The sequence below is a fragment of the Camarhynchus parvulus genome, chromosome 5 (assembly GCF_901933205.1).
Source record: "Camarhynchus parvulus chromosome 5, STF_HiC, whole genome shotgun sequence".
Taxonomy (NCBI): Eukaryota; Metazoa; Chordata; class Aves; order Passeriformes; family Thraupidae; genus Camarhynchus; species Camarhynchus parvulus.
The window spans coordinates 23,504,746-23,785,511 of NC_044575.1; the positions used below are offsets into that span (position 1 = coordinate 23,504,746).

Here is a 280,766-nt window from a genome sequence, read left to right on the forward strand (position 1 = left end):
TAATGGCTTCATAAACAGACAAAATACAAACTCCTATTGAAATTCATACACTTCAGATAACTTTCAACTTCTTGTTTAACTGCCTAACTGATGGCAAGCACTGAGTGAATGTTTTCAGGAGCCCCACTGATATTACCTCTGACACTAAGGTGACCTGGAACTTTGCAATATTTTCAAACTATCATAGGCTTTTATTCAAATTCTATATGGTGTTTCCAAGACCATTGCAAGACAAACTAATTAAACTATGTCCTGTCATGATTGTAATGACCTGAAAGTGGCATAATCATATGAACAAGATTATTCTGAGACTTACTGAAAAACATCTGAAGGACAACATGATTACAGCCACAGCCAGCATAGGTTCGTAGGGTGAAAGTTCTGCTTGCCAAACTTATCTTCCTTTTATAACAAGTAAACCCACCTGGTTGATCAAGGGAAGCCAGTTGAAGTAATTTTTTGGATTTCAGTAAAGTTTTTGATACTGTATTTCACAGCATCCTTCAAATGTCCAGCCCACAGCTGGATAAACACATAATGTGATGGGTAAGCAACTGGCTTGCAGGTCGGGCATGAAGGGTTATAGTGAAAGGGCTGACATCAGACGGGCAGCTGGTCACTAGTGGGGTTCTGCAGGGCTCCATCTTGGGGCCACTGCTCATCAACATCTTCATTAAAGAACTGGATGCAGGACTCAAAGGAATACTAAGTAAATTTATCAGTGATACTTAAAATTGGGAGGAGCTGCTGACTCCCTGAAAGGCAGGGAGGCCCTGCAGAGAGACCTTGACAAATCAGAGGGCTGGGCATTCACCAACCATATGAAGTTTAACAAGGGCAGGTGCCTTATTCTGCACCTGGGATGGGGCAACCCTGGATGTGTGGATAGACTGGGAAACAAGAGGCTGGAGGGCAGTGCCACAGGAAAGGGACATAGGGGTCCTGGTCGACAGAAAGTGGATTATGAGTCAGCAGTGCCCTGGCAGCCAGGAAGGCCAACCCTGTCCAGGGGAGCATCAGGCCCAGCAGCACCAGCCGGGAAAGGAAGGGTTTGTCCCACTTTGCTCTGCACTGGAGCAGCCTCGGCTCGAGTGCTGGGGGCAGTTTTGGGTGCCACAATATAGGAAAGGCATGAAACTATTAGAAAGTGTCCAAAGGAGGCCAATGAATATGGTGATGGGCCTGGAGGGGAAGATGCATGAGGAGCAGCTTAGGTCAATTGGTGTGTTCAGCCTGGAGAAGAGAAGACTGAGGGGAGACCTTGTTGCAGTCTACAAATTCCTCATGAGAGGAAGAGGCGGGGCAGATGTTGATCCCTTCACTCTGGTGACCATTGACAAGACCCAAGGGAATGGCCTGAAGTTGTGTCAGGGGAGGTTTAGATTGGATATTGGGAAAAGGTTCTTCATCCTGAGGGTGGCTGGGCACTGGAACAGGCTCCCCAGGGAGAAGGTCCCAGCACCAAGCCTGACAGAGCTCAAGAAGTGTTTGGACAATGTCTTCAGGCACATGGTGTGATTACAGGGGCTCTTCTGTGTAGGGCAGGAATTGGACTCATTGATCCTTGTGGGCCCCTTCTAACCCAGGATATTCTGTGATTCTATGATTTCTACTTGATAGCCTAATAAGAGTTTTGAAATAAACAGACTTTTCATTCTGTTCCTCCTAGTGAGAAAAAAATACATTTATGCTTATGTGTGCTCTTCAAATACAGAACCAATGCCAATGAGATTTGTGAATTTATTGACACTATCTGTTTTTTAGCTGAAAAGCACAATGTTGGTGTACCTTACCGTTATTAATCAATTTTGAACACAAAGAACACACAAATGTGTTTAATTGTCCAATTCCCTAAGTCTTGAGTGATATATTTTGCAACTTGCCTATCACTCAAACAACAGAAGACATGAGTGGAAGATATTAAAATCAATTATAAATAAAATATCTGTGAGGACCTCTCTCTACAAACATGTGTCTCTGAATTTTTGATGTGGTAGCTGTATTGTAAGACGTGACTAAATAAAAAGGGCATTGTCTCACTGTGCAGATGCCTCCCTTGTCCATCAGTTTTATTGACTTTTTTTTGATCTTGACTTTGCCCCTTCTCACTGTGTTCAGAACCCAGCCGCATTAAACTCTGAATTATCCCAGAAAGCAGCAAGACAAGATCGCACAGTCAAAGCAGAATCCCAGAAATAGCCAAGGAAGCTTGGAGAAGGAGGTGTCATGCCATCAGGAAGGACTGGTGACTCCAGAGTCTGTGGTGACAGGGGCACCACAGCTCCTCAGAAGATGCAATACTGTGTGGCACGGTGCTGTGTGAGCAAGACCATGCTAATTCAGCATCAGTCATCTCAGGGGTATCTTTATCCATGATACACTTAATCCCAGATAATCTAGATGTGACTAACACTATTTATTGTTAGGCCATGAAAACTCATTCTCAATACCTGTACTAGCACTGACCTTTCTGTCCACTGAGTCACTGTTAACTCTTATTCTTGCATGCAAAGCCAGGCACAGCTCTGCTCCTAGACCCCCCTTCCCCATCCCTTCATAACGCTCGTTTCACAACTCATCTTCCCTCCCTTGTTCCTGTGCCTATGCTGGGCTATTTCCAGCAGGGTAAAGTCAAGGCAACCTTGTAATAAATACACAAGATTCCAGTAGTTTAATATTTCTCAAAGTTTACTACTTTTTTATTGCTTTCAAACACTATGCTCTTGCCTACACTACTCTATAGGACAAGATGCTGCTCAACTGGTAGTCCCAACCTGGTGGCCCAAATATATGTTTAATTAAATACTTAAGATAACTGAATTGCTTTTCAGATGTTCCATCCACTCAAACTCCAGGCTGTTTATGTATCTAGTGATATTGAAAGGTTTAGGGGACAAATTTACAGAAGTATTTTTGAAAACTACAATCAGTATTTATATTTTAAGTACTTAACATCCTGGAATTATCATCATCCTGTAGTTTTCCTTAGGTCCTCTGATTCCCTGCCTTTCCTCTTAGTGACCCTTTACATTATATGTTCCTTGGACTTCGGAGCAGATTTTGCTTTATGTCTCTCTTCAAGGTGCCAAAATGACAATTGACACCTAAAAGGACTAAAAAGACATTATGACCCATCTGCTGGTATTTTATTGTTCACAGAAATTGACTTTAAAATTTTTTTTGTTGCTGTTTGTAACAATATCTGATTTCTGTGCATGTGGGAGGCTGTTGAGATGTCTATATGCCTGCAATACATCCTGGTAGCTGCTGTCTTGGTCTGTGGCTCATGCCCTTGGTTTACCACTCTGCATTTCTATTTGCTTATCAGGTTAGTGACACACTGAAACGCTTAATTACAAAAGTTGTCATTTCCTTTCAGCAGTCCTTGAAAACATACTCAGTGGTTTCATTTCCATCCACAGTTTTCTAATTCTACATTTTTTCCCAAGTTCCTCATAATTAGAAGTGGAAGAATTCTTGTGAAAGCATCTGGAAAAGGGCATTTTGATGGAGACTAGATATCTCTAATTACTAATGGTCCAACAATCGCCACCTGAAAAATTTAGTAGGGTGACCAACATTACAACAAATCAGCTTGAATTAGGGGGCATTATATTGTTTAACAAAAAGGACAATGAGTCAAAACCAGTTTCTTGTATCTGATAATGGAACTGCAATTGCTCCTAGGATACTTCATACTGCTGGCTTAAAAATGAGGATCCTTTCCCTGGACCATTTGCATCTTGGCACAAAATCTCTAGCTCATTGTGATTCTAAACAATGTACAGGATCCAAAACCATGCTTAGTCAGCCTGGCCAGCCACCTGAGAGCCATGAGCAATGTCCCCTTTATGACTGCTCACTTCTACTTAAGGAGAAAGGAGAAAAAAAAAGGCAAGGAAACCCATTCCTTTTGACTCCCAGAGAAAGTATCACTCCTCAGATCTTCATTCAGTATGGAAGCAGCAACATCACCAGCCTCTCTGAAAGCAAATGCACATGCAGAAGAAGAAAGGAAGCATGGCTTGTGAAAGGTAAAATGCTCTCTGGTCTCCCCTAATTGCAGATCTGATACAGAAGTACTGTTTGAAATAGTGTTTCGCTGGAGGTCAGATTACGTAAGGAGCTGACAACCTTCCTGACTTTACATATTGAAACCTTAACAAGACTGAAAGCCTAGAGGGAAGCCAAGGAAGAAGAGCTCTGGGAGCTGTAGGCAGGTAAGAGACAGTGGTGAGTCCTCACAAGTCCCCCATGCTCTCTGGTGCAACAGGCCAGGCTACCCCCTCTGAGCTTTGGTCCTCTACCTTCTGTATGAAATAACTGATGCCTCTATAAGCAAAGCAGTAAGTGATCAGGGGAAGAGACAGCAGGACACAGTCTCCTTTCAAGGCTACTCTCTAAAGAGCTTGCATCTCCAGTGAAATCCCACTGCAGACACAATGCTGTGCTGTGCTGACAGGCCTTCCTTGGCTCAGCTGCTGAGGGCAGCTCGGAGAACATGAATTTTACAAAAGCAACAGGGCAGCCTGAATGTTGAATTACTTTTACCTGAATATAGATCCTGGACAATGCACTCCTATGACTGTTTTTAGCTCACCCTAGCTGCCTCCCAGGCAGAGCATTCAGGAGAGTGAGATTTGCAGCTGCACCACTCCTGGCTGGACCAACTGACAGCTGACAAGTCACTTTGGGATGAGACGGGGTAAGCAGGTGTCTGCTTCATTGCCTGCTGTAAGCAATAACTCCTGTGTAAGGCAATAATTCACAGTCAAAGTCAGAGGTTGTTGTGTTAAGCAATGCAGTCTCCACCTAGGCTGATGTCCTTAATGGTGAGTGCCTCATGCTCATCATGTTTTCAGGCTCTGGTCCCAGCTGGTGGTCTAAACAGTCTGGTTAATTTTCCTGATCGTCTGGAAGTGAGCGATGCCCTATCCTTCCCTGACCTGGGAAGGGGGAGATATTTGCTTGTAGAAGGTACTCTTTGCCTGGATCCTGCTGTTGAAATAACCCTATGCTCAAACCCTGATGAGAAAGACGGATTCCCAACTGTCTTCTTAGGCTGGGCTTTGTCTTGCCTGAAATGGTCTTATAGCTTTCATTTTGAAGCTGCACAGGCTATTTTCCCTCTTAGTTGCAGCCATCTAGCATTCCTGCCAAAAGCACAGTGAAAAACAGCAATAGACAAGTAACTAACTCTTGGTTTAATTTTTAAGGTAGTCTTGTTGCTGAAAATCAGGGGAACATAAAGTGCTATGTGACTGCTCCACCGTCAATCTAATCTCTGACCTGTCAGAGCACTTGCTGCTAATTCTTTTCAGCACAAGTTGCTAGAAGACTGTTTATGCATGTTAACTAATATCTTCTCAGATTCTGTTCTAAGTATTCTCAACAAACAGCGCTGCAAGATGGGCTGGCAATAGCAAAGCTAGCATATTATGATGCAACTTTTTATTTTGAACACTTGGTACAATAACTGTTAGCAATGACTATTATTCTTGCAATGTCCCTGCATTAATACTTTACATGGACTGTGCTTCTTTCTCTGAAATTGTCCCAAACTGGTGAAATAATATTCAATGAGGAGTAAAATCTAGCAGCTGCTTACAAGGTCTCATCAAATCCTGTTGAGTTTTGTGACTTTCCCACTAACTTTGATAAGGCTCTGTATTTGGCTTGTAATTCTAAGTGCTCTTAGGATAAAAACATGGCAAAGGGGACTGGATGAGTATCCAGAGTGATGTGATCAAGCAGAAAGTGGAAAACCCAAACAAACTGAACTATGACTTTTGATAAGCAGCACAAACATCACATTCAGAGGCCGAGGTGTGTGGGTCAACTTTGTGCACAAAGACTCAACAAGCAAAGGAGAATTTTTTGCCCTAAGCTTCTAGCAAGATTTCCTTTCACTGAAAGGAAATCATGGTAGATATCTCTGTATAGACCCAATGTACAAAGCCAGCCAGTTTATTCAAACAGTTAGCTGTGCATCTGATGATACCATTGCTTTCCATTTCGTACATGAAACCACTTCTCATGCTACTAGAAGGTGAATTCTTCATATACACAAATGGGGGCCCTTTTTGCTGATGTGGAAGTGAAGCTAAGTAGCACAGAGGCAGGAACCTCTTCTCTTCAGCATTACAAGTCTGAACAAAGCGCACATGCACAGTTTTTAAAGAAAAGACTTTTGGCATGTCTGTGATAATCAAGGTCTGTGGCTTAAACTGCTGAGTTCAGACTGGTTGATGTGAAGTCCAACACGACCCAGCAACGTGTGCTCGCAGCCCAGAAAGCCAACCGCATCCTGGGCTGCATCGAAAGCAGTGTGGCAACAAGGTGAGGGAGGGGATTCAGCCCCTCTGCTCTCATGGCAGAGACTGAAGTGATTTGTCCAGCTCTGAGGTCTCCAACATAAGAGTGATGTGGATCTGCTGGAGAGAGGCTGGAGGAGTGCAATGAAGATGATCAGAAGGCTGGAGCATATCTCACATGAAGACAGGCTGAAAGGGTTGGGGCTGTTCAGCCTGAAGGACACCTTATAACAGCCTTCCAATACCTAAAGGAAGTGTATAAGAAAGATGGAGAAGCACTTTTGATGAGGGCATGTAGTGATAGAACAAGGGCTAATGGATTTATTCTGAAAGAGGGTAGATTTTGATTAAGTGTTAGAAAGAGATTCTTCACTGTGAGGATGGTGAGGCACTGAAACAGGTTGCTCAGAGAGGCTGTGGATGTCCCATCCCTGGAAGTGTTCAAGGCCAGGCTAGAAGGGGCCCTGAGCAATCTGCTCTAGTGGAAGGTGTCCCTGCCCATGGCAGGCAGGGTGGAACTAGACAAGCTTTAAGATCCCTTTCAACCTGAATGATACTATGATTCTATGAAAATGGTCTGAGCCACCTTGCCATGACCCAGAGATCACTGTGGGCAGTGTGTGAGATACTCATCATGGTCTGAGCTCTAAGACAAACCACAAAAAAATTCTGCGTGCATCTACAGTAACAGCTGATGATTATTTTTCCTTTGAACTCTGTCCAAAGTTCGTCTTTAAAAAACAAACTTTGGGCTGTGTGTATTGACTCCTCAGCAAAATAAACATGCCGAATCTCTAATAACACTTAAATCACTCATTCTAGATTCTTTCAACTTGCTTGTTAACCAGAAAGATAAAAAACACTAAAACAAACAGGCTTTACTTAGTTATTTATTTTTCTGATTTCTTTATCAAAAAAATCTGAAGGACAAAAGCAGCTCTGGTCTGATTGTTTTCAGAGTAAGCTGACTCCTTGCTTCAAACTAACTGATGGTAAACTCAAAATCCAGGCTGTCTTGGCTGTAACACTTGGACCCTACAGCTTAAAGTGCCGGTAGTAAAAGTTTACATGGAGGAGGGAAAATCTGAATATTGGAGCTGAGATTTTCAGTGGGGTTTAAAAATTGGTTATGGATTTGAGATTGGAGGGCTAAGGAGGGAGAGGGCTGAGCGGTGCCCTAGCCACAGGAGAAATCACAGCAAACTGCAAGCTAATCTGACAGTAATAGAGCTTAGCCCAAGCTCACTAGATCTATTCAAAGGCTGTAGAAATAAAGTAGAAAGAAGTATAAAAAGCAAATATATACTTATTAGAAATAGTGTAATACCTAATATCTCAGTTATACTAACCATAACACTTCTTGCTACAGTTTGACATGTTGAAAGTTCTACTGTGAAGGCTGCTAGACTTTTGGCAGTCTTGTGCATGTGACCTTACCTGATATCCCATGAACTGTGCACCTATTAGTAACTATTTGATGAGCACCCAGATATAATTTTTGTGTTTTCCTTTTCTTAGTATTTTGTCGATCCTACTGTTTAGTATCATACCCGGCTTGCAAAAAAGAAAAAAAAAAGAAAAAAAAGAAAAGGAAAAAAACCCGACAGGGTAGGAAAGATTGCCTCAAAAAGAAAAACCCAAACAATATGACATTAAAAAAATAAAGGCATTTTTAGATTACTCTATTTGCTTCATACCTTTTCCTTTGTGTGCATTTAACGTTTGCGTCTTTAAGGTCACATCCACAAACCCACAGGCTAGAAAATTCATTAAAAAAAAATAAGCCTGAATTTCTTGCATAATTGTACGAGTCCAGGAGCTACAGCTTTAAGAAGGGCACTAAATGTTGTAAAGGTCACAATTAAATCACACAGAACTTGGCAACCAATTGATGGAAAAGAAGTGGAAAATTAACAGTAATTAAATAAACAATGGCTTATAGATCTCTTTTTTACAGTTGAGAGGAAACCTCGCTGTAAGTTCTCACTCACGCGGAGCCCTCTAGAATCCTCCAGATGATAAAACTGTGCGTTTCTGCCCAATTACGACTCGTCCCTGAGTTACTCATCATGACTGCTTTCTGGATTTAGTTTCACAATATAATAAAGAGTTCATCGTGGCTTCCTGAAGCAGTTGCAGAGATAATGCAAACACTTTTCCTCACAACTTGTGAGCATTTCAAAGGAAAAGAGCGATATAAGAGGCTACTAAAAAAAAAAAAATCAGTTTTGCATTGCATCAAATCCCGGCTTTTCGTGAGAGCTCATGCAAATCCCGCGGCGTCCAGAACACGTCCCACTGCTTTTTAGCAATGGTAGCTCCGACAGGAATGCGAGGCTTAAGTATTTCTGAGACTCTGGAGACTTTGGGAAGCCGGAGACGCACAGGGGCATGCCTGTAACTTAAGCTAGTGTACTGCAGATAAGGACTGACCCTGCCTGGAGGGGCTGCTGGCGTTCGGCAGCCCCCAGCAGCTCATCGTGCGGTGGCAGGGGACCGGGGGGACCGGTGTCCCCGAGCCGCCAGCACAGGCAGGCCCAGAACGGCTGAAGGCACGAGGGAGGGACCGAGGAGCCCCCGAAGCTCAAGTCACGTATATTTGATTTCCACGCCAGCGAGTGCCGCAGAAACGTTCTAATCCATGGCGTGTTAACTTCGCTGCTTTGAACCTGCCCATGAAAGTTTCTCATTCGCCACGGTTGGTTTTTGTTGGTTTCTTCTTCCTTTTTAAAAAAATGTTTGTATTTTTATTTTCTTTCCCCCTTTCTGGAAGGGAATTAGAAGAGGAATGGGGAGGGAAAAAAAAAAAGCAGAGAAGGCTGATGCGCCGCCGCTCGCACGAAAGCAAATGGCAGCATCGCCCGGCACTGGAGTAAGTTAATAAATAAATAAGCCAAGCCCGCTGCGTGAACGGCGAGGTGGAGGAGGGAACACCCTCCCTTCCTACTCGGCCGCGCGGAAAGCGTGTGCGCTATTCCTTCGAATAACATGGCAGGGCCGGCGATGCGGGGACGGAGGGAGCGAGAGAGGGCGGCCCTTGGCCCGGGCGAACGGGCCGTGGCGCATCCGCGCCTCATCCACGGGGCTGAGACCGCCGCGCTCCCGCGCTCCCTCCCGCCGCCGCCGCTTCCTGCACGCGCCCCCCGCCCCCCTCCCGCGGCCCTGTTGCATCAACTTCCTGTGCGGAGCCCCTCGCGGCAGGGCCCCGCGCGCCGGCTCCTCCCGCCCGCGCGCGCCCCCCCTCCGCTCTCCGCTTCCTGCGCGCGGCCCCGCGCGCGCCCCCCGTGCGCCGCCCCCGCCGAGCCCCGCGCAGCCGAGCCGGCCGGGCAGGCGCGAGGAGGGAGGGTTGTGTGTGTGTGTGTGTGTGTGTGTGTGTGTGTGTGTGTGTATGTGGGGGGGGGGGGGTCTCGGCTGGCGCGCGGCCACCCCCCGCACTGCTCTCCCCGGCCCCCCGCGCCCTCACGGCCGCCCGGTACCGGCGGTGCGGGGTGGTGCGGCCGCCCAGTGCACCCCGCGGCCGCGGCCGGCGGCGCCACTGCTCCGGCAGAGTTTGGTGCCCTACTTCACTCTACTTTAGTTTCACTCACTTTACATCCGGGCTTTTTCCCTAGGCAATGGGGGCCGCAGCACAGCCCGTTCCTTAGGCAAAGGGAAATAAATTCGCCGCACCGACACGTCAAGTAGTCCCCCCTCAGGAGAAGCCGCCGAGGCCGCCCTTCTGGCTGCCCCCCTTGCCCTGGCCCGGGCCCGGCCGGCGGCGTCCCGCCGTTGCAACGGGGAGGGGGGAGCGTGGGCGTGGGCCCGCCGGTCCCCGCTTCCCCGGCGGGTCTCCAGCGGCGGGCCGGGCCGGGCCGGGGCGGACGGCGGCGCGCGCGGCGGCGTGTCGGGAGCGCGCCGCAGGCAGGCAGGCAGGGAGGCCGGCGGCGGAGGGATCCCGGCGAGCGGTGTGCTGCGGCCGGGCCGGGTGAATGGGATTGAAGAAGAGTTCAGCTTCTCGGCTTGTTTTTGTGTTACAGTTTCTCTCCTCCTGCGCCTCTTCGGCTTCGTGCCGCCCTCCCCGCCCGCTCCCTCCTCCCCGCCGCAGGAGGAGCCCCCCGCGGAGAGGGGGAAGGAAAAGGACCCCACAGAGGCGAGAGCGAGCGAAGAGGAGGAGGAGAAGGGAGCAACCTACCATCTTCCACTCCCCGCTTAGCTTAAAGAAAGTGAGAGGAGAGAGAGAGAGGCGCCCAGAAGAGGGGGACAGGGAGGCCCAGAGGAGCGGCGGCGCCGGCACCCTCCCCCTATGAAGAAGAGTCCTCCCCCTCACAGAGAGGTCCTGCCAGGGGGACCCCGGCCGGCCCGCAGCAGCACCGCCGCCGCCAGCAGGGTGTAGTATCCCACCTTTCGGATTCGCCTCCTCTTCCTCCCTGCCCCCCCCGCCCCCCGGGCGCCGTCCCCCCCTCTCCCCCCCGCGCCCCCCGGGATGGCGCCGGCGCGCCCCGCACTCTCCGGCCAACTTGGCGATGAGGAGCAGCAACTTCGCCGCGGCCCCCGGCCCCTCCCTCGGGGGGGTGGCGGGGAATAGCGGAGCGTCCCGGGGCGGCCCCCCGGCCTCCCCGGCAGAAGTTTGCGAGCGGGAGCGGGAGAGGTGGAGGAGGGTGACACTTGGGGTAAAAGGAGGAGGTGACACATTGGGGTTGGGGGGAGGAGCAGGGGAAGGAGATGACACATTGCACTGGGGATGGGGTGGGGGAGGGAGGCTTATCCCCTCCCCTCCGGTTTCCTTCAGGATGATTATTTCCAGGCCCTTTTCTCTCGGTCGGGTCCTTCGCCGCGATGCTGTCGGGGAAGTTTTATTATTATCTGGGAAATGATGCCGCTCTCGGTGATGGATAATTCGTAGTAAATCCGCTGCTGCGGTTTTTTTTTTTTTTTTTCCGCTTCCCTCCTTCCTTTCATTCGTCTTTGTGGCCCGAGCAGCGCCGGGAAAATTCCGTTTCTTCAGCAACTTGTTATTCCGGAGCCGGGCCTGCTCCCCCCGCCCTGGGGCTGCCCTTCCCGCACAGGTACGGGGCCGGGGGTGCCCACGCCTGCCCCAGCCCTGGGCACGGACACTTCTTTATTTTGGTTTGTTTCCCTCCCTCCTGCGCCCGTGTAGGTGGAGTGGGGCTCTATGTGGGACTCTGCCATTTGGTGTAGTCCTCTTATGCATGTTCCTTTCCTTTCTTCACTTGCCTTCCTGCAGGATTTTTTTTTTTTTTTTTTTTTTCTTTTTTTTTTTCTTTTTGTGGTGATGTGTGTTTTGTTTTTTCCTGTTCTTTATTATTCCGTGCTTCACTGTCGGTAGAGCTTTCTTCTCAACCACCTCTGCAGTTTGGTGGATGCTGGTGGTTTAGTATGCTGAGGTTTTTTGGGTAAATTCGTATTTTATTAATGCATGGAGCTCTTCATTCAACTTCTTCTCAAGTGTCAAAAAATAAGGCTATGAACAGATGTGTTTCAATATGGAGAAATTTCTAAGTTCCTAATTCTTGGGGGTGGAGGAAAGAGTGCCATTGGAGAGTGGCTTTTGTTTTCGATTGGTGAACAAATGTCATCACATTTCAGTCACGTGCTGTAATATTCTTTGTTCAGCTATCAAACTATGATATCTGCTACACCTGTTCCCACTTTTTAATTGTAAGTAAAGGTGATTGCCTGCAAATCTTATGATTGCAGATAGGAGCACTTTCTCCCTTCCTCTCCCTCTTCTATCCTCTTGGATATTTGTTTGGGCCCAAGCACTGAGCTTGACAATGAACTTTTGTTCACTGTGGAGCCTGCGTGTAAAAATGTCCCACTGGGGGTAATAACTGCGTGTCACGAGAAAGTTGTGTCCTGTGATGTACGGTGGGTCTGAGCATGGAAAAATCAGGTGGGGATGTGCGCTCTGTAATGGCAGGGCTTGAGGAGGAGGCAGGCTTCTTTGGGCCAGGCAAATTTTCTTGTGCTGTTGCTTGTTATCAGGCTAAAGGATAGATACTCTTATGCACCCATATGTGTAGACAGAGGCATCTTTTTTTGATTAGCTGTAGGTTTTCAGATATCAGAAATAAAATGGATTTTGGCTGTCTGTTTACTCTTTTTTTTTTCTCTTCCTCCCTCCACCCGCCCCCCCCACCCACCCCTTTTTCTCATTGTGCTCACTTCTAACAATGAAGACACCTGCTTAGTTTCAGTTTTGTAACTTGGCTTCCTCTGGCTTTCCTGTGATTTCCCAGAGTTAGCTGGTGACGCTAGACCTGCTACATTAGCAGGAGAATTTCGAACTTTGATGAAGGGAGGCTTATTTTGAGGCTTCATTTGTGAAAAAAAAGACATGTGTTTCAATGCCTTGTTTAAAAAAAGCACTTAAAATTCTAAAATTCATTACTTCTACCAGGTTAACATTAACTACAGAACTTTAATATTGAACTTGTTAGTGATTGTGCATAATACAACTTTATAGTTTTTATTAAATAGTAACCTTAAATTACTACTGAAAACAGGATCTTTAGTAAAAAAATAGCATAACTACCCATATTAGTTCAAGAAGTTAATTATCATATCTTAGGAGAAAGATCACAATCTTTGGAAATTTTGTTTATATCTGTGCATGCTTCATGATAGTTGCATGAAACTTTCTTTGGGAGCATTTTTAAATGTTTATTATTAGAAAGAAATTCTGTAGCTCAGTAAATGAAACCTTAAAACTGTATTTAAAAAAATAGATTATGAGGTTCTCAAATGTTTTTAAAACTTTCAACTTCACTATGGTAGAGAGATTATTTTATGATAGTTATATCAGATAGGGGTTTGAGCTGATACAGAGGGACTTTGGAGCAGCCTCTCTATCCATTCATTTCATGTTGTATAGTAGTGTATATAGAGTATCTCTTCAAGGTCTTGAGACCCATTGTCTAGCAGAAGGTAGGTGCTTGCTCACTGGGAGTACTTGCCGCCAGATGGATGTCAGCTATGTCATATCCCAGCATTTCAGCCTTAGTGACCAAGAGCAACAAGAAATTTGGAGTGGATCCCGTTATGTGTTTTGGTGATTTTTCATTTAACTAGCAAAGCTAACTAGCTATCTTGTGTGATTCAAAATGTTATGTGAAGGAGTCTTTGTTATTAATAATTTTTTTGCCACTAGTGTTTTTAAGATTTTTACCTGAAAGTTTTTAATCTTTGCTCTCCTCTGTGTACGTCCTGAACTAGTCTTGTTGATGGAAGCAGGCATTTGAAAGGGATTTTCTTCCTTTAGGAAAAATTAAAAAAAATTTCCTTCAAAGAACTTAAAAAAAGCAAAAGTAGGAAATTAAAACTTAGGCTGCTTAGAAAAAAGTGCTGTTGTGTTTCCCAGGTTCAACAGTGACATTTCCGCTTTAAGTTTAGGTTTTGTAAAGCTATCTGCTCAGTGTAGGCTATTCAGCTTCAGCTGTGTTTCAAATGTTGCTCCTAACTGTTTCTTATTCCAACTTTACTTTTTTTTTAGAGATGAGGTTTTGTGTGCGCCTCTTAAACTTCACTGTAGAAATAATGATTAAAAAAAAATTAAAAATATCTTGGCGTGGATCCTTACAAAGGACACAATTGTCATGGACTTTTGGTTTTGTTTTGGTTTTTTTTTAGAAAATAAGATGTGTTTTATTGACTCCTTAAAAAGTTGTATAATTCTGTGTGAAGTTGGAAAGCTTTGATAGTGAGCCTGGCTATCACTTGTGTTGTTTGTGCAGTTTGTTTATAATGAACACATTGTAGCTGTTCAGTTCCTTTATCCTTTTTCTTCAGAACCATGAAGAATTTTATTTGGTCAAATGAATTGATACTACTGGAAATTGTTTGCAATGGAGATTTCTCTTTTATTTTAGTCTAGTTTGAAGGAACCTGGATGGACTATCTTATTTCATGTGTTACTGGCATTTTGCATGGGTACCAGAAACTCAAGGTGAATGTCATGTGAGAAACGTGTTGGTCATCCTAACCTTTTCACTGCTGCTTCGGGTTTGATGGTTTTACTTGTTTCAAATATTAAATATAAGAAAGAACTTCATAGGGTGATAGAGCTTTGCTTTTTGGAGGGCCATCTTCATGGAACGTGAGCTGTAAAGCATCTCCTTCAGGAGGGGCTTCTTGTGTAGAAGGGGCAGTGCTAAAAACCTATTATTAAATTTCTAATAATATTTCTTCACTGTCCATTCACCCTTTATGCTCACAACTGTGCAGTCACGTGTGTAGCTGTATACTAGAAGTGTAACACTCTACAAAAGGCCTGGCTCCTGTACATTCGTGAATTGCCCTTGTTCAATTACTCTGTGCCAGAAAGCAGCTCACATCCTGTTTCTATGTATTTTAACAGCACAAAGTTTTTTTAGGAACAAACCATATAGTGGAAAGGTGGGGCAGAGCACAGAAGGGTTTTGAGATGTCTGCTGAATGCAAAGGGCTGGTACTTACTTCTGTACCTTGTAATTAGAGGGTATAGAAGGATAGTTTTTATAGGTACCTTACAGTAATATTTCCTGTTCAGTATAGCACAAAGCCAGTGTCTGGCTTGTGCTGGTGGTGGAGATATGCATTATGCAGGCAAAAAATAATTTTGTTTACATTTGGTGTGGGGGGAGGGCAGCTTTGTATTTTCTCATTTTCTTTTAATTTTTTCTTTATGGCACATAGAGTCTCATTAAAAAAAAATAAATGCAGCAGCTTTGTTCCTTTCATAAGTTTTTATTTATGGCTCCTGCACTTTACAAAGTTCCTCTCTGGACTGAAATTGTTAAAGTATGATTTAAAGTTTGATTCTGCTTTTGTTATGTAAAAACTTCACAAAAGTGAAGCGTAGATCATAGGCTGTAAAATGTACAGAAATCTAAAGAGTTTTTAAAAGTACTTATTGCTGAGGAAAGATGCACTTGCATTGTAATCACCTGTCCCTAAAATAATTTTTATAGTGTAGAAAGTTCTAACAGGTCCCTTCCTTTGGTCTTCCCTGCCTACTGTCCTAACAAACCCCAAACTTTGCCACAGAATCTTTTGTTTTAATAGTTTGATCATTCCAGGTTTTTGAGGAAAAAATGTGCTGCGTGATACAGGCTTATCTGCAGCATTATTTTCTGGTATACTGTTGACACCAGCTTAATATCTCTGGTGGAATAAGTTCCCCATGCCTTAAAAGCTCTTTGCCTAAATGGTTTGACCTATTATTTGCTCCCTCTTGCCTGAGATTTCTTGTTTGCTGTCATTACAAATGCTCACTCTTTTGATTAGAGACTGTATGCTCAAAGCATGCTTTGAAAAACCGCACACCACAAAACAAACACGCTGCCTCCAGCCCCCAGACCCCAGCCTAAGCCTAATGTTTGTTGTTACTGGTGGGAATGCATCTATAAGTGGTACAGGAGTAGTGAGGCTCTGCTTCCTCTGACCTCTGTTCTAGGCCACATTCATACAGCTTCTATGCATTTTTAATGTCCAATTTCTTAAAATGTGAATTTTCTGATTCTGCCCTTCTACCTGACAAGTAGGACAAGAGAGAAAGTTCACTTGGTACAGAAGTTGTGTCACCTGCCTCTGAAGTGAGGGACTCTACCTTTGCACATGTAATTAAAAGTACACTTCGAAAATGTAGCCAGCGTGTTTCTTGAATTGCAGTATGGATGTGTGAGTAGTTAAACCAAATGAGGGCAGATTTGAGCCTGTGACTTTAAGATGGCCTGTGAGAGAACTCTAGCAGAGCAGCCAGGCTTAGGGGTGGTTCAGCTTCCTTGTTTCTGCGTATGAAATACAAGCTGTCAGTATGAAAGGGAGAAGGAACATTGATTGCTTCCCCTCTTCCACTTCAACCCTGCAGATCCAAGTTAACTGTATGGATCCCAAAGGCAGCATAGTTGCAAACAGTTAATTGAAGAGATCAAGTGGTATCCTATTGAAGCTTTAAATTGTTTTAGCAAAACTTCTGAGTAATCACAATAATTATTTTCTGATAAGCTGGCTGATAGTAACTATGGCAACAGCTGTCTGGCCTATGGACAGCATTGCTGTATTGACAAAACCTTTAGATGCTCCTGAGGCCTCTTGCCTCTATAGGGAAGTGCATCAGGATGACTTTCAGGTGACTGAAGCATCACCATTTCTTTGTCTTGTAGTGGGATGCTGTCTTTCTCTTGGCCCAGCCTTTTCCTTTTGCACGGTCCTTTTTCTTTTGCATGTTTCTGCAGGTGCTGCTTGCTAGCCTGGAAATGCTGCAAAGACTGTCTTGTACTACAAGGACTAGGGAAGCATATAAGTTCTTAGATGGAATTTTATATGTGTATTATTGTTTTTTAATTGTTTTAATAATAATAATCCAGAGTTCAGGAAAGCGGGAGGGGGGAAAAAAGGAGGACTTTTTCATTTTGTTCCCTGGTTGTTTCCTTCCTCGATTAAAACCTTCTTAGAACAGACTGGTAGGGGGAGCTGCCATTCCCTTTACTGAAGTACAGCGTATTCCTCTCTGAGGCCTACGCTGAGACACAGCTATTTAATTTTCAGCTAAGAGCCACTTCTTTTCAGAAGAGAGAGGCAAGCCCCTGCTTCAGCACATTGTGGAAATGGAGGAGGAGAGCAATTTGTTTCCAGATAACTGAATTCTGGACTGGGAGAATATGCCCCTCACCAAACATACTTTTCCTATTGCTATTCAAAAGAGTACTCTTTAATGTTATTAAATGTAGCAGTCTTGGGAGGAAAGCCCCATAAATTCTTGTTGCACTTCAGTAAAAGGTGCTAAAAAACTACAGCAAACTGTGCATGTTTAAAAGTAGCCAAACTGCTATTCCGTGAGGACTCTTGGTTAGCTGATGTTTATTTCTGCAGAGATCTTTGGCCTCTTTAACTTCATCACATGAGAACTGGCTATTGATCCCGCTTACCTGACGTTTACCAGCAGCGGTCTCCCTGTTCGGGGGGTGTGTGTTGTTTGCAGGTCTGTGGAAGTGTGCAATATGGCCTACATCTGGTCTCATCTTGAGTAAGAATGTGCTCATGGAAACTACAGGCCCCAGTGTGCAGTGCTCTGTTTTTATTGCAATGGCCTGCTAGGATTGTGCTATCCTAAGGCATCCTGGGACCTGTAGTTTTCTTGAGCGGAAGTTGGGGATTTGGAGTGAAGCATTTAAGATTCTATCATATTCTAGAAACGCAGTTCTCAATACCTTATCCAGTACTTGTTGGTCAGATTAAGCCTGTGCAGCAGTCAGGTATTTTTGTTTACAAGTAAAAATACTTTATAGTTGCATAATATGTTTAGAGAAAAGCAGTCTGTGAAGGAAGTCTTCCAACTGCTTATGTGTTTTTGTACAAAGAATATAATAATTGTACTAACACCTTGCTTCATCTGTTATTGCAAGTATCTTATTTGACATTCTGGGGATTTTTAATCTTTCAGAGCAGTGTTATGGATGGAAACATTTGGCAGAAGGGGATTTCTGTTACTGGCAGTATGGCAGCCATGTTGTCCTTTCCTGTTGCTGGCAGGACAGTGGGTCACAGTGGATTTCTTTTCCTACAGTGAAAGAGAGTTTTAACAGCATTTTTAACTGATGAGAACTCACTTCTCTGCTGTGTTTCTTGAGAGTGAGTGATGACATAGGTGCCTTATGCATCAGAGCAGGGGATCCAATTTATGTTCATGCTGTAGGGGCTGGTGACTCCCTTGCTGGTTCCCAAGGGGACACAGAGTCACAAACACAGGTACTGGCAGGTGCCGCCAGAAGCAGAACACATCTGGCAGTTTTTGTCAGGTGTGTTTAGTCCTGACCTCTGCACTTGAACTCACGTCAGACTCGCATCAAAGAATGTGAGGTGTTTCTGAAGTTGGTATAGAGGAATAGTAACTTTTCAGAATACTTTATTTATATCTGTAGAAACTGTGTATTTTCACAAAACACTCAGTCAGATTTGCCAAAGTTCAAATGGACATTAAGTTGATTTTGGTTGTTCATCCAGCAACAAGTTTAGTATTTGCTGTAATCTCGTGTGCCGTGATTTGGATAATGCAGTTCATTTTCAAGTGAGCAAACACTTAACTTTAACTGATCCCTGTAAATTTCTTTGTTCTTCGGTTTGTATGAGATATTAATATAAAAAGGCTTGTATTTAAGTGTCAGACAATATGAAATACACTTTGTTTTTATGTTTTTGGGGAAATTAATTAGAGCTCCAGTCTTGCAAGAAGTCATGTTTTTTAACACTAAGTCCTGCAGAAATTAGAGAGAATAGCTGAATACCTGAAATCGAATCTCTATAAGTAGCAACGGGATTAAGACCTCCAGGCTTTTAATGTTGGAAAGTAACTTCTTTGTAATCACCATAATTAGCTAATATCTAGGTCTGTGTGACAAAATTCTTTTTCTTTTAGTAAGTGTCCAGAAATACTGCTCATTATAAATTCAGAACTCACATGTGCTTCATAGGTTGTGCAAAAAAACACCGAAAACCTAAAAAAAGTTCTCATTCCTTCACCTGTACAGATTATGTATATGGCAGATATTTAGGTGGTAATGGCTTCCTTGCGTCAGGATTGTATTTTGTCAGCACTGATACATTGTACACACCATATGTTGCTGACACTGTTTAAAACTGATACAAAAAGGTGAAGAGATTAATCAAAAACCTTGCAGGTACTGTAATTGGAAGGACTTGGTAAACAGTAATATAGTTTTCTTTAAGTGTTCCCAGCCCGTTGACAGCCCATGTGGAGCAAATTGCTGACAGGACACGCACTTAGCTGAAATAGTTACTATTAGTATCTTGACATGATTAGAAAGGCTGACATTGTTGCTATGCAAGTGTGAAATTCCTGTTCATTGGCTGCTTGGGCCTATACAACAGGCAAGAGAAGAAACCAAGATAAATCTATATGTAGTGGAAAGATGACGTATCTTGTCCTTCAAGGACATTTTACCTTCTGTAGAGAGCCTACAACAGTGCCCTTTGTAACGCTGCTGTATCAGGGTATCCCAGATAAGGAAAGTGAGAAGTACGGATGTACAAAAGGGTTTGATGCTCAGTTGTAAAGAAAAACGTCTGTAAGTACTTCTTATCTCATAAGAGCAAATCTGTCCTCATCTGTGAAGAAATTGTGGCCCTGCTCAAGCCAATGGGAAACTTCACAGTTGAATTGAGAGTACCAGGATTTTTCCCCCCAAAATAGAGTTTTAAGTGGATTTTGCAGGCCTGAAGCTCTGGACAAAATTTGAAGAATCTGACATCTGTTTAAAAGGCTGCTGGTGATCCCTGGGGGTACTTTGGCACCAGAGGCTGCTGGTGATCCCTCTGGGTACTTTGTCTCCTAGTGTCTTTGCTATACCTTAAAAAAGGGGTTAATATTGAGCTCTTGTAATGGTCTGTAAGAACTTGGAATCTATTTATTCAGGGCTTTTACTTAATTTGTTAGTGTGACAAAATTTTGCATGAAGGCTAATAATTAGTCCTTGATGTGTCCAAGGAATACTTTCTGTCTCTATCCGTCTTGCTAGTGTGACATTGAGATATTTGGTCTGAAATTTGAATAACCTGATTTGTGATGGACTTTAAAAAAATTAAGTCCAAACAATTAAAAGCACAATAAAAATCCAACCCCCCAACCTCACTAACAAGCCTTTTTCATAACTCTGTAAAAGGACTACAGTGGCCTATATTACTAATAATGAAGTTTTTTGGTAATTTGCATCTAGCTGGAACTCCAGATACCATTTCACTGCTGCTTAGCTTGCAGTTATTGTCTCTGATAAGCATCTTCATCATGTAAATCTATTGTGTGGAGCATGAATTTGGTGTATTAAGGATGCTTTTGTCAATGACCCCAAAAGGAAAGGATGTGGCTACCTGAGCTCCCCTTTTTTACCCTTTTAGAGAGTACATTCTGGTCAGAAATGAATTGGGAAGCACTAGCCAGGCTTGTGCTTTTTCTGAATGCCAGGTACCTGCCCGTGAGTCTACTGCAGTTCTTCTCCCAAAGAGGAAACCCACCACACCATACCTCTTATTTTGCGGTCTTAGAGAATTGTGCTGAAGTCAGTGGATTTGTCACTATGAAATTTGTTTCAGAATCAGCCTGTTTCCATTTTCTACCTGCAATTTGGGGTATTTCACCTACTCTACTTTCTTTTGAATGTCAGCCTCTAAAATAAGCATGGAAATACCCTCCCTTCCCATAATTCTCGTCCATGTGTAGCAGTTTCTTCTTGCCATAAGACTTACAATGTCTTTCTTCTTCCACCTTACTTCTTGCAGGAATTACATTTGGATGCCTCACTGTTGAGAAAGAGCTTGTGTAGTGTTTAGTGTAATGAAATGTTTTTTGTTCTGTGGTGATGAGCTGCTTTCTTTGCAGTCAGTCAGAACCTGGTGGTGTTGGCCTGGGAGATGCAGGTGCAGGGTTAGTACCCTACTGTGGTAACAGTATCTTCCTCACCATTTGGGACCTTCTTTCTGGCTTCCTTTTGCTAACTTAATCTACACTTCTGTGGTCGTGGTTGTTTTTTTCTTTTAATGCTGTTTTTTCCTTATATTTAATTCATTTTTTATATATTAGGTGATTTCATCATCATGTATATAGATAATCTCACTCTAACTCACTTGAAAGCTTAAACTAAGGAAGGGCAAAAGTATCTGTTAAATCTCTGTTTGTGTGTAGAAAGTACTATACATCAGACATGCCAGTACTTTTCTCTCAGGTAAGCCAGAAGCTCCTGTCATTTTTTCAGAAACTCTTGCATAAATTGGGAAATGGAGTTAAATACTATCTGCATATTTTTAAACATATCTTTTCCATATTCCCACATATGCAGGATGCATTTTAACCCTTTACCTATGACACCTCTTTGGTATTCCAATTGGCAGTAAGGCTCATATGAGTTTCTTGGGGATCAGAAATTACATTAGAAGGGGACTTAAAATTATACAGTAAATGTTCTTGTGTATTTCTAGTCCTCATGGATTCCACCACCACCCCCTTCTCCCCCCCACAGGATTATAACCAGAGTTTAAATTGATAGGAACTGTGATTTTTCTCAAAGACTTTATAATAAGAAAAAAACCCCAAAACCCACAACAACCCTATTCTTGAAATGGTAAGGAGAGGAATATGTAAGGACAAAGTAATGAGAGGAGTGCACGAGAATTTGTGTGTATGTGCCTGTGTGTAGAGAGATGTGTTTAAACATCTTTTGTAGTACAGCAATGGGATCATTAAAAATCGGATCATTTTTAAACAAAACCATTTGTTTAAAGAGTAATTTTGCAAATCAGTCTCCATAATGATGGGCACTACACTGATATCGCAGTAGTGTGAGTGTTGGTCTTGATACAACTGCATATTGGCACATACAAATGCATACTGGTGTACACAGCACTAGTTTAGTGCTCCTCACTGTTTTGTCTTGTCTTAGTCTCTGCTGTTGTGGTAGATCTTCCTGCCATGGGGTAGTTTGCTCCATCTTCTAGGACAATGTTGGTGTAGGGCTGTTGTATACATGCAATCAGTGGATCCCAGGAGAGCAGGAGAAGATTCTGATGGTGTTGGTGTGAGGGGACGTGAAGGAGTGGCCCTCAGCAGCATGTTGCTTCCTTCTCCTCTGGGTGAAGCACCCTGGCCCCTTGGGAATAAAAATAATTGGCTGCCACAACAGCCTTCTTAGAACTGCCAATCCTTTTGTTCAGAAAGTGCAATCATACCATGTTCTGTGATATCTTTCACTCTCTGTCAGCATTGTGAATGTTGAAAATGATATGCCTTTCAACTGTTTATAGTAGCCACTAAAATTAGATAAGCCTACAATTTATTCTTCCAACTTTAAGTAAACAATCAGTTAAAAATCTGTGGCAATCAGTGTGAGTAAAACTGTTTTGGACACTTAGTTTTCTTGTAGCTGAAGTCTACTTCCATTGTACAGCAGTCCTGCACTTTTCTGCCATTAAATGCTAATTGTATGCTTATGTGATTCCATGTTAAATTGGCCCGGTGATTCAGTGTTATGTTTGTAACCTAGTGTGTAAATCTTTTTACTTGTGTTGAATAATCATGGTTTTATGAAGAAAGGAACTATAAAGTGTATAGTTACTTGAATTCTTCCTTTTGGATTAGTGACTACCATCAGTACTCCCACATTGAGTGTGACTACCCCAGCTACAAGTACCATTCTCCAGATGCTACAGTTCCCATTTGTGTATGTTTTGAGGAGGAGAAAGAAGAAAAAAAAGTCTTTTAGGGGGTGAGGAGGGAGAATATAATAAAAGGGGAAGGAAAGACAGTATTTGAGATTGATACCTGTGTACTAGAAGCAGTGAGAATGCCAGCTGACTGGTATGTAGGGGAAGGAAGACAGAGCACATCAGTGTAATAATTTTGGAGTGCTTCCTGTTGACTTGTTAATGCAACATGGAATTTGGCCCAGGCAATCTGCTGATGTGAATCAGCATAGTTTATTCATTGGAGTATAGGTGTGCTTGTTATTATTCAAGAATCTGCTCTACTTAAAAGATAACAGGTCAGTCTGGGAAGTATCATTATTCCCATGTTTGGATTAGAAACTGAGGTAGAGAGAGAAATTGATTTATTCTGCATTACAGTAATTTTATTGAAAACCTTAAACTAGGAAGGGAGGCCTTCCCTTGTGTGTTTAATCCAGAAAACTGTCTGCTTTATTTGTATCCTTAATGTTGCGATATTGTAAACAAAAGTGAGCCTAGAACTGATACACTGATTAAGTATGGGTGGTGTACAAGTAGGTAGTGTTGTCCCAATGGAAGTGAGATTCTTGTAAAACTGGTTGTACAAAATAAATTTGGTATTTTTTTTTCTTTTTGAAATGTTGGATATGTTTTTGTAGGTCATCTTGGATTGAAGGAAAAGTAAAGGCTTGAATGGGAATGGGAGACCTTCCGATATGTGGGGAGATAATGATAAATGTGAATTTGAAATCCAGTAACGTCTGAGTTGCATGGGTAAGCACTGGTGCAAAGAAACAGTCCTAAGTTCTGCAGAACATGAAAAAAGAGAAGAAAGGTGGTGGTGGTTGTTGCTGTTGATTTTTTTTTCTACCTTTCTAGCTCTGTTGCAATGTATAAATACAAGAAATTACATGTTATCACATAGGTATGATTGTTTCTAAAACATCTCCTGAATGTACTTTGTCTATGTCCTGCATATGAATGAGGTACTAGTACTTTACTGCATACCGTCACTATTTCTGTGCCATACTTTAAGTCTGGTGCAAAGGATTTTACAGGTCTGGTTGGGTGGAATGGGTCAGTGCATAGCAAAAGTAACACTGAGTAATGAGTGTTGGCCGTGCTGGAGTCTTAACTGCTTGTTAAAACTGTTTTGTGTACAGCTTATGTGTGCAGAATTCTTCAATCCTCCCAAGTGAGTACTGTTCAGGGACAGATACCTTGTTCTATTAATTTGTAAAAATGCCTTTTCCAAGTGAAAAATCAGTAGAGTTGGCAATACTCAAGTTTCTGCATCTGTCACAGCTGGCTGGGTCCGGTGTTGCTTCCACTATCTCTTAGTGCTGCATAGTAAGGGACCTATGTTCGAATGCAAACATGAAAAGTATGGCTCCTTTTTTGTTATACACCTCACTGTTTACTGTAAATAGCTCACTTAAAACTGTGAATCTCGTGCTTAGAACCCCATGTCTGTGACTACCCATGTTGTTAAGCTCTTGGGCTCTGATGGGATGTTGAATCATGATCTTTTAAATGCATCTCTCTTGCTCTGGAGTATCTACAGCCATAGCCCTTAGTGTCACTGCTGGTGGTCTCTGCTGGTGTCTTAGGATGTATATGGAACACAGAAATTTTGGCATATGCCCCTCTCATGTTTCATTAAGAGTTGTTCATGTTTTGAGACTGCTTCTGCATAAGCCTGGAGTTGTCTTTCATCAGTAAGCTGGGTTAGTACAGTGTCTTTACTGAACTATTTGTGTGTTGTGACATCTCTACTCTGTAACTGTGGAGACAGATTCAAGGCCAAACACAAGGCAGCTTAGGTAACCACTACGTCTCATACTCTGCAGCATGACTTCTGTGAATTCTTGTTTTGGTCATGTCTTGATTTATAGACGGGTTTAATGAAATTTCAGAGAGTATCTTGTGTTAACAATTCAGTGATTGGCGTGCTTCTGTTCATGTGCAATTAGTCCTGCATACATCACCACTGCTTAATGAAATGTTTGTAAAATAAATCTCAGGGCAGGGTATATTGCCTTGGCATTAAAGAAACTGAGATCTAAAGAGACATTGTTCACTGGCGCTGCAGTCCTCTGAGAAAAGACTTTCAACTCTTGTTCTTTGTATTGCAAAAGAAAGCAGTTTTGCTTTGTGTGGAAGTGTCATGGAAATGTGAAGTATGCAACTTCATGAGAACTGTATTGCACTGGGAAGATCAGCCTTCATCATCACTAGGACCAATGGCTTGGAATTGCAGGCAAGTATGCATAAATCTGGATATATCTGTACAGTTTTCCAGTTGTTCCTCCATCTCTGTGCATCCTAGTGTGTGAGAAGGGAGTACGAGGAATCAAAATGCCTATATTTTGGAATATATAGGAATCAACAGAGTTTTCCTGTGTAGTAGTTGAAGAAGTATCAGTAGATATGAGGGAAGTGCAGAAACTCGCCTAGAACTTGAGAGGAGAGCAAGAGGATAAGCATTTGTTTTTTATTGGGAGCAAAAAATGTGAATAAGATTTGAGAGGAACTGTTGGGAGTACACTAGAAGTTACTCTTAATGAAACATGGAGCACTTGAGAAGAAAACTTTCGAAGTTATGTATCAGGAAGACAAATTATGCATGTCTGATGGATTTGCTGGTGGGATGGAGAAGAGAGAAACGTTGCCCCATGGATGATTAACAGAAGTACTGAAGCATGAATAAACTCAGTACACACACATGATTGCATCTTCCTGTGTTTCTCTGAGAGATACCAACAAATTCAACCTGAAACATTGAGCCTACGTCAGCATGGAGTGAGAAAACATATAGTAAATCCAAAGTTCCCAACTACAAACAAGAGTGTCAATTTCTTTGAATTGTTAGTTTGTAGCGCTGTTTGTTGCTGGTGTAGTTTGCGCAAACATCTCTAGGATAAGGGCACTGTGTTGCTGTTTTCTTTCAGCAAGACCAATTCCAATGCTATTACTGGTGTAGATGATACCTCCCCCTGCAAAACAAAATGAAAGAACCCTAAACCAATCTGTATGATTCTGTAAGGAGAGGGTTCTTTAAATAACGAAATTATAATAGCTCCTATGTGAAATGAAGGGGAAAAATAGCATTGCCTGAAATTCTTATTTTCTTGTCCTTTTATGTGACTTTAGGAATTTCTCATGTAAACTGGATCTTTCTCATATAAACTGCATTGTGGTCAGCTTTCTCAACAGTGTAGATGAGAATAATCTCACTGAGGCAGTATCTGTGAGTTCATGAAACTGCTCATAAAGCTGCTTCTGGTTTTTTGCATGTTTTTATCCTCGATAGTTGCTTGTTCCTGGTAAAGATGATAAGCTTGTTGGGTATGTTCATCTTCATCTTACTGCCTACAGCAATACTGGAAGGTTTTATATACTGGACACTTGCTTTGTTTTCCAGACCTGTTGTAATTTTGGGCTTTAGAAAATGAAACTTCTCTGTTTCCCCCAGATTGAGACCTGCTTGTGTATCCTACATGGCTTTCAGTTTGGCTATCTTCAAAAGCTCATCTGTCAGAAGAGAAGGAAGCTGACAGTGATGAGAAAGCAGACAATCATCAAATTGTTTAGGCAGTGCTTTCTAGCAGGATTAGCAATACTTGTAGCAGAATTCTGTTCGATGTTTGTCCTGGGCCTCAGCTTGAGCATATGCATTTTCTGTGACAGGAGTACTTTTTCACCTAGACTTCCTTATTAAAAAAAAAAAAGCAGAGAGCATCGTGCACTCTTCCAGGGTCATGCAGGACCTGAAACAAGTTCAGTTTTCTTGGAGAGAAGTCAGACATTCATCTGCATGTTCCTTTTGAATCCATTGGTTCAGGAGATATTCCCTCTGGTCAGCTGGGATGATGCCAAATCATTGCCAGTCTTAAATGGGTCTTAGCAGTTTTTGCAGCAAACATCCATGGCTTATGTTTAGTGCTGCTTTCCAACTTTCTGAGTCTTTCTCAGTTAGGAGAGACTGCCTGAGTCTCCTTCCATTGACACCCTGATTGGTGAGGGGCTTGGAGGAGAGTTTTTCAGCAGTCTGGTGGATTATATAAAAACAAAAAAAGCTCTTTAGCTTCAGTACTTGCTTATGGCTTTATTTCAGTGTTGCATTATATGACACAAACCAGTTTGATGTCTGCTTCAGAAGCTGTGATTTCTGCTTTTAATGTTATGTGCTTGAATTATAGCTGGGTTTATTTACTAGAAAACCAATCTCCAAAACAAACCAAGACATATACCAGCATGGCTGCTCAATGTGATTAAACATAGGAACTAGCATACTCTGCTGGACCAAATGTCCATCTAATCCAGCATCTTGCTTTATCAGTGCCTAGCAGCAGCAGCTGACTGAACAGTGTAGGAAATGGGTGCGTTCTGTCAGCCGCTGAAATATTAACAGTAGGTTTCTGACAGTTGTTTAGCTGCTGTCTGAGATGGAAGCTACATTTGGGCTATTGCACTGTGAATAGCAACATCAAACTATTTATAGGTGAATTTGCTGCCTTTTTGAACTAATTTATAAATATCTGTGGCTTACATAGTGTTTCACAGCACCAAGTTCTGTGCAGTTTACCTGCATTTTCTGTGTGTGAGATAGATTGGTGCAAGAAAAAAAAATAGTTTCATTTGTTTTAAACATACTGTCTTGTTGTCATTCTTCTTGGTACCATTTCTATTTCTTCCTTTTTTGAGGTGGAGCAGCCAGAATTATGTGCAGTGTGCATCACAGCAGAATGTTGCCTGTTTTTGCTCTGTTCTGTTTCTAATACCTTCTGACACTTTTCTCGGACTTCTTGCTGCTGAGAGTTGAACTGTTTGCTTGTAGTAATCTTGAAATCTTTTTTTGTAAGTAGTCATGCTTAGTTTCACTTCATCGTTGTGTATTTATAGCTAGATTATTTTTTCCTCTGAGTATATTATTTTGCACTTCTTGACCTGGGACAACAAAATGATAAATGAAAACCAGTCATCTGGTATTATCAGATCCCCTGTAACTCTCTGAAGTTTATTTTAATTACAGCTATCTGAAATGATGGAAAGCATCACAATGTGTGCAACTTTTCTATTTGCCAGATAAGTTAAAAGTATGTTCACAGACTTAACCCTGATCCTTGTTGTGGTAACTTCCCTGCTCTTTGACTGTTCAGTGTTTTCTTTATTACTTTTGTGTAGGTCCTCTCATGACTTTTACTCTGTAAGGTGGTGTGAGGTATACAAATGGCTTTGCTTCCTTTTGTTTTTGTTGCAATATGGTGTATGAACATTTTGGTATTTGAGATGTAGGTCTTCCAGCATCTCTTTTCATTTGCTTTGAAGTTGGATGTCCAAAAGCTTCATTTCATTAAGATTGCAATCTTTTGTATGAATACTTGGCAGAGAGTGTTCCTTAGAAATGTGGGTTTTGTTGTTGGGTTTTTTTTCCTTTGTGTGTGTGGTTTTGTTTTCTGTGTTTTGGGTTTTTGTTTAAATGGCCAGTGCTTTGTAATCTCAGTATCATGAATTATATCACCTTCAAAGGGTAATATAATTCATTCCTGCCTCTATAATTTCTTCCTACATCCTGCCTCATTCCAGCCTCTTTTCTTCAGTTCTTTTCCAGTTTGTGGAAGTCCTTGTCTTGCCTTTTTAACCAAGTCTGTGATGTTTTTAGTATGACCAGCTTATTTTTTATTTTTTTTTAATAGATACCAATAATCCTCTGCTCATCTCATTTTGTTATTGTGGTAGAATTTAATTTTTTTTTATTTGATACTCTGGTTTGAAACTTGAAACTTCTCACTCACCTAGCATTGATATCAATGAGTTTTAAGACAGTTTGACTGCCAGGCAAATGGCAGGTGTTAACTTTCATAGGTTTACTCCTTGTCTAGCTAGAATATCTTAATTTGATTATGGGGGAAGTTTGTATTAACTAGTTGAACTGTTAGGACAGTTCAAGTATCTGTTAGAACAGATACTTTTCAGAGAATAAGTACTGCTTGCAAGTAATATTTCTTTTGAACGTAATGCTTCTATATATGTGAATTTACCTATCTTTTGCTGCTCTAAATATTGATTGGGTGTTAAATAATTAAACTCCCACAGTAGTGAGTGCTCATTCCTATATCTGGGGGGTAGAAAGAAGGGCTACAACAGACACTTCTGTCCAGAAGACTCCTGGCCTAGAGGACAAGGAGACTAATGTGTCATGTAGGAACATGCAGATGTGACACCCAGACTGTAACTTGACAGAAGATATTGAAATGAACTAGTTCAGAACTTGGCAACACATGGTAGTGCTGATTTACCTGCTGTAGGAATTGCATCCTTTACTTCAGTTTTGCTCAGTGTGCATAGATTATACAAATTTTCAGATATCTAGGTGGTTTAGGTTATTGTTGGGGGAATCAATCGTCCTTCAACTTCTTGCTATTTGTAATTGCCTTTAGTAATTTGAATTACAATTTTACATTTTTGCATTCAGAAGCTCACAGCACTTTGTACTCTTGTGTGGGTGCATGCTTGTGATGCTTTGCAAGTTGTGGAAAAACAATTTTTTTAGTAGGTTAGTATTAAGCTGTTGTAGAATTTGAACAGTCTCTAGTGTACTGTGTGACTGCAGCAGAAACTTAATAACCACAAAAATTTTAATTCATAAAAATTGCTGTTGCCTTGAATGCTTGAGTAAGAACTTTGAAGATTTTTGAAAAGTAAGACTGACAGTTTTTAATGAATGAGAAGACTGAATATTGTGTTTTGGTTTTGTAGCTCATGAAGTTAAGCAGCTGAAGCTTGCTTTAGTGTTGGTCTCTAATTGGACAAAGCATGGTTTTGTGTGTTAGTGAATAGATGCTTCTAAAAACATACAAAGTCAAGAAATAAATACTTGCATTGTTATAAATCAGGTATTGTTATTTTGTATTTGGAAGATGACTTGACAGAGGCAAGTCACATGATCTTCAGAAATTGGCAACACATGTTACTGCTGATCCCAGGGTCCTTTGGTCTGTTCAGTAAACAACCATTCCTGTCCTCTTCAGAAAAAATTTATTTCTTGCCTTTCTGCCCTCTTCCAGGACTGGAGCCTGTAGAGTATATGAAAGGATGATGTACAAGCCTCTTCTCCCACAGAACTTGTGCCAGATGTTATGTGCTTGGTAATGCAACTTGAGAAAATAGGAAGGGCGGAAATAAATGAAATTCTTACTGTTTCTCCAATAGATGATTTGAAAATATGCCATTTAGCACAGGTTAAAATGACAAGAGGGACTATTACTCACTGGGACTGACTTCTGAGACATTAAATACCTCTGAGTTTAGAATTCTTTAAAATGCTCACGTTTGGCTTTGGGGACCTAAATACCTTCTGTCTGGAACAAGCATATATGTTTTTTTAAGCAGAGGGGACTGAAAAGAGTGTGGAGAATGGTACCATCCTTCTTTTCCTTCCTTCTAGGGCAGGTGTTTTTTGAATGACAAGGGACTGAAACAGAAGTTGTAATTCAGTTGAGGTATATTGTGCAGAATAGAGAGAAGGAAACAGCTGCTAAGATCAGAAAACAAATCTGTAATGGAGGATAGAAAACAGGTATTTCCAAGGTGTGTATATAAACTTGTTCTCACTTGTCCATCTTTTTTTGTGTAGGTTGTTGTCTAATAGTTCATTGGGACTCTATCACAAATGTTTTCTGAAGTGTTGTCAGGGTTTCCATTGCAATGAGCTGGTTAAATCACTGTTTAAATAATTATATATATATTTTTAAAAGTTGCATATACTCTGGAAACTCTACTTTTGCCTAGACAAATCTTTGAATTGAGTTGAGTTGGTCCCTAGAAGAAACAAACTGGTGTTTTTTTTAGGTTTCCTATTGAGTGTAGAATTACATTTTTTTAAGAAAAAAATTGAGTCAATTTTTGCCTCCAGTGTTCAGGTAAAGTTTGCATCTCTATACTTACCTTTAAGTCTTAGTGGTTTTTAAAGGGGTTTTTTGTGTGTATTTATTTATTTAATGCAGTATTCTGATACGTGTTTGACCTCCAGAAGGTTACTCCATTTTGCTTGGCTTGGCAAAGATGAATTTTGGGAATTCATCTATACTTTAGTTGATACCACTATGTTTCTCCAGTAGTTTTGTGTCAGTCCCATGAAGCTGTGTTGCATTGAGTAGTTCACCTGAGTGTCATCCAGGGTAAAGCTATGAGAAAATATGGGGTTTATCTCACCATTATTCCATCTTGCCTGAATGAGAAAGTTCATGGCTTATAGAAACAGATTTCTTTGTCCTGAACATGAGTGTAGCAGAGCTATGGGGTAGTCTAGAAATCCTAAGAGCAGGAAAATGCTGCATTAAGTAAAGTAAATGGCTCAATGTAATTGTCAGAATGGGACTACCTTGGCAGAAGAATGAAGTTCTCTATAAAAACTTCTGAGGTACTTGGGCCACAGCTTAGTTACACCTTCATTTAATAATTTTGTATGAAAATAAACAGGGAAAGAAGGAATTGGTGTTGAAAGAGAGGAATGTGTGAATATTCAACAGTGTTGGACTTGTGTATCTGTTGCGAGAAAGGAAAAATCCAAATATTCACAGTGCTCAGCAGGAAGCAGGGAAGAGGAGATTTTCTTCCTCTTAGAGGTGTGCTGTGAAAACAGTGATGCAGCCTGGCAGGCCAAGTCCTGTTGCATTCAAGGAACAAAAAACAACAGCTGACAATGGCTCAGAAGCTGCAGGGGAGCTGGTCTAATAAAGAAGGAAAAAATTAGGGCCGAATCTTTCACAGTAAATTGTGATGCTGTTGTCTTTTCAAATATAGTCATTACAGATGAAGGAAGCAGAGAGAATAAGCTGATGCTGGAACAATCTGGTAGTTAAATCTAAGGGAAATGGGGAGAAGAAGTGGACTCCTGCTCATCTGCAGCAGCCCTGCACACACAGCTACCTGATTTAGGCCTAGCAGCAGCGCGTTGGAGGCCCTGGGGAAGGCAGATCGCTCCGGCAGCGTGTTTTGTCAGTGTGACGTACTTGGGAGTGTGCACAGCCTGCGTGCTGAGCGCCAGTACTGCCTCTGACTTCGCTTCTCACTGTTCTAAGAATGTAATGAAATCCCTTCTCACTCACACTTTTATTTTGGGATGGAGGGGGAGAGAAAGGAGCTTTCAATATTCTGGTGTATTTAGAGTTTGAAGCAAGCATGTTTTACCAAATTCTGTTTACTGTCTTTTTATTTAGGCTATGTGTGAAACACATTGATACCTTTACATACTCTATCATAATTTATCAGTACACAAAACTAGAAACCTTTTTGATCCTTATCTAATTAATCTCTACACAGGGAATACAGTACTTATTGTTGGAGTGTCTCAAGCTGTTTTTTTTTCCTTTTTTTTTTCTTTCTTTGCTGGTCTCTGTGCTCAGGAGATCAGGAATGCCAAAATGAAAACATGGTTTAAAGAAATAATAGCTGGTGAAATTGAAATAAGTCTGGCTAAAAAGCAAATGAAATGCAAATATAAAATGAGAGTGTTTTTTACTAAATGCAATCAGGCTGTACTTAGATGTCGTAGCTAAAAGGAGAGGAAAATGTGATACCTGTCTGATAGCAGCAGAGGGTCCCAGCCACCTTTTCAGAGTCCAAAGCATCCGACAAAATCAGCAGAAGTCTGAGACTATTTTACATAGAACTTTGTCAGATTGAATTGCCAGTATTCATTCTAGAAAAAAACCCTGATTTTAACAGGTGAACATTACCTTTTTCATCTTGTTTGTAAAATCTGAAGACAGATTAAGAAACAAATCATTTTTCTTTTGATACTTTTCTCATGTGAACATCTGTTCACCAACAAATCATTTTCATATTGTCTTTTGGCAATAATTTAGAAGCCTAGCATATTAGAGCAAGTGATCTGTAGTATTGTAAAGGCAAGAATTTATGTGAAGTTTCTCATTTTGAGCTGTGTCGCTTCCTGTTAGAATGGAAGATCCACATCAGATGAAATGAACTCCTATATTCTTACAAATATTCTTTCAAGTATTTTTCAGTATCATAAAGTACAGAATACAAGAATGTGTATTATCAGCTCATTTTCAAGTTTATCTACTGTACCTTATATACATTAAATGGTTTCTTTTTAAAGCATGTGATGAAATAATTAAATTGAGGAGTCCAGTTTATTATAAGAACTTTGACAGACTAAGTGGGGGCCAGTACCTGTTGCAGTATACTGACATAAAAGTTGACCATAGCAAAGTCAGCATAGGTTGGCTTAGTCTTAGTATTTAAAGAATGCCTGTGTTATAATGAGGTTACACAGAAAATAATAGTGATTTCTATTCTGCCTGAGTAACAAGCAGAACAGAAAGAATTCAGGACTGCCAAACTCAGATTCATCTTTACCCCTAGTTGTTCTGTAGGTTTTCCAGTTTCAAAATGAAAAGGATGTTCAAATGTGACTCTGTCACTGAAAATGTAGCTCACAAGCTGAATTTCTGACCGTGTGGGGAAGGTGAAAGGTCACTTCTTGATGATCGTTTTATTTAAAAAGAATCAGCAAAGTGCACAGTCCTGTACCCAGTATAGCACAATGGAACTTGATAAATGCTGAAAAAAGGAAGGCAAGTCTCCCTCGTGCTGCCAGCACAGTGCTTCTACTGCTGAAGCTTGTGCATGATGTTCCCCACGCCAATCTGTGAATCACTTCAACTTTTTGTGGAGTGTGACATCCCCTCGCCCGCCACTACCCCCAGAAAGTGAGGACTGCTGGAGGTAGGACCTCTCAGCTGGAAGAGGACATGAAGGAGGGTGCCTTAGCCAGCTAGATTAGCTGACTCTGGGAGTGTTATTTAGCCTGCAGGCTAAATAATAAGAAAGAAACTGAAGGTAGAACTATAAACTTTGAGCAGAACTAGGCTTCACTTAGGTCTCTTGATATACTAGTAATCTAAACTTTCCTTGTGCATGCTTGGCAAACTGCATTTAGCTTTCATGGACACATTGAGACAAGGATTTTACTGAAAATACAGCATCTGATTTTGAAAGAACTTTACAGCATCTGATTTTGAAAGAACTTTATAAATACAGAACTATAAAAGATTACCTGTTGTTTTAAGGTACCCTGCCATACAATCACTAATCACAATACACTTGCATTTTTAAATGTTTGCATGTTATTACATGTGTACTTGCTTCTCTCTGATATTTGTGGAACAGTAACATCAGTAGAAGCTTGTGTAGCTAATCTCTCTAAATCTGTCACTGAAAATCTCACTGCTGCTCCTTGTGATTCTCAGCCAGTGATATTTTAAACAGAAAGCCCTTGTGACTGCAGGGTATGTCTTTTTTCCTTCATTGCAAATGCCCGTTAAATTTCTTTGTTCAACAAATTATCACATTTTGCTTTTTATTTCTTAATTTTAAAACACATTGTGGAATTGTCTGTTTCCTGTCTGTTACATGCAAATTGCCCTTTATCAAAGTGCATTTAACACAGATTTATTCACTTAACCAGCACTCCCTTTGATTAGTTTTCACTATACTTCGTAAGCATGGAAATGCTGCATAGATAATATTTATAAGGTAGAAGGAAATTCGGGGTCTGTAATTGGAGCCCTGCTGAAATTTCTTTGGGAAAAAAAAAGTCCAGACTCCTGGGATTCTGTATAAATGTAATATGAAGTCTTCTGTAATGCAGAATGATCTTCTAGGATATGTGTGCTCACTTTAAATAAATTAGTTTATGCATTCATGTTGAATAATCCTTTAAAAATATATAATCTTTCAGCTTAGTCCTCTCACTTGTTTAGTCACAATATTTTGCTTTTCATCAAAACGCTAGATGTTAGAAGACTTGAATTGATTTGCAGTCACTCTGTGCTAACACGAAACTGAAAGCTTGCCTTTACTTGCTTGTGTTTTGGACTTGCACTTTCACTGTTTCCTCTCTAAATTCTGGAAGAATGCTTCGAAGAATGCTTCATTTATCCTGCTTTGCTTCTCCGAGAGCAGAATCTCTTCCTTCCATCTCAATTGAGGAGATGTGCGTGGTTTGCCGAATTTTATTCCTCATGTTTAGTGTTTCCTCTTTTTATTTTTTTTTTTCCTTCACTTGTTTGGCGTTTCCCCCTGCTGGCCGACTGCGCTAACGGCACCTCTTTCCCCGTGGAAATGGAGGGCCAAGGCTGTCCTTGAGCGTCACGGCTGTGTCGTTGAGGCGTTGGGCTGCTCTTCTGACATTTTTTTGGTGTCCTCTGAATGTGTCTGGCAGACACATAAAATTCAAAGAATAGTCTGTACAAGCAGGATGTGCACACACCTGAGGTTCTCTCCATCACAAGTGCGATTGCACTTCCAGTGATAGTCCGAGGTACCTCTAGTTTTGCATTTCATACAACACTACCCAGATCATCTCCTTTTGTATCCTGGACCTCATCCCAAAACTCTTAAGGCACTTCTGCCTCACTAATGTATCATTCCCACAGGCCAGTTCTTTCCAAGATAAAGTGGGTTGCTAGGAGGGGGAAAAAGGTTTTGGCATTCAATAAGAAATTTCTCTTCATCTTTAAAAGGTTAAAACCGGAAATCAGAGATCCCTTCCTTCTTAATAAAATTTTAAGGGGAAAAATAGTTTAATATGTACTGAGGTAGAGTTTTCCTAATTTTTTCTAGTTCTTTGCATCTGTGGTTGTTAAATCTATTATTAGGATTTATCGTGTGTGTTCTGTCTAGAAAGAGTCTTCTCCTCTCAGCTGCCTCTCCTCCCCTTTTTCCCAAGTAGTCCTCTGTCTGTGAAGTATGAAAGGAAGGCAGGAACTTCTCAGGGACTGAAATAAGAAATTTGCAACACAGGTTAAGAACAATATAGGTTAATAAACTGATTTTGCTAGACGTACTATTAAAAAACAAAACAAAACTGTAAAGCACAGACATTCAAATAACTTCCCTTTGCGTTTCTTATAAATTTTGAGACCCAAACATTGGACTATTACAGCTAGGAGGGAACAGCTCCTTCCATTTTCTGTTGACCTTCCATCTTATTTTCCTTCCCAGTGGTATATATACTTTGTAAATACTTGAAAATAATTAAAAAAGAAAAATTACAGTTTTAAGACTTTACAGATTAACCGACATCTTTTTGAAGTTAAATTGTTAAACAATGCTTAAAAAAAATCCCAAATGACCTATGTTTCCAGCAACTTTATCAAATAATATCAAATAATGCAGCAAAACATTTTTAGACACAAATGACAAACTCTGCCTTCTGCTAATTTATACCTTCACATCATGTAAATATTTTAATTTTGCAGAAGATTCCTCAGCTCCCCACTTCAAATATGAAACTTTGCTGTTGCAGTGCTAGTAAAAGATAAACTTACAGACCTTATTAGTACTCTTGGTGTGTGTTTAGCTAAACAGTCCTTCTAAAAAGTAATTCACTGAAATAAAAATCCAGGTCATACAACTTTTTTTTACATGAGCAAGAATTTAGCCACACTGCATGTAGGATTATTTTGTGTGTACCTAGAACCTGATGAAAAGTAACTCACTGAGCAAAGTGAGGCTTAGTGGAGAACTTCTGAATGCTAAAACGTCCCTGTACACTGGTGTCTGGGTACAAAAAAGGAGAATTTTACTGATGGTAGTTTTATGAATGTTAGGTTAAATGGGGAGTCCTTGGTACCAAGTCAGAGAGAACATCTGCCAGGCTCACTAATGGTCATAGGTTAGAGAGGCTTCTCTGATTCAAGGGATAGGCTCAGACTGTGCAAAGACGAGGGGTTTATGCACAGGTAAAAAGGGTAGAGCAATATATCTTGAATCTGCTCAAGTGACAGAGATGACTCTGAGATTTTAAAACATGTTTGTGCTAATTTTCTGTTAGGCCAAATGTAGTTTATAATTTTGCCAGAGTGTGATTTCATACTCCATCCCACCCCCAAGATGCCAGGAAAGTCTGTGTTCAGGAAGAATTATTAATGCCCAATGGAGCTGTAGTCACAGGACAAGAGCTAAGAGGGTAATTGTCAACTGTTTACATGTGTTTGGTGCCACGGCAAGTTTTGGTGAATATTTTAAGAATCAGCTTGTGAAGTGGTTTTATCTTTACACTAGAGATGGCCTTTTAAACTGTATTGAGTCTTCTAGCTAATTTTCTATGTGTTAAATATAGTACTGCTTCTGCAAAGACAAATGATGGTGTCGCACACTTCTACTTAAACTTAGCTTGATGGTTTTATAAAGTGTTTCAGGGATGGTGAAGCAATCTATCCCCAAGTGAAGTCAGCTTCAGGTGTCTTAAACTCCAAACTGCATTTGCTTCATGGCAAATCATAGCACCAGAAGAACTTTTAGGTAGAACTGAAGATTGTAGTTTGAATCCTTTAAGTTGTCTGCATGCATAAGCAGAAAATCCAGGCTCCTTGACCAGTTTAGGTGGAGTTAATCTATCAGTATTGTGCGGGGATAAGGAAGGAGGAGGAGAGAGCAGTTGTACAGGTGGACGAACTGGAAGGCATGACTTGTACACTTCAGTGCAGTCTCAGTTATCTTGAGCAATCCTATTGGTCCCTTTACACCTGCCTGGCATGTGTTACTGGGGCTGACTGGGAATTCTCCCAGCTGCAGCACAACAAGAAGATCAGATTCTGTGCACTGGCACAAAGGAGGCTTCCTTTTGTCATGGAAGCAACAGCTCCAGCACTGCTAATGATGGTCATTGAAACATGAGCCTTATAATAATGTAATATGAAATTGATTATATACCCTGTCTGGCCCGGGTTTGGTCTTCTTAAGACTTCAGAAATCCTGCCCTGTGAAGGAATATGAGTTGCCAACTTGAAAATCACAGTAAAGTATCTGCCATGACTTGTTTTCTTAGAAGATAGAGTGCTCTCTAGATACAGGCTGTCTTTCAAATATGGGAGGGAGAGCTGGTGCTTTGAGGAGTTCACATCTAAAAACAAAAGTCCAGAGAAAAAACTCTGAATCCCTCCTGTGTGGTGTGTGTTTTGTGTACACACACACAAAATTAATAATGCCTTACCCTCATATTGTAGAGCAATTTTCTGAAATCTGAAAAAATATCAGGTTCACAATTGCCTGTGCACAGCATTTAGTCCTTTCTTTTTTTCTGTGTACTGAACAAGACCGAGATCCTTTTGGCAAAAAGTAAAAGATACATAATTAAATATTGTAACATTATATGAATGGATAGAGTTCCATGGTCTGACAGTAAACATTTGCTAGTTTCTAGAGTTAGAAAAAATGTAAAGAAAAGATTGCTGAACTTGACGTTTAATTTTTTCCAGTTTTTCCAAGTGAGTCTCTGGTTACAGTAGTATAAACTTGATTGTATAACTTGAAGGTAGTAATAAGTATATAATTGTTATAATCAGACATCTTAATATACAGATAATTAGCATTTAAACAGTCTTAAGCCTTCAGGTGCAGTATGCTTAAATGTTTTCACCACCATTTGTTTTTCTGATGTCCTCAGGTGCTACCAAGCCTTAAACATAGGAGTTTTGAGATCTTCGTTTTCATAACAGTCCCATGAAATGTGTAACTTTTCTAATCATAGATCATAGATATATTTTGGGAAGAAGGTAGTGCTCTTAATTTGACTGCCAGACCTGGGGTTTAAAAACTCCCAAAATATTACAGAATATTCTGTAATAATTTGAGAGTTAACCTTGCAGGCTCCTACCTTGGACAATTTACAGCATGTTTCTAGAGCCTTCAAAAGGCTACCTCAGTAAATTAGGTTGCTGAGATTTTGTAATAAATTTCTGCTGGTTTTTGTTACAAATCCCTGTATAATGCTAAACTCTTCAGACTTCTCTATTGATATGAGTGATTGTGAGCTGTCTAATCTTAACTTTCTAATGTATTTTGTAGTGAGCATGAGAGAGGCAGTGTAAGTTTCTAGATGTACTTTTGCTGTGAAGAAATAATCTCATTTCATCTACAGAGCAGACTTTATCCATTTTTCATTAATACTGTTCTGTGTTGGTTCCCAGTATCCACAAGTACAGGGACTTGTCAAGAACCAAAGTTACAGATATTGTTGGTCATATCCTGTTCTCTACTATAAAAATGCTAAGAACAGTTGAAAACTTATATCTGTTTAAGATGCTTGGGATTACCAATCTTGGGTGTTTGTTCTTAATTTCTCTTTCTCAATTATCTGTTTAAGAAAACTTGCCTGTATCAGGCACAAGTTTTTCTGGCTCTCATTAGTGTGCTGCTTACGAAGAAACCAATTTTTTATTTGTCTTAGGGCTTAGATGTTGAATTTAAAAAGCCATGCAAATCAAATGTTCAGAATTACAAGAAACTCAATTGATACTTCATTCTTTGTGCTTGTCCTCTCTACTAAATGAGGCAGGGATGTTAGTAAAAATAGTATACCTGCATGAGGGCAGAATTTTGTGTTGCCAGAGGTTTGACATTCAAAGGTTAACCTGTTCTAAACTAAAGGAAAAGCCTGCAGTAAATTATCTACAGAAGAGGATGCAAATGTGTTTCCATTCTCTATATAGGTCCTCTCTAAGTGACTTCTCCAAGGCAACACAGTGGTTCACTTGGATAGTCACGATTAAACTCCTTGTGTTCTAAACTTTGTCCTTGGGAGCTCCTGGCTTCTGAGTCTGGGGTTATAGCAAGATTAAATGCAATCTGAAGGTTTGTAACTGCAGCTTTTTTCTGCACAGATCCATCTTGATGGAGCTAGGGTCCTGCTATGGAGGCGAGTCTCTATGTAGGGGAAAAATAGGAAGGAAGGAACAGTTGCTGTTATTTTTAAGTGACAGCTTTCTTGTCAGGTTGTGTGTACTTGTGTTACAATTAAATTGATATTTTTCTTTTTTAAAGTAAAAATCATGCTTATTTTTTCTAAGACTGCGTTTGCAGATGTGTTAATACTGACTGTTTTGTTTAGCTTTCCAAAAGCAGTGATCCAAAAGCAGTAGATTTTTTTAATTATTATTTTTTATTAATAAGCATGGACAGATAGTTGTAGTTGCTTGTTGAAGAGGGCACTTAGTACTTGCATGATGAAAGGGCTTCCTCTGTAGGTCTCTGGACCAATTAAGTGACTGATTGATAGTGGGAGGTGGAGGTGACAAGTAGGATTTTAATACCAAAAAGAAACTAGAATTTGAGAATAATACCTGTCTCTTCAGCACCCTCAAAAATGACAGTGTTTAAAACTCTGTAGCATCCAGAGCAAATGTACTTACTTTGAATACAACCTCAAAACAGTCCATACTTCCCAGCTTATAACCTGTCATGGTAGCAGCCGGATGTTATGGAAACTTACCTGAAATTGCTCTAAAATTAAACATCACCTGTAATATTCTGTGGTTCAAAATGCACGATGAAATTTGAGACTAGGAGACTGACAATACTGCCAGCAATAGGCTTTCTGTTTTCTGTTCTCAGTGGTCATCAGCACCCAGTTCTGTGGATAGTAAATGGAAACTCTCCACTTGTGCTGGTCTTCAATGAGAGAGAGATGATCGTGACTTTCTACTGCTGTATCTTTTTATAAGGCTGGGGCTTAAACTTCAGCTCTGTGATGACTTATGTGTGGATAAAAACATCTGCAAAGATCTTGTTAGCTGTGAAGTTAAAGCTTCAAATACACTAATATTATAGTATTTTACTAGAAAATTGGGAGTATTTTGGAGCCTTTTTTTAGCATCAGGCAAAGTAATTGAGCAAATGAGTTATCATTTATATTGTAACTATCTTGTTAGAACTCTGACTCATGAGTTTTTTTATGATTCATGTGGTGATTTCAGAGGTATTACCTTGCTGTGCTACAGAATGTTCTACCCATGACCCAGGCAGCGTAACAGGCAGTGCCTCTTCTTGGCCTCCACCTTTTGTGTCCCACCATATTGGCTTACACTGCTGTTCGTTTCAGTCCCTAGCAGTACTCTGGGTTTTGAGCTCTGGTGGCTGAACTGACCTACCACCTGTTCTAACATCTTTGGGGGTTGGTGTTACATCTAGCAGAGATGGTGGGCAAATGCCATGGGTGGGTAACCTCGTCGTATTTAGCTGTGGCAACTTACAAGGCTTACTATCGGTATAGATCTTAATAAATGTAGTGGAGAGCAGGTCTCTCCACCATGGGAGGGGGACAGTGACCTTGCACAGAACTAGAAAAATTTGTACCTCTAGTTCCTCCTCCCCCTAGTGACAGTAATAGTTTGTATTTTAATCCAGATTGAAATTGTAGGTCTCCTTAGTTTTCCCTGCCACTTGGAACAGATTTTCTTTCAAAGTGGTGTTTTATAGTTAGCTTCAGCATTTAAAAAAAAATTACAACTCCCCTGAAGAAAAAACAACCAAAAACCCCTTTCTGAAGTCCCAACCCTTCCCTCTCTAACTTTTCAAATATTTGAATTTTTGTTTGTTTGTTTCAAACTCTAGTTAAAAATATTTGTAATTATCTTTTTTTGTGTTGTTGTTGTTTTTCTTTTGTAGGAGGGAGTAGAGAGCTGAAAGGGATAACTTACTCAAAACTGGTAAGTACTTCTTCCCAAGGCTAGAATGGCTTACCTAAGAATAGATGATATGAAGAGCTAGCATCCATTCCTGAAAAAGTTTGATGGTTACTGAAACCGAAATTCTATCTATTCTTATATTCAGGAATTAAGTCTTAGAAGGTAAATGTTGCTGATGGAAGCCCCAGTTTTATAAATAAAATCTCTGTAAGGCTGAGATTTGGGCCCAAGGGTCTGTAAGTATAATGGACATTTAGATTCATCTACTCAAAAATATTTTTTTTCTGTGTGATGTGAAAACCAAATTTATTTGAAGGGATTTTTGGCCCAGAAAAACTTCTCTCTAAAATTCTGAGTTATTCAGAGTCCTTCCATACACACAGAAGGCATTCATGGCTTTGTGTGTGTCCTACCTTTGTTTATATAAATATATATGCCTTGTCAGCTGTGTTTCTAGTGTAGCTTCCAAAATAGTCATGGTTGAAATAGTATTGTGATATTTTAAAGGTTCTCATGTAGATTGTATTTTATTGAGATAACAGAAGTATGAATCACTTATGTGATTATTGTAGAGTTTAAGGTTTCATTCAGTCTTTGAATATTTAAATAGTCTATATGCAGTGCATTGGGGCACTTACCTGAGTATGAAATTATAAGTCTTGAAGCAACCACTTAAGAAATAAGTGATTATTGGTAATAAATGAATGCAAGCAAGAAATTGAATGGAGGATTTCTGCCTCCAATAGTTGAAATCCATCCAAAAATACCTCTTTCTCAGTGTTCTTCCTGGTTGAGACTTGGAAAAAGTATGTCTGGATGTACAGGAGATGCATGTACTCCTGAATCCTGTGCCTTCCTTTTGGAAATCACCAGTTCTGTTATTGAGCAAGGCATTTGCTTGTTTTCCTTTAAAAATAATGAGATTAAGATTTTTTTCAGGCCAAGACATTAATGCAATTTCAGTCATCTACAAGCTTTTTATTTGAAATAATTCCACTACCATAAGAGTAAATTGGAAAATGCATCATGTTCTATGATTAATTCAGAGATGGTTTTACACCTCTTTGAATGTGGTATTATAGATAGTTGATAATGCTACTGAACTTAAATTTTTCAATCCTCCCTTTAAGTTCAGTCTAAAAGAAGAAAAGCTCAAAAATTCTGAAAGTTTTTGCACTACAAAATGTATAGCCACTTATGTAGTTTTTTACCTCCTCTCAAAGGAAGTATGAGCAATATTTAACCAGATGCCCTGATAGATATTTATAGACATTATTATATGTAAATCGGAAAAAAGCAGTTTAGGTTTTGTTGGATGTAAGGAATATTTGGGGTTTTTTTTGGTTTTTATTTTTGGTTCTTTTTTAATTTTTTAACGGTATTGGTTGTGTAAAAGGTACTTTGGGGGAATTCTAGACAGGGATAACGGAATACTTATTCCTGCTTGGGAAGGGAAGCTACAAGTGTGTGTTCTAGAAAGGAACAATTGTATATATTTCATATTCAGAATTTGGCAACTTGACCAAACTTTTAAATGTAATATTTTTTTTTCGTGTTTATACCCCTATAAACATAGTTAGGCTGAGCAGCTACTTTTTTTCTGCAAGGCAGTGTCACTTTTTCCTTGAACCTCTTAAAAATTAATTTTGAAAAATCTTGCTAACTGTTCAAGGCATAGATGCAATTAGCTTGGGTGAGTTTTTATGAACCATCAATACTGCGATTTCTATCTGTCAGATTAAGTTGTGCATTTATAGAAGTTGCTCAATCTTTATACGTTCTTTTACAGAAATACCATGTCATATTTGCGATGAACATGTTTTGGACCTTACAGTTAGATATTTTTAAGTGATAGGTATTTTTTACATTCTTTTGGATCTCTTTTACATTCAGTTGAGATAACTGTTTTGCTGTTCTGCACTCAAGTTTGAAGTTAGCATGTAGCTACAGAGCAATGCAAACTATTCATCATGTGTGCCTTCTGATTTTTTGAAGAGACACTGTGAAAGAAACTGGCCATATCTGCCTGTCTTTACCCTGAAACTGAATTTCTAAGGGTAAAAAAGACTTTTACCCTCTGCAGTGAGTTCCAGTTTTCATGAACCAGTCTCCCACGTGGTTTTCTGAAGCATGGATTCTTTTGAAACTGCAGTGGTGGGGACTCAAAGCATGGTATAATTGTTCTTGTCAGTGAGTGGAAGTAATAATCCGTGATTCTGTTTTCTCATTACTGTTTGTGGTAATAGGACAGGGAACTATATGTAATTTCCATGTATCCCTTGATACAGATTACAATTTTATAGAGACTAGTGCTGCAAAGGCAGCTCTTTTCACTCATCTGTGTCACATGTGGGGGAGGCCCTTGCAGAAGGTCGTTCCATGTGTTGGCTAGAAAGTTTGATCAGGCTTTTGTTATTTAAATAAGTAACTTTAGGCTAACAGCAGACAACACTGACAGAGTTTAAATGTAATGCTTTTTAACTCCTCTTTATAGTCTACTCTTTTTGTAACATATTTTTGTTTGAAAAGATAAATGATAAATAAAGAAAACAAAACACTCACCTTCAACCTTTTTTTTCCAGGAGTTCACAAATTTGTCCACTACTTCAGTTTACTGTAGTGAGACAGCATTAAAATAACATTCTTTAACGTAGGAAATTGCTCTCTTTTTACAGCCTGCATGTCTAATCAAAGCTGTCAGGATCCTTTTGAATACATTGTAGTCTCATTAGGAAGGCCTCTGAATTGGCAACAACACCTGTGCAATGAATGTGAGCAATTTTCAAATAATAAAAAAATAGGAACTATTTTAACACTGCAGCAATTCCTTAATTGTGGTGTCTGGATGGAAAAATGACTGGTAAAATTGCTATATAATGTTTTCCAGTGACTTCCATGTGTTTGCATTTATAGATGTTTTTATACAGATTCCACTATGATTTGAGCATATGGGAATCTTAGTCCTGTTTCAGAAGCTGATACTTTTAACATATTTCTGAAAAAAAAATTCTCTTATGCAGCATTCAGGGCTTTTAGAAGTATGTTTGATAATGCTTTTCTATGTCAGAGATTGGGGGGATTAATTTGTTTGTAGTACAAGTGAAGATGCTAAACTTTATACTTATGATCTACAAATAGATTTCCAAGATTAAAAAGATTATAAAATTAATCTTTTTGAAATGTCTTGTGCTGCTTGATATCACTCTTCTGTTCCTTCAGAACAGATTCCAACTGAAATTACTAACTTGGCACAAACTTTAGGCAGTGAGTTATTAATATATTAATGTTGCTCTGTTAACATGCACACTGTCCCATCTAAGAACAGCTCTGTAGTATCACAAAAGTGTCTTCATGCAGTACATTAATGTTTAACTATTTATTGTGGTTTTAGAATTCTATTCTCCAGAATAAGTTTTCATCTACACAGATTTTTAAAACATTCTCGGTAGTTAAATTTGCTAATTTAATATGCAACTGCAGTAGGATATTGGTAGGAAATAGCTGCCTGCAAACTAAGATAAGGGATAAGTATGTCAACTTTGGGATATGTGGGAAGTAACAAATTTGGCTAAATGACTCCAAGGCAGGCATTTTGTAGAGCCTGCAGATTTCTTGTGTTCAAAAGACTGACTGTATTTAGGCTAGAAAGCTGCATTTGAATATAGTTCTCTATTGAATTCCTGTTGTGTTATAATCTTCTTTTTCAAATAGACTCTTCTCCTTCACTAACCAAAACAAAACCTTTATTTTTCTATAGGACTGGTGTTAAAGAGGAAACCAGAAACTAAAGGCACTGGAATCAGCAAAGACACTTCTAGAGAAAGTGGAGAAGGTAGAGAATGGAGCTGCAGACTCTACAGGAGGCTCTGAAAGTGGAAATTCAGGTTCACCAGGTAATTTATGTACTTTCTTGCTTTAAAGCAATAGCAGCATTAGTACTGCTGACAGTATTACTACTAATGGGAGCATTAAGCAATAGCACTACAACTATAGTAATAATTGTTTTATAAGCTTGAAACTACCTCAGAATTTTATACTCTGCATTTTGACCTGACCACCTGTTGTTTTTTAGCAAATGTGGAAAATCTACATATCAAACTGTGGGTGGTGATTTTTTTTTTTAGTATTTTGTAGCAGTAATAAAAACATTCTGAAAACAGTCTTCAGCTGCCTCTGTCTGGAAGGTTTTTCTGATCTTCTGAAGCCAACTTCAGTATTCAGTTGGCAATGGAGGAATGTGATGGAGGAACTTTGAAGTGAGAGGTATATAGTGCTGCATAGTTTAATCTGGTGCTTCTCTTCTAGAATGTCTTCTACTTTAGTAGCTTCTAAACTATATTTTTGATAACCAAAATGTTGTAGTGCTTGGGCTTTGTAAATTTTTACATGTTGGGTCTTTTTACTTTAACCTGTTCAATACTATATGGCAGTAGGATTGTGGTTTGCCATTGTTTTACAATGCCAATGAGGAATTATTACAAGTAATGATACTAAAACCTAATGTAGTAAATATAGGAGGACATATGCGTATTAATTATTGGAAGAAAATTGTTACAGCCATAGACACAGACTAGCTGCAAACTTCAAATGTTAAATTTAACAATGAGACCTTTTCTAAACATAGTTCTCCAAGTATTTCTGATGCTCTTCAGATATCTGAAACTCACAACTCTTACACAGTGGATAAAAGAAGTATATGATAAGTAACATTGATCAGTATAGTCCATCATACGAAATTTGGAAAATGTTTCAAAATTGCTGGGCAACTTGTCTAAAATGTGATCTGGATGTCTTGTCCAGTACTTGCAGCAATGCTGCACATTTTGCAAGGACTTGAATAGGTGAATTGGTAAAATCAAGCTATGTCTGCTTTAACAAAATACAACTTACAGTCAGGGAGCAAAACCTGAGAACGCTAAGGGTGGATTTCCAGAACTATGGATGAGTATTTTGCTCTCCTCAGTAACTCCAAGGCCTTTGTAGTTGAAACTTTAATGACATTTTCTTGTGGGGGTAAGGAAGTTCAAAAATTACCCATAACATTTTGCTGCAGACATAGGAATGTTTAAGGCCAGTAAGTAATTTTTTCAAGTATTGAGTACTGTAAAGCAATCAAAATGTTAATTATGCTTGTGTTTGTATGATACTACTCCTTGTGTGCATCTTCATTCCCCTTTATGCCCCAGTGAACCAAAAATTTTAAGACTGTGAATTTTGAATAACCTTTAGTATCTGTTCATAATGACACCGATGAACAGAGATGAAGACTGAGAAATGTCCAAAGAGATCTGTAATAAGCAGCTTAAAGTTGCTGGGGTTTTTGACTTTCTTTGCTTTAACTTTTCCCAATTGCCATTAAAAGTGAGCTTTGCACAAAAATCAGCTTTAATTAGATTTGGTTTTAGTTCGTGAAACTAGAAAAACCATGATATCAGAAGGTTGTCTTTTTTAATTCAAGATGCTGTATATTTCTATAATTAAGGCTAAGAAAAAGTCTATATGTTTACAGTGGAAAATAACACTTGCAACAAAATGTTGGGTGCTTCAGTAAAGGTTTTGTGAACTATGCTTGCATGGTTATTGCTTGTCAGCATGCACACTGATAAACATTGAACTGGTTTTGTCACTAAAAAAATATCTTCAAGCAAAATGCTTGAACTTTCTCATATAGCTTTGAATTTTGTAACCTAAAGAGATATAATATGCTCCTACTTTTCACTCAGGATTTATGAAGAATTGTCTCTTGTCATCTTCTACTTCTCTAGTATTTCTTTTTCTGAGGACTTTATAACAAAGCTTGCCAACACTCACACAGTCATGGTTTGCTGTCCTGTTGGAAGCGGTGGACAGGTGTCTGTGATGAGCATAAGGAATTCAGCTCGGCTCTGTAGCCAAACTCTCCTAACTTCCTGATGCAGCATGTTGCCTGGGACTGCTCACATGGCTGTACAAGTGATGCTCAGTATGATGTGGTTTTGTTTGTAGAATAGCTCCTTGGGTTTTGCCTCTTTTGTTTCACTTGCAGAAGCTTTCATAATGCTGCTTTGGCAAAGTATATCTAAAACTACCAGTAAGAACCCCAAAAAGGTGTTTAATTGTTCAGAAAAAGCTGCTTTTTTTGTCTGCTTTCTATGATCAGAGAATCCACCATGAATGACACCTGACCAGATCATTTCTATATTAGTGTACAACTTGAATATTCTAATGTCTTCTGTGTCAAAGCTATATTGCTTGTCCTGAAAAGAGATGCATCTGAGTCAAAGTAATTCATTCTGCTGCTGTGTTGACTTAATTAAGGTAAATTTGAAGCAGTCTACTCTTCCTAGTTTTGATCACAAGAGGTGTTAAAGGACTTATATTTAGGTATTCTTACAGAAAGGTGGAGTTTCATGGATGATTCCTCAAGCTGATGTGTAGAAGGAACCTTAAGCATCCTTGTCCTTTTCTTATTTCGTGGCAGAAAGATTAGTAGCTTTTAAAATACCTTAAATTTAGCTTATATTTAAGAGGAATATTTTTTTTCCTTAAGATTGCCTGACGTAGTACTGTGTAATCCAAAAATGTAGCAATATTTTATGAAGAGTTTACAGTACTGACTATATTGTCTTATGACTGCTTCTGCAGGAGCACTTTATATAAAAACTAACAGATTTGTTGCTTGTCAAGCTCCAATGTGGCAGGAAGCACCGAGGAAAAATAAGCTGTCTGTTCCTGTGATGCTGATGGCAGTATGACGAAACAATAATATTCAGTGAAGATAAATGCCAAGTGGTGCACTTTGGAAAAACAGGCCCAGTTTTACATCTGCAATAGCAGGCTGTGAACTGGCTGTTGGCACCATGGAAGGAGTTTTTGCAGTACAGAGTACCTGAGTGTTGCACGTAGTTTTAAACTTTGTCTCCAGATGATAAAGACAAACTAGAGAAATATGGAAGAGTGCCGAGAATGAACAAAGCAATGGAATGATTTGTGCATGAGGAGTTCTTCAATTTGAAGAGGTGAAGACTGATGGGGGAATATGTGGTGTGGAAAAAATGTAAGAAGGAGCTCTGTAGAGAAGCAGCTATAGAATCATACAGTGTCTTAAGTTGGAAGGGATCTGTAAGGATCATCAAGTCCAGGTTCCAACTCCTCTTGACTCAAGTCAGCTCTGGTTTTCTGTAATTGTATTAGTCCTTCATGCTTGCATTGTAAAGAAACAGATTCAAAAGAAAAAGGAGGTCATGCTTTTACGTAAGAGTCCTGTAATTTAAATTGCAAACTTATGGTCACAGAATCTAGAATGGTTTCCTGGTTCAAAAAGTAATTAAAGCAGATCAGTGAAAGAAATATGTGTTGGTAGCTACTAAACCTAAGACATAATCTTTGAAAACATTAGAGAAATAAATGTCTACAAATTTACCAAAAAAGATATTAAGAGTTTTTGGTTTACATTGTGTCTTCATTCTGGGCTCTGGTTTTCTTTGGTAACTTTTTCCTTGCTTAGCAATAGGCAGCATTCTCCTGCAGCTGCCTGAAGGAAGAGAGAGAGGAAGAACAGTGAATAGTAACAATCTGTCTGTTTTCCTTTGGATGTGGAGGGCATCTCTTCTACAATGATCTCAATCTCCTCTGAGGGAGAAAAGTGGCAAAGATACTTCTGAACATGGGTCTTCCATCTGGTACCAGCCAAGTTAACACACAGGAAGAGCTTTAGTACTTGAAACATTCTGCCCTTGAATATACAAACAGCTTTTGTGCCTGCAGCAGTTATCTGTGGTTTGTGTTTCTTGTGACTGCAAGCAAAGAGGCCAGCAGTTCTGGAGGAGACACAGCTATTAGATTATTTTACCCAGCTGGCTTAAATTGTCTTTAAAAAGCATCACTTGTTTAAGAGCTGTTTAGGAGGAGCAAAAGTGATGGCTTAATACAGTGCTTTTACTGTATTAATAAGAATGGATTTGGAAATGTTATAATACTGGACTCCAGGCTTTGCTATTGAAATGCTGTAAACAAAATATTTTGCTTTTACAAAGGTTCTTTAAAAATACTGAATTTTAAATTGTTCAAAATATTCGTAATGAAAATCTTCATTGTATTGTCACATTTTTTTTTCTTTCTAGAAATTGGTTGCCCAAATGAAGCAAGATCCACAGGTAACTACTTATTTTTATATTGGATCATTTCCATTAAAATTCAGGAAATAACAGTGTATGAAACGTGATGATTTTAGATATTTCTAGATTATCTTCTTCCTTGCTAACATAGTGTTTAGAAGAAAATTTATTTATAAGTTTTTGAACAATGACTGTTGGATTGTTTAAAACAAAACCAAAATTCTTGCTATTTTGGAGCTTTTTACCTTATACACATTCTTAATAGTTTAAATCAGGTGACTTTTCTGGGCTATTGTGCAGTTCAGATGAGCAGTAAGTTTCTGATTCTGTTGGAAGCTGCTCTCTATAAAAGCTGCCATTATTTGCAATAACTTTTTTCATTTTTGGAGTATCAGAAGGTTCACAGTACAAGAAGAGAGAGGATATTCTGTCCAAGAAATTTTGTCCAAACAATATAGCTTAAGGTTGTGTTCAGATTGCCTGTCTTGGGTGTCTTACCAGCCCTGTAGTGTCCATAGAACAGACACTTGGTCTTGGGAAGTTTCAGAGCTTCTGAAGTTGGATAACTGGACTCCCTGCATAGACAGCAGAAGTCATCCCTTTCTCAAAGACTGCTTAAGGTCCCTGGGTTTTCTTGTACAGCAGTTAAACACTCCTGGATGCTGGATGGGGAGTGCTCTGGAGCTCTCAAACCAGTCTGAAATGTTGAGTAGAGGGATAAAAGCCACTCACTTGAGGCTTGCTGTTAAGACCTCCCATCCCCATACAATAGTAAATGTCCTGTAATTTTCTGAATGTACATTTTTTCCCAAGCTCAGTGAAGTGAGAAGACAGCTTTTAATAGCACTCAGGTAGTTAAACCTCTGACAGGGAGGGTTAAGCAGGGTGTATTGGAAAATCTGGTTTTTTGAATATTGTTTTTCTGATGGAATTTGGGTAAGATCTGCTCAAATTCACTGGTCCGGTCTGCTAACAATTAGTCTGCAGAGCAGGTTGCTTTCAGTTCATACTTGCTGAAAGTGAGGTCATGCTGCAAGCAGCCATGCAGAGTTCCTAGAGTCAGGAAAAGTAAATCTGGTCCCTGTTTCCAATGTTCGTAATGCATTTTTATCCCAGATTATTAAGTAGAATCTAGAACTAGGGAGGATGACTGGTCAATATCTGGTTTTGCTGGAATCAGAGACTATCTGCGAGCTAAGATCAAAATACATTTCAAAATTGAAGGAATATAAAAATAGGGGATATGCATGAAGTTCCTGTGATGATGTTAGTCTTGTGTTTTAATATTTCTGCTTAGCAGACTAAACCTGCATGATCTAGTATGAAAACTTTACAACATAATTGAGAACAAAAAAAGTGAGAATGTACAAAAATTAAGGAAAACCTGATTCCTTGTTACATTTCTGCAGAGCTTCACGGGTTTTCAACTAAGGACAGATGTTTCTTTAATTTTTTTTTTCAGTAGAAAAGAAAAAGTCCTGGTAAAAATTGTTTTCTGTCTGCATCTTTCTAGTGTTGCTTATGGCTTTAAAATCTGAAACTTCGAAAAGTGCTAGTATAAGCAAAATGCTAATATGAATGATGTGTCCAGACAAATGTAATTCTCTTTAGCACAGTCTAAGGCATAAGCATACATGGAAATAAGGACTTAAGTATGTTTGCCTTCAATTGATATATGTGTCAATTCAGATTTAGTACATATGTTTATATTCTAGATAGTTAAGTGAAAATGTCTTTACGTAAGTAGCATAGGTGAGAATGTTTTAGATAACATATCATAGTGTACTGTTGCATACAGTATGATACTGTTGTATTACATATTAACAAACATTTATTGTTTAATTTGTAAACTTGATGAAATGTATAAATGTGGTTTATAATGTGATAAGCACTAATGGATGTTTTAATGAAATCTTCTCTCCAAACCGGGCTATCTCTCTGAGTGCTAGAAAGGTCCTCGGATTATTGTTGCACTCAGCGATTTAAATAAGGCTTTGTTGAGCCGTTTGAATTTTATTGGCTGTACATCCAGAGGTGCTGTATTTGTAGTACACTATGCAAGAACAAAACAAACAAACAAAAAAACCCACCTTCCTACTACTACTCTTTGTTAACAAATGGAATATCTTTCTCACAGATATTTTTTCTTTCTAATCAGAACGCTGATTTGAAGAAACAACTTCATGAACTTCAAGCCAAAATCACAGCTCTGAGTGAGAAACAGGTAGGGAAACAGAGATGTATTTTTAACACTGTGTTCTAAAGATGTCTCTTTTCCCAGCTTCCAAGAGAGCTGCTAAATCTTAAAGTGCAAAAATAAGCGTGGGCAACCAGACGTTTTTGATTTTTATTTGATTTCTCAACAAAGGATAGAATGAGTTATTGTGAGTCTGTCAAACAAGAAACTAGTTAAATCAGTGGAAGGTATAGCAATTTTTCTTGTGTTGAAACTAACATTTTATATTAAGGGAGATGGAAGAATGGATTAATTTTGTCTCTTTGTTATTATTATCTTGAAACTTCTTCTAAACTCAACCATTCTGGTTTAGGCAAATCATTAGATTTTGACTTAGTAAGTCCACACTGTGTATATGGGTGAGTATGCTGGAATTTTTCTTAATGTCAAGACCAGCTAAATGTATGTCAGTTATGGGTACTTTATAGACAATTTGAAAATTAGTTGGATGCTTTTACCATGATAAATTACACCACAATTGTCTTATGCTTGCCATTTGGTAGAATTTCTGTTTGACAGCTCTAAAGTATGAGTAATAATTACAACTGAATGCTTAATAGAAAGATTGTTGAACTTGAACATGGGCCTTGTGAATAGCAAGAAGAAAAAGATGTAATATTGAGATATCTACAGAATTTGTTCTCACTTTTTTTTAAAACGTGAAAGAGCAACACATGCACAAACCCCTCATACATCGCATCATCCCATCCCAAGTAAACTGACTTAAGCAGTCCCTTAATTATGTTGCTTAATATGTCAATAATGGAACCAAATTAGATCAATAGATTAGACCTTTGAAGAGGGAAAAATGTTAGAGCATTGGTAAAGTGCATGAGTGTCACAACTAGTTATCTTCATTTGTCTGCTACTAGCTGCATATGTTCTGTTTTGAGTATTACTGTCCCTACAAAAATAGCCAGACAGTGATTTACATTTATCTAGAAACTTTGTTTACTGAAAAAAATATAGTATGTTCTAATAGGGGAACAGTGAATCTAGGACGAAACATGTAAGGATAATAAGGAAAATTATTTTTTAATGAGAATAGTAGTTCAACAAAAACTGAGGTTTTGCTGATGTGATAGCATGTCTCTCTTGAAGATGATTTATTTTCTAAAACCAGCATGAGCCTCTGCATGTGGCTATGTCTCACAGCAAGCTGTTTCAGGATTCTCTGGTAAGCTCTGGATGCCCATGGTAATTTCAAAATGAGCTTGTCTTGATGCCATGAAGCAAGCTATATTGACTACCAGTTCACGTGATGAGCACAGACAGGCAGTGAGACGCTGAGTGGAATGTAAGAAAGCATCCTACCATAACTTTTAAACTTGTATTTATAACTCTGTCAAGTTAAGCTGCAGAATGGTCTATACTAACATGTGTTTTACATTACCCATCACTAGAAATGGAGCTATATTTTTTTCTATTTAACTCAAAGTGCTAAAGTACACTTGTTCATGAGGTGAACATGGATTAAGTTTCCAAAAGACGTTGAAAAATAAGTTTGAGTTTTCTTCTACCACACAGTGAATACAGTCTGTATGAAGTCACAGTAGTTTCCTTCTTTGTATTTTTGTGGGTTTGATTATCAGAACAACAGTGAACTTCTCCATGATTGTTGAAATTTAAATATTTTGTTATTGCTACTACTGGACTGCAGAGTTGCCAGTGTTCCAGATGATAATGTTGTTAAAGTAGTATGCCTGCTTAAATGCAATGGTTATGGTAAATATAAATTCTGGGAAAAGATTCACAACTTCCCTATGCAGGGAAGTGCTCACTCTCTCTTTATTTGCAGGAATCTGTTGTATAGAAATCTGTGGCTTAGCAATGCAGCACCTTAGAGACTACAACAAAGCCCTTCTTCTGTTTTCACTTTCACTTCTTTTCAGGAAAAATCATTATTATCAATTGCTTTATGGGTAGAATATTAATCAGCAATTTAATTTTCACACAGCATGGAGAAATATGCAGTTTTGCACAGTAAATATAATGGTTTACATTGTGCAGTACTTGTGTTAAGAGGGGGTGCAACATGTGTAATCTGTACTCTTGTTTAGAGCCAAGTAGTCAATGAGTAAACTCTGAGGGCCCGCCTCCACTGTGGACAGTTATAGGATGCATAATGGTCACTGTTCAATAAGCTTTTAATGAAGTCTGAGAAACTAAAGTTCCAGCCTGTGTGGTGTTCCTACCTGGAGACATGGAGCTGAGATGCTGGTGTTAGAGAGGCAGAATAATGAAATATTTTTGTCTTGTGGAATGTTATGTCACCCTAATGCACGCTTTTTCTTTGCTCTCTTATTTAATGAAGTTGGATGAAGACTTGTGCAAGAACCAAGTCAGCGGTAGGTTTAGCTAAAAGCTTTCAGTTGCTTTAGGACTTCCCTCTGTTTGTGGAGCATTGTGAGAATAGTGCCGACACTTGCTGCCAGTTGCTGCAGTGATTCACAGTGGCTTAGGTGTCTTGCTGAGAATTAATAATGACAATTCTGAACAGAAGTTTGTGAAATTGAGGAGATCCAGCGAATTACAAAAAGAAAGCAAGTAGGCTGTGCAATGTGTAGGCTTAAACCTGAAAAAAATTCCAAGCTGATGCAGGGTTGAACTGTTACAGCATGAGGTATGTCGTATATTCATATGTTTTTTTAAAATGTCAGAGATGAAAATGAAGGCTTTGATTTGTTATACCTGAGAGATGATGGAGCAATGTATGCTGAGTGTGTTAACCCCTGAAAGGAAAACTGCAAAAAGAGAAAAAACTTACTTGAAGATAGCTTGCATTTAAAGGACTGTGAGCTTGAATCCTTCAGACTAGTAGATTTCTCTCTGCTAGTCTCTTTGTATTATTTTCACAGAGTTGTGAAAATCTAATCTGTGGGCAATAAGTGAAATTCAGTTTAACAGTCTTACTCCTCAGCTATAAATGTGAGAGCTGCAGTCTGGAAACTCTGAATGCATTGGTTTTATAAATTTCTTTATATTTCTCTTTCTTTCCCTGACCCCTCTCTTCAGTAAACAGAAGTCAAGAGTAAGTTTTTTCAGAGCAATTGTAATTGCCAAATCTAAGGTGGGGTTGTAAATGTGAATTAATTCTGTTGCTTTGGAGCACCATTTTTTCTGTGTTTTTCACATCTTTGAAGAAATTCATGGTCAAAGTCAAGCATTTTCCTTTGCTTTTTATTCTACAATACTGTTTTCTCTTGGCATTCTGATTTGTAGAATTTTACCCACAGTTACTTCACACTACTCAGCTTTTGTCTGGTTTAAATACACTCTTTACAATACAAAAACTTAAAGAATGTATTTTAAAAAATTTTCTGTGTGGAAGTTTTTAGTGCATACTTCTTTTTTGTTTGTTTTGGGGAGATGGGGTGGAAATTGTTACCAGTGACACTGGTGAAAGGCTGAGGTAGATCAGGCCTAGCATGAAGGAGGAAGGGGTGTAATCTTGAAGTAGTACCTTTTCTTCTGCCTCATTTCCTCCATAGTTAATTTAAAAATAAAGACTATGCACTTACAGATATATCATGATTGAGTATGTATCATAATAGTACTTAATTTTGAAGACAAGGAAGAGGTCATGTGGGCAGTAAAAAAATGTAGGCTTTTTTAGCAGTATTGTGTCAGATATAGAAGAATTTCTAAATGTGTCCTTATCACAATCTCCTGGAAAAGTTAGAGCAATATTCTGTCTTAAATGTGAAAGAAAGCTTACAAAAATTAGTCTTTTGACTCTGTGATAAAAGAGTGATGGTGGTAACGTGTAGGAAAGAAATCACATGTCTCTTTCGCTTATATTTGAGAATAAAATGCAAATGTCTCTTCCTGTAGTTGCAGTGAAATTCATTGACTCTCTAAGAATAGCGTTGTGAAAACTAGACTTGTATTCTAATGTATTTCCTCTTGATGTAGAAATAATAAAGTGAATCCCTTTGTTATTTCGATTTCTGTATATATGCAAGAAAAAGTAATCAAAAATAGTTATCAGCATATATATGGTATATGGAGATACTTGTGGTTTTATTTTTTCACAGGGGAAAAACTTTAACATACTTTATTGTGAAGAGCAGTTGAAACTGTGGAATATAATTAGAAAAAATGCACACCATAAAAGCAAGTTTAATATTATGAATAGGCAAATCTAGGGAATTTTTCCTGTATTTAAAGCTTATAGCAAATTGAGATGGATGAGGTTATTTTAGGTCCTGTATGTTCAGGGTGAAACTCCTTTTAACCTTGCCACGAAATAGCAAGTAATGAGAAAGGGTATTTGGGATAGATATAAAATATGACAGAGTAATTTAACCATGGTTTTGTATAGTTGAATAAATGTAAACATGTGGTTTAGATTGACAAAGGAAGCTTGTTATTTAAGTTTCCAAAAAACTGTCAGGAATAGCTTTTAAGCATTACTGTTGCTATATTTATTACAGGTACCATAACTTAGTAATGAAAAGATTGGTAGTGTGCATAAATTCATCCTATGAGACTGTTCTTCTTGAACAGTTGTCAATCATAGTAAAGGAGAATTTTTATGGAGGCTTTTTCAGCACATTATCAGAAAATTGTTCCCGAAACGTTCCATCATGTTCTGTAAAGAGAAGCAGCAGTGTTTGGTGAGAGGAATGTAAGCTCAAGAAAGCTAGAGAGCAGGAGGGAAACTGGGTACAGTTAACAGGTAGGAAAGAGCACTTCATTCTTGTGCATAAGAAGGTAGGCAAGGTGTGCCTGTGTGTTGTAGATATCACAACTTAGGACTAAAAGCCTGGAAATAAATAAAAAAGTCACTGCTTCTGCCAGTCTTGTCTGGAGTTTCTGATACTTCCTTTCTCCATGAGTGAGTGAGGGCATATTAAAATGCCAGTTATTCTGTCAGTAATGGATCAAGTCTGCAAATATGCCATATGAGCATTTAATTACTAACAGCTTGAGGCAGGTGATACCTAATTCCAGTTCCAGTTGTTTATCTGGAACTGTACATGTAACTGTACTAAACACTGATCTTTTTTAAGTAAATGGCATGAATGATAAAGATATGCTAATTTGTATGTAACTACAAGAATGCATTTATGCCAACTGTTTATAAAGCAGTTGTAAAATACATGAAGAAAACCTCTTTGTATAATCCTTCTTAGACTGTTTGAAGTAGTCAGTCAGTTTGTCCTGTTAGAAAGATACTGGTCTATCTGGACATAAGGAGAAGTAAGATAACTGCTTCAGTGCATTGTCAGATCCTTTTGAACCCACTGATAGGTGTGAACAGCACCTGTTTAGAGGTGAATATTCAAAAAATCTGCATAAGCTTACTATTTTAGTCTTTGGCATTTATTTGCATCCAAATATTGTGTGAAAATGCGAATATAATGACTTCTCATTAAGTTATCTCCTTCCATATTCTCAAGATATACTGGCTGAAGCAAATTTTGGATGTTGCACAGATGATTGTAGATAGGCAGAGTGGATGCATGTCTCCCTGCTGCCTCTTTTGCCCCAAATTCTATTGCAAAACTGATTTTATAATCATTTGTATATGACTGAAATATTGCTAAGCTGTCTCAGACCTTTTATAAAGCTTAAATGATGATTAAACCCATACTGGCATGTAAACTTTGATTTCCCATTTCTTCTCTTAATGCAACTCCACCTAGACTTCTCACCCTTGGTTTGTGAACTTAATGTTTGCATATCTAATATACAATTAACACTGGGATAACTCAATTTAGGAAATGTAAGTGACCGTTTCGTGATGTCATTTAAAGAAAGAAAAACTCTCCACACATCCCCCCTGCTACTCTTCCCTCAGCACTGACTTTCTGACTCAACTTTTCATTTTTGAGTTCATGCTGTATTTAAGCCAGATTTGGAGGCACCTGGAGAACTTTTTTAATTGAACCTAGTTGGATACATCTTTCATCGTCATATAAGCCAGGGCATAACTCCAAAATAGCCTGCTCTGCTTGAAAATCAACATTGTAGATAGAAAATGGGCAATTAAACTACAGTATTTCCTTGAAAATCCCTACTGATGGAGAGAGTTGGTTATTAGATGCTCCTGCATGTTTTGACTTGCCGGGTAACCTCACACATCAGTAGTTATTTCAAGACCTACTATTCCCTTTCCCCTTTTATACTTGAAGGGAAGACAAGTGAAGCATTAGATGATGATGACTGGGATTTAGGCTGTTTTGTATAGCACCCTTAAATGCCTCTTAGTTGGATGCTGGGGAAAGGGATTAAATCTACTAATGAATTTTTATAAGTTAAAACAGATTAAAGTAGTTCATTCTGCTCTGTTCTGCATGCCTCGGTGGAACAACCTCACAGCCACAGAAACAGTATTTTGATTTATTGCAAGTTAGAAAAGGAATCAAATCCAGAGATATGCTTTTCAGAGTCTTATGTATGGATCTTTAGTTGCTATCGGAATTGCTTGGTCCCCAGCTTTTCTGATGTATTTTGAATTATGGAAGGGAGAAGAGAGAAATACAGGGTGTCCTATGTTTAGAATACAGGCAAAAGCTTGTCTCTGCTGTCTGTTCTCTTCTGCCTGTACTGATTTGAAAAGAAGCCACTTACTGAAATGTGGGGGTTTTTGCAGTACTGACTGTAGTACAGCCATGGCTAAAATACTTTTATTACCAAATATGATCTTATTGGGTGATGCTACACCAAGAACCAGACTGACTCAGATAAACAGTGTTAGGTGATGTTTTCCCTCATATGGGTCATGTGTTATACCCTCATAAGGTGTTGAGGAACCACTCGGTTCAACTCCTGCTGCATACGTTCAAAAAGGACTGAGATGAATATGATAATATTGCATTGCTTCTATAATGCTAGTTTGGAATTATTTTCTGTTAATTGTACTGGCTTTTACAGGTGGACTAAGGATCCTTTGTAGTGGACAAATAAAGAGGAAATGCACCTTTCTGGAAGTGATTTAGAGAGATGACATATTAGGGAAGCGTGAGTGGGCCAAATGAATGTACCCTTTATAAAAAGATATTTTTTGGATTTCACTTTTCTAACTAAATGTTGACTGTCTTTATTACTCTCACTATGGATTTTTTTCCTCATTTTGTTGTGGAGACTGTGATAGTCTTGAAGGGCTTAAAGGGTGAACATCCCTGAAGTATTAAAAGGTAAGAATGGTCTTCACAGAGTTTCATGAAGTCTCTGTGCTTTCTTTTCTGTATTGACACTGTTGGAGGAAGAGAATGCAGTCTTCATCCTTAGAAAATCTTGATGTTCGCTGAAGTGATAATCTGGTTCAGATTTCATTTTCTGTTTGTGGAATTAAGAGTGTTTTATTTTCTTCAAATATGGGCCAAGTCAATGTGAATTCACTTATTTCTAGTCATTATACAGAGTAATTTTCTTTCAGTATTCTATTTACTTATGAGTTAACTTTTCAAATACCTGTTCTGACCTTCAGAAACTCCAGAAAGTGTATAGTTTCTTTGGAGCAACTTTTCCCCTGCTGTTAGATTGCAAGTTAGCAGAGACATCTGACATAGTGTCAGGGAAGATAAGTGGTGGCCAGATGAAATGTAAGTTTTCTTGGTGTGGTTTTGTTTTTGTTTTAATTAGGTCCATTATTCTTTGAGCTTCTTTTTATCTCCTTCTTTGTCCTAAGTTTGTCAAAACTGGTAGTGAAGTGGAAGGGGTCTTCTTCAACTTTCCTCACTAATAGTAATGTAACAGGTTAATTAGGCTATGGTGACTGCAGAATTCAATGGAAATTTTGCAGAAATGAAGTCCAAATGTGGGGATCACTAGAGTGGTGGAGACACCACTGGGAGGCAAATCAGACAAGGGAACTTAATTTTTACTGTTCTGTGTTGGCTTTGTGAAGGCATCTCTCACTCTACTGACTATAAAAAACTACTGGGAAGATTAGGCTTCAGTTCATTACTTTTTTTCCTTACAGAGTTTATCTGATGTGTTCTATGAAAATGAATTCTTGTTCTATTCTGTCTCTTTTTAATTTAAGTGACTTTCTACAGTAGACTTTTAAAAACTAGCAGGGAGAAAGCCCTCAAGTTCCAATGAGCACATCTTCTTTGTCCTGTGAACTTACTCCAAAGTTAGGTGAGGAAAGCTAGAAACAGTTAAGAAGTTATAATTACTTTTTTTTCCCCCTTCCTTTTCTTTCTTAAGGTTTCCTCAGTAAAATGTTGGCAATGTGTCAATAGTAAATGGCCATTAGTGTGTTAAAAAGTTGAACCCAAACTGCCCTGTGTAGCAAGGAGAAATGAGCTGTTTTTTTCCTTACTCAATGAGAAAAACCTCAGTGACTGTTTGTACTGTTTGTAGAAGGCAGAACTTGTTTATCTTATTTTTCCTTTGAAAACAAAAAAATTACATTGGAATTATAATATGTGATGTGAATTTTTGGGATATATGCTTTAGAGCTGCCTGATGTTCTGCAGAACAGCGAGTGGCTACCCTTTTATTTTAGACTTCTGAAAATTTGAATACTTGGCAGTATTTAAGCCTGTGGAGTCTTGCTCCATATCCATTCACTCTCTTTATAAATTGCCTTATTTTCAGTCTAGTATGGTGGTTTTTCAGAGCAGCGGTTGGTTCTTTAGAGTTGTGGCCAGCCCAGAGTGCTGTGGAAGTGCATGATTGTCAGCAACTTTCTAGCATCAAAAGCTCCACACACACCTTTGGGCTAGTAATAAATGCTTCAGCAATCGACTTGGACAAAATTAGGTTCTTGCGTTCTCCAACTCATTCTAAATTTTGTCATATATCTCAAGAAACAGACGTATCCCATTCTCCAAGTAAATAATTTGGAGAAAGAAGTTTACAGCATCCCAGTACATTAAGCTCTTAACATTTGTCTGCTGGGCAATTTAAATTGTGTGGCCTAAAGGTACTGTTCTCTATTTGAAACTTAGTTTATTAATAACTTTGTATATTAATGTCCCTTAAATATTCACTTAGACATGACTATCACAAAATAGATTTGGACTTAAACTGACAAAAGACTCAGTAATTTCTCTCAAATTACTTTTAAATGCATTCAAGTAATTGCATAGCTTTTTTTCTGACAATTTCAAGAATCAAAAATGAAATTTCTGCAAAGATCTTAATTTTTGAGCAAAATGCAATTTAGTTAAATGAGAAATGCAGATACTACAAATTCAGTTTTGATCTGTTAATAGAAAGATCTTTGGGAGAGGGCTTTTAGTTATGAAATCTGGGAGTTATGGATTAGCAGATCAATTTGCATTCTTGAATATTTTCTACAATATTTATTTAGAGCTATGTGCATCTCCTGCTAACAGGAGCATTGGGTCAGGCCTTCAGTGAGTGTCAATTCAGATTTTAAAATCTAATGAATCCTATGGCTAGAGTTCAGTAAGCACTGATATAATGCCATTCTTAATCTTCAGCTTTTCATCTATTCTTCTTCTTAGACTAGCTATCTGTAAGTCTGAAGGCCTTTAAATCCCACTTATCTGGAGAGCTATAGAGAGAAAACTTAAAGAACTGACACTTAGAATGCAAACGTCTATGGGTGCTGCAAGAAGTCAAGCAGTCTCACCAATAGCAGACAAACAAAACGGTCTGTTGGGCAAACTAGCTTGCCAGCTGGATGGATCTGCAAACACGATTTTTTTGGTGGTCCCCAAAGTAACTAGGAGTAATATTAGCCATAAAACCAGAGTACTCAGAAGAGAGGAAATAAATAGCCAAACATTTTTGGAAACAGCTGTACAACTTGGGTGTACCTTACTGATGCTCCACAATACATTTTCCTGGATAAACCAGGTAAAAACACAGCTGATGGTTTTGTTGTGTCTTTATAGTAAATCCCAAACACATTCCATTTATCATTTGCTGTAGGAAGATGCGTTATGGTAGCATAAAAATGTGTCAGGTTCTGTATCCCTAAACCTTCCTTTTTCTTTTAAGATTGCAGGCAATAATCAAAGTATTATGTAGGATGACCCTGCAGCAGTGGTATGGCACTATATGGGACATTAATATAGTGTACCTGTTTAAAGGTAAAATCATCTTGGACTGCAGTGTGGCAGTGGTAAATTTAAGTCCATTTATGATATGCTGGGGTTAGTATTTGAATAGCAAGAGTTAGTTCTGGTCCTCATGCTCAAGAACAAATTTTCTAATTTGAAATTCTGTGTGTGTTTTGTTCTGCTTTTTAGTTTTGAATAAAAATGCGACTTTTAAACCAAATTCCTTTAGAAAAAGGGTTATTACTTAATAAGCTTGTACATCCCCTACAGTAGTCAGGTGTGCTTTCGAAGCACTGACACTACTGCACAGTGCATATGAAGTAGTCTAGGTAGGACTTTTTAGAAAGTAAAGGGTAAATAAACAGGTTTTGCCCTTTCCTCTTTCTTTATCCTGCTTATCTCCTTTTACTGTATTAAGTGATTACTATATTAAGTGATGTAAACACTTTATTCCATCATTTCATAATGGGTTTACATAATTTGGTTTTAGTTATGTGGAACTAAACTTGATGTACTTCTGAGAATAATCTTTGTGGGTTCCAAGTTATTCAGAAGTTGCTTGAATGAAAATTGCTGATCATTTGAAGCTTTGCAGTGATAGAATCTCCGTCATCTTTATACTTCACTCAATTATCTTGAATGCCTGTTTTGCTAGCTTTTAAATTTCCCTATTCAGAAAAATGTGTTTTAAACACCTTGTGTATTATGGCATTTCGCAGATAGTTAGCTTCCCTGACCCACTTAACTTGCACACATACAGTCATTTTGAGCCTTAGCTTTCAAAAATATTTTAGTGGGTCAGATGTCTCCAAAATTTCATTACATCCTTTATTTGCCTTTAAAATATTAATGATCAGCTCTTGCAAAATGCTGATTAGGACTAGAAAATGCTGAGACAAAGAGTTCATCTTGGAGCTTATGGTCCTGGAGGTTTTTCTGTGTTTAGTTACATGTATGAACCCATATTATATAGTCTTAAGATTTTTTTAGTTTAAGTCCCTTCCTTGAAAAGGCAAGGTTTGACTTATTGGTTACACAATGTCTCATATACTTCTGTATGAGAGGAGAAATTGGTTGTTGATTAAAAATCTACCCGACTTTGAGGTATGTGGCAGTAGTATTTTCTTGTTTGTTTGGGCATTTTCATTACAATTATACCCACAACCCATGGGATAGAGTCTCAGTGCTCTCTTGAAGGGATTGAGATAGCCAGTAAATCTCAGAAAACAGATTTCTTGCCCCCTCCCTCCCCACCTAATATTTTGAAAATTAATTGTATAAATTTTTATGAAGTTACATTTTCTGCTAACAGTGTCTAATACATTAGCCTCACATTCTAAGGCCAGGCAGAAATGCTGGGTGCTGTAATAATCCTGGGCTCACTTGGTAAACTCTATACTAAGACTTGGTAGCGTTACTGCTGTGTCAGGCTGAAAGATGAACCAATTACCTTGGACCAGAACAGGGGCAGGAGTGTCTGAACTGAAAGTGAGGAAGGCAGGACTGCAGAGGCCCTGTTAGCAGCCAGATCCGAGGACAAAGTTTGCACTAAGCTTGGTGTCACCACTGGGTCTTTTTTCTTATCAATGGGTTTAGGTATTGCGGTATGTGTACTTTGATTGGAAGGTTTTGTAGGAACTTGGCCTGTTCTCCTCCTCTTTGTCTGCCTTACTGGTGTTTGGTGGGCAACGTTTGTATCTCTGGCTGTAGCTTCCTCTCCATTATTGAAGAAGTCATGACGTAAGCTGCTGATTGATGCCAAAAGAGGAAGTTTTGCCTCTGGTGCATGGGTTGGGATTCTAAGAGCAGTTACACCCAAATGCACTCTCAGCTCTTCAGAACAGTTGCCATTCTGTTTGCCTGTCTAGTATCTATTTGCTCTGTGTTTCCTAGTGTTCATTTCAGTTTTCATACCTGCTTTTAAGGGAAGCTGCCCAATGGAGCCACGTGTTTACCTCATTCTGCTTGGACTATTCCTGTTCATGGATATTAAGCACTTTTTGCAGTCCACTTGCTATTTCTGGGAGTCAGCAAAGAGAAGAGACTTCAGAGAGAGGGAGGGATGCATCACCTGAAAGGATGATGCAGCTTGTGCATATCCAGTTTGCACCGTGTATGCTGTGGTGGTTTTACAACTGGGAAAGGGCCCCAAAGGCCTCTGCTTTCAGTGTGCTGAGAAAGATGTGAAGATGATGGGTAGCAAAGGTAGTATCATAAGAAATAAAAATCACTTACTATAAGGCTTCAGGTAATTTAATGTTTGTATTTAAAATGCTTTGGTAAAAAGTCCAATTAAGTTCTACAGAAAACAAAGTAATAAGAAAGTATCCTTAAATGTATCTTTTTTCCCACAGTACATTCTGTTACCTTGCCTGCTCTAAAAAATGCTGACTGTTTTGAAATGTTCTATTTTGTAGGGCTGAGTGCATTTCCATAAATCATTTAATTGATATATGGCATATAAGGTATAGAAAGAGTTATTCTCTGTCTGTTACCATTATGGAACATAAATGTTTCTTTACGAAGCTTTTGCACTTTTTATTTTTGTAACAGGCCTTGGGTAATTCAGACTAGAGAAATACCTGCTTTTTAAAATAAATAGTTGACATACGCAGAAAATACCCCCCAAGCCTGCTTTTTAAAAATTGCTATTTTCTTTGTCTTTCTTTTGCTAATGGCTCTTGAAAGACTGTAAACAGGTTGCTGAGAAATATCTATTTAAGAACATCCTGTGGTTGGGCTGATGATAACACTTTGTATTGTCATTGTGTGGAATTACTGAAGCACTGTGCAGAAATTAGGAAAGTCAGATTGCACTTCTTTATGTTGTCTTCCTCTGGAACCAGTGGTTCCAGTGCTGTGCTTCCAAGGCATCAAATTCACTGTATTTCAGAGACAAAACTGGGTTAGTATCCCATACCTTATAATTGTAGGTTGTGATTATATGGCCACTTTGGTTATGTTTCAAATTGGACAGCTCCATGAAAGCTGTGACCTGTCCTCCTGCCTGGTCTAGCTGCTGCCTTCTGCCCCTCTCTTGTGCAGGAACTAGTGCTCATGTTGCTGTGCAGTGACTGAGTCAAAAAGCTGTCTGGCTGAAGATGTTCTCTGAGATATGCCATTTTTTGAGCATGATCCATTTTGCTCACTTGGCTTGTGTGCAGCTGAATGAACACAGCTTTTGGCATAAGGGAAGTGGCAGAAAGGAAGGACTGAAACAAAGGGTGAAACAGTTTTCATTAGACAGCTGTATTTATCTTGGACCAAACAGCTGTGTAACCACAGCTTTGAACCCAATCTGTAGCTTGGTAGTCTTCCTTTTCCAGGGATGCAGATCCAGTAAATGTACCTGCAGCTCCTAAATGGCAGAAGGGAAGGTAGGCTGTGTCTCTCTTGCTTCTCCCACTGGTATAGCTGATCCGCATAGTAGCCCTATGCATGAAGCAGGCACAACAATGGCAGTGCACTCAAATGACTGGAATTGAAGTATAGGGGATAGAGGTTGTTACAGATGCACATGGAAAATTTCTGTTGAAGCTTTGCATTTGTTTGTCACAATTGATACTATTTTCAGTATTACCTAACACTATAAGTATGAAGATGAAGCACAAAAAGAAATCTAAAGTAGTTCTTGAGTGTTCTTTGAAGAACTGAATTCCTTGAGTTGTATATATGAAGACGAGCTTGGAAGATGACAGCAGAGAGCAACCTGATTTCTTACAGCATTATGATTTTTGTTAAGCAAATTTCAAACTGAATTATTTTGAGAAAGAACTTTTAAATTCTACTTGAGAGCTTATGTTGCAAATCCTGAGGGTTTATATAGATCATGTGTTGTAGGTCCAAGCAGGAAGCAATGAGGTATCTGAAACCTTATGCAGTCAAAGTCCTTGTTTATTGCTTAATCTCTGGCTTTGAATAAAACAATTTATGGGCAACAGGAAATCAGACCTAAATAGTGGTCCACTGTGGCTATCCTCACTCCTGCTGCCTAGTTATAAAAAAGGAGCAAGCTGGTAAATTCTGCCTAGAAGGATGTGAGCTTTCTTATTAGTTCTTTTGTTTTTAGTGGTCTTACATAGCCATAGGTATACTGAGAATTTGTGCTGTACTTGGAGTTTGGTTAAAAATTGTTGGGTTGTTTTATATGTGTGAATTGGAATAGAAACAAGGGTGTTTTTTTCCTTCTAAGTTCTTCAGCATTGATTCAGCTTAAATAACAGTAAAGCTATTTGTTTGGGACATCTGGGTTGTATTGGTTCTGCATGGCAAGGTTTTGGTAGCAGGGAAGGTTCAGGGGTGGTTTCTCTGAACATCTGCTGGAAGCTTCCCCTATGTCCAATGAAAGTATTCCAACCAGCTCCAAGATGAACCTGCCGCTGGCTGAGGCTGAATCCATCAGTGATGGCACTAGTGCTTCTGGGTTAACACATTTAAGAAGGAAAAAAAGTAGTTGTGCAGAAGAGGATTGCAGTCAGAGCAAGGAGGAGTGAGAATGTGTGAGAGAAATAAGCTGGGCAGACACCAAAGTGAGTATGAAGGAGGAGCAGAAGATGCCCCAGGTACAGGAGCAAGCATTCCCTTGAAGTACTTGGTGCAAAGCATGGTGAGTCAGGCTGTGCCTCTGCAGCCCATGGAAGTGTCCAGTGGAGCAGAGATCCACCTGTGGAGAAGCCCACATCAGAGCAAGTGGAGGCCTGAAAGAAGGCTTTGACCCTAGAGAAGCCCTGAACACAAGCAGGACCTGTGTACCTGAGGAGAAGGGATCCCATGCTGGAGTGGATTTGCTGTCAGGACTTGTGACCCCACAGGGAAGCTATGCTGGAGCAGTGCAGCCCTGAAGGCTTGCACCCCATGAAAGGGTCCTACTCTGAGCAGTTTGTGATGCACTGTGGCCCATGGGAAGGAGAAGTTTGTGAAACTGTCTCCTGTGGAAGGGACTCCACACTGGAGCGAGGGAAGGAGTCTTCCTCCTGAGGAGGAAACAGCAGCAAAGACTACATGTGATAGACTGACCATAAATCCCTATTCCCATCTCCCTGCTCCTCAAGGCAGAAGGAGATAGATAATCAGGAATAAAATTAAGTCCAGGAGAGGGTGGGAGGGAGGAGACAGTGTTTTTAAGTTTTGATTTTGCTTTTCATTATCTTTCTCTGATTCCATTGGTAGTAAATTAAATTTAATTTCTTTGAGTCAATTTTACCCGTGACAGTAACTGGGGAGTGATCTCTCCCTGTTCTTTTCGTGACCCATGACACTTTCTTTATATTTTCTCTCTCCCCTGTCCAGTTGACAAGGGGGTTGACAGAGTAGCTTTGGTGGGCACCTGGTGTCCTGCCAAGGTCAAACCACCACAGGGGAGATGGCTTTGGTATTTTTTTAGACTTTAAATTTAAGTAGTGATCAGGCTACTGAGGAAGACAGCTTTTTTGCACTTATGTTTCAAAGTGCACCTGAGTCTAAGAGAAAACTGGAATTATGACTTACCAAAATCACATTCAGAATCAAGAATTCTAGATGGTAACTTCAGTCCAATGTTGTAGAGCATCATTTTAGGTTAGTATGTTGCAGTTATTCTTAGGACATTTATCCCTTAATCATTACAGAAAGTGCTCAAGAAACTCAAAGAATGCTAAAGCATGAGAATATGGGCAATTTTATTTAATTAAAATTTACCTTTTGGGGCAGGCACTTAGAAGAGGTCTTCTGCTTTTTCCAAGCAGGACAGCTTCTGAGTTTTCTGCTCCTCTGCACCCTGCAAATTCCACATCATAATTGCTTTAAATGGTAGTAGGATATGGGGTAAGAAGGAAAGACATCTGTGAAACTTCTAACATGCTGTGTCTGATGCAGTCAGGATGTTCCTAGGCAAACCAGGAGCTGGGTCCCCAAGGAAAGAATTGTAAATGACAAAGACTAACATCATGGTGACTAAAACCAGTCCAAAAACTCCTTCCTACCCTACCAAGCTACCACAACCACCACAATGAAAAAAGAAACTTGAAAAAAATTCTCTTCCCATTGTCAAATAGTCTAGATATCACAAATTAGATCATTTCAGAGATGCTCACTGTGTGGGGCTAGGCTTTGTTACATCCTTTGACTGGAGCTTATCTTTGTTCTATTTCACTCTCCTCAAAGTGCACTGTTAATAGAGCACATAGTTTGACTCTGGAGACCCAAGCTCCTGTAGGATGCTTCTTAAAAGTGAGTTATGCCTCAGTGGTAAGAAATAAGATTATTATGAGACAGGAAAGTGAAAAAGATGGAGAAGTTCAGGCTTGGGGTATACTCAAGAGCATGTAATGCAAGTTTTATTTTTCTAATGTTCATTCTGGGCTGATACCAAAATTGGTGTTTTGATGGGGTAAGTTGAAATCTGTAGGTACAAAGGGAGCTACAGAGGTCATCTAGTACAACCTCTGCTCAGAGCACATACGTACTTCATGAATACAGAGTGATGCCACTCTCCCAAAAGGATTGATTGGCTGGGCTTGCATTATTTGAATGGAAGTATAAGTTGTTTTCCCATTTGTATTACTTAGTATCCCTGTCTGATCTCAGTGCATGTGCCATCAGTCTTAATATGTCCACTTGTATATTTGACAATTTATTTTCCTGGGACGGAAAGCCCCCTCCATTACAGTGTTTTAGGAAGATGTTTTGAAAGCGCTCATGTTTTTTTTTTCTAAAACTTTTCCAGGGCATTAACATTGCTGCAGCTCTGCTGGCACTAATACCAAAAGGAGGGGTGCTGTATGCAAATGTTTTTTGTTACTGTATTGTCTGCTAACTTAACGTGAAAGTAATCAACCAATGCCTCTCTCCTGTGCATCCAACCCTTATTAAATGCAGTAGATCTGAACAGGCACTATGACAAGGAGATAAATGTTTTCATTTGTCCATCTGCAAGGTCTTTTTCCAGCCTGAAAAGAGTCTCAAACTGAGTGTTCCTTTGTCAGTGTTTCAGATGGGATCTTTCTTACTCAAGTATAATCTAGAGCTGCTGCTAAACTTGTATTCATTTTTTAAAATTAGTGTCGTTTTATGAGAACGTGAGGAGTGCAAAGCTTACTGCATTTCCCCCTGAGTGTCAGCTCAGTTTATTCTCTGTATACATGTAAAAGATAAGTCTAGAGGCAGCTCTGTCCCTTATACAGTTAATTAACCCCCCTGCTGTGGGTCTAGATATGTGCTCTTGCTGTTCAGTGAGGTGTGTGAATTGACTGCAGAACACAAAATCTTGTGCAGGCTATACAGAGAGAGAGAGAGCCTCCAAGAAACACAGTAAAGATGATGGGGTAGCATGTGGCTTCATAATCTGTCATGCTAAATGCTAGCAAAGCTTGCAGAAATTGGGGATTTCGGGTAAGATAGGTAACTATAGAAAGGCACAGCTTACCATTGTATGTAATAACTAGTCAGTTTTTAAGCTGTTACTTTAGGAACAAACAATAATAGATGAAAACTTCAATAACCTAGAAATGTTCTTCAGTATTTCAAGCATTTGAAAACTCTCTAGTAAGTAATAATCTTGTACAAGTAACTGTTAAAAGACTGACTTGTGCTCTTAAAATAGAGATGCATGCCATCCTAGAAGAAGACAAGGTGCAAACTCTGGGAAATCAGTAAAAATGGTAGCAATGCTGCTTGGGTTTAATGAAATTTAATGAAAGAAATAAAATCATTCTTTTAGTGTGTACTTTTATTGCAGAATTAACCCAGTTCTCAGAAGTTTTCGCAGTCCTATTTCTATACAAACTCCTATGAAAATGCACACACCAAACTTTCACTGAATTTGTCATGCTTTGAAATTCAGCTGCTGCAGCAGATTCTCCATTAAATATTGGACCCTATTTTTTTTGACTCATCTTTTTAATCGACCACTTCTGAATAACATTGTCATTGTATTGTGTTACATTTTAATGGCTTTTTGTAGTTTCTTTCTATCATGTATCTGGAAGGATAGGCAAGTTATAAACCTGGGAAAGACATACCACTTACAGTATAAAACACAAAAGCAAGCTGTGCTAGGGCCTGAAACCCGATCAGCAAATAGTAAGTACTTTGTTACCTGAAGAAGACAGTAACTGGGATATAGCAAGAGTATCCTGCTCACACCAGCTTGAATCTGCATGCCAATCATACTAGCAAACTGCAGCATTGATATACAAAGTGCTTAGCTCACCTTCAGGGATGTGGTGATGTGGAAATTAAAGCCCTTCTTCTGCCCGGCTTGAAAGCTGAGTTTTAGCCTTGTTTTAGATTTCCACCAAACCTTTCCTTTTGGTCTCTGCTGTGTTGATAGTGGCACTACCTGCACATTCATGCAGGGCCAGCTGTGGCTGCTGGTTGTTTGGTTCCTGTGTGTGACATTGGCTATGGGGACTGTCTTGCTCTAACAGGGTTGGCCTTTGCATGTAAACATTTATTCTGAGTCCTATTACTTTCTATACATACACATGTTATGTGACATAATTTAATTCTTGACTAGGTTGCTCACTGGAAATGTGGATTCAAATGTGAATTTTGCTTTACTGTGAGCTGGCAGATGTCAGTCTGTATTTCAGGATGCACAATAAATAACATAAGATCTGCAGTGTTTTCCTGTAACTTACATGCGTCTTCATCCCATCTGCGAATGCTTCCACATTTTGCACAGTTGACTGAGAAGGAGTCAAAAGAGTTTTACTAAAAAGAGGCAGGACGTGCCTCCTCATACTGTGAAAAAGAGCATGTTGGCACACGGTGGCTGTGCAGAAAGGCACATGGATGCTCTGTAATGTGGAAAACCTTCAGACCAGAGATAATCAAATTTGAAAGTTTGATTTCTAGTTCTGTTGAAGTGACAAAAATACAAAGGGCTTTCTGTTTAACTAGTGCTCCCTAAAAGGCTGGTTTAAAATTTAATTACACTTATGATATGCTGATCTGTGTTGCTCACCCTAAAGCATCCCAGCTGCTCAGAGGAGGATTTTCAGTTGCTTGGAAGAAGGAAGGAACTAAGAGGGTACTCATGAAAGGAAAGGGGGAATACAGTTTTGGTCATTCGTATTATGAAGTTTAAAACAAAAAAAGAGGAGGAGAAAAAGCTGTCTACCATCTGTATCTTCCCCTTACTATTTCACCATATTCTCTCTTCGCAGAACACATTTGCAGCACGTTTTGTTCAGTGAGTAGGTAAAAAAAAATCATAGTCTGGAAGTTAGGAACTGCTCTGAATTCTAATTCCTACTTTCCTGTCATTCACTGGATGTACTTACAAAAGCCTTTTGCTTCTCTGTGCCAGATCCCTGATCAATTAAACATGGCTCAGAGTATTTCATCAAATGACTAAGTAGCTGAAGATACATTAATTTCTGTTTACAAACTACCTAGTGTATGCAAAGAGGTACATTACTATTGAATATGAGTGATCTGATGCTATGCACATGGGCATGGACGTGGAAGCACATTGCTGTTGATATAGCTACACATATAGCTATGTATAAATGCTATGTCTTCTGATTTCTAAAATCATATCTTTTTAAAGATTGTATTTTTTAAAAATCCTTTATATGTGGAAAATCATATGTGCAAAAACTTTCAGATGTATTCTGGTCTTTCATGGGAAAATGGAAGGTGATAAGAGCTTTTTCACTAGACAGTAATGTTTGTGCAAGTGCATTACTTAAATAGTGAATTTAATGAAGGGAAGAAAGAGAGGCTTCTGCAGGACCCCTGGTCCTCTCCCAACCAAAGCAGTTAAAAACAATTCTAGGCTAATTGTAAATTTAAACATTATAAGATACAATATTTTAACAGCACATACTTTGCAAACAAGTGTGCATTAGTATTAAACTGGGGGAACTGCAACTTTGTTAAAGCTTCTTGCAACAGGGTGATAGTTCAAAGAAGGCTGATCAAAGCCTAGCAAACTAGTTTTACTTTCTGCTGAATTTAAATAAGGCATAATCTAGATAGAAAAAATGTCTTGATGTAACTTTTTTTTTGTGTGGAGATTTGGGTAGGATGTAATGTTTCTCAGCTTCTTGTCTTCAAGTATAATGCATTAAAAGTTGTCAGAATCAATCTCTCCTTGAGCAGCTGATCTCAGGTTTGAAATGGGTTTCAGTCAGTGCCATAGTGGTAAGTTTATGTTGGCCTGAACTTCAGTGCCAGAGAGAAAGGTTTGTTACTGTATGGCAAAGATGGAAACATGTTTAAAACCTTTAGCAACAAACCCAAACTTGCCCAGTTCCCTTGGTTTACTGCAAATTCAATTATTAAATGGCCTGATATAAATCATTAAATGCACATTTTATGGTTCTAAGAGAGATTAATTTTTCATTGCTTTCCTCACACATAGCCACCTAATCTGCAATTTGTAGTTCTGAGGGCTAGGAAAATTATTAGAGGAATGTCCTTCAGGATACTGAAGTGAAATGCTCACATCAGTAATGCTGTTTGGAATGCTTGCTTCTGGCATCATTGCTTTTAGATATAAATATTAATATTCAACCTGGAACAAAAAACTGCTGATTTTTGAAAGTGGGTAGTTTTCTTTTGAAATTAATCTTTTGCCACTTTTTATTGTGTGTATTTAATACTATGTCAAATCTGGGGAATTGTGTGGCAGTGTTTGTAGATGTATTCTCCTGAAACTTAGATAGCTTGACAGATCCACACATGGAGAGGAAAGAGCTCATTCACAGCCATAGGAAGAAGGCTGCAAATGGGGAAAAGTAATATATTGTGGTATAGGCTTAGTTTGTCTTGTTCTGCTGTTTTCTTACTCACTTTAACTAATTCATTTAAAAGTAATTATGCTGGAAGTCACATAAAATGAAGATTTTATTCTCTAATGCATGAAATGAAAGCGCAAAAATTGTTCCACTTGTAGAGTTGTAGAATGCAAAATTTCTACTTTGTAGAATTTACTTCTGTAGACTAACTTAACAGAGACTTTCCAGATCAATTTGTTAACGTTTGTGTGGTCCTTTGAAGTATTAAACTGTCTCATATGCAATAGGGACAAAATACTATTATAAGCCACTTTGGTTGCTCATACGTAAGGAAGGGCAAATTCTGTTACAATCTCATTGGTTTGGTATAATGCCATAGTGTCTGGACACCGTCTAGATGTGTGTAGGTGGAGAACCATCTGTGTAGACAAGCCTACAAATATAAACACCTATTTAGGACAAGGTCTTAATGTTCAGTAGTTTCACATGTGAGTCTGGAACATACTTTCATGCTTCATTTTGCTATAAAATGAAATGTGGAAGGGAAGAAAATATAGTCTGATCTACTGCTGGTGATCTTCACTCTGACATATTTACTTAATCTTACTTAGAAAGTTTTGAGCTTCTTCAGGAAAAAAAATTGAGATTTTCATGTCCTCCACTGGTTCTTTGTTTTTGGTTTGTCTAATTCTCTTTAATGATGGCTTTCCTTTGCTCTGGGAGAAGCTCTTAGAAGGCAATGGATTTTAGTTACTTGCTTTGTGTTGGAAGGACACGAAAAGAATCAGTTGGGTGGCAGCTCTGCAGGTAGGGCTCTGCCTTAAAGTAGCCAAAGTATTTCTGTTGCTGGTTGCTGCCCTGTCAGTGGGGAAGGAACAGGTTGAATGTTGAGTGCCAGTTCAGTCCTGTCTCATATTTCAAAATCATTGTAGTAAGTTGGTGTTTACAATGACATCAGATTGTGAACAGGTATGGTTCTGGAACAGAATTATCCTCTGTTCTATTGACTGATTTTTATTTTTTTTATTTGTGAACTAAATTTAGAAAAGTAGTAGGTTAATAGGTGCAGCGCTTGGAATGGCTAACTCGCACATCAATTTACACTGCTTGTTCAGGAAATGTCGGTGTACTCGAGACAACTCATGAACATCAGAATAAAAATGGCACAGAAAATGATACTCAATTTTTTTTAATTGAAAGCCTGACCTGTTTACCTGTTGATGCATGTGATGGGAGTGCTAAGTACACTATAGATGTGTCACAATATTCACAGGGGAGTTAGATGCCATAAGCACTGTTGTTTTATGCTCACTCTCTTGCCCTCATGTCATTGGTTACTATTGAATATTCACTTCTGATCAATTCTAAGGACACCTTTCTGTATTACTTAGCTAATTTTACAGAAGGATAGGCTATTTTGTTTATTAAAATGGTAGTCTCAATTTCAATTTATGAGGAGAAGTTCTAGATCAAAAAAAGGTCTCAACAAATATTTTCCTGCTTTTTAAAGCAGGTTGAGTAAAGTCATAAGATTAAAAACATAGATCAAAGTTACCAAACAGTAACTTAAAAAGTTTGTTTGAATTTGTCTTGAAATGAAGCAGAAATGAACAAATTTTATTGGATAAATTCTGTGGGGATGGATTCAGCAGCATTTAACAATAAAAGTTTGCAAAAATTTTATTTAACTTTTATAACTTACAAAAAGTCTGATCTGCCAAATGGACCAGAGTATTTACATTATACAATTAACGTATCAAAGAGTTTATCTTTGTATATTGCTAATTATTTAGTGCAATGTGTAGCATATTTCAGCACCTCCCCAGATTTTATTCTCATCAGTAAATACATTTTCTGTTCCTTTGAATTGGTACAGAATCAAGAATCCCAAGGAAAACTTGTATTTTCTGAATATCACTAAGAAATAAAATAATTCAACTCTAAGCTGCCTTTCATCTTTTAAATAAAAAAGTTACCCCTGTTGTCAGAGGAGATGAAACTATAGATCTTGAAATGGATGCAGTCCAGAGGACAACCCAGAAACATGCTCCAACCATGGACAAGCTGAGCAAAGCAGCCTTCAGGGCAGAATTGCCTGCAGTCATTCTGAATAGTATTGATAGTTAACTCTTAAAGATGTCAAATAGAATAAAGATGACAGCGTTCATAATGCTTTTAATCACTATACCAATGACAGAACTATATGAGTATTTAAAAATTATTATTGTTAATGATCATGTAAGGCACAAATTGTCTTTCAATAATGTAAAAATGCAGGTCTATAGTGGAAGTGGTTGTGTTCCTAAGCATTTTTACTGGTCCTGCTGTCAATTTTCCCCTATCCAGAAATGAGACTCAGACATTTTTGGAAAGGTGCTAGCTAGAAAATAGAGCCAGTTCTTGAAGTTCTCTTTGGGGTGAATACTCACTGAATTGGTGAAAAATTGCCTTAGAATATTAGGAATGAAAAGCAAGTGTGTAGCTTAGGTATTTAGTCCATATGTAGAAGTGAAAGTAAAAGCAAAATCCTGGAAACACACCATTAGCAACATCTCTAAGAGTATTTAAACCAGGCAATTAATGTAATAACATTATTTGCTAAGTTTTTTGCCAACTTTTCTGTTGCATCTTATTGTGTAAAAAAATTAGTTTCTAATCAGCTTTATGGATTCTAATATATGTGTTGCAAACACAGGAACTGCTGTCTAAACAAAACTGCTTTTAATAATGTTTTGGGGTTTTTTTAAATTGTGGAATAAATTGTTAATTTTGCTTTTTGTGGGGCTTAGTTCTTTCTCAAATATAATTTATTTGCAGTCAGCCTGGGTTTGTCCATTTCATATTTAAGGGGAATAATGGAATAAATCTCCAAAGTTAGGACTTCCATACCTCCATGAAGGTGCAGTCTTTCAAGTATCTAGTCAACTTGTGCAAATGAAAAATAGACTTTGTAGTCATTTGGACCATTGTGCAAAATTTGTCCTTATTTAACTTTGAAATTATTTTCTAAAGATTGCAGCAGATGTAAAGGAGTATAAAACTATAGCGAGGCTCTACAGTTCTTTGGAAAAGAATGTGGAGGAAACATTTTGCAAAATTTTTCAGTGTTCAGTCTGTTATTGCAGTGGTACGAATACAGGTCTGTTTGTTTTGAAACATTGGTAAAATGATTTAATTAAACTGAGTAGTCCTTTTTAAAAATAGAATGTAAGTAGTGAAAAATATCTGAGGTTTGGTATTGAGATGATACAAGGCAAAAAAAAAATAGCTCCTTTTATAATCTCTTGACTCTTTCCCAGTTATTTAATGAGATCTTACTAATATAAATGTGTTAAGAAACTGTATTTTATTCTGCTTTTCCATGATATCGCCAGGTCCATTTTCCAGTATTAGGCAGTTATTCACACAGTGTTTGTCAGATACCATGTCATCAGCTGAAAAATGGCCAGAATTATCTCATTTTTTTAAATCCAGATAGCAGTGAAGCTGATGTACATTTTCATATTTATTTCAGTGAGGCCAAAGTTTCATCTCTTGTCCTCTTTCTGTCTCTAATTCTTAGTTTTCATTTTCTGCTACAGACAATACAGTCTTCAGTTTCTATGTTATTCAGGTGTGCAATTTTTAGACTTTTTTTTTTTTTAGCATGTTCATTCCATTGGTTGTAGTCATCTAGGTCAGGTATAAATCTGGTGCTTGCTTTCTTAGCATCTTAAGACATGTTTTGGTTTTTTTTAAATCCCTATGAGCAAGCCTTATTTCATGCCTTGTCTTAAGCAGTGCACTATCTTCAGCTCTGTTCTAGACATGTCTATTATGACAGAAGGAATAGAGACTTTTTTCACTTCCTAACATGTAGCTGTTAAAATAATGCTTCCTGCTTGCTGATTTAATTGTCACTCTTATTTTTGCATTCCCCCTACTGTTCACCACCCATATTTGCATCAGATTTGAGCTCTTTTCAGTACTTTCAAAGTTCTATATAATTCTGCCCTTCCTTACTTATGTTCCTCGATGAGTTTCCTGTCTCTCCCCCACTCGCTCCACTTCTTTAATGTTCCCACACATCCATCTGTCACTGCTTAGGCAGTTACTTCCATGTCATCTTCCATGTTGCCATCTATACATGCTGTGACCTCCCAGGACTCACCTGCACTAGTGCTTAGATTGGCCATCTTCAAGACCCATTTAACAGCGCACTCCTCAGCTGCTTTTATGGAGCTGAGCTGGGTTTTATTTGAAAAAAAAATCTTTCCTGTTTATTATTCCTCCTTCTGTAACTTCTGTTGCTGTATCTATAAACTGTATGCTGCTCATATTACCAGCTCCCTTTAAGTGCCTAGACAGATACTCTTCTGTAAAAATGTCTAGAATCATTTGAGGCATTACCAGCAGCAGTTACATCTTGCAGCATCTCAGCTAATCAAGTACTTCAAATGTCTTAGAAGCTGATAGTGACAAAATGTGGGACTAAGTGGCCTCAACTTTTCTTTTCTAATCTGCAGAAGATTAGAACACAGAAGTAGGAATTATTAGGAGGATTATGAGATGGTTTCTGCTGGAGCTCAAGCTGATGGAAAGTAACCAACCAGTGTTTGTGTTCCAGTGCTATACAATGGGTTTAGGCAGGTATAACCACAGAATTTGTATTATGCTTGCAAAGATGAGTAATGAATTTCTGTGTAGTATCAGTAAGAACCTGGGCAGGAATAGGTATCTATACTTTTTAATACTGACAAAACTTGAAGAACAAGTGAAAAGTTCTGCTTATTATTTTTTTGTTTGTCTGTGTCACCTATATTGGTACTGCAGTCATGGTAAAATTTTGGCAGCTACTGAAAATTTGAGTTCAGCATGATCTTCTTAAGATTGATGTAAGAGTGCAGGTAGCTGGGTCTTGGGGTTTTTTGTTTTTTTATTGGTACAATACTGTTTTGTCTCTAATTGTAGGATCCTGCCTACAAAAGTCTGAAGCAAACAACTCTGTTATGTGTTGCTCTAAAAGAAGGAAGATATAAGATTAACCCTGATCAGTGTCTTTGTTCTGATGTCTTTTGCTGAGAGCATCTTCTTCCAGCTTTCTTCAACTTTAAACACCAGAAGTTGCATTGTACATGTTTATTTCAGTATTTTAGAGGAAATGTGCAGTAGGAAATACAGTCTTTAAATTGATCACACTGAACTTTCTGAAATAAAGACTGTTCAATAACACATGTGTGTATTGAAATGAAATAATGTGCCTTTACTGAAATAGCCACTAAACCAACTGGACTTTGAACTTCTTGACCAAGGAATGTGTAGAAGAATTGTGACTGCATCCCCAATTACTTGGAGCATTATAATCATTAACAGCCCTTCAAGAAAGTTTTCACTTGTGTACTTCATCTTAAAAATACAACTTATAAGAACATAATCTGATATAGTGCTATCTGAACATACAGTTTTGTTAACAGGATGAGATAAAAGTAATACTTGTCTGACAAAGTAATTTTTCTATAGTCAAGAGAAAATACTTCTAAGGACAGAAAGTAAGCGTTCAAGTGGAAACAGTATAAAGACTTCATGCAAGAAAATGTAAAACCAGAGACCATGTCTTATATTTTTTGTATTAAGAACTGTTCTCTGAGAGTCACCCCTTATATAATCACTCCAGAATGGTAATTATTATAAAGTATGTTAGTGGTATTTCTGTGCATAACAGAGAAATAAGTTGGTTTAGATTATAACTTTGATTTTAGTTTCATATGTAGTTTAAAAATGAGCTGGCAGACGTCCAAGTATGCTTTTCAGTATGCTGGTATTTGAAGAAGTACCTCACTGAATTGCATAGTTTGTGTTGCTTGCATGATATAGATACATACTGGACCATCTTGTGATTGTTGCTGCAGGCTTCAGTGTTCAGGCATGTGTATGTTGTTTACCTGTGTCTTGTAGCACAGGCAGTTCAGTTGTTCCTCAAAAGACAGCTGAATTATAGCACTAAACATTTAATTTATAACAAACAATGCAAATGTGCAGGCCCAGTTAGTGTGTACACATATACAAATCAGGTAAACAGTAACAGGTTAGCAGAGAATTGTGTTCATTGTGAATAATCTTAAAAGCAAATGTATTTGTGCTTGTCACACCTATTGCAAAATGTGGAGGAAATATGCAGAAATCACTACATTGTGTTAGAAATCTAATAGAAATGGAGGGAGAAAGCAGAATGATGAGAGACAGCTGCTGCTGCTGCTGCTGCCTGGATTGGCAGCCTATTTATAATCGGGCAGGCTGAGAGCTGGAGTGCTGTGCTGGGCTCTAACACATCACACACCAGTGGTGATTGGTTGTATATACACGTTCAGCAATTTGTTTTTAAAGCAATGCATATTCTTCACATTCTAAAGAAATCAAATAAATGGACCAAACTAAATTTTCAGTGTTTTAAGTAATTTTGGATGTAGTAGTACTTTCATATAAAGAAGCTCTCTTTAGCAGTTTGTTATTGAATTTTTGTATGAATCAAACCTGTTGGAGTAGTAGGGCTTGTTTACGTGTCCTGAATGCCATCTGAAATGACAACATTAGGTAACATTGAACATCACACAAATCTTGGCTGCGTATGAAAATAGGTCTGTAACAGTTCCCATCCTGTTTCATGTTTTCCTTTTATCCTTATTTTTAATTGACATTTTAAACACATACAGTGGTAATGCCTTAAAAGTACCTTTCTAAGCACTAGGACACTTCCATTTATAAGTCACATGGGGGAAACTATAATGGCAGGCATTCGTTCCACTTGGACATGATTTCTGCATAGGTGTCTGCGTAACACGCAAAGGCACAGAGCCCAAGTGACTTGTTTCACCACTCATATGCAGAAGTTTCACCAACTGATTTGATTTCACTTAAAGGTCATTTCTCTCCAGCCTCCCACCTAGCCAGTAGGCCCAGCTCCTTTACTCTGAAACTCTGGCAAGTGTCAGAAATCTTTTAAAAAACTCAGTTTTTTACATTTGGGATTGTTTCACAATAAGATTATTCTAACCAGGCTGATATACAGCTAAGCAGTTTGTAGTGTTGCATTTCATCTTGACCCGATCTGCTCTTTGGAGTACTCCTGACAAGGAGACAGGTAAAATATTTTTATATATTGAAATAATGTAATTAGCTTTCCTGCTTTCAAAATATGCTTTGAAACCACAATTGATTTGGTGGCTTAACCCTTGAGAAAAATTAGACTTTCTGTCTTTTGGGGACAAATGGGAAATAAAAGGGTAGAAAGAGTCTTTTCTTTACATAACAGCACCCATACCTAAGCAAATGAATGCAAGATCTTCACTACACTACCTTGTGCTCTGAGTTCTAAAAGTTATTAAACAAAATTAGTTTATTTCCTATTTTCCTAAGCATTATTTACATATTTTTTTTCAATGTTCCTTTGCTGTTCAGTTTTTAAAAGGGCTAAGAGGACTTAGTTTTTTCTGTAGCATTTATTCACTCAATTTTATCTGAATCAATTATATAAGCCTAATTCATATGAAAATCTTTCTAAATCTTATTTATTTGTGTTGTCTGTTACTGAATTAATTACACTTTGGTTGCTTCTGAGATCAGAAACAAGAGAATACATACTCTGGATCCTAGGCCTACTGCTAATTCATATAGTGCTGTATCATTTCTGTATTACATCTTTGCTTTTTTATAAAATAATTTTCGCATTATGCAAAAACTGGGATTCGCAAAGAAACATTCCAGTTTTTCAATATCAGATATATTTATTGATGGATTTTGCTATGTCATTGCTGACTGGCTTGTCTGAGCTAAGCAGAATGACTTACACTGAAGAAAAGATGGTTAAGCTGTAATTTCTAGGTTTTCTTTTTGCATCTGTTAATATAGTTAGAGTATTGATGTTTTAGTCTGATAGTGTATATAAAATGCCTGTTTATGTCACTTTCTCAAGTCCTTCATATTAAATTCCTTCATACTTTCATGGTATTTTATATATAAATTCAGTGCCTATTTCTCCTGTAATTTTATCATCTTGATGCCAATATCATCTCTTTGGCACCTCCCTTATCATATCAAGATATATGAGAAATAAAGTTACAGGCATATATTAATCCTCTGTGAAGAAGACCTGTCACAAAGCCATAGTTTTGATTTCTCTGCAAATTTTTGACCTTAGCCATCCATTGATTCATCAGCAGCCCATCAGGTTGGTGGCTTCCTGCTTTGATGTGTTTCAGGAATGCCTTGGTATTACTGGTGTAGCTCTGCTCTTTTCGGTTCACGTTTCCTCTTGTGTCTCTGTATTTCCATCTTTCATTTCATCAGTCATAAATGATGCTTCCTCCTACAGTTTGTGAGGGGTGAGTTTTCCCTTTCAAGGTTACATGTTTGCCTCTAGTAACCGCTTCAATCACACCAGAAGTGAAATGGGTTATTTTTTACATTTTTCCTTCCTATTCTGTATGGGTTTTTTGCTTATTTTCTGATTTCTATAAACCTTTTTTGGTAAAAGGCTTTCTGGTAGATCTTGGTATTTCAGTTTCCCCACTTTTATTTTAAGGCATTTTGACCCACATAATTTTGCTGAAGTTTTAAGCTGGCAGTTAGTATTTGGAATTCCAGGTGTCCAACACATGCCCTTTTCCAAAGGCAGGCTCTCTGGGGAGTATTCACACACATTTGTGTGTATGTGTCTGCTTAGTTAGCTTGTGTGCTTGTAGGAGTTTCCAGGCATAACTAGAGAAAACTGGTGGAGCTTGTGAACTGAGCCAGGGGGTAGTTCTGGATTTTTTTCCTCCCCTTTTGAAATCTGAAGTAACACAATGCAGGCAGCTGTGCTGATGCTTTTAAGTTTTTGGCTTAGATTCAAAGGAAGTGCTTTCCATTAGAGCATCCCCTGCCCGATAGACAGATATCACGATTGGAGCCAACATCTCCATTTTATGGCGTTCCCCAGCCAGGCTTTCTGCTTCCTTTCCTCTCCTCCGTGCTTCAGTGATCACCACCTTGTGTCATCTTTCTGCTACTGCACCGTCTTTCCTCGTTGGATTTTAATGTCCCTGGCAGGAATCTGTTCCAGCCCAGAAACAAAGACCAGACCAGCTCTGGGCAAGTACGTGTATTTTTCATTTCCGTGTGCTCACATAAGTCAGCTGCGTGTTGGAATATATTTCCTTTCACCGCTCCTCCCTCAGCACACACAAAGAAGTGTTCCTTCTGTAATTATTTTAACAAACTTTTTGTTTGTGGGGGATGGAATAAACCCAAGTCACTGTGAAAGTGCTGAGCCAAAGCAAGGTCAGGTTTTGTTCCAAAAATCAAAACAGATCTGTAAGATTGCAGCTGAGAAAAACTTTTTTACTGGTTATTAGAAAAAAATTCTGTGCCCTAAAGGGAAATGAAGACAAATTAAGAGCACCAATGTCCTGGTAGGAAGTTATTTACCTTGAGCTAATACGGCATAGCATATAGCATTTTCCTGTGGTGAATAATCAGGATAGCTAAAGGAGGCAATGGTAGTCTTTCTACTTCTGTACCATAGAAATCCATGCAGGAAGGTGTTCTCCTTGTGTAAGTCTGGAGCCAGCTTTGTCCTGCTTCATGTTAAAAGCAAAGCAAAAATGGTCCCAGGCTGGTGCTTTGGTTGCTGTAATTCTGACAAAGGTGGCATTGACACACTGTACAATTCTTTATTCTACATAGTATTAAATAAAGGCCTCTCTGTATTTCTATATCTGAAGAAACTACATACATTCCTAGTTGTAATTAATTATTAGAAAAATGTAGGTAAGATAACAGCCGTGACACTGTAACAGGACCTGGCCAACCATACTACAGAACTGGACATCCATTTCATTAATTACAGAAAAGAATGTAATGAAATTCAAAAATATAATAGTAATAATAATACAATATTATAATGTAACAAAAATGTTAGCCCACAGTGCCAAATGTCTAAAGTCATACTCCTGGAGAAAACTTGTTTTCACTGGCTCAGAGCCCCATCTGCTTTTATTGATTTTAGCATCTTTAAAATTAGTCTTTTTTTGTTTAGGCCTTGACACTGCATTTGGGGGACCTATACTTGATTTTTGTTTCTAAATTAATCTCTGTATCTCAGTTTTCCCATATGTGAAGTTAAAGAATAATGAATACTTTACTCCCTACCAACATTACAAGGTTATTGTGAAGATTAACTGTGCTTGTAAACATTATATAAAGGCCTGAATATTGCCAGCAGTATTACTGCGCTTTATTAGGTATTTCTCCGGTTCATCCTATAAATAAATGTGTACTGTTTGATGATGAGTAGTTAGCAGTTGATAATTAAAAAAAAAAAGCCAAGAAAAAAAGATTGTACATTTAAATGTCTCCTTTTATTTTAAAATGCACCTACTTAAAATTATTGCAAATCAATGTCATGCCCTGCTTCAATTTGAATAAATCTAATTTTAATAAAGATAATATTAAACACTACAAGGTTGTTTCTGACATCCTAAAGAACTCAAATGAACTGCCTCATGAAAATGTGTTGAATTATGACAGTAGTAGTCCCTTCTGCAGGTAAAGAGCATATTTCCTCATTTATGTGTATTCAGTTGATTTTGGTTTATAATTGCTTCATAAAGAGCTGAAAAACAATAATGCCTAAAATGTTTTCTATCCTAATCTATAAGTAAAAAGCAGCTGAAGAAAATCTTGAAGGACATGTTTACTAAAAACAGTTCAGTTTTGTCTTATCAGATGGTCCTTTTCTGTTTAATACATCTGTTTTAAATGCAAATCAATCCTTGATAAACTTCCATTCCCCTCAAATACACAGCACATTCAGTATATTTGTACTGATCTTGTAGTGTTCTGGTACAATATTAATGTTCTCCTTGCCATAAAATATAGTCAGAGATTAAAACAATAATGTCTAGTAACATGAAATAATAATTTTTGAACATAGTAGTCTATATGTGCATGATTTGAATAAATGTATGTTTAGTTTTGTTTTTGCTTTAAAATTATATTGATCTGAGTTAGAAAAAAATAGGTAAACAATTTAGGGACTGTTTGTTGAATTGTCTTATAGATTCACTGGCAGTGCAAACCAGCTTTTTTTCTACAAAGTTAAAAAGAAATACGAACTCAGAAAATAATAAAACTCAGCTGTTTAAATGAAGAACTTTATGTTCAAAGGAAAAAATGAAAATCAAATTTCACAAACTTTCCTGTGCACCTTAATGAATAAAATGTACCCTTAGATTTTAATTTAATTCATCTGGTAGTGTATACCACATACAGATACTTGTGCCTAGGAGTCACAGAGAGCAACAGCATTGCCCAAGTCTCTCTTTGTCACATGATCTGTTTTGTTCATAATGTCACTACTTTATCCATCCAGTGTCACTGGATGTTCACCTCTTAATCTGCATACCTGGAGAGGGAGGTATGTTAAAAGCAAAGGTCAACAGTGTTGTGCTTTTTCTGCAACATTGTAGGTTGCTGTACCTTGTTACTATTCTGTTGGTTGGTAGATTACCTCCTTGCCTTCCCTGTGTCGTGTATGTCGGCAGAGCTGAAGAAATGAGTAGCAACCAGGCTGAACTTTTCAGTGATGTAGCAGTGGATAATAGCAGCATGTAACCACAGCCTTGCCATCAGCACCCAGAAGTGAATGTGTAATTCTCTATACTGGAATTATGCTAACCTCATAGCTTACATTTTGCTGTTTGATTTTTCAAGAGGATGATTCTACAAGGCATGACTTTTTTATTGAAAACTTCTGTCATTTCAATATGTTCGATAGGCTCTTCTGTTTTTTTTAATGGATAGACTTAAATGGATAGTCTTTGGGGGAGTTGATATGAATTAGAATTTCACATTTTAGTCACAGCATGGTTTTGTCACACCTGTTTGTGCATCTACCCTGATTAATATTCAGCTGATGTCATTCTGATGTAACTTGATTTGAAGCTGAAGTCCTGAGCTCATCAGAAAGAGCTTCTAGTGGCAAATCAGAATGCTGACACTCCAGAAATGCTTTAGAAGGCTTTAAAAAACATGTGAAGTGGCTTTTCTCTGTATATTCAAGAAGTTAAAGCAAAAGCCAACTTTTTAAAATGAAAAATTGCTAGCCCTCAGACAATACAATGTGTCTGTCATAATGTGCTCACAAAGAAACCATATTAATTTTTAATCATCAAGGACATAGCTGATGCCATGTGGAGAACTTCAAAACCAGGCATTTAAAAATAATATTTGGTTGATGTATCAACAACAATACTTCAAACCTCAGAAAATGTTGATATTTGCTGATAGGCCTAAGCTTTCAATACATTATTCCCTCGAGGAGCTGACTTTCAAATAGATAATACTGGCCTCTGAATATTTCTGGAAGTTTAATTTTGAATTATTGCTTACTCTCCCTGTTCTTTTGTAGCTCTAACTTGGAACCTGTCACAGTGGAGATGTGCTTTTGATACAAATACATTGTTCTGATAAGTCTTGTAACTTTTGCCAGTGCCTTGCACTGAGCTACATTATTGTAATTTGTCATCTCCATGAGAAGCAAACTGGACACCTGCAGTTTATTAGAGATGAAGAAAAGAAAGGGATCCTGCTGTCATGCATTCAGTTGGTGTTCCTACTGCCTTCCCATTGTCTACCTGGAGTTACATAGAGCATCTGCATAAATACACACAAACATTCATTATCCTTGTTTGGGGAACTGCAGTCATTTCTGCTGCAACTGTGTCTTACTGCAGTGTGTTTCAGAATCCAAAACATGCAACAAATGTATTATAAATTATCAAAAGGCAACATTTGGATTTTTCCTAGTCCACATATGAGTTTGGGAATTCTGTAGCTGATTTAAGTGGATTCTGTTTATACTGTATGGAGTTCACTTCAGTGTGAAAAAGAACTTGAAAAGGTACTTTTAGAAAAGGTTAAAAAATATTAATGGATATGATAGACATTTCAGAAGAAGCTTAGTACAGCTTGAGAAGGGGCAGCAGCTGCTGCTCCTCAGCTTGAGTGGCGGAGGGAATTCTCATGCCCTACTGGTCAGCCATCCTGTACAGACAGGCCTCATAGTCTTCTAGTAACTTCTTAAAGCTACTGCTTCTGCTTTGGCCTTCTGCTTTGGAAAGAAGGTTTTTGGAGGGGGGAAACAGCAGTTAGTGGAGTGTGTTACGTGAGAGCTCTCAGTAACTCTGTTACAGGCAAAATGCAAATAAGAAAACCCATTGGATTCATCTGACAGTGCTTATATGCTGGAAGCTGTCATCTTTTGTAGCATTTTTTCCTCTCTGTAAGAAACAAGGAAAAATATTTGTAGTCTTAAGGTGTAGTTATCCACAAATAACAACCTAATTTTAATTTTTTTTCCTGAGGCAACTGAGGGTAGAAAATGTTTTTAAAGAAAAAGGCTCTGAGACTTATTTGAACAGCTTTAAAAAATTTAATGCTTTGTGTGTTGCAATACAGTTGTTCTCTGGTTTTAGTTGGTAGAGTTTTGCAGACCAGAATTTGAGTTGTGATCTTAGAGAATTTCTAAGAGTTCTTCTCTTCAGTACATTCTGTATCCAGTTTTTCATTGCTTTGTATACAGTGTTTCAAGAAGTATGTAAAACAAAAATGCTAGAACTATTTGATACAGAAGTTAATAAATGAATCCAAAGAAGACTGAGGAATAATATTGACTTAATTGATTCATCAAGTGAAGCAGATGAAACCTGTAGGTAACACATAGCTTTTTCAGGTAGAGCTTTAAGACAATCCTCCCACTAAACTGAAACCTGACAGAAGCCCTTGCATGTGATTCTTGGTGGAGTCTGGGTAGGAATGTCTCCAGGATGTCTTGCAGAGCTTTGTTCATTCCAAGGGAGGAGACGCGGCAGTGACTAAATGAATGCAGAATATGGATTTTTATAGTTCGTGTGCAGTGGAGTAGAGGGTGAGGGGGGAGTCCCAATAAGCCAGATTATATGGGAGTACTTCATATGTGTGGTATCTGGTGACATTAAACACAAAATTAAAGCAAACAGATGCTGATGCTTGTGCAGCATCCTCTCTCAGAAATCCCTCTGCTTTATACTTCCTCTTCCTTCTCATTCTGTCCCTGTAAATTTTGGGTTCTTTTTCTGCACTGAGGCAGAGAAGGAAAGATAAGAAGTGTCCTTGGCTTAGAAAGCTCTTGGGGAAAAGAGGTGTATTTTTGTATTATCTTAAGCTGAAAGGGGAAATGAATGTCATCTGTCACTTTTTGGGCAAGTTCTCCAGCCACAAGGACACATGCAGCCAAGCATTGCCCGAGTAATGTGGGTAGATGCCTAAGTTTATGGAAAAGATGTGATTTCAGGCATTCCTTCTCTTCAGGACTCCCTTCAGGCCGATTTGGACTGATGGGACTCCAGGTGTTGTAAATACTTCCTTTGTGTTAGCTCTCCCTGAGTGTAGTGTGCGGAGGTTGCCCCAGCATAATCGCTGAGTCTGTGTGTATTAGCCAGGATGAAGCATTTGATTCCACAGTGTGGAGCTCTGCTGCTCTAGGCAATAGGAAAAAAGTTTAGAAAAGTAAGAATGGAGTAGCTCCAGAAGCTAGACTGACTTCTCTTGTACAATACCTTTGGATTCAGTTCACTAATGGTTGTTCCTCACATTTCACATGCAAGTGGTGACAAATGACTTTGCTATCTTCTTAGGTTTGAGGCTTATATACAGTGGTTTGAACTGCAGTTTTTGCTTTCTTAATCTATTAGTTTAGAGGAAGCAAAAATAGGGAAGGAGATTGGGTTGGTAAATTGTCGTTGCTTTTCCATTTCTCTTAGGTGTAAGAAGTGAAGGCTAAAAACATCTTTTGTACAGCTTTATTGCTGTATAGCTGAGGATGAATTGTGGAAAGTGAATTTACAGGAAGTAGATTATTTCTCAAATTAAATGTATTCTTTTATTTAACTGTTGTGGTTAGTGTATTTTTACTGGTTCATTTTCCTTAAAAGTATTAGGTTCCAGGAAGACTTTAGACAAAGTTAATATTAATGAGTAATTTTAAAAGAAAAGTTTAATTATTAATAACACCTCAGAAAGTCAGTAATGTACTGGAACAAAAACAGTAGCTTCCTGAAACAAGATTGTTGGAGTAAGGCTCTTCAATCAGTGATTTCCAACAGTATCCCAGAAAACAATTTAGTAGAGTGCTCTGTTCAACATCTGGCTTTCTCATTTGTAAAACCTCTGTTCTTTCTGTTTCCACACTTTTTTAAAAAGGTGCTTCTGTTTTTTAAGTAGAAAAATGTTCTTGTTGAGACGAAACAGAAAAAAAATGGTTGCATTTCTGTTTCATTCTATGTGTTCTGTTAAGTTTTCTTAATTACTACATTGTTATTTTTAGCTAAGTTCATCCTTGCACTTTCCTTATTTAAACTTCCTTTTCACAGGATTCTAATTTTATCTTGAATTTTTTGTGGCATATTCCTCCTTACATGTTCAAACCTAAGTTGAAGGATAAAAAGGTTGATGTTTTTGATCTTTTTTGCGTTCACCAATATCAGTTTAACTCCGCTCTTCCAACTTTTAAAGGCTTATTTTTGCTTAATAATGTAAACAGAAGACCTAGTCAGGATTAAAGTCTCTAGTATATTAAGCAATTTTACTGACAGTTGTGGTTTTTTCCCCTGCAAATACTGCAAAAACATCAGGACAGAGGAAAGAAGAAATTTTTTTCCAAGTGCCTAGATACATTTAACTGTTTTATTTATAAAGTTTGGGAGCAGCAGATTAATCTCAGAACTGTGGAGTTAAGAAAATTCAATTCTTGTTCTTTGCAATGCTGGAGTTTCTGCTGACCCGTCAGCCCCTTGGGCTCCTGCTCCCACAGAGTGGCTGGGACAGAGGAGGGCGGTGCCTCAGCCTCCACACACAGCGACATATGGTGTGTGGGACATCATCAAAATACATGAGAAGCAAGTGAAATTTCCAGCACCTGTCTTCTGTTGTGTGTCCATGCAATTTCAGTTATGGTATTTTTGTCAATGGTGATTTTTTTTTAGAAAATATTCATGTGTATTTAATCTGACAGTTATTTATGAAAGAAAGCTAAGAAAAAACCTACCAACCAACAACCAACCAACCAACCAACCAACCAACCAACCAACCAACCAACAACAGATTTTGCTACTGGCTATCACAATAAATATGATACTTTTCATCCTTGTGCAAGTGGATTACAGGAAGGTTTGAAACAAGGGCCTTTCATTAGCTCTCAGCGTGGCTCTGTCTTGATGGAGTTAATGGAATAGTGGGAGAAGTAACAAAAGCAATTTGTTGGTGTGTTTGCCAAAAGTACAGCTATTTTTAAAGTAATGTTTGAATGTGCATTGGATTTCCTAGAACCTCCTCCTATTTTGAGTAGAAGTACCAGATTAGAGCTGTGGTTTTATGCAGGACAGTCAAATATATGGATTTGACCTGCCAACTTAAATGCTGACTGGGTGAGTCTTTTTTATTTTGTATTGGGATTGTGTTTCATGTCTGATATTGAAGAAATACCCTTGTGCAATCTATGCTAATTCATTTATAAGGCAAAAAACCCAAAAAATTGTCACCCTGACAGATTGAATGGTTTGTGTCCATGTTCAATAGTAAAATGTTAGAACTGAACAGAAACACAAATAGCAGTGACTGAGCATTCCTTGCCTTAGAGTTCACCACATGTTCCCTAAGGCCATGTATTTTGTAGAACAACCTTTTTCTCAGCTGCGGCTTTGCATATTGAAGGGACTTACTAACTCAAGATCTGAAACATTAAAATGTGTCATGCTGGAGAGGCCTGGAGTACCTGTTGGACAACTGGCACTGGCACACATCTCTGAGTGGTGCTTGTTAGAGTCCTGGCTGGCAGGCCAGCAGTAGAAGTGTCTGCTGCTTTTAAGTGTGAAACCTTTTGTGTGCATGGATGTGGCCAGGCAGATTGCTGTTAGGAGCATGGGGAAATTAGTATTTGTTTTCAAGCATCTTGGCTTATCAGGCATCTCTCCTCATATGTCATGCAGGTTAGAGCAGGATGCCAATAAAGGGGGGGTTGCAGGGCTGATCCGTGTACAGGGCCCTTCACTTAAGAGTTGGACTCAATGATGCCTTCCAACTCAGAATATCTAGTGATTTTGTAAATCATACTTTGGTATAACTCAGATAAATGCAGAGCCAGATTTCTTGTAATATTAATTTATTCACATTTCTTAAATATATGTGTGTGTTTGTTTTGGTTATGTTCTCGTTTGAAGGCAGATGAAACTGGACCGGCCTTTGCTCTAAGTTGGAGGAGCCTGAAAGCCTTTTGCTGAACACCTGCCTGGCTGTACCTCCATTGGCCACGAGGGTGGATAAATCTGAGTGAATGTAAAGTTCAGCTTTGGTTGTGTCTGGCAGTGAGCAGTACCCAAGCTCATGTGCCAGCTGTGCCACATCTAGAAGAAGGGGCCCCTGTCTTGGTGGGGTGCCTGGGCTGCTCCTCCCGCTGGCTTTTTCCAGCTGCCATGAACCACTGGAGCAGTGCGCAGCAGCTGGAATGGGATTGGCAATGGAAGCCTCAAAAGTCTTGTTCGCTCTTCTGTTAGAGCCTGTGCAAAAGCCATAATGTGCATGAAGAGTAAATAATGTCACACAAGAGATGTCTAGAGCTGACTGTGGAGTTAAATCTAGAACAGTTTTGTTAGGAGATGAGGGTGAATGAAAACTTTACAGTGTAACGGAGGTACTTCACTTTCTCTGCAGACAGCTTTAGATGTGGTTTGAGATCGGAAAAAAACTCCTGGAAATTTAAGTTCAACAGTGGCGGTGTGCCTTTTACATTGCTACAAATTTTCATCTCCGCTGGTGCCTGCTGAGTAGCCGAGGGAGGGAGGGAGGGAAGGAAGGCGGAGCGGCCGCTGTCCCCGCTAGATGGCGGCCGTGCCCTCCCGGCTCCGGCGGCCGCGGGGCCCCCGCCTGGGCCGGACGGAGCTTCTGCGTCCTCGGCGCTCGGGGACACCCGGACGGCTGCGTGTGAGCGCCTGCAGCCTGCGCCTTTTTAATGACGTGTGCCACTGGCTGTAAGCTTCTGGTTTCTCTGCTTTGTTAGCATTTTAGAAAGTGAAGGTCGAAACTCCGTTGCAACTGGAATTTTCTCAGTATCTTCCAAGAAGAAGAAAGTTTTATAAAACAGAATTAGCAACTAGGTGATTTATGATGATTTATTAGCCATTGTGGTCGTTTGGCCATGAGAAAAAGTTCAGTAGAAGAGATGCCTCTTATTTACTTTTGGGTCGCTTTAGTATGGTTTGGTTTTTTGCAGTATGCATTATTTTAAATTCTCTCTAAGGTAAATTTGTGAGGTTTATGTGTTTTTTGTTCTGTAGCAGTTTCAGCTCATTTAAAAAAAATCAAAAGTTAGTACTTTGTTGGTTTTTTTTTGTTTGTTTTTTTTTTTTTTTTTTTAATGTGAAGGACCTACTTGTGCATTAAATAGGTCATTTCTTTGAAGACCAGGTCTTGAGGATGTCAGAATTTCTGCTACTAACTTCCACGTTCTGTTTAAAAGTAAGTTTTTAGTCTTACAGTGCAAACATCCTGGAGTGCAAATTCTTCGAGATGCATGGAGCAGCCACTAGTTTGAACAGCATGAGTTCATTTTCAGTGCTTGTTTTTTACTGCCAGAATTTCACTATTCAGATTTCTTACTCTGAATATCATTCTGACCCTATATACTTAGAAATTATTACAGAAACATTTGTAGAGGAAAGTTTTGGAGAACATATTTATTTTAGTGTGCACATACCTTGTATAATTAAGTAGACTTGGGAAAAAGTACAAAAGCAGAAAACAATAGGCAGAAGTGTTTAGTACTCTAATTGATTTTTGAAGAAAGTGCAGCAGCAAAAGTATTTAGATATGTAAAGTAGTCTAAACTCTCTGGAATTTGTAAAGACAGGGCACATGCTGAGCATTAATTACTCAGTATGTTTGTGTTGCTGATGGTAAAGAAATTATTTTTTAATTACAGTATTAGAAGAGTTGATACCAGCCTAGGTATGAATTCCTTATAGGGGTTATTAATCAGTTATGTTGTTGTGCTTGGCTGAAATGTATAGTTGAACAACCCTGTGCAATAGCAGATGCTGTGCAACTTGCAAACACAACTTTAATCTGTGCAGTATCTCTGCAGAGTAGAGTGTCATGCTTTGAAATGTGTGCAGTATGTGATTGGCAGTAGACTTTGTGAGAGGAACCCACTTGCCTGGTTATTTGTCCCAGTCTGTTGATACTTACACTAAATCGTGGTTAAAGTAGCTTCAACTGTATGACATCAAGCAGCTTCTTCATTGCAACACTACCATCCCTTACAACTTAAAGGTTGTAAGCTCCTTCCTACTTACATCCAGTCCCTTTTGCTCTTCCTGTTAAACTGTTAAAATTTTAGTAAGCATTAGCACTTTACAAATTCTCTTTTTCATTATGCTGTTTCTTGTCTTTCACTTTCTATGTGAAACACAGGTAGCAGTTATATATGATGTGGGAGCACAGCCCCAGCTGTGTACCTGCAGTTTAGGCAGTGTAGTCCAAGTTTAAGGCTAACCAAGCCTCTCCATGTCCTTAGTCACATTTCTGCATCCTAATATGTAATTTGCAGCTAATTTCTGCTAGCTGTGCAGAGTTGTCAGGTATTTTAATTTTTATAATAGATGTGTCATTTCAGCCCTCAGCTCTTCAGCCTGTAGTACTGAGGCACTCTGGTCATTCTGCAGGAGCCCCTTGCAAATGCCTGAATCACTCTTTTCTGAAATGCTGTTGGCATCACCGCGATGTGTCTCCCTGGCTCCACTTGCCATTGCACGAGTTAGGGAACAGCAGAGCAGGCAGCTTTTCTACAGCCTCAGCCTGCCGTGCCACGTGCCAGCCATGCTGCTGTCAGCAGCAGGGAGAGAGAGCCCCTGGAGCCTCAGGCTGTGGTGCTTTCGGGGGACACGGCTTTGAACGGGAAGGGTTGGGGTGGAAGAGGATTGCTGAGGAGCAGGTGATGGGCAGGTGCTACCCTGGGTGTCCCAGAGCCCACCTTGGGCACGCTCTCTGGCTCCATTAACGCGGGGTCCCAGCTCCTCCCGGGGGTTGAACAGGAAGCGAGGCTCAGGTACCAGCAGGCGGCTCTGAGCCCTGTGAGGGGTGGTTGTTCTCAGCTGGCAGCGCCAGGCGCTCCCGAGTGATGAGGTGGCACTTGCAAGCCAGACTGGAGTCCTTCTGTAAATAGTACTGGGTAGCAGTGCTGCAGAGGGGAACGATTTATGAAGAGAGAGTGTCTGCAGTTTTAAATAAAGTGTTACAACAGCTGCACAGACCCAGATTTTAAGGTTCTGTGTTCCAGTTTTAAATGTTACAGTCCCTCTAATTTTGGATTATTTTGACTAGGCAGAGCTGTTAAGGCTTTCTCTCTTGCCTCTCCTCTCCCCGAAGAACATAAGCCTCTAAAAGTCTAAGGTTATCTGTTGTAATATGAGTCTTGCTGGCTATCACATATTGAATAAATGTTATTAACTACCTGGTGATTAATTTGGAAGAGAGAATGGAGAGTAACTTGGAATAGGACAGTGACTGAATAGAAAAACAATGCTTTGACTTGTAGCAGAAGATTTTTCAAAATAATGTGCCTAAAAATACACATTTATTAAGAAATTCTTTAATTTGGTTTGTTTTGGGAATCATATCTATATATGTCAAATCTGAAAATTGCATAAAAAGCTTTTACAGGTGTTTCTTCAGAAGGCATTTTACTCTTCTTGCCTAAACTGGCTGGCTTATTATAGTTGCCTTCCCAGGATGTTGAGTGAATTAATGCCTTTGAGAAGTAAGATCACCTCACCTGTGTAACAACAGGCCAGTTAAATTACTAAGAGCACATACTAAATGTTTTTGTAATTTTGTTAATGTTAAGTAACTCACTGTTACCGATTTAATTTCCTGAAGTAAAATATGGGGTATTTTATACATCTGAATGTCTTTTGCAAAATGTCACAAAAAACCATATCAGGTTAAACAAGAAGAACTTAAACCATATCACAATATGCAAGTTGTGGCATTAAACAAACCCTACAGAACATGGATTACAAATTTGACAGTTCATAATGAATTAAGTAAATTGATAAAATCATGTTTTGGAGTCTGTTTTTTGCTTTTAATGTCTGGTGGTAATTTTCCAGCAGTCTAGTTTTAATGAAAACATTTGCTCATGTAAATGAGGGTTTCAATTTGCTTGCATTGAAAATATTATTTATTTTCAAAGGGAAAAATCTTTTCTTTCTTTACCACCTACTTTCAGAAATCTTTTGGAATGTACCAAGGAAATGTCATCCTTCCTTTGACATTCGTGTTTTGTTTGGGTTTTTTCTTTTATTTTAGTTTCTATGAAGTAATGTAAACTCTAGCTTAATTTGATCTGGCATCCCTGCAGTCGAACATTTGTAAGTATCTTGTATTGTGGCCCATCTGGGTTGTCATAGAAACCGGAGACCTCCATCCTCCTCATTGTTGTTGAAAATGGAATGCAAACAGGGCATCAAAGTGACATTCTTTGTAGTACAAGTGAGAGCCCTGTCAAGATCCAAACAGAAAGGGTTCTTACTGGACCTGTGCTCCGGTGGCCTGTTGTAGCAGCTGTTACAGTACACCCTGTTTTCTCTTGAATATCTAGCAGCTGGGCAATAGGAAAAAATGTGAGGATCGTAAAAAAACCAAGCTTGTGAGCTTAATCTTGTCCACAGCTTTTTCCTCTCTATCTGTTCTTGATGTATTTGTCTTGGACTGGACTGTTAACTAGTGAGGAGATCAGAGCATGTTACTGCAAATCATTTGCACTGCAAGGGGCTGAAAGAACCAATTATGTAGCACATCCATGTGGTTTAATGTTTTTCTGCGCTGATCTTCTATCCTCTTACAAGAAAAAACAGCCAAATACTTCTGGCAAATGTGTTCAAAGTTTGCACTTGCAAAATAGTAGAAATGCCAAGTGATCATTCTTCAAATTTGTGTGCATTTAACAGATATAATTGCAGAATCACACACGGCTTCCCTTCCCCCACGTACGCTCCAGCTGTGTACTCAGCAGTTCTGCCGGCTTGCTGCTGAATGGTCCTGTCTCCTCCCCAGGACAAAGAACCTTTGAAATTGCTGCTAAATTCTCGCCAGTGCTGCCAATGGTACATGATTGTGGATTTCCAAAATAGGTTGAGAAATAATTTTCTAAATAGTGACTTGCTCATCGACTGAGAGACAGGCTCCGTCAGCACAAAGGGGGCACAGGAACAGTTTGGTTTTGTGTGTGGGAGAAAAATCTTAGTACAGTCTGTTCATGCTGAGCATGCTGTTGCTGGCCTGAAAGCAGCTGCCTCTATAGCCTCTGCTGCTGCTGCAGTTTCTCGAGCAATGTGGGTCACTGGGCAGGCTTCTGATCTTCTCTAAATTGATTAAGGAAATGAGATTCTGCCCCTGTGCAAAAGATGAATCCTCTAGTTCAGAGAGCTACTCAGTATGAGAATCTGTGCTGCAAAGAGTTAAAAGCTTGGAGCAAAACCCCCTCTTTCGTCATTGCTCTGGTAAATTGGAAGAGGAAGATGAGAAATGTGGAGACAGAGTGCTACAATCCTGCATTATTTGTCTAGCCCATAATAAATACATTCGGAATGCAGGGTAGGAAAAGGCCTCTGAATTATTATTACTGTTTACATAGTGCTAGTATATGTTAAATATTTCAAAAGATTTTTGCAAACTTGGTTTTCAGCCCACAGAGCATTGTGTGCTAATCATACAACCTAACAGCAAGGAAGCAAAATAGGAAAAACCATTAAGAATGTGTGTCTGTGGGGTTAAATCAAGCATGGTTTACTGCTCAGTTCTTGCTTATATATATATGAAATATACACGAAATATGGACTTTTTTCTTCAATGAAAATACACTGAAAAATTCAAAAGTATTCCCTGCACTACTACTTGTGTCACCTCAGACTTCCCTCTGGGCATAGGCCTGACATATCAGTGAGAAGGGACTTTAAAAGGGATTAGTATGACTGAACTGTGCCCTTTTTTTCAAGTCATTCTGATAAAATGTAATGCTTTCTTCTACAAGCCCTCTGTGGCAGTGAGAAAGGACTAATTTTTGCTTGTCTGACTTCACTACTTTTCAATTCAGCTTTACATTGTCTGTGAATGCTCTTTGCTTGTGTGAACCTGTTTTTTCTTACTCTTTTCTGTGTTTCCTGATTTTGTTTTTTTGATATTGCTCTTTGTTGTCTTCTGAGCTTCCTCACAATCAGTGACAGCTTGACTGTCTTCCTGTGCAAACTGACAGACGTGTTTTGGATTTACTGTGATTTTGACATAGTCACAGAATAGCCTGAGTTGGAAGGGACCCAGAATGATCATCGAGTCCAGCTCCTAAGTGAATGGTCCGTACAGAGATTGTACCTGTGACCTTGGCATTATTAGCACCATGCTCTAACCAGCTTGGCACAAACATGTTTATATGATCCTCCACACAATTGCCATGAAAGTCCCACTGGGCTCATAATTGTTACTGGCTATGCAGTGCACAGTCGAGTATTTCTGTTTGCATGTTAATGGGTTGGGGTTTTTTTGTTTGGTTGGTTTTTGTTGTTTTAATTTCTACGACACCTATTACACATTCTTGTTATAATTGGTTGATATTTTCTCAGCTTTTGGTCATGCTAGTTTTTATTTCAAAGTAAAGCTTTGAAAGCTATTTACTTACATGTACTTGCATGTATTTATTGATATAAAAGTTTGCCTGTGTAGGATAGATCTTTTAAAAGCCTCTTTGCTTATGTCCTGTTTCAACTCCAGATGAATTACAATAGAGGATAGTTTTACTGAAACAAACAAATAATTATGCTCTATTTTCTTGAATATGTGCCCTGTTGTATTTGTTAAAAAACAAACCCTGAAGTTTGTTTCCATAAAACAGCCCTGCATTTCAGCATCAACTTGGTTTATTCAGAGGTAGTGTGAGGGAAAATGTTTTCTCAGTTGTTTCTTTCATCTAATAGCCCCTCAACCTCAGATTCCACAGAACCTGCTCCCTAATATTGAAGCTCCTTTCATCTTCTCACTTTTTGGAAGTTATCTGAGAAAGAGAATTATGTGGGGGCTTATTTTTATGAACGGGAGTTTAAAAGGGTAAACATTACATGTATAAAACTTTAATTAAACTTTTGTTGCGAAGACAATGCAGCTTTAAGGTAATTTTCTGAGTTAATAATAAGAGGTTGAGATCCCAGTATGGGTAAGGCTACCAGATCTGAGGACACAAAGCAAGAGGGCTTGCTGTAACAACCTGTGCTTCAGTTGCTAGGTTTCTGTAATCTTTCAGTCCTTCTCAAAAGTGCAACATGTGATTCCTTTAAAAAAAAATCCATCTGTATGAAACCATGTGGAGGCAAACTTACTACTGTTTTGTGATTGACAGCTGTTAGAGACAGATGTGATAGGTGTTTTTAGAGAAACATGAGAGAGACCTAATGATGCTGTTTCTTGGAGGTCCGTGGGTTTTGAGCTAACGCTTCCACATTCGCAGCTGAATTGTCATGCAAGAAATGCTGAGTGAATGTCAATGAAATAATACTTCTGAGTTTCATTAAGACTGTCTGATACCTCCTAGTGCAGGTTTAGCTTGTCAGACCAGTTTGTAGAATGAAATGTGTTTATCCAGTTATACATTGCATGTTCTCTGCAGTAAGTAGCAAGTCAAACATATGGTGTGAAAAAGATCTTGCACTTCATTATGTGATGAAAATATGTTTAATGTTTTTGTTTAATCTTTTTTTTAAAAAAAACCAAATTAATTTGCCTTTTAAATCTAATATGGGCCTGAAGTGGCACAGAAGAAAATCTTGGACTTCCCTAAAACCACGTATAATATATTGTTGAGAATTGCATAAAGAGGAATTACGGGAGGGCTTACTTTCTTACCTCTTTGTGCTGGGTTAAAAGATCTATTCACCCATCTCATGGGCCCTCCAAATGCTCAGGAAATCTTCTCCACTGACATAATACAAGAGAAAGGTACTTGGATTATTTTTGAGAGGTCTTCTGTACACAGAGAATAAGATGACAGTGTAGAGCCAAAATAGTTCCTTTTGAAATATTTTCTAAGAGGTGTTGGGAAAATAACAAACATTACTAAAAAGTTTGAAAGAGGTACATTTCTCAGGTGGCTAGTTAAAAATTCTTCATCAGCTGAAATTTTGCATTTTTCAGAGGTGAGCATAGCCCACTTGTCAGAAAACAGTATTCCAGATGGGGTTAACAGTGATGGCTGACTGCTCCAGGAAGTGGAAGCACTTATGCAATACTCAGTTCTGAAAGCAGTTTCAACACTAGCTGCTTACAGCCAGGAATTTTGGAGCTTTAAGTCATGATTCTAGCACATACTTCAAAAAATATGAGAGTGCAAGTTACAGAGGTACTGGGTACAATTCATGTGTAAAAATCATTTTTACAGAAGTAAGAGCTACGTGTGGCTCAGAAACGTTGTTCTGCTTTCCTTCAGTGCTATCCTAGTCTGACAAATTTTAATCCTAGTTCAAACAAGATTTCATTGCATTATAGCCCTGTGGATAGATTTTCACAGAACAGGAGATAGGGATGCTGTAGTTAAATTTCTTCAATGTCCTAATTGTGTTTATTTCAAATTTATTAGGTTTAAGAGTGATATTTAGTAGAGAAATTATATCCAAGAGAATTAATCTTGCACTTTGTTGATATCAAATATATCTCAACAAGATCATTCATTATTCTTCCAAAAAATTGTTGTTAAAAAGATACTTGTGTTCATACTTAGATCAAGTGTGTCTTAGAGGTAAGAACTGTCCTCTGTCTATTCAGCTTTCCTGAAGCAAACTCAGTAGCCTGACAGTTTTAGATTCACTGTGGTTGATCACCTCTACGAATTCTGAATTTCTGTTGTGTATTACAGGCTTAGATGGCACAAGTTAAATTGCACTAAAGACTGAATTGGCATCTTTAGAGTAAATTTAAGAAAATTGGAGAAAGGAGGTCCAAAATCTATGGTAGATGTAGAAGGTGAGTCTAATGGCCTTTAATGATCACCCTTGTAAACCAAGTCTCTTCAGGTTATTTTTAGGTGGGTTCAGTAGCAGTATTTACCTTCCTGTTATAAGAGAAGAACCACCTCTGTTCTCTTTGTACTGGAGAGGATCTTTGACAACGGGCACCCGAGCTCTGAAATAAAATTCCTGAACCATTCTGAACAAGGACTGGAAGAGGCTGGATTCATTGCTTGGCTTTTAGCACAAACAGATTTTGTTTCAGACTCTTCAAACTTACCAAGCCTTAGAAAACAGCAGTCATTTCAAAATATTAGCTGAAGGTTGGGAAACCTACAGTAGAAGTAAGTTATATTTATTTATGGAGATACATGCATATGCAAGTATCAAAATATGTTAAAAAACAGGAGAGGCATGGGAAAGGATAATGGAGCTAATAGCAAAAGGAGTATTGCCATCCCTCATTTATATAGACCAGTTCCATATACCACTTTATGTTGTGAAGTCATTTAAAACAGTTAAAAAATTCAAGGGGTTGTGTAAAATGTCATTCAAAAGTGCAGATTTTGTAATGTTTCATTTATTTTTAAAATAATTTGGGTTCTGTTCCAGATTGTTTCCAATCCCTCCTTCCAAATTTGTTTCCCTTTTATCTGCGTAAGCATGTGCTGACACTGTTACTCAGTATGCACAAATGCTAATCTACCTTCATGCACATGGAAAATAGCTTTTCTGGCACTGAGTTTAAAACTCTCATGGAATACATTATTAATTGAAGAAGTCTGTCTTTTTAGAAAAGCTTCATTTATGTGGTCACTGTTGAGAAAGGTTATAGAGAAATATAATGCTGTTTGTAAGCAGTGTGGTCTTCAGAACATACAACAAACACCCCCAGATACTGAAAGTGCATTTAAAAAAGATTTAAATTTCAAATGTAATTTTCCTTCTCTGTACTCTGGTTGCATACACTAACGTGATCTAATTATAATGTAACAACGTCTTTTCTATTGCCCTGCATGCCTTAGTGCTCTAAATACATTTCTCTTGGCAGGTCTTTGCAGTGAGGTGAAAGTGTGGTAACTGTTGGGTTCCCCATTGTGAATAATTCCCTAGTTCTGCATTTGGCTTTCTAATAGATCATGTATCTCTGAAGTTCAAGGAGTAGAGTTGTGAGGGAAGTGGGTAAGGTGAGGCGGGTGTCCATGTGTGTGTAATTCAGCTGGATCTGACTGCAGCTCAGTGACAGAGTGCCAGCGCAGCTCCTGCGAGTGCTGCCGAGCTGAGCTGTTCCTTCCGTGCCACGTGCTGGTCTTGCAAATGCTGCCGAGCCTTATCAAACACAGCCAGTTGTGCTGCTGGTATGAAAGCACAGGGGAGCTCTCATGTGGAAGGTTAATGGAGTGTAATTAGAAAGAAGAATGAACTGCTCAACCACTCTATCTCACTCTACCTGCACTGAGAGTGACAAGTGCTCTGATCTTTTATAAACCCTAGAGCAGAGGTTTAACAGTCTAAAATTATGACAGTATAACTGTTGAACAAGCAGTCACACTGTGGAGAAGTAGTATGAACTTATGGGTGGGAATGTTTATATTCCCTTATATGGACTCTATTAGTACTTTTTTCATGCAGGATATTGTCCATAGTTACATAGCAGGTCTCAAATCCATTCTCCTGTGTGTCATGGTTTGACACTGGGATAATGCCTGTGCCCCATGAAAATACACTTTCCCTGGTGTTTGCTGTGAAATGTGACCACGAAATAAGCAAAGCAGGCTTCTAGCTTAGGAATAAAAGAAAGAAAAACTTTATTAACTACACTACAACTACATATAAAAAGAAACGCACACAGGGAAAATGAAAACCTTGCAAAAACATTTCCTCCTCTCCCCACCAAATTCTCCCAATACAATACATCTCTCCCCCAAATTCCCAACTCTCAATCCATCGCCACCCTTCAGACAATCAATCCCCAGTTCATCAAGAGGAGAGGAGTCTTCCTTGTGCCATAGGCTTCCCCTGGAAACACCGTTGAAACCTCGCGTGTTTCCGTGTCACTCGTGGCGCCGCCCGGAGTACAATCTGCCGTCGTGACCTCTTCCTTCCATGCCCAGTGCTCTCACCACTGCGCATGGACCAGACCTGCTTCTAGGGTTCCCCTTTTAAGGATGCTTTGCCCAGTTCCAAAAAAGCACAGTGTCTCACTTTCGGGACCACTGTTCCCCCAAATTTGGTCACCCCCTGGGGCTGAGGGGTCTCAAGAAAACAACACTGAACTCTCTTGGCTCCAAGCCATTGCCTTCCCCCTAGATGCAGTTTCTGTGTCACAGGAAAAAAAAGTTCTGTCCATGGCAATACAAGGAAAGCCCAGCAAAAAGCCACTCCATCTCTTCCCACCCTTAGGTTCTTCTCCACCTCTCTCGTGGCCCATTTTGTCTTATCTCATCTCTTATCCCTCTTCTCATTCAGCTCCAGGAGGGTCAGCATTTGTAAGGTTTCCATTGTCCAAACAGGGGTTAAAAAGCGGCCAGACTTCTCCATGCCCCCGCTATCCTCCTCACGCCGGGCATGCCGCCAACTTCAAGGCCTTCAAGGCCGCAGCCCATGCACCGAGCACCGGCTTCTCCCGGGGGAGGGGCTGCCCGAATGCTCTCGGGGCTTCTCTCTCTGTCTCTCCTGAGAGAGCTTCCCAATGCCTCCTGGTGCCCCCACCACCCTTCCATCTTGAGGGGCCTTCAACCCCCTCTCTGTCCGAAACTCGGCTCACCTGAAGGCCTTCCCCTCGCCCGCCCAGCCGGCAGAGCTGGACGGGGGAAGAGATCTGTCCAGTTCCCCAGCCGGAACCCAAAGAGGAAATCCCAAGGGAAAGCTCTGCTTTTAACCCCTGTGTTCTCAGAGGCGTATCCAAATACCTCACTGGTCAAAACAGGTGCCAATTTCAGAATCTGAACACCTATTGGCCTCTGGCCACTCCATTCCCAGAAAACCTGTTTCCTGTAAACCCACGACACGTGTGAAGTATCCATGGATGTCAGAAACATCTTTGTGTGCCATGTGTGCCTTCTTTGTGTCTGCATATCATGTAACCATTACCTTGTAGGATGAAGTGATGGCACCATCCTAGGGCTCTGATACCAAGGCATTAAGCTTTCATAGAGAAGAGTTCTGGTGGAAGCAAGAACAGCTAATTTTTGATTCAGGGAGGATTGGGCAGTTTGGTTTGTATCAAGTGTATTACATTTTTGTCCTCCATGTCTTTGTTTTTCAGACAAAAGGTGCTGGATTATGCTGCCAGATATTCTGAAGGCCCTTGCAATGTCAGCAGGTTGATAAGGGGAAATTTGCCCAGCTAATCCACATTCTGCATTGCAGTGGAAGGGAAAAAAATCTCAGTGAGTCTGACCTGGAGAATTTTTTTCCCATTCCATGTCTAAAAACAATAAAAACCTAAGTATGTAAGGAAGGCATACAATAAAAGGCAATCAAAGGAAGAAGAAAACCTTGCTTTGCTTAGCCTCTTTTTCTCTACCTATGGCCAGTATCTTCTGTTTCAGAAGAAGGTGAAAAAAGAACCTTGAGTCTAGCTGGTTATTTGTGCCTCTGGACATGTTCATGTTCTAAACAGTAAGGCTGTCTTTATGCGGAGTTTCAGTGCTTGAGAAGCATGCTGGGAACAGTGATGGCACTTGCACTGTCTCTTGTAAGAGAGGAGAATGAGCAGAGGCTTCCCAAGTCCCAGATCCCTCTCCCCTCAAATCTGCTCTACAGTCTGCTCCAAAACTCAGATTAATCATTTCCTTTGGAAAGTATACCCTTTTTCTAGAGACTTTAAACCATGGTAGGCCATTACCTCTCATATTGGGCTGGTCCAGCATTTAACCATATCTGGATCTTATTTCCTGGTTGAATTTGTCTACCTTCAACTTGCAGATACAGAATCATCATTTAATGTTTCTCAGAGAAAGTAAAAATTTTCCTGCCACAGGATTTCTTTCTGTGTATAAATATCTGTACTTAGTGAGTAGTTGTCTCTCAATAACTGGATATGCAGAGCCTCTGTAAGCTTCACATTACACAGCGTAGTTTGTTGGGTCCTTGATTATGGTTGTGGTCTTCATTGAACTGTCTCCAGTACCTCTGCATCCCTCAAGAAAAGGGGAGCTTTCCATTCTCTTGGGAAAATGCCTGTTCTTGGGTGTTTTAATTTAAGATGGTGGTAGTTCAGCAAATCTTCAGTTATTGAGTAGTTTTAGCCATACTTAGTGATGATAAACACAGTTGCTCTCCCCATACCATTTAAATTGGGAAGGCCATGAAGAACCATGGCTTTGTTTTTCAGAGAGTTTGCTTCAGAGAGTCCGCAAACCTTGATGCAATTGAAGGTCAGCAGTTTGGAACTTCTGCAGTGATTTAATTTGATGTCTTCTCTGTGAAGCAGGCATTTTTCTTTGTTTTGATTGTCCTTGGTTAACTAAAGAGAATAGGACAGCAGGTATGTTTAGCTGAACAGAACTCCTGTATTTGATATACTGTTCAAATTACTGGGAAGAAGAGAAAAATCTCTCATTTGAGTGAGGTGAAACTGTGACTTTTTGCTCTAATGACTCATTCCGCTTATGAAGTAGACATCACCAGTGAACTGTGATGTGATGTTATTAGTGATACATTTTAACTGAATTGGCACTAAACAGTATTTAATTGACAATAGGGAAAATGCTGGTGTTAGTTTGTGACATTTGTAAAGCAACTGTGGAAAGGAAATACTAGATGCTGTTACCAAAATCAGAGTTATCAATAGGGGGTTTTATGATAGAGTTTGAGCATCCAGATCTTTCTATTCACAAAAGAATGCATTTCTATTCTGTGGTTTAGTAAAACTAGCCATCTTGCTTGATATTTCTGGTCATGCATGAGGCACATGAGCATGAACTGTGTGTGTTTCCTTTCGTGAGGAAGAGAGGAGGTGTGATTCAGTCATGAGAATAGCTGTAGGATGCACAAGAACCCTACTGAACCTGACTAAATTTTAGTCAAGGACTGTGATACTGTGCACATTAAAATGTCAGTAGTATGTTGTAAAATTACTTTATGACTATTCTTTCTTTTTGAGTTATTCAAAATATGAAGAGTTGCCAGATTAAAAAGTATACTTCTCTTTAGGTTGTTTGTTTCTAAAACATGAAATAAGTTTGCTTATTTAAATTGCCCTACTTTGCTTGCTTAATGCAGACAAATTCAGTTTAAAGGATGTCATGTTATGAGGTAAATCACAGGTAGGAGAAGAGAAATAGTGGGACTGGCCTGGCAGAGGTGTTTGGCTTTAGTAAGCAGCTACTGTCTATAGATGCAAATGGCTTTCCCATGGGGGTAGCTATTCCTGTATATTCTCCTGCATAAGAATAAAAATCCACAGTATTTTTTATTCTGAGGTTTTATATTGCAGGTGTCAGTCTATGACAGATTTTACAAGACCACATTACATGCTTCTAGTAAACTAGGTTCAGTTGGAGGCCATACAGACTTTTTTTTACATTGAAGTACAAGACTCTTGTTTCATTTCTGAAACTATGTCTAGATGACTTTTTTATTTTTTCCCTTAAGAATGTTTTTTTTTAACCTTGAAACAGACAAATGGGGGTAGAACAGTAAGATGGGCAAGATAAAAGTAGAATGAGCACCTTTTCCAGTGTAGTCAGCAGTTTAATTCTTTAATTTCTTCAGTGTTTTCATGTTGAGCTTGTCCCCCTATCCTTTTACCGTTTGTATTTGTACTTGGAAGTATTTCTGTAAAGGAGAAAAACCTAAACCAAGACAAACTTTGTCAAACCTAGTCAAATAAAAAAAAATAATAATTCCTTTAATTTCATTATTGCTTAATTACTTTCAAAGTACTGCACTTAATTCCTTTTCCTGTTCTGTTTTGCCTGTTGTCACACAATTAATTCCCCATTCATTAATACCTTCATTGTTTAATTATTGTTGCTGTTTTTGCAAATTTCGTTCTGTTAACATATGTGCTGGGGTAAGAAGCTAGATATTACACTTAGTTAATATGTAAGCTGCAGGAAAACATTGTATGTATGCTATCTCTACTGGTTCATTCTCTGTGCTCTGCTTTGTGCAAGAGTAAATATTCTAAAACAAGAAGACAGTGATGCATAAGATATTTCATGGTACAGCATTCCCTTCCAGAAATTAATTGGTCTTGTGGTGCTGCAAATGGTAAAAGACATGGTACTGAAAATAAAGCAATCAAGAAGTCACATAAAGCAGAATAGCACAACAGCTATTTTTTTTACAATTTTAATTTATAATTCTAGCTATGTTTTTAAATTAAAAAAATATTAAACATTCTCCCCTGTTAAGAATTCAGGAATGAACATTATTTTCAGGACTGTCATAATCCACTTCTGAATGATTTCTAGCAGCTTTAAGTGGTGTTTCTCTGTCATAAAGGAAATATTCAGTATGTCTTTCAAAATATTTGTGTTCATGTCTGAACTGAGTGTTTGTTTCAGAATTACACCTATAGGAATTAATTTAAAATATAATTGTGATAAGTCCACCAGAATTTTTAATGATAAAAATACTTTTCACATCATGGCAATGCTATCTAATAATATTTATCTGACATAACATTAAAGTAGATTTTTATGGAATTAAGTTTTATGTAAATTCCATTTTACACAAGGTACCAGATGCCTTAGTCAGAAATTGTATTAAAGATGTTAAGACTGCAAAAGCAAACTCATTAATTTGGGGGATTCCAAAACTAAGTGGTTCATCTCTAGTGCCCATCTGTATTCTAAGTGTAAGTTCATCCCACAGGACTATCATGGCAGAGGCAGGAGAAGCATTCAGTTGCCCTTACATGCTCTGCAACCTCTTTTAGATGTGCAGAAGTCCTCATGTCTTTGTGCTGCTTTTAGCTGTGTTTTCTGTGAGCTGAATGCAGCACATGCTCTTTGGGGCACTTACTGGAGTGTTGGCAATGCAGCCATTGACTTGGTGAGGTTAGATACCCATGTATTTTAACTAAGGCTTAAAAAAAATACGGGGTTTTCAGCTACAAAAAGAAATAGGGCGCATTTCAGTAATGATGCCCAGTAAGGCACTCGAGTATAAGGTGAAAGTGGCTTCCCAGTCCAACTGCTACATTTCTGTTCAGCATTCAAGCACCTCTGCCTCAGGGGGAGTCTTTTCTGACTGGAAGATATAGGGGCCATTTTGATCACTTTTAAGAAGAAGGAAATTATATCACTCTTTTTTCTGGAAATAAAATTATTTCTAATTTAGTTGGTTTAGATTTAGTTGATAAAAAGATCTGGCTATAAGTGAAGCACAGCCACAAGTGCAGAATTCCATAAAAATAGAGTATAACCACAGAAATAGCTGTAAATATTTCTATAGTCCTTAGATCATTCTTTCAATGGAATTTAATTCAAGCTGGTTTGTACAAAAGGGTTTTTTTCATTACTGGTGTAGATTCTGCGTCATCAATTTCTATAATTGGATTTCACTATTTTAAATTTTAGATACCATCTTCAAGCAGTAAATGAGTGTACAATTACTCTCCTTGCTTGTAATCTTTCTATTCTCAAATTCCATTCCCAGAATGCACCCTCTTTGCAGGTTAAAGAGTAATTGTACCTAAGAGTAATTGATCTCTAAAATCTTGTAGCTTCTTTCTGCCATGGAAATTCTGGTATCTTTCTCTTTGGGTAGTGACTGGGAATAGGACCGATAAACAGAGAGAAGGGAGGCTGGAAAGGAAGATTGCAGAGTAGTGAAATTCCCTCCATCTTCCCCACTTCCAAGTTGGAACATACTTGAAATCAGTACTTCCTCTTAACCATTTCACTTGCAGCAGTAGGCAGCTTTTATATCCCAGAGAACGTCTTGCTCATTGGAGGGCACTGGTAACCGAGGATCCATAATAGCTGACTTCCTGGGATTGGGAGAGCAGGAAAGCATGTCACTGGCAGGCAGCTGAGCAGCTCAAACCACATCAGCTTTGGTTTTGTGAGATGAAATGTATGCATTGCAAGGTTATTTAGTAGGCTAGTTTACTCTCTCATTTTTAAAATATCTTTATATTTTAATTTGTATTGATTTTTGAAGTTTAAAAGCAGACATTTTGAAGTTTAAAAGCAGACCTTTTAGATATGGATATTTTTCTGAACATGTTTCCTGAAAGAAGAGGAAAATGTGTCACAAAGTACTATCAGGGATCTAGTATTTAAAAGCAAGATGTACTCAGAGAACTATTTTTTGCTTGATTGACCAATTAAAATGGAAATAATGCTTAGCTAATAAGGATAAAAACCTTAAACTGTATTTAAAGTTTGCTCCAACATATAACAACATATTCATGGTACTTTTTATATGAGCACAGAGATGTCTTTTGGCACAGATACATGATCAAGAAGATCTATTTTCTGCTTAATCAAACCTAAATAATCTTCCAATGCTGTGTTAGGATCTGGCCTGTGGCACGAATGAGAAAGTGGTATAGCAAAATGTCACAATATTGATTGCAATTATTAACTTTAAGGAAGGGTCATATAAGATGTCTCGAGCTCTGAACTCAGCGCTGTGAATGGTTCCTGATGAGATTAGCGATAAAGATGTCAAGGCAGCAAGAGCTTTGAGATGATGTAGTGTGCTTACAGGGCACTGTTCAACAAATAGGTTTGGAAGTGGTCTGACAGTAACCATTGCATAGGGCTGGCAGTTCCTTTTTGGGTAGAATGCAGTTTGGAAGAATGGATGAGATTATTCAATTCTTTCTCATCGTGGATGTAAAGAGAGGATTGGCATTCAGTTTTGAGGAAGGTTCCGTAAACTTGAAAGAAAAATGCTTTTCATACACTCATATTATGGCAGGAAAAGAAACTATTGTAGGAATATGAGGAGAACTAGAGCTTTAAGATACGCAGAAAACTCATGTTGTGTGCATGATGAAGTGATTGTGATTTAGCTAATCTCAATTTAAAATGTTGAAGTAGTAAGAATTAAATTAAATATTCTTAAATATGAATGGTAAGGAAAAATGGCAATTATTACATTTAAAGAATTAGGAATATTTCTTAAGAATCCTGTGGTACTTTTAGAACACCTGAATCTGACTGGCATTCAGTCTCTAAGACATGCAGCTAGGACTTGCTATCAGCCTTGGCAAATCTCAGTCAGACTGTACTTTCTGTAGCACAAACTGTCTTTAAAGTTGATTAAGAACAGTCAAATAACTGAGGAACAATTTTAAAACACAGTGTTAATGAAGTTTGACAGTAAACAAGAGTTTCTTTCATGGCACCGTCCCGTTTAATTCCCTGCGGAAAGAGGCTCTGCTAAGGTCGCTGCAGACAGACACGTGCAGGGCAGCGCTTCCAGCAGGATGCCGAGGAGCCGGGCGCTGCGGGCGGAGTCCGGCAGTGTGGGCTGAGCCGTGAGAGGGGGCGCAGACGGTGGCGCTGAAAACGGGAGATCTGCTCGGAGTTCCTGTGTAGGAGCAACCCCGAAAAACTCGTCTCGTTTTGCTAATTCAGCTATGGACTTTGAAATATGTTGTTCAGAGCGTGTCTCTTGATAATTATGAACAAACACATAATCCCAACAGTCTTGCAGAGAGTAAAATGATTTCAGTAGTTTCAATGTGGTATTTTTACTGACAGTTGGTAGAAGCAGTTTATTAAACTGTGTAAGCAAATTGGCATGCAGTGCAAACTTCAGTTTTACTCTCTGAATCTTAAAAGCATTAGATGTTTCTTCCAATTTAATATCTGCATAATGGATATGGATGGCAGGATATGCTGCTGCCAGGCAGCTCTCAGCAGCCTCCAACAGGATAGCGTAGACTTCCAGAGCAACGGCGCTTTTCTACTCACGTTATCCATCTTGTGCCAAATATGCTGAGTGTCAGTTTTTGCACAAGGCACTAATACGAACTGTGCTTTGGTCCTGTTTTACCAATCTCTGCAGGCCATGGTTCAGGCCCGGGGGTGGAACAGGCAGTGTGTGAATGCCATGTGACTCACTTCACTCCTGCTCCCCTGTTCTCCTTGCTGGCTCTTGTCCTGCTGTAGCAGTATGGCAGAGGAGTCCTCAGCCTGCCTCCCTCTCTCCCTGTTTCTTTTTTTTTTTTTTATCTTTTCACTAATGTTCCTCCCATTGTAAGAACAAGATGGAAATTCATTCTTAAACCATTGCTGCTGATTTCCTCCAGTCAGGGAATCAGTAGAAGAGCATCATTATCCCTGAAATTCGTACTTGCAGCTGTGGAAGACAAAAACTCCCTTCATGTTCATGCTGGGTATGGTAATTCTTCAGCCTCCTGTGCAGGAGGAGTGCATGTTCAGACCATTTCTTGGCAGCTATTCTCTAAGTATGTTGCATTATTTCCTCTCCTACTTTGCTGCCTTCTCCTCTCCCCGCCCTTGGCTGCGTTTTCAGCTCTTGTATCTGCTTGCTGACGCTGCACTTTGATTTGCATGTTAACATGGTTGATCTTTGCAGAAAGCAGTTTTAAATGATTGTTCAGTTATTATGTATATGAGCAAGCTGATGGATACAGGACATTTAAAACTATGTGAAATATCTGAATGCCTTCTACACTTCTATTATTTTATCCTTGTTTCAGAAAGGAGCAAACAGTTTACAGCTTTTAGGCTTTGACAGCTTTTAGCACTTCACTGGATCCAGGGTAAAATAGTTCCTTCAGGCTGCTGTCCTTTACTAACTCCCTGATTTTTCAGCAAGGTTGTGCCTGTGCTTCTCTTGTCAGAGCTGAGCAGGCCTCCTCAGCCAGGGCTGTGGGTTTTGTAGAAGCCAGGCAGTTCTTCTATACCTTCAAGTCGCTGAATTCAGTCTTTTGCTAAAAGGTCAATCGTGAGCTCACACATTTCGACATTATGAAACAGGGATGTGGGGTTTGTTGCTTGTGGTTTTTATTTGGCTTTTTAAAGTTCCAGTTTTCAAATCTGTCAATTTGGGAACTTGCCCTTTTTGTTTTCTTCTTCTGGGCTAGAGGTACACACTCTGTGAGGCATTGTGCTGTATTAGCTCATCATAAGCAAAATACTTAAAATTGTAAGTCTACTGTATATCCGCAAAATGAAGAAAACAGGTATTTTGTTAGCTCAGAATTTCATAACCATGTGTGAATGAAATTTGAGGAAAAATATTCTTCCAGTTGTAGTAAATAGCTGGATTTTTTGGTTTGGTGGTTTTTTTCATCCCTATGTTTAGTGCTATGTCTGAATACTAGTGCTTCAAAACAAAACAAAAAATCAAAGCACTTGGTATTGTCAAAATTGTTGTGTTATTTTAAACTTTTTTTCTCATGTAAGTGCAACTTCTTGGGGCAGCCCACTGTCAGCACCTGGCTCTGGTAGAGGTTTCCTGACCATTCCTGTTTCCACCAGAGCTTTCATGGTTCAGCCTGTCCCATGCCTCTTGACTTCATTGTCCTCTTCCAAAGAGTGCCTTGTTGGGTAATTTCTTGGGAGTGTGCATATGCTCTTGATCAAGGGGGCTTGGGTATATAGCTAAATCTTTTTAAAGCTGTCCAAATTTGGGGGTGGTTAGAGTATAGATAAAAATGTCCATTTCTGGTCATGACTGCAGAAGGTAAAAAAAGTCTCACAGTGTTTTCATTACTGTCTACACTTAAGTATAATATGAACATAAATTGTGAGGCCTTATTATCCATGCAGATAACATGTATCTTATGCTGCCAGTCACTGATCTGCTCTTAAATCCTCTTACTGTCTAAAGGTGCACAATGGTTACCAGGAGAAGAAACCTCTTTTAAAATAATTTCAAACTTTAATGGAAGCTAAAATCTAATATGAAGCCCCTAAGCTGGAAGAAATAGATCTGTGCCATTTTCTTCCCCTGCAGGTAGTGCCCTCTGATTCTTTTTCAGGTGACAATAATATTGAACAGAAGGACCACGCATCCATGCCCTTCCTGATCCCCACTTTGCACTGACTGTCTCTCACTCAGTTTCAATGCCTTGTACAAAATGACATGCCTATTGCCTTGAAGTCAGCTGTGAGGCTTCAACCCAAAGTTCTTTTTTGTCACTGTTTAGGAGTGTGTGTGTTTGAAGGTGTCAAAGTATATGGAATCATATAAATACAGGTTTCTGAGATCTTGCAGTGGTTTGTGAATAGGCTGAATTTTGGTCTGTGGGTTTCTACAAAAACAGTGAGGTCACCTTGCTGGGCTGTAATACTCCTCTGTGACCAATTTTAGACTGTGCCTATTAGATAACACCAATACTTAAAATTCCAAAAAGAGAAGTCCCACTAAGCTTCTAAGCAGTTCCTTATTTACACTAAATAAATGTATCCTTAGGGATTATTATTTTCTCTAGTACGTGCAGCTAAACAACTGTCATAATTTCTGTTTATGATTTTGTTTATCTGGTAGAAAAGAGTGGTGGAGCAGCTTCGGAAGAATTTGATAGTGAAGCAGGAACAGCCAGACAGTAAATTTCAAATACAGCCATTGGCACAGTCAGAAAACAAACTACAGACACCACAGCCACAACCACTACAACAGCTACAGCAACATCACCATCAACAGCAGCAACAGTCCACAGCACCCTCTCCAAACGTGATAGGATCACAGGTAAAAAGCTACAATTCTTTTTCTTACTAAAGGTGAAGCTCACTGAAAATTAAAAAAAGGAAAAGTGCAGAGAGAAAACTGCAAACTTTCACTTATGCCTGCTAGTGTGCCAAATGAATTTCTTCTTCTATGAATATGCAGATATGGGTCTTTTGGGTTTTTTGGCAAAAATCTCCAATCTGAGTTTAAAAAACAATGTACTGTTTCAAAGTTGAATCATAACCCCACAGAAAACAAGGGTGGCAGTGTATCACCTTTCTTAAAAATAAATGAAAGTTTAGCAAATGAGCCTGTCTTTTCCCTAGCTGAATGAATGAGTCTGACCATACCTAGTAGGTCTCCAGAAACAGTAAATACTTTACACACTCTGTATGAGGTATATGATTAAAATCCTTTATTTTTAAATGTCTGACTAAATGCCCTCTACAAATGTGAACAAAATGCAAGAAAACAGTTCCTTCTTCTTTTTGCTTGGTTCTTTTTAAACAGAGGTAGGTCATACCAAGTAATACTTACCTGAATTTTCAAAGATTTGTGTAAAAGTATGCAATGTTAATTGCAGAGTTCAAGTTTTAGAAAATAGGGTCTTTATTGGGAAGGTGAACTGAATTTTAGTACAGTATAGGATTAGAGACATAATCCCAGAACTCAACAGAGAAAGTGGTTTGCTTAAGAGGGGAATTTCAAGTTTCTCCTGTTCAGATATTTGAATTCACAAAAGCGTGCTAATAAAACAGCTAAAAAATACAGGGAGGTGTTCTGTAAGAAGAAGTGTATATGAAGTCTTTTTTTCCTGTTGATGCAATCTTAGGAGCTCATGTTTACCTGGATAGGCAGATGACAGAATTCACCTATGAAGTTTACTTTATGCACATTGCAATGAATCACACCCACAGCTTTGACCAGTTGTGATTCGCATGTTCCCTTTTTCTGAAAGCAGAGGGGAGAAAAATGGTTGGGCTGTTAGTTCTCTTGTTAACTCAGCAAGTTGGTTTGGATGCACTCTAAAATGCATTTGTGAAGCTTAGCTAATTGTAGTTTTGAGAAAAGTACATGAAAGAAATGAAGCAAACCTAACTAAGGAAAACACAGTTTGAGCAGCAACATCAATATCAAAGCTGAAATGGAATAAAGAAGCAACTATTACTATGTCCTAAAGTATTTATAGGCAAACAGTGGATCACTGTTGTATCAGTGCTCTCTGTTTCTCAGACAGGAAACATGAAAGCAGCAAGCACAGTTTTGTGTTTCTCAGTATCCCACACTTTGAATCCACTCATTAACTTCCAGGTCATCTCCTGGGTTGTAAAAACTGAGGTTTTGTTCAAAGTTAAAGAGCCCTCTAGTGAAACAGTCAAAAAACTGCAACACTCTTCTGACTTTGTACTGTATTACATGGTACAGTGGTACTTGGAAAGTAGTTACAAATTGGAAGGCAGTTTGTCCTGTCCCTTGGATAAATAAGCCAGCTTTTATCCATAACACTTTTCTGGTTTTATTTATGTTGTTAAGATAGGGAAGCATCCTCACTTGTTTCTCCATCTAAGGCTTTGCCTCTACCTTACTGTTTCTCAATCTCTTTCAGCAAAGAAAGGTCAAATACTTTGTCTCTCTATGAACAGTTTGTTCATGCCTGCTTTTGTAAATAACACCTTTTTCTAGGCTGTGTCACTACAGAGAATGTTTTCAGAGATTGTTTTCAGAGCAATCAAATTTAGGAATCCAGGTATATATGCCATAATTAACAGTGACATTTTAATATACATGTGTCCAGTAAGAAGGTCTTTTAAAATTTTCATAAGCAACAAGCCTGCTAAAAGGTCATATTATTGCAATATTATGTGCAATAATGCAGACTCACTATGAATGAGTTTTATTGAATATTAAGTTGAATATTAATTCAACTTCAGTATGAATTAATGCATTGACTACTTTTTAGAATAAGCAATCTAATTAACACTCAGCAAAGTAACGGGGATATTCAAGCTCTATGATCTTCTCACTGAAGCTGTACTCTGAGTACTTGCAGAGTTAGTAGAACCCCTTGGAAAAGTCACAGTCTTGCATTACATGATTGATTACACCTTTCTTTAAAACATTTATGGTTGAATGTAATGCTTGTGAAAATGATACCACGTTACATCTCATTGGGAAAGCTTGAATAATGTTACTGCATTATGGGAATGGAGCCTCTTGCTTTGGAGAAGGTGCAGCAGAGGTTGATAAGGTTGTTAGATCTCTGATAAAAAGTTAAGAAAATAGTGTTGCAACAAGGACAATTTAATTATGTCTGGATTTTTCATAAATGTATAAAACTGAAGCATAAATTATCCCTTGATTTGGCATTATACAGTGAATTTTTTCACACTTGTGCATAATTAGTCCAAGTTAGTGGACATAGTTAGTGGACATAGTTTAATTATTATGAAATTAGAAGCGTGAAAGTAAACTCTGTTTTTGTTTAAGAGAACAGTATTGGTGAAAATACTGAAGCATTCAACGGGAAATATATTATTTTATAAAAAAAAGATGAAGGTCTTGTATGATTAAAGTCAAGTAGTCTAAATCAGGCATGTTCAGAACACAAAGACTGCCTGATCCCTGGTTTTCCATTTTTTCCTCTGTAGAACACAGAGCTGACATCAGGAGGGAATGGTGGCTATTTAGTACTAAGAGCATTTCATCATGTGACTAAAGTTTTGAAGATGCAGTGCTGTTGGTGCAATGGATTTTTTACACCAAAGTGAAAAGAAATAAGATCATTTGCCATTCTGTCAAATGTCATGTGTCATGAGTTTTCTGTTTGCATTGTGTTCTGGTTTTATATGGAGACTCTCACCTTGTTGCTTTTTGAATGGGATTTGTAAAGTTCATTTGCCTCAGCATCTTGGAAGACAGTATATTTTAAAACTGTGAAATGATAGTTGCTTCAGCTTTGGAATTTTGGGCATGGTGTACTGAGGCATTTCAGATAAATGCTGGTATTACATGATTCAAAACCACTCTTTTTAAAACAGCCCAAGAGTAATCATGGTGTCAAACACATGTTCCAAAACTAGCCCATTCCACAGAAGTTAAACTTAATTGCCTGCAGCTGGGCAGACTAATAGCCAGCTCTTACAACTTCAGGACAATCCTACTGATGCTCTTAGGAAAGAAAGTTCAGTACAAGGTAATTGTATGTATCACTAAAGCAGAGACTGGGATGCCCAAAATAAAAATTATATTTTTGTTTTTACAAAAAACAACTTATGAATGTTTTCCCTCCTCTTCCTCTGATTGTGAGGATCACTGTAACTACAGTTTCCATTTGAAAATAGGAGTTTTACTCAGTGAGAAGCTAATTTGCTGCCATGTTTCATAAACTTCCACCTTAAATGTTTGATATTGACAGTGCATGTTTGGAAGTAATATGAAACTAAAAGATCTAAAATACATATGCCACTGCTAACACTTAATTGTAATTTCTCAGGAATTTTTTTTTATTCAATCTGCAGTGCTGCAGGTGATTAAAACAGACCAAACAGGTCCCTCAGATGAGAATGCTTCTAGCTATCCAGTTTTCAGAGGCATAAGATAATGTGCTTGTCTGAACAGCAGGTAGATAGGCTCAGAGCCGCCTTTTCTTTCTCATGCTGTCTATTGTTTCTGACTAACCAACCCACGTCCTGTCTGATACAGAGTGTCTCTGTCTCTTACAGTGTATTTTCTGTTTCCCTTAGAAAACTGTAACTACAGCTTCTATGATCACCACTAAGACACTACCTCTCGTCTTGAAAGCAGCAACTGCGACCATGCCTGCCTCTGTTGTGGGTCAGAGACCTACCATTGCCATGGTTACTGCTATCAACAACAATCAGAAAGCAGTCCTCAGCACTGATGCGCAGAGTGCACCAGTCAACCTCCAGACAACAAATAAGGTCACTGGGCCAGGAGCTGAGGCAGTCCAAATAGTGACAAAAAACACAGTAACTTTGGTAAGCGTTTCATGTGTTTGCCCTGCAGATATGTGTGGGTTTGGTTAACAAGAGGGCTATTGGAAAAAATAAACAGTTAGGGTTTCTCACAGAAAGGAGGATAGTAGGGACATGGTGTGAGTCTTCACTAGCTGACATTGCTAAAGTGATAGTCTATAAGAAAAACATCTTCTCTCCATGTGGGTTGTTATTACTGTTTTGCTTTATAGAATTAAATCAGTGCTGTCATCACCTCTGTGTAGTTTCCCCTGTTAGTAACCGTAGTCATGGAGCAGTAGTGATTGCTTTGCCCTTACTGAATCTATGCTCTGCAGAATTCTTACTCTTTTCTTAGGCAAAGGAGATGTCAGACTTTATTAATTTGATCACTTTGGGTCTTCCTCTTAGGGTTTTTTGCATGATAAAGTCTCTGATGTTAGACACATCCCTTAAGTTTGCCCACTACCATGTCTTCATTCAGCACGTTTTCAAACACATAAATAGATGCTGTTTCTTTAAAAACATGTATTTTGGAAATACAGATTTTGTGCTTTAGCTACATCAGAGTCTTTTCCAGAATGGTTAGCCACCTAGAAATAAAAGAACCAGTGTTTCAGAACTGGATTGTATACGCTTCTTGGTCTGGAAACCAGGCATTATGTAACAACATGACAGGGAAATTTTACTTCTGAAGTAAAGGCTATGGCTTTATTAAACAAAATCCAATTTTTCTCTATTTATGAAAATACAGTTTAATGCAGATGGAAGTAATTTTGCTTCCTAATGAGGCATATATTTGTGATCAGAATAGAGAAGACTATTTGAGTAGAGTTTTTCTACTGTTCTCTTTTCCTGTGTCATCCCTTGCACCACTGTCATCTGTTCTTTGTGTCTGTACTTCATTTCTTTGCTGAATAACTTTGATTTGAGGAGGTAATTCTATTTTAATACTAGTCTATGATTTATGTTTTTATAGCAAATTTCATCAAAAATCAGAATATTTTCCCGAGTACTAATTAATCAGTACAAGACCTTTTTGAAGAAAATTGCAATCTTATGTGGGTGGACAGAAATATAGGAGGGTATAAAATAACATTGACATTAATTTCAGAGAATCTCCCCAGGTACTCATGGTAGCTGGTAGTGCTATTCAGTGGTTAATCATGAGGCAGCTCCATGCAGCTGATTTCAGTTACCCTTTCAGGGAAGCACTTAGGTTTCCTTAAAATCAGATCCTAATTGTTTCAAATGAATGGCCTACTTTTGAAAATTTCAAGTTGTGTATTTAGAGCCCCTCACAGTGTCATTAATATTGCTGAAAGAGTTGTAACTTCCAAATCTTTGCTATTTGCATGAGATGTTCTCTCATTCTTCTGTGTGTCACTCACTATGAAAAGACCATAGCTCATATAACTGAACATCAAAATGTTACTATTTTCTGTCTGTTGTAATGCCATTTTTTAATGATTAAAACAAACACGAGTTTTTATTATCATCAAATGAAATGGTTTTAGATTGCAAAGCACAATAGTTAGTACAGTTGAACTAAAAGGAAATATGTCTGCAATTTATGAAGCAAGATGTGTAGGATCTAGAAAATAAGGTTTAGTTCTGTCTTTAATACCTTTCTAATGAGGAACCTCTTGCTGTGAAAAATTGTTTACAGAGTGAAAACTGAGGACATCAGGTCTGAAAGTACCTTCAGGATGTTGATTTTGGTGAAAAACTTCAAAGCTAAAGTTTCCTCTTACCTCTTACTGAGCTTTCTCATGTTCTTACAGCAGGTTCAGGCTACGCCTCAGCCCATAAAAGTGCCGCAGTTCATCCCTCCTCCCAGACTTACTCCTCGTCCAAATTTTCTTCCACAGGTGAGTAAACAGAGAACAAACAATAGAAGGAGGAACTTAATTATAGCATAGATAGAAGAGACTTTTGATGAACATTGCATGGTGTTTACTGCTGATGTGCTGGAGAAAACTATTCATCCTCAACAGGTTTGCAGATAATAACAAATTTGAGGGTGCAGTCAGTATTCTTCAAGGCAGTGCTGGCATGCAGACAGTCCTAGACAGGATAAAGGAAGAGGACAGCAGGAATTTCTTGAGCCTCAGCATAAGAAAACGCGGTGTTGTACCTGGAATGGACTAACTCTCTGCACAGGTACAGGCTGGGGACTGACTGGCTGAGGAGCTGCACAGATTAAAATGTCTTGGTTGACATCAGCTCAATGAGTGATATGCCCCAACAGCAAAGAAACCTACCAGCATATTGACCTGAACCAGCAGGATTACAGACAGTAGATTCAGGGAAGAGATTATCCACCTTTCCTCAGTAATCATAAAACTGAGTCCAATAAACAGCCTGCAGTTTTGGAATCCCTGGTTGATAAATTTGAATGGAGCATGGGAAGGAAGGCCACTAAGATAGCTTGGGGAGGCAGGAATATATAACCTGTAAGGAGAAGCCAAGGAATCTGGGCTTTTCAAATTTGGAGAAGAGACTTTGGAGGCACCCTAACAGCAGTGTTGTTGCAAGTATCAGCAAGGAAATAAACAAGAAGCTGGAGACATAGAGGCGTAGGTGCTTGGCACGAAAATTAGAGGCAATGCTCATAAATGAAGACAGGGAAGTTTTAGACTGCATATAAGGAAACACTTCTCTCCTTGAAGACAGTTAGGAGTGGAAGAGGCTTGCCAGACATGTTGTGAAAGCTCCATCCTTGAAGTTTTACAAGACTTACCTGGACAAAGCCTTGAGCCAGCCAATCTGCATTTAGTGATGGTCCTGCTCTGAGCAGGAGGTCAAATTAGAGACCTCCTCAGCCACCCTCCACCTGTATGAATTTGTAGTTATGAAATTTGTATATGATGATTATGAATGATCTTGTATGCCGTAAGTGAAATGAACCCATGGAATAGGTGTCATCAAAATTAAAGCATCACCTAAGGCCTTAAATTGCTGTAATTGTTGCTTGATGCTCATGAGCGAAAAAAGAAAAAATTATATGTCTCTAGATTATTCCCAAGTATTTCTGTATGGCAAGGGAGAGTGGCTTCTGTTTTCAGTTGAGTAGTAAAACTTGTGGTTTGCTTTTTTTTTCATGGTTTGGGGAGGACACAGATTATTTCTTTATGTAAAAAAAGTATCTTGGATGAACTACTTCATTTTTATGAAGTATGTGATGCTGTGAATAAAAGTAAATCTTTTGCAAGTGAGAAAGGAAAGTAAAGGCTGCTATCTGATTAAGTTTTGGGTATGGTGAGATCTGTTGGAATGTGACCTAGTTTTTCATGGTAAAATGCTTTATGGAGTATTGCAGGTGGATAGAAATCAAATAAGGAAAAAAAGAACTTTATTTTTAAAGTAATGTGCTCTACTTCTGTACTCTGCAATGATATTTTAAGTCCATTGTTAAAGTACAAACTTAACAGAGACAGGAAATAAGCAAGTATTGGTGATGGAGTTTTGGAAGATTCTTGTGCTCTTTCCTTTCTTGTGAAAGAAGAGAAATGGTTGCATTTACCTGTACGTTCAGCACTTTCAGTAAGGGATTAATATATAATCTTGTCATTTTTTTTGCTTATCAAGATTGGTTGTGCCAATCTATATATTATTTAGATAGGTATCTAAATAATATATAGAATTGACAGATAACAGGTATTTGCTGGAAAAAATAATTTTTTGTTTCAGGGCACAGTCAACTGTTCATAATTTCTTGGAGGTTCATTACAAAGCCCTGAAACACTTCTAATACAAGCGCCTCAGCTGTGCCTGTAAATATCACATGGATTTTTTTGGCCTGTAAAACCAGGATGTTAATTTAGATACAGATAAGGCATTTGGCAATAAACATTCTGTATAAGTATCTGTACATCCAAATACCATTTCAGGGATGGTGACTATATATGCAAATGTTATGGATGGGTTTTATATAAGTAGACTTGAAAATGTGGTGCTTTTTTCTCTTAACATACTTAGGACAGTATGCTAAAAATGACGTTATCTAAAAAAAATCAAGCAGCCTCCTGCAGATTATATAGGATGAGTTGAAAGACTTAGTGAAAAGCTGACCTGAAATACTGATATACAAATATCTGGGGTTTTTTTTTCTTTTTCTTATTTTGTTTTTGTAGGTTCGACCTAAACCAGTTGCCCAAAATAACATTCCTATTGCCCCTGCACCTCCTCCAATGCTTGCAGCTCCTCAGCTTATTCAGAGGCCTGTGATGTTGACAACGAAGTTCACACCCACCTCTTTACCCAACTCTCAGAACTCCATCCATCCAGTTCGTGTAGTTAATGGGCAGACAGCAACCATAGCCAAAACCTTCCCTATGGCACAGCTCACCAGCATCGTGATAGCAGCACCGGGGACCAGGCTCGCTGGGCCTCAGACTGTACAGATCAGCAAACCAAACATTGAAAAACAGGTACAGATAAAGAGCCTACTAATGCAAGGTACTGGGTTACTGTGCAGGTGTGGAGAGGATGACCGCCAGGGAGAAGTTTTCAGTGGGTACTGGAGATAGTCATGTTCCAATGGCAGTACAAATTATGGAATGACTTGCAGCTCTTGGGATAGATGTTACCATTTCCTTTAATATGGGCCATTGGCACCTTTTTCTCCTGCTTCAGTGTTTTTATGCTCCCTCTACTGTTTGAACATCAGTAGTTCATAAGCAGGCTACATTGTAGGATTTGACTAGCATCTTGAAGAACAAATACAAGCTGAAATCCATCTTCATATCAAGCCCTTTTGTTTTTCAAAGGGTGGTTATGTGAAAGGCAAAAATTGCACAAAATTGTAGGGATATTTAATCAGATAAATGTGGCCATTTCTTCCATGATCTCTTGATCTTGCAATCTTGTGATTGGAGGCAAAATAGTCTCACTCAGCTTCTGAAGTCTGATGGTTCCCTGTGTCTAAATCAAATTGAATGAGTAGAAAGGAGACCTTCAGAAGCAGAGAAGTCTGTATATTTAAAGTCTGTTTCCAGAAAAGACTTCTGTAAGTCAGAAGTCACTACTTAAGTCTGTGTGGATTGCAACTGAGAGTCCTTGCCAGTCTGCTCAAGTAAAGCAATATTCTGATTCACTTTTAACTCTTTTGTATATTGTATGTTAGTAATAGTGTAACATTGTATACTATAACATATTGCATACTGTAACATAATATTTATGTAATTTATATAGATAATAGTAGTATATATGTCACTTATAACTCTTTCCTAGACTAATGTGCCTTGAAGCTTCCTTTTTTCTGCTTTTGAAATACTTATAGAGACTGTGAAAATCATGTGCATGAAAGTTGTGCTCATGCTCAGTTCTGCTTGTGAAGTCTCAGGAGTAGGTTCTTGCATACCTTAGGGCTGTTGCACAGGCTAGTCAGCAATGTGTGTCCTTTCCATGTGAAGTTGTACTTCTACAATATTTGACTTTTGATGCCTGTTCCTTTTGATGTCAGCAATATTCATTTGCTCTTTGAATAATTATTGGCAACTACAGAGAAACATTGAAGAATGGTGATGGTTCAATCACACATGAAATTTTCTGTATAGTTTCTCCATATCTTAAAGGGAAAAGTTTTTCTGTCTGTAGCTCACCTTGCTCAGTTTATAGCCTCAACATCCATGCTGTAGGCTGAGGGATGTCATGCAGAAGATTTATGACTTGAGAAAAGAAAAAGGCTTCAGAAACATCTGACATTGAGGAGTTCAGAGAGACAGTTTTTGAGCCATTCCTAATTCTATAAAATACAAAGACTGAGGAGTGAGAAGTACAAAATGTATGTGCCATGCAGAGGGGTTTTTAAGTGGAAGTCTTGATGGGGTGAGTTTTCTTAAAGTGTCTGTTATTCCCATACATTACAGTGATTTCTGTAATGAAGTTAACTCTTAAAATCACTATTTTATCTTGTGTGGCTGTGTGGGGTAATGGATTGGTGACAAGGCTGTTTCATTCTTTGTTAAATGAAAATACCTTACTTAACATTCCTCTCGCATCAGATTCCTCAATTAAGTCTTTGTTAGTACACTGTCAGCTTTAAACATTTTCTCTCCTGTATTTGTGAAAGTATTTGTTCTGCTTTAATAGTCAAAGTAAAAAAGTCATTCTTATCACTGAATGTGAGAAACACTGTTTTCTTGCAGACTATTAAACCACATGTGGAAACAGAAGAGAAGCAAACAGAAAGTCGTACAGTTACTCCACCTGCTGCACCGAAGCCAAAACGAGAAGAAAATCCACAGGTATCAGAACATACCCAGAGCTTTCTTTTAAGAAAAAAAAAAAAGGACACTGTCCTTCAGAAAATATTTTTTCCCTCTGTTCCCTCAAGACTTCTTAACTTTAACATTCCATACGTTCCTGTTAGACAGCAGTAGTTGATAAGACTACAGAAAAAAATCTAAATAGATGTAGTGCATTGCACTTTTCAGTTCTGGAACACATTTGGCTTCTAAGTCTTTTGTAAGTTAGAAGATCGTCATTTCTCCATGATTCTTCCATCAAACGGGTTTTAGATTACAGAGTTGATTTGCACTCCTTTGAGGTTTTAGACTCTGGAGTTATTCTCAAAGCTGAAGAAATGTGTGTTTTTCTTTATAAAATATTTCTACTCTGGTGAGCAGGAAGGAAAGAGTCACATTCTGCTTGTGTTTTAGCCCAGTTTAGTTTGGGGTGAAAGAGCTTTGGAACTGATTACAGCTAAATGCTCTGCTACATTTATTTCCATAGATGGATTCAAATTGACTGTTGTGTGAGTTCTAACTGTTGTCAGTTAGACAACAAAATTCTGATTTTCACAGGTCTCTGCATTAAAATTAGAATCCTCCAAGAAACTCATAGCCCTTAGCAAATAGCAAATCTAAGCTAGAGTTGGCTCCTTGTAGTTCACAATAGATGGAGAATGATCTTAAACTAGCAATATTTTTCTGGCAATTGAACTGTGTTGGTATCTTCTAATAGTCAGTTCAGTGCTGGAATGGAAGTAGAGAAACTGCTCTCTTGTTCCCAGCTCTGCCAACTCTGTGATCATGAGCAATTGGTATTTCTCAGTATCTCAGGCTAGGTTCCCATCTAGGAAATGGGACTCTTGTCTTTTTCCAAGAAGTTTGACATGCATGAATGAAAAGTGATTTATAGAAGCAAAGTATCACTAAAAATTATTTTGGTGCTTAGTTACTGGTCAGCTACCTTTAAAGGGCATAAATGACTCATCCTAACAGTTGCACTTTTCATGATCTTTTTTCTTCCCTCTCACAGAAACTTGCCTTCATGGTGTCTCTGGGACTAGTTACTCATGATCACCTGGAAGGTAGGAAAAATGTCTTAGTTTGGTTGTTCAGCTCCTGGTTTCATGGTCATTCTAAATTGGAAGTAGGATTCCAAGCTATTTCTTGTAATAAATGCAGTATTTTCTTGTAGAATACTACCTTTGGGATGTCTGTACTCTTGATCTAACTTAGTTTGTTGTGCATGTTTTTGTTCTTCTTATGACATTGAAACAAAGCATAAAGTTATTTATGCAGTGGAGCAGAGGTTGGGAAGAAAGTGTATGCTCTGATGGTAGAAATCTGTGGCAATACCAATGCCTTCTGGAGAACCCCTCTATCTGCAAAGATACACCACAGATAATTTTACTGTAACCTATGCCTAGATTTTTCATTTATTTTATGATTTCATGGGACTGTAATTTGTAATGAATGAGTTAATGGATTATAATTTGATTTATAATTTAAACTTCTAATCCTATACATTGAAAGACAGCCTATCATTTCAATCACCTGCATATTTCTGCTCTGTATTTTTAAGTATCAGCAAGGTTACCAGAGGCATTTTTTAAGATCCCAGTTATACTGACCACGAGTTTTAAGTGTCTTAGTCGAGGATTACTTGGTGAGAAGAAGAATTTAATCAGTTGCTTGAGCACTGTATTTGTATTCCTTGTCAGCTCTTAGTTTTCAAACCTTCAGAAGTCAAAAGTATAACACAGTTGCCTGTACTCGGCATGACTGGTGTTCTATAGAAATCTTTGCAGCACTTCTCACATGCAAACTGAATTCTGTGGACTTTATATAATTTCTGAGATCCATTCTTTTCTAACCTGAATGCTTTGTTTTACAAGAAATCCAAAGTAAGCGACAAGAGAGGAAAAGAAGAACAACAGCAAATCCAGTGTACAGTGGAGCCGTTTTTGAGCCCGAGGTATTAATTTTTTGCTGGGGGAAGCTGGTATTTTCATTCTGATCTTGAGTGTCTTTCTAACATCTTGCTACCTTGTAAGCTTTCTCAGTTCTAACTAGAAAGGCAAGCTATCATTTATAGTTCAAAAGGCCATTGCAATGACACGATGCTCAGATTTTTAAATAGTAAATACACTGGGGTGTTTCTAGTACTTGTATCTTTTTCTGCCTTCTCCTGTATAAACCTGGCATCAAATGGCAATGTGTGTTGGTCTGCTTGCATATCAGCCTGAAGCAGTTCAGATATCAGAAGCAGTGTAAAAAAGCTAACCTTTCTGAAGGTGTGCTTCAGAAAACACAAAAGCCAGTAATCTCGCTTAGTACTTACTGTGCTGTTCCTCAGCTACTGCATGTAATTATTGCCAGAAATGTTCCCCAACAGAAATTGTTCCATTGTTCCCTGCAGCGCAAGAAGAGTACAGTGACGTACCTGAACAGCACAATGCATCCTGGGACACGTAAAAGAGGTGAGGTATACCCAGACCTGTCTCCCTGCCCAGTGCCTCTCCCTCCACATTGCTTTTGTAGTCCCCATGTCAATTTGAAGAGCAAAACAAAAAGGACTCTACAGTACTTCATTTGTCCAGTAAATTTCCATGGTAGGCAAAGACCATGACCTCTAGGGATTAGCATGGCAAGATCTATTAGGCAGCTCAATGTTTCATTTCAGTTTCACTCCCAGAAAAACCCAAACAAAACCCACCCAATTCACTAGATATTCACTAGAAATGTGAGATGTTTGAACATCATTTAGTTATGAAGCTGCTGTAAAGATCCCCTTGTTAATGACTAGGCTGTATTTTTATTATCAAGAAGTGGTTGTGGGAAGAGCATCTGTGCCCTGAATAGGAGGGGAAGCTTAGTGTGACAAAAGCCTTGTTTCCTACTGGGAATAGGGATGGGTCCTTCAAAAGAACTTGCCCTGGGTGAGAAAAGCTATCATGCTCACACTAAGCGCTTTAACTGCAACCAGAGTGCCACTTGTCCTAAAATGAGAGATGATCTTTCATATAGGCATGCAGTATTATTCAGAAGAAATCCTTCTGTAGAACAGGTAAAATTTTAAGACTTAGTTTATGGTGAAACAGGTGAAACAGAACAGTGTGGGAGAGAATGTTATGCCATTATTTGTGCATGGCATTGACCACACCTACCTGACAATGTTTACCTGATTTTTGATGATTTTCTACAGTCCTTAAAGACTCATAATACCTTCTCTATCCTAAGTTTTCTGTCTAAAAAAGTAATAAATCAGATTTTAAAAAAATTAAACCAGTCTCTCTCTCTCTAGTACTGACCAGTTCCATTATCTTTTGGGGGTTTTGTCTGCAAGATGAAATATTAATTTGACATATTCTGTTCTTGATCCATGTTTTCAGTCCAGCAGACAATGTGGCAAAGCTGACACTTCTGCAGCTATGCTGTTTTTAAATAAAAGATGTGTTTCTGCTGCTATCCCCTAAAAACATTAAATGTATTTTTTAAAATGATATTATGTAGATATTAAATAGAGGGGTTTTGCATTTACTCTGTGGATAAGTAAATGTTCCTTCTTCTAGTAATGATCTCTTAATTTTATTTTAGACCTTATAGTGAACAATTACTGTATCAATGAAAATGATTGTATGCATTTGTACTTGATACTCTCTTACCTTGTTTTTGCAACTGACTATTATACTTTCTATTTTTTCATCACACCCTATTGTGAGTGAGCCTTTATGATGCATCAGCACCAAATTAGTAGCATGTGTTTTCAATTGACAAAAGATGTGGAAGTATACATTTGTTCTGTAATTTAATACAGCAATATATTGAGTGAAAAGCTTTTGTAAGCATTTGCCCTTGAGAGCTTTAGTTTAATTATAGATGGTGCTGAGCATGTCAGAAATTTCACCTGTGGACATCACTAGCAGAAATCCATTTCCAAGGACATACTTAGTGCTGGAACATATCCAGACCTTAAATGCAAGGTTTAGCATGTTAATGGGTATAGACTGGCAATCTGTAAACATAAGATCTGGGGAATTATTCCTAGATCCTAACTCCTTTATGTTTACATATCTATAAATTACCTGGGAGAAGGAAGGCACAAATGATGATTGCATATTGGGTTTTTTGCTGTCTTGCTTTTTATTTGTAATTTTATAAGAATTGTATGAAGACATTTTGCACATCTGCTAGTCTAAAGGAGTATCTAGGCATTGTGCATAATCAAACATACTTGGCTGAGAAAATCTAAGAGAGAACACAGAATTTGGAGTGGGTTACAGTAGAAGACCAGTGATAGGTTAAAACTGATATTAGTTATGGGTCAGAAAACAAGACCTGTTCTTAGGTAGCCTTATTTAAAAGATGTACCAGTAGGGTAGAAAGTGCTGATCTGTGAACTGAGAGGTTTAAAAATGGGGAAGAAAAGTAGGAGGGTGGTGAGTGTTGGCCTCTGATAAAGGATTTAACCTCTGTGTAGATTTATGCTGGCACTTAGAAAGATAGGGAGGTGTGGGATAACAGCAGAAAGAATTTAATAGTAGTTATTGTAGCTTCTGTGGAGCTTTGATGCCAACATTTTTCCCCTAAAACCTGAATAGCCTCATTTTTAGGAGTAGCAACTGTCCCCATGCTGCTTTTGTGGGAATAATTCTTTGACCCTCTACAGAGCTTATTTCTATTTCCTTCTGAAATACATCTTTTAAATGTTCTTTCCTTGCAAAATTCTGCTTAAAGATTTCTAAAAAATGTTTAAATCTTTGCTTCTGTCCTTCCACTTGTGACTTTTATATTAACTTCCTCTCTGTGCTACATCATTTCCTTTTTCACGCTAGCCAATGAGGACCACTGGCCAAAGGTATGTAAGATCATTTTTCCTTTCTTTTTTTTTGTTTCGTTTGTGTTCCCTGTTGTTAATATATAGGTCGTCCACCTAAATACAACACGGTGTTGGGGTTCGGGGCTTTGACCCCCACATCCCCTCTCTCCAGTTATCCCGACTCCCCTGAAAATGAAAAGACAGAGAGCACATTTACTTTTCCCGCAGCTGTTCAGCCTGTGTCCCTGCCTAGTCCCAGCTCCACAGACGTAAGTAACTCTTGGGGAGGGGTTACTTTTAGAAAGTTATGCAAAGCAGGCTCAAGGAAAATCATTGCAGGTGTTTGTTTCTTTAATCTCACTCATCGTTTGTCCTGATTCAGTGCAGTGAAACAGTCCAGCATTTTTTAACACCCTTTTTTCCTCCTGCACCTGTGTTGTTATCCTGTAGAGATTTTATTTTTAACTCCTTCAGTGGACTGAAACATTGGGAGATCCAGGCATGCTAGATGAGCTCATTTCCTTTGTGTAGTTTCTGAGATCTTGTCTGACTGAATTGAATCTGTCATCCATGGAAAAGGGCCAGGGGGTGTGTGGGGTGGGTGGAGAAGAGGAGAATGAAAAGTATTAATTACTGGCCATAATAACAAAAAGTTGTGTTTCTATAATGAGAGAAGGATGGACACTGCTTCATCATGCAGAACAGCCAGGAGCAGCATTTGTGGCACTGATGTGGCAGAAAGTGTGTAGGACTTTTCAGTCTGGGTAAAACAGTCCTCAGGAGCTGGAATGTACTTTCATTTAAGAGCTTGCTGGTATTTACAGGCATAGCTTAAGAATTAAAAGGTGCTTGGTTATTTCTTCATACTGGCACTACGCTCTCCTTCTGCAGTTCTGCTTTTAGAAAAGACAGTCACATATAGTTGAGGCCCAACCATCTGAAATGGCCTTTAAGGAAAAGCTGGGTTGTTCTATTTTCATCTGTATAGTTGCACCATTGTAAGAACATGGACTGAGACACCAACTCTACTGACCACGTAGAACAGGGAATAGAGGCCAGTTCCTTGCCTCTGAGCTGTACTTGTTCTGCAGAGGTAACAGGAATTGGAGTAGTGCAAGTGTGTCTGAAGCACTGAAATAAATAGATGCAATTCAGATAGCCAGGGAATACACACGTGGAATTACAAGGTTCTCTTTTATATAGTCATTTTTTAGAGCAGGATAGCACATGACTGCAAAAACCCTTTCCTGACAGCCAAATAAATGGGACTGTGGAATAGCCCCTCATGGATACAATGGGACAGCTCCATCTCTGGGGACTTTTAAAAATACAAAGTACAGATGACTTGCAAATGTGCTGAAGAGCACATAGTTTACACTGGCCCCAAGAGAAGGACTGGATAATGTGGTGGGGGTCTTTTCCATCTCTCATGTGTGTGTATACTGCTCAGTCTTTTCCTACTGTGTAAGAGCTCTCAGAAGAGTATGATGAGTTGCCCTCTTTTCTGCAGTGCCTATGAAAATTGCAAATCAGGCCAAGCACTTGGCATGAGGCACAGTGGACCAGAACAGCCTTCTTGAATTTTTCCTGAAATGTTATTCTCTGAATGACAGGGAGAAATTTTGAAGGGAGGATGAAGCAGAAACTTATGATAGGATTGGTGATAAGGATGAAGGGGTAGAAAGTAGGTCTAGAACCTGGGAAAAGGAAGGAAATAATGCACTAGGCAGGATTGAGCAAAACCTCTTTTTTTTTTTCCTCTCCCTTTTTTTTTCCCTTTTCCAATTTGGCAATTGTCTTGCCAAATGGTTATGTGAGCCACTTATGAGGCACTTGATTATGTGTGGTTCTCCCTCATGCAGTAGTGGCACATTCACCTGGAAAATAGCAATTGCCTTCGAAGGTCAATTACTCAGCAATACGAATTGTGCAAAAATCTCTGTTTTAGTGATGATTCAAGTATTTGGTCACAAAATGCCTTCTTATTAGTGAACATTTATATCAAAACAGAGTTTGAATTGAGAGAAGCATTGTAGAACTTTCAGATTGCAAAGTCAAGCCCATAAAAGTTAGAATATGCCGGAATTAGTATTGCTTCTGATAATTTAATTCACTTACATCATACACTATGATCATCTTTATTTATATGATCATGAACAAATGTTGCAGAATATTTAGTTTTCCCATTTTATTCCAGTTAAATGTACATATAAGTATAGATATTACAAACTCAAGCACACAAACTGCTTTTGTTACTGAATTATTCGGTTCAGTTGCCTAAAGCCAGGCCCCGCTGCTCTAGACACTTTATCAAAATAAATGAAACTGTTAGCTGTCCAGAAAGCTTAAATTTATTTTCCCTTGTGGGACCCTTCCCTGGTCCCTTGTGAAGAGGAAGTAGAACAGAAAGTGATGTTAAATCACCTTTTATGGTATCTGTTCTGAAATTATTCTTCGGTCACTCCAGGCTGTAGTGTGTCTGAGCAGCCTCAGTGAGTTCTGCCCTAGCCTAAGCTGGCTGGCTGTAGCCTACACAAAGCTGCTTCAGAAGCTGAGGTTAGTGGTGCATGTCACAACAACAATACCAACCCCCCCTTTATGCATATATTTATGAACTGCCCATAAGACCTGGGGCAATTCTTTGGAATCAAACACAGGCTAGGATTTTGGTAAGGACAGTTGTTAACTCTGAGGAATTGCCCTGAAGTTTGCATTACCAAAAATAGGACTGTGAATTCTGTGCATGTGTGTTGGCATCTCTGTGCATTCAGCTGCACTGTGCACTGGTCACCTGTATCACTACAGGTTTTGCAGCACTCAGTTGAATTTGAGACATTCTGGGCCTAAATTTGTAAGTGTCTCCCCTTAAGAAGAAACTGCATATGTGTCTCTTTTGTAGGGCTCTTTCTGCAGGATATGAGACATAACAGGTTTGGTTTTCAGCACACCAATATTTTGCACTTTGTTACCAAGAGCCATTGTGTAGTCTGTAGCAATTACTGCATCTTAAGATACGTAATTCTCTAGAATAGAATTTTTTTTCTAAAGTGAGAGATTCCCCTCTTAAACTTCTCCTTATCTTGAAAAGGATTTTATTTTAGCTTATATGATATCTCTTGCCTGCTGCCTTTTCCTTGTACTCAGAGAATGCAGGATAGAGGAAAAGAAGTTCTTCCAGCCTGGTTACAACACATCACTTCACAAGAAGCATGAAATGTCACTCATTTAGATCTTCATTTAACACTGAGGAACTCTTTGGTGTTAAAGGTGAAGTAATTCCGTAACTCAGCTCTCAACTGTCCCTGGGAGTTACGGATCCAAAATATGGCACTGAAAATTCACTGAAGATTGATCCTTTACAAAACATGAAATCAGTGTTAACTTTGGGAATTTAGAAGAGCTTTCCCTTTGAAGAAGGCCCTCATCAGCCATAGAACTGGGAAGTAGAAACCTGAGCAGATTGCTCATGTGTCGTTCTTCTTACATGTGTAGTATGTCATCCATAGTGGAGATTACTGTAATTTTTCTTGTCTGGCTCCTTAATGTGTGAGTGCACGGCCAAATCTGCTATCCCTCCAAACTGATAGAAATTGTTTGCATGTGTGAGGAGATGATCTGTGCCAAAATGAAGCCTTGCATAGGCTGGTATTTCATACAGGAGAGTGTGTACCCACAGTTCTGCTCCACACACACATCCTATGATTGCAGTCTTGCAGATCTGGTGTGCGTGAATCTTTGTTGTGGGTCAGTGACAGGGTGCACTTGAGATGCCAGATGGGGCCTCGGACATGTGGAGTTGCCAGGAGAGCCCAGTGGTCAGAGGAGAGGGTGGAGTGCCCCTTGCTTCCTCTAGGATCGCTGAGCCACCTTTCTATCATGCCTCTTCATTCAAATATCTGAAAATCAAATCAAAACGGGGTGGGGAGAGAGCGAGAGAAGAAGAAACAAAAATCAGACCTGCCTTTTTGGGATGTTAATGGCTGTAGAGAAGAACTCTCTCTGATGGAAATGCAATAGTAACTAAACCTTGTTGTTTTAAAAGACAGAGCTAGTCATTTTTTCAATTCTTTCTTTTTAAAAATGTTAGAAAATCTTTCTTGGTACTCTTTCATCCTAGCTCTCAGTCTATGTTAGTGATGAAACAATCCACTCTCTGTCGACAATGAGAAAGTTTTGAGTCACAGCTTTTTTGGTGCAACTTGAGGAAGCCTAAGTGAAGTAAAAAGAATTGTCTCAGAGCATAATTCATTCTATTCTTTTTCATTTAGAAGCACAACACCTTTTCCCTACAGTTTCATTTTTAAAGGTGACCTAAATATTTAACAGTGTTCTTTTAAGTCACTCAGTTGGGGTTTCTTACATACTATTACTGGCAAGAGACAGCCTAATCAGCATTCTGGGAGTGGAGTTGGGCTTACATCCAAAAATCAGGAGGGTTAAGAAAGTGGGTAGCTCATCACTTCAGGCAAATAAAAAGATCAGGGTAAAGAGGGAATCTTAAAGAAGAAGGGCTGTGGGGTAGCAGTAGTTAAGAGAAGCTATAGTAATAAGTGTTTGCTGTACCATTTTCCTTTGGGAAGACAGAGGAGTGTTTGGGAGGAGAGATGTCAGTGTTTCTGACATCTGGCATGGTTTTCCTGTTTCACAGTCTAAAAAGGGCTTGACCTTTTGGAATCACCTTAAAAATAGTTGGTGCTGTAAACCTTGAAATCAACTAAGATGTAGATATCAAAGGTCAAAGTTCACTTTTTGCCTTCTCTCTTGTTTTCTCTCACCCAAACCCTTTCCCCTTAATTTTGTAGGGTGATATCCATGAGGATTTTTGCAGTGTTTGCAGAAAAAGCGGGCAGTTGCTGATGTGTGACACATGTTCACGTGTTTATCACCTGGATTGCCTGGATCCGCCTCTGAAAACCATTCCTAAGGGCATGTGGATCTGTCCCAAATGTCAAGACCAGGTATTGTTTGACAGACAGCGAGTTATGTGCAATGAATGTGAAGATTTTTTGGTGTTAAAGAGAATAACCAGATTGCTTAGGTTACTTAGACCAAGACAGCCTGACGCTGAACAAATCTATTTCATGTGCTATAAGGCTTGTGTGAATTTCATTGAATTATTACCTCTTTTGGAATGTGTGCTAATACAGAACTGTCAGGTCTTGCTTCTGAATTCGTGGTCTTTATTTGTTACCCTTATCTTTTTACTCTTTTTCTGGATCAAAGTATGCAGACTTTTTGAAAGATTATCTACCACCCATAGAAATTCTGCTGTTCATTTTAAGCTCATTGTTTCTTCAAAAGTTATTAGTATATTCTTCTGGACAAATAAATAAAGCATTTGCACAAGCCCACCTCAATAGATAGAGCAGATATAAACCCCTGCTTGCTTATATAAATCAAACATTAGAAGGTCTGATCCCTGTCTTCAGTGATCTCTTCAATAATATCATCCAGCATCAGTATAATGAGTATAGGTGAACAGTTTCCTTCTAGATCATTCTCTGAAAATGTACACTTGAAGTGAGCAGGTGATATTTTAATATTTTGTTTATAATTGCATTGAGATTGCATACAAGATGAAGAAGTAAACTGTTGTATTACTAGTCCTTCTTTGGAGCTCTAGGAGTCACAAAGGGTTGCTGATAATAGGCAGTCTGGAGCTGTGTCCTGTCTAATGCAGCTCATTGCTTGGTCAGCCACGTGGCCTTTGGTGCACCAGTGGTAGCATGAGAAAACAGCCTAACCTATGATGTGCTGCTCAGAAGAATGAAAATGCAAAACTCAAGTGACTTGGTCAGTAGTTGCCAGAGAGGAGGGAGTATTTGACTTGGGTACTCCTGCTCTTGCCTACTCCCACCTTATCCCTACTCTTCATGTTTCTGTGATAGCTTCCAACAAAATTAAGGAGGAAATCTAAGTAACTTCACTGTAAACTGACCAAGTCCTCTTATCTTCTGAGACACCACTCTGATCCTGTACTAAAAGTATGTGTCTTTCCTCTTAAAGTTTGTTAGGAAGCAAAATGTAGGAAGGATCTGAAAGACATAAATGGTGCTTACCCTTATAAAGAGAGTTTGACGAGTCTATTAAGATGATTCTGATAAGAAGGAGTGATGGGAGAGTTTCATGTTTTATTAGCCAGAAGTGTGATGTTTGAATGGAGGGTGCGGAGACTCAGCTGCAGCATGAAAACTTCTTTCCCAGAACAACTAAGATCAGCGATTTGACTGAACCATGAAGTAATGTTTATGTCTCCTGGCAAGTTTTGAGTTCAGATATACTATCCTTTCATTCCTCTTTTAAGTTGTTCAGTATCATTAGCAGACTTTATTTGTGGCTATGGAGGGAATTTAAGAAAATGCTGACATTTGTAAGAAATAGGGTTGCTTTGTGGGAGCCACAATACAGTTGTGAATAATTCCCTCTGTTAAATCTCAGATCAGGTCTGTGAAGCTTCTTGTTAACAGGGCTGAGGCTAATGATAGCCATGAAAGAAAATCCTCAATCTTTCCCTCTTTCTCTCTCTCCTTTTTGCTTTCTCTGAGATAGGTTTTTTTACCAGCTAAATCTCTATGAAAATTTTCTTTCAGATGCTAAAGAAGGAGGAAGCAATCCCATGGCCAGGAACTTTAGCAATTGTTCATTCATATATTGCATATAAAGCAGGTAAGAAAATGATGAACACTTTTCTTTCACTTTTAATAATGGAAGATGTTATTTTTGGAATGGGATAGAATGGTACTTCCTTTACAAAAGGAAATTTTGTCATACAAAAGGAAATAACCTTAATCACTAGTGAAGTGAAAATAGCAGTCTAAATATTTCTTAAGCCTGTCATGCTCGTGTATGTAGGTAAAATTTTGGAAGTGATTCAGTGCACAAGTTGTTAAGCGTTGGTTTAAACACAATTCCCCTCTTTACATGAAGCAGTTTAGACCCTCTATCCATCCACTATTGTAAGAGAAATATTTAAAATATTCTGTTTAATATACTGTTTTGCAGCAAAAGAAGAGGAAAAACAGAAACTACTTAAATGGAGTTCAGATTTAAAACAGGAAAGAGAACAACTAGAGCAGAAGGTCAAACAGCTCAGCAATTCTATAACAGTGAGTATTGTTCTCCCAAATAACCCTTGACCTGTGTTCTGGTACCACAATGCAGGGAGAAAACTATTATAGAGCAACTCCCTCTACTAGATCTGTCATCCACTGGATTTATTTAGAATTGAGTGAGTGCTTTCCTTTGCTTTTTAGGACTTTGGGGAGCAGGAATGAAATAAAGGCAACATATGCTTACATTGAGTCTCTTATACATGATCCTTGCTGAACATGTAGGTAGACTTATGGTGACATATAATATCAGCAGGTGACAAAAATGACCCAGAGTGGTTTTGTCTGTGGGCAGTAGATGGAGTCCAGCTCTAGTGGCTCACTTTAACAAGAATGGTTGGGCCTCTGTGTGTAGTGACAGTTTCAGCCTTGGTGCACTCTCCAGACCTTTCTGATGCAAAAGTGACCATTTCCTCACAGCTAACTCTCAGGACCTTGCTGTGTTGCCTTGGCAGTCAGCAGCTGGACACTGCCCATGCCTCTGCATGGTATTAACTAGACAATGTCATCCTTCAAACCAGAAACCTTGGCTTCCACCTCAGTTTATTGCAATAATTGGAACATACGTATTGATTTGGTCACTCTTCTCACCTTAATGTGGAGATTAGTCTCTTGAGATGCCAGTGTAAAGTTTGAGCCTCTTCTTGGTGCAGTCCTAGTCAGTATCACGTAATGAAAATATAATCTCCTGTGTGGCAACATCTGTAAGGTTGGATTCATAATTACAGACTTTTTAGATACAGATGCACTTTCCAGGCTGCACTTTTCCTGTCTTTGCCTATTAGAGCAAAAGTGTACCATTTTTACAAACCCCTCAGAGCTGTCAATACAAATAAAATGATTGTGAGGGGCTGGCTAAAAATGCTGGAAATTGTCACCTTCTGGTTAGCAGTAGCTGAGTGTAACCTGAGCAGCACTAGACAACTATCACCATTTCTCAGTGATGTACCCAGGCAGATGCAAGGCCTTAACATGAGGGATTGGCAGTGGGCAAGGAGAATGTTCATATTGGACCTGTCCAAAACAGGCATATTAGATCTACATGCTTTAGGGTTATTATGATGCCATGAGCTACATTTGAAAACATTAAAGCTAAAACCAACAGTATCTGGAGATCAGCATGGATAAAAGATTTTTTAAATATAGGAAGGTTGCCATGTTCATGTAAAAACCTGAATGTAACAGACATAGCTACTGTTTCCTCATTTTTGTGAGTTTCAAATATACATATAAGCAGTTTTTCACTCTTGAAACATCATCTGTGGGCTTTTTTTAAAGTTACCTTGCCCTGGCACTTAGCTGATGAGCTAGCTATGTTACTACCACTTCTAAGAGAATGAAGTGGCCACAAAATAAGATTTTCAAGTGAAGAGGAGTTTGGTTTCCTTTTCAAGTGCCCTTTTACTTATTGAGAGAAGGAAGTGATGTTCCTGCTAAAATGTATGTGAAAGCAAAGGCTGTATCCCATTAATGGTTTGCATGCACACTGTCAGCAGTCAGCTGCAGTGGGATGCCTGAGCTTGCAGATCTGAGTTAAAGACATTTCAGTAATGCAATACTAATAGAAAGAATTGTAAGAACATACACTTGGAAGTTTTCCTTCAAAAGAAACACAAAAGGATGAAGCTGTCTGTGTTCATTTGCACAACACCTTGGAATGAAAGGGAGCCATACCAGGTGACAGCTATTTTATTTCCTCAGCCTGCAAATATGAATTCTCCTCTGAACACAGCCTAGAGACTCTTTTCTTCTAGGCTGGAAAAGTGAAGTTGCAGCTGCAGTCTTTTCTGGGTACTTACATTTAGATCTGTGAACATCATATTCCTTCGCTTGCCTTCTTTCATTCACAAGCTAGCTCGAACTTATTACTGGTTTTCTGCTTTGCTGTAGAAATGCATGGAAATGAAGAATACCATCCTTGCAAAACAGAAGGAGATGCACAGCTCCTTGGAGAAGGTAAAACAGCTGATCCGCCTCATCCAAGGCATCGACCTTTCAAAACCCATAAACTCTGAGGTCAATTCAGTAGCCATCTCCAACGGCATGGACTCCACTAACAATACTAATGCTGCCACCTCCACCTTAGCCCCCTCCCCTTCCCAGAGCTGCATGGTGAACTGTAACAAGGGCGATGAGACTAAATAACACAGCCAAGTTAAGAAGGAGCCAAGGGAGGTGGCGGCGAGGAGAAAGAGCAAAATAAAGAAACTCTAGAAAAGCAAAACTGGATTTCTTCTGGAAAGTGCAGAATTCTTTAGTTCTTTGGTTCCAGAGAGAGCGTGAAGATGCTTGTGCCAGGCGGCACCGGAGTTTGCCAATCGATCCTTCTTATTCTGTGTGTACATGCGAAGTTTGGATCATGTTACATGAATAGTGCCAGCTGGGGGTTCTTTGCCAGCACCATGCCAAGTGAAATAATATATTTACTCTCTCTATATTTTACACCAGTGTGTGCCTGCAGCAGCCTCCACAGCCACTATAGGTTTGTTTTATTTTTGTTTGGGGTGAGGAGCAGGGATAAGGGAGGAGAGCAGGTTTCAAGTTCCTATTTGCAGAACAGTTTGTTTAGCTAGGGGAAAACAAAAACAAGTCCAAAGAGCCTATGGGCTTTTCCTGTTTCTAAACTCTCAGTACTATTAAACCAAAAAACCAGAAATATTAATTATCAAATCCCAGTGCCCAGAAGGGACAAGTCTATCAAATAAGCAGTATTTACTATTGTTTAGACAGGAGATGTACAAAAGGAAAGGAGATGGACTTTTCACTGAGTAACCAGCACATAGAATCATAGGATATGCTGAGTCAGGATCACCGAGTCCAACTCCTGGCCCTACAGGACACCCCAAGAATCACACCATGTGCCTGAGAGCCTATGGGTCCTCACACTCATCCAGAAAGTCTGTTTTGGGAATGGGAAAAGAGAGGGCCAGGGACAGCTTGGAGCATTGGATGGAGGTGTCCCAAGAGAAAATGTGCATCAATTACTTGAAAATGAGATTCCATCCCTTTTCTGTATTTATAAACAACACAGGTATCCTGAACAAAGTAGCACATAACCCAGATGTGTGAACTCAACAGAGAAATGTCCTTTTCTTTCACTTCCTTTCTCTTCTTTTGGTAACAAGAACTAAATAAGGAATAGAAAAGCTGTTTTTCAGGCTGACAGTCTAATTAAAGAGGTAGATGGGACCTTGCATGGTATAGATTAGAAGTAATAGTGTCAGTGAGATACAGTGAGTCTTTGTGAGTCCTTGTGTCATCGTTTTGGGCACTGTTTTTTTATGCAAGGGCAAAATCTTTGTATCTGGGGGAAAAAAACAACTTTTTTAAATTAAAAAGGAAAATAAAAGATATTGAGGTCTTCCTAGTGTTACTTAAAATAAGATCAAGGTAAGAAACATTGTAAAAAAAATTACAAAAGTGCTATTTGTTTCCTAAACAAGTGATTTCTATTAAAAAGGTGTCAGAACTGGAGAAAATGCTGTGTACTTAGAATTTTTTAACACAGACTTTGCTTATTTATGATGACATTCTGCTGTGTTTGTGTTCTAAAATCTAATGGGACAGTTTCCATAGGTTCTACCATACATCTACTGGCTAAAGTCTAAAGAGAATCAAATCCTACAGTGCTGGATCTCATCCCACTGGAGGATCTCCCAGGCTTGTCTCTGCTGTTACCATCTCTCTCCCATTCTTCCACGTGTTTGTAACCAGAGAAAAGCAATTGGCAGTGTGCTTGTGTAAGGCTTTAATAGTTCTGTGATACAGACTGGAGCTTGAGAATGAGAGACAGTGAGTTGCACTGAAATCACCCTCTGTTATCTCCTCCTGTTCAAGAAGTTCATCTCTAATGTATAATCTTTTCACTCTGGACAGCAGAGCTTGCCTTGTGCTTCCTGATTGTGGGGTCTGGCTCAGTTTAGGGTGCTGATTCTGTGTCCCAGAGCTGTCTGGTTTCACTGCTGCATTTACATGTTTGGGCAAAGGCCATTTCCACTGGAAGTACCAGGAAAACTCCCTTTACTTCCTTACTTCCCATGGGAGCAGAGTGAGCCACTGCCCACACAAGGTGAGGCAGTGTCCCCAGTGTGGTGGCCTTGAGAGCATGTGTTGGGTGGTGAGGCAGACCTGCTCAGCTGTTCATAGTGGAAGATAGAAAAGCTTTGCGTTTCAAGGATGCATTTCTGAGCAAGTGAATACTTCAGACATCACATACCCTGAGAGAGTTTCTTTGCTGCCCCAGCCAAGTGGGCTTCTGTGGGGTTCTTGGGGCTGTTTTATTCCCTGTCCTTTAGGTTACACTTCTGCCCTTTAAGGACTTCTATTCCTTCTGTAGGAGTGTGCACTATTTTCAGCTCTGGGCTCAGAACTGATATCCTGAGTTCTCACATTTGTCTAAGTTGGGAAAGTGACTCTTACATACACTTCTGAGCTGAACCAGTGATAACCCTGACTCTGTCTTTGATGTGTGAGTTCTGTTCTGGAACTAGCAGAGCTGGGAGGATAAGTTAGAAGTGGCAGGGAGACAGCTGGGCAGATACTGTCAAAATGGATCATACTAAAAATGTCCTTCCATCAGTCCAGTATCCAATGGGGTCATTACCATTGGGCAGCACTAGGCCAGCAACCCACAGCATTTAAACAAAGGACTGTCTGTTTCAAGGGTTGAAGAGAAAAAACAAACAACATGAGCCTTCTATAGAATATGAGCCATCAGCTATCAGCCAGATACTCAAGAGAAGCTGCCTTTTGGAACATGTTGGTCTTCAGCTGAACACTTGGGTGATTCTTAACAGCATCTTCTGAAGCATTGAGCATTCCTGCTAAGAGACTGTCTTCAGGGATAGGTGTGCTGTGTCTTTGTGGTTCTCATGCTTTTACTTCTGTGTTAACCTGAGCTCCCTTGGAAGCAGTGCACTATTTGGAGGTAGGAGGCTGTGCCTGGAGACTCAATAATCCTTCTGTTTTCTTTGCTGAATCAGGAGAGGATGGGAATGAAATTCACTAGTAGTCATATTTAAATTTGCACAGAGTTAATCAGCCAGGAGATGTTAAAACAGCTATTACTGCTTTCCTGAGGCATCTGCTTGTCTCCAGAACCCAAGGAGATAGGTGCAGATTTTATATCCTTTTTGTCACAGCGTTTGTGTTCCAGACTGTAAAAGGATGCCTTCAGTTAATCATTTCTTGGCAGAAAAATTATCTTAGACTTTTTGATGCTGCTTAGGTAGTTTTCTTTCTCTCTCACTGATGCTGTTGGGATGCTTTTCTCCTGGCTCTGCAACAGTATTAGCCAATAGGCAACGAGCATTCCTAGGGCTGCACTGACACTGGCAACGATGCTGCTCTATAGACACAGTGAATTTGGGTTATCTCTACACAATTACCAATAATAGGGTGGAAGGGGAATTGGTGTTTGCTAAATTCAGAGGAAAACGTTTTTTTTCCTAGCTGCTGTAAGAGCTTCCAATCAAGGGAGAAATTTAAGCTGTGACAGCTTAACGATCAGACTTTTCTTTTGGGTTCATACTGGTTTGGGGTTTTTTCTCATGTAATATTTGAGATAGAATGAGTTTGTACTGAAACTTCTGCTCTTTGGGAAGCTGTCACACTGGCTGTGGTTTTGTTTTTCCAAACCACCATCAAGATATTAACTAATTCTTATGTCATTGCTTGTCATTGGTGGGAAACAAGTGGCTTTTAAATCTCTGTTATAAGGGAAGAATTGAGACCACAAAGGAATATCATATCAAAGATGGTCCTGGCTCTCAGCCCAGTGCTAAGGGCTTTAAGAAGTCACCCTGCTCCTTTGCTCAGAAATGGAGCAAGCCTTGCAGAAGTTTCTTTTTCCCTTCTCCAGCTGTTCTTTAAACTGCAGGAAAGGTGTGTTGTGGTCAGAGTGGGAAAGTGAGCGTGTGACCTGGCTAGAAGAATTGGTATCATCATTGGTGTTTTCATTGTCTTTGTTCAGAGCCAGCAGTGGGTTTGGTGCTGTACAAAACATGGAGGAAGCAATACTTCTAGGGATGATTGGAAGGTAGGGTGAGTAGCATGGCTGATTCTTCCAAGACTTCATTATCCAGGAGTTACCATGTTAGTAGGATGAACTAATGTTTTGCATGAGCAAAACAGGGCTTTGTTCTATGTTGCAAGCAGGTGTCTGTCAGTGGGGTTATGAATTAAAAACATGGAAATTAAAGAGGTGATAATTTTATGGGTGGATTTATTGGTTTTATTGTTGGCAGAAAAAAATAATATTGCATTTTATCTTTGCTAGACTTAAGAAAGCAAATCTGTATTCCAAATGTCTAGAAATGTGAAACCTAGTTCTGACCTCCTTGGCTTCAAATCATCTTCCCTGTACTGTTGCAGAGACAGCCCTGAAAAGCAGCATGGTCAGCATTCAGGAGAACCTGGAGTGAAACCTCCCTCTTAGCCCCATCAAGCTGTGGCAGCCCACAGTACAGAAAATAAACTCTGAAATTTCTTCCTCATGTGGATACAGCAGAAAACATTTGTGATTTTGCAGTGCACGTGTTTCTCTCTTTTCTTTTCCTCAGATGGGTTGCACCCCATCCTCTTTGATTCTGAAGCACTAATGATGAATACATGCTTTTAATGAAATGTGGTTTTAAAATAACATATTAAGATGTTAGACCAAAATTCACTTTTTTACTGAGGGCCTCTCTCAGTGAGCTGCTCAGACAGCCACCAAAATACCAGTATTACACTTCCTTGGGACACGCCCCTTTGGGCGGGGCTCTTTGTGTCTTTTTAGAATGGTTTTGACCCTTCTTCACCTCCTGTTGTCCTCCCTTGGAATTCTGGAGATCCAAGGCAAGTTAAACTTTGCTGGATTACTGCAAAGAGTTTTCTGACAAGTATGTAGGAGTCAGGAGCCTGGAGAAAGAGGAAGATGTTCTGTTGTGCAGCTGATTCATTTGGCACTTAGGCTTGCCTGGCCAACAAACTACCTCAGCAAAGTCTATTCCCAAGCACTATGGATTCTGTAGTTTCTGGCATTCAGAAGGCAAAAGGTCCAAAGAACCCTCCAGCAGCCAGCTAGGTACTGGTCTCAGAGAACGTGTGAGCAAACCTTGCAGTGACATACTGCTGGATCCTTGTTTTCAGTGGTCAGACATGGACCAGAGAATGACCCAAAAATCAGATGGGATCAGAAAAATGGAGAACTCTGCAGATGTCTTGTCTCCAGGTTATTGCTCTCTTGCTCAAATCCTTCTTTAAGCCTCAGTCTAGTTTGTAACTCCTACCGAATGGAATGTAATACCTGAAAAGTACTATGAATCTCTCTATCCTTTACCCTTAGCTCCCATTTCCCTCCTGTTTCTCTCTTACCTGGGACAAGAACTTTCTGCATCACTGTGTGTTGTATGGGCTGAGCACATAGTTGATCAACTTGCCAATAAAGAAAATTATTTATACCATGCACAGGTAAGCTTGGTAATTAAAGACCCATGAAAAGACAAATGCCTCTCCCAGAGGTTAATTTAATTGTAGGCTTGTATCAGAAAACCAAGAGCTTACCTGTGTGAGTCTGTCTGTATCCCTGTCAGTATTACTGAAATACCTGAGTAGTGAACAGAACAGAGGCTTGCCAAGAGCATGGTTGGTGTGGAAATCACTGTGCTGTGCAAGTCCCTGGAGTGTATCTCATGTGAACAGCCAGGCCAGGGCTTCCCATCTCCCTGCGCCAGAGGTGGATGCTGCAAGGGACAGATTAAAGGACAGAAGCCTCTTTTGAGAAGTGGTACAGGGCTGGAGATGGAAAGGAAGAGAGATAAAGCAGGAGCAGCAAAGGAAACAAAGATTACGTGGGGTAAAGCAGAACAGAGAGAAAAAATATGGAAAAACATTAGGTGAGAAAGTGAGGGTAGGAAAAATCCAGGAGTGAAACAGGTCTCCCTTCTGAGTAGATAGATATTCCTGTAGTTACAGGGTTTGAAAGTTCAGTGGAAAGAGTAGAACAAAACCACTCTTATCCTACCTCAATTTCTGACATGGATTGGTCTGTATTCCAAAAGGAGCAGGTGTGGGGGGAGAAAAGAGCTGCTCAGGTGCAGCATCCCTAGCTCTGCTTCTGCTGCTGAGTGATCCCATCCTGATGAGAACCTTATTTGACTTCTAAGCTACATGGGGATAAAGCAGATCAAGCAGACCTTGAGGCAGCTAGAGCCTACTCTAATCTGGACTGTATTAATGAAACATTTTCTTGGCTATAAACATTCCCAAAACTAGCTAAAGGTTCAGCTCTGCTGGTGTGGTTGCACCTTCCTAGTTCAAGTGTTACAATGAGCCTAGCTGAAACCAGCATCAGCTCCCAGAGGTCCTGGGTTCTGTGTGAGTGAAGGAGATGATATGGAGTAGGATGTGTGATTCAGGTACTTCTCAGCCACCTCCTGGAGTATCTGTGGAAAATCCTTGCTCTCTGGGCTGTCATATATGGCAGTTCTGTGCCAAAATCCCTCTGTGTGAGCAATGACTCCCTGTTTTTTCAGGCTCTGGTTTCTTTAGGGACACATGGAAAGGGGCATTTCCCCAGTGCAGCTAAACAAGGGACATGTGTTAAGTTCAGTGTAACCTGTGAGGAGCTGAGGGCCTGCCTCTCAGCTACACTCAGCAGCCAGACCATGGGGCACCCTCCTGGCAAAGCAGCTGTCCCAGCTCTCCTGCGTAACCAGGGGAAAGCTCTGTGCTTGTTGTTCTCTCTCTAGTATCCTAGCAGATGTCAAAGGCTTCAGATGGAGAAACTCAGCCCAGTCCTTAGTTCCAGCAAGGAAGAAGCACTTAAGGACTTTCTTATTATCAGGAGTGCCTGGGGAACTCAAAAGCCTTGAGAGCATGGTTGTGTCGCAGGTGGAGAGCTGGCACAGAAAGGCAGCAGCAGCAGTGAGCAGTATCAATCAGCTCAGCACCACCTTTTGCATCTTTTTTCTTTTCCCTAAATTTACACTGGCAAAAATAAACCTCAACCAATCCCTGCCCTTTTGTCACCAGCCTTCTTACATCTGTTCTGTTGGAAAACAAATGAAGTATTTTTGCCTTTATGCTTTGAGAACACTTTTCTCAGTGAGCAATCAGAACTTAGTGAGCCTTGGGGCTATAGCTCAGGTGGGAAAGGGAGGCAGTGTCACAGGGCAGCTCCTGGGGCTGTGTTCTGTGACCACCCTTGATTTTGGATCCCCAGCACTGAGGTTTGATACTGCAGCAGCACTGGGTACATGTTGTGCACGTGTAAGGGCAGGGGGTCCCCTGGCTTGTAATCCAAGCTTGTTATCCAAGCTTGTTATTGGAGTCTCAGGTGGGGCCAGAATTGCTGGGGTAGGAAAAGAGATTGCTTTGTGCCTCATGTTCCCCTATGTAAGGCAGGTACTGGCAGTTCTGACTCTGGAAGAGCAGATTTCCATGGCTGCAGGCACTGGGGTAGGCACTGTTGAAAGAAACCCCGTGCTGGGTGCGGTGGGAGGCTGCACGTTTCTGCTTGTTCTGGGCTAATGTGTAATTTCTAATCATAGTCGCTTATGTTTCTTCACTTAAATTATCACTGACATCAAAACAGTGATTGACTCTGGAGCCAGGCAGTGTCTTACCTGTCCACTCTTCCTTCCAGAAGGTGTGTTGTCTCCGAGTTGCTCCTGATGTTTTATGTGACAAGGCAGCCAAGACCCTCCTTAAGGAAGGTTTTTGCTTCTGCATAAGCCTCTGAGGCTCGGGCAGCTTCCTGGCAGCCCCCCACAAGCAGAGCCAGCAGCAGTCCCACAAGCTGCTTCACTCCAATTACAGCTGCAGGGTCCCCCCAGGTGCCATCTTACATGGTCAGAGGTGTCTTGGCTTTTTCTCACAGCCCCACAGAAGCAAAGCATGTGTTCCAAACTCCATAGAGCAAAGATTAAACAAGGTAACAGCACGTAGCAGTGGAGCCTGCTAGTGCCGACCTGTCCAGGCTCCTGTGGAGGAAGGAAACAACTTTGCTGTGTCAGCAGCAGTGGACACAGGTGGTGGTGAGCTGCTGCCACCTGCAAGGTCTGGTGCAGCACTGGAGTGGCTGCCCATGCCCAGTTTTCTTCAGGGAGCTGACTGTCTCTTCTCTGCAAACACACCCCATGTCTGCAGCTGAGGGCAGAAGGGTTGTGAATAACCGTCTGCTTGTTCAGGAGAAAATACTCAGGCTTCAATCATGGCTTCATGTTCCTGCAATCACAGCAGCACCATCTCTGTAGATTTATTGATGCCACCACCCCACCTGTGTGCCATGCTTCATCCCATTCCCCCGTGCCCACCTGGTGTTTCACCAAGACTGAGCTGTAAAGTGGGAGTCCTGGCAGGGGCCTGGAGCAGGAGCTCACCCTAGGCTCTGTGTCTGAGCCTGGTCCTTCCCCCAGTCTGTCTGATTTCTCCAGGGGATTTTGGTGACCAGCCCCCAGTTCTGGCAGTGCTGTCCTTGTAGCCACGGGCCTGGTGCTGCACGGGATGATGGCAGCTTCTCTCCCAGCTGGGTTTCTAATGGCAAAGCCACGGGCTCTGTCCTCCATGAGCCAGTGGCACCTGTGCTGTCTCATTCCCCACCACTCTCCCTTCCTTGCAGGCCCTGGTGTAAAATGCCCTTTCTGACTGGTACTGCTCTGTTGTCACAGAATCACACCATGAGAACACCCACTTGTGAACTGGTTTGGGTTTTTTAAATATCTCTATTTTTTTTAGCCTGATGCTCATAGTGATCTGCAGTATCTGCTGCCTTCAAGTTCCTTGTGGTTTCAGTTTTGGTACAAATGTGTTTAGATTTTAGCAAATTAAAGTTGGGGGGAGGGGGTACAGAGCATCTGATCAATTTGTATTTATTTATTTTAACATTTTACTAAATAAAACACAGTAAAATATCTTGTCTCCTTAGCTGTATGTACCAGGAGGGGACAGTGGGTCCCACAGGCACAGGGGTTGCAGCAGTGCCCATAGCAAGTCCCCAGCCCCAGGAGGGGTGTCTGAGCATGGCTTAGGAGGACTGTGTAACACCCTGGCTCATTTTCTTGGCAGGGAGAAGGGCACTACGTTAGGAGAAACTAATTTTAGCTCCAAAAGGGACTGTGCTCAGTTCAGGCAATCTCTCTGGCTCTGACTCTATGGGTGCCTCCCCGCTGAGGCTGCCCGGCAGAGGGCACATGGAGACCAGCCCAAGCTGGGCTTACTTCCAAGTACCTCCACCCTTGCAGGAACATTTTGGGCTAGTGACTATCTACAATTATCTGAAGGATTATCTGAAAACGATGGTGTACAGCCCTCCTGCTACCGGCATGCCAGCGCACCTCCCAAACAACTGCAGAGCCAGCATTTCCACTGCCTCCCGTCCACCGAGGAATCGTCTGCAAGAGGCCTGCTCCAGCTCAGCCCTGCTCCACCATGGCTCTAGCAGTGTCTACATCTGATCTAACCTTCTGATCTTGCTTAGTGCAGCAGCAGCACAGTATCAGTGAGCTTGGGCTGTATTAAACAAAAGCTGCCTGCTAGGGACTGGTGAGGTGGAGCTGCCCTTGGCTTTACAGTGATGAACAATGTCTTCACAACCCTTTCCCAAATAAAGCCTCAACACTTGCTCCTGGCAAACTACCCTTGTCCTCCTCCCTGCAGAAGCGAGGCTGGTGTCCCGTGGGGCCTCAGAGCTGGCTTTTATTCCCAAGAGTCTTATAAAGTCAAGGCTTTCAAGGACAAGCTGCAGCACTGCCACATGAAACCACATCTTCTACTTGGGTGTGATTAAACTGATTCTATGCCTAAGCCAGAGGCTCCACTTCAGGGGTGCTGGCTATGCAGGCAGGCTGCTGGGGTCCCACTGCAGCACAGGAACCACCAGCCTTAAGCTCACCTCAGTAAGCACCACCAGCACTTTCAGAGCTGGCAGGGGCACCTGTGTGCCTTGGGCTACTCCTCCATTGCTCTCCTCCTGCTGCCTTCCCTCCAGAGGACATGTGCAGGTTCACAGCAGAAAAAAATTAATAGCCAGGCAGTTTGAACAAGAATGTGAAAAATAATAAAAAAGCTTTAATTTAAAAATTAAATTATAAAGAGAGAATAAGCAAGAGGCATTTGTGCCCTTTCCATACCCCGCACTTTCTATGGTTCCTCTTAGCCGCTCCCACCATGGACGGAAATCCTCACCCTGTACAGAGCAGGCCCTTGCAGCCCAGAGCAAAGCTAAGAAGAGAACAGTGGAGACGGCAGCAGCAGCTGGCCTGGAGAGCCTCCAGGGCCACCAGCAAAATCATCTGGGAAGAAGAAAAGATTAAAAATAAAACCCAGAAACTCTAATTACTGAATTCTTATGAGAAAAGTATTAAATAATTTAAATAGTGTGAGGAAAGCAATGCATCCTCTGTGCTCCAGTGTGTGATAGCGATAGAATAGTGTCCAGTCAAGCTGCTCCCAGCATGGGGTTCCTTCCCCCACAGTGTTCAGCTATGCTCTTGTCCAGTGTCAGCCATGTCCCTGACTGTTGATGGCAACAACTGTACTGCCGAGAACTGGGGAGGAGCAGGGTGGTCCTCACCGGGAACTCCTCCCAGCCTCATGAAGCTCATGAAGCTGCTGTTTTGCCATGGGGATGGTTGGCAGCCTTGCCCTGGGGGGCAATACCAGCACAGGAGAGGATCTTTCACCAGCATGGCTGCTCCCAGCTGGGAGGTCCATCCCGGGAGCTCACTGCTGGTGACAGCAGACAGCCCATCCTGGTCTGGGAGCTCATCCTGTATGGGCCAACTCCACCTGTATGGGGCCAGCTCCACTGGAGACTGCATCCATACAGATGAGAAATAATAATATTTACCCCCATTAAACAGCCAGCCTTGATCTGGGTTTGAACCAAGGCTCCAACTACTTGCAGTACTCTCTGGCACCTCCTCCCAGGGTGCTGGGAGGCTTCCTCTGAGCCTGCTCCACAAAGAATGTAAAGGGTTGCTGTAGGACCTCATCTCCAACTCACCAAAGCCCCTGAGGGCTCTGTGGACTGAAACCTGGGGCCATTGAGCAGAGGCAGAACAGGGTAAGGTACAGCTCCCAGATATCTGGAGGAGCCAGACCTCAAGGTGAGGTGAACTAATGAAGACTGGGAATCCACATGAGCTAAAAGAAGGAAGGGAGGAGATCCCACCCCTGGCCCCTGGTATGGGGAGGTTCCCCTGTAACACAGGAAGGCTGGAGCAGCTTGACCTGCAGGCACTGCCTGTTCTTGCAGCTGATGTCTTCCACCTTATCTATAGGCATCCCTTTGGTGGGCTGGAGAGGCTGTGCTGCCAACTCCGTTCCCTCGGGCTGGGTGGCGGTGGTGGGCAGAGGCAGGAGGGAGGCCCTGCGCCCTCCCTTCTCCAGTGTGCTGCTTGTACCCCGCACCCAGTGTCCCCAGGCGTCACAGGCTTCTCTCCGCAGTGAGGTATTTGAGTGCAGCAGCCCCATATCGCCGTGACAGGTCCTGGTGGAACTCCTCCCGCAGGGTCTGGAGGCAGCCCCGGTACCCTGCGCTCAGGCGGAACTTGGAGATGTCGAAGCTGGGGGCATGGGGCATGTGGATCATGAAGGCATTGGGCAGGACCAGCAGCTCATACTCCTGCGGACAGAGCAGCAGCCCTTACCATCATTGGCTTGGTGGCACCCACATGTCACTGCCCAGCCCCAGGCCCCCGGCGGTGCCAGGAACCCCACACCCACCTGTGCATCCAGCTCCATGATGTGGGAGACTTTGTTCCAGCCGAAGCCGACGAACCTCTGGTCATACCTGGGGCAGTCTCGCCTCACTACAACGTAAGGCTCAAAGTCTGGCTGCCATGCCACACGGTAGGGCACGGTGGCCGTCCGCCATTTGGCATAGTCCGTTGGGGCGTGGCCTTTTGGCCACACGTGGTACCTACAAGGACAGATGGAAATGGAGACTGAGACAGTAGAGGATGCAGGGGGTCTGCTACCCCCCTCTGAGACAGGGGGTGCACAGCCCCAAGCCACAAGGGTACAGAGCTGGCTTCTGCTTGGATGGTGGGGCAGTGCTAGTCCCTACCTGAAGGTGTAGAGGGAGCCCATGTCCAGCATGGAGAGCAGCTCTGCTTTGGATTTGGGAAAGGTCAGACGGTAGTGCAGGGTCTCAAATGCTGGCACAATGAGAGCTGCCTTCCTCTGGGGCAGCTCCAGCTGTTGGATGGAGTTCCTGTGGTAGTAGGAAAGGTGTGAGGTCTCCCTGACTGTGAGACATAGCCACAGCCTCCTTCCTCAGCCTCTCAAGCCTGCCCACCACTCCACATGGGTATTAATGGGTTTTGAGAGTTTGCAGTGGTACCATGCAGGGATAGAAGGAACAGGGGAACTCTCAAAGCCACAGCTCCTTCCTCATCTGCTGGTGTCTGACAAAAGGGTAGGACCCCAAGGCTGAACACAAAGGAAACAGCTTCTGCCTATTGAGGGCTGCTACCCAGGGCATTTCCTGAAAACTCTGGTGCTTGGGGACCCCAGCAGGCTGAGAAAGCCAGCTGGAAAAAGCCTTACCTGAGGTAATCGTAGAGGCCATACATCGGCAGGAAGTCGATGTCCGTCAGGAAGACATACGGGGTCTGTGTGTTGGCCAAGGCCACGTTGCGCAGGAGGTTGATGGGGTAGAACTGCCCCTCCTTGTAGACAATGTGGTAGGCGACGTTGCGGCGGGCGCTCAGCACCTCCGAGGCCTGGGCGTAGCGCAGGAACTGCTGTGCCTCGGCGTCCGACATGTACAGCGCCAGGCTGATGGGGCCTGCCCAGTGCTTGCAGATGGCCTCCAGCATCTGTAACCTGGAGCAGAGGGCACACCCTGAGCACCAGACCCGCCCTGCGGCAGCTTCTGAACCAAACCCACAACTGGGCGCCCAGAGAGCCGCATGCCAGCCATGCCCGGTTCAGGAGGGAGCAGGAAGAACTGATGTTCCCACCTTGGGGTGTTGCTTCTCACTGCCAAATGCTGGCGTGAGAAGGATGAAATGAGATTCCCTGGTAGCTCCAAAGCTGTAGAGCCTACCCAGAGGTGTGGAGGTGGGTTCCAACCTCCCACCAGTCCTATTAGCAAATACCTGTCCATGGAGAGCTGGGCCACGAGGGTGACATCAGTGGGGTTGGGAAGGGACAGGAACTCATACTGCAGGAAGAACAGGTGGATGCGGTGCTGCATGAGGTGCTGCTGGCGGAAGTCATAGCAGGGATCGTCCTCATCCAACTCCTCCAGCGCCTGCTGCAACTGCAACACCATGAAGGTGAGGGAGAGTAGGAACCCCAGGGGAAGTTGCATGAGGTCTCTGCCCACCCAGAGCTCTGCAGCTGGGGGCAAAGTTGCAGTCAGCCTCACCTGGTCCCTGGGTGGGCTGGGAAGACTGGCACAGCCAAAAAGCTCTCTGCGCAGCAGGTTCCCATCGTACTCCAAGAAGGTCAGGTAGAGGTTACGGAAGAACTCCACGTGCTTGTTCTTCACCCGCAGCTTCTTGGGCGAGTTCCAGTGGATCACCTGAACAGTAGTGTGTCACCCCACGTAAGGGAAGCCAGCAGCACCAAGGTCTGCAAGCCCTGAGACCCCATGCTCACTCCCCTGGACTTCCAGTGCCTGCACTGTCCTTCAGGCCCTGCCCAGTCTCAAAAGCAGCAACCCCACCCACCTTGAGATCTGAGAGCTCAGTGTAACACTGCTCTGAGCGGGTGTGATCAGAGAGCTGCACATTCCAGAAGCAGGGAAGCCGGTACACCAGCGATGGGTCCTGCTTGATCACTGCATTGAAAATATCCTAGGAGAGAGAAAGGCGAGTGCACGAGTGGACAAGGAAGATCCCCTGTGCCTACAGTGCTGTGGGAATGCAGAAGGACCAACCTGCCCCAGAGGAGGGACAGTTACCTGATCAGCCAGCGAGGTGGAGAGCATGCTCATCAGCTCCCGCTCTGCTGTCAGCCGCCACATCTGCTCCCAGCCTAGGCGACGCAGGCGGTCCAACAGGAGCAGGATCACCCCTGAGGGCCAGGGGAGAGGGCACAGGGTCACTGAGAGAGCACCCAGCCACTACAGAGCTGGGGCACAGCTGCCTGCATGCCTTCAGCCCCTGGGACATGCCACTTCTCTGTGCCTACCCACAACCCTGGGATGCTGTAGCACTTCTCTTGTACCCACCACATTCCCACTTTACCTCAGCCTCTCCCAGTCTCCCTGTGCCAAGTACCACCTCAGCTGCATGTGTCATGAGGCTGCACCTGCCACCCTGGTAGCCCACACTCACCCGTGTTGAAGCCACGTCCCAGGGCTGGCCATGGTTTGTGGTTTTTCCACAGGTTGCCTAAGTACCAGTCACTTTGGTTCTCCACCAGCCCAATCACCTGCTTTTCTGAGAAAACAGAGGGATGTCGATGCAGCTCATCTTGCTGTTGGTTCAGAGGGCCCAAGCAAACCCACTAAGCTGGTGCTGTGGCACGCAGGCACTGCTATCCTGAGCCCAGCATCCAAGGCCCTGCCAGGGCCCCAGGGGCACCCTGTCCTCACCAGAAAACTTTCCAAAGACAGCCCAGAGCTCAGCAATGTCGGTGGCAAAGGTGATGTCCGTGTCCAAGACAATGACCTTGGAGAGGCTGGAGGGTAGTGCCTTGGTAAGTATCAGCTTCATCAGCCCGTAGATGCCAGAGTAGTGCTTGTTGGGGATCCATGACACCTCTGGCTGCAAGGTAACACACCTCAGGGCCAGGCATGGCCATGCCCTTCCCCTGCCTGGGCAGCTGTGTGTCCCAGAACCCCATGCAGAGGAGGCCAACAACAGAAGGGAACGCGGAGCTGTGGAGCCAGCCAAGCCTAGAGCATTTCCTCCAGCCACCAGAACCCCCACCTGGACCCCAGTGTCTCACTCAGCTCTGCCACAGAGGCACTGCCACCGCAAGGCATTTCCCCACCCTGCCAGTACCAGGCTTGTGCTCCCCTCTCAGCAGCACCAGCAACAAGCCCAGAAAGAGGAGGGGATGAGCCAGGGATCAGCAAGAAAACCTTGACCCTCTAAGCATTGGCTTGGGACAGGTTAAAGGGAGGGCAAGCACCTGCCTTCAAGTCATCAGCATTGTAGAAGCTGACATGCACGGAAGGCACCATCCAGGACTGGAAGAGTGTCTGGAGGATCTGGTGGGCCACTGAATCCGTGATGAAGTGAAAGTGGAGGGGGTTTTTCCTGCCAAGGGCAAGCACAGCAACATTCAGTATTGCAGCAGAATGAAAAGGACATAGTTCCCCATCCCACCCATGGGACAGATATCAGCCAAGGGGGCAAATGGAAAAAAAACCCTCTAGGGGGAACAAATTCCACTTTGCCACTGTAAGCACAAGGGGTAGAGAGAAGTCCTAGAGCCCCTCTTCTGCAGCACTACAGCTTGCAGCAGCTCATCTGAGAACCCCAACCAGCAGGCTGCTGGCACAAGGTCTCCCCATTACCTGTGGAAGAGGATGGATTTCACCAGCGTGACCACGTCCCGGCTTGCGTTGTGCCCAGCACACACAATCGCGACATGAAGGAGCTGCCCAAAGACAAACGGTGCCATTTTGAGACTGGACACCCCCTCCCTGCAGGGGCTGTCAGCTCCTGCCTGGCACCACACTACAGGGAGAAGCTTCAAAACACAACCTTTCCCATGCAGAAGGAGCCCCAAAGAGAGGTGGGAGTTCCCTAACTCAGAAGTGGGGAACAGGAGTCTTGCTGCCACTCCTCCTCTCTGGTCTCCTTCTCTGGAGAAGGAAAATACCCTCACCCACTGAGCACCATGGAGAGCCAGGATGAGGCCCCAGCATGGCCAGAACACAGGGAGAGCAGTGCCAGGTGAGTTGCTCATATATTCATGCTCCACAGGGTCCCAGCCTCCCACCCAACATTCCCTATCCACAATGCCACTGTGCTGGTGCCATCACCCACCTCACACTTGTGCACTGTCCACTGCTTGGGACAGGCCGTGTGGTTGCTCCTCTTGCCCCCAGGGGGGCCTCTGTCCTCAGCAGAAGCCCCCCACTGCAGGCTGCCATCGCTGCCCTCCGCCTGAGCCTGGCTGAGCTGCAGCCGGAGCTGCTGATTCTCCTCCTCCACCCTGCGCACACGTGAGGCCAGCGCCTCCCGCTCCACATTCTGGCTTGACTGCTCGCCCAGACAGGGGGGCAGCAGGAGGAAGCGGCCATCTGTGGAAGAGATAGGGACATGCAAAGGGCATGGCAAGGCCAGGAGAGCCCAGGTGTGAATGTTGAGGCAGAACCACAACTGAGGTCCCAGCATGTCTCACAAGTGCCCAGCCAACATCTCAGCTCTGTTCCCCTGATCTCCAGAGATGTCCCTGGAGATGTCCTAAAGTCTCACCTGCAGTGACTTGCATGGCCAGAGCAACCACCCCAAGGACTAATCCCTTGCTGCCCACCCTCTGTTGTGGACTGTCCCTTGATCTGAGGACGATGAGAAGGACTCACTCACATTCAAGGCTTCCCACAAAGAGGTAGAGCCAGGAGAGGAGAATGGCCAGGGTCACTGTGGCGAGCAGCAACTTCAGCTTCATGCGCCAGGAGCGCAACATGATGTGCTGGCAGGACGCTGGCAACAAGGATCAGGTGGGCAACCCGAGTCTGGCTGGCCCTGGCATCCTAGAGCCTGTGAGGGACAGGGGAAAAGAGAAAGGTCTCACCAGTAGCCCCCACCCTGGTGTCCCAACATCTCCCCAGAAGGACATCCTCCATCACCTGCTCCTCCAGGACAGTACCTGGGCAACTGAAGCAGCAAAACAGACACCCACTACCTCTCCAGACAGCACACTCCTGCCCATGATGGAACATTTACCCCCCTCGACTCGTCCCGCCATCTGGACTGGACTGCAGAGCCTGGGGGGCTCAAACATGGAAGGTAATGGGGATAGGAAGGAGGTTTCCAAGAGATTTTACCCCAGCTTTGTGTCTTGCTCCCTGCCACCCCACAGGCCTAGGGCTCACAGAGGAGGGGAGGGGTAATAATGCTAGGAGGCCCTCCCGAGCTGGGCGGCGGGTCCCGGAGCCTGCCCGTGGGAGGGGCGCGGTCCCTCCCCCGCCGCCTCGGCCGGAGCGCGGCCCGCGCAGAGCCGGAGGGCTCGGGGAACTCCCGCACCCAAGCGCCGCCGCCCGCCCACTTCGATGGGAAAACCCCAAACACTTCGGCGAAAGTCGCTCCCCGGCCACACTGGGGCATCGGGCGGCCGGGGCAGCCTCCCCACCCCGCCGCGCTCTGCCACGCGTGTTAGGCCGCTTTCACTCCGCCGCCGCCGGCGGGACGCTCCCGCGGCGGGCAGAGCCCCGCTCCCGCCGGGGCCCCGCGGAGCCAGGCGCCCGGGCAAGCAAAAACCCCACGGGGAAGGAGACGCCTGCCCCCCGCCGCAGCCTGCCCTCGCTCTGCACCCCTGCCCGCGGCTCCGCGCCCTCGGCGCGGCAACATCTGGACAACAAAAGCTGCCGTCGGGCTGAATGGGCCGGATTAGGGTCTGCTCCCCCTGCACACACCCCGCTGGAGCCCATTGATGTGCAGATGCCCATGGGGCCGCGGGGGCTGGAGCCTAGGAGAACACATACCACGGCCCCCCACCCTCCCCGTGGCCCCTGGGGCCGGGTGCAAGCTCCAGCCCGCTGAAGCAATTGCAGACGGATGGCCCCATCCACCCTCGGTGAGGGATACCCAGGCTCTAGAAGGGCTGGGGCATGGCCAGCCGGCGGGAGCACGGCCACGCCAGCCCACTGGAGATACAGCTGAGCTCCCGTGGCAGCAGGCATGGCCCCGGAGAGCTGCACCCCTTTTCCTGGCAGAGAAGGTGCCCACTGGCATCACAGATCCCTGCAAGCCAGGCCCGGGCCTGACCTGCTTTTGTGCTCTACAGAGCAGGCCAAGAACAGGCATGGCAGGGAACGGGGAGCTGACACATGGAGCACACCAGGCCCAGGCACCCCTTCTCCCTGCCACAGCCACGGGCCATGCTGGACATGGCGAGATCTCCACATGCTGCTGCCAGCCTGTCTCCCATCCCACATGCCGAGGTGCACACAAAGTTGGAGGGCTGTTCAGGCCACGCTGGAGGGGAATGGCAGGGGGACATGGTGAGAAAACGCCGAGGAGGTCAGCCAGCACCCAGGGGAAGCAGAGGGGCAGGGAAACAACTTTATCACAAACAAAGGAGAGAGAAGGTGATGGCACACAGAAGTGCCCGTCCTGCTCCCACTTGCCCCCATGGCCCCTCACTGCAGGAATGGTACCCTGTCCCCAGCCTGCATGTGAACACACTACTAGGATGGCAGTTTTGCGGGACCAGATGGGACCAGCAGCAAGTCAGTTTTCATAACCTCTCCCAGAGGCACCCAAGGATCCATCTATCCCCCACCTCCTAACACCCCTCCTGCCACCCCTTGTGCTACTCCTCACCTGGCTGCTTGCCTTCCCCCCAGGCGCTGGTTTCCTTACCTGCCTCTCCCCTCACCTCCTCCTTCCCCGGCGCCTCCCAAGCCGGCTGGCAGCCCACTGCTACTGCTCCTTCCCGGGGCTGCCGTTCCCTGTCCTCCCTTTACTCCTCCCTTCTAGATCTGACACTTTCCCCCTCCTCCCTGCTCTCAAACCCAAGCTCCCCCCGCACACCCTGCCGGCCCCCCTTTCAAAGGAAGAAAGAACAAACAAAACAAGAGATTAAATTCGCTTTCTACTCAAGAGCCCCCAGCGCCAGGGGGGCAGAGTTGCCCAAAGTAAATTGGGAGGAATCCATCCTCCTTCCAACTCCCTTCCCACTCCCAGGCCTCAAAATCCCTCCTTCACAGTGAAAAAAGGAAGGATCGGGATTATCTAGCCCCTTCCTAGCACCTGCCTTCTCCTTTACTGGGGCAGGTGCAGAAGACTTTGTCCTCACAGAGAGATCTCTGGGGGCCTTGGGATGGTGCAGAGCCCACCTGTTCTCCCCGTGACTGGGAAAGAGTGATTCCACAGCCTACCCGGGATGCAAATATGGCGAGGATGGGATGCAGACCTTGCTGCTACCCAGAGAGAAGTTATACTGGCCACCATCAGAGCACTTGCCCATCAACTTTGCAGACTGCAAGCCTCGCTGTGGATCTGAAAGGGAAAGAACTGCTCCCCTACTGTCTCATGCTTGCTCTGGCCCAGAAGCGCAGGGCTCACTGAAAGGGTGCAGTGTTCAACCAAACCTGCCCAGCGTACCGGGAGCGAGCAGGATGGTGGAAGGGGGAGCAGGAGGCCGGGGCTGGGAATGCTAACTATGCAGAGAGAGGCTCTACCTGCTGCTCCCCCCTCCCCACCGCGCAGGCCCCGGGGCTGGGCGAAGGCAGCAGCCCTGGCCCGGGGCTGCAGCACAAGGGGAAGCCCTTGCCGGGGGTGCCCAGTACCGCGGGCGTCTGGAGGGGGCCGGGTGCGGTGGGAGAAGGCCACGAGCGGCAGCAGGCAGAGGACTGGCATGCGGAGCGCCTGCACAGCCCTCCGATGCAATGTAAATCGCCCCCACCCCAGAGCCCCGGGTGAGGTGAGGCACGCCCCGGCCTGCCCGCGCAGCCACAGCAGCACCCAGATGGCTGCCCTGGGAGGCACGCTTACCTCCCTCCCGCTCGGGCAGCTCCTGCTTGTCCTTGCAGAGCCCCGGTACAACAGGCAGCGGCTCCTCAGCAGCGCCCTTCAGCCCAGCCCTGCCCCGGCAGCGAGAGGAAACGCCCGGGCTGCCCCACTGCTCCTCCGAGCCGGCGGCTCCCCAGGGCAGGGGCCCTTCCCTTCGCTCCCCCCAGCCGCCCCGGGGCCCGTGCTCAGCTCCCAGAACCGTCCTGTCCCTGCCCCACGGTATCCACCATGTGCTGCAGCTGAGGCAGTGCCACGCAGGGCTTACCCATGTTTTGGGAGCAGTGCAGACGTGAAGCCCGCTGCCAACAGCACCGCTTCAGCAGAGGAACCCGCCTCGTGCTCCAGCTGACCTCCGCAGCCTCTGCACACGCTTGTCCTGGCCACCACACTGCGTTTGCTCCCAGCACCGAGAGCGAGTGCTCCGAGACCCAGCCAGGCCCTCTCCAGCCAGGGCAGGAACGGGTAGGCTGCTGGGGAGCACAGGCACGGCAGGGGCCTTCACGGGGCTGAAGATGGCAAGCCAGAAACAGCCTCTCCTCTGTGAAACATTAGAGGCACAGCAAGCAGAGGGCAACGCTGGAAGCAGCTCCTTGGCAAGGGGCACAGCGGGTACCAGCAGCCATGGCCCAGCACGTAAAGCTCCCGGCTCCACCGTCCCTGCAGTCACGGCATGGGGCCTCTCTGCCCTCCCTCCTCAGTCTCCTTGCTCACCAGACAAGCGCAGCCAGCAGTAAGACGAGAGGTTTCCCAATACTGCCAGCTTCCAACCCCAGCGCGGGTGCGGGGCAGAAGTGCTGTTCACAGCAGGTTATCCTCCCTCCCCCACATTCTTCCCAGGAGCAAGCAGCTCCTGCTTCAGCAGGGATCAGGGGATACAGCCACTGGGACTGAAAAAGGCACCCCTGTCCCCTCTCTAGCTGGAAGAAGCTGACCAGGATGGATACCAGGGAAGGGACAGGCAGGACCCAGGCCTTGTCTCATGCCTAAGATACCCTGCCTCCAGTGACAACAGGGCAATGGCCAGGGGACAGAGAATGTCGTGCCAGCAGAGCTGGGCAGCTGCACAAACACCAGTGCATGCTCACACCAACCTCTGATGCGTGGGCAGGAGCCCAAAGCTGGCTGTATGCTGGCCACCCTTCCATGCACAAGCAACCTTCATTCCTGGGAAAGTGCAGCCACTTTGCTTGCCCCAGGCTCCTCCTGAGAGCTGCCCATGTGCTGGCACTCCACTCCTCCACGATCCAGTCTTTTGCAGGAAATCCCCTTTTCTTTGTAGACCCCATTGCTCAGCCTGAATGGCCTTTGCTCTCTACGGCTCAGTAATAATCAGGTGAGCAGTTAATGTTTAGGGAGAGCTGGCAGCGGAAATTTTGCCATCACATTACCATGCTTCCTCCAGCCCTGCAAGCACAGAGGGGAGCTGCTCTGTTTTCTCACAACATCACAATTGACAGCAAGGCCCATGGGAGGGTGGGTGTCTCAGCCTGTTGTCTCTTCTAGAGCTAATGTGTACCTGCAGAGGCATGCTGAGGCACAACTACACTGTCTATGGGTACCAAGCCAGAGGCCTGAAGGGGCACAGCGACAGTCCCAGGCTCACTGCCCCCTCTACTGCCTCCCCCCTAGGCATTACAAGGGAAGAGGTAGCCTGGCTGTTCCCAGTAAAGAGCTGCAGGGCAGCCAGGAGAGGAGTGATTTCATGGAGCTATGGTGCCTGTTGTCTTACCCTAGGTGTAGATGAAAGAAACTGCATATTCTTCTCCCAGGTCTCATTTTTGGAAGAGTGACAGTTTAGCTGACCTGCTTAGAGTGCCTCAGTAGAAGCCCAACACAACAGCTTCCCAGGTTTGCAGAAGGTGAGAAAGGGCCCAAAAGCTGCGACAAGAGCTGCACAGCCAGACTGACAATTCAGAAAAGGCACCACACTTTGAAGAGAGGCAACCGGGGACAATCACTTTTGCTCTTACAGAGGGAGGGGACAGGCTGGTTCCTCATTCAGCTGATCACCTTTAAAGTGTACTGCAGGACCCATCTGACAAAGTGCCTTATGATTCAGGGTCACCTCCCTGTCCTGCTCCCCATTTCAGCCCTGCCTGAAATGCTGCTGTTGAGGGGGGCTGTGCCAGCTGGCAGATACCACACAGGCAGTGCAGAGCAGGGTACTGCAGGAATTTACAGAGGCGGAATGGAATTTGGCCAGGGGAGCAGGATTAAAACCCCATGCTCCGGATTACCATGCCGTTCCTCCCTCCCCAGTCTTATGATAAGCAAACCCTAAGTGAGAGTTTCACCTTTGTATTTCCCTGGAAAGAACAGCCTCTGGCAAAAGGGCCACCATGTTCTAGAGGTGGGATCCAGCAGCACTCACAGAGTTGGATACCAACACATGCTGTAAAAGGAGGAAGCATCCTCATCTCCCCACTGCTCCCAGACATCACCAAGGTACTGAGAAAATCCTGGAAAGGATCCTCCTGGAACAACAGGCAGCTGTGCCTCAGTTACAGCTCATTCTCAAACATCAAGCTCTTCTCAGGCCCGTAAGATTACCACACACACAATTCTGCCACTCTGAGTTCAGTTTTTTATTCTGCAGAGGTCACTCTGAAAAGCCATCTCCTCTGGCAGAACCACAGCATTTGGGGAAGAGGAGCTAAAAGTCTCTGAAGGGTGTTGAAGCTCCAAGCTTGGCAGAAGCAGAGACTCTTGTCACCAGACTGTTTCCCTGTTTCCAGAGGAAACCAGCAAGCTCAGGCTGGGACTGACAGGAATGCTGTGCTGCTTACCTCTTCATGTCTGAAATCCAGGAATGTATCAGGGGAGCAGCTCCTCTTGGCAGGGACTCCGATCACAAGGCCCTGCTAGACACAGTCTGCTGTTGCAGAGTCAGTCTCCCTGCCTGCAACCAGGCACTGGGTTCAGCTGCCTGGCAGAGCGTCAGCCACAGGGGGCACGCAGGGCACGCACGGGGAGAGCAGTGCCACAGCAGAATGTGCAAGTGTGTGGCGTAGGAGGCCTAAGCCTACCAGACATCCTGCAGTGCTCACAAGCTGGGCAGCTGCATTCTGCCACAACTCTCAGGCAAAGTAAAGGGGGCACACCCAGACAGCAGCACTGTCCCCCAAGTGCTCTCATTCCTCTTTAGCCCAAGAAGAAGCTGGAAGGACCCCAAGAAACTCACAGCGGAGGTGTTCAACACACTGCTTCCAGCTTTACCTCCCTGGACTACAAGTCATTTGATGCTAAGAGGATACTCAGCAGGTGAAGTACCAACACTGACTAGCCTTTCTCTGGGCCTGGTGAAGCTCAAGCCTAACTGAGGACAAACACAGAGGCCACGAAGTGCTGAATCAAATCTCCTCCTCATGCCTCCCTGGCCAGCACAGTTTGGCACAGGAGGGACCAGCCCTGGGCACGGTGCAGGGGGACCCCAACTGCCTCTTGAAACAGGAGCAGCAAGAGGGGCTGATCTCTAGCTCCCTTCCTCTCTCATGGGATTAGGTTTCTACTATCTGCATTTTTGCTGATGTTCGTGGTGCAGCTAATGGCCAGCTCTGAATCCATTAAGTTCACCGTGTCCTGGTCTCCGGATGTGCTACGGGCATCAATACCTGTTCACCCTGCCATTTCCTGACACTTTCACTGCTGTGGGCTTGCAACAGTTCCTGGGGTCAGAGCTGAGTAGGGCCAGCAGCCAGAAACTCCAGCTTTTCTCCAAGTCAGCCTGCAGCAAGCCCTCCACCAGTTCCAGCGCTGCCATCAGCACAGCTGGAACACCCAGCAGGCATCCTGCCAATACAGCAAGGGCTGGGAGTTTCATCCTGTGTGGTACTGATGGCCCAAGTTTCCAGCTAGCAGTGTCCATGGATAGGGACTAACCCCACATCCCCCTGCTCCCTTGAAATGCTCTTGAACATCCTGCACCAGGTGGTGCTCCCTGGCGGGACAAATGAGACTGGGATATATTGTGCATATCCCAGCACAACAGGCCAGACTTAGCCCCTACACATGCTCGTAGTCTGCACCACCTCAGGCAAAATTAATTAGGTTAATTACAGAAAAAAAAGGAGACAAAGGGACTCCAACAACCCCATACAGGCACTCTACCTGGAAAAGCTCACAAGACGTATGACACCATCCACCCCTGGGGAGGTGCCAGGGGCATGGCTGTAAGCCAGGTTGTCAGGTGCCTGCTGTGCATTGTTACCAGCAGAACTGGGTAAGTGGTTTTGGCTGAATAGTTATTGATTGAAAACTGCAGTTTCCAGACAGCTCAGAGCTATTTGCTCCTTCATTACAAGTTTTGGACAAGAACAAAAAGCGTTGTTTTCCAAGCAAAAAAGTCTCATTTTGCATTGTTTTGTTTGTAATTGAGCTGCATTGCATTTAAAATAAAAGATAAAGGGTGTCTCAAATTTGTCTGTGTTGAGTTTTTCTCCCTCCAGCTTTTCATTTTGGGCACTAAATCAAGCAATTAATTATTTGTCTAGCTCTGGTCTCCAGACAAGCTGAGACCATCATGAGCCAAAAGGCTGGAACAGCTCTGCCCAAGCAGCAGTTCTGAGGAGGGTGTTGATTTTTTTTGTCCTGCAAGCTCCTTTCAGGCCTTAGCTTGAGTTCCCTCGGGGTTAGCAAACATTACCTGGGGAGAAGAGAGCAGGGGCCTGTGCAAGGAATGGCAGGTGCCCCACCGCAAGGGATCCACCTGCCCAGTGGGCAGCAGTTCAGGAGACACAAGGTCACTACCAGTGCTTGGAGGACATGCTAGGAGCAGGGCTTCCCATGCTAACTGCTCTGCACAGAATCAAAGGATGTCCTGACTTGGAAGGGACTCACAAGGATCATCAAGTCTAACTACCAGCTCAGTACAGGACAACCTCAGAAATCACACCATGTGCCTGAGAGTATTGTCCATAAGCTTCTTGAACTCTGTCAGGCTTGGTGCTGTGACCACTTCCCTGGGGAGCCTGTTCCAGTGCCCAGCCACCCTCTGGGCTTTTCCTAATAACCAACCTAATTGTCTGCTGATACAGCTTCACGCCATCAGCTCGTGACACCCTGGTCCCTCACTAGTCCTGCTAGTATCGGTCACTGGAGCAACTCCTCCAAATCCCATCTCTCACAATGCCAAACAATTCCATCTCTCACAATGCCAAACTAGTCCAGCAGCCAGGCACACAGGAGGCACTGACCAACAAGGAAAGGCAGTCCCTCTCCTCTGCGTGAAAAGCAGCTGAGCTCATGGATGCAGCCCGGTACCTCTTCCACAAGGGACTAGCTCAAACTGGGAGCTGTGCTCAAGCAGCCACTCCTATATCTTCCCTATCCAGAGCTATTCCTGGAACCAATGCCCTCAGTGCCCAAGTCAGGCTGAAAGCAGAGCTCATCCACACAGGAATGGAATAACTGCACTATAAATAGCAAACCAGAATGGCTCAGGGCAGGCTCTAAAAACCCAAGCAGCAATAGTGCCATCCACTCAGGGTGCCCTGGGCATTTTGTACGACCAGAAGTGATTCTGAGCTATAGAGAAGCTTGCACATTGCCAAGAGGCTCTGACAACACTGGAGAAAAAACTTGTCCAGGCTAAGACACAAAACTTACCTGCAAAAAAACCACATAGGGCACCTTGCAAACTGGAAATGAGGTAGTGACTGATGGAGGCAAAAAAGGAGGGGAAGTGGATCCCAGAGGCAAGGCAGTTCCCAAAGCCAGGCAGTGGAAAGGAGAATACTCCCAACATCCAAACTCATTACTAGCCCTCCTCCCTTCCTGCTGCTCCTTGTGTTCCTGTCCCTGGGCCTTCTCACACTGCTGAGCTAAACCGTGAACTTGCACACCAAAGGACAAAGGCAGGGAAGAAACAGCATAGCTCAACTCAACCAAGCAGCAGATGAGTGGCTGAGGACAAAAGCTCATGTCTTCTGCAATCCACAGCAACCTCTGTGCAGTGCCCAGCCTGCACCAGGAGAGGCATAACATCTCAGACCATCCTGTGATCAGGTCTTCCAGGATGCTTCTAGGAAGACCCTTCCCACCACACTCATCCTCACTACTCCCTCTTCCCTCCTAGTGCCTCCATCTGGATCCACAAACACACCACCTTCCCCTTCTCATGGACACTGTATGTCCTATGAAGGGATCTCAGCCTCTCCAGATGAGGATATGACCAGCCTCATGCAGCACTGCCAGGCACCAGCCTCCCACTGCTGTGAGGGATTCCTGCTCTTTCAGCAGTGCTGCAGCACTTGGGCATACACCGGGAATAAGAGCACAGAGGAGGCTGTTGGGAAATCAAGAGAGGGGTGTATGCACAGGGAAGGCACACACCTGAACCAAATCACCCAGCAAATAAACACACAAGCACACACACAAAGGGAAGCAGTTGCTTCCTCTAACAGAAAGCTTATTTTTACAGAATAGGAAGACAGCACTCAAAAAAACCAAAGGAAAACCACCAAACCCCTGCTGTATTGCACCTGGAGCACCAAAATGAGACAGGACACAAAAAGCAAAGATAGCCGGTGCTGACTACAAACCCACCTCGAGAATTCTGTAAGCCCGCAACTCTCTTGGCTTCTCCCCCATGGCTCTCCTGTCACTCCTCACCCTTCCTCCTCAGCACAGCAGGCAGGAAGAGAGGTAGAGGTCTCAAGTTTGGCCAAGTTTCCACTCAGGGAACAGAAGCTTGATAACAGGCTGGACAGGATGTGAGCACCCATTGAGGAAGAGGATTAGTAACCCCTTAATCTGCACATTTTGGAGTCTAAGCACTTTGCTCTGCTCTTTAATTAAACCATGGAGTGCAAAGATTGCCAGAAGGTAGAGAACAAGGAGGAAGAAGGAAAGGAGAGACTGTGGCTTAAAGGCTGTTCCTTGCAGCTTAAATGCAAGGGGAGGGTGTTACTAGCAGGGATGTATTTCACCTCAAGTGCTTTATACTGGGGCTGTTGAGCATCCTACTGCCTTCCCTGATCCAATCTATGGGTGAGTCAGGGGCAGGATGAAGGGCAAACTGTGTGATGGCCTGGGGATGACAAAGGAGGGAGCGAGGAGATCTATCAGACTGGAGAAAGCTTTACCTGTGGCAGCTTTGTCTGGCTGGCCTTGACTCCCCTCCTGAGTCTCCTGCCTCCTGGGAAGCAATATGAGTGCCGGAGCACTGTTTGTCTCCACTTCACACACCTGTCTGCACAAAAGGGCCTTGTTCCAGCACTTATCTGGCTCCAAGATGGGGAGGGGCCAGTGCCTCACTGCCCTGGCACCCAGGCAGGACTTTCAGCTCCATGTCGGGCTTCTTTGGATCTGCCTGGCAGAGGAAAATTTCCTGACATAGGTAAAGAGGGAAACCTTTTACCACAGCCCAATACAAACAAAGCAGTTTCCCTCAAGCTGTGCTCAGGCACACGTGCCCATGCAGAGTAGGCAGCGAGCCGGAGGCTCCAGAAGCTACCTGAGCAGTGAGGATAGGAGCCCCACAGCACAGCACAGGGAGACAGACAGCTGCTGCCAGAGCTGGGAATAGAACTGCCAAGGAATGGCCTCATCTCCCTAAATGCTCTGCCACCAGCTCTGCCCCATCAGACCAAGGCAGGGGGGCTGCCTGTGTGCAGGGGCAGCCTGTCACTCCAGCGTTCCTCTCTTCCCTCAATCCTATTCTTTGGAATTCCTCTCCTCTGTTTGCTTTGTTTCAGACCTCAATGAACAGGAAGAAAAGGAAAGGAGCCTTGACAAATCCGATCAAGGCATAGACATTGCTGAGGCTCGCTCCTGCTGGCATGCCAAGCCCTACACTAATGAGGGGCAGGGAGAGAGAGGTGGCCACTGAGAACAGTGGCCCCAAAGAAACACTTGATGTAACAGACAGAGGGAAAAGAAGCTGCTAGGACAGAACAATGCTCCCAGCCTTCAGAAGGGGGTCTTCCCATTTTCCCTGGCCCAGAGAGCTTGTTCCAGCTCCTCAGTCCAGGTCCCAGTGACTTACTGCCTACTACGCAAGAAATAAGCAATAGACCATGGTATTGTCTGGGGAGAAGGATCCAGACATGCACTCAGGAGAAGAGCCACAGAGATGGGATCACACTTTATTCAAAGGACTGCTGTGGAGAATCTGGTCCTTCCCTCAAGAGAACTGGGCTATGGGGGCTTGCAAGTCCCAGTGTTGTCTCCAGAGCCTCCCACAGGTCCCAAATACCCACAGAGCCAAGCCCTTCTGCTACGTGATTATCTCCTGTATACTGACTTAGAAGCACTAAAACAGCAAGGGAGCAACCACATGTAAACCATCTACTTAACATACATGACAACTAACCTTTGAAGGCTGCCAATGTTGCAGGAGTGGCTAGGAACAGCTGGAGAAGTTGGCACAGCCTGCTGGTGCCTGTGAGGAACCCCCTCTAACCAAAGATTCTCAGCTTGAAGGGCAGATAAGACATCTCAGCTGTACTTGAGAGTTTTGGAGCTTCCTGTCACCTGAAACCCAAAAGACAGTCACGTGAAGAGCTACTGCATAAGAGAGCTCTGAGGACAGGCCCCTGCACATCCGAGAGTCACAGATAAGAGCACCCAACACCTTGGTACTGCCCCTGTCCTCCAGCCTGCCACAAAGCACAGCTCAGTGTCACCCAAGGCTACCCAGAGAGCCCAGGGGAGAATGACTACCTGCATGCTGCAGTCATATTCCCAGTCCCAATTCACTGCACTGTCATTTGCAAGTTCCCCACTCTTGCAAGGAGGACTGTACACATGTGCCCAGAATTGCTGGCAAAGCCACAGCCACCATGTTCCATCACAACACATGTGAGTCCTCACACCAATCCTTCAGCAGCATCAGGAGCTGAGGGAGGGATGCAAGTTCTCTGGACCCCTCCCAAACACGATAGCAGCAGCAAGTGTCTAACTTGAGGCAATAAAGGGATTAACTATCTTGTCCAGTAACCTGAGCCCCCATGACATGCTTTGGGCAGCCCCATAATGGCAGCTAAGAGAGCCTATCCAAATAGGTGCATACAGGGAGAGAGAAGGAGCAAAGGCAGAGGAGAGAGAAAGCAGGCAGAAAACATCACACATGCACCTTGTGCTGAAGAGAGCACAGCAGTCTGCACATGTTACTCCTCCTCAGAGGAAATCCTCTTCCTCTGCTGGGATCTTTCCAGTGCACCCCTTTCCTCCAACTCCCACAGAGTTGGGCACACACATTCCACAACTGCAGGATGAAATGGATAAGCCCTTCTCCAAGGAGGCTAGAAGGATTCCTAGCTCCTTATCAGGAAAAAGCCCAAAACAGAAGTGCAGACATACTAATACGCTGGGGCAAAGGAATTGTAGAAGAACTGGGAATTTTGTTTTGAAGACCCTCTGTCTGCACATCATTGCTTTAAGATGCAGCAGGAGCAGGACCTTAAAAGCAGGTAAAAACCTAGTAAAAGCATGGGTCTGAGCTGTCCCACCTGTTTTATAAGGCCAAACAGAGAAACAAATGTGCAGTGTGCTGTATTCCTGCACCCCTCTAGCCACAGCAAACCCCAGGCCAGCCTGGCACAGTACAGTATGACAGAAGGGAGGTGACATCAATCCCAACAAGGGCTGGAAATAAAAAATAGTAACAACAGCTGCTACCTGAACGGTGAAATCCAGCGATTCTAAGAGGGAAGTACAGCACTGCAGTGCTCAGCAAAACCCTTCTTCGGCAACAAGGCCCAACAAAACTTCTGCTTTTTGAGCCTCCCTCAGATTCTGGCTACAAGGTGGCAGCCAGTGAGAGAGGACATGTATGGACCCTACAGCACATGTCAGTAGACAAACATCTGTCTCCTCCATCATCCCCACTCTGCTTGTCCTGATCGGTCAGCTCCCACCTCAGACCAAAGGGGTCTAAGAAGGGAAACTCAGGAGATGGATACTTCTGGAGCAGCAGGAACAGAACCAGAGTGCCAGACCCTTCTGCCATATAGCCCACAGCCCTCACCCAGGTGCTGCCAGAGCTTTATATTTCCAGGGAGCAGTTCAGCAGGTAAGAGCCAAGTCCCTCCACCTGTGCTAGGAAGCAGAAGCTGCTGACAGCAACACTGAGTGCTATCAACAGCAAAGAGCTCAAAAAGCAAAGGCCCCTTCAGCAGAGATAATACTGAGTGGGGAGACCCAGATATGTGCCTGTCACACAGCAGCACTGTCCCCTGGATCCACCACAGCATCTCTGGGACAGCAGAGTTCCCATTTGCACATGGCAGGAGCCTCATCTCCAGGATGGAGCCCACATCACACGGCCACAACCCAGCCACCAGCAGTTATTACACAGTACCACACACAGGACCTGCAAGATCTGCAGCATGCTGGGATGGATCTCAAGGTCTGCTGCCTTCTCCAGGTGGGGTCAGGGGAGCTTAGGGTGATGCTGGGGGAAGGAAAGGTCAGAAACCACAAGCAGTTACCTGTCACACACCCAAAAGGAGTTGCAGTGCCCTCTCCCTCAGGATCCAGCTGTATCTCTCCCTTGGACTGCTTCCATCAACTCAGGCCACCAGAGAACTATGTGTCCAAAAGTTTTTTCCAACTGCATCACATGGTTATTAAAAGACATAGCCTCTCCCTTTCAGCCTTTGGCACAGGCAGATTTGAGTATTACAGGAGAGACTACACATTGCTAATGAATCAGGGAAGGGAGTTATCCAAGTAACAATCTGTGGCTCTAAATGGCTTTCTGGAAAAGGCATCTGGAGGCAGGAGGCAGTCAGTATCTCGCAGCAGGGCTCTGCACACATTGCCAGACATGTTGTTCCTCCTGGGAAGCCAAAAAGAGTCTTTTTCCAGAGATGCCAAGTCTGAGCTAAGCTGGGAAGGGCAGGGGCACCCTGACAGAAAACAGCAACAAAATGCCTCCAAGTCAAAACACACATTAAAAGGCCCCTTAAGCTTGTTTGACCTGCGTTTCCCTTCCCATCAGACTACTGCTTCAAGTAACAGACCTGTCAGCAACACTTCAGGAACTCAGGTACTACACCACCAGCTTCCCCTGCCAGCTGTTGCCTTTCCAGACCCCAGGAGGGCTTTCCAAGATCAGAAGTACAACCTGCCACCACCAGCATTGCCATGCTCGGAGCATGTGTGCTTCATTGCCCTTGTCTCCTCATTTGGACAGAGATTTGCAGCTCTCTCAAAGGGTGTTGGCCTCCAGTGGGATATCATGAGTGAACAAGGCCTTCCATTCTAGGCAGGGTTAATGTAAAAGGGACTAAAATACTCCCTGGACATGCCTCCATCTACAGGTTATTTGGAGCAAGTCATAATTTATCCCTGTCTATCCCAAAGTATTGGCTGAGCTCATCCAGAAGCAAAGAAAATACACAGCCAGACCATGGTGTGAGAGCTGAGGAGGGCAGGAAGGCATGCCCTAAAGAGGCAGGGCCAGAAAGGCCATCTCCTTCTTCATCACAACTGCTCGCTTTCAAGCACAGCCAACAAGATCACATCCCCGACCTCATGCTGCCAGGCCACTTCCCTTCTGGCAGGGGAAGGTCAGCAGGAAGACAAGGTTGGGGAGAATATCCACTTCCCACCCCAAACACCCATCTCCCAAGACACAGCCAAGCATCAATATCCTGAGTGTGTCCTCCCACATCCTGCTCCCCAGCTCCAACCCTGTACAAAAACCCCAGCACTCTGAAAGACATGTTTTGAGGCTTAGTATGAGCTGCCTTATACCCGTGGCAGTGCTGTGCCTGGAGTCAGGCTTCCCAGAAATGGCATGGTCTCATGGATCTGAGCAAAGAGCAAGACACTGGCAGCCAAGCAAGCCGGACTTCAGCACTGTACCCACAGATGGGCTGGCAGAACATTTGCTTTTTTTTTTTTTGTTTGCTTCTTTTCTTACCATTAGTGCTGAGCCTGCACCCCTCATCATCAGAGCATTGGAACTATTTGGCCTCAGTGGATTACAGCCAGTGGATTTCCAGTAAGCACAAGCCCTCAGCACCCAGACTGGCAGTGAGCACTAAGGAGAGTTGCTCCTAGATCATTCTGGGCACAATCAAGAGAGAAACTTGTCCCTCAACCCAGCCTTCAACCTCCTGCTGCTACACACCGTGGGCACCATAAGCCAAGGCAATTTAAGTCTTGCCCAGTCCCATGGACTTGCTGCTGCTCTGAGAAGCCGCCCGTCCTACAGTGCTCCCTTACAACTTGCCATAAAAAGGCAGCATGATGCTATTCAAACTGTCCTCCAAACTCGCTGCAAGCAGGAGATGAACAAAAGGGGACATGACAGGTCGTGGGACAGAGTCTGGGAGCAAGGGGTGAAGAGGAAGCATCTACCAAAATGCTCCTTACTCAGGGGCAGAATCTAGCTGTGCTGTTCAGAGTAGACCAAGGACTTTGTGCATCAAGCTTCACCTCTGGCTGAAGACAAGGTGTCTTTGGCAGTCTCCTAGGCAGCCAGCTCGACTGCTGTCTGGCAGAGCTAGAGCATCTCCTTGCAGGAGAGCGGCTCTGCAGTCTGCACTGGATATGCCCCTAGAGTCACCAGCAGCACACACCTAGTCCAGTAAGCTGTGCTGGAAACCTCTGTCACAGGCTTCAGGTGCTATCTCACCCGCCTTCGCACTTACAGTAGCAGCCCAGCCACCGTGAAATTCAGAGAAACTCGCAGGTAGCACTGCATGTGAATGGAAAGTTGGGTCTAATCCATGTGATTCTGACTAAAAAGGTTTGTTTAGTGCCAGACTGCTTGCCAGCGGTATCTCGTGCCCTTTTTGAACTCAGCCTGCTGGAAAACAAACCCTCGGGGGAAAAGGAGAGATCAGGAAGGATAAAGTGCCTGCCCATGCAACTGTAATTCCCGCCGAGGAAGCCGCAGGCACACACTGTGCCCATTGTGCGGAGGTAACCGGACAGGAGGAAGGAGGGGCGGCTCGGCCCAGCTCTGTGCGCACCCGAGAGGCCACGAAGCGCCTCCTAGCCCACGGGCACCGCCGATCTTTGCCCCGGGCAGCGTGCGGAGCCAGGCCCGGCTGCGGGCAGGGGCGCTGGCCGGCAGCCTGGGCTGAGCGGGAGGCAGAGCCGGGGCAGGGCACGGCACGGCGGGAGGAAGGTCGCGGCACCGGGCACAGGCTGGAGCCACTTCTGCAACAGGCTGCAGGCAGGGGGGCCCCGCGGCTCCTGCCGCCTGCCACGGGGACACCCGTGCTAGTGCGGCAAACACTGAGCGCTGCGGGGCCGCCCGTGGGCTCCGGGAGAGCCCCCACTGCATGGCCCGACCCGACCACCGCCCTTCTGCTCCCCGCTCCGGTCCCCCCGGCCCCGGCCGGGGACAGACACTGTCACGCACGGACGCGAGGATGAAAGTCCCGTCCCCGAGGTCCCCCGATCTTTCCGTGCCCCCAGGGCAGCACTTCCCCTGCTCCGCAGGCAGCGAGTGGGCACGGGCCGTTCAGCCCCGAGCGGAGCGGGGCTGTCCCTGCCTCCTCGCTCACACCTCACCCCTCCCCACGCAGAGCCCTCGCCAGGTGCGGAGCGAGGCTCCCCACTGCCGGGCAAGCAGCGACCCGAGTGTCCATAGGAGCCCCCGGCTGGGACGGGGGTCGCCGCACGCCGCTCCCCGGCGAGTGACGAAGGGGCAAGCACCGTTCCCGGCGCCCGCTCTCATTCCCCAGCGCCACCGGGAACTTTTTACCGGTGCCGTAGCCAGCCCCGGCAGCTGCACCGAGCAGCCCCCGACGGGCGGCCGGTACCTCGCACACCGCCCCAGCCGTGCCGCGGAGCGCCAGACCCACGCGTGGGCAGACCCCCGCCCGCCGCAAGGCTCCAGGAACGACTCCTTCCCGGGGCGCCCCAAAACTGAGCGCACCCCGGCTCCCCACCCGGCGGCAACTGCGTCCCCGCTCGGGACACCCCCAGCCCGCCTTACCTGCCCGGCTGGCGCCGCCGCCGCTCCTTCAAACCCCCGCCCCGCCGCCCATCGCCCGCTCGGCGCTCGGCCCGGCTCGGCTGCTCGGGGCGGGGCGCGGCGGGGGCGGCCCCGGAAGCAGCGCGGCGGCGGCACCATGGCGGCGGCGGCGGCCTCGGCCCGTGCCCGCGGAGCCGGCCCGGTGTGGCGGCTGCGCTTGCTGTGCCAGCGCTACCAGGAGTACGTGAGGCGGCACCCGGCTGCCACGGCCCAGCTGGAGGGCACCGTGCGGGGGCTCTCCTACCTGCTGCCAGGTGCGGGAGCGGGGGGGCGGGCGAACCTTCGTCCCTCCGGCCGGGGTCTGGGCCGGGGGACGCGGGCACCGGGACCCAGCGGGGAGCGGGGGCTCCCCCGGCTCCGGGCGCTCGCTGCAGAAGCTCTCTTCCCTTCGCAGGTCGCTTCTCGGACTCGCACGCGCTGTCGGAGCTGGGTAGGTGGGCAGCGGGTTGGGGCCGGTGCTGTGCCCTTACCCGGGTGCATGCGAGTCTTGCTCCCCGGGCCCTGCTCTTGTCCATGCATTCTCAAGCAGCTCCTGGGAGGAGGCTGCATATCCTGCTACCCTCCTTCCCTCCTCCCCTGTCGGGGACAGACAGCAGGGCCGGTTTGGCTTGCTTGTTGTGCATCCATTCTGCATTGTTCTCTTCCTTTTCCAGTGTACTCTGCCTCCAACCTTCTAGTGCTGTTAAATGACTGGATTCTCCGAAAGGACCTGCAGGACAGCCTGCCAGTGGTAAGGCTGGAGCATGTGGGAGGAGGATTTGGGACATATGCTTTCTTCCTTGCAGGAGCTTTCAGGGAGTGTCTGTAGAAACTTAACAGGTCTTTGCTAAGGCCTCTCTTTGTGGTCAGGTATGGAGAAGCCAGAGGCAACCTCTGAATGCAGCTAAAATAGCAGCCCTGTCCCTTAGCTCCTGGCTTGGAGGCGTGGCTGGAGCACTCCCTGGACCCCAGAAATCAGGCCCTGACTTGCACCAGAAGCTCCACAGGCTTTTTTGAGAAGCTCAGAACGTGAACTAGGTAGAGGTGTTGATGAATAAACCGTTGCTGTTTACACAGCAGTGGCTCTGGAGCACTGAAGCTCTTGATTCCATCTGTGAGACTCTTCCTTTGCTCGTGTATTGAGTAAAACAAATGTAAGTGGCTTGCTACTGTGTCTATCTTGCATGAGCCCCGGGCTGGCTCTCAGCATTCTTAAACCCTTTGGGGAATGGGGAAGAGGTTGTTTTTTTCCAGACAAGGTTCTTCTGTTACAAACCTGCCCAGTGTGTGGCTTGGGTGTTGGCAGCTCCCTGAATGGAGCATCAGGCGTATAACAAACAGAAATGCACAAGACTTGCTTCCCTGGTAAAAATTTAATAGAATTCCAGCCGTATTGTCTTTACTGATGCTTTTCAGTGAATCAAACCCTATGGTTGACAGCAGTAGTAAGTTCCCACATGGATAGCAGAGACCTAGACTGGAAGAGGACCAACTGTCTTGGGGTTCATGCCTGAAATCTAGTCTGATGCTGTGTTCAGCCAGCATTCACTCTGATGTGGCTGTGGACTCTGGGTTCCCTTCCCTCTACTTCAAGTATACTCCCTCATCAGCTCTGTCCAGAGAGGAGCTTGTCTTGTGTCTCAGCTCTGGGATGAGGAGGAGGGGAAGGTTTTGCTGTGGAGCTCAGGCCCAGTGCCACAACCCAGGAGGCTGTCCTGTTGTGTCAGTTGGGGTAGAGGCAATATAAAACACAGATGTGATGTTCTCTCTATTTTTGGCATGGTAGCTCCACGTGATGCTGTGATGTCTCAGTTTGCCCCTGCTTGGACGTAGATAAGTGGGCTTGTGTGTAGGCTCCAGCCACAGTGGAGACATTGCTTTTTGTTTCTGGAGCTGTGACTTCCAAGGCCATCTGGTGCTTATTTCTGAGGGTCCCACCAGTCTGGGCTGTGTTTCTGCCCTCTTAGCTCCTGAGCAGAGCCTGCATCCTGTCCCCTTCCTCCCCTCTGTGTTTTGCAGTCGCTGCCCCAGCAGAAGCTGCTGACCTGGCTGAGTGTACTAGAATGCGTGGAGGTCTTTGCAGAGATGGGGACAGCCAGGGTGTGGGGGGAGATGGGCCGGTGGACCATCATTGTCCTCATCCAGCTGGCTAAGTAAGTGCTGTGGGCAGAGGGGAAGGGGCAGCGTGCGCTCGGAAAGGGGACCTGGAGGGCACTCCATAGTACCCTGGAAAAAATCCCACACAGGACTGAGCTGCCAGTCCCTGAGGCTGGGGGAATTTGGAGCCCCACGGTGTACTGGACTCTGTGCCACAGAAGGGAACACTAACACCTCTCACCTTGCCATTTGCTCTGAGGAGACCCGAGTGTTTCCCTCTTCTGTGGAAGCCATCTCTCCAGTGTAACAGGAACCCAGCTCCCCAGTCTGGTATTGAAGACTTCACATGTCTGTTCACAGAGCCATCCTTCGGCTCCTGCTCCTGCTGTGGTACAAAGCTGGCATCCAGATGTCTCCTCCCATTGTGCCACTGAACAGGGAGAAGCAACAGCCTCTCCACCCTCAAGGTGAGCCCATGGTGTTGTCATCATTGGCTTGGTGCCTTGCTGAGCCACATGTCTTGTCCTGCTAGAATTACTCATGAGAGCAGTGGCTTGTGCAGCACATGGAACCATAAGGTGTCTGTACTCAAGGCTGAGCTGTGTTCAGCTTTCCACCCTTTGCAGAGGACGAGTTAGCTTACTGGCAGGGTTGTCCAATATCTGGACCATCCTGGAAGGAAGGGATGGAGAAGTCCAAGCTGTGAATTTCTGGCTGAACCATGAGTCAGGCTGTATGTGCCCTGGTCTAGTGATGAAGAAAGAGGCCTGAGACTGGGGCAGTGTCAGGCAGATTTACCTTTTCACCCTCTGCCTACTGTTAGCCCCTGCAAAATTGTCCAGTTTGCACTAAATCTACCTTTCAATCTGCTCTTCTTGGTGGCAGCTCTGGGGTGTGAAGCGTATTGCTTTGAAGCCTGACCCCTGTGGCTGTTTCCTTCTGCAGGCATGGAAGACAACTCCTCAGGGAAGGATCAGACCTATGTTGGCAGGCGTTCCAGCCGTGTTGTGCGCTCCCTACAGAGCAGTAAGTGACTGAGCCTGTTTTCCAGCCTGAGCTGTTCCTGCCCTGTGCCTTCATGGATGGCATGGGTGTGAGCAGTAGAGGGTAGAACCTTGTATTGGGACATATAAATGCCATTCATATAAATCAAAGGGCCTCATATCTGGGCCCACTGTGGATAGGTGGGGGTATCAAAGCAACCAGAGACATGCTGCAAGGCTAGCACTAAATTGTCTTTTCCCAAGTGAGCTGTGCAACCGACACAGCTCTTCATCATGGTTATGCTTTGAGGAGCACGGATCTTACAAGTACCTCTTCAAGCTTTCCCCTTTCACACCTTCACAGTGCAGAAAGCAGGGAAACATGATAGGAAGGTGTCCTGGTTTGGGCTGGGATAGAATTAGTTTTTTTCCTGCTAACTAGTATGGTGCTGAGTTTTGGGTTTAGTATGAGACTAATGTTGATAACATTGTTATAACCGATACTGTAGCTTGTTGAGAAGTAGCAGTTACTCTAAGTCAAGGACTTTTCAGCTTCCTGGGTTCTGCTAGTGGGGAGATGCGCAAAAAGCTGGGAGGGAGCATGGCCAGGATGGGTGACCTGAACTGGCTAAAGGGATCTTCCATGCCATAGAATGTCATGCCCACTGTATAAACTGGGGGCATTGGCTGGGAGGGGCCAATGTCAATGCAGGAGTTCTACCTTTTTCTGATCCTTCTCCCCATCCAACCTGCGGCGGGGGGCAGCGGTGTGAAGGGCTCCAGGGCCAGGTGGAGTAAGCTAGCAGTCATGTGATACGTAGTTTCCAGCTCCGACAAAGCTTTTATTTGTGTTAATAACCAGACCTGCTTGTTTCAGCCCCTTCCCTGCAGTCCCGGCACTGGGGGTCCCCCCAGCAGAGGGAGGAGTCGCAGAGCCGAAGAACGGAGGAGATCAACCAGCCTCCCACTCCTCTGGGTCTCCAAGAAACCATCGCAGAATCCATCTACATTACCCGCCCCCTGCTCCACCGTATCCTGCCCTCCTTGTGGGCTCCCGACACTCGCGGTGCCAGCAGAGGGTGCTGCGGGCTCGGCCCGGGTGCAGGGCAAGGGAGCGGCTTCCCTTGGGCGCGGGACTCGGGTCTCTTCCCGTGCTTAAGCTTTGGTGACTGGCCTCAGCCACTGGAGCTGTGGGTGCAAGTCCTCCAGCCCTTTTCCCCGGGGCCTCCAGTCCTGCCTTAGGGTGTATTCGCCTGCATTTGGCAGAATTTTGTGGATATGCAGGGGATCACTTCTCTGTGTGCCTCTTGTTAGGAATCTCTCATCTTTTCATTCCTTGACTGTGTGTTCCTAGTACTGAGTCTAGGAGTCTGGGGCCAGAGATCATGGAAGCCCTGGCTCCTCTCAGCAGTCCTGGACATCTCGAGGTCAGTCTGATGAAGAGTCTTTCTAGGTGCTCGGTTTGGTGGTGGCTGGGCATGCACACTTCCCCGTTCCCCAGTCCTGGGCAGAGAAATATGCACCCGGGATGGTCTTTAGCTTGGAGATTGACCCATCTTCTACAACACTTACAGTGCTCTTTGTTCTGAACTGGTGCAGGCTGCTCTGCGCTGAGCTGAGAGTGGAGGACTTTAGAAGCCCCCTTTCTTTTCCCTGCTGGCTGCTTTTGCTGTGACTTAGCTCTCTGCCCTCCTCTTCCAGTCTGAGTTTGCTGGGTGATCTGAAAGACCTGAACAGGCGAGAGCGGGCGGAGCTGAGGCGACGCACGATCCTACTGCTGTACTACCTGCTGAGATCTCCTTTCTATGACCGATACTCAGAGTAAGGGGCCCTTGCTGGGCTTTTGCTGAAAATTTCTCTTTTAACTGTAGTAGCATCACGGGACTGGGTGAGTAGATCTGAAGATGTGTGGGTGCCTGTGACCAGGTTAAACTGAGCCCTTGTCTAACAGCTGCCATTGTTGTTTGTGTGCTCAACAGCTGGGCCAAGAGATGTCCGGCTGGACTTGTTCATATTCTCTCCCTTTCTAGGGGTAGGATCCTCCTCCTTCTGCGCTTGTTGGCTGATTATGTGCCTGGAGTTGGCTTCATCACACGTAAGTGGGTCCCACTGTTACATCCCCATTTATTTATTTATATCCCCATTTCCGCCTGGTGAAGAAAAATGAGGGCAGTTGGGAACATTTGTCAATTGGTTTCCAATCTGGGGAAGGAATTGGGACGTCCTTAGAGAGGTTAGCGCTAGAGTAGTTGTTGATGCCTGAGTAATTTTTAAATTAGGAAAAGATTAATTGCTTCCTGGCTTGATGACAGTAGTAAACCTCTGTGTGCCCTGAGGCTGCAGAGGTCAGTGTCTGCCTCCTAGGCCTGTTCTCCTGGGCATCCTTTCTGTACCTCAGCTGGTACACCAGGGCCCCAGCTTTGCAGCCCTGTTCTGAGCTCTTTTCCTTGACCCCTAGTCTACAGTGTGGACATGAGGGGTAAATGGGTGTGTGGAACTCTTGAACCAGGCAGAAATTGACTGTAAATCAAAGGGCCAAACCAGGTCTGTGTTCTAGTTCTTCACCAGAGGATCCCTTTATTATAGGCCAGCATTTCATTTCCCTCCACTCTTCCCCTGATGATGTTAATCCTTTTGTGGAGTGATTCATGGCAGTGATATGACATTACATCAGCCTGGCATCATGGGATTGCCCTTTCTTTGGGGAGGTCACAAAGCTGGCTAGCTCAGGAGCCACTTCCTCCAGTTAGTGATTTCAGAGAGGCTTTGGAGCCTGCATTAAGCCCTGTGCAACGTAAGCATTTTCACTCTACAGCAGATGCTTCTGTTTGCACCTGCTCACTATTGCTGCGTTATCTTCCTTCTTCCCTGTCACAACAGTGTTCTCCTGACTCTCTGCATGGGGGTTTTCCCCTTGCACATTGCAGATCCCCTTTCCCACTGCAGTTTGAACATGTCAGCTCTGAGGGAATGGTTGGTGTCCCACACCATGGCTGTGCTGACCATGTTTCACACCCCTCTTGGTCCTGCTCTGATCTCTGGCACCACATTGCAGTGTTGCCTTACGTCTTGGCAGAATAGAATTCTTGGGTTCATCTGAGTTGTCTAAGTGGAGATTTGGGGTTGTTTGGATCATAATGAGAAGTGGGGGATATACCCCATAGACACACCACTTTAAATTGTTGCCTTTCTACATGTACGATCCCTCTGTTCTCTTGTTTCAGGGCCACTGATGGATTACTTGCCTGCTTGGCAGAAAATCTATTTCTATAACTGGGGCTGATAAGAAAAGAAGACAATTACTCTGTGCTAAAATCATGGCTGGACATTCCTAAGGAGGGCAAGCAGGCTGGGGGAGGGATGTTGATAATGTCTAATTTTCAGTTAAATCATAAATGAGAAGTTCCTGTTCTGCAGAGCAGGGAGGGGGTTGTATGCAATTTTTTAACAGATCAAGGCGTGAATGATGGACACTAAATGTGTGGGGAGACCTGGCCACCTATTTCTCTGGACCATTCTGTGGCTGCAGTGATGGTGATGGGGCAACTTCTTTTTTGAAGCACTCGATTTTTCTTCTTTTGTACAGCTGCGCTATAACAAAGCCAGGCAGCGTAGTGGATTTTGGGAGAGCGCTGTCTCACATGTCAAGGCGCTGAGGTTGACCCACAACCTGCTTGTGTTGGCCATGCCTGGCCCATCTGCTTGGAGCAGACTTGTCTGTCAAATAAACTGACTGAATGGAGAGAACTGAGTTGAAGAGCCTCTGCCTCTTTGCATGGGATCCCTTGTCTCTGGGTGCCAGCAGGTCTCTCTGTCAGAAACAGCAGCTTTTGCAGTTGTCTACCCTGGGATACTCTGTCCCTTAGAAGCCTTTTGCTGTGGCCTGTGTCAGTCGGGGCCCCACATGTTGCTCAGCTGATGACTACAGCCTCTGTAATTCCCAGTGCCTGCCTCAGTCCCCAGAGTCCTGGGGTTCCCCTGGGGGTCCACAGAGCTGCAGTGTGCAGGCTGCTTTCCTAGCACCTAATGTGTGTTAAAAGAACTGTGCTCCCTTTGCTCAGTCTTATAGCAGAGGAAGATGCTAAAGTGTTGTCTCCTGGAACAGAGTGGTACTGAGATGAGATGCAAGGGTCTGCTTTTAGAGGGTTTGAGAGGAAGGCACAAGCAGGTGCTGAGGGACAGAGACAGCCCTAGATCTCTGACTATATGGGGGGACACACACCAGCACAATGAAGTCTCAGCAGCTAGCTAGCAGGGCCCAAGCAGATGCAGCCCAGGACCTGAAGGGGACAAGGTAGGAAGGGACAGCAGCAGTAGCTGGGAGGGGCCATGTCCCCTGCCCCACCCAGCAGGTGTCCCTGGGCAACCAGGGTGGCTTCTCTGTGACCTTGCTGTGGAACCAGTGGAACCGGTCAGTGTGCACCATGCTGTGCTGCCTCCTGCTCCTTGCCCTGCTGCTGGGGGCTGCCCTCCCACAGCCTGTGCACCAGAGGTAATGGCACTTCCCTCCTTCTCCTCCTCCCTGCCCCAGTACCTGCTGGGCCCCTGACATAGGCTGGGACTTGTGGCACCAGGCCTCAAGAGCTGGCCAGACTGGGTGGAAGATGCAGCCCGTGGGAGCTCTTGTGCCAGCCTGGGTAAGTGGTGTAGGACCTTGGCTCACTCCTGGCCCTTGTTTTCCTCTGTAGGAACAGCTACTCAGTTCCTGAGGATTTCTCTGCTCCCCTGGAGCTTCCACAGAAGCACTTCGGCCTGGTGGATGGTACAGTGCTCTCCTTGCCCCTCCGAACCTCCTTTCCATGCACTCACCCCTCCAGGTGGGTGGGTGTCCCGGAGCTGAGCCCAGCCTCTGCTATACCTGCAGATTACGGCATCAAGCCCAAGCAGCCTGGCTTCAGGATGCGGGCGGCCCTGGCGCGGCCGGTGGAGCTGCGCAGAGCCCGCAAAAGCAAGCGGGACGGGCTGGACCTGCTGGAGTACTACGAGGATGGGCGCCTGTGAGCCAGTGTGCCCCTGTGCCCACCACAGCCCCCCAGGTGAGGGCTGGAGCAACAGCTGCCAGAAGGCCCTTTGGGCCATCATATGATCTCTGGCCTCTGGACTGCAGCCAGGGCTCTTGGACCAATACTGAGAAGGTCCAGTTCCTCAAGGGCAAGAAGAAGCCAGGGCCCAAACCCCTTGTAGTGGGAAACAAACACCACAGTAGCTGTGCTCCAGGAACCATCATATTTAATAGTTGTTGCCATCACAGCAGATCCAGCTGAAGCACAGAGATCACTGGCTGCAGGGACCGGGGGAGCTCTTCCACCTCCCTGGTGCTTCGCACGGCTCCCTGCAGCCTTTAGCCCTTCCCTGCCCCACTTCAGGCAGCCACCCAGCTTTGTGCAGGGCCTGAGCCCCACTGAGCTGGGGTGCCCCTGCCCTGCCTCTGCCACCTGCAGCTTGGGGGAGAGGGGAAAGGGGCAGAGAAAAGCTTCCCTCCCGAGGGTATTGTTACTGCGGGGAGGTATGAGGGGAATTTTTCTCTCTCCCCAGGGCATGGATACAAGATGGAAAGGGTGGGGATGGGGACAGAGGCAGGGGAAAACTGTTTCATCTCATACTGGATCTGGCAGAGGAGATACTGGGGCTTCCTCTGCCACCCCTGCCCAGCAGCCATCTCCCCACGGCTTGGCAGGGAGGTGATCCCACCTCCCAGGCAGGAGCCAGCATGTGGGTCTTGTTTTCTTTAGCTGCTGTGTCATCATACTGCAAGAGACTGACTCTGCCACTGCAAATAAAAGTCACCCCAGATGGATGTGACAGGCAGCTGTGCCATGGTCACAAGGAGGAGATGCTGTCACCCCAGCCTGCAGTTGGAAAGGGCATGAGCACACTACTGCCCCCCACCAACTGCTCACAAGCAGGGCACCCAGTGGGTGCTTCTTCCATAGAATAAACTAAGAGTATTTTGTACAATAAACACAATTTGTCCAGCCCTCCCCCCTCCCGTCCCCCCAGCCCGAGGAAGGGGAGTCACGAAAAGAGGCGGCGCTCCGTGCCCCGGGGAGCCCTGCCCCGGGCCTGCTCCTCCTCCAGGCTCAAAGCAGCTCTTGTCCATGCACAACACGGGGAAGGGGCGAGACTGCAGCCCTGGCTGAGCAGGAGGTGCCTGTGCCAGCCCCTACTCCAGGTAGATGTCCTCTGTGGGGCACGTGTACTCCACATACTCCTTGTAGAATTGCTGAAAAGCCCTCCTGCAACACAGCACCAGGCAAAGCTTAGCAGCAGCCTCCCCACAAGGCAATTATAGATCCTTGTTTCCATCCTGACCCTCACTCCTTACCCTGTGGCCTGTTTGACCCCCCAGGCCCTGACCTCTTCTGCATTAGCCCCAGAGCTGCCATCAGAGCCACAGGGTCTCCATCCTTGCTCTGATTCCCTGCACAGTGCATGACTTTCAGCCATCTGCCTGCAAAGCCTTGCACTGGGACTTTTTCCAGTACTGTCAGGAATATGATGCCCATAGCCCTGTCAGCCCTGACTCTCAAGCCAAGCATCTCACTGGAGGAAGAGGTGCCAGCCTGGGGCCAGATCCAAGCCCCACATGTAGGGGGAGAGGGCAGTATTCAGCCTGGCTGTCTTGTTCCTCCTGCCCTTTATGAGCCAGCCTTCAATGCCCAGCCAGGACTCACCCTACAGACTCGGCCAGTGGCTTCGTGGACTCCTCCGAGACGAAGACATGACAGGCAAATCTGTGGTCAGCAGGGTGCTTGGTGATGAACCCAAAATATCTGAGGGCAAAGAAAGTGGATGTGACTGGACCAGCAGACCAGCAGGCATAGGTACCTGAGCATCTCTGAGGTGTACCCTCCCTTAAGCCTAGGGATTTGGGACCTGAAAGCCCCCCATAAATCCTGGTGGCCACCCCAAGGTCATGCCACAGCCCATGTCCAGAGCTGCAGCACTGGGCTCGCAGGGAGCCCTCCAAACCAGGGCTCTGGGAAACCTCTTCCCTTCCTAGCCCCAGCCGTGCTACCCCCAGGGAGCAGGAAGGCAGGAAAGCCTCGCTGCTGAGCTACTGGTGTTGAGAGCTGCACTACACTTCTTTCTACTCACTTGTTGTTCTTTGGATGGTACCCACAAAAGGAAATGTTCTTCAGCTGGAAAAAATGGCTACACTTGTTTACCTGGAGGGGAGAGAGAGAGAGAGAGGGGAACTGTCAGAGCTTTTCTCCCCACACTGCAGTGCAGCTGGTCTCTGGCCACTGGAAATATGCACTTGGAGACTGAGGACTGAAATTAATTGGAGACTAATCCTGGGCTGCTATCAGCAGCAGTTTCAGGATTGTTCCAAGCATCTGAACAAAGGGAGCTTTTCCAGGCAGCCCTGCTGGCTCTCACCTCAGCTGCCTTTACCGCCAGTAGCTCCTGCAGGATTTCCCTGGAGGCCCTGAGTCAGACTGTACGCAGTCTAGAGTCAGTGCTGCTGTTCACCAGCACACACAGCCCTCCTTCTTCACTAAAAAGGCTCCCAGAAACACTAGTACATAGAAGATGAATGGATAAATTAGAACTAAACAAGTCAATTCAAGCCTGGGTGTCAAAGGGTCCCAGCCAGAAATTAAAACTTATTTATACAAGTCTAAAGTGCGGCTAAGTTGATGGCATCCTCTGAATATAGGCAAAATTTGTAGAAACCTCATGCCAGCTCTATCACAGCACTCAGAGCCATGAGCTACTCCTATCCCTCAGCTGGAAGGGAGGTTTCCCAACAGCTTGCTGCAAAGCCCTCACTTTCCTCTGCTCAGCATCCCAATGTGCTTTACTAGGCTGCTTATGTAGAATGCTAATCAGCAGCCTGCCCTTGCCAGATAAAGAGATTACAGGGCAGATCTGGAGGACACCACTCAAAATAGCAGCAGAAAGGTTTAGAAGCAGCTGACAGATTACTGGGTATGGCTCAGCTCGCAGCATCCCAGCGCAGTGATGTGCCTGGCAGCTGTGAGAGCATCAGCTGGCAGTACTGCCTGGAGCTGGGGCCTGGTGAGGCATGGGGGACCTCGACGGTGGGCCTAAAATGCTGATGATGGTGTTTCTCACACCCTCAGACCCTTAATTTTCATATGCAAGGGGTGGAGACCCTTAATTTTGATATGCAATCATGGCCTGTAGCACAGAGGGCACGAGCCAGTTCAGAGCAGCAATGAGGGAAGGGATGAGATGAGCAGGGAGGGCGGCACTACCTTGCTGTGCTCCTTGGAGTCGTCAGCTTTCACAGCAATCTTGACCCCGCGCACACTTATCTCCAGGACGCAGCTGGAGGGGGGGTTAAAGTGCACAGTGAGGCGGCGCGTGGTGGCAATCTGCAGAGAGACAGACAAAGCAGAGGGACACATGAGCAGTGATGATGGTTCCCCACTGAGGCTCTGCCCTGCTGCCAGATGGAGCAGGCACTCCTGCTCCCTGGGATGGAGTGGGACACTACCTTCTGCATGGCCGCACAGAGCACATCATTGCCCTTGTGGTAAGGAACCTGCACAGAGCCAAGGAACTTCACCCGAAACTGGTCCACCCAGTCACTGCTCTTGGCCAGAGCTGGAAGAGAGAGCACACGGCAGGGATCATTTCTGGTGACCAGCTATGTGGGCTGAGCTCCACCTCCCCTCTCCACCTTCCCACCCCTGTGCTTTTCCCTGCCCAGGAAAAGCTTCCCTCAACACCAGCTACCAACTCCCAGCATCACAGCAGAACCTGCACATTGGTCCCTGCTGGACGCCCAGTTTGTCCTCCCCCCCAGTCTGCTCAGCACCAGACTGCTCAGCAGGGAGGATGTGGTACCAGCTGGGGACATCAGCAGGCTGCACAGAGGCTTGATACCTGTTACATGGTCTGGGTCCTTGGTGACTTCAATAGCATAGTAGGCAGGGAAGATGCCCCGATCTCCTGTGCGCATGTTGTAGGCCTCATACCAATAATCTTCTGCCTGCACCTCCACCAGCAAAGGATCATCTACCTCCAGCTCCAGCTCGTCCGCATGGCGAGGCACAAACCTGGGCAGAGAGGCACTAGCAGCTGGCTGGCTAGCAGTGCTGGTGCCCTTCTCAGTGGCACACTGCTGGGGCACCCACCACAACCCAGGCGGTAGCCATGGGGACCTGACATGCTAAATAAAGCACTGCAGGAGGTTTGGGCACAACAGGCAGCAGCAGCATCCTGACACCTAATGCAAGGGTATCCTCTATCGCACCACCCAAGCTGCTCCTCAGAGGCCCTGACTGCCCTTGGAGGTCTTGCCCATGCAGCAGCTTGGGCAAATGTTGCTCCTGGGCAGGATATGAGCTACAGGCTACAGGTTTGTTCCCCAGGGCTTCCCACACCAGAAACACTGGAGTTTGTGCTGACCCCACCTTGGTGGGAGTGCAGCACCAGCTTTCCCCTGATAGAGGCTGGGGACACTGCCTGTGCCTGCAAGCTCACCTAAAGACAGCACGGTGAGTCTGCTCCTGCTCCTCCCCGTTGATCATGCAGGAGAACAACCCAAAGGACTCAGCACCTGGGGACAAAGGCAGAGGAGGACATGTCAGCATTGAGGGATCAGCATCACGGCCAAGAGAAGGACATGGGCCAGGCTGTCTGCTGAGGCTCCTGCAGGATGGTTCATCCAAGAAAAACTCTCACAGGGAAAACTCCTGTGATGCCACAGGAGAGAGACATGGCTGGAGCTGCTGCGCTGGTGCCCCTCAGTCCCTGCTGGGAACAAGGCCTCCCTGCACCAACACAAACAGCTGTGACACCGGTATGGGACCAGCCACACCATGGGAAACCCTGCCTGCTGGAGCATGCCAACAGTGCTCTTCTGGGCTTGGAGAGGAGTGTGGCATGCCAGGAATATGATGGCCCCCTGTGAACTCACTCAGCCTCCCCCTCAGCATGGCCATATCTGAGGCATGCCTCAATGCAGCCTCAAACACCTACTGCCGCCCGCACCTGACACTCACGACACTTTTCCAAGCCCCACCATGCCTCCTGGACCACCAGGAACAAAGCCACAGGCTGCAGCAAGCAGAACTGGGGCTGAGGTCTGCTGGTAGCTTCCTATCTCCTGAGCATGTACCAGAGACAGGCAGGGCTGCCAGGGCAGGCAGCCACCAGCCCACCTTCCCCCAGTGCCCAGCACTCACTGGAGGAGCGTGCCCGACCACTCATGAAGACATTGAGGAACTTCTTGGAGAAGTGGATGTCTGCCTCGGGGGTGGAGTCCTCAGAGAGGCAGACTGAGTCACGCTTCAGCGCATCCTCCTCATACTCCTCGCCGATGGCCGACTCATAGGGTGACGAAATGCAATTGTCGTAGACTGTGGCCGAGTCGCTCTCATCGCTGTAGCCTGAGTAGCACTGCTTGAGGCTGACCAGCTCCAGCTGCACGTTCTCATCCACCACCAGTGTGTATTTGACAGAGTCATAGGAGAGGGCACTGGTGTCCGAACTCACAGAGGCTCTCTGAAGGTTGTGCCCCGGCCGGGAGCCACTACTCCCGCCACCACAGGAGGCCCTGGGCAGGTTTGTCTTGTCAGGGGAGGACATGTAGTCCAGCACCTCATCCTCCTCGCTGATGGAGGGGTTGGTTTTCCCTGCCAGGGCTGAATAGCCGGAGGTGTCGATGTCGGAGCTGATGGACATGCGGTTCTCACTGGACTGGGACAGGAACGGCTTGTCAGTCTCCAGGGGGTCCGAGTTCTTCTGCACGGGCGTCAGGTAGATCTCCTCCGTGGCCTCCAGCCTCACATCCGTCTGGTAGCGGATGCGGTCCCGGTGGGCCTCGGGGCCCCTCGTTACCACCACGACGCTGGCACCGTGCGGTGGGGCCCGGCTGGGGGCCTGGTGCTTCTCGGGCGGCCGGGACGAGGCAACGCAGGCTGGGGCCATCTGCGTGGCTGCTGTGCGCCGGCACGGGCTCTCCGTGGATGTGCCCCGGTCTTTGGTGGAGGTTGTGCTGTTTTGGTGATTGACCTCATCACTCAGGCAAACGTGGTCATGGGGAGGGGTCTGCTCACCTGTAGGGAGAGGAGAGCAGCGTAGACAGCCACACAGAGGGAATGCTCCCTGACAGGGAAGGTGTCCAGGGATGCCACCCAGACTCACAGAATCATTTAAGTTGGAAAGGACTTCTAAGATTCTCAAGTCTAAGCATTAACACTGTCAAGCCCACCACTAAACCATGTCTCTAAGCACCACATCTACACAATTTTCCACATTTCTGGGGATGGTGATTCCAGCACTTCCCTCTTCCAATTCTTGTTCAACATTTCAACAAAGAAATTTTTTCTAATATCCAACCTAGACCTTCCCTGGTGCAACTTGAGGCTATTCCCTCTTGTCCTACTGTGTGCTACTTGGGAGAAGAGAACAACTCCCAGCTCACTAACAATCTCCAATCTCCTTTCAGGCAATTGTAGAGAGCAAGACGGACATGCACCCTGCACCCATGTGGTATGTTTTCCCCAACCTCCTGCTCCAGCACCACTTGCCTCAGGCTCCTGAGCACCATGAAAGGGTGCAAGGAGCTGACCCTGGCCAAAAGCCTGAGGACTCACCCGTTTTCAGAGGGGACGACGACCGGGATACCCGCTCCTGCCAACTGTGCTTTTTCCCCAGAGAGTTGTTATTCAGAGTGTCCTGAGGAGAAGAACAAAGCTGCCTTATAGCCTGAACAGTAAACAGCATGTGGCACAGCAGCACCCATTCCTCCCTGGGTCCACAGCACCCTGCCCAGCTAGGCATGCTGGGGCACGTGATGCTCAGGGAAACCACCAGCCCCACATCTCACCATGCTGCTGCTGCAAGAGCTGCCATGATGGCTGAAGCAGGGTGGTCAAGGAGCCAGCTGGGCTGCATTCCTCCACCAGGGGAAACGGCTGCAGAAGCCCACAGCTGGACAGTCCCAAGACAAAAAATTCAAGACCTGAGCCTGCCTGCATGCTTTACTACCATCCTGCCAGCCCGGCCTACCTTCAAACCACCCAGCTTAATGAAATGGGGGAAATGCCAAGGACCAGGCGTTGTGTGGCTGCTCAGCTAGAAGCTACTGGAGAGATTAATTCCTGCCTCTGGAGACATCTGTATTGGGTGTACACAGGGGCATACACAGATGGTGTGTATGTATGCAAATCTACACATACACAGTTCACTAGCAGATGTCAATCCTGAGCAGTGTGAGAGGAGAGGCAGGATCAGGCCATCCATGCTGCCCATGCCTGGGAGAGTTTCTGTGGGTGCTGTGCCCTGCCTGCCCAGCCCTGGGTGGCTGGCTGTGCCTGAGCACAAAGGAACATATGCTCAGCCTTGCTGCAACACCCAGGGAGCAAAGGGCACCAAGTCCCCTCTAATGAGGACCCTCCTGCAGATGGGGGACAAGTCCTCCCTGCTTGCCTCCACAGGGTGCGGCATCCTGCCTGGTGCAGTGCCAGCCCTCATCCATCCCCAGGGTGTTCCTGGCTCCACACTCTCAGGCCCTCCTATGGGGCACTGAATGTTTCTGCCCCAGCTGCAGCATTTTGCACTGTTAGGTCTTGCTTAAAGTACCAAAGCCCCGCTGGGACTCCCTGGATTTTCTCACGGCCTTATCACCAACCCGCAGCTGTTCCCAGCAGTGCAGGAGCTGCCTTGTCCTTACTTTGCCTCCTCACTGACACGAAGGAAGCCTTTGCCCCAAAATTCCATCATGTCACATACTGCTGAACCACGCCTGCCAGATCCCTGCCTCCATGTGGGGAGGGAGAGACCCCTTCACAGAGCTTTGGCAACCTCCCACCATGGCCTCCATGAGTCCTGCCTGTGCCAAGGCAAATAACAGCACGTCCCTGCTAGCCTTTCCCAGGGACACGATGGCCGGGATGTGGGCCAGGCAAGCTGTCACAACGATGGCCTCTGCGTGCAGACTGCCACTGGGCCAGCACACACAAGCCAGCCTGGCTGCCTGGACTGGGACAGGAGGCAGCAATGCAGCAAGCACAGCCCACTGAGCCCACCCATGCTCACAGGGCCAGAGCACTCAGGGGTCTGTAATGCCCTGCCAGGGTGGAAAGGCATTCACAAAGTCTCAGAGCATGAACCTAGCCAGTCACAATAGGTGTTTCTTGCCCTCTGGGATGGTGGGGATGTTCCTCTCACTATTTCCAGGCCACCTGCCTGGGATGATGATCATAGAGCACCCAGCAGCAATTGGATCACCAGATTGGATCCTGGCCCCACAAGAACAGAGGGTGGGATGATGCTGTGCCTTGTGAGCACCCTGTCTGGCAGAGTGCCTGGTGCCCCAACTGGGCATTCAAGAGAGGATGCACAGCCATGGTTCCTCTTCTGACTACTTGTAGGAGAAGGGAGCTGAGCAGGCCAAGGGGATACAGTGTCTCGCAAGGGATGCCCTGCACCCCGTCCTCTCCTCAGGGCACCCCATGTAGACAGGGAGAAAGTGCCTCTGGCTAGAGGTAGGCATCCAGAACAGGAACCCCACGCACCTTACAGCCAGCCTCTCACTAGATCCTACCAACAACACTATCCTACCTGGCCACCATCCCCGCTGGCTCCAGGCTCCCATTGCCAGCTGCAGCAAAGCCCCCTCTCCCATTCCCCATGTCTTCAGCTCAGCTGCGCCCACACCTCACAGTGAGCTCCACATTCTCTACCATCTCCTTGCAAGGGGACCATCAGCTTCCCCTCCCCAGCCTACCATCTCTGCAACTCCCCCCACCCCCATCCCTCTCCAGACGCCTGCTCCCACCCCCGGACACTGGTTGGGAGCGAGTGTCTGGGAGAAGGCCCTGCTCTTCCCCACCACCCCCAGCTGGATGTGGCCACAAACCACTTGCTCCTCGGGGTCCCTGCACAGGGTGGGACAAGGCTGCTGCTGTCCCCTTGTCCATTATGCTCAGTGGAGCTCCCCCCGCCTCCCCAGGCCTGCTGCCTTTGTCCCCGGTGCCAGCTGCCTGCGGGCGCCTATCCTTGGCTCTGTGCCTTCCTCCTCCTCCTCCCACCCATGGCCTCAGGCAGAGAGCTGGCATCAGCTGCCAGTGCTGGGCTGGTGACACCCAGCTCTGACTACTCCCCATCTGTCACCCACGGGGACACCTGCCTCTCACTTCATGCTCCTCGGCTGAACGTCACCGCGACGAAAATCCTCCTACTTGGCAGAAGGCAGAGCTGAATGGAGGAGGGCGGCAAAAATAGCCCGGCACGTCGTGCACTTTGCGTGGGCTTGTGAAGTTTGCAGAAGCGGCAGAGCAAAGGGGCTCCAGCCGCTGCCTTGGGGGTCAGGATGCAGGGCACCAAGACATCATCCTCTCCAGGGGTGACAGTAACACCATGGCTGTGTGGGGCACGCAGTCTTGGCTAAAACCATCCAAAATCTTTACAAAATCTGAGCATGAGCGAGACAACAGTAGCCCCTTGTTCTCCTGGCCACCATTTTGGGCGTTGCTTTTCTCTCTCTCAGATTTTGTACGGGGTTCTGTCATTAATGCTTCTCTTGCCAGGCACCACCGCTCAGAAGCTGAGGCCACCAGGTCCCCAGTGCCAGGCACGGGGCACCTGCTGTCACTAGCCTGCCCTAGAGCTGGTGCTGCCCCAACCCGGGGCAGCTGGAGCCCAGCCAGCTGTTGGTGCCGGCCCCGGGCTCGCCAGTCCGTGGCGTGGTGCCCCGTCCCGCGATGGCTCATTCACGCGTTCGGTATCCGTGCCTCGTTTGCCCCCCATCCCACGGGAGCCCTCCGCAGCTCCCACCCTGCCGGGCTACCCGGACCCTGCTGGGGCACATCTCAGTCCCGGCACGATTCCTGGCGTGTTTTCTCTCCACCTCAGCACCAGAGATGAAAGAAGGACGCACGCGGCGCCTACGCCCCCTCAAAGAAGCCCCGCCGAGCGCAGTGCTGAGATGCTCGGCGGTGCGGAGGGGCGGCCGGGCAGGGCGTGCTCAGGTCCTCGGTACCTGGGGACCCCCGGGCCCGCAGATCGCTACCTCCGGCTCGGCCTGAGCTGCTCCCGGCCCGGGGTAACGCGGGCGGCCGTGAGAAGGGACCCCCGATGGCGGGGGCGGCTGCCGCGCCGAGCACCGCGGGTTGCGGAGCCGAGCCCCGCCACCCCTCCAGCCGAGTCCCACCATCCCCTTCCATTCCCTCCCCCTCCCTCCATCCGCCCGAGACAAAAGCCCCGGCAGACGGCGGGAGCATCCTTCCTCCTCCTCCTCCTCCTCCTCCTCCTCCTCCTCCTCCTCCTCTTCCGCACCACCCAATCGCTCCGAGCCCCCATCCCGCCTCACCTGGCTGCGAGGCACCTGCGGGAAGAGGTTGAGGGTTGTGGGTCGCTTCGGCCTGTAGACTTCGGTGGTCCCGGCCGGGGGGTCTTTCTGCAGCGGCTCTGGCGCCGTCTGCTCCTCGGCCGGCGTGTCCCCCGCCGCGTCGATGAGGTCGAGCTGGAGCATCTCGGCCTGCAGCCGGCTGGCCTCGCCGCCGCCCGCCGCCCGGGCCGCGCCGCCCGCCCGGCTCACATGGCCCTGCCGGGATTAGTGCCCGCGATCAGGCCACCGGGAGGGCGGGCGGGACGGGCCTCCCGCCGGGGCCGGGCAGGGGGGCCGGGGCCGCCGCATCCGCACCCGCGGCCGCTGCCTTTTAAAGGGGCAGCGATGTTATTCGCGGAGCCGGGAGCCCCGCGCCCCCTCCCCGCCTCCCCGGCAGGTGTGGGCAGCACCCCTCCTCCCTCAGGGATGGGGCTTATTCCCGGCAGGTGTTTGTCTGTAGGTACATGCAGCCGTCACATTTACTACGAAGCACACAAACGTGCACACCCAGGTTTCATCTCGACATAACAAGGACATTTTTTACAGTGAGAACAACCATTCTGCAGAACAACCTCCCCAGGGAAATGGTAGAGTCCTCATTGCTGGAGATTTTCAAGACGCCACTAGAGAGTGTGCCAGATCGTCTCACCCAGACTCCCCTTCCCACTCAAGCTCTGGCCAGGTGATCCTTTGAGGTCCTTTCCAGCCTGGGCTGCCCTATGATTCTTCCTTCCAAGGCAGACTGTGCCCTTTCTTGGTTCCTGTCCTGGCAGGTGGGACTCATACAAGCATGTAATCAGTTTGATCAGACTTGGTCTACCCCCTGACTGGAGCAGGTCACTTGGGGTCTTGTCCATCACACCTGAACACCCTCACAGGTGGAGAACCCACCACCATGCTGGCACCTTGTACTGCATTACTACTACTACTTTTTCTCTCTATGGGGTTGAAATTTTCACTGCACACCTCTGAAAGGAGTCAGGCTCCTCCTTCCCTGTAATGCCCACTTGGACCAGCAGCTCCTTCCCCCTTGTCTTACTCATTGAGGACAAGCTTTCTCTGCCCACTCCTTGCATGCATTTGCATACATCAGACCTGAGGCCATATGGGAAGGATGCCCGCACTGGCTCTCCAGTCACCTGCTGCTGGTGGCTGTGCTCTGGCTGGAGGCAGCTCCACTCTTTCCCCTGCACCCTTTTGCAACAGGGTGGCCACTGTGGCCTGTGGGGATGGTGAGGAGCAGGTGTCCCATCCCACCATCCTGGCTGGGCCCAAGTGCAGAGCCACCACACTCCTTGTGGCTGTGTGCTGGGTGAAGAGGCACCAATGTCACCTCTGTGTGTGTTTAAATGTCCGTGGGTGCCTTCCCAAGGCCCCCTCGTTGCATTAACTGGAGCTTGCACATGCACAAGTTGCTGCAGCCAGCGATACAGGCAGCAGCTGGCAATGTGGAGTTGAATTGCCTGTGTTATCAGCTGTTTGTGGTGACTGCAAGCTCCCCAGCAGGCAGAGGTGGGGAAGGAGGCGTTTTTGCAGCTGAATACTATCCATGTCTCCAGTTGCACGGAGGATGCCCCCTGAGTCATGAGAGAAGAAACAGCCCCAGCAGCTCTGGCAGCCACTCCAAGAGCTCTTGTTGCTACCATTTCCTGACCTGTCAGACAAAAGCCAGCACAGGCAGGGCTCTGCCTGCTGCAGGCACAGTACAAACCCTCTCATGGGAGTCACTTCCCCCCAGTGTCCTTGCTGAAGTCCTGCAGTGGGTGAGCAACTGGAGAAGCACTGCCACAGATACTTGTCCTCTTGAGGCTTTAAACATTTAAATCCCTTGTTTTGAGCATTAGCCTTCATGCTACAAGTTCTGCATTTCTGCCTGTGACAAATCACAGGATTTTAACAAGGAAACCGAGGCACAGGAAAAGAACTGGAGGGAAATGCCAACTGACTAGATTATACCTAGCCAAAGTGGGTGTATTGGAGTCAGCTGGTGACATTCAATCTAGACTGCTAATAATGCTGCTTCCATAATCCTGTAGCTGTAACAATCACTTGGGAAACTGACAGAGGGAAAAGTCCCGGAAGGATGCAGAAAAGCAAATCACTGTCATTCTGAAGAAAAGGGCACCCTAGCAGGGGTGCAGCATTCCAGGTTCAAAAACTAGGAGGAAACTACAGCCACTGCAGGTATTATCTGTGGCCTGTAGCTCAACAAAGTGATTTTGAAACCACACAGAAATCAATCACCTTACCATGTGAGTGAGACCTGCAGTGATCTGCAAAGCAAGAGCAGGCACTAGACATTGGGAAGCCTTTCTAACTGCAAGGATACTGCCACACCAGAGCAGGCTGTCTTGGGAGCCCTCTAGGAACAAGTTAATGTCACCTAAGGTCAGCTTGAGCATGCTCATGTCTCAGCACAGATGCAATGGTGAGGTGACTTCCCAAAGTCCCTTCACCCCGTGGGAGAGATTAGGGTGTGTGGGAGAGCAGTACCAGGGCCCAAATCTTGCGGCAGGATAAACACAAGATGCACACCTACCCCCAGTGCAGTCACAGGGATACTCGTGCTTCCTTACAGACCTATCCCTGGGACTGATGTGATGCTGGTGTGCCCCTGCTGATCCTACCTCCCACCTGCACCGTGCCATTGCAATGGCAAAAAGTCCCGGCGTCCAGCAACTGGTCTCTCTCTGACAGTCCCAATGCTGTGATCCATGGTTCCAGGGGCCTGGAGCAGAAAGAACCCTGCTGCAATTGAGAGGTACTGGGATCACCCCTGGAGCACTGGTCTAGGCTGGGGAATCCCCTGTGTGGGGGCTGCTGCCCACCTGAGGAAGCTGCTTGCTTCCCTAGGAATGAAAGGCTTTTGCAAAAAGAGTGGGGAGATACATAAGATCTTGCTTGAGTGATACAAATCTCTTCCCTGCTGCCCCACTCTCACAGCCTTCACTGTCAGAGGAGTGGCAAAACCCTCAGCTGGGAAAAGCATTTTGTGAGTGCAGGGAAGAGAGGGGGACTTGCTGAGCAGAAGGCACAACTGTGCCCCTTCTCCCCACCACCGGCTGGCTTCAGAGCACCAGGAGAAGCCTCTCTGCCCCCAGCCTGGCACAGCCACAGCTGGCCATGGACCACAGAGGCAGCTTCATGGAACAGCCTGTGAAAAGCTGCACGGAGTAAGCAGCCACCTCACTGCCTTATGCTTTGCTCCCAGCCCACACATCCAGTTCACCACTAGTCCTCGGATTGCAGGCTCATGGCAGCTGCTTCCCTCTTTGCAGTGGGTCCTGCTGGCCTTCTGGGAGCAGCAGCACACTTGGATCAGCGCTGAACATGAAGAAAAAGCCCCTGGCATTTCCAACAATATTATTGTGCTGAAAAAACTGGTTTTTTCCTCCACATTTCTGTCTCTTTGTCGCTATTTCAGACCTTTTCACGCAGACCCAGGAAGGCTCAGCACAACCCTTCATCGGCTCTTTTCCCTTTGGGCACTTGTTCTCATGCTCTTAGGTACTTCCAAGAGAGGTATTTATTTTTAAATTTTTTTTTTTTAATTCCTGCATTAACCATTTCCACAGTTCCTGGAAAATAGGTGAGGCACCAAACTTGTATTAACCTCTGCCTGGCTGTTTGCTGGGATCCATCTTGCTGAAACCAGAGCTTGTCACCCTGGATTTCCAAGCCGCTAAAACAAGGCCAAACCCCAAGTCTGGTGCTTTTGTTGCAAGTATCCCTCTCAACATACCTGACTGCTGCCATTGGTGAGGTGGAGGTTGTGTCCCTCACCCTGGTGGCCCCTGCTCCTTCCCAGCTGGCCTCCTGCCTTGCCATTCAACAGCCCCAAAGACAGCTCTGCTTCTTCTACGAGCCCTCTCCTCAATCTACCTCACTTCTCATTTCATTCACTGGGGACTTCTTGTTGAAATTAAGGTTCTTTTCAGCCACACATGGTATTATTCCTCACTCTTAGAACATGGTCTCCCATCCACGAGGTGTGGTCCTTGTCAGTGGAGAGTTCCCTCCTGCACAAACATCAGTCTACTCCTTGCAGTTCTGTGTGTCTGAGCCACTGTTTCTGAGGAGCTGCTAAAATAGCCCATAATGAGGTCATTGTTTTTCTGGGACCAAAAAAATCCCCAAAACCCATCTCTGTTTGGGTGTTGACCTCCACACCAGTTGCCTGGTACTGCCACGGGTTTTGTCATCAACCAGCTCTGTCCGGATCCCTCCACCTCATCAAGGACACAGATTGTTCCCATCCAGCAGTCACCTTTGCAGCCCTCAGGCAGGGTTTGTCCCCCTTGCTCCTGGTCAGTGCTTTCCTGCTTGCTGTTGGGTTACTGTGCCTGCCCACCTCTCCAGAGACTCGCTGCTGGGCAGCTGGATGACTCCAGCCCCTTGTCCCACGGTGCTCCCCAGATCCTTTCCCCCTTGCCCGTGGCTCTCTGCTCTGGTGTGACTCAGTGAGCCAGCAGCTTGCTTTCACCTCTCATTGCTCCACTACCAGGCTTTCACCCACTGCCTGGCCTGCAGGGGTGACCAGGGCCAACCTTTCCCCCTCCCTACCACGGCTACTCTGGGGCACCGTGTCCTGCCACGGGCAGGGCGTCAGCAAAGCCCCCTCATGCCCTGCTCCCAGCGCCCCTGACTCGCCACCCCCAGCAGCCCCACACGATGCAATGAGTGGGCTGATGCTCACTGCCAGCCATTCCTGCCCTGCTGGCCATTCCTGACCTGCAGGCCCCTGCTCCACACGCAGACCCGTCCACGCTGCTCCCTCTGGGCCTGACTGCTTCCATCAGGCAGATCCTGCAACCTTGTCGCCCCAAGCTCGCTCTGGATGGCAATCAGCTTGGAAAGCTCCCTGGCTCTTGCCTTCAACATTTGGAATTGAAAAGCCTCTCTCACAGCCATTGTTGTCACCACTTTCGGTTCTGCTCCTCGGGCAATCCTCCGTGTCCCATATAAACCATTTGGACGTATTTTTAGCAGGCATTTTTTCTGAGCATGATAAGCTTCCTCCTTTGCTGTGTTTATGAATAACGCATTGCTTCCCCTACGGCAGCCTCGCATCCCCCTCCCACTCCAGCAGACTCTCAGTGCACCAGGACATTTGTGTAAAGCAGCTCTGAGCTGTCCCCAGGGAAGGCACGGGGCTTGCTCCCAGAGCCTGAGCAAACCCTCTGCTGAGGGTCAGGTCTCTGTGTTGAAACACAGGGATACAGAAACTGTTTCAAATGGGCAAAACAGATTGGTTTTCCTCTCCCTGAAGGAAGGGCTGCAGCACTGGAGATGCACGTCCCCCCTGCCTCTTCCCGTCCCTGCCAAACTTCAGCCAAGGGCTGTCAATCTGTAGAGAGAAAAAAAAAACCAACAAAACCCTGCCCTGAGCCCAGTGGCGCTATCAGCAGTGGGGAACTGGGATGGGTAATGGGAAGAATCAGCAACACACCCCCAGTCTCTGTCTGCCTCACCTATTGCAGGCAGAGGATGTTCCCAATGCCAGGCCCTCGCTGCGGCTGCGCCCTCATGGATGCCCAGCACTGGGCTTGCCCTTGGTTTTCCCTGCAGCATTATCCTTCCTCCCTTCAGCATACACAGCCCATGAGCCCAGACTGTCCCAGGGAAGTCTGGCCATAACATCCTGCAGCAGGAGGAGTCTGCAGTTGGAGCAGAGGTACCGAGCACCAGCCCTATAGCTGGGAACAGACGAATTTTTGCTGGGAACAGACAAATTTTTGCTGGGAAGGTCACGAATTAGACCAAGGAGCACAGCAAGACACCTCCACCTCCCAAGGATGAGGTCTGCCTGTACCGTCCTGCCTGCAGTGAGGAATTCCAAACGACACAAATTCACTTTCTAATTTTAAATCTGCGACAAATTCTTGTACCTTTCCTGTCCTCACTGGGTCTTTATCAGTTTTGCAGAGGAAGTATTTCCTCTGAGGGACAGAATGATTCCCAAACCACTTGGCTGCTCCTCCAGCATTTGCATCCTTTAGCATGAAGCACATTGACAAAATGCAGAAACTCTGTGTTGAGAGGTATTAGTTCTTAGCTTAAATAAGTAAGTTTTCAGTAGAATGAGTTAGAATGGGTTCACAGAGTTATAATACCGTGTGATCTAGTATGTTGATTGCTCAGCTTTACTCCCCTAGCATCAGTAGCTGGATCTGCTGAAGCCTTGGGACACAAGCTGTGAGTTTACACCTAGAGATGTTTTTGTCTGGAATTCAGTTAATTCTCCTAGTAATTTTCCTAGTAGCCGATGCAGTGCTGTGTTTTGTCTTTCTCATGAGAGGAGCATTGATAACACACTGATGCTGCTGTAGTTGTTGCTGAATAGTGTTTATCCCAAGCCTAGGGCTTTTTTATTCCCCCATGCTCTGCCAGCGAGCAGGTGCACCAGAAGTACAAACCAGAAGACAAGGAGACTCCAGCTGTCAGCAGAAGCTGTAACTCCACAAGATAAGAACAGTGTATGGCCTGCCTGCACAGATACAGAGAAAGAACCCAGTAAGATGTTAGAAGACCCCAGACCAAAAATCACCACTGGACCAAGAGGTGCAGGAGAGTGTCTGAGGGATGGGTGCATGAATTATATGGGTATAATTACCCAGGGGTTTCTTTGCTCAGGGTCCCTCTCCACAGGCACCCAGCTTGAGCTGACCTGGTGCTGTACCACTAAACTATTTCTATAAAATCTGAGCTGGGGGCTTTGCTACAGGAAACCTAGGGTTGAGCCTGAAGGAGGACGAGTGAGTGTGTGAGTGAGGGGTCAAAACGGGCACCTGTGAGCTTACTGGAGCTGCCTGCTACAAAGAATCCCCTCCCAGCAGTTAAAGTGTCAGGTGGTGTGGATGTGATTCCTTGAGTGGTGTGAGAATGCTCAGGCTGTGGCTTTTCCTTTAACACCCTGTATATTTCCAAATCCAATGTAATCATCAATTTATCTCCACATTTCTGCCCCCATGGCCTTCTAGGGAAGTTCAAACAGTGGTGTGAACCCCATCAGGTTCTTGACAGCCTGCTCTAAGATGGATGGGACGCCCAATTGAGGTACCTGCACAGGCTTCCCAGCTCTCATCTTTATTCCACCTGCTGCCTGCTGGTGTCAGAGCTACCTCCTTCATCCCTATTTCAGGAGCCTCCAGGTCTCCAGCCTCCTAAAGACCTGTGAACAGCTCTAGCTAAAGCTAGCTAGTAAGCCAGAGAGAACACCTCCTGTGAACAGAGGACAGCTCTCACCATGCCAGCCCAGCTGCATCCCCGGGTCCAGGGATGCATGTGGGGACAGGAGGAACAGCCCAGGTGGGACCTTCGGTGCCACCTTGCAAATGTCCTTGATTCCTGAGAATGCTTGCCAGGTGCCAGATGCTCGCTGGTCATCCTGCTCAAATGGGGGCATGCCCCCATGTGCACCCAAAGCCTTGGGTTCATCCCTGAGGAACAAACTCCAACCCCTATAGCACAGTGGGAACCAAAATGCACCAGCTTTGAGATTGAGTCCCTTGAGTCTGGCTGGTTCAGAAAGGACCTGCACTGTGCTGGAGTGAGGAGAGAGCACTGCCAAGCAGAGGGGATTGGGGCCATGGCAGCAGGCTCCTTGAGAAAGCATCACTCAACTGGGGATCTGGTGGTCCTGCATGTGGGCTGATGGTCCTGCCAGCCTCACTGGCACATTCTGCCCATCCCTATCCCTCTCCCCATCCCCATCACACTTACCCTGCTGGCCAGGCTCTCCTTGCAGTGCAGGCTGATTCCACACTCATCAGTGATCTCAGAGAGGTCCTCATCCTCAAATTCCTCAAGGCTGATGTCATGGGTGAGCCTGGAGGGAGTGGAGATGGCTTGGTCACCCACTGCCCCAGTGGTGGACAGGAGGGTGCAGGCTGCTGTGGTGCCTGTGGGCTGGGAGCAGCACTGACACCCCAGGAGAGGCTCTCCCAGTCTCTACTAGGAAGAAAGACTGGGAAGGCAGCTTCTTCCCAGAGGGGATAGGTCTGTCCCCATGAATGGCTGGGCTTGGCACAGTCTATGGCTGTTGGGAGGCAGGAGGAGTGTGTCCCAAAGCAGCCCCTGCCTGACCAAAGACAGCAGGGACATGCAGGTTGAGAGAACATGGAACAGACAGAACAGCCAGCCCCATCACAGGAGGCTTGTTCTGCTCACACCATCCCAGGGAGCCTCTGGGATTGTCCCAGCTGGACACAGACACCCAACAGGGCAAAGGCTGGGGTTACAGGAAGGGGAAAGGCTGTGTCCAGGGCACAGCTGGAGGATGGACCTGCTGGGACAGGAGACCACATCAAGACCCACAGAACTTGTAAGCACAGCAAACCTCTCAGCCATGGCACAAGCAGCCCCTGAGCTGCAGCTGGCAGGGATGTCCCAGCCCAGCTGCCTGCAGTAAGAGAGGGCAGCAATTTCTCTCTGCACCAAAATCGCTCCCCAGGGTGACTGTGGGCATCCCTGTGAACATCAGTGCTGCTATGCTGGTCTGCATGGCCTCAGGGGTCCCTTAGGGCTCTCAGCCCCAGCCACACAGTCTCCTTACACCCCTTCAAAATAAGAGAGATCCTTTTAGCAGCTGAAAACGTGCTGATGAGCCCCGGGGGAGTGATGAGGTGCTCCTGGCTTCTGAGCATTAAAACATTTCAACATAGTGGTACTTCAATGCTCTTCTCACTTATTCATTACCACAGGGGTAAATAAAAGAGCCCAACTCAGAAGTCCTTGGCCAACCTACTAAGACCTTTGAGTTTTGTCTGGAGTGGCCATGGACACTGCTTTGTTTGCCACCATTTCCCTTTGCTCCCAGCTCCTCTGGCTGGGAGACACTTGGGTGAAAGGGCTGTGCCAAGTCCATCGCCCCTCTCTGGACTGGTCCCCAGCAGTGCAGTGAGAAAGGCATGAGAATGGTGCTTTGTGACCTGCAGAGCTCCCACTCTCACTTTAAGCACTGCTTGTGCATCTTGGGGCTCCCACATGCAGTGCCACCAACCCAGTGGCATGGAGGGGAAACATCTCCCCTGCCCCAGCTCCTGGAGAGGGAAAAGAGTGGGAGAAGCCCATGGGGGAAGCAGGCCCTCTGTGTTTCTGAGGACCCCACTAGTAGTGGTCTCCTGGGGTGAAGACAACCGGGAGCAACCACACCCATGGAGGCAGCCCCTGCAGGACACAACAGGAATGCAAGGACACAGCCTTCAGCCAGGGTGGGATGACTGGACCCCCCTTTGCCTATCTCCTCCTGCTGCCCGTGGAAGGGAGACAACGCGGAGCAGGAGGCTCATGATGAGCCTTCAAAGCACAAATTGATTTCTTCTCGGGTTACACGGGTCGCCAGGGTGGGACACCATCCGTTGCTAATGCTCGGGGCCTCGCCCGCCATGCCGGGAGCGCAGTGAGCGCTGTGGGCCCGCTGAGGGGCACAACACTGCCGAGGGCTGCCAGGGCTCCCTGGCTGTGCAGGAGCAGCCTGGCAGGGTGGCAGTGCCCCCCACTCCGCATGGGGACAGGCAGTCCTGTCCATGCCTCGGGATGCGGAGATGCTGAGCGGCTCCCCAGCACGGGCCCTGCCTGCCGATGCTGGGGCGCAGCAGGAGGTGTCCAGACACCTTCTGCCACTCTGCTGCCTGGCTGTCACACAGCTCCTGCACAGCCAGGAAAACTTTGGGCTCAGCTGCGTGCCAAGTTTGCTCCTGTCCTGTGGCCATCACTGGCAGAGAAGGGTGATGTGCCCAGGAGCAAGGGGCTGCCCCTCACCCCCCTGCATGCCCGCGGGACAGGCCCCCCTTCCCTAGGCCCAGCCGGTCCCCTACCATTTCTCCCACTGATCTTCCAGCCAGCTCTCCTCCTCGGTGCTCGACTCCATTTTCAAGGGCAGCTGCATTGAGGAGGACCCCCCTTCACTGGGGGACACACTCCCACACCAAAAAACACCCCCAGACCTGCTGTGGGGAGCGGTGAGGGAGATGGCAGCTGACCCTGGGTGCCCACTGCCTCTCCGCCTGCCCCGTCGCAGTCTGTGGCTGCTGCCGCTGCTCTGTATCCTCACTGCGCAACCTGGGCAAGCTCATTAAAAATAGATGGAATCAGCTGTCCTGGAGGGGAAAAAAAAAATAAAAAAAAAATAACCTCCCCAGCTGAGCCAGTGCCAAGTCCCTGCACTCTGCTGGGGATGCTGACTGCCTCTGCCAGCCAGCCAGCCAGCCTGGCTCCTGGTCTTGCTCCAGCACTCGGCTCCTCAGCACCCACAGCAGGCACAGGGGATCTGCTAACCCCATCATGGAAACCCTCAGCACCTGGCCTCTCCTGCACATGCAGCATTGCTGTCCCCCACAGCTGGGGGACACAGACAGGAGCATCTGTCCAGCTTCTCACCGGGTGGAGCGAGGCCCCTCGCTGATGCCAAGGCCAGAGTGTTTCCAGCACAGCGGGACTGGCATCATGGCCAGATGCACTTCCAAGCTGAGGGGAATGCCTTTGCCAAGGGACAAGCCCAGCCAGTGCAGAGCAGCGTAGCAGCACTACCCCTTCCCTGTCTGCCCCCACCTAACCCCCAGACCCACTCCTGCCTCAGGCAGGATCATTCCTGGGCTTCCCCAACCTCTAACCCATGCTGGGGGCCAGAGAAATACCTGGTGAGCTGCTCTGCCAGCTGCCACCCCTCTTCTGCTGCGGAAGGAAATAGGGGTCTTTCCCAGGAGAGCCCATCAGGTGTTGCTAACAAACTTTTGGTAGAGCAGCCTCAGATAATCCTAAACCACCCTCACACTTCTCAGACCCACTCACTCCTTGCCCCATCAAGATGAAGCCAAAGTAGCTCTAGAAGAGGACCCACCATGACTCTGAGATGGGGACAGGGCATCCCCCTGCCCACTCTGATACACAGTGGGGCGGCACCCCCACTGCCACCCATCACAGCACTGCTCTCTAGCCCCTCACTGACACCCACTCCAGGAGCTTCAAGTAATGGGTGCATCTCCCACCACCTGCTTTGTCCTGGACAGATTAAGGTGGGTGATGTCCCAGGAGCCCAGCTCAGGGCCCGGACTGCCCTGCTCAGCTAACCTGTTGCAAGCTCTCTTCCCACCAGTGCCTCACCACTGGTGAATGTCACACGTGATACTGTGGTCATTGTCACTCAGCCCCACAAGAACAGCATCCAGGACTCCATCTTCCCCATCAGCTCTGCCTGGAGGCACCTCATCTGCTTGAAACCTCAATTAATGCAATGAATAAAGAAATCTCCATCTCCGTATTACTCGCGCCCTTTGCTCCTCTCACATGGATGCTCCAGAAAACACAAGGAAGGCTCTCCATTACCCACCTCTGCTCCCTGCGGTGGAAACACCCCTTCCTTCCTCTCTTGCTTCTCAAAGAGGCTAAAAATACCAGCAAAATGAAACAGCTCTGACTCCTCTCAGCTTCATCATTGGCAGTGAAGGTCTGAGCAGGACCTAGACGTGTATTTTGGCCAACTTCCCTTGCCAATGGCCATGGCATCACAGGTATGTGGGAGCCTGTCTCCATTTGTGAGGGTGGGAGAACCCTGTGCTTGCAGGTTATGAGTGGTTTCCTGAAGGATGTGCCAAGAGGCACCTGAAGGTGGGCAGCCCTGCTGTATGCATGAGAAGTGATAAACTTGGGATTCTCAGGAGCTGTGAGCAAGAGTACACACGTGGGTGCATGAACAGAGGCAGATGTTAACCTGCCCATGGCAGGAGCAGCTTGATTACAGTCCTAAGAACAGCCTTAAAATCAGTCCTGGCTGCTGTGCCTCTCTTGACCCCATCCCCTGTCAGCCCACTACCACTGCAGAGGATTTTCCATGCAGGGCAAAACCAGGGCAAAAAGAAATGATGTAATGAAGCTGGGTGCTCCAACAGGCCCAGCTGCCCGAGCCATGCTCTGATAGTCTGCTGTGAGGTGCTGTGAGCAAGTCCTGTAACCAGCACCAGTAGAAAAAATAACACTAACCTACATTTGGCTGGCCCCTGTCTCTTTCTTCCATCTCAATGGCCAGAGACTGCTTCATTCGAACGGATGGGAAGGCGCCTCTCCCCCTCCGTCAGAGGAGGACAACCCTTTCGTCTCCCCTCACAAGAAGACAGGTAGCCCCATTCTGATGCCCAGCTCATTCATTGCCTCCAAACAGGCTTTGCTGATGGCTCCAGATGAGCACGACAGACACATAAAACAAACCAGAAAGCTAAAATGATTTTTGCCTCAGCCTGAAGATGCCTCTTTGAACTTCCCGACAAGACTGAGAGAACTTCTTCCCCCAGAGAGCCCCTCCCTTCCCAAAGGGCTCTGATTTCTGACAGGGCTCCCTGAGTAGTGGAGGAGTTTCCCCTCCTGACCTGTGAAAATAACTCCCTAAGGGTTTCTTTTCCTAGGTGCCTTCCTGCCCAGAAGCTGGGTGGATGCTCTTTGCTTTTATCAGGGAAAGCTGAGGGAGATAGATGGGATCAGTCAGTGACCTCTCCCAGGTTCCAGCTACATTAGAGCCACAGTCCTGGGGACAGCAGGGCAGGCAACACCGTGAGCTCTGCAGAGCCCTGCATCCAGCTGTGGCCCAGTTGTGCCAGTCCTCCCTGTCCCTCTAATGCTGGGTAGAGGGAGTCCTAACCCAGAGAGGCGCCAGAGAGCCCCTCACAGGAAAGCCTACCACAAAGCACTGCCAAAGCTTCTTAGCAGAGCAAAGAGCTGCAACACAGTGTCCCAGAGAAAGATGCTGAGGAGCTCCAGTGAACACAGACTGCACTGCAAGGCTTTGGGAAGCTTAAGGACAACAGGGAGGATGGATGAGAATGACTTTTTTACTGCTGTCTCCTAAAATGCTGATTTTCTTGTTATGATGAACAGACACCTCTGGAGGACCTCCTGGCTAAAGGAGGGATCACCTCACCATCCTTTTCCTCCCACTTCTTCTCAGACAACACCAAACCATCATGGGCAGGCCACTATGCCTGGTCTCTTCAGAGCTTCAGTGTGTTTGCTGGACAGGACCAAGCCCTCTCCCAATTCAAGCCAACCAATCACCTAATGCTTGGGCTGGCGTGTCACCACTCGGAGCTGGGAGTGCAGGGGCACGTGCCAAAGGGCAGAAATCTGAAACACCTCATCCTGCAGGCAGCAAGCAGGGGCAGAGGGCAGGGCCCACCTCACTGCCAGCCATGGTCTGAGCCTTCACTCTGAACCGCGCTCATCGCTGCTGGGTCCCGCTCATCCGCAGGGGACAGCCCCTGGCTGAGCCCTGCAGCAGGGATGCAGGACCTGGGACATGCACAAGCCAAGCTGTGACACATAACCCAGCTTGTGTTTCACAAGCATGGCTCCCTTCTCCCATGACACTCCCCGCCACAACATTGCCTCTGATCTGCCAGACCCTGCCCCAGGCTCAGACACATCATTGCATCTTCTTCCGCTTACACCCTGAGCTTGGTGCCCAGGGAAGATTTGCACTCCTGCCTCCATTCCCCAGTTTTCCACCCAGCTGCACAGCCTCCTTCACGAGGTCAGCTCTTCCCTGGAGCAGGCTGGCGGCACATAGGGCTCCTTTTGCAAAGATCTGAGGCACAGGCAGAAGCAGCAGCTCGTTCTCCCTCTCAGGGCACGGCTGTTTGCTGTGGAGCAGGAGGGTACCCAGGGGACAGCCACACCTCCAGGACAGCAGGTGGTGGGCCCAGAGCTGCTCGGCAGCTCAGCCTGCAGCTCCTGGCTCGGTGGCCAAGCCCTGCTCCGTGGTGGAGGATTCCAGAGGCAGCGTTGAATCGCTGCCTTTGCAGGGCACACCAGCCATGTTGCAACAGCTCCCAGCAGCTCTCGCAGGCAGCGCTGCAATAGGAGGCAGTGCCAAAGAGCCAGAGCCACCAGCAATGGGGGGCCAGCAGCAGAGCCCTTCAAATATTCATTGCCTGGACACTACCTTTGCTCGACTGCACCCATCTGTTTCCTCACAGGGACCCACGGGTTCCCCAGATCAGGGGCTGGGCCTGACAGAGGAGGGCATGATCTTAGCTGTGGTCCCAAGTGGGGACCATGCCCTCCTTTCCACCCAAAATCTCAGCATGCAAGGCAGCTGGTACCATCCCCCCCTTCACAGGCAGCTCCCTCCAGCACCCCTGGCTGGCAGAGGCAAGCAGAGAGCAATGGCTGACGAGGGCACAGCTGCCAGGAGCAGCGAGCCACCCCTGATGGCAAGTGAATACCGCACCTGCAGGCAGGGGCAGGGCTCCTCCCTTACCCACCCAGCACATCCCTGTCCCAGAGCTACCCTTAGCAGGCACCCGAGGCTCCAAAGCCCACAGGCGTCCCTGGCCTGGCCCATGCCATCGGAAGTCCCTGTGACAAGCCTCATTGGGTTTCAGAGGAGACACAGCCCCCTGCATCCCAAATCGATGGGAGCACTTGGTATTGCTAAGAGGATCAATTCTGGCACTCTCCCACCGTCTCACTTGGGGTTCCTGTTTCACAGGGGCAGGAAGGAAGCAGAAGCAACTGGGATTTCTAGGAAAAGGGCTGGAAAAAGGCTTTCCTTGGGGAGGGGAGAGAGACGAAGCTTTTTTCTTCCATGAGAAAGAGGTGTTGGAAGAGGAGATAAGACAGGTAAGGGGGCGGGATGGGGCGCGAGGAGAGCATGAGGCCAAGCAGGGGGCTGGGAAGCTGCAGCGGTGTATGTGTGGGGCGAGGGCCAGCATGGCTTGGGTGGGCGGGCTAAGCAGCCATGGGGGGCTGGAGCGATGTCTGCGGTGGGGGCTCAGCGGTGGCTGGTGCGGGGGGCAGAAGGGATGCCTGGGGCGGGGGGCTGCCCGCCGAGGGGCAGAAGCGCTGGAGGAGGCGGGGGCCGTGCGGGAGGGGGCTGCAGCAGATGGGGAGCGCTGCCCCGGGCAGGGGGCAGGGGCAGCCCCGAGAGGGTTCCGCGGGGGGAAGGCGGCCGGTACCTGAAATTGGGGGGCGAGGCGAGGTGCAGCCCCAGGAAGGGTGAGGAGGCGGGCGGGGATGCAGCTCCTTTCTCTCGCTCCGCCATTCTGTGGCTCTCTCCATGCAGGCGGAGGGCGGGCGGGAGGGAGGGAGGCAGGGAAGGAGGGATGAAGGGAGGGGGATGCTGGCGGTGCCGGCGGGGAGGGACATACCTGCCGCCGGGGCGGGGGGAGCGGGGGCGCGGCCCGGAGGCTCCATCCCGCGGCTCCGGCGGCAGCTGCAGGACAGGCACGGCACAGATGGAAGCGTCACCTCGCACCCCGACCCCATCCGCTCCGCCCGGGCCTCGGGGAACGCCGGCCCCGGCGGGACAGATGTGCCCGCAGCTGGACCGGCCCCCAGCTGTGCCCGCAGCTGGAGGCTGCACCCTTAAGGGCAGGTGCGGGGGATGGCCGGGCTCTCCCAAGGCCGGGAGGAGCCACGCCAGGAGCGGGGCCGGCCGGCTGAGCGGGCAGGCAGGAGCCCAGGGCGGGGGCTAGACACAGAGGGGCGCTTGCAGGGATCTCTTCGGCAGAGGGGAGGTGCCTGGAGGCAGCAGGAACAGCCAGGCTGTGCTTTGGCACCCATGGCATATTTGCAGCTCCTGTCAACAGGTCTGGCAGCTTCAGTACAAACCCTGTCCCTGTCGAAGTTCACCAGGGCTGCAAGTACTGCGAAGGGAATTTAAAAAGCAGCATACACACACCTTCCACAGGCACAAAGGAGGGAAAAAATGCATCTCAAGGTTTCAGGTTTCTTCCCAGAAAGGGCAGACTCATTTTTGTATCCAGCTATGTCTCAAGAAGCATTTTGTCTTGGGTGGGTGCTCATTGCTGCTACTCTTCCTTACCAGCCTGAGCAGGTTTCTCTTCCCTGCCTCTCCTCCCCATGCTTTGCAAGCTCAGAAAACTGTGCAGGTTGTGCTGTGGACAGAAGTGGACAGCATCAGTATTTTTAGATCTCAAGGCTACTTCTGTACCTGAACAGGAGAACTTTCCTTATAGCCTGCAGGCCCACTGTGCTCCCAGTGCCTGTCTGTGACAGTCCTGGATGGCAGGAGTGGCACTCCTTTAGCAGCTCAAACATCCGGTCCCACCAGTGTTTCTCACACCGCAGAGCTGACTGCCATTGAGGCCATGTATTAGTTCTTGGCCAACACCCAGGACGTCAGCTGCTCCTCCAGAGAAGAGCAAGCAGAGCCCTCCAAGGCACACAGTCCTGCTCTCTCTCAGGAGTCTTAGTCTCCTGCCAAACTGAAAAGAGATGTTACTCCTGGACTAGCATGGAGACAAGCACTCACCCCGGGGGTCACCATGTGCAGGTAACCCTGGGGCAGCCTCTTGAGGGTGATCTAAGCGTCCCCTTTGCTGTTTGGATGCACAGACTGAACTGTACTACATGCAGGACCAAGAGACTCACCAGCATTCATTCAGGGAGCTTTGGGGGAGCTTTGACATAGCTCCATCTCAAAGCACAAACCCTGCCTACCAAAATGTGATTTCTCTGCAGCATGGCTGTTATTTGGCCTCTGACCTGGGGCAGGAGGTAAGGGTGCTGCCTTGTCCCACAGCCAGATCACCACCACTGCAGCTCACCTTCTGCTTGGATGCCAAGCACCAAAAGCTCACCCCTTAGTGACCTGACCTTTAGTAAGGTCACCAGCCCTGGCTCAGGCTAGCCTGGCAGAAGACCCAATTTGACTTTCCTACCTGCACTGCTGTCAGTCAGGTCTATTCCTTAGATGCACAGTAGAGCACAGGGCTCCTGGGAGAGTGCACACACATCTGCTGCAAATTAAGAGACAGCACTTCCATCCTAGCCAGCATCTCTGCTCACAAGGCATCAGCTGATTTTTCTCTTTCAAATTGTCCAACTGACCATCAGGTTCACTTCAGACCAACTCAGCCTTAAAGGAAACCTGAGGAGAGGTTATGTGCTCAGAGAAGTTTTGCTGTTCTTCTTCCCCAGCTGAACCACCTGGTCTCCACCCAGATGCAGCTGTGATACCAGACTGCTCTCTTTCCATCAGTCATCCTTCTCACTGCTCTTTCCCCCTCTGCCTGTATTGGCCACATTTCCAGCTCCATTTCTTCACATCCAGGTGTGTTTTCTATTTTCAGACCTACCAGCTACCTTCTCTTGAAGCCAGTCCGGCTCCTTCCTTTTGCAGACAGAAAAGACATGGAGGAAGGGAATTTTCTCAGGCACCAGCACATGGAGCAGGCAGCTTGGCTAAAAATCCAAGGTTAGCCATTTCCAATCCTGAGCCACATCACTATCATTCCTGTGATAGGTAAAACAGATATCCTGGCCAGCACAGAGGAGGAGGCTCAAACCCAATCTCTCCAGCTTTAATTTACATTATTCCACTCAGGCTAGAAAAAGCTGGACTGAGTTTACTGTCAGTCATTCTGGCTTGTCATCTTCTAAGGCACAGGCTGCTGTTTTCAAAAGGTTTTAGCCATGTGTGAGCCACCCCAAGCACTGAAGTTTTATTTTTTCAAGACCAGAAGGGCCTTGCAAGAAACAAGAGAACAATTCAGCAATACCATGAGCTGAGGCACTTCTGTCCCAGATCAGCCCCACTGCTGAACCTCGACAAGGAACTGCACGGCTTCGTGCACTTCCTAAGACCAAGACCTGCTGGTTACTCAGAAAAGTAATGAACCTCATGGAACTCTGCTAAGTTAGAGGTTCCACTAAGTGGGTCTAGACAGGAGCACCAAGGAGGAGGGCAGGATGCACAAGAACTTGACTCTGTGTCCTTGCTAGTTATTTGATTGCTAAGTCTAGCGTATTTAATACAAGCTCATGACTTAGCTTGGAAGTCATTAGCTAAAGGTCCACCACTGACAGGGGACCCTAGCTGAACAATTGTTCACAGCTCTGTAGGACTTTCTGCCCCAATATCTACCCTCAGTTGAAAGAAGTCTTCTGGCCATCCTGGTGAGCACCCCAAAGCCACTGCTCCCTCTGCGCAAGCCAAGAGCTCACACTGTGCCTGTGTTGGGGTGCCTGTGTCAGGTATTGCCAGCTTGCCCTGAGACACAGAACACAGGAAACAGAAACCCCCAAACTGGCATCCATTTCATGCTACTTTCTTCACAACGGCCTCCAGCAGTCCTCTGCTGCTTATGAAACAAATATGGCATCTTTACTAATGGTTACCGATGGCTGCTTCTTTCCCCATAAACTGGCCAAATATTTTTGAACTCGAACTGTTAGCACCCACAACTGAGGAAGAACTTGTCACAAAGCTAAGCAAAGCATAAACTTGTTCTATCTGCCGTCTTGTACTTTAACCAAGCATGCCAAATTCTAAATATTAATGAAAACAAAGAACAGTCATTCCCTACTTGTCACATAGTTTTACCCACCTTTATCATTTCAGTTGGGAAAACATGCCAGAGTGGGTGAATCCCAGCCTACTTACAAGGTTTCTTGAAGGGAGCTTTTCCCTTATCTTTCTTTGTCTGGCCTGATGTGTGTGTATCATTCCCAGTGCTACTACCTGAGCTGCAGCTCTTCCAAATACCACCATCCATATCCCAGGTACTGACAGAAACCTTGCAAATGTGATCTCCCTCGCCTCCACAAAGCCTTTTAGATCACTTAGGGGATGTAGCCTCCTCTCCCCTTGACTCTTTACCCCCACAGATCCAGCCCCAAAAATTCCATTTACAAAGTGAAATAATTGGGATGACATCAAAAAGAGAGTTAAAGACACTTATAAAAAGTTTTATTTACAGACCATTGCCTAAGCATGAAACTCTCCAAATGACAGAAGTCACAATTTCGGTAACATATGTGTACAAAGTGCATGTCTTTCCCCTTTCTTCTCTCTGTAGCAGAAGATGGGGGTAGGGGAGTATCTCTTTTTCTTTATACCCTTCTGCCCCCAAGACAATGGGAGTAACAGCTGAGTCAGACTGCAGGGGACAAGACCTGTTGATGACTAGGTTATCCAGCAGGCAGACTATGAATAGTAGTTTAGAATAAAGTAAGGTTAGGAAAAGTGACTCTTTGTTTACTTGTTCAGTCTGCCCAGTGGATTGTCTATGGAAAAAGAACATAAGATCAAAGCCCCAGGGAATGGGAAGGAAAGGTTATTCAGCTATTCATTAAATTTATTCACAGACTCAATTCAACCAGTTCAGGTTTATCAGGTACATTTGACTCAGTTTCTATTCACAGCCCTGTTGCTCTGGGTTCAAACACAGGCTCCAAAACTGAATCTGATTATCCCAGTGGGAGAGAACTCGTGTACTCCCCAAGCAGTTAGTTCCATAAGCTCACATATAGCCCCACACTATCTGTGTCAGGCAGGGATGAAAGGTTTTGGACAGCAAATGAAAACAGTGCCAACAGCAGCCCATTGCATGGGATGAGCTACTCCATCTAATTCCTCTTGGAAAACAGCCTCGAGAGAGAATCTCCTGCAGTAGCACCCTCCCTTGCACTATTTGGTGCAGGCAGAGGCGCTCTGCCAGCACTGTGCTGACCTGACAAGTAACAGGACCCAGCAAGGAGTGTATGGTTAAGAGCCAGGAAAGCTACACAATCACCTCGCTAGGCTACAAAGCACCAGCGTGAATGCAAGTGGCAAGGAGGAGCAGTGGGCAGGTACAGGAGTTCACTGTATGGAAACTCAAAACACAGATGCCAATACAGAAGAGAGCAAACAGAATGGACACTGGACTGAACTTGAGGAAGACTCACTTCAAGGAGCTGATGTGTAGTACATCCTCTGTCAGTAAGAGGCACTGCACAGGCTACACACCAGACACAGGCTCCATTTGAGAGCTCTCAATTAGGGAAGGAAATGCTGTAGGAGTGCTGGGCCCAGGTGTAGCTTCCTTATTACTTGGATTAGATCTATTCTGAGATACTGCTTTGCTCATATCAAGGCATGATCTTATTCTCTGAAGAATTCCTCCTTCTCAGAGTCACAGAATCAACTAGGTTGGAAAAGACCATTGAGATCATTGAGACCAACCTATATGACCTAACAATCACTATGTCAACTAGACCATGGCACTGAGTGCCACATCCAATCTTTTCTTAAACACCTCTGGGATGGTGACTCCACCACCTCCCTGGGCAGCCCATTCCAATGCCCAACCATTCTTTCTGTGAAGAACTTTTTCTTTATGTTCAGCCTTAACTTCCCACAGTGCAGCTTAAAACTTTGTCTTCTTGTCCTGTGTCTAGTTGCCTGGGAGAAGAGACCAACCCCCACCTGGCTACAATCTCCTTCCAGGGAATTGTAGAGAGTTCCTCTTCCCCAGATGTCAAACAGCTCTGAAGTGGCCCATTCCAAGCAATAGCACTATGACTCACCTTGCAGTGGCAATGTTCTTTTGCAAGGAAAGTTTTAAGTGCCTTTCAAGTGTATCTGTTCTTGTGCTACAGTTGACCTTCATTTTGTTTCCATTCCACATAGCATTACCTTGATTTACTCAGAAAGCATCTCCTTCCTTGTCAGCCTAATGAAAGAAATACCGAGTTTCCCCTGTTCTCTTGTAGGATGGGTACTCTATTTTTGACATTGTAGCAGCTTCCTTAACTCCTACTATAATTTGAATTAATCAGCATACATCACAACCAAGTACTATTGCTGAGAAAGGATGCTCACTATTTCTGAGATGTGCAGATGCTGATTCCTACATCAATGCATCAACTCATACACACTGAGCCATTGTCAGAAAAGAAAGATACACCTGGGAGTGAGCAAGTTGACAGAATGTTCTTGCCCTGTTTAATGTGGGCAGATTTTGGGCATGGCTGAGAAGAGATGTATTTGGCTCCCTGGAGACCAGAAAGCCAAATATTCCCAAGCACAAGTAATGCAGCGCCCTTCTGTGGCAGCTATTGGAATTACACAGCTATACGAGACCCTGGATTTTCTGTTGCAGACGGCAAGTTCCAGTCCCTCTGTGACAGCAGCTCCTACTCTTCTGGTCACCTCTTCAGCGCTCTCTCTTTTCACTTGCAAGGTGCTTGTCGCTGGCTGTAGGAGACAGTAAAAGAGACAATTTGTCTTGACCTCCCTTGTCACACTGAAAAGTTGGCAGAACATGTGACCAGCTCCTTGCCTCCTGGGATCTGGAGCACTGCAGGCAAATGACTGGACCTGCTTGATCTCCTGCTCTAGCCCATCCCCTCACCAGACGGGAGAACCTGGCTGTGAGCCCACTCTGTGGAAGGAGAAGCAGCCTCACAAGAGCAAATGCACCAACAATTGTGCTTTGTGACAGCTCCAGCACAGGGCACCGCTCTCCACCGGACAACGGAGCTAAGAGTGTGTCACGCAAAATCCAAACGACCTGCAGGCAGACCACTGCCATATTTCTGGGCTGTGGAATTACACTTAGGAGCCTTACACATCCCTTCGCAAGGAAGCCCATTTTGTTAATTAAAATGGTGGGAGTAAAAATGGAGCCTTATTAGCTTCCAGAACCAGGTAGTTTAAGCCAGATCACACTAGGAAATACTCACAATCACAAACTCTTTCCAGAGATCTCTGAAGTGGGGAGATCTGTCACTTTGGCTCGTTTGTACAGTTCTTCAGAGCATGGCTCTTCCGCTCCCTCGTGTTTGCGTTTTGGAGAAGCCTGGTCTGCTTGAGACAGCCTCACTGCTGTAGAAGGAAGAAGAGTCGTCACTGCAATGGTTTCCCTGTGTTTAGATGGCCTCACAAGGACACCCATGCCTAACCTGCCACAGAGCTGGGAGAAAGAAGACTGCACAAGCACAGAGCCATTTGGTCACAGCTTCCCTGAAAACTTGTACCAAAAAATCTTTGTTAAAAGCAGAATTAAGTCACCCCAAACACAAAAGTATCCTCGTTTGACAGAGGACAGCTTAATTGTACCTGATTAACCCTACAGCGATCTGCACTTCTCCTTTAAGCGGCTGCATATGATCCCATACAGGCAATAAAAGACTCACATTAATGAACTCTTATTCTTCAGCCATTTTAGACATGAAGGCTCACTGGGGACTTTTGAAAAAAGTGTAAAGGAATGTTAATGTTTTCCTAGCTACGTAGCCTCTTCTTATTATAGAAAAGGATCCTCTCCTACCTGTAACCTTTAACGTGACATGCAAATCAAAAGCACACAAATAGCTCCAACTCACCTGTACTGGTGCTGCAGCCCTGCCCTGAAGCCGAGTCTGTGACCGGGCCACTGAGATCTTCCACACAAGAAGGGACAGATGCCAGCAAACCTAGAGAACGGCAAGAGGATCTGAGTTAAGAAACAAAACACACCTGGGCTGGGAGAAGCTTTTCACTGAAATACCTTAGTGATCACCAACCAGCACATCCATATCCCAAAGCAGGAGAAGTTCAGAGCTGCACTGACCCAGTGCTGACTATAGACACACACTGTGATCCAGCTGTGCATTTATTTAGAATACACTGCTTAGGTTTTCTTACAAAGTGAACAATGGACCACTGGGGGTATATAGACGGTGCCACGCTATCAGCAGCTCTCAGACCTAAACACTCCACTCTTCACTGTCGGAGAACATAATGGAGCTCTCCCTGGAAACCAATTGAGCAGATTTGGCAGGCACTGCTTCCTCTTGCAAGGACAGGCCAGAGAGGCAAGTAACACCTATTTTAAATCATGACCTTTTCTCCCAGCATTTTATCTCCTATTAAAGACACAAACTTTTGCAATTGCTGGTACTTACAGAGGCCCCTATAGCGTGACAGCTGCTGGTAGATCTGCTTCATGCGCTCAATGTTCAGTCGGCTGGTCTCTGCGTGGTTCACCATGGGTTTGGGGTAGTCCACCCCAATGATGCACTTGGCTGCCTTCTGCACAGACTCTGGGGCATTCCATGGTTCATAGATATATCGTGAAGGGAAACCCTTTAGTTTGGGCAGATACCTCCTGCAACACAAGTAGAAAGCAGTGCAGCACACACAACACACAGAAAGTGCCGTGCACCTGTGAGCCACTGATTGACTTCAGCTTAGAGATGCAGAAACAAAGATCAGCTCCAGTCAACATCACTTACTTCACATAGTCACCACTGGGGTCTGTGCGACGTCCGAAGCCCACAGGACAGTAACAGTGGAAGAACTGCTGGAAGAACGCGCTGCATGAGAGCCACATCCAGCTGCCTGCGTTCACGCTGAAATCTGCATCCAGCAACAGCTCATCAAACACCTGCAGCAATTGGAGGAAAAGGCACTGAGACCTTCCCTGGGGAGGACTTTGTGGCAGTAGGACCCAAGATGCTATTTCAAATGGCAGGCTCTGAGCTATGAGAACAGAGCAGCAGCACAGAGGTGATCTGCTGGCTGAAGTCAGTTGGCTGGTCAATGCATCTCACTTCCTGACACTTTCACTTAGGGAGGCATGGTCTGCTCACACTGATAAAGCACTGGCTTATCTCTCATGCAGCTACAGACTAAATCACTACCTAGTGTTGCAGCAAGCTTTGGGTATTGATCCTAGCCTGGCAGGCATAACTAATGCAAAGCATGAACCTTGGGAAGGAGAGGATGCTGCACAGAAGAACGTGCAACAAAGCAAGAAGAAAGTACCCCTCTGAAGGTCCCAGAGCACACTACCACTGAGAGGCAGAAAGGTTTCAGCAGTAACTCACATCCATGCACGAATGCTGCACTTTAGGCAGCACTTTCAATTATGCTCTTTGTCAGCTTTGTGACCAGAAGCCTCTGCCTCCACTTTTTGTGTAGGGCAGTATGTACACTGGATAGATTCAAGGTGTGTGTCCTTTCAGATGGCCCAAGAGGAGGGTCTTTTACCTCTTTCCTTGAGAGACTCTAGACTCAGATTTCACAGTCATGGAGCGCTCCCTGACCGGCACGGTGATGGATTTTATAATGAGGAAAAAGGTCAGGTTAAGAAGTGACATTAAACTTGCAAAGAAAATAATAGATGGACTGAGAGAATTTTTACAAAAAAACAACCCAAAACTAAAAGCACCCCCCCATTTAGTTATGGTTACTTGAGGCTTGTGACACAGTCAGTGCCTTGCAGTAGAAGGCAGAAAGAAGTCAGGCTGTTGGCTGGCCAAGAGCCTGCTAGCAAATCCTCTCTTCCATGCACCTTTTACACGTGAAGCAAAAGCCATACCTGTGTGCCCATCCTTGCAGCGAGTGCCAGGGAGACTTTGTTTTCCTTACGGCCTCCTGCAAATATCTGAAAATGCCAGGACTCACCCTGACTCCTGACTCCCAGCTGATCCAGAGGTCACCCCTGGTCAGGAAGCAGGCCACTGCATGTCTGGCCAGATGGTGGATCCACCCTTCTTGTCTCAGTTGGGTCATGATTGCATCAATCCAAGGGAAGCCTGTCTTGCCCTCTGCCCACTTTGCCAAGGCTTCAGGGTTCCTGTCCCAGGGGATTTGTATGCAGATGGGATTCCCCTCCATGCGATCAAACTTTGGGTTGTTGGTGGCTGCTGTGTAGAAGAACTCCCGCCACAGCAGCTGTCCGTACAGAGAGAGGGGGGGTGTGCTGTTCCGCTTCACCTGTGGAGAGGGAACATGGCTGCTCACAAGCACTGAAGGACTGCCTTCATGAAGCTGAGCTGTGAGGCACCCATGCACTTACACACATTTTACAAGTCAGCTACTGATCACTGCCATAAAGGAGCTCAGTGCTGGATCCCCCCTTATCAGAAAGCCCAGATGGTAAAGTCAGAGCACTGACAGAGGTCACTCAGTACAATGACAAGTGACTGGAACGATGTAAAACTAGCTGTAAATGGCTCTACAGGGCTCATAAAACAGAAGTCCAGACTGAAGAACAAGGTACCACCAGATTTAAGGCCTGTGTGAGTACATACAGGAGAATTACTTTCTCACCCAAAAGCCTCCTCTGGTAGTAGCAACAAGCTCAGCCCAACAATTAAATGCTAGGGAGGCAACTTATCTTTTGCACCAATTCTGGCACACTGTCTGGCAAACAGCATCATGCTATACATGCTCAGACCCCACCTGCCCTCCAGGTGAACCTTTTGTCTTACCTTCTTGTACAGCTCCCAGAGACGATAGTAAAACAAGCGGCAGGACAAGCAGCCAAAACGCAGGTAGGGACTGAGTCCTGTAGGGCTGGCCAGCAATGAATTGGCATTCATCCGTGGTCTTTCGTAATTTGCAACCCACGCCTAGACAGATTCAGGAGAAATGAGCCAAAAACCCCTTGTATTTGTGGGACACTGCTAAAGGCAAGCCTCTGTGCAGGTGGTGAGGGCACTCCAGACAACACAGTCTCTTTTATTTACTTCCAACCACTGCTGGGAGAGGTCCCAATCCCATGCCCCATTCAAGAAATGCAAAACCTTTGCTCCAGGATTTAAACTAAAGTTATTTTGCCCATGAGGATTAATTTGCTTTGCATACAGGAGCTAACAACCTGGAGGGTTCCTAGGGATACCAGCTAACACAACTGTTTATGTCCAGGTACATCTATCTCATTTTACACACTGAACAAGTAAACTGGGGAAATTCAGACCCTTTTGTGGAGCATTATGTTGATAATTTATTCCCTCTTCAGCACAAGTATTTATGCTTTGATTTCCACAACTGACATCAAGCCACCCAGCTGGATGGATTAAAGAAGTACAAAATGGTTAAAACTGAGCCATGCTTTGGCAGCTGGGTCACCTTTCATTACTTCGAAATTGTTTACCTTGTGCACTATAATCAAGAACACCAGCCCCATTGAAAAAAATCTGATTATTTCAACAAGGGGCTCAAAGAATGCCAGCCAGTGAGACACCCTATTAAGATGCTGATGGACAAGGGGAAGGCATTCTTTTATAAGCATGTACTCGCACTCATACCCAAGGTAAAGATAACAAGAGGTGCTGTGCAGTGTGCAGCAGGGACTGAACAACTTAACAGAAGAATTTCCAAGTTTGCACTCCTCTAAAGGAAACTGAGTAGACACAAAGAAGAGTCCAATGTGCTTCAAATAGCAGCATAAATAATATACTGCTCTAAATTTTTGGACCATACACTCCTTTCCACAGGTGAACATTATGACCACTGCTAGGAAGAGCAGGGAATGGGGTAATAGGCAACACTACATTTTTCATTTGGAGGCACAGTCTGCAAGAAACACCACTTAAATAAGGGGTTACCTTTCTTTCCAAGTGTTTATCTAGCCGTGCCAGAGCTTCTGTCTCCCCTCCTTGCCAGACTGCAGGGGCAAGACCATCAGTTGGAAAGCCTGAGAGAAAGAACTTTGTAAGATTTGAAGCTACGCCAGACAAAGGGCATAGATACGGGATAATGCACTAACAACAGCAAGACAGTACATACTACACTTGCCTAACTTGGCTTACTTGCTGCTCTAATCCTTGTACAGCAGGCAAATCATGTAGGATATAGGGAGAGCCTGCTCATGACACAGCACTTCAAGGGCCTCTCCCTGCAATGCTACAGGCAGCCTTATGGTGATTTTCCCCATTGCTCACAGCCAGCATTCTCTCTGGTGTGTCAGCACTACCCACAGGGCTCTGTTCCAAAGGCCAGAGCAGCTGGCAATGGAACATCTGCTTCACAGCTCTGCCTTACAAAACACCTTGCCATCAAAATCAGCAGCTCACTAGGCAGCCCAGCTGCTCCTGGGAAGGCGCCTATTCTGCTGAGGCTGGTGCTGGGGAAGGCACTGGATTAGTGCAAAAGAACCACTGCAAAGGGGGAAGCAATAATGCAGTCCCCCTGTAGTGCTCTGGGCACACAGAGGAGGCCCGTGGCAGCAAGCAGAGCAGTGTAAGGTTACAGGTAGTCTCACATTTGGCCAGACAATACAGAAAGTAGATCCATGCAGGGATCTACAGCCCTCAGGATACTACTGTTGAGAAGCCCCATGCTTTTACATGACTGTTGAAGCTGTGCCTTAAGGTGTCAGGAGATACTTCCTATAAAGCTGGTATGGAGCTTCCAGTCACAGACACACAGACAGTACTCTGAATTAGTCCTTTCTTCCCTTGCATTTAGATTCACTTCCCTGATGTAGGTCTTGCATTCCTCATGCCTCAGCTATTCATTCTCCTTCTTCAAGTCTTACAGGACTGTAAGGCACAGCAGGATGAGCGGAAGGAATTTTTGTAATATCTTTTGTCTTGCTAAGTTCCCAAATTGGTGCTGCTTGGCAATAATGGAATGAAATTATCTAAACCTGGTACACAGTTAGTTTACCTCTTCAGGTCTGTTACACAACAGGCCTGAGACTGCAGTAGGAGGAAAGCAGCTGGTGAGGACATGAGATCCTAGTACAGTGGTTACATGCTCAGTACAGCAGAGAGCACAATGACAGACACAGAGCCTTTCAGAGCAGTGCTAAAGGGGATGCTGGGCATCAGCAGCAGTGCAAGAGATGCCAGCGTGTTATCACAAGGTCCGGCACTTGCTGAAAGAATTGGGCCATGCTATGGCTAGAAGCAGCCCATGTCAAGTGAGAACATGTGCCAGCCACTGCAAACAGTTCCACTAGATCCTGTTTCAGCTAGCAGTAGTCCTTGCCTTCACTCTTGACACATACCCAGCTCTTCCAGGGATGGGACCCCATAGACATCGTCATGGTTTTCCTGGATGTCCACTTTACATGTTTCCATCTGCTGACTTATTACAGTGCTCACTGGCTTCTTGGGGAGCTCCATACGGCTAATGATGGCCTGGAAGCGCTTGTAGGTGAGGGGTGGCTTGTGGCCATTCAGCTCAATTATTCTGGAGATAAAATAAACAAGGTGAAACAATACAGCCTCACTACCATAGACCACACAAGGAAATGACATCCAGACTGGCCCCTGCTATCTCTACTCAGGATAGCCTTTCACTCTGATTACTGAAATCCTTATAGACCTATGTTTCACTTGATGCATTCCTCAAAGGGATATTAAAATCAACCAAACAAAATCCTAAAATATATCAGAAGACAAAATATCATATATTTCCACATCTCCACAGGGAAAAAAAACCCCTCAAAACAGCTCCAGCTGAATCAAGCTGAGCATCATATCTTTCTCCTGGAGCTCATTAGACCCCTGTATGAAATCTCTATCTGATTATTGCCTGTCTCCTCAAGGTGGCAAATCCTAAACCTGCATCTGGGTCCCCTGACACCTTGTGATATCCTAATCTGATTCTGACCGTACTTCCTTCTTTTCTGACACAGAGGACTCAGCCTGTTAGTGACCCCTCCTCCACCTATCTTGGATGAGACAAATTCCAGTTTGCATCATTCCTCTCTCTCTGTGATTAGAGAGATCACTATCCTCCTCCATGCCATAAGGTCACGAGCAGCCCTGTCTCATGGTACTGACCTGTGTCACATCACACTAGGGAAAAAGACAGTCAAGGTTCTCCATTCCTCTACTTCACCAAGCATCCACAGCCTGCTGAGGCCATGCAGTCTTATTTTTCCCGGGACAGAGAACTTTGAAAAGCCTCCTGGGCACGGTAAACTTCCCCAGGCTGAAAGATGCCATTTTTAACCCCTCCCCTGTAGGAGTGGAAGGAGTTAACAGCAAAGCCGACAGCACAGGGATCGCCAGCATTACATAAAGCGGAGGCAGGCAACCCCACGGCTCACACAGGAGCTTGCAGCACAGCAGCCTTCCCCACCCATTACAATCAACAGCTTATGCAAGGGGCCGGGCGTAGAGCCGAGTGTTCCGGCGGCGCCATGTGCCGCCCCTTTCCCCGGGGCGCACGTGTGGCGGGGCGGAGCGACACGCCGGGGCCGGGGCTCCCGCACGTGTGCTCCGCGGTGACCCGGCTTCCCCGGCACCGGCCCGGAGCCAGCCCTCCCGCACAGCCGGCCGAGGGAAGCGGAGCCTTCCCCACGGGCAGCACGGCTGAACAGATTAAAAATGAAGCCTCCTGCAGTTTCCTCCCTGTTTTCTGCTTTTAAGTTGTAAACACTGGGAGATAAAGACGAAAAGGGCAAGGAGGGAGGGAAGGCCATCGGGATGTGCACAGCACTCTGACACAGACATAGCCACAGAGACAGATATATTTGCATTTGCCTTACAGCCAACACGTTCTGTCCTGCATCACCACCAGAGTGCATCTCCTCTGCTTTCCTGCGTCCACTTTTTTGCTGTCTGTCTCCACGTTCCACCCCAGAGATGGCAAGAAATGACAGAACTCATCACCCACCACACTCTTCTCTGTGGCTGCTTTGTGAGTCCCCAAACAAGACCAGCCAAAAGTCCCCAGAAAAGTCAGTGTTTCCACTGGATGAGAAGTGAGGCATTTCCAGTTACAGCACTCTAGAGAGGCTCACTTGTTTCCATAGGAATTCAGAGCTTGGAAGAGAAAAGGTGACAAAGCTGCACCGTGTTTGCCCTGAGGTGCTTGTGACAGGGGCAGGGAAGCTACTTCTTCCACATTGCCTCTTTTTTCAGTCCTGCTAAAGCTGCCGTTGAGTCCGAGATCCACACCACTGTACAAGATCCACAGCTAAAACTTCTGTGGACAGCTGGCTACTTGGAGCAAATCACTGTGACTAGTGGATGCTGGTGTCTGTGCTTGAAATCCTCAAGGATGTGAATATGAGTGAAGTTACCTAGTACCACTCCTGAATTCCTGAAGACTTACTGGATCAGGAACGCAAATATTTTAAGATAGGACTAGGACAAGTTGCACATTTCACAGCACCTGACACTAGCATTATGCACTAAATCTGGACCTTTCACAATACTGCCAGGAAAAGTAGTATTGAATACTGGATATTGCACAATATGGGATATTATACTACACTTACTGGGTATTGTAGTACTGTTCAGGCCTTCTGTACAAAAAATTGTACAGGAAGCTCCCCAGGCAGGGGTCCTTTCCTTCCTCATACTGACCTTCTAATCCAGGCCATACACTTTCACATGACTTTCAATGACACGAAAAGGGAGGCCCCCTCCCCAGGATTTAATACTCCCAATTCACCCATCTCCCCCAGCCCAATTTCCCACATGCAGCAGTTGTTCTACCTTTCTTGAAGTGGAACAGAGAATCATTGTATTCATCACACAGAACCTTACCTTAGTTAGTGAGCACACCCAAAACTGGCTGTGCTACCAAACTAGCAATATGCTGCCCAGCACTATCTGACAGTAGTACCTTGATGCCAGAAGTTATGAAGGTCTGTTTGACCATCAGTCACACTTCACCTCAGAAAAGCAGGCAACCCAAACCTGACCAAACAATTCCAGCACTGCTATGATTATAAGGTAACAGCAGAGTGTCTGCAGACTCAAATTCATGCCCTCACAGGTGTCAGCTTCTGAATCATCTCCACAGCAGTGCCCCTGCAGGATGGCTAATGGGCTCAGGAAAGCTGCTGGCCTCAAACACCTGACACCTCAGCTCCCTTGCAAATGACAAGGCCGGGTTCTGGCAAGGGACTGAATGTGCTCCCTTGCTTCCTTGCGGGAGGAAGAGCTGGCTGCCAGCACTCGGCATGCAGGCTGCCCAAAGCAGCCCAGTACCAATTCACGCGGACTGTGTCGTTAGCCTTGCCAGCTTATGCAATTGCTCTGATCCAAATCCCTGCTCCTGAGAGCTCATGGAGGGCTCTGTCTAGTAGAACAAAGGGTATTTCTACGGATTCAGAGAGGAGATGGAGAGATAACCAACTGATCTGTCCATCCAAAAGATGCTGAACAAAGAACAAGCAGTTCAACTTCCACAGAAACACATACCGAGAAGATGAGAGATGAAGAAGTGACTTGATGACAGGCTGGGTATCGGCAGTGGGGGAAAACACCTGACACCAGAGCACCATGCAAGACAGGAGAGGATAACAAGATGTGGCAGGCAGAAGTTTGAGTAAGCCTTCTTAGAAATAACCCACCTTTTCAGCATAGTGTACTGAACTGCAGAAGCACCAAGGCATGCACACCTCCCCATGCTCGGTTCATTTAAGTTAGCACGTGCTCCTACGAGAACACATTCTGCCATCATTTCAGCCTTAGCCTCAGGCATTTGAGGAAAAGGTGATCCTGATGGATGCTACAAGCACACAAGATCACAGTGTTCTTTTCTGACCTAAACCACTCCTGCTGAACAACCCAGCCTGCCTGGCATTACAGAACCCACAGTGCTGACCATAAGTAAACACACTACAAAGGATTTAGATCCTAAGGAGGAGAAAATGGGCAGATCCAGGGAAGAGACAAAACAACCTGTCACCTGGAAGTTGTCAGACAGAATAACTGTCAAGTAAAGGCTTATGAACAGGCTAAGCTTATACCCAAGAAATTATCTTTTCTGTCTGACTTCTACAATCTGAACATTGCTCAGCTTGATTGGGATTTCCCAGATTTTCTTAGGAGTATTCACCAGCACTGATGTTTATTTCCTACACCCCTCTCCTTGTTTTGGGGAAGAGGAGGTAAAAGATATTCTGATAATCACACAGGTATGCTGGCAGTGCCAACAAGGGGCAAACTGTAATCTTCCTACTGGGTAAAACTGGTCAAATTCACAAGTTAACTGAACAGGCTCTTGGCAAATGTTTAAAAGAAGCTGGTGAAGGTGGTACCAGGAACACACGGCAGGGGACAAGAGAAGTGCTGGATTCATTTATGTAGGAGTTAAAGATTAGTCTAAATTGTTTGAAACTGGGCTGACAATCTTGTCAGAAACCTGATCAAAGAAAGATGAGAAGTAGGATGCCACCACCAGGTATTATTACCACCTGCTAATTATGCAGGAAAAACATTAGGGTGAGCAGAGGGACAACACATACCAAGGGTTAGAAGCTGGAAGGAGAGATAGTCTGAGACTTCCAGGAGAAACACAGTATCAAAAACTGTATTACCACCTGCTGAGAAATCTCAGAATGCCAAGAACAGAGAAATGTCAGAGTAACCGGACACCTCAAGTACATCCACACAGACTGGGCATCTATCACACCCCATCACCTGCCAAAACCCAGTTTTCAAGTTGCCATAAATGACTGCTTCATGAAACAAGAAATCAAGAACCCACAAGAAGTGTTAATTCATTATTTAGTCTTAGATAGTGCTAAGGTATAGCTGAAAATGTTAGTTATCACTTGCCTGCTCTGTGACTTTAGCGTGCATCAATTTAACACCCTTCCAGGAGCAACAATATCATACAGATGTGAAAAGCTATTTCAGAAAGATCACAAGAGTCAAAACAATTAAAGAATAGCATCAGCTAAGACAACAGAGGCAGAATCTTTTGGAAAAATGAAGACAAAGACAGAAACCCACCAAACTTTGGTGGGTTAAATCAAAAACCATAGCCTTCTTGCATCTCCTAATTGAAATCAAAGTTTGGGAAACTTTTTAAAAAAAGCGTAAGTAGTAAAAAAAATCTAACCAAAACCATCCCATTTACAGACACTCCAAGATATTTACAGGCCCAAGAGGTGATCAACTCATTAAAGAAAGGAGAGACTGTAAGAGCACAAGAAAACCCCTGCATATATTTCTGCAGGTGTATTCACTATGGAGGTATCTAGGGAGGTTATGACTCTTGGTTTTTTAAAAGAAAATGTTATCAGATGCTGTGACAGATTAGGAGACCAGGAAAAAGTGCCTGGTGGAAAAAAGCGCACAAAACAATGCTATGCTTGAAAAGCTTGTCAGGGCCACCAAATATTCACCCAGAAATTGTAACTGTCCAAATACTATGGGGGAAAAAAGAAAGTAAATACCACTCCTGATTTTAAAAGCATTTCAGGGGCATCAGAGGGACAAATGAATAGACTGATGTGAACATTAGGCAGACGGGTAGAAAACACTAATGGAAACAGTGAATGCATGGATATATGCAATATGTTGGAGGGTTAATTCGGCCTTGGTAAAAGGGAAGTTGTGCCTGAAAATCTATTAGAGACATTTGAGCCTGGGGCAAGGGAGTCAATATATCCTCTGTAAATTTTGAGAAATTTCACTGAGATCCCTCAATGAAAAAATTTAAAGAAACCACAATAATTTGCAATAAAGGAAAAGGTCCATGCAGACAGAAAATTCTTTCACTTACAGAATTAGAGAAGGAATCTATTTTTCCAACAGGAAGAGAAATCCTACACAGAGTTGAGCTAGGGCTCGTGCTGCTGAATATTTTTTACAAAATATCTGGGAAGGAGCAAAAAAGAGCATGATGATAAAGATTACTGACGCAATAAGCATCTGGGATAGCTAAAGATAAAAGGCAACTTAACAATTTCTCTATATACCACACAACCAGCTGCCAAAAATATCAGATGAAATCGCAGTGTTGGTCATGTTGTTTCTCCATTTGCAATCATAAACTTATTTATACAGTAGCAGCCTCTCAAATAGCTATGACCATTCTGGAAGGAAGCCCTGAGACATCAGTTCAATGTTTAGCAGCACTCAGAAAAATCAGAAATAATGCTACTGTTATGAAAAGACAGGACACATTATAGCACTCTAAAAATCTATGTTGCTTCTACATTTTGCACACTTGTCATTTTCTCCACTGCTCTCCACCTCTAGAAATACCTGGAAGTATAAAGAAAGGTAATAAAACAAGAGATTTAGAACAGATTCCACCTGAAACTCTCCACTTTGGAAAAGACATAGGTGACGTGAAGACGAATGTGATGGCCATTGACACTGGAGGGGTGAGGATGTAATAAACTTTGGTAATAAACATGGTATTCTGATGCAGAATTAGAAAACAGCATCTGCTCACAAGACGGGTTCAAGAATCCTTCTCACTCCAGGGACAAACATTTCCACACAGTATGTGCTAACTGCAAAGCTCCTTCCCATAGGAAATTATGGATGTTAAAGATTTATACGAGAAAATCTACACTCAGCATTACTGGCACAAGTCACATCAGAAAGAAAAGGGAAAAAAAAGGGAGAAAGAAAAAAAAAGCAAGCAACCTGTAAGAATACTTCTAAAACACAGTACTGACTTTGAAGTCAAGCATACCTTAGAGTCTTAGCTGAAGGACTGTCACCACCATTTAAAATCACATGTATATAGAGGGATTATGCATACAAGTAAATATATAAAAACTCAACATCAAAACAACAAACATAGCAAACACACAACGAAGACAAAGCATTCAGGTTTTAGAAAAAGGAAAGTTTGTTCCAATCTACCTTGTTTTACTTCTTCCAGCTGTCCTGACACATCCTTCAGTTAAAAGACCTGCTTTCATAACCTGTTTGAGACAACAGCTCAACTACCTTTATTACAATGAAGCAAAAAAAAAAAAGCAGTCCATACATTGAGGACATGCTCAAGGAGAGCAATCAATAGGACACGGCCGAGCAAATTAAATGCCACTCAAGTACAAAGTTTAATAAGCTTGAGGCAACACCTTTCTGTACATTCACGTCACTGTCAGCACTTTGACGTGTTCTAATCAAAGTGGAGTGTGCCAAGTAATCCTTACAGGCTCACTCAGGATGACAGTGATCAGTGTAATGGAACAGACTGAAGTCTTTGCAGACAGGACAATCCCAGCCTAGCCCTGACAGCACCTCTGCCCTTTCTCTGCCCATACCTGTCCAGGTCATAGAGGGTGTGGGAGTTCTCTATCACCACCTCCACACCAGCCTCCTTGGCCAGTTTGATGATAGCTGCATCCCTCTCCTTTCCAAACGGCTCTGAGTCATATTCAAAGGTGAGACGAGTGACTCCCCATTCCTGCAAGAAAAACAATACACCCAGCTGTCAAACAGAAGACTATTTCTAACCAACACAGTTACAAATGAAGATTTCAGAATTCCTGAGCAATTTAAAGTTCTGAAAGCTTTGAGAGTGTTGCTGTGAGGAACAGCAATCTGAATTTGAGATAAGCAAAGAAGCAACAATTTTATCAGCTCCAGCAAATATCAGATCTGCTATGCAAATTTGTAATGTCAGGTTTAAAACACATCAGAGGAGGTTTAGTTCTTGTCTATTACTGTTCTTAGATTTCAGCTCAGTTCCTGAGCCCTACCAATAACACATTTTGTTGCACATGCTGTCCTGAAGTAACCTTACCATCCTCTTCCAGCATTTGCAGAAAAAGCATTTCAGAAAGCTCTTCCAACAGAAGTTCTGTCAACCCCCCGTGTTTTTATGTGGCGACATTAAGTAAAATCAATACAGCCTAAATTTTTCCTGATATCTCTTTAAAGACATCACATGACAGGAAACCAATATCCATCCCAAACAGAAAGAACCAGGAAATTGCAGGACACAGGACAGCGACTGAGTGAACCTTTCTGGTGTGCACAGTAGGGTATGATACTGCAATTCAGATTTAAAGTCCTGCCTTTCTGGAGTTATTTTAGAACTCTAGAATTACAGAATGGTTGAAGCTGGAAGGAACCTTAAAGATCACTTAGTTCCAACCCCCCTAGTCAAGCCATGCACTTATTCTCATCTTCATAGCTTTAATAGATCCCTCACAAATTACATGGCATAGGCCTTATGAAAGAGCACTCAGACTCTTCTAGGCTTTTCTAGAGCACAGATTGTTCTCAAAGTCTATGGCCTAGTTTTCCTCAGAAAATGAATCCTATGAGAAGAGGTTTAATGGTTTCCACAGCGACCTTCCCAAGACATCCATCAAGCAGAGCAGCAGCCCACAGATTTGTTTAGCAAACACAACCAGAAATCTACAGACATTTAAAAAACACCCTCACACAACTAAGAACCACAATTCTCCAAGTGAGAGAGTCTAAATCACCCCTGTATATACAGGAGACTTTTCTACCTGCCAAACAGAAGCAAAGTACAAAGAACAAATGTGGTAGCTCCCTGAAGACCATTAAAAATAATGCCAAATGTGGGGAAGAGGATTTTGAAGCAGAAAACAACTGTACAAGCCACCTACATTTCTAAACCTGCAGACTCAAGCCTAAAATTAATTTTAGGAAGGACAGAGAAATGAACAAGTTATATACCAATGAATGTACATCTTAAAGAGATCCTCCACCCATTTTTCAAAGTAAGAACATGACAGCATCTACAACGCAGAGCAGGGGTCAGACAGACATTCCAGGCCCTGCCCTGCTCCTATGTGATTTAACAGTTTAAAATTAAACTTTTCTTTCTTCTATAAGAAAGCCAGGAGCAACTGGAGGACTTGGAAAAGATGGTTTTGGTCTCAAAGAAATACACATTACTACCTTGAAAGAATGGAATGGAATAAAAAACCATTAGGCTTACAGTGATTTTAGGTAAGCAGCCAACACTTTAAATTCAGGTATTTCCTACAGTTTTGAGAAGGCCACTGCTCTACGTGATGCAGTAGTACACAGGAAGCAGAGCACAACCAACCAGAAAATCTGTTACCTCTATGAGAGTAAATTGCTGCAGATATACAAAAGAAAAGTCATGACTGATGACTTGCCTCTTAGATCTAACCTAGAGCAAAGAAAAACTGTAGGGGAAAAAGCACCAAAGGAATTGTGAAAATACTTCAGTGAACAAACAGTGCACTTTTATTCAAGAGGTAAAACTACAGATGCTTATTCAGAAGAAGTGAGACAAAAAACTTCTGCACAGGTTAACACACTGCTAACAAATACACTTGTCATGGTACCCATACACAGCAGTGCCTTTGTGGTGACTGTTAATGACAACATAGCTCAGCTACTGGCAGAGAGAGCAGAAATTACATTAGACCTAAGTATTGCAGTAGCAAATGTGACATAACTCTCCTCTTCACAAAAGCTGACAGCAAGACATGAGCTGCTGCTAATTCTGTGTTCAGTGCAGCAGCTCTGGAGGGGCCTCAATCCCTACCAAAGCCATATATTTATCAAGTAAGAGCATCAACTTCCCTCTACCTTTTTCAGTGCTGTTACTGTACTCCTGAGATACTCATCAGCTCACCTACACAGATAAAACAGACTGCAGCAAAAAGCAGTTCTGGCTGATTACATAACCAGTGTCTCCAAACTTCAGACTCTGCCAACTAGTTTTTGTTCTTTAACCAATTGAGCATTTTTCTCCGATAAAGTTTTAATTATCCTGTCAATACCCTGAACTAAAGAGGGCATGAACTACTATTAGCTGGAACTTACTTGCAGATCAAAAGATAAAAATAATCCAGACTCTGAAAAGGCTAAAAGCAGCACATAGTTTGTGTCATGTGTTAAGATGCAGAAGCCAAAATAAGTATCAGTGCCCCTTCTCATCTGCACAGTCCAGTTCCTCCCCGGTACTAACTACCCTCCTCCAGAAAACACACATCAGAACCATTTACACAAGGAGGGTACATATTCAAGTTCACCACTCCTTCTCTGGCAGCTGGTCTGCAGTAGGATTTGGGGGACACTAGTTCTGTCAACCATATAAGGCACAGCCCACATGACACCTCCAACTCATACAACTATTAAGAGCCACATATTTTTTCATTTAGTTTTGTAACACTATCAAAGACATTGTCAAAAAGCTTCAAAGACCTTGGGAAATACAACCTTAGAACAGGATGGAGAAGAATGACACTGTATGAGAAGCCCTGATATTCAAGGAGATGCTCTTGTTAGCCCTGACATCTGCAGCACTAACATATCATATTAGAAATGTGCGCCAATGATCCATTATTGATCACCAAGGTAACTGCATATTCCTAAACAGTACATCAGCAGGAAGCTTGGAGCCAAGCTATATCCTGCTGCTGAGATGACTAAACTGCAGTCTTGAACAGAAAAAGAAAAGGAAGGTCAGCTAACATAAAAGCTCCTGAATTTTGAAATTTTAACACAAAATCCTACTTGCAATTCACATACATCAGTGTACTTTCTTCTGTTGTCTGTAAAGGTCTATGGACACAGCAGTCTTCCTAAGTAAAAACTGCAATAAGCAAATTGCCACTAGAGAAGAAGCTCTCAACAAAGAAGGGTCTGTGTGTCACAGTGCAGCCCTGTGAGAGGTGACTTTGAGAAACTAAGTTCAAGACCACCATCCAAAAACAGAAGCTTGAGCACCCTGATAGTAGGTTACACCCTAAACTACATTTCTTTGCAAGTCTGAGTTCAGGTGCAGATCTGGCTCCCAAGCTGTTCCTTATAGATAGTAGTTAGTTAGCTGTAGTTAAGGAGGAAAGTTTGTTATAGTGAAGAACTAGTTACAGTTAAAGAGATGCCAAGGGAATCACCAATCATTAGGGAGTGAAAGCAAGTTTAGCACCAGATCATCAATTTTTCTTTGTTATGCTCCAAAAAATTACTCTCTTACTTTAAAGAGTCTTGGGAAGACATCTGTTGGCTGCCCTCGCACGACAAACAAGCGAGAGTTCAGCTTCCTTAAACTGTTGTCCAGATCTTCCAGGGACTGGAGAAGAAATCTGCAGAGAAGAAACAACAGCAGTTAGTGTCAGCTAAAAGGCAAATGAGAATTTGCATGGAACTCCAGCAAACCTGCATCACCAAATGAAGCTGTAAGTTTGGACAAGAACCAGAAAACAAGAATTAATATTTACCTCTGGTCTGTCTAACAACTTTTATGAGATTGCAGCACCAGCCAGCTCCCATTCACTGACATGCAATTTGTGCTTGTCCAGACCCAAGAGGCTTCCAGGATGTTCTTCTTACTGCAACCCACTTCCCACATTCTCCCTCAGAGGTGGGAGAACACCCATGTCAGTTCTTCTCTCCACATTACATGGAGAAAGCATAAACTATGTAATTCCCTACTGTACATTTTTTCAGAGGTTTTGGGGCAAAAAGGGATTTTGCATATGAAGAGGAAAAATTTTGATGTATTACTCCAAAGAAAGTAATGAAATACTGCAAGAACTGTCCAGGTTTTACAGTTCTAGCTATAAATACACCATGTCACAGCAGAGAAATGTACTCTCCTAGCTCATCAGTAGCACAGGACTGAGCACCAAGATCTCCTGAGGAAAGAATCATCTGTACTTTGAATAATTGCAAAGAGAACTGCAATTCATGTTGCACCATGAAGGCACAGAGATGAGAGCATACCAAGACATTCTTCTATTCCCTCTCACCCCAAAACTCGAAAAAGCCATGTGCTTTCTGCATTTAATGGTATGTCTTACTGATCCCCCACTGAGCTATAAACCACCAAATGTATAACATTTGCTTTCCTAGTCACACATCACCCCATCTACAGAGTAACTTCACTTTGTTTTATTTAACTCTGCAAAAAACACCAGCTTTAAAACTTTAGTGTCTCCTCAGCACCTGGCACTGCTGGCAAACCACAATCCTTTGTAAGTGAGCCTGCCAACCCTTACCTTTCCCTCTGTCCTCCGTGCCCACTGTGCAGTGTGATCTGCCAGAATCCCCTCAGCTCCCTAAAGACCCCCCACAGCCAAGGAAAGCCAAGCTACTACAACTGCACTGCAAAGTGGCAATTCCTCTCTCCTCAGCTGCACCGCCCACAATGTGAACTGTGAGCTTCCAGATAGAGCAAGTTAGCTCTGCACTTCTGGAGGGAGAAAAGGGTGCAGGGTTCAAAAAGAAGGGCACTCTATGAAAAAGAAGAACACCCAGAACCAGGTCCAGGTAACGTAAACAAACCACTCCGTGAGCCCCAGCCCGCTTCCCATTTATTAAGTACGAGCATCAACTGCCTGAGGTGTTCCAAAAACTTTAACAAGCATTAATTAGTCCTATATGGCTCACACATGCTGTGCAGTTAAATAACAAGGGGTTTTCAACATGATAAATTTGTGAGAACTAGGTAAAACATAAGCATTTGCCCCTAAGGAACAGAACTCTGAACATAAATATTTGGATTAAAAAAATTAGCAAAACAAAGCCAAGGCTCACAACAGGAATGAATGGGACTTTGGCCAACATAAGTAACTTGCTAATATGTTTTTTACCAAACAGCCAGTGGTGCTCATTTCTGACCTCTGCAGTAGTTCCACACCTCCAAGAAAACATTATTTTTAAAAACTTTGCTTGCTCATATATTCCATGATTACAACATAAAGAAGACTCCTAACTGTTTCCCTCCCTTCGCAACGTTGGTGGAAACAAACAGGATTAAACAGATCAGGAATTAATCTGTTGTGCCACCACTTTGGTTCTTCCAAACGAGGACAGTCAGCAACAACAGCAGCACGTGAAAGGCATTTCTGTCTGCTGCTGCCTGCAGAAAGTCTGGCCTATGAAAAGATCAATTCAGATTCCTATAACAGAATTCACAATTTTCTGCACTTTGAATGACTACACTGGGGTAACTTCTGCACATTTACAATTTTTAAGCCATCGTCTGCTGTAGGATTCTAGAAACATACAGATACGACCCATACAATCCCATTCCTTGAAATGAAGCTAAGGTGCACAGCAGAAGCAATCAATTACAACTCCAGTTTCCCTAGTGCAGAGCCACGTGACATTTCCAAGAGTTCTCAAAGCATCTTCAGCCGAGTTGTTGTCCGTCGACTTCCTCTGGGGGGGTCGTGGAAGATCTGCTTCACTTGTATGTAGGGGAGTCTTTCCCGGGAGAATCCCTATCTCGACTGGGCTTCCAAACGTTTAGGCTGCTGAGACCCGCCACAACAGCATTATGTAATGTTAGTGGCTACAGGTACGTGAGGTCTTGATCTTTGCAAAGACATGACTCATGCTATACATTTTCCCATTTGCAGAGATGAGGAAAAGCCCATTCAGCTTCATCCCTAGTTTCTTAGCAGCAGCCGATGTGCATTTCCCTAAGAAAACGGAGCGATGGGAGGACCGGAGCTGCGTGCGCACATACCGACGCGCGCCCGGCCGCCCAAGGGCAGAGGGGAGGCGTGCTGCAGCCGCGAAGCTGAGCATTCTTTGCCCTCGTCTCTAAATTCAAGGAAAAGGGTTTTCCAAAGCTAAGTGTCCATCGGTTGCTGCCCTTATGCACTCGCCCCACTGATAAAGTCTAATGACATTATATAAAGTTGAAGGCATCCTCCCACACAGGCAGGCAGCATCGCTGAGAAAAGCGGCGAGGCCAAGCGGACAAGGCACAGCCGCTCTCCTGCAGGAGGGCCGGGGGAGCACTAAGTGGGCCCGACATGTGAAGCGAGTGCTGCTGCGGCCCCACCGACACGGCCCACACCAACCCAGAGCGCTCCGGTGTCGCGGGAGCCTCGTCCGCCCGGTCCCACCCGCAGCCCGCAGGCCCGGTGCCACTCACCGCCAGCGGTTGATGCCCACGGCGGAGGAGGCGGCGAACCAGGGGTCCAGGATATAGATGCAGCGGAGGGACGTGGCGTCCCGCAGCGCTTCCTGCAGCGCCGGGTTGTCGTGGAGCCGCAGCCCGCGGCGGAACCAGTGCACGGAGCGGCACAGGGCCGGCGCCGGCCCCAGCGCCGCCGCCGCCATCGCCGCCGCCCGAGCCGCGGTGCCGCCCCGCCCCGCCCCGCCGCGTGACTGGCGCGCGCGGGGGCAGCCAATCAGCGCGGCGGGGGCGGGGCGGGGCGGGCGGCGCGGCGGGGGCGCTGTGCTGCCCTCCAGCGGCCCAGGCCGCAGCGGCCGCCTGCGGGGCGGCACACGCCCCGGAAATGCCGCTGCCACACCCAGAGAGCGACCCCCCAATTTAGTCAGCAGGGTGGGTCGCCACAGGTCAACGTTAAAAATCTCCATTCCAATAAAAAAAGGAAAACCAAAATATGCTCAAAGACCCCAAATGGCTGCCTGCATCGAAAAGGTACCTGTGGCCATGAACCCTGGAGCAGGAGCCCCTTCCACCCCCCCAAATTCAACAGGAACATACTTTGGGCAGAAATGGAGTGCTCTTCGGTAGGTGTGGTCAGACATCACTCACGGGACATGATACATCATGTAGGATCCATGGAGCAGGGTATGAAGCAATGGCATGGCCTGCCCAGGATCGCTATGGGAGTAACTTTATGTTTAAAAGGGCCAGGGATTTAGAAAGCTGGTGCAACATCATAGCTCACCACAGGATGTTTGTTGCTGCTGACCCCAGGATCAGAAATCACAGCATTGACATATTCTATTGCATAGAACCAGACTGGGGAGGTGGGGTGGGTTGGGCAGAGATTTCTGCAGATCTGCTGTTCAGCAGCAAGTTCCAAGCAAAGGAATTGATACCACTGCATGAAACTCATTGCATTGAAGGATTCACAGAGGAGCTACAAAGTAAACATGGAGCAAGCGCCCTGAAACAAGGGAATGGAAAACAACCCCATTTTCAATGCACACCTATCCCCTACAAAGAGAGTAAGGAGAAGTGTTGCAAACCCTTAGTGAACTGGGATCCCCACCCTACAGCAACAAGTGTTTCAGAGAAACTTTTCCACTCCTGCGAGTCACCGAGTGACACAGAGGCCAAGCTCACTCCTCCGTGAGAAAGGCCACTGGAGCAAGCATGCTCTCCCTCACTGGATACAGTGCAGAGAGAATGAGAAGTTTAATTCCTGACTCTTACCATGCTTCCTCAAATTGAGAAACCAGGTGTAAAGCAACACAGGAAAAAACCCCAGAAGGATTTGATACTGACTCTTTGGAAAGGTGTTTTGGAGGCACTGCTGTTGCTTAGACTTGTACATAGCCAGAAGGGAGAGAATTTCCATCTTCTGCACTGAATGGGGCAACAGGAAGAACAGCTGTTGCAAAAACCTTACACAGCAAAACAGTTTACTGAACTCTAACCCAAACAGTCTGGCTACTTGCCTCTTCCTTGCCTGCAGGTTCAGGATTTTATAACTTCAGATTGCATTCATTCAGGTAATTTTAGATCTCTAACTACACAAAGCTCCCATTCCAGTCTTTGACTGATATGAGCCCAACCCTCCCTCCCCCTGTTCCCCAGATGCAAATTTCACAGAATAGGTAAATAACAACATCATTTAAAAAAACAATCACAAAAAACCCCAACCCAGTTGATCTCCACAACACGTACTCTCCCCAACTCTGACACGGGGTGAGATAAAACATGATCCAGTCAGGTCTTTGGTTCTGCTTCCTGACACAGTTCCCCATACACTCTGCAGGTGCATTTTTTCCTGCTCCTTGCTCTTCTTCTCCCCAGGAGGAAAGGAGCACCAAAGGTTATCCCTGCCGGGCCCAAAAACAGAGGTGCAGGAGCCACCTACACACCAGTGTCATTTCTTTCACCACTTTTGACATTAGGATCCTCCTGCACCTTTCTCATTTCCAGTCCTTTCACCCACGTGTAGGCAAACGAGCCCCCCAGAACCATCAAGTTACTCGTCCACCACAAGAAGCTCTTTGTCTCCTCAAAGTAGATAACAGCCAGCACTGTTTGTGCACAGGCCTTGGCTGTCCCAGACACATTGTGGGTGAGTGGGCTAGTGAACTTAATCTGAAGTCCAGTCACGTACCCAATGGCAAAGCCAAACACTCCCCCCAAGGTCATCATGCCCCAAAAACTGGGGCTCCCCAGCTTGTCAAAGTGGTAGAGGGTGCGGAACTCGCCCAGCAGCACCATGAGGGGGAAGAACAGGACACAGGCGTTGATGTTGTTGTAGAAGGTCAGGCGCCAGATGCTACCATCCACCACAGGCAGCACTTTCTTGGTGTAGATGGCATTGAGAGAGACACAAAGGCTTGCCAAGATCCCAAAGAATATACCTGTCCATGACAGAGTACCCTCTGCTCCTTCCTGGTCAACACCCAGCCAGAAGCCACCTGCAACCAGACAAATCAGGCATCATCTGAACAACTGCTGAAAGGCTCAAAACATACAGTCAAAAATTCATCATTCACTTGATACAACAACAGCAAGAGACAGGCTTAAGGGCTTCCCCCTTCTTTTATGTGAACCCACAAAATGCCATGACTGGGAAGACTTATTTTCAAGTGCAGGAAATTTACTGTGCAGGTAATTCAACCTAGAGGACTAATTCCCACATTGAGCAGGCAGCAGCTCAGAAACTACTATGCCAGCTAGTCTTTGCATATAGGTAATTTTCAGGAGATTATTTTGTTTTTAATTGAAAAGGCTGAAAACTGACACATGGGTAGAAAAAATATTCTTCAAAGTTTGAAAAAACCCAACTTTATAGACTTTTCTCTGCTGTTAACAGGAAGGAAAATATAGGTCAGAGAAGAAAATGGAAAGATAGGAAAAACATGGATGTAATAAGCATGATAAAAAAATCAAAAGGCAGAAACTGTGTGCAGTATCTTCATGTTAAACTTTGATGGGCAAAGCACTGTCTAACCGCCTCCAAAACAGGAGCTACAGGCTTTGCATCTCCAGGGCAGAGAGGGAGACCTCTCCCCATCCAGCTCATAAGCAAAACATAAAAGGGAGATGAGCTACTGAAGGAGCACTGCACCACATTTTCATTAGCTGCTTCTTGTTGGAGGCTGTCTGGGAAGTTGCCTGCAAAGCAACCTAACAGGCTTGAAACCAAGCCCAGATACAAATGGGTTCCATGCACCATCAGGAGGGGCTTTGTGTCAGGCCTATAGCTATGCTGCTATAGGCACACAGGCAATGCTCTCACAGAGAAAGGAGATGGAGACAGGAGGACAGAGTCTTAACCCTAGAGAAACCCTGTCAGGCTGCCAGGCACCACACTCCTGGGCAGTGCCTGAACAAGATTAGCTGAAGGCAATTGCTTGCAACACTTGTAGAAAATACAGTAGCTCTGCTCCCATTCACCTCTTCCATGGAGATGAGATTCTCTTACTTTCATCTGACTCCATCTGGCCGTCGGACACTAAGTGAATGCATGCACATCTGGAACCAGACTGAAATCAACAGTTCACCATTCCTGGCATCTAAATGGCCCTTCGGTGGAAAGTAGCTTTTGGGATTATTTTGCCTTTGGAATGGACGACTTATAAGCATTTCTGTTAAGCCACTCAGTGCCTTGCCCTACATCCTAAACACACACCCAGATTTTCTGGTGGTGTTTCACACTTGGCTTGATCAGCTAACCCTTTATCACATGCATTCAGCCTATTGTCAAAACCAATTGGCTGACCCTATTGTACGGTCCCAGTGGTGCTGACATAAATGTTATTGTTACCAAAGTTAATAATCAACAAGAACTTGGAAACAGGGAGAAAGCCACCTGCTATTTTATGGCCTGTAAAGGGAGAGGAAAGAAAAAGGTAAGACAAGTTAAATTTCATTAGAGGGTAGAGAAGTTTTAGTGCTCAAAGGAAAAAGGGAGCTGTGTCAAATGAGAGCAATTTCTTCTCTTAATGAGTCACCTATATCCTCCAGACATATAAATTTGGTTGCCATAGACAGAGCAAGGCACGAGCCCTGAGCTACTCCACCTCACCAGGGAGCTGCCACGCAGGTGGGGATGACTTCCCAAGGGAAAGACACCCCACCACCGTCTCTCCGGGGCTGGCTGTCGGGTGGGAGCAGCCCTTCCTGCTCCCCCTCACCTATGATGACTCCGCAGGCCAGAAGGGCATAGAGGGAGGTGGTCTGCTTGAGGAGGAGGTAGGAGAGCAGCACGTTGAACACGGTGGTGAGGGAGCGCCCCACGTTGTAGAAGGCCACGCCGACATGCTTGAGGCAGAGGTTGTTGGAGGTGACCATGCCGATGAAGACGGCGGAGAGGGGCAGGACGCTGCGGGACACCTTGGGGTCGAGGCGGAGGGCGGGCAGGCCGGCGCAGGGGGGCCCGCAGGCCGCCCCCAGGCTGAGGCCCAGGCAGAGCGCGGCCGTGAGGGCGCACTGGAAGAAGGTGACGAAGAGGGGGGCGTCGAGGCGCAGCGAGGGGCTGTCCAGCAGGTACTTGTTGAGGAAGACCATGGCGATGGAGGTGAACCAGTAGAGGCAGACCACCACGGCGATGCGGAGCGCCCGCAGCAGGAAGGGCGCCCGCCGGTCCCCGCCGCCCTCCGCCGGCAGCAGCGGGTCAGCGCCGGCGCCGCCGCCCAGCGCCATCCGCAGGATCCCCGTCCGCGTCAGCTGCGCTCTGCTCATGGCGGGCCGGGCCGCCAGCGACGCCCGCCGGCCCCCGCCTCCTCCCGCCGCCGCCTGCCCCGCTCGCCGCCTGCCCCGCTCACCGCCTGCGCCGTCGGCCCCGCAGCGCCGCGGCCCCGCCCGCCGTCCTTTATTCACGCCCCGCGGGCGCCGCTCGGCACCGCCCCGGCCGCGGCGCCATGGCGGGGGAAGGCCCGGCCCGGCCCCGCCGCCCGCTCCGCCCCGGGGCAGCCCCGGCGGCAGGGGCAGCGCGGCTGGCGCGAATATGGAATTTACTAAAAAATTCTTAATAAAGGATGCTCTTTGATATTTGAACTTTGTGTACTTCCAGGTCGAATCAACAAGATAGGAGATTTAATCCGTGGAACAGAGAGCAGCGAACAAGCAAGCTCTAAGTGATGCTTGGGTGCCAAAAAGAAATTACTTGTCGGCAGGATAGCCTTGTTCAGGTTCAGACCTCGACACATTTCAACGACCTCAGACCCAGATGGAAGTTAGCAAAGCTTGGGGGGCAAGTTGACAAGGCACACAAAGAATGTAGAATTTACAGGTCCTAAGGATATTTGGCAGGACCCCTAAGATAGGGAAGAAACTAATAAAGACAACTCAGCAACTGTGCTGAGATCAGCTTTGACTGGGTAAAAGGTAATTCCAACCCGGGGAGATTATTACCACCAACTCACTGACCAGCAGCTCAGGAAATCCACTGACCCAAAAGAAGAGAAAGACTGAGCAAGTAGACTAATAACCACGAGAAGCGAGAAAATCATCTGTTGGTAGAAGATAGAATATTAATCAACAAAAAATCTAGGTAACTTTTAGCCAATGAATTAGCTTTCTTCTATAGCAAACAATGTATTTGTTTGTGAAAATGTGTGAATAGTGAAAAGTTTTGGTAGCTGTCATACTGGCCTAGTGGATTTGCCACCCAGCATCACTTTCTGTGCAGAACTGTAAATAAATCAAATACCTCAACTCTGTGTGTGGATTGGTGTCTTGCACATTGCGTGAAAGAACCTATTTTGGGACAACAGGGGCAGACAGCAACTGGGGGAGCTTAACGAGGACCTGAGGATGGTCCTGGGGCACCCTCCAGAGCCAGGAGGGAGGGCCTTGCTGTGGGACTGCTGGGGAGGGGCTGCCACGCTCATGGATATTGATGGTGACCAGCACTGTATGCACCTGGCATCGCTGGGCAGTGGGTGCCAGGAGGGGACTGGTAGTGGTCCTTGTGTCAGGAACAAGACTGCTCTGCTGGTTCCTGTCAGCATCCTTCGTGTGCTGGTTGGAGCAAGTGAGATCTGGGTGTTGGACAGGCAGTGGTTTGCTAGCATAGATTTTGCCCACATCCCATCAAAAGTGTGCTCTGCTGCCTAAACCTTCTGTACAGAAAACAGGTTTGCATTTTTGTGAAGGTAAATAAAACCTTCCCAATATGACCTAAATGAAGTAGGCATGGTGATATGTACAAGCAAGGACAGCACAGGCAAGAGTTGGCTGCCTAGTTCCCATTCCTGCGTCAATAATTTGATACCTAACCGGGAGAATGTCTCTGCCAATGCCATTTACCTCTCCAAACTGAGGTACAGCCTGTGCTGACTTGTGCACTACCCCACTACATTGCAAGCAATACAGGGGCTAATGCTTTCAATGTAGCCTGGGTGTTAGGATAGGCTGCACACATTCTCATGCTAACTCACTTATCCCACAGTCCCACATTATCATTCCAGGTATAAAACACCCATCTGCCCATAATCACATGCCAAAACATCCCATGTTCTCTTAATGGTGCTTTATAACAAAGAAGCCTTTCAATAAGAACCTCTAGCATGTTATGAATTCAAACTGCTGGATAGGATGAAATAAATTAGAATTAATGCCAGATTCCATGTGGTGGGGGAGGCAGCAGTGAGCTCTGTCAAACATTGGTCAGTGGGACCCTCGCTTATGTCAGCTGAGACTGCTGCAAAGTGCCTGGTTTGCAATGTCCTGGGGCCCAGCAATTTGCACAGCGCGTAATTAAGAGGATTTTGGAAGCAAAGCCAGCAGCGTTAATTGGCCCCCATAGCAATCTTTGCTGCTCTTACAGCTGGGAGAGATGGAAGCATAGTAGGGTTTTTGGGGAGAAAAGTACTTAATTAGGCCAGTTGGTGTGGCTGGAAAACATTTCAGGCATAATGTTCTTTTCTCAAATCTCTGAAGTCACTTGATTTTTTTTTCTCCCAGGTGCATCAGTGGGTTTAGAAAATTATGCTGCCCTTCCTCACAACCCCTGCCTTCTAAGCAGCATCTGGGCTTCTGATGGGAATCATGTTTCCTCTGGACAAAGAAAGCTGGTGCTGGTGTGCTTGTTTTGGACCACCCAAGTGCCTGCAGGGTGAGGGAGTGTTGGGGGTTGTGTTCTGAGCAACATCTCAGCACTGCACCTTGTGATAGGTGCCTGGTAGAGCCCTTACAACCCTGAGTTTAGCCTGCTCACCTCACCCACCTCCCCTCTCTGCCTGCACAGCTGGGAGAGCCACCCCATGCATGGTGCTTGCCCAAGCTCACATGTGTGGTGTGTGACATCCCCTGGATGCAGGCCTGCATCTCCTGCCATGGAAACAGCAGATTGTGACTGCAGAGGGGCTGGCATTAAGGCAGGGAAAGCTGCCTTTGATCCTGCTGCTAGAGGTCAGCTAGCATTTACTCATTACTTCATATCTTGTGTTCCTTCCATCCACCTTCTTCCAGTGCCTGTCCCAGCACTCCTCTAATAAGTGGTGTCAGTCAAGGAAAAAGGAAAGCAAATAGTGCAGGGCACTGTGTGGGGCACTTGCTTGGTTCCATAGGTCCTTGTGGTCTGTTATACATACCTGTGGCTTCAGCATCACATAATTTGGCTTGAATTTCAAGGAATTTGACCTCTCCTACCACTAATGTTGCAAGAATGACATGCCTCTGGCAGATTCAGAGTCAGATATAATTTTTTTTCTTCTCTCTGCCACTTGCTAACATTGTTCAAAGTGCCTTCTCTAAACTAAACATGGGGGTTGGAGAAAGCAAAAACCCCCTCCCACTGCATTTTGCTGACTCATTCAGTGCACAGAAGATTGCTTTGGCCTGCAGAAGTTTGAAATATCCCAATCAATAAAATCCTTGTTGCTTCTCCTGGGGGATTATGCTACAGCCCTATCACACATGTATCGCACGTCTGCATGGGAAAATCAACTAGAATAACTCTCTCACCTCTGCCAATATAACTCCCTGGTGCTGACAGTGTATTCCAAAACAAAAATGATTTGTTCTTGAATAATGAGGTAGTTCTGTGATAGTTGTGCTGGTCAGTCTCCCTAGGCAGAACTTGTCTACAGCATGGTAATGGTTTGACAAGTGCTTTCCTAGGTGCAAAAACTGACCAGCAGAATTACTCTGCCATAGCCCTGCCTGCCTACCTGCCTCCCAAGAGTGCTTTGCTTTGGGGGGAAGGTGGTTTAAAGTCATAGGTTTAGAAATTTCAGAGTAAAGGTAGGAATAAGAAGGTTTAGACAATATAGCCTGGCCTCCTGCACAATATCAGTCTTAGGCTTCCCTGAATTAAACCTGGTTTTCTATGAGAAAAACAAAATCAATTTTGATTTAAAATAATTCCTGTGACTGAATTCAATAGGGCACTAGCAATGTTATTCTGATGGCTGGTTCTTTCCCACTAAATAATGCACACTCCTTTTCATGCTTGGCATTGCCTGGTTCAATGGATCTTGTTACAGCTTTGCTGACTCTTTTACAAGCAAGCAGTTACAGGCAGGTGAAGCTACCTTTTAGCCTTGTTTTTGGAGAAGATAAAGAATTTTAACTTCATTACAGAGTGTGTTTATTATGCTACAGCAGCAAAGATTCAGTTCTGTATGCAGATGAGACCTCAGTATTTTCCTGCCCTGCTGCCTGGCTGTGTATTAACATGGTAGCACATATTGTGAGGAGCCAGCACAGGATTATTCCTGGTTTAGTAGTGTGCTGCTCCATGTTTCCTGAATGCTTACAAATAAGCAATTATCTCTAGTAAAGGTCTGAGGCTGGAAAATAAGCAGCTTTGACAGGTCCTTTATGTGGGAAATCTGGCTGGGAGGGTCCTTGCTCCCATGTCTTGTGAGGTGCCTGCACTGCTGCTGGTGTCTGGTACGCCTGATGCCCTGCCTGCTGCTGGTGTGCACACACACATACACTCCTGCCTCTTATTTACTTCTTTCCTATGTGATCAGAAAACCTTTCTAACTATGAGAGGTGCTGCTCCTCTGAGGGGAGAGCTCTCCCCTTCCCACTAAAATTAGATGACCTACTTGAAAGCATGCAAATCAGCTGATAGCCAGCAGCCTGGCTTATAAAACAGCAATGGCTTCGGGGTGTACATCAAATCTGGTGGTGAGACAGCACAGATTGTATTTCCTGGTCACACAAGAGACCTGGACCTATCGACCAGTGTGTTATTGCAGGAATAGGCCCTCTGTAAGTCATGTAGAAGAGCAAACAATGCAGCAGAAAACATTGCCAGCTTTGTTTCTGGGTTTGGGGTTAGAAATAGGACTCATTCCACTACCTAGAATGGGATATGGGAAAAAATCCACTCAGCAGAGAGGTCATTCCAGTGTATTTAAGAATTTATTGTTCCTTACAAGCATAGGTATCTGATTTCCAGTTAATACAAACATCCTTGATGCTGACATTTATAAAGTATGGATCTTACAAGTTAAGATATCAATCCAGATTCATACATGTATCAATACACACATATATACAAGGATATAAGTATATTTATATCTGTACATATGCATATGTGTGTGAGTATGCTCAGAGCATGTACAGGTGGTGTGGTGCCACAATGGTGTCCAAGCAGGGACCAACAACCCAGGAGGGCTCATTTGTGACAGAAGTATTACTTTATTGTGAGTAATTGTGAGGGGTATTGCTTTATTGTGAGTATTGTCAGGGGTATTACTTTACTGGACCTACTGGTGATTCCTCTGGTTTGATATGTGTCTAATTAACATTATCTTGAGCTTTTGAGGTTTCAAGTTTGAACTGCAGATATTGCCTGGTAACGACAGGTCTCAGCTGTCATACTGTTATTTAGCATTTGCTGATAATCAATACAGGAGAAGAAGGCCAATGCAAAATCTGAGATTTATGAGATCAGATTAGCTGAATCAGGTCTCTCTCTGCTAGGGTAGCAAACATGAATCAGGGGAGACAATTGAGTAATCTCTTGGTATTGTCCTCAAACAACACCTGTTTTTAGCACTGGTGTTTCCCATTGCAATGCAGCTTCTTTCCAGACTCCCCCCATCTATAGGAGACATGGCCTTGGCAGAATTTTACTGCTGTAGCCCTCCTGCTGCTGTAGCAGGATAATAGATCTTGCTGCAGTTTCATTGTGAGAAAACATGGAACTCCAGGGGAGTCCAGTGCAGAGGAGGCTTGGTGCCACTGCGGAATTGGAACAGTTTTGGTCTAGGTGGGTTTTTTAGCTGTGGTTCTGTGCCAGCTTTGTTGGCCCAGACAGCTGCTGGGAAGATGCTTTGGTGCCTCCCCCACATGCTGTCCTCCAGCAGCCTGCTGACACTAGCTGGAAAGTGCCTGGATCCAGCTGCACTCAGCTCAGACACCTTCCTGGACCCTAGAACATCAGACAGAATCTGCTGGAGCTCAGCCCAGAAGGGGCTAACTCCCAGCTGGATCCAAACTAGCTTTGAAGCTGGATCAAAACCAGCACTGCCTGGGCTCTTCCATCTCTGGACATCTGGTGCCAGGTCCCTGGAGCAGTCATGCTGACTCAGCTCTGTAGAGAGGCAACAGCACCTCTACAAGGGCTCTACTACATCCAAGCAGCCCTGAGCTTTGCAAATCTGAGCTGTTTCTGGAAGCAGTGCAGGTGTCCCATCAGCCAATAAAATTGGCCACACCTCAGACTCTGCATCTGGGGCATGCTGTATCCCCAGCCCGGATGGTCTCACTGCACATAAGTAGAAATGGATAAGAAAGGGTTAATGAAGGTTTCTCCTGGTTGTCTTGTCCCCTCCTGGCTTCCTCAGAATTTTGAAATGGTGGGTACCTGCTTTGACCGTGGGCAGAGACTGGAGGTAAGGGTAGCAAGTTCCTTCCACCGCAAATTACATCATCATCTGCTGGCAAATATCTGAGCCTCGAAGCTTCCCCTTTGCTGCTCCCCTGGCGTGAAAGCCAAGCTCTGTGAGAAACAGTCACACCGAAGTCCCGACTGCACATTGGTACCACGGTGCCGGGGGATGATCTGCGTTACAAGGAGCAGCTGTGGCAGAAGTGACACTAGAGGGCAGGGCTGGCACACGGTTGGAGCCTGCCCAGGCTGGGGCTGGACTGGGGTGCAGGTGCAGACTGCTTTCTGGGGTGCACGGGGATGCTGCGGCGTGGGGCACATCTGCAGCTGCCCATGCTGGCCTCTGTCACCACCCAAGAACGGTATGGAATCGAGCCTTAAAGACCCAGGTGACAACTTAGAAATCACAGCATGACACAAACCAGCATGGATTACATACATTGCCCGGTTCCTGAATGTTTCCCGGGCACCCCCCACCATCCACCTCATCCCCGTGGGCTGCAGCAGCCTCTGCTTTCCACTCATGCCAGGCACGAGCTGGCTGGGGCCCGACTGCCTGTGCAGCAGAAATGACTACAAGGCAGGGTGAAAACTGGCAGCCCACAGCAAAAAAAGCGTGAAGAAGATGCTCTTTTGTCCCTCTGTCTCTAAAGAAGAGGGGATAGCCGTGACGAAAGGTGATCAGCATCCCAGGGTGATCCCTGGTTTGAAAGGGTGGCTGGGGATGGCTCTGCTTGCCATGGCTCGGGAGCAGTCTGGCTGCAATGATGCTAAGCTCTCTGCCTGGAGCTGGAAATGCCCCTGCTGCCAAGGCCAGGTCAGGTGAGGGAGCAGTCGCCCAGCCCCTTAGGAGCAGGGCAGGCAAGTAGTGGGCTGTGATTTATGAGGCAAGCCCTTGGAAACTCTCCAAACCCAGTGCTTAAGTGCTTCTGAATGGCAACATTAATTACTATTAAAAACATACATTTATATCTCTCTCACCTGCTTTAAATCCTGTGAAATTAGATTTCCTACCCAAGTCTTCCAGCCTTGGTGGCAGCTCAGGGTGTTTTATAGCCCTATAAAGGCCCACAGTACCTGCTGTCTACATGGACTCTTATTTACGAGGCCTTTAAAAGTCTTCCTGGCTGCACCATCTGAGCCCCCTAATCATTCCTTTCCATGTGCCTTGCAGGGAGTGGTCCCTTCAGCCACCCCAGCAGCCATTCCTCCCCACAGGGACTGGTTGATTCACAGACCCAGGTCCTTTGGTGGGAGCGAGGCTGTGCTGGGGCATCCTGATGAACCCATTTCCAGCTTTTGGACCCGTTTCCCTGGTTTTACATAAAAAAGGGATTCAGTGAGACAAGTGTCTCATGACAATGTTGTGAATGTCCTTGTTTGTGTGTCTTTTATAGCAAATCATGCCAGGTATCACCAAAACCACCCAGAACCTCCCAGGGTTAGGCTAACACCCCAGATTTACTGTGCACAGAGAAGTAGTTTATATAGATAAAAAGCAAATATAATTTACATAGATTATCCTTTCTTTTGGATGCAAGCTATGTAGAAGTATCTTAAATTAGCCAACTTTTCTCTAATGGACTGCAGCCATTTTGCAACTCATCCTATTTCAGATGCCTTGACAGTGTGTTTAAAAATGTGGTGTGCCTTTGGACCGAGATGTGAACCCCATTTTCCTGGGGGTCCACTTGTCCCCAGGTCACAGAGGACAGGGTTGGGGTGGAATCAGGATCTGCATTCTTCTTCAGGTCTCTCCTACATAATATCCCCACTTGCCTCCCCAGAACTTCTGGGCTGTCAGATCTGCTGGAGACCAGATGATGCTCTGGGGATCTGGGCAAATTTGTGCGCCTGTATCAGCCTGCTGGGGATGAAGTGATAGACATCTCTGCCTCCTGACTCCCAGGCTGAGCATGCTAATTTATAGATTGTATCTGTCACCCCTGATAAATGATGTCTTACTTCCCTAATGCCACCTTCAAATTGAGTTTTTAAGGCTAGGTCGGGTGGAGAAACCAAAGGGTGACTCTGCTTTTGCTCTGCTCTAACTTTGTTCTCTGCAGTTGGGCTGAAGTTGGCTTTTCAGGTAAGATGTGGATCTGTTGTGGCATCTGCTTTGCTAGCCAGTTGGGCCCAGTGCCTGCCCCTAACTGGGCTCTGAAAACTCCTGCCTGGCTCCCTCAGGTGTTTGGTGTGTTCTGATATGTTTTTGGGGAGGGCCAGCTGAGGCATCTCCCTCCTCATCCTACTCCATCCAGCTCTGTTCCCAGTCTCTTCCAGCACTGCTGAGCTGGCTGAGATGGTGGAGGTGGACCCAAGGCTTTGCTAAAGAGGGTGTCAGAGCCCGAGCTTCTTCAGGAGCACAAGGCATTAACAGAAAGCTCCCAGCATTGGCTCCTGCCCACACTTGAAGCCAACAGTGTGCTCGTGCCACTCTTCAGGGAAGAGTGGCATTTTCCTTTCTCTGCACATTTCAGGTGGGATCTGTTGAGCATTAATTTCTTAAGGGGTTGTGTTTGAATGAGCACAAGCAAAGCTTTGGTGAGCATCTTTCTCCAGCAGCAGAGAGGACCATTTTCTGGAGCACAGCCAATAGCTTAGAGCTGTACATACATGAGCAGCTTTGTTCCTCCTCCAGGGAGCTGACTAACAAAGTTAAGAGGTGGCCAAGCCGGCCAGGATTAAGCATATCATTGCTCTAACCCTCCTGGGGTTACAGTGGTTAAAGGCACGTGAGTAAGACCTGTTTATCTTGTCATTATTAAGCCCTGAAAATTTTCTTTTTCCCTGAGAATAGTTTTTTGAAGCTACCTCTTTATGCCCTTTATGCCTGAATGTTGTGGCAGTAAGACAAAATAAATCAGCCCAGTGAATACCTTCTACAGGTGATGAAAGAACAAACCAGTAATGCCTCACAGAGGCAGTAACCTTCTGCCCAGGGCTAGCCCTGAACCTGGTAAACCATCATCCAAACTGCACCACAGCCCTTGCTCAATTTCTAGCAGCCACAGCAGTCAAAATTTCCCTGCATAACAATTACAGCCATTTGAGATCACAAATCCTGCAGCACACTGGAAACTAAAAATGATGGAGCTGGGAACAATAAATGGAATTCGAACTTCCAATTAAAGAAACACAGAGGAGATGGCTGTGATTTGATTCAGATTTAATTCAATCTCAGTTTCTCCCTTTCAAGGTTTGTTTTTTTCCTCCAGCCATTGCAATTCAAGCTGCAGAATAAACCTTGCTATTGAATTTAGGTCAAGCTTGGCTGGGAATACCCTGGGCCTTGGCTATTATTAAATGAATATGTATAGCATGAAGACCATGCTGCAAATGCAGGAGTGGAAGCTTTAAAGCCAGCACCCAGTTCTGTACACCTGAAGGACCTGTGAGCAATTAGGGAGGACAGGAACAGGCATGGGGCACAGGGGATCAAATTGGAACTGTGTCTTCCAAAACTAATAAGCTGAAATCCTCAACCTCCCTGTAGCTTGGGATCTTGGTACTGAGGAGGCACTACCCCAAGTCAATAAAAAGTCCTGGTCAGAGGAACCCAGAGTGGAGGCTGACAGCAAAGTTCTCTCCAGCTGCCTCCTCCCCAGCCATTCCATTTGGCTGCACAGGAGAATTTTCATGACATTATATTTGTGCTTTTTAACCTCTGGCTCCTGTTGACATATTGTTGAACATTCTCTCATCCAGAATATTAATGAGGAGATTGAAAGACCCATGGGAGTCCAGCACTCATGAATGGATGGGAGGAAATGGGGCAAGGAACCCTGACCTCCCAAACTTCTTGGGGCAGCAGGAAAGCAAGTGAGGGCTGCCCACAGGCAGGAGCTGCTTCTGGATGTCCAGCTGTGTTTAATGCTTTCTTTGCCTCCATCTTCAACACAGATGAGGGTCGAAGGGGGTCTCAGAGCCCTGAGCTTGGGGACCGTGACTGTGAGAATGGTCACTTCCTAGCTGATCCTGAAATTGTGCAGGATCTGCTGCTCTAGCTGGATCCCTACAAATCTGTGGGGCCTGATGGGATTCATCCAAGAAGCCTCAATGAGCTGCTGGTGTCATCACAAAACCTCTCTCAATGTTTTTCGAGTAGTCTTGGGAATCCAGAGAGGTCTGAGCTGACTGGGAGCTTGTGAATATTATCCTGATTTTCAAGAAGGGCAAGAAGAACTCCAGAAGCTACAGTCCTGTCAATCTCATGTCAGGGCCTGGTAAAGTTATGGAGAAGATTATTCTGGGAGATATCGAAAGACAACTGAAAGACAACACAGTCACTGGCCACAGCCAGAGGACTTCATGAGAGGAAAGTCCTGCTTATCAAACCTGATTTCCTTTACTGACAGGGAAACACACCTGGCTGATCAAGGGAAGCCAGCTGATGTAATCTTTGTGGATTTCAGCAAAGCTGAGCCCTGTGTGCAGTTTTGGGTGCCACAATATAAGAAAGACGTGTAACTATTAGAGAGTGTCCAAAGGAGGCCATGAGGATGTTGAAGAGCCTGGGGAGGAAGATGTATGAGGAGTGGCTGAGTCACTTGGTCTGTTCAGACTGGAGGAGACTGAAGGTAGACCTCATTGCATCTGCAACTTCCCCATGAGGGGAAGAGGAGGGGCAGATGTTGATCTTTTCACTCTGGTGACCATTGACAGGACCTAAGGGAATGGCCTGAAGCTGTGTCAGGGGAGGTTGAGATTGGGTATTAGGAAAATGTTCTTCATCCTGAGGGTGGCTGGGCACTGGAACAGGCTCCGCAGGGAAAAGGTCCCAGCACCAAGCCTGACAGAGCTCAAGAGGTTTGGACAATACACTTGGACACAGGGTGTGACTTTTGGGGATGATCCTGTGCAGGGCCAGGAGTTGGACTTGATGATCCTTGTGGGTCCCTTCCAACTCAGCATCTTCTGTGATTCTGTGTGAATAGAAAGGTAAATGCAATTGAGGAGAAGCCTGTATGAGGCTGAGAAGCAGCTCAGGCTGGGCATGGGGCCAGGAAGGGGGCTCAGTGCTCCTGCTGGGGCGGAACTGAAACAATCCCTTTTATCTTTCTGTGTGGATCAAGAACGCAGGATATGAGCAGCAAGAGGGCTGCTGACAGTGCTCCAATGCACAGCAAGTTGCAGCCTGAAAATTATTCCATGGATTAAAGCATAGAAGGGCCAGTTTAGGCCTCACAGAGGAGCTGTTGGCTACTGCAACATAACCCAGGAGCTGCAGGGCTCCTTGCGGCCGCTTGTATTCTGATAACAGATGTGCATCTTGTGGCATGGCCTCCCTGCTGCCCAGTTCTGTGTGGGTCCATATTGTTGAACCAAAAGGCAGGCACCCCTTCCTTGCTTCCACTTATTCATCAAAAGATATAAAAAGGGTGTAAAGATAATGCCCAAGAGCTCACTGAACACAAGCACTCACATAACTGCTGCCCCACTCCAGCTCTGTCTGATCTCCAGGATCCCTTGCTGGACAGGCAGGCAGGGCAGATACCAAAGGCTGGAGGGGAATCATCTCACGGGCACAGCCAGTCCCACAACATGTCCCACATTAGCTGCTCCTGATGCAGGTGCCTGGGGGCTGACAGGGAGAGGAGTGAGGTCTGTTGGTGTGCATCTTGTTCCCAGCTTATCCCTTGCTCACACTTCCCAGCACACCTGGAATGGCATCACCCTGATCCTCCCAGGATCACTAACCATGCTCTCTGTTACACATCCCGTGCTGAGCTCCATGTTCCCCAGCACGTGGGCTCTCATATCTCATTTTGTGCCAGTGGGGCTGCTGATGTGACTGATTGCCTGATAAATGCCACTGAAGTGAGTGGTTTACCCTGGTCTTATTACCTGGAGCTGCTGGTGGGAGTTAACAGTGGCTGGAGTGCAGCTGTGGTGCCTCCTGCCTTTGCAGCAGCACAGGGGACTCCTGGGCAGTCAGTGCCCTGCTCTGGGTCACTCCCCTCCTGCCTCCTCCAAGCTGGGAAAAGGCTCTGCCATGCAGCCCTGCTGTATCCAGGTAGCTCAGACAGTCCTTTAAGCTGCACCTTTTTGGTCTGTAGGATCTCCCTCACACACTTGAAGGAAGTGCCATGCCAGCCCATCCCCACACAGAGCAGGCTGTCACTGCTGCTCCCACACGGACAGCTGGCCCTCTGCTGGCACATCAGCCATGGCCATGCTGCCACATGCCTGTCCTCAGCAGGCAGCCACTCTGCATGTTCCCAGCTGCAGCGCTGGCCCAGAGCTCACCATCTACAGCCTTCCATCCCTGGGAGATGCAGGGCTCACAAGCTCTTGCAGCAGGGAGGTTGTGAGGTTGTCCTTCCCTGGGTAGGGAAAGCAAGGCTGGAAGAGCCAGAGCAAGAGCACAGGCATTTCTTGCCCCTCAGCTTCTTACAGGCTATTTGTTTCCTGCCATCTTTGCCAGACTTGGTCACCTTATGGGGCAAAGGCCCATCTAGCAAAAAACCAGCAAACGTGGGGTGGAGGAAGGGGGCATGACACAGCCCCCAGGCTGCAAAACTCTGCCCCCCACTCCTCCTTTGTCCCTCCTAGGAAGTCCCAGGCTCTTAAGTTAGCTCTCAAAGCACCTGAGACAGTTCAGCTCACAGAAGTCCCTACCTCTATGGAAACCTTTTTATTATTTTTTTTTAATTTCTGTTTTTATAGAGGCCTTTGAAGATGCTTGTTGCCATGGAAACATGCTTTAAAGAGTGCCTTTCCCCTTCCCTATCTTGAGAACTTCTGTTGCCATAACAGCTGCATCCAGCTCCTCCCTTCTCCCTGCCAGCTGCCCCACTATGGGACGCAGCGAGGTTCTGCCTTTGGGGTCCCTGGTGGTCAGGGCCAGAGGAGATGTTTATACTCCTGCAGGTGGTTGGTGTCCCTCCTCAGGCCTCTGTGTGCTGGGTGTGGAAGAGACAGCCTGCTGAAAGAGCATCTCTGGGCCATGCAGTGCCTGCAAGCCCCTCTCATACACAGGGGAGGGCTCTGCCCTCACCCTTGGCTCTCCCATCCCACACCAGTGACACTGGCTCCCTGCTCCTTTGAACCATTTCTCCTAAAGCCCTTGATTGAACCATTCCCCTGCAGCTCAGTGGGCAGCATTGTGGCTGAGCTGAAAGGAACACCTGTGATGAGGGTGGCTCTGATCTCTACAGCACACAGCACTGGGCAGCTGTGTCTGTTTTCTGGCCCCACACAGAGCAGAGTCCCTCATCTTGCTGGCAGCCTTCCCTGGGCAGTGGTGCGTCCCTGGTGGATGGGACACACTGGCTTCAGGAGCATCCATCTCCAGAGCAGCCCAGCCCATGACACACAGCAGGGAGGATGGCCCAGGTGGTCACTGGCTGCTGCCCATCTTCTGGGCACCCCGTTCCAGCCCTGCTCATCTCACTGTCACTGCAGACAAACCACACCAACTAACCTGTTTCTTTCCAATTCACCTTGCAACCATTAGCTCCTGTGGCCACAGCTCCCAGTTGCTCCAGAGTGGCAGAGCAGCCTTGGACTGTGCTGTGACTCCTCTGGTCTGGCAGGTCCAGGCTAACCCAAAGCATCCTTGCTCTTGGATAGCAGCTCGGCAGGGCGGCCCCAGGCAAGATCGGAGGCAGTAGGACCTGGACCACATCTGGCTGTGCTGTGCCCCTCTATCCTGCTGCACCTTCAGCCAGCCTGGTCTGCAGCCACTCCCCAGCTCTGAGAGGCCAAATTTCTGCCTTGGCAGCCCTGAGCTCCCTCCTCAGTTCAGCTTACAGCCCTTGCTCCTGGCCTGCATCGCCTCCCTCTTCTCCCACTCTCACGTGTTGCATGAGTAATATCTTCCCTTTTCATTCACGAGGCGTTTGGGAAGAGGGTGCTGCAACACCCCTGGGGCCTGCAGTGCCTCCAAGCACGATTCTGGAGCAGGTGGGAGGAGAGGGGGTGGAAAGGGGGGCGCAGATCTCGCCCCTCCCTGCTGGGTGCGCACATGCCTGTCACAGATGGCTGCTTGCCTCCCACCCTGTGGCTGCCTCAGCCACTTGCATCTCCTTGGCACGACTGTCCCCGGGCAGGGATCCCCAGCGCACATCAGCAAAGCCAGTTCTGGTGCTGGGTAAGGCACAGCCACACCAGGGGGTGTGGAGCCGCAGTGAGTGGTGGAGGTGCAGCTAACAATGCTCGGGGTACCCAGAGGGAGACAGGGTTCCCCTCTGCCCCCCTGCAGTGCCTTGCCTGAAGCACCACTGCAGCCAAGCAGACTCTGTCCCCTGCTCCCCTGTCTTTCCTGCCTCCCCACAGGCTGCTGCAGAGCCAAGCCTAATGCAGAGCACATTGCTGGCTGCTGTCATCCCCATTAATGCAGCTCTGCTTGCTTTAGCAATTACCTGCTGGTGTTTCACAGCCTTCCAGCTCGAGATCTCCTGCCAGCAGCTACAGCTGAGGAGTGGAAGTGGGGGGCAGATATAGAGCACCTTCATCCATGGACGCTCTGAGGGCTGGATGCCCTCTCTGCCAGAGACACCCATGTGCCCAGGACATGGTTCTGGGACTGGGACAGAAGAGCCAGAAGAGCTCTGGCCATCAGAGAGCTCCAGGTGAGTGCATTAGCCCCTGGCCAGGCTATAAATTAGACTTTGCAAAGTCACCGTGGCCAGAGAAGGGTGGCAAGCATCTCAGCACAAGCACAGCTTCTGTGGCTGCACCCATGCTCGTGGTAAAGCTCTGCATCAGGAAAGGATGTCAGGGAGAGCAGTGCTATGGTCCCGCACAGCCACTAAGTGCTGGCTGGCAGGTGACAGCATTCATCAGCTACTGGGACAACTGAACGTCCTCAGGAAGGGGCCCAGAGGCCACACTGGCTTCTTCTGCACTAGCACCACAACTCCAAATCCCCCAGAGGCACTAGTCTTGAAAGGAAAGAGGAAAAAAATTTCTCCCGAATCAGGGCAAGAAGGGTTAGGAGATTGTTGGGCTTTTTTCTTAAATGTGATTTTTTTAAGTTAGAAGAGAAAATGCTCTTTTTATTTACTTCTTGCTTTCTGAGCTTTTAGGGTGCATCAGGGTCAGGTTTTCAAAGTGTTTCTCCAAGCAGTGAGGGATAGAAGCTTATTTAAAAGTGCAGTGAGGTGGGAGAGAGAGAAAAACCATCAGGAACTGGGTCTGCAGAAGAAACAGCTAGTCCTGAGAAAAGCACAGCAATGGGGTCACCCTTTACAGCTCTCCAGCTTGCTGTGAGTCTCAAAACCTCATCCCCAAATCCTCATATTTTTCCAAGTGTCTCCCACTACCTTCCTTCACCACTGCAGCTTGCCCTGCATGGCCCAGTGTATGGGCTACAGCACTTCAAAGCCATCCCAAACCCCTCATCCTCTGGAGCTCAGCTCTCCAGTAGCCCTGTATCAGCTGAAATGCTCATGCAAAATTGAGTCACAAACATTCCAGAAGAGGCAGAAGTATCTCCAGCCTTCCCCGGAGGGCAGTAGCAGTGGACATTGAAATAGCCACAATATAATTTTCCATGAAAACTCTCTCCTGGCTTGGGTTCTGAGCTGAGCAGAGCTCTTTGCCTGGCCTCAGCCCTTGCTCTGCAGCGCAGAGAGGTCTGGCACACTTCACTCCATCAGCGCCCTCTGAGGGCCCTGTGTCTGTCTGTGTGCCAAACAAAACACCTCTTTGGCTAAAAAACGCTTTTGCCACCCTAATCTTTTGGTTTTGCTACTGATCACCATGACCAGGAAAGCTTAAAGAAGAGGTTTGGTCTACCTGCACATCCCAGAATACCTCAGTGCCATGACATACCACAATCCCCGAGCCAGTCTGCAGGTGGGGAGCAGCTCGGAGCAGGCTGCTGATGTGCTGTCCTGCTTCCCCCATCAGGCAGGGAGTGGACTTTAGGAAATAGCTGTATTCTCACCAAAAGCTGTCACAAGTGCATTAGACAGTAGCTCTTTGCACGGTGATGCCAATCAACTCTTCCTAGCTTTATGGGGATGGTGCTCCTAGTGCTATATGTCTGCTTTGGGATGGAGGACAGTGGGTGATGGGGATGGGTGCAGTCCTGAAAGCTGCCTTGGTCCCCTTAGCCCTGTTGTGACACACCAGAGAGTAAAGAAGCTCCACACCTGGCTCTGGGGATGTAAGCCTTCAGCAGGAGGCATGGATGCTGCAGAAAGCAGCCTCAGAGTCAGTGCTGGCAGTTTCCATCCATCTGACCAGCTCCAGATTCACCAGCCCGGCTGCCCCGGCCACCCATGACAGAGGGACGTGTGCCAGCCCAGGACCTGGCCGTGCCCAGGTGACAGACTGTCCTGTGAAGCTGTCTTTAATCTTTGCATGTTTGAAAGGTATGGTTACCAAGCAGCTGGCTTGTCCAACCCCAGAAGAAGCTGGAGCCATACCAGCCAGGTTGCATCAGGAGAGGCAGCAGCAAGGTCCTTGGGGATCGCTGTGCCCCAAGTGGGGAGCTCCAAGCCACGACTGCTGGCAGACAAAGGGATGCTGCTTGTGTTTGCCATGGCACATGAATACCAGGTGTTTGCTGTGGCATGTGAGTACCAGGCCCCCCACACAGAGCAGAGGTGCAGCAGCTGGGCTTCCCGCAGCAGGGTTTGGCTGGAAGTCCCAGGAGCCCAGTTTACACAAGCACCTGGGTGCTTTTCAGCCAACAGGCATGCACTTCTCAGCATAGCCAGAAACTAAACCTGATCGTAAACCTGAAAGAGAAATGCCAGCTTTGTGCACTGTGGAGGAGTTGATGCTTACCACTGGCAGTGCTGTGCAAAGCAGTCCCATGTGCTGAGGGCACAGGACTCTGAAGGGTTGGACAGCAGGGACCAGCTGGAGGCACCTCAGCTCTGGCTGGGGCCCACAGGGCAGCCAGCTGGTCTGTCAGGCTGCATCAGGCCGGAGGGCCAACCCTCCAGAGCCAGCTGGGACTCCAAAGAGACTCCTCTCCTGCTCTGTTTACCACATCGTTCCTGCCAAGGATTTCCTTGGCCGAGCAGTGGCTGTGTCTCGGTGCTGCTGCCCGATGCTGCTTGGCTGGCACAGAGCAGCCCTGGGAGGGAGGGAGGGAGGGAGGGAGGGGCCGGGCAGCGATGGGTGTGCTCTGCCAGCCTTGCTGGGCTGGCTGCTGAGTGTGTGGCTGCATCTGACGGGCCTGTGCTGGCACCAGATTGATGTCCTTTTTGTTCCTGATAAGGATCCGAAGTCTCCTCTGGGTTCCAGCAGCAATTCTTTTATCCTTCCTGATTGTGGCATCCGCACTCCCGGCGTCCCCGGAGATGCATCAATCGCGGAGCTGCAGGCGCTGCGGCTGCTATCGGCAGAGATGATGGAAAAGCTACAGGAACAGCTGTCATTTCTCCCTGTTTGCGTTTTGTTCTCGACTATCAGTAGGATGTTTTCCAACAGACACCTATCAATCTGCCGCAGTGGAGCCAGCCTTGTCTGTGTGCCTGCCAGTGCCAGTGCCAGAGCCTGCCTGCAGCCTCCTGCCAGTGGCCAGCCCGCTGCCCTGCCTTCTCTCCTGCCTGGGAGCTGCCCATCCTGCAGCACTGGAGTGCAGGGCTCCATCCCGGGGCCAGGGCAGCAAGGGGGATGCAGCCAGGGACCCTGTGCCTGCTCTGGCCCCTGGCCTGTCCCCACGTGGCACTTGCTGCTCCTTTCCTTAGCACTTTGTTTCAGCAGCCCCCTGCTTTGGGCTGGCTGAGGTGTGCCCTGCAGGTTCCAGGAGATGAGGACAAAAAGGAGCAGAGGGGCACTGTGGAAGGTAGCATGGCAGCCCATGTGCCAAGTGGGATGGCAGCCCCTGAGACAAGCTCTGCAGAGCCCAGGATTAGGGCTGGGCATTCAGGGTTACACTGGGGATTGCCCATCCACCCTCTCCCACTCCAGACTCCCTTGGAAGTACTGCCCTGGGAGGAGGAGCTGCAGCCCTGGACAGGGTGAACCAAGCCATCCCTGTGACATCAGGGCTGACAGCACCAAAGGAAGAGGTTCACAGGGACATAAGTGGCAGTGGGCACATCTTTTAGCTCCATGTGATGAGATAGAGTACCTCATATGGAGAAAAGCTTTGATTTGATTTGACTTGTTCTTCCTCAAATTCCTTTGAATTGAGGATGAACATGAGAAGAATTTCTAGTAAGCTAGGATTACGGGACCTCCAAACATATTTCCTTTCAGAAGGGACCTTCCAGAGCACCATGGAGCAAAGAGGGCTGTGGGGCCTGTGATGCCCCCAGCCTCTTCTGCACTCTGCTGCTGGCATTACCTGCCTCCAGGCCAGCAAAGGCAGCAGATCCCATGGCCTCAATGCCCAGAATTTATGTCACCCACTCTGTGATGGCTAAAGACAAGATAAAGACAGGCACCAAGTCCCATTTAATGCCACTCTCTATCCATCACTGAGCTCACAGGCGTATCGTGCCTCCTTATTTAACATCCTCAGCCTGCTCCTGCCCTGTACAGGAGTCAGCACCTAAAGTGACATCTGCAGTAATCCAAGTTTTCCCCTCCAGCTGGTCAGGGAAAGTCACTGTCCACTTCTGCTTCCTGAAAATGGCCAGAAGAGGACACAGTTCCTGTTGCACAGCCAGCAGGCACCTGCCAGCTGGGACTTCTGTCCCTTGCCATCTGCCCTGTCCCACTGGTGATTTCACATCCTTCTGTACTGGGCTTTCCCCTTCACATAGTTCTGTCTCTCTCTCTCTCCCCCCAGCCTTAGCTTTGCTTCTTGCCCCTCATCAGCTCCTTGCCACGGTGTCCCTCAGTAGCTGTGCCCAAGCCCAGAGCCCAGAATACCACTGCTCTGCCAGCAGGTCTGAGCAGATGCCCAGTTTCTTTCTGTGAGGCTGGAAACACCTGATATGGCAAAAATTTACAGGCAGACATCTGCAGTTTTTTTGTGGTATCTTCATGTCTCTTGGCTGTTGGTATGGCTGACGTGCAACTTCACATCTGGGCTGTCAGTGCCACCACAGAGCAGCTGGGAGCATGTTGCAACCCCAGCTGGATGACCCTGTTCCTTCAGATGCAGCTGAGGGAGCTCCTGGTTTTGCTCTGAAGAGTGTCTTTGTGTTTGGGCTGGCAGGTGCCAGTTGGCACCAGCCCTTCCCTCCTGCTCCAGGTTGGGTTGGGGTGTCTTCAGGCAGAGACTAAATGTTCCAGACACTGGCTGAGAAAGCAGACTATTCTAAAGACATGTTTCTTTCTCTTTGGATTTATTTGTTGGGGGTTTTTTTGTTTTGTTTTGTTTTTAAGCTTCACTTAACTCAACTGAGTGACATATGCTGCTTTTGGTGAAAAACCACTGTTTCCTGTCACACTTGGGCTGGGATTGCAGATTGCTGTGATGGCCCCTAGCTTTTCTTCCTCAGGCTAAAGCATCTTCTGTCAAAGCCAAGAGCTGATTGCCCTGCTAGTGCCACATTAGAAAGCCTCTTCTGGCTCCTTGTGCAGGAGTGACCGAGCTGTCCCAATGTAGCAGTTCTTGGATGCAGCCTGTTCTCCTGGGGTGCCCAGCGTCCAGCTCTGCATTAACCTGGCTCCCCAGTGAAGCTTTTCCATCCAAGCCTGTGGTGCTAATTAAACAAATACATCTCAATTCTGATTAAAATCTACATGTAAATCGTTGTGATGTTTCACAGCAGGCTGCATTTTAGCAGTTGGCTCTGCAATTTCTTATGCCTCCTCAGAGAGTGCATGGTCAATGAACCTTAGTGGGGGTTGAAACTTCCCAGGCCTTCCTGCTTGGGAGACAGGACTTTCTGTCTTCATACTCTGCCAAACCCAGCTCTTCATCCTTGCCTCCCTGGACAGGACTGTGTGCTAGGGCAGGGACTGTTTTTTTCCTGGGCACCTCGTTGATTAAGTCTTGTTTTCTTTTTGTGCAAGAGCAGATCGACTGTCTCTTCAGCTGGGACGAAAAGTTCAGGCATGAGGTAAAGGCTGAGCTGTGGCACTCAGGCTCCATCTGCAGTGCCCAGAACAGCATAGGATTTTTCCACTACACAGCCTGACTGAGCCACACAGTGCTGCATCTTGTGTTATGCTTGTTTGCTTTCCTCTCTTCTCTGGCAAATGAACAGAAAGGAAAGAGAGAGAGTGAGAGAGAGAAGGCTTTTTAACCTGTTTATAGACTCAAAGTAATTATAAATAGAAAAGTTGCCTGCCTTTTTTGGTGAAGATAAACTTCTTGAGAGACAGCCTTTGTGCATATTGAGCACTGCTCCTGAAGCTCTCTCCCTCTGCATGGGAGGGAGAGAGGACGCACACTGCACATATCAAAGGTGCTAAATACGGCTGAGATGCTACAGGGGGTACTATGAACTATTCCAATGACATTTTCATCTTGGGGAAAAAAAGAAAGAGTGAAAAAATTCTGCCTAAAACTTCTGCCTAAGAAGATGAATTTGCAAATGGATCTGATCATGAAAGGGAGCTTTTTGGGGCACTGCCCCCTGAGGTTACCCCCTGCCTCTTCCTACCAGCACTCCAGCTGGGCACCAGCACTTCTGAGTCTGCTATTCCACCACCATCTCTGGTCTCCTTAGCATTTAAATTCTCCCTGCAAATGCAGAGCTTGGGTGATGAAAGTCTAGTGGGATGCTTCTGCTGCTGTTTGTCCCTGCTAAGCCACTCCAAGCATTCCTGCCCCTTTCACCAAGGTTGTAACAAAGTGGGGGCTGGTCTCTTCCTCCAAGTAACAAGCAATAGGACAAGAGGCAATGGCTACAAGCTGTGCCAAGGGATGTTTAGGTTGAATATTAGGAAAAATTTCTTCACTGAAGGGGTTGTCAAGCATTGGAATAGGCTGCCCAAAGAAGTGCTGGAGTCAGCATCCCTGGAAGTATTTAGAAGACGTGTAGATGTGGCACTTAGGAACATGGTTTAGTGGTGGACTTGGTGGTGCTAGGTTAATGGTTGGACTTGGTGATCTTGAAGGTCTTTTACAACCTTAACAATTCTGTAAATCTATGATTTCCAGCCTGCCTTCACCCCGTGGTGGCTTGGAAAGCTGTCTGCTGCAAGTTGTTAGTCAGCCACACGTGCTGGCTTGCAACCACGTGCTGACTGACAGTGGCTTGGCAACCACGTGCTGGCTGTGATGTGGCAGGGTGTTTGGACAAAGGTTCTGCAGCCAGGCGGGGCTTGAAACCACTTGGCCACCATTGCTGTGCCAGAGCAGGACCCATCTGAGGACCAAGATCCCCAGCATCAGCACCACTGAGGTTCTCCCCTGCTTTGCCATGCTGCCATTTTGCCTGTTGTATGGGCACGGATTTACCTCTGGCATGTTTGTCTACCCACAGTCTGTACAAGCCAAAGCAACCAGAGCAGGGAAGAGCCAGGGTTTGTGCCAGAACGGCACTTCCCTGCTCAAGTGGCCCCCGGGCCTTTGCCACATCTCCAGCTGTAGCTGGCTGGGACTCCAAGCAGCAGCAAGGGTCCCTCACTGCTGCTATGCATCTTGCTCACAGCAGTCACAGTCAGTGATGAGACTTGGCTGTGATGAGATTAACTATGTAGGAGCTGTCTCTCCACTTTCTTTCTCCTCCTCCCATCACCACTTATTTCTCCATCCTTGTGCTCTAAGTAAGGAACTTCATCTCTTGCCAAATCCCCCATCTGTGTTGGGGGATTGGGGTGAACCAGGCGTAAAATGAAAATAAATCACTAATTCCTCCTAATAATGCCTGATTTCCTGATTTGATATCCCACATTAATTCTAATTACTCACCCAGAGTCAGGGCATTAATCAACACGTTAAAACTTCTCCTTGCTTAGCAACACTGACGTGCCAGGCATCTGGCAGGGCCAGGGCGCTGGGGATTTGTCTGTCACACCGGCCCCATCTGCAGCAGCTCTCTGAGGGGGTGGTGAAGAGGAGTCCCTCTCCTGGCTGGGCACATGGGGACACAGGGTCCAGCCACAGCTTTGGGGTGCTTGGGTACCGTAGCCAGACACCCAGCACCCCGCTTCCCTCCTTGCAAGGGTGAGGACCTCGCGAGGGTATCGCCAACTGTGCAGTTCCATGGCATGATCCAGCAGCTGTGGCATTCTAGGTTAAATGGAAATGCCTTGCTCAATAATGTCTCTTCAGCAGAAGTACTGCTAGATGATTCACTTGTCTCATAGCCTTCTTTTGAAAAACATAAACTAGGTACAGCACCTCTCTATGTAGAGAGGTGAAAAGGTAGTGAAGGGGAATCACTCCTGCCACAATCCCTGATCTGCCACCATCATAGTTTTCCTCACCAAATTGCTTCCAGGCAGGAAGGATAAATTGATTTCAATTCAAGTTGATCTAAATCTGTAAACAGGAAGCCTTTAAATAATCCACTCTAATCTTGTTTCACATTTGAGCTACTTCCCTGTTTTCCTGAAGCAAGCTGACTGGTGCTGGTCAGCAAAACCCAATGCTTGCTTTTTGCCAGCTTCCACTGTAGTTAAACCAGCTTATTAGAGCTATTATGTAATTAACATTTATTCGGATTTTTTTTCACTTTGTGTTGAAAGGCTTAATATTGCATTTATTCACTAGATGATTTTTTTAAATTCATCAGTTGAATAAGCTTTAATTTGGATGTTAATTAATTGAAACATGTGCAAAGTCAGAATCTGTGCCTGGTTTTATGATCCTGCCTTACCTGTCCTAGATACAAGACAAAAGAGGTCTCTCAAAATATGTTTGCATTTAAAAGCCATACAATTTATTAAAGGCAGCATTAGAGGCAGTTAATGAACTCGGCTTGGTTTCTGGCTATGGGGTCCTTGTGGATTTTCAGCAGTATAGATTTCAGCCTTGCAGATGTCACTGCTAGGACAAGGGTGGAAAATGAGCCTTTCTCCTTTTTGGTGTTTGCAGCAGACTCTCAAGTGTGACCAAGCTCATCCTTGAGCCAAGGACAGTGCTTTGCTGCACCTAGCCCATTGCTGCTGCCATATTCTTGTGCTGTGCCTCATTCCAGGTTTTGGGTGCCTCCTGAGTTCTTGGCTCAGCATTAACTTTTGAGCAATAAACATGCATTTTGCGAGTACTTACATTTACATGAGGTTTATCAACCTACAGTTATTTTATGCCTTGACTTAGAGCTTCCAATCAAGAGAACTAATTTCTAGGAGAAATACAGACCTAAAATACTCCCAATTAGCAGTAATATTTAAATACATCCTGCTCTTAGGGCTCAGGCAATAGCAGCCATCTGAGCTTGAAGAAGAAGCAGAGTCCTCCCACGCTCAAACCTAAAACTGGTTTGTTGCTCGATGGCATCAAACCACACTCGCTCCTGTTTCCTGGCCAGGCTGAGACCCAGTGGTTGTCCTTCCACTGGGGGCAGCCACCAGACCTCTGAAATTTTCCTTTAAAGAGAAAGCATTTATGGTCAAAAGACAGACTGAAAACCACGCTGCAGACAATGTGCACTGGAGCCCAGCATGTGCCAAGCCTCGTCCTGCGCCAGACCTGGCAGGAACTGGGCAGGTGCCTGTTCCAGCATCTCAGGGACCATGCAGCCCTTAGCCTGATGGGGCCAGGTTTATACTGGCAGACAGGGGTTTTTAACTAACAGCCTGCCCTGGTACCTTTGGAGTGCACAGCTTTATCTGGGTGGAAATCACAGTGCTGCCCTCTCATTTCCCTCCCCTACAAGCTGCAGGTCGGTGGTTTACAGCCGGGGGTCAATGGATCTCAGGAGTGCTGTGGGCTATTTCTAACAGTAAGAAAAGTGAGCCTCTTGTTGGCAGCCTTTCAGTTCCTCTACAGGAATTTGTGACTCTGTGGGAATATTTTTAGGAGATATACAACTGGGAAAGCTCACAAAGCTCAAATCAGGACGGATGCATTCACCCAGGAGAGTTTTGCAGCCTTCATATTCAAACTCCCCACTGCCCCCTGGGTAGTGCACAGAATTAATTATACTTCAGCAATGCCAGGACTGCCCTATAGCAGCTGAAGTGCCGTGATCCAGCCCATCTGGACAAATCCATACCCCAGAGCCCCTCACCATGTGCAGAAGGATGCACCATGCTCGCTCCCACCAGGCAAAAGGGAATGGGGACTTTGGCTGTGGCCCCACCCAGGTGGCATGAGCACTAACAGGGGCTTCATTAATGTGCACAGCCTCTCCTCGCTATCTCGAGGTCTCTGCTTGCCACTAAATCATCTGGTTTGGAACAAATTCACTGGGAAGCACTATAGCAAGTCAAGCAGAGGTCTTGGGCACGGGGAACGGCGGCCCATAAAGCAAACATGCAGCAGTGTGCTCAGCTGCTGGGGATGCTGCTGGCACATGTGCTCAGGAAGATTAATATGCACTGAACAACCAGGAGTGGGGAGGGAAGCTCGCAAGGTTCCTCTCATTAGCTCATCATTCCAGTTGAATTAATGACTCACAAGTTTTGCCCAGCCTTTGCTGGGTCTGTTAATAAATAGCACCACAGATTAGTGGAGAGTTGAGTGCATGCCTATGTGAGGGGGGCTTAAAAGTCTCTTAGACCCTCTGTGTGGAGAATGAGGGAGAGATGCACTCTCAAGATGCAGGGATCAAGTGCAGAGAGGTGGGGGAGGAGCACCATAGTCTGCCAGAATCCTTCATTTCTCCCTTCCCTCTCTTGCAGGGAAGCAGCCGTAGAGTCTGTGTGCCCTGAGCAGCTAGAGGAAATCACAGATGAATTAAAAATGAACCTGCTTCGGGCAGAAGAAAGGAAGCTTGTCAGAGAATATGCATATGGAAGCAGGGAATAAGTATGGGCAGTATGGGAAATATGGGTATTAACAGCTGACGCATTCCCTGCATGTACAGAGAGGCTTTTAAGGGCCTATTATCAGAGGCACCATACCTGCAGCCAGCTCCAAGGGAAAGCAAGGTCCCTGCTGAGATGACCCACCAAGACAGCAGAAGCTTGGCTGAAGATCCTATGTCCTGCTGGTGCCAAGGGACATGAGAGGAAAGTGAACAGAGAGTACCTGCACGGACACAGAGTGTGCCTGGAGGGCTCCAGCAAGGCTCTGGTTTCAAGGTGGTTTTATTGAGGCAGAAATTACAGCATGGCAAAGCAGAACTGGGACAAAGCAGACTCCTGCAGAAGGCTCTGGGATGTCCAGTGGGGCAGAAGTTTGGAGCTAAGCCAAGCAGGAGGAGTACTGTATGCCAAGGCTATTTTTTATACTAGTGGTTGCAAGCTAAACCCATGGAAGGAGCTCAGTGGGGATTAGGAATAATACATTTGCCTTGCAACTCAAGGCAGAATGTTGCCAGATCCTGCTCCAGGCCCGGCTGCTTGGCCGGTGCTAGCCAGGGACAATGTGGGTGTTCATCCAGATAACCTGGAGCATCGCTGTATCTGAGCAGCTTGGTCCCTGTGACACTCTCTGTGAGAGGCACTCCAGGGCAGGAGCAGGGACTGGGATCCAGGAAGCACTGGCAGAGGTGGCTCCCAGGATGAGGGAGCCACGAATCCTTGAAGGGTGGGCTTGGGCAGCAGGACAGAGCACAGGACAGGTCAGGAAGCCCCATGGGTGGCTTTGCACGGCATTAGAGGTACAACAAGGTGCCTCACAGAACTGGGAGGAGGCAGAACTAATGCTTCCCGTGCAAGGATGAAAGGAGGATGTCGGCTTGTGCCACACCAACTTACTTGCCAAAGAGTCAAGGCATCTGGTTGGAAGCTCAGCAAAGCCAGTGGCTCCTTCGGTCCCGTCCTGCCAAGTGCTGCTGGGCTCCCTGGTGTGTCCTAGCCCCCTGCAGCCCCCCAGCTGTCCACCTCCCCTTCATTACTGCTCATCTCCAGCAACTTGGGCTTTGCTTTCCAGCACCAGACAATGCCCTTTGACAGCCTCCTCCTGCGGCTCAGAGAGGATCAGCCCCCCAGAAAAGCCATGAGCAGGTGTTCTCCCTTGTCATCCTCTCAGATATTCCTTTCCTGCCTCCTCTCACCCACCTTCTCCTCCTCCTTTATTCTCTGACTCAAGAGCTGAAATGAAAACACCTCCTTCTCCAACAGCCCCCAACAACAGCAGGAGAGAAACCAGCTCCAGTCTCTTGATTTGCAAAAAAAAAAAAAAAAAAAAAGAAAAAGAAAGAAATACAGAGAAACGTCTTGATAGCATTGTATCATAAAGCGGATGCTGTGCTGTGCTCAGATGTCTCAGGAGACCAGATCTCAGCTCCTTTGACTGTTTGAAGACTTGCTGAGTCTCCAGGGATCTCAGCAGCTCCAAAGCTGCCACGGTGAAGTGAGAAAAATCAGACAGATCCACTGCTGGCAAAGGCTTCCTCTGCAGATATCAAAGGAGGCTGCACAGAACCAGCATATATTCAGTATGGCCAAGGAGCAAGAGGACTGGGAGGGGAAGCTCTGGGAGTTAAACTTACACACTCAGTAACAGGGCTGGAGAAGTTATGACTTCTCTCTTCTTCCTGCAAGTATTATCCAAGGCATGGTCCAGAGAGAGGAGGGAGGGGTGAGGTCAGCCTCAGCTGATCACAAGACTTGGAAAACTGAGCAGGGAACAAGAAGAAAAGCCAGGATGTAAGAAACCTTGACTACTGGAGGAAGGAAAGTCCCTCGAGTTGCATGCCTCAGAAGCACAAGAGCTGGGATGCTGAAATACATGGTGATGGGTAAATCAGATTATTTTCTTGCTCCTCTTTGCACCATTCATTAAGAGAAGTCCGACTGTGTGCACTATTTTCACCATGTATTTTCACACTGCGCTTCCTGGCCCCTGAGAAGACAGTGATCCAGGGACATCATTCCTCTCATCTGCAGATTTGCTGCAGCACCTGAAAACCTTTACACAAGAGTGCAAAAATCACCTGCAAAAATCCAGGGCAACAGGCCCTGTCCTATGTCCTATTTCTGGTGCTCTCTGCACATTCTTCCTCTGCCCAAACCATAACCATTCATATTCAAAAGTCCTTGCTGAGATTTTCCTGCTGGAGAAGCAAGCCCTTTCCAATGTTTCAGGCTCCCTTTGCTTCTGACCTCTCCTGGGCTTAGACTACAGCACCAAGAGGCACTAAGTGTTTGAGCAGAGCCTTTGCCACACGCACCTGCAGCAGCCATGTGTCCTGGCAGCGCACCAACACTGCTGCCAGGTGCAAGGCTGTCTTTGAGAGAAGGAGCACAGGAAGAGGAGACAATTGACTATCCTGACAAAGATTTTTTCATATTTCCCTCCCTGCTGTGAGCCCAAGTATGCCAAGGTGAGCTTGGGATGGCTGCCAGAGAACTCCCTCTGTGTTGCCAGTGTGCTGCCCTCCTGCCCATGTTTCCTTCACACATATTCTCCAGCCCACTCACTTTATTCCCTCCCAAAAAGGATGAAGTCCCCCAAGATAGACTTACCAGAAACTCAAACAAGCTACACTCCAAAACTGCCAGTTTCTTTACTCTGTGTATTCATGCAGAGTAGAGAGTTGGTACAGATGTAAGTGAACGTCCATCCATGGTGTCTTCAGGAGGAAGCTGATTTCCCACAGGTGTCCCAGGGCTGCTTGTGGCGTCAGAGACGTGCTCTCCTTGTGACCTCACTAGGATCAAGGATGAAAGAAATGTATTAACAGGCTGAAGCTGCTCTCCTAGAGTGGAATAAGTGTCTCCTGACCACTGATGCTCAGCATAGGCTGGAGGGTGACCATGCTCACTGGGATGGGGAGAAAATCTCTCTCCCTCAGTTCTAGATAACACCAGCAGATAACTTGGGATCAGGGAACAAACAGATGAAGAGAAGGAAGAAGACAAAGATGAAATGGAGCTGAGGGTCAGTGCGAGACATGGGATCACTCCTGCCTTGCTTCTGATTCCAGGTGGGAAACCAGTGAGGGACCAAAACAGCTACAGGCAGTGTAGGATGCTCACTGTGATCCCCAGCAAGGAACCAACCAGTTGTGCTGGGGAGAATGTCATGCTGAAGCTCTCCAGATGTTTCCTAGCAGGTGGGCTGGGATGGGAAATAGACTCATCAAAGCCCCCTGTTACCTCTCTGGAATAGTTTTCTTTCTGAAATTGATGTAGCAATTGCAGAGGGGTGCAGAGGCAGCACAAGTCCAAGCCCACCCTCTGCACTCTGTGTCATGCTCCTTCACCTGGACCAAACCTGCAGAGTGGACTGAGGCACCACATCACATCCCACCAGGCCCAGAAGTGCAGAGACCTGATGGTTCTGTCATTTTTGGGAAGGATCAGTGCTAGAGGTTTTCCAAAGCTGTGCTATAGTGATCTGCCATCGTACACATGCTGTTACTGCCTTCACAGGCAAGAGCATCAGGAAATCAGCCACGTTCATTAGGAGCTCATTAGCCTTCTGGAAGCTTCCACCTCACTGAAGGCTCAGTTGTGCCTCCTTACAGACACACTACAGCATTTGCTCTGCAAACAGCTCCAGCAAAATCGATAAGAGCAGTCCCAAGGAAGGATGCTTTGTGCAATGAAGAAAGGTGCTACTGTCTGGCACAACACACAGCTCTCTGCTGGTAGAAAAGCACCCCCTTGTACTCAAAACAACAGTCACCAACAAAAAAACAGTCACCAACATCTTAAATTACTTGAATGACTAAATCAGCTACTGCTTCAAGGGCAATAACATTTCACAAACAACACATGGAATTCTTTGGTTGTCTTCATTGTACCAGCTGCATTGCTGTTTTCTAAGAGATCCCATTATGTTTTCTTAAGATTCCCTCAAAAGCTGCTGTAAGACCACAGTTTTAAACAAAACATAATTCTCTCTAGTGCTTTGATCTTTCCATTGCTCAGCTTTCTCCATAGGGCTCAGAATGTTACTCCCTTTGAAGCCATATGCTTTTAACTTTCATGGGTGTGCATGTTGCAGCAGCTTCTCATGGACCAGCATCCTTCTGCTGTTGCCCCTCCAGATTCTCAAGCCTTAGAGGAGACCTCAACAACAGAGCTGAGTTACAAAGGATGATGCTCTCTGTGACTCTGGGAGTCCTGGCTCTCTCTGAAAGCATCTTACAGTCTCTCCTGCTCCTCCTGCAAAGGCTTTTTTCTGTCCAGAAAAGATCTAATGTTACACAGAAAGGGAGCAGGGAGTAACCCGAATCTTTGCTTTGCTCTGTGGGCACCAAATTTCATACCAAGAGAGCTCTATCAATGCTGAGAAAGGAGCATACATTGGCCCATGCTGGGGTAAACCAGAGGGCACAACCACAGAGAAGTCTGAATGGCTCCTGGGGGAACCCTTCTGTAGGGACTTGCCCTGCTGGCAGGAGCACAGGGAGAGAGGGAGGGAGGGAGCTGCTGTACGCCCCAGTGAGCTGAAATCAAATCCTTTCCATTTTGACATTTTTGGGACAGGGTAAAAGAGGCACATTTTGTGCATGTTGAGAAATTCCCTGCCTTTCTACTGGTGAGTGTCACAGTTGCTCTGAGCTCCAGCATCAGAGAGTGGCTCTCTCTCACATTACCACAGACCCCTCCACCTGCACAAATCCCAGCCTCTCTGGGCAGCTGAACTTCCCACCAGAGCTGAGCCAGGGCTGCAGAGCTGGGCTGGTGACACCCAGTCAGGACAGCCTCAGCTCAGCCAGGCAAGTCCAGGCTCAAGCTGGAAAGCCAAAGCAGTGGCTCAGGGTCTGTGCGGCGGTGCAGGGCACAGCTGTAGCAGGGCTCAGGCAGGAATGGAGAGCTGAGCTAATTTCAGGGCAGCTCTCTGCCTCCCTCCTGTCCCCTGCACCGACCCCACTGTGGGCATGGAGAGTGAGTGCTGGGTTAAAGTGGGGGCACACAGGGAGCTAGAAAGGCCTGGCTGTGCCTGGCATGGATGCAAAGGAGCCAGCTGCCCACAGAGCCACATGAGACACACCTGGTTTGACCAGGATTAGAGAATGTGCTGCCAGACCCAAGGCACCACAATTCTGCCAGCACAAAAAAGCTCAGTCTTCTCTCTCACCAGTTCACTCACTACCACTTTACTGGCATGATGAGCCAAGCTGGGGGTGCCAGCTCTCCACTGTTTGATGCTCTACTCCTGTGTCCAGGGATGATGGGGGCTGCTCCAGGCTGTCCCTCCTGCGGGGCAGTGCCACAGGGAAAAGCTTCATGGGGCTGCATGCAGGAAAGTCTTCCCTGGTCCCTGTTGATGGCTCTGGCTTCCTGCATGCTGGATCAGGTGCTGCACCTCCGCCCATGTGCTCTCTGGCCTCAGGGCGGTGCTCACGACCCGGGGCTGCCCTCGGGATGCTGCCGGCCCCGGAGCCCCGCAGGCAAAGCCAGAGCCGTCCCGGCTGCTGCTGTGATTTCTCAGTCTCTGGATTTTTCCAGCACCGACATCGCTTTTCCTGGTGTTGCCATAACAACTGGCGTTAAGAGCTTGTTGACACTGCCCTGTTGTACTAATTGCACAATTTCCTGTCACTGTTACATGCCAGTTATTTCTTTAGAAGGGCTGAAATTGCTTTCGGCCACCTCGTCTGCTCCCTCGCTGCCTCCTTGGGCCTAGTTAGGAAGCTTGAGCGAGAGAGAAAATGTTCCTGAAATGCTCCAGGGAAGTGTCATTTAACCCGGTCCCGAGCAGACAGGGACTCTGTGGCTGAAATGCAGGCAGCTTAGGATATTTTGCCTACCCTGATGCTTTCACTGTTTTGCTGGCTGCAGGTATGACCTGCAGCAGCAGGAAAGCGCAGGGATGCGTGGCTGCTACGTGGAAGATGTGGAAGAGAGCTTGGGTAACGTGTCATAACCATCCCTTTCTCCTGCCAGCACCACTGCCCCGTGCCCATCTCAGGGGTGGGGGGAGCAGTGTGGAAGGGATGTGCTTTCCCCAGTGCCAGGCTCTGACCCTCCTCACTGTCCTGTGTCCCTTCCCCTGGGAGTGCAAGCTCTGGCACATCATGAAGGAACTGGAGGTGTCACAGAGGTCCACATCCACAAGGATGGGAGTCCTTCAGCTCCTGGCTAGTCCCTGGAACACTGTGGCAGGAGGCTGATGGGTTGTCTGTGAACTCAGGAGTTCTGCTACATGATTTGTTGGAGAGGAAACAATTAAGAGTATCAATAGCATTGATCCAGCCCAGTTTCAAAGGATGCTCAGGTCACCTTGAAATGTTGTCCTAGTTCATGGAAACCCAGTCTTCCTCCGGGCAGAGCTCTTCATGGTTGCTCTCTGGCCTCCCCTGAACCCCTATTTTCCTTGTCCCCAGCACATGCTGCAGGCTGCCTGGGAACCCCTTCTGATCCCAGTCCAGGGCTCCTCACAGCACTTCATGGCTCAAAGCAGTCTCACTCTTCAAACTGGGGCTGGGTGGGAGAAAGCAGCTCAGTCAGAGGCACCCTGAAGTTTGGCTAGGAAAAGTGAGGAGCCTCCTTCCCAGTCCTGTATCTCTATCAGTCCCACAAACCAAAATATCACCTAGGGATGCTGGAGGAAGGGTTTGGGCAGACTGGATGAAATGGGAGCTCCCAGTCCCATCCAGCACTCCAAGACAAGCAGTAAGGCTGCCCTGTTGTGTTCCTTAGTAATTTATCACCAAGACACTCACTTTATAAATATTAAATGAAGGGCTCTATAAATTTTTAACGTAGAAATAAAACTGCATTTGGTGGAGAAAAGAAACGCCCCACTCCTTGCCCCTTCCTGCTATCTTTCTTCCCTTGCCTGGCCTTGCCAATGGAGGAGCACAGTGCTGCACCCCTGGCTGCTGATGTGTGCATGGAGCTGATATTTCTGCAGGATGGCTTTATCTGCACAAGAGCACAACGTTAGCACACGTGCCTGAGCTGCTGGCTATCAAGGGGGTCACTGCAGAGAGTCACACTCTTGTGTCATTAAATGTAGTCACAAAAATGCTGTGCCCTGAAGTCTCACCCAAAGTGAGCCAGGGTGGCCTCACCTTGTACCCTCCTGTCCCCAGTGCCCACGTAGCACTCATGCTTGGCACCACTCTTCAGTGCTTGCATCACCACTGTCCCCCAGCACTCACACCAGCATGGCACTGCCTGAGATCACTCTTTGCTTGTCCATTCAAGCTAGGGTTTGCTGCCCTTTCTGCTGGGCCTCCCCATTCCTGGACCTCTGGACATGGGTGAGAAGAAGGCGGCCACCACCGACTGCAGCTGTGGAGGCCAGTTGGCATCTATTTCAAACTGGCCAGATAAGTGCTTTGAGCCTGTCCCTTTGCAGGGGCTGCTGACAAGGGTCACAGCACTCCAAGCACACCCCTGGGAGCTGTGGAAACACATCACTCCTCACCATCAGCCTGCTGCAATGAAGTAAGTGTGTGGATGAATCATTAGCACAAGTGCTACTACAGCCCAAGTGCAAATCAGGGAAGACTAGACCTCTGGCAAATAATAGCTCTTTGCTCAAGCCCACTACTCTTCTGTATTCAAGTGTGGCTTCTTATGCTGACCTCATCTCAGAGGATGTGTAGCAAAATGGGTCACAGTGCCATCCCTCAGGGTCCCACACACACGCCTCTGAAGTCCAGCTGAAACTCAGTCACCAACAACGAAGGAGTAGCCAGTGGTCAGACTGGCTGTGAAGATGGTTATGTTGCATCAGGCACTTCAGTGTCTCAGTATTGTTATGCTGCTTATGGACCTTGGCTAGAAAAGCCTGATGCCAGAGAACACCATGCCTCTTGTTCTCCCTGAAACCTCTGTGGGATCCACTTTCTCTTCTCACAGCTCTCAGTGAAGTGCAAATGCCAGCAAATCCCTCCTCCTGCAATCATTAACTGCAGGGAGGAAAATAATGTCAGCATCTTTCTGATTAGAGTGGATAAGGTGGATTTTGCTTGGACTTCCCTCAGCCAGGCAGGAATGAATGGGAATCCCACTGAGCTTTCTTCTTGCTGCTGAGTGCCCTGATGGAGTCATCGTGGACTCTGCTGCAGAGGGACCCCCACTTTGCAGCCAGCTTCCAAAATACCTGTAAGAGTTCTTCATTGCTTTGATGAACTCCAATATTTTGGCAAAATGTTGTTTCTCTGCAAGTGAGAAGTATCAGAGTGAATGTTTACAATGCCATGTTGATGCAAAAGGATTAGCTGTCCAGGTGCTCCAGCTGAGGAAGGTAAGACTGAGATGTAACTTCCACTTGTGCACCAGGTGCTGCCTCCTGCAGCCAAGAAACCTCAAAAGTGTGAATGATGCTGCATCCAGCACCTCTGGATGTCTCCAGGCTGAGCCAGCCCTCTGCACCTGCCTGGTCCCACCATGGGCTGCCTTTGCCGTGGCTCCTCGGTCACCTGGAGCATCACCCCCGTGGCTGGGGTTGGTGGGGAGGACAGGGAAGCAGGCTGTGCTGGGTGCTGATGTCTCACAGCCTGGCATCTAGAGGAGGATTTCCAAGCCCCCAGCTGCCAATCTGCACAACAGAGCCTGGCATTAAACAAAACAAAAACTCATAAAAGTGATTTAAAAAATAATAATGACAACACAAGTTATTAAAATCTGCACTCAGCTGGGCGTGGGGCTTATTGAGTATTTTCCTGGCATTTTGTCAGACTGTGGGATTGCCCCAGACACCGGGGCAGGGTGTATGACAAGGAGAGACAACGATCAATTTTTAATATTGCATATTTAAGCAAGCTTGGGCTCCAATCCATCATATCCCCTGGCTTTCCCTAAAATTAATCTTCAATAGCTTATCGAGAACTTCAGAAAATTAATATCCTACCACTTCACCTGAAGGGAACAGCACTTTTTCTGGCTGAATATGCACGCAAGAGCAAAGGAGCAAGAGATGAAGTGTCTCCCTGCAAAACTTCAGGTTCAAAAGACAGTTTTAGCACAGCCATCCGCCTCCTCCACAGGGTTCCAGCTCTGTGGGCACTGCTGGAGAGCCAAGGGGAGACACTGCAGGAAAAGCTGACAGAAAAGAGCATCCTGGGAGCCACTCAGAGCCTGCACTGAACCCACTACTCTGTGATCCCGTGTCTTCTGTGGCCTTACTCCCACTGAGGAGGGATGTGGGGTGATGAGCAAGGCAGAAAAGACATGAACTTTCCCAGGCAATTCAGGACACTTCACCTTTTTCTTTCCTCTCCGGGCTCACAAATGATTGAATCTGCCCTTAGTGTCAGTCCAGGGAAGCATGAAGAGGAACAGGAACAGGTTGTTTCCCTGTTGTCTGGCTCCAAGGAGCCGAACATCTGTGCTCTCACTCCCAAATTCAGTGGAGGGTAAAGGCTCCTGCTGGGAACTTGCAGGACGTGGTAGCATGCAAACCCCACCAGCCTTTCAGAGAGGGATGGTGGGAAGCCAACAAGGGAGTGCAGTCCGTCGGTCGGCACGGCTACTGTCCCCAGAGTACCACACTGCCTGACTGTGTGACTCCCAGGAACAACTTGGAGTTCATGAATGAGTGGCTCTACAGACACAGAGGAGGGTCAGAGTCCTCCATGGTCTGGGAGCAGCCCAGCAAGCCCTGGCAAGGCACCAGCAATGACCCCCACAGCTGAGCTATATGGATCCCTCACAAACAGAGATCCCACCCCCAGGGAACACTTGGAGCTGCAGGCTGCTCACTGGCACCCACGGAGGCTGCTCAAGTGAACCCTCAGCAGAGTGTGTGTGTGTCTGCACATCAGGGTCAATGCTTCCAGCCCCACTGTCTGGAATACAAAGGCAAACGTGTGCCAGCAGCAGTAGGAACAGCAGGGTGGATGTGATCCCAGATGATCAAAGCCAGGAGGACCCAGCCCCAGAGGCTGTGCTCTGCTCTGGCCCCCGGACAAGCAGCCTTGCTTGGGTTGTGGGTTACCAGTGGGTCTCTAGCAAGGAGGAGAACAGTGGGGGAGACCCACTGTTCTCCCACCTGCAAACCCACCTGCTTCTCCACCAGCTCTGTTTCTGAAATTCATAACCCACATTTCCTCCCAGCTATGTCCTCACCACTGCTGACTGACTGCATTGCCATGCACCAGCCTCCTTCCTGAAAGCTGGGACACAAGGGATGGCTGCTCTGCTGTCCCCCTCCAGCTGCCTCCATCACAATTACCCTCTCCAAAGTGGAGCAAAGCTTTCAGAACTGGTGTCTAGCCCGTGTTGCCAGATAGATCACCTCACAGCTGCCCAGTAAATGTGCCTGGGAGCTGGGTCCCCCTTCCCTGCCTGCTCTTGGCTTCAGGGCTGAGGGTCTCTCTCAGCCAGCGGGGAGGAAAAAGAGCTGAGAAGGAGGAGAAAGGGATCTGTCAGTGCCAGATCCATGTTGCAGGAATGGAGGAGGCAAGTGGGGCAGACAAAGAGCTGGGGCCCAGAGGGATGCCCCAAGCCATTTCACAGAAGCCCTCACCAGCTTCCCCATTTAACAGGTTCTGTGGCAATAGGATTAAGGGGTCAGGGAGCATGGGACCACAACTGAGACCGGATTATGTGAAAAAGAATTAAATGGAGCTTAACTCCAACCTAGCGTGCATGGCCGCTGCCAGGTCGCTGTGCTTTTTTAATCTCCCTCTTGGGCAGCCCCTGCCCCCTGCAGCGCTGGCAGCCCAGGTCCCCACCATCACAAGGGCTGGATTTAAATCTCCCCCGTGTCTCTTACCGAGGTCCAGTGTGGGAGACTTCAGGGGCTACAAGCTTGTCTGAGGCTCCCTGTCAGAGCAGGGCTGGAGGAATTTGTTATTAATAATTAAGCCCCCCACAGAGTACAAGCAGACAAGGGCTGCAGCAGCCTATGGGACACAGAGCATCCCAGGAGTGCGAGATTCAGCAGCTCCAGTGCTGAGCAGGTGACCAGTGAGCCACAGATGTGGGTTTTTATTAGGAGAACCCTTGGCTCTGGGATCCTCTGGGGACACAAATGCAAGGCTCGGATAAGGAGAGGATTTTCCAGGGCGGCTGGGGCATGGACAAGTCCAGGAATGACCAGGACTGGGGTCTGTGAGACTGGCACCTGGCCCCACAGGGAATGCCTCCAGGTGGCAGGGCTGTTGGCAGACACAGACACCTCCATCCTGCTGCGTTTCTTTGCTTTGCTCACCCATTTCCTGACAGGAAATTGTGTCTCCTCCAGGGGATATAGCCAACTGCCCCCCTCCTCACAGAGGGTGTGTCTGTGCCAGCCCTGTGAGCTGCCTCTGCCTCACACCGGCAGCTCCCTGAGAGGAGCAATTACATCCCTCTGTAAAGAGGGCACTTATGACACGTTCATCTTCCCCAGAACCTCCTGACTGCACTCTACAAGCACTAATTAATTAAGCTGTATATCTGGAGATGCAGTGGGATCGGTGTCTGCCTGCTATGGCAGGGAAACCCAGGTGGGGTTACAGCAGGAAGGGTTTAGCTGCAGAGTGGATGGCTGTGACAGCCCAGAATGGGCTCCACGTACCTGCAGCTCGGCTGCAGCACGCAGGGGTACTCGCAAATGGGAAAATCAAAACCTCGCCTGGCAACAAGAAATTACAGCAGGTAACAAGAAAGAAAAAAATGAGGCAAAATGGATTTCTGGAGAGCAGATGGCTGAAGGTGTAAAACCAAAAAAACAACAAGAAGAAAGCCTTCCCCCCCAAAAAACCCAACAGCAGATAGTTGGTAGCAAATGTTACACTGACAATAAAAATGAAGCCTCCAGGGGTAATTTGGGGAATTACAGATCAGTAAATTGCACATCTGCGTGCACCAAATTGATTGGAATGATAATTAAAAACAGAACATCTCATAATACAGCCCAGTGTGCGTGTCTCAGAGGAAAACCATGTCACTAATCTCCCAGATTTCCTTGAACGTATCAGCCCAGTGGCGGATGCAGAACAACGAAGTGGCTATTTATTTAGAGCTCCTCCGACAAAAGATCGTCCAGACTGCTGCTAAAAAAGCTAATTAGCCAGAGGGCAAAAGGCACCATCTTTTTCTTGCATGGGAACCTGGCAAGGAGTCCCGAGGCAGAGACGATAAATAGTTTGGGTTTATAATGGCAGAAGATTAGCAGTGGTGAAGTTGGGACACGTGCTAGGCTTCCTGCTATGCAGGAGTGTTATTAACAGCCTGGATGGAGGAGCAGAGAGGGGAGGCAGGAACAAGTGCAAAATTTTTCAGGTGATTAGCGAGCACAGGATACAGCCAGGAGCATCAGAGAGTCCCGAAGGGTACTATGGTGACAAATCATACTGACGCCAAGAAATGCACTTTGCAGCACAAAACTTGCAGGCTTTTGTCAACCCAGGGAGGTTTCTGTACCATCCTCCAGAAGAAGCTGGGAAGGCCCCAGGAACACCTCGGGCCACAGTCCTGCTCACAGAGCAAAAGCAGCCAGTGAAGCCTCCGTGCGGCTGGGACAGGTCGGACGACGTGCAGAGCAGCACAGGGACAGCACCAGGCTGCAGGGGACAGCAAGAGGAGGGGGAGACCGAGGGACCCCAGCCTCTCTCTCCCCCAGGGAGGGGAGGCACTAGCCAGCCTTACAAATTAACAAGGGGCAGAGAGAAGATGTGAAAGCAGAGTTTTCCCTGTTGCCTAGCAGAAGGGCTGGTCAGTGAAACAAAAGCAGGGATGGAGGCGGGAAAACACCACTTCACCCAATGTGAGATTAAATAACGGTGGTTTTGACACAGGAAATAGCTGTTTGAGGCCAGAAACTCAGTGAGATTCGATGCTGTATAAACACGTAACCCAGAGCATCACTATTACTGGTGACATTTTGTGCATTTGTGCCTTGTGCTTGGGGCTCTGGCTGACTTGGGGGGCCAGGCTGCCCCATGTCTGTTGTGCCAGCCTCGCTCCTTGCTCCTTACCCTGCCCCAGATCTGCATCCAGAGATGCAGAAGCAGCTCCTACCTGAACAAACCTCGCTATCAAGAGTTAATACCGCGCTGCTGAATGGGACAATGAATGCACAGCAGGGAGGTGGCACAAGGAAAGCTCCCAGAACAAAAATTCTCCTTCTTGGCACCCTGTGACTGCAAACTTTTGACAGTCTTAAATCTCAGCACAGAGCATCCCATATCAGGGGAACTGCACCAGACATGGCCTTCACCCCCCCTTCTGCACTATCCCACCCCTGTCCTGGTCTGCGTGACAGCGGCGTACCTGTCACAGAAACCACGCCGAGCCCTGGGGAATGCCTCACCAGGAATATCTTCCATCTGTGCCAGGAAGAAACATCCCCTGTGAGAAGGCAGGCAGCTGGCTTCAGCTCTCCTGCCCGCTGAAAGGGACAAAACCTTTGAGCGGAGACAGAATAGGAAGTGGAAAGCCTTAAGGAAATGCCAAGCTCAGGCTCGCAGCGCTGCTCCAGCTCCGGCTGGCTCACATGCAGCTTCTCCCAGCCAACCCTCGCACTGGGATCAGCCCCAGCCTGCCACTCTCCTGGTTTTTCTCTCCCTCTGAGCCTCCAAAAAGGCAGCTGTGCTAGTGGGCATTTTTTTTTCCATTTTGACACCAACAAACAGAGCCAGTGTTGAGTGAAGCTTGCAATCGCCCTGCTGGGTGTAAAGCCCAGGCTCATAAAGGGCTTGTAGGGGCAACAGGTGAGTGCATCAGCCCATTAATGGCATCTTCATTCTCATGCCCTCCTTTGGAAAGTTGGAAATGGTCCTAGCATTTTTCTTTGGCTCCTGTCGGCCACAACACTTTTTCCCATTGCAACAGGAAGATTTGTTTTTCCTCTTTTACCAGCAACACCAGCCCTGTCACTCACCTTGCCACAACACAGTATAGGACACAGGTTATTACAGTGGGAATATGCTCCTCCAGTGTTCTGGTGCTTTTTTCACATTAATTTTTAATCAGGAGAGGAAAGAGTCCATTTCTGTCCCAGGAACATATCCCTTACACATCTGTGTCTGTACCTTTTAAGAGAAAAGAAACTCTTCCCCTCCATTTCCTTCCCAACTTCTCTCTCCCATATCCATCATCATTAGCGACTATAAACATCAGACCTGCAGCCATTAGGCTGCTATTCCTAGATAAATAATGCTTTTCATATTTAATTTACAAGTGGTTGCGGAACTTCTGTGGGGTGCACGGGGTTAATTAAGAGCTGAATTAGATGGAAATGCTTCTCCCAGAGGAAATGCAATTAAACCGTCCTGGACAAAAGCGAGGATGGTCAGGATTTCTCCCCAAAAAGTGATGCTGTGGCAGCCACCCTCACTGCTATGTGCCCTCTGCCTGGGGATAGAGCCTCTTCTCCTACCTAATGCCACACGCACATGTGCCAGCACTGCTGATGGGAGCAGCTGGCTGTCCTTAACCCCTTGGGAAAGGGAAAGACACTGAAGCAGTGCAGGTAAATAACAGGCAGCGAAGAGGGACAGGACTAAGAAGCACCCAGCACCTGCATGAGACACACACTAAAACAGCTCCTCCTTTTTGAGTGTCAATACTGAGAGCCTCCATGTTTCAGTCACATATGACAGTGATGATGCTCATGGTTAATCCTTCCTCCTGCTTCACAGACAAATTGCCAAATGCTCCTCAGGAAATTGATCTCCAGAACAGGAGGAGTGCAAGACCTTGCTATGCATGTGACTTTTTTGCTCTGATCCCAGCAAATAAGGAAGGAAGCACATATCTGGCTCATTAGACAGGAGGAAAATACTAAAATTCATGTGCTCAATATCCATATACAACATATTGTAAGGACCTGTCAATTCAAGGAAGTGTTGGATAGGCACAGTCATCTCTATGTGTGTCTTTTCAAGAGTCAAATCCGAGACTCAAGAGGTCCAATGGCATCACTGTGCCACCCTACCCTGAGTGGCTTCAGCTTCAGCCAGGTGGAACTCTGCTACCAGGAGTTTCACTCAGCAGCAGGTGCTTGACCTTAGGGACCTGCATGTCCTGCAGCTCATTCCCTGCTTCCATGCTCTCATGACACTGGCAGAAGCCCCACCTGAAAGTGATTCAGCTGTTCCCCTGACTCTCAGAGCACATGGAAGATGAATACCATGTCATCCTTTCTAATATCAGCCTCACTGTTTGATGTGATTACCTGCAGTGTTCACTTGGCACTTGAACGTTCAGACCTATCAATTTAATCTTAATTGTGCCCTTAATTTGATCATTGTGTTGTTCTACCTCTAACGGGCTTAAAGGAACCTGGTAGTAAATTTGCCTTACAATATGATCCACTTAAGTGTATCTTTGGTTGGCTTTTATATAACATTTTTGAGGCACAGCACAGAAATCAGTTTATTTTGTTGACTGGCAGCATGGATAATGAACTTGGAGGGTAGAATTCCCTTTGATAACACGCTCTGCTACCAAACCAGAGCTCCGGCATTTCACAAAGCCTTCCCTGTCCTTCCCATGGCCATAGAGGGGCTCAGACAGAGATGGCTGCTGGGGAGCCAGGCAGGGTCAGGGGAGTCAGGAAGTGTCTTCTCAGCTGAGGGAGTGCATGTATTCCTGTTCAGATAGGGTTACTTCCTCCAAAGGCATTTCCAAGTGTACCTGAATAGGGAGGAAAAGAGCCATGTATTTGCTACACTTCCACCAAGGTGCTTTGCCCTCTTGGTGTCTTGGCTTGTGTGCTCTTAACTACAGGCAGCTCCTAACAGTATCTCTCAGTGCCCTGTCTAAAAGAATGGATGATCAAGGGAGAAAATCAAGACTTAAAAATTCTTTTGTCCCCTTCCCTCAGGAGCTGGAAATCCTTGTCTCCTTGAGACCATCTAGGTGAGGTTACCCACACAAACACAGGCACCATGGAAGCAGAAGGAGCTGAGAGAAAGTGGGAGCAGAGCAGAAGAAATCCTGTGCATCACATTCCTCATCCCAGAACTTTGCAAAGCCTACACAGACTTCCCCCAGCTTTTCAGAAGCAAAACCCAGTGCCTGCCAGACAAGTCCCACCTGGGGCTGCCTGCTCAGCCTGCCGGTAAGTGCACGGGCTAACCCGAGTGTTCAAAACAAGTCTCTTGCTGACAAAAAACCTCAAGAGCCTGGCAAGGACAGAATCCCAGTAAGCACACTGTGTCCAGACATGCAGAGAGAGCCAAGGATGCCCTGGCATGCCATCTTCACTATCCCCTGGGAATTTTTTATATTTAATTAGAGGAGAGTTAAGGAGAAAGACAAGTGCATGTGTAGGAGTAAACCATCACCCCGGTAGCTGATTTCCTCCGTGAAGGAGACAGAAGAAAAGGAACATTTAATCCTGCTGTCTGAGCATGGCCAAATTGAGATCTACAGGGACTTCTCTGTGCAAATGCTGTATGGCAACAAACAGCCTGGGTAACAGGATAAGCTTTATCTGAACAATCAGCCACTTCAGTGCAGCCTTCCAGGGCCACTCAAACTGGCCAGCAAGGGGTTGCCTGGGGACAGCTCCTCCAGCCTGGTAGGAGAGTCATGAAAAGGAACTGCTGCAGAGCAGCCTGGGATGTGGCTGGATTTGGGCAACATTGCCAAAAATCCTCAGTGAGACCCCCCTTTGCTAAGAAAGTGCCCTGTTACCTCCCTGCCTTGGCAAAGCCCGTCTGCTGCCCCTCCAGGGCCCGAGGCTGAGGCTTCCTGCCCCCTGCCCAGCACAGCCCAGGGCCCTCAGCACAGCAGCCCTGGCACCCTGAGCAGGGCAGGGCCCCAGCCTCCCTGCCCCTGACCCGCCTGCCTTCTGAGAGCTCTTGTGAGAGCAGGGATATTAATGATGCTGCCTTTTGATATGCAAACGGAGTGCTCATTATGCCTCTGCCCCACATCCTCTGAGCGCTTAATTAAAGAGTGTGCACCAGGCAGAAAATTAGTGTCGCCTGCAAAATAAACCAGCACCACTCGGATGGCTTCACCCTCCCCTGCAAAGCACGTGCAGCCAGCCCTGGCAGCAGCAGCATGGATGGACAGGTGGATCCACCTCACCTGTGCTCTGGCAGGTGAATCCCACAGCTCCTGTGCCTGCACAGCCATACCCTGCAGTGGGGGAAGCTGCAGTGGAACCAGACAGGTTCAGGGCAGCTGTGCACACGGGACAAACACACGGCTCTGGGACCACAAAGCCACCAGTGCCACTTGCCAGCACCTTGCTGCTCTTTGTCCAACTTCTCCCAGGCTCTAGGAGAGATCCTATTCCATCAGCTCAGGGAAGGATGGCTTTTCCCTTCCCCAGACCCTGCCTGGGCTCTCACCACTGGAAGCAGAGACGGGAACAGGTTATTTTAGTGCTGAGCTTCATGGTGTCTCTGTTTCCCAGGGAGACCTGGACTCACCACTGCACTTTGCAGGCAGGACAGTGCTGTCCAGGTGTCCTTGATGGTGAGCCCTGGGGAGCTGCTGCTGCAGCCCAGCAGCAAGGCAAGGTTATCAGGGCTGATATGCAAAAAGCTGGCGCTTTGACCCGTGCCACTGCTCTGCTGAGGGAAGGGGCTCTTCCCAGGCCCATCCCCCACACCCACCTCACCCTACTCCAGTCTTGTCTTGCAAACAATCATCAGCTTTTTAGGGCTCTGAATCCAGTCTTTGCAGAGAGAAGCAAGAGCCTGGAGCAACTGAAACAGATCAAAGGGAAGGGTGGGAGTCAGAGCCCATGATTTCCTTCTGCTCCGACTAAACAAGCGATCAAATTAACCTGATAGTGAGCTGAGGGATACTGCCCTGACCCACTTTCCCTCTCAGGTGGGTTCACGTTTAACCCAAGAGTGCACTGGTCACAGAGGCCCCCAGGGGCTGCCTCTCCCCGCTTTGCTGGACCAGAACCTCGGCCATGACTATCCATCAGAGGATGATGCTTGAAACTCTGGATGCCAGCACATGGCTTTCCTCCCTCCCAGGTGAATAAGAGAGGGGAAGATAGGATAGCAGTTTACTCTTGTGTGGGTTTGGGCACATTTTGCGTGCCCCCCTGAATCTTCCATATCTGAGCAGGGATCTGCTTGGAGAAAAAGCACTGCCCTTAGCCAGAAGGACACATTGCTTTTTTTCCCCTGCCATTTTCTGGGGTACAGCCTTCATTTGTTGATGCTGTTGGGAAACAGAGATTACTGCAGAAATGAGTAAATCCCACTCACTCCTCTCATAGAGCTGGCTAGAAATGACAGGATCAGCAGGTGCCCTGTGGACAGTAATGGACTCACTGTATCCCTTTCCACCCAAAAAACACTGCCTGGTTGGTTGGGAAATGGAGAACTTGCTGGAGGCAGGCTTAGGAGCTGCCTGATGCTTTGGAGAAAGACCACTCCTTTGTTCTTTTGCCCATCAATACAAAAGCAAACCCCAATCATGCTGTAAGCAGTAGCACAACCCAAGTTGTGCTATATGGGCACAATTGCCACTTCTCCCTGGCCTCCCAGGACAGGCTGCTTGCCTGAGAAGGTGTTTCAGGTCCCCACCTGTTTGCTCCTTCTCTTCCCTTGTTCCAAGCCAGAGGCGTTTCTGTGCCCTGGGAAGGAGCCCCCCTCTGTGGCAGGATCTTGCTCTCTGCAGCTGCAGCAGCTCAGCGCTGTGGGACAGACTCTGACCACAATGTTTTCCACACATCCAGCAAGAAGGTGCTGGGAGTGGGATCTAAGCAGCCCCTCAGGTACTGCTACTGCTCCCAATTGTTCCTGTAGCCTTTCTCCCACACCTCCAGCCTTTGGAGACCTTGCTGCAATGCCGAGGGGCCATAACTCCCACGTCAGCAGCTCTGCACAGCTCCAGTGAATGTGCTGCCCCTGCCCTTCAGCCTCCCTCCCACTCCTCCTGCAAGCAGTGCAATCCATCTCCTCATCTCAGGACTTGCCCTGCCATCCATCACTGACTGCCTGGGCACATTATCCTTCACTTCTCCAGGCAGCAGATGAGGAAGGCAGCTGGGACCAAGCAGTTCCTCTGCTGAACCCCAGGCACGCTCACACCTTGGCTCTGTGGGGCTGTGCTGCAGGGCTGGAGCTCTGCTGGCTCGAACTCGCCAGAGACCAACAACGTCCATGGAGCTGCCTGGCACTGTGGGCACCACCTGTGATCCTTGGAGATGGAAGGTGTGGAGATGGAAGGTGTGGCAGTGGTTCTGAATACCACCACTGTGGACCACAGACAGCTAAACACATCCTTGTTGCCATGTCCTGGCCAGTCCCCCCAGGGCTGCAGTATGGGTTATGCATTGCCAGGAGGGAGCTCAGTGCCCTCTCTTTGAGGAAGGGCTGCAGGGAGGCTGAGAGTGCCCAGCAGCCCAGGACATAGACAGGGGCACAGGCACATGAGAGAAGATGGGGCCAGTTTTTGCCCAGCACTTGAGTGATTTTGCCCAAGACCATAAAATTTCAGAGGCAGAAGCCTATTCCTTACTCTGGTATTTCTCCCTGATGCCACTTCTGTTGAGTTTCCCTCCCATTCTTTGACTTTTCCATTCCATGATGCAGGGGCTTTTGGCTGCAGCACCTCTGCATTCCAGTGCCTGCACTCCTTGTGCTGCTCCCCTGCAAACCCTCCCAACAGCCAGGTACAGCTTTCCTACATATGCCAGAGCTGCCCTCCTGAGCCTCTCCTCACCCATCCCTCCTTCCCTCCTTGCCAGGCTCCCCAGAGCAGTTCTAGCTCCTCTGTGTGCTCTGGGGGCAGCATGTGCTCTTCTGCCACATGACTACAGCAGAGAAACACAACAGCATTAGCCCTGACTGATCCAGCAGAAAAATGACAGCAGGGAAATCCCAGTGCTTCCACCTCTGAGATTTCCACAATAACACCTCCTGTGGCAGGGATGTCTCCATGGGGGCATTGCTGTTCCAGAGCTCCTAGGGATTTCACCCAGTCTGACCTGGTATCACAGATATGGTAGCCAGGGGAAAAAACATTTTGGAAGGCTAAAAAGAATCACAGCTTCTGGTCTTATATTACAGACATCAAAACACCAATTCTGATAAATATGTGGTTTAATGTGAGGCAGTAGTAATAGGTGCTACAGATTTAAATACCTCACTGCACACTCTGTACATGAAGCACTTTGGATTAATATGCATTTAGTACAACGCACGAGTATATGGTTTGTATTGAATTGCTGCACTTCTGCATGCATGCTAATATGAAATGGGCAACATTCAAATGCCAGTGCTAATCTAGAGCTTTCAAAGACGCTAATGCAATATTTTGGAGAAGCACCCAGTGACCAGAGGGCTAAGTGGTGGTCAGGCCCTGCTGGGTCCCATGTGTGGGTCCTTCAAGTTCGGAAGAGCAGCAAAGGACAAACAGTCTTGGTTCTCAGATAATGCTTTTTGGGGTGACTTGACATGGACACATCCCAAGGGCCAGGCTCACCCATGCCCTCTCTGAGCAGCTCCCTCCTGGGGACAGATGTCTCAGCTCCTGCTGCTCAGCCACCAGCCCTGGCTGCCACTGAGCTCCACGGTGCCAGCGAGTCACAGCATGATGTGGAGTCCTCTGGGGATGTCACATTTTCCTTGCTGCCACTCTGCCCACAGTAGCCCACAGCAGCCTGGGGAGAGGCCATGCCATGGGCAACTCCCACAGCCTGCAGCTCTCTGGCTGGTGCTTGATTCCCTGAGGACTTTTGTCCAGGCTCATGCGAAAGATTTACACTTCTTTCCCTGGGACCATTCTGCCACCTTGGATCTGGGATTACCAGGCAGCTTCCCACCCACTTTCACTTTCTCTCTAGCTTCATCCCTCTTCTCCCTCCTCCCTTATGTATTTGCTGTCCTGGCTGCATCTCTTAAGCAGACATAAGGCTCCTTTGCTCTCGACATTCCCGCTTCCCAGACTGTTCTCCTGCTTTTAAACAGGAGAACAGTCCCAGTCTGATTCAGCCTCTGGCAGCCACCCTGGGCTGGACACGGTACCCCAGGCTGTTGTTGGGGCTCTCTAGAGGCACAGACTGCCGAGTGATTGCCTCAGCCGTGCCAAAGCCATGCCCAACCTCAAATGCTACTCTCAGTTTCAACCTGCAGTCCTGTGGGGATCCATCACTATTCCATCCCTGCTCCCTAGCAAGACAACGAAACATGTCCATCAAGCTTTCCCTTCTCACGCCACAGCCTACCCTTCCCCTGGCAGGTGGATGCGCAGGTCCCTCACACACTTCACAGTCCGGGAAATTGGGTCTGGTGTGACTATTTAAGGAGAAAAACCCCACAAATATCATGGCATCCTCCATCCTTGGAGTTTTGAAAGACCTGGCTGGATAACACCATGAGCAGCCCAGTCTGGTGCCGTAGCTGATCCTGATTTGAGGAGGAGGTAGGACTTGAAACCTACCTGAAGTCCCTGTGAGTTTTCTTGTGGCCCTAAGCCCCTGCCCATACAAACTTGAGAGGTGGTCCCAGACCTTTCCCAAACTGCAAGGGGCTAAACTTTGCTCAGGTTTGTGGCAGCACCTTCTTTGAAGCTCTCCCCTCACAGCCAGAGGCTCCCTCCTCCAGGGTCCCCCTGCTTCACAGGCCCCTTCCAGCCTTCCCCTTTACGGACTCCCTGAGGGAGCCCCTCTCTCCCTGGCAGTGCAAGGCTCCCACCACAGTGCTGAGGGAGCTGCCTTGTCAGAGATGGGAGGCACACATTGCCTACTGGGGGAGCTGAATAAAATGAGCAGAAAATGCACTGAAGCCTTTTCCACTCTTTTATGGCTGACAAATTAGTTTTACATTAAATTTTTTATGTGCTTGGCTTGTTGGCTCTGCTTGGAGCATGGTGGGACCAGGCAGCGCAGGGGAGAGGGGACAGTAGTGGGGGCAGCAGGGACAGGTGGCATCGTGCTACAGCAGATGGTGCCTGTGCATGTTGGATGCCACCCCACTGTCAGATGGCTCAAGCTGCCCCAGCTCCAGGAGAAAGCAGTGAGCCTTCTCACCTGTTCTCCCAGGGCTTTGAGGACTACTGCCTTGGGCCAGGAGGAAGAGGTTTCCAGGGGGCACTGGGCAATACACAAACCCACTCAGGTCCAGTCAGACACCTGGTTTTGCCCCTTCTCCTGGGAGCCAGTCATGACCCTTTGCAGAGCAGGGCATTATCCCAGGTCCACCTCTTCATCTGGCAAAGATGGTGGGTACAGTCTATCCCCAGTGAGTGCCTGAAATCCCTGCTTAGCTCTCCTCTGCCTCTCCAAAGACTACAGGAAGTCAGAAGAAACCTTGACTCTGCAAGCACCATGATGGTCTCTGATTCCATCTTTAGGAAGCCACAGGAGGGTTCCCTTGATGCTGGAATAGCAGTGGGCAGGTGAAAGCCACAATGAAATGAGACGGCATCCAATAAATTCTTGGGAAAGGGCAGTTTCATCAAACCCAAAATATCTCCCCTTGGTTTCCACTGAATTGCTGCCAGCTCTGGACCAGTTCTAGAGGGGGTGGCTCACAGATGAGGCACAGCCAGCCTAGAGGAGGCTGTTTAAACTACAGCAGACCCCAAGCTGCTGCAGTTTACACTGGGGAATAAATCCAAGCCTTTCATCTATCCATCCTCAGGGGTTTTAAGTGTCTCCTTGCTTGCAGGGGTTAGCAAAGTGAGTGTTTTCAAAGGGAAGCGAAGGGATGGCAAAAAACAGCATCCACAGCTGGGAGCAAAGAGCGGCTTTTGTGGAAGTCATGCAAAGAGAGAAATCAATACAGCTCTAAAAGAGGCACGACAACAAGAGGAAAAATCAAGTGGCCCACCAAATCAAACTGGAAGGTGAAAGCAAGGAGCTTCACAGCTGCCTGGGACAGCAGGAGAAGCCACTGAGGAAGAACAAAGATAGAGCAAGAGCTCAAAATATGTGGGGCAACAAAATGGCTCAAGACATCACACTTCCAGTGTCAAGCCTCCATAAGTCCTGCTGTGGAGCTCAAGGCAGTGCTCTCTGCAGAGATGTCCTTCACCTGTCTGGGGAGCCAGCAAGGCCCTGTGCTTCAGCTGACCTCCTCTGCTGGTGCCTCCTGCTCCATGTGTGACGCTTCCTCCTTTCTGACTTCACTGCATGCTATCTAACCACGCTCCTCAGGGAGCCCTGAGACAGTCCTGAGATGTGTTGCTGGCTGCTGTGAGAGCAGTGCACAAATGTGATGTACCATGTCATTCACTTTTGCAGCCATGAACCTTTGCCATGGGCATCTCCTGGAGGAGCCAGGCTGCCCCTGTTTAGAGTGGCGAGGTCCCAGCCCAGAGACCCTGCTCATTGCTTTGGCCTGAG

The 280,766-nt window shown here is 45.5% G+C and overlaps 7 protein-coding genes across 18 annotated transcripts; 3 read left to right on the forward strand and 4 right to left on the reverse strand.

Moving 5' to 3' along the window:
* Positions 1-10,230: 10,230 nt before the first annotated feature.
* On the forward strand, positions 10,231-143,812 carry PHF21A (PHD finger protein 21A). 8 transcript variants are annotated; one of them, XM_030949286.1, is made up of 19 exons: positions 10,232-10,680; positions 11,274-11,359; positions 41,007-41,047; positions 44,784-44,919; positions 49,129-49,161; positions 51,281-51,346; positions 110,603-110,803; positions 114,526-114,780; positions 116,541-116,627; positions 118,893-119,189; positions 120,909-121,007; positions 122,023-122,074; positions 122,885-122,964; positions 123,409-123,469; positions 125,914-126,077; positions 130,611-130,766; positions 132,399-132,474; positions 132,811-132,914; positions 134,808-143,812. In XM_030949286.1, exons 4-19 carry the CDS (start codon positions 44,866-44,868, stop codon positions 135,060-135,062), a joined length of 2,040 nt encoding a protein of 679 aa, XP_030805146.1. In that variant the 5' UTR covers positions 10,232-10,680; positions 11,274-11,359; positions 41,007-41,047; positions 44,784-44,865; the 3' UTR covers positions 135,063-143,812. The 8 variants fall into 8 exon arrangements, with proteins under 8 accessions (XP_030805151.1, XP_030805152.1, XP_030805146.1 ...); XM_030949288.1 differs by lacking the exon at positions 11,274-11,359 and adding an exon at positions 23,183-23,297; XM_030949291.1 differs by lacking the exons at positions 11,274-11,359; positions 125,914-126,077 and adding an exon at positions 125,825-125,847 and having other exon boundaries at positions 10,231-10,680.
* A 1,185-nt stretch (positions 143,813-144,997) lies between these two features.
* On the reverse strand, positions 144,998-168,487 carry LARGE2 (LARGE xylosyl- and glucuronyltransferase 2). 4 transcript variants are annotated; one of them, XM_030950350.1, is made up of 16 exons: positions 168,450-168,474; positions 162,861-163,021; positions 151,400-151,573; positions 150,857-151,113; positions 150,382-150,464; positions 149,998-150,121; positions 149,452-149,623; positions 149,192-149,296; positions 148,816-148,928; positions 148,583-148,708; positions 148,279-148,434; positions 148,007-148,170; positions 147,453-147,731; positions 146,971-147,117; positions 146,628-146,823; positions 144,998-146,526 (listed from the first exon to the last, which is right to left on the reverse strand). In XM_030950350.1, the coding sequence occupies exons 3-16, from the start codon at positions 151,497-151,499 to the stop codon at positions 146,329-146,331; spliced, it is 2,220 nt and encodes a 739-aa protein (XP_030806210.1). In that variant the 5' UTR covers positions 151,500-151,573; positions 162,861-163,021; positions 168,450-168,474; the 3' UTR covers positions 144,998-146,328. The 4 variants fall into 4 exon arrangements, with proteins under 4 accessions (XP_030806210.1, XP_030806209.1, XP_030806213.1 ...); XM_030950349.1 differs by lacking the exon at positions 162,861-163,021 and having other exon boundaries at positions 168,450-168,487; XM_030950353.1 differs by lacking the exons at positions 162,861-163,021; positions 168,450-168,474 and adding an exon at positions 154,532-154,665.
* An 89-nt stretch (positions 168,488-168,576) lies between these two features.
* Positions 168,577-175,306, forward strand: PEX16 (peroxisomal biogenesis factor 16). Its single transcript, XM_030948627.1, has 11 exons — positions 168,577-168,742; positions 168,883-168,918; positions 169,142-169,218; positions 170,487-170,620; positions 170,925-171,031; positions 171,510-171,590; positions 172,425-172,577; positions 172,902-172,974; positions 173,249-173,368; positions 173,578-173,642; positions 174,772-175,306. Exons 1-11 carry the CDS (start codon positions 168,586-168,588, stop codon positions 174,828-174,830), a joined length of 1,062 nt encoding a protein of 353 aa, XP_030804487.1. The 5' UTR covers positions 168,577-168,585; the 3' UTR covers positions 174,831-175,306.
* A 533-nt stretch (positions 175,307-175,839) lies between these two features.
* Positions 175,840-176,619, forward strand: C5H11orf94 (chromosome 5 C11orf94 homolog). Its single transcript, XM_030948628.1, has 3 exons — positions 175,840-176,039; positions 176,236-176,309; positions 176,412-176,619. The coding sequence occupies exons 1-3, from the start codon at positions 175,972-175,974 to the stop codon at positions 176,546-176,548; spliced, it is 279 nt and encodes a 92-aa protein (XP_030804488.1). The 5' UTR covers positions 175,840-175,971; the 3' UTR covers positions 176,549-176,619.
* Positions 176,620-176,756: 137 nt separating this feature from the next.
* Positions 176,757-201,930, reverse strand: MAPK8IP1 (mitogen-activated protein kinase 8 interacting protein 1). The gene is made up of 12 exons (XM_030948626.1): positions 201,806-201,930; positions 194,583-194,688; positions 186,843-187,076; positions 183,124-183,205; positions 181,711-182,583; positions 181,007-181,082; positions 180,407-180,579; positions 180,015-180,124; positions 179,773-179,892; positions 178,646-178,716; positions 178,222-178,320; positions 176,757-177,783 (listed from the first exon to the last, which is right to left on the reverse strand). The coding sequence occupies exons 1-12, from the start codon at positions 201,889-201,891 to the stop codon at positions 177,711-177,713; spliced, it is 2,103 nt and encodes a 700-aa protein (XP_030804486.1). The 5' UTR covers positions 201,892-201,930; the 3' UTR covers positions 176,757-177,710.
* Positions 201,931-205,536: 3,606 nt separating this feature from the next.
* Positions 205,537-228,119, reverse strand: CRY2 (cryptochrome circadian regulator 2). Of its 2 annotated transcripts, none has more exons than XM_030948631.1 (12): positions 227,923-228,119; positions 225,010-225,118; positions 221,339-221,481; positions 214,364-214,548; positions 212,958-213,046; positions 211,839-211,979; positions 211,030-211,341; positions 209,856-210,007; positions 209,526-209,728; positions 208,965-209,054; positions 208,323-208,461; positions 205,537-207,834 (listed from the first exon to the last, which is right to left on the reverse strand). In XM_030948631.1, exons 1-11 carry the CDS (start codon positions 228,108-228,110, stop codon positions 208,325-208,327), a joined length of 1,749 nt encoding a protein of 582 aa, XP_030804491.1. In that variant the 5' UTR covers positions 228,111-228,119; the 3' UTR covers positions 205,537-207,834; positions 208,323-208,324. The 2 variants fall into 2 exon arrangements, with proteins under 2 accessions (XP_030804491.1, XP_030804490.1); XM_030948630.1 differs by having other exon boundaries at positions 208,323-208,464.
* Positions 228,120-228,470: 351 nt separating this feature from the next.
* Positions 228,471-232,722, reverse strand: SLC35C1 (solute carrier family 35 member C1). The gene is made up of 2 exons (XM_030949503.1): positions 232,125-232,722; positions 228,471-230,402 (listed from the first exon to the last, which is right to left on the reverse strand). The coding sequence occupies exons 1-2, from the start codon at positions 232,669-232,671 to the stop codon at positions 229,843-229,845; spliced, it is 1,107 nt and encodes a 368-aa protein (XP_030805363.1). The 5' UTR covers positions 232,672-232,722; the 3' UTR covers positions 228,471-229,842.
* Between the last annotated feature and the right edge of the window lie 48,044 nt (positions 232,723-280,766).

What these genes read in the sequence shown, in the direction of transcription:
- LARGE2 (XM_030950349.1), bottom strand. Translation starts at nt 151,499, where the DNA reads ATGTTGCGCTCCTGGCGCATGAAGCTGAAGTTGCTGCTCGCCACAGTG. An exon ending in CTTTGTGGGAAGCCTTGAAT is followed by an intron (nt 151,114 to 151,399) that starts GTGAGTGAGTCC and finishes TCTCTTCCACAG; the next exon opens with ATGGCCGCTTCCTCCTGCTG. An exon ending in CCACCTCGCTGGCTGATCAG is followed by an intron (nt 148,709 to 148,815) that starts GTAACTGTCCCT and finishes TCTCTCTCCTAG; the next exon opens with GATATTTTCAATGCAGTGAT.
- PEX16 (XM_030948627.1), top strand. Translation starts at nt 168,586, where the DNA reads ATGGCGGCGGCGGCGGCCTCGGCCCGTGCCCGCGGAGCCGGCCCGGTG. An exon ending in TGTGCGCTCCCTACAGAGCA is followed by an intron (nt 171,591 to 172,424) that starts GTAAGTGACTGA and finishes TGCTTGTTTCAG; the next exon opens with CCCCTTCCCTGCAGTCCCGG. An exon ending in TACCCGCCCCCTGCTCCACC is followed by an intron (nt 172,578 to 172,901) that starts GTATCCTGCCCT and finishes GTGTGTTCCTAG; the next exon opens with TACTGAGTCTAGGAGTCTGG.
- PHF21A (XM_030949286.1), top strand. Translation starts at nt 44,866, where the DNA reads ATGGAGCTGCAGACTCTACAGGAGGCTCTGAAAGTGGAAATTCAGGTT. An exon ending in TGGAAATTCAGGTTCACCAG is followed by an intron (nt 44,920 to 49,128) that starts GTAATTTATGTA and finishes TTTTCTTTCTAG; the next exon opens with AAATTGGTTGCCCAAATGAA. An exon ending in AACGAGAAGAAAATCCACAG is followed by an intron (nt 121,008 to 122,022) that starts GTATCAGAACAT and finishes TCCCTCTCACAG; the next exon opens with AAACTTGCCTTCATGGTGTC.
- C5H11orf94 (XM_030948628.1), top strand. Translation starts at nt 175,972, where the DNA reads ATGCTGTGCTGCCTCCTGCTCCTTGCCCTGCTGCTGGGGGCTGCCCTC. An exon ending in CCACAGCCTGTGCACCAGAG is followed by an intron (nt 176,040 to 176,235) that starts GTAATGGCACTT and finishes TTTCCTCTGTAG; the next exon opens with GAACAGCTACTCAGTTCCTG. An exon ending in GCACTTCGGCCTGGTGGATG is followed by an intron (nt 176,310 to 176,411) that starts GTACAGTGCTCT and finishes CTATACCTGCAG; the next exon opens with ATTACGGCATCAAGCCCAAG.
- CRY2 (XM_030948630.1), bottom strand. Translation starts at nt 228,110, where the DNA reads ATGGCGGCGGCGGCGCTGGGGCCGGCGCCGGCCCTGTGCCGCTCCGTG. An exon ending in TCTTCCCAAGACTCTTTAAA is followed by an intron (nt 221,482 to 225,009) that starts GTAAGAGAGTAA and finishes TTTTTCTTGCAG; the next exon opens with GAATGGGGAGTCACTCGTCT. An exon ending in ATAAACACTTGGAAAGAAAG is followed by an intron (nt 211,980 to 212,957) that starts GTAACCCCTTAT and finishes GAATCTGTCTAG; the next exon opens with GCGTGGGTTGCAAATTACGA.
- MAPK8IP1 (XM_030948626.1), bottom strand. Translation starts at nt 201,891, where the DNA reads ATGGCGGAGCGAGAGAAAGGAGCTGCATCCCCGCCCGCCTCCTCACCC. An exon ending in GTCGTCCCCTCTGAAAACGG is followed by an intron (nt 182,584 to 183,123) that starts GTGAGTCCTCAG and finishes CTCTCCCTACAG; the next exon opens with GTGAGCAGACCCCTCCCCAT. An exon ending in ACTCCAAGGAGCACAGCAAG is followed by an intron (nt 178,717 to 179,772) that starts GTAGTGCCGCCC and finishes TCTCCCCTCCAG; the next exon opens with GTAAACAAGTGTAGCCATTT.
- SLC35C1 (XM_030949503.1), bottom strand. Translation starts at nt 232,671, where the DNA reads ATGAGCAGAGCGCAGCTGACGCGGACGGGGATCCTGCGGATGGCGCTG. An exon ending in GGCCTGCGGAGTCATCATAG is followed by an intron (nt 230,403 to 232,124) that starts GTGAGGGGGAGC and finishes GTCTGGTTGCAG; the next exon opens with GTGGCTTCTGGCTGGGTGTT.